The sequence below is a fragment of the Miniopterus schreibersii genome, assembly GCF_964146895.1.
Source record: "Miniopterus schreibersii genome assembly, chromosome: 15".
Classification (NCBI taxonomy): domain Eukaryota; kingdom Metazoa; phylum Chordata; class Mammalia; order Chiroptera; family Miniopteridae; genus Miniopterus; species Miniopterus schreibersii.
The window spans coordinates 28,124,096-28,367,888 of NC_138115.1; the positions used below are offsets into that span (position 1 = coordinate 28,124,096).

The window sequence follows — 243,793 nt, forward strand, 5'->3', positions numbered from 1 at the left end:
CAATGATGGAATCATATGCATTTGTTCCCCAGCACAGAAATGTGTTTATGTTCCCGAAGTTAAGGTTTGTAATGGATTTTGCTCACAGGGATGATTATTTTAGTGCTGACTTTTTAAAAGGCAATTGATAACAAGTTTGCCCAGCCAAAAGAGCTCTGGCAATTATCTGCAAATTCAGACTCCGTGAACAGCCAAACCAGATTATTGAAGACCCCCTGAATCCATTCTGGGGCTGAGATTATCCACATTGACAAGCTAAAACTGAGATAATTTATGCTAAAATGGTGCGTTTGAAAGCAAGATGCTGCCCTGATGGCTGCTGCTGGGAGCCATGATCCCGCCTTCCCGTGTTTTCATCCTTCCTGGGCCCCATCCCTTCCCTACTCACTTTCCCAGTTAGGGTGGTAGGGAAAGGGGGGCGTGTTAAAATTCTGGAGGCCTGGAAACTCCCTGGGGTAGTTTTTAAGTTTTCCACGTGAAGCTTGAACAGTTTGTAGAGAATGCAAAGGTCCCCAATGTCAGGGTTTGTTGTTGTTGTTTGTTTGTCTTGTTTTTAATGGAAGTTCTGGGAAGGGCGTGGGTTGTGGAGAAACCCCACCATTGAGAAGGAAGCCAAGTCCTGAAGCAGCTTCTCCACCCAGAGAGTGTCCAGGAAGGAATGCCCAGGGGGCCAGGCAGGCCCCTCACGAGCCAGCCTCCCGCCTCTGGGCCTGGGTGCCCCACCTTCCTGACTGAGCAGGACGAAGGGAGCAGGAAAGCAGTGCCCGCCTCATGCTCAGCGCCTGAGACCGAACTGGGTCCTGGGAGCACAGGAAGAAAGACACTGCAGACTCAAACTTGACTTCCTCCCTCTGGCCTCTCCCCTTGTCGGGAATGCCAGCAGGTAGAACGGCCCTAGAAGGCCCACCCCGCCCTCTAGCAGTGCCAAATGTTGCCGAACCCTTGCACCCATGAAAGGAATATGTTGGACTGAAACTTCTTCAAGCTCCAGAAGACCAGAGAGACATGCTGTCGCCAAAGGAGAACATAAAAAGACCTCTGCAGTGAATTTTGGTGATAAATCTAAAATGTATCACCAAAATGGGGCCAAAATGACTGCAAATTATGCCAAGAATAAAATAGGAAGAATATTCTGCAGAGCCAGCAAACAATGCACCTACTAATCTTATCCCCAGTATCCCTTAGTGGATGCAAACCATTGAATTAGAAAGAATGAAGTTTCTTCAGAACCAGCAGTGAATGAAGCTGGACAACGCTTTGTAGTGAGGAGCCATCCAAGGGCTCTGCCCCGTCTTGATGGTGACAGAGACAGGGACGAAGCTCCAGCTCTCTCAACAATGTTCCCTATTAATGAGACCCAGCATTTGGCTCCCTTTCTCTCTTTTTGTCAGTGACATAGACCCCTGAACTCTAGTCTTTGTCTTCTGCTTCTGGGAAGATGGGGGATGGAGTGGTGAGTTTTTTCATACAGGTAAAGAAACAAACCTACAAGAATAAAAACTAAAGGGAATAAAAATAAATTATAAGAAACACCCATGAAAGGCCCTTCAAAAGGATAAAATGATTTCAATTTTACTCTGTCTCACTCACTTCTCCCCACCTCCTCCCCAGATATACCTGCATATCTATACATTTATACAGGTTTTTTTATTATTTAGTTAATATGAATTACAGGCCTCATGCTTCCTCCCTTCTAAATCCAAAATGAGGAAGCTTTCTCTTTTCTCTCGCTCCCTTTTTTTCTCCGCTCCCCCTCACCAACACGATTTACATTCTCAATGTAATGTATTAAAAAGTTGACAGGGACGAAAGGATTCACACGATGTCTGCTAAGAAACCCAATTTCCATGATGAATTGCCCGAAGCCCCTGAATCACAAACCATTTTTTCCGCTGCTCAGAAGTTGGGGTTTTTTTTTAAATCTTCTTAAAGCCTCTTTCCTAATCTTCAGCTAGAAGAGATGGGTGAAAGGATTTTTTTTCTAAACTAAGGAAAGTATTAGCATCTTGGTTGTTGTGCATCAAATTTGAAAATGCAAGGTTAGTAATATTTCAAATCAGCCATGGTCCAAACCTCTCAATAAGTGAGTGTGCTCTTTTCTGTTCTCTCTGTCTCTGCCTCTCTCTCTCTCTCTCTTGCTTCCCTACCCCACCCCCCAGTCTTATAGCTTGTAATAAGGAGGAGCTCCTGGGAAAAGGAAAATTTAGAATGATGCTTCCAATATCTACCCCCATTGGGAAGGTTACAGAATTCCCAAAAAGATATCACTTACGTAGAGTTGGCTGAATCACCATATCTAGGTGAAGATTTCAGCAGCAAAACCCTAACACCACTGGCATGAGATATACTTGTCAGCTCAGGAGCAGAGGTTGTGATTAGAGCTGCATTTGCATCATTTTGAGCATATTATCTTAAGACATTGGATTGCATCTGCCCAGAAGAGTTCACCCTGGGCTGCCCAGTACCAGAAGGGTAAAGAGGAGCTCAGCATCCCTCTGAGTTCTTGCTGAGATTTTTGCACGTTGAAAAAAAGAAGGAAAAAAACCTACTCTTTCCCAAACATTCTGGAAATTTGAGGCTTTTCTGACTATCTGTGATATCAACGTCACATTTTTTCTATGTGCTGGAAAGAGGTCAATCAGTTGCCATTCCCACTCCAGGCAGAACTGGGCCTTCCCTGCTGCCCAAGCACTGTGCTTTCCTAGGACACATTCCCCCAGAAAACTTATCCAAAAAGACAAAGCACTAACAAAACTTTTAAAAAATTAAAGAATTTTTACTTTAAAGGACATATTCAACATTATACAGGAGAAAAGGGGGACTCTGATATTCTATATAAATTGTCAAACATTTGTTGATGTATTGAGAGAATGAAGAATTCATATTCTAGACTTTAAGTCTGAACTCACAAACCCCAAATTTGAAAATCATATGAGAGCTATGAATGCTTTCTCAAGAAAAATGTATAGTGCAAATATTGAGAAAAGTTTTGCAATTTAAGAGAAGTCAAGAATCTCGACCTACAATGACAATAAATCCATTTTGCAGGTGAAGAAACTGAGAGCTTTAGAAAGAAAGGAACTGGCTTCAGCTGCATAGCTAGTGAGTGACAGAACCAAGACCCAGTAAGATTTAGTTACTAGTTCGTATATTCAATATGTAACTGCATAACAGTATCTAGATAATGCATCTGGGTGACTGAGTGAGGGCTTTACAACCACACAGTTTTCCCCAAAGATTATTTCTCCTGAACATTGTCTGTGTTCTCCTAATGAAGGAGAAGAAACACTGTGGGGCATAGTTAGAAAGGGACTCTCGTTACCTTTTCAGATCAGCATTAGGAAGAGGGCTTAATGGGCCACCTCACTGAAGTCTTCTAACGGGCTTGATTCAGGGGTGACAGGATGTCATCAGGATTGTGTCTACCAAGTGCTCAAGGAGAGAGGAGGGTGAGCTTGGCTTGAATGTGGATACTGTCATTGAAAGGAAAATCATTGGGCTGATCACTCATATTTCCGTCCCCAAACAATCCTTAGCCAAAGAGATAGTTACGTGAAAATTAGAAAAAAATAAGTTGGCAATACAATGGAGAAAAGATACTCTTTTCAACAAATAGTGTTGGTAGAACTGGACATCCACATGTGAAAAAAAATTTATAAAGACATGGACCTTATATGCTTAGCAAAAATTAACTCTAAATGGATCTAGAACTGAGTATAAAATGCAAAACTATAAAACTCCTAGAATATAATGTAAGAGAAACTCTAGATGCCTTTGTTTATGGCATGATAGTGATACAACACCAAAGGTATTACTCATAAAATAACTGATAAGCTGGACTTGATTAAAATTAAAAATAGCTGCTTTGCTGTGATATTGTGATATAAGAAATAAATATTTGGTCTTCATCTTCAGTTCCTGGCACAGAGCTTCTAAAACCTTTGTAATTTTCTGAGTGATAGGAGTGAGAGGAGCATCTTTTGTTCTTCATAATAAGACTTCTTTCAATGGTATCTGAGTTTATTATGCTAATGAAATTACTTTTATTGGACCCCTAGATGACTTCAAGATGAGGGCTAGTTATCAGAAGATCAATCCAGTAATTAGAGAGCTAAAACTTTCAGCCCCACCCTCTGACCTCTGGGGAGGAGAAAATGGCTGGCAATTCAGTTAATCATCAATGGTCAATGATTTAATCAATCATGCTTACAAAATTGAACCTCCATTTAAAATTTTTTAAAAAGCAGGGTTTGGAGAGCTTCCTGGTTGGTGAACACATTGAGGTACTGAGAAGGTGGCATACACAGAGAAGACATGGAAGCTGAGTGCACCACCCTTCCCACACCTGACCCTCTGCATTTCCTTCATTATACTGCTCATGAGTTGTATATCCTTTAAAATAAGCCAACAATAGTACATAAAGTACTTTCCTGAGTTCTGTGAGCTATTCTAGAAAATTATCAAACTTGGGGGCAGGGAACCCTCCAGTTTTATAACTACATGGCCAGAAGTATAGGGGTTCTGGATTTGTGGTTGGCATCTGAAGATGGGGGCAGTCTTGTGGAATTGAGCCCTTAACCTTTGGAGTCTATGCTAACCCCAGGTAGTTAATGTTAGAATTGAATTAGTCTTTAGGACACTCATTTGGTCTTTGCAGACAATTGTTTGGTGTGGAAAACCAACATATTTGGTGTCAAAAGTGCTATGAGGGGAAAAAAAATCAGGTCTGTGAAAGACACCATAGGGTAAAAAGACAAGCCACAGAATAGGAGAAAATATTTGCAAAAGACATATATGATAAGGAAATGTACAAACTATAGGAAGAACTCTTAAAACTCAACCATAAGAAAATGAACAACTCCATTTTTAAAATGAGCAAAAGGCACTTGAACAGACACTTCACCAAAAGAAGATGTATGGATGACAGCAATGCGTATGAAAAGATGTTCCACATCATAAGTCATTAGGGAAATGCAAATCAAAACAAAAATAAGATGCTACTATGCACCTATTAGAATGGTCAATATCCAGAATACTGACAACACCAAGTGTTGCTGAGGATGTGGAGCAACAGGAAATTTCATTCATTGCTGGTTGGAATGGAAAGTGATACAGCTGATTTGGAAGAGAGCTTGGTAGTTTCTTACAAACCTAACATGCTCTTACCACAAGATTCAGCAACTGCACTCCTTGGTATTTGCCCAAATAAGCTGAAAACATGTCCACGCAAAAACCTGTGCCCAGATGTTTCTAACAGCTCTATTCATGATTGTCAAAATTTGGTAGCAATCAAGATGTCTTTCAGGAGGTGAATGGACAAACTGCAGTACCCTCAGGCAATGAAATATTAATCAGCGTTAAAAGCAGATGAACTATCAAGTCATAAAAATGCATGGAGGAAACTTCAATGCATATTACCAAATGAGAGAAGCCAATCTGAAAAGACTACATACTGTGTGATTTCAATTATATGACGTTCTGGAGAAGGCAAAACTATGGAGACAGTAAAATAACAAGTGGTTGTCGGGGGGGGGGGGGGGGAGGAAGGGAGGGATGAAGAGGCAGAGCACAGAGAATGTTTAGGGAAGTAAAACTATTCTGTATACTACAAATTATATAAATGTCACTATACATTGGTAAAAACCCAGAACACCAATAGTGTACCTTAATGTAAACTATGGACTTTAGGTGATAATAATGTGTCAGTGTAGGTTCATCAATTGTAACAAATATACCACTGGTTCAGGATGTTATCAACTATCAGTGGAGGCCACTATACAAGTGTGGGGCAGGGTATGTGAGAACTTTCTGTGCTTTCTGTTCAATATCGCTGTGAACCTAAAACTGCTCTGAAAAATAAAGTCTATTTAAAGGGGGAAAATAATATAAATGAGTGGTAGAGGGCAGGAGGTACCTTCTAATGTCAAAGCTTGTGAAATTGTTTTAAGACCACAATAAAGATGGAAGGAAGGGAGGGAGGGAGGGAGGGAGGGAGGGAGGGAGGGAGGGAGGGAGGGAGGGAGGGAGGGAGGGTTGCAGGCTTGATCCCCAGCCCCTGTTGGGGTGTGTGCAGGAGGTAACCAATATCCACCAATTGTGAAGATTTCAACACTTCTTTCAGTGTTTGATAGAATATGCTGATAAAAATCAGTGAGAATATATATCTAAAAAACAAGACTAACAAACTTAACCAAATGGATACATGAGAACACTACACCCAACAACTGCAGAATACACTATATTTGGCAATCTTACACATATTTTTACAAAAATAAGTCGTATAATGGAGCATAAAGCAAGTCTCAATAAATTTCTGAGGTTGAAATCAGAGTACATTCTCTGACCACCAAAGAAGTAATAATGGGGATTTAAAACACTTGAAGCTAAATAACAATAAAATTACTATACACTGAAACCTGTAAGAAGCATTAGCCTTAAAAATGCATCTATTAGTTAAGGAAAAGAATTGATGAGATATGCATCCATCTAAAACAGTTAGGAAAAGAAATCTGACAGCAATGGGGTGGGGGAATCCTAGAAAAGAGGGAAAAGCAGAAATCAGTGAAATGGAAAGGAAACATAAAAGAGAGAGAAGGAAACAAAGCCAAAGTTGATTCTCCAGAATAAGAGATGGCACCAATAACTAACAGCAAGAATGTAAAGGAAATCAGTTGAGGTGCTGAAGACCTCAAACAGGTAAAAGAAATTTATGAGCAACTTACGTCTCATAAATGTGAAAATATAAATGGACACAATGGCATACCCAGAGCAGGTTTTTTTAATTTTATTTATTAATTAAAGGGGAAACAGAGCAGATAATTTTTAATTCTGCCAACTTCTATTCAACAAAATTGTTTTAAGGAATAATCATGTAATCAAATAAATAATGGCCAGAAAGAAATACGGACAGCAAAATTTTCTTTTATTGAACTTTGTATGTTAGTAAACACATAAACACATACCAAAAAAATTTTTTTTTGCTTTGCAATATTTTTTATTTGATATATCAGGCACATTTTTCCATAAAATATTTTTAATCAATTAAATATGACCAAAAAAATGAAAGAAGCAATTTTAAATTGCTTTAATATATTTTAAAAGAGAAAATACTTATATTTAAATAGTGATCTCTCACAGTAATGAATACAAATATTATAATTTCCTTTTTTGAGCCTAAACTTTTGCAAATTTGTCAATGACTTCATCAAAATTGATCTTCACATATTTACACCCCTAAACAGTCTCACCAGATTTGTCAACCTATCGTCACTCAGAGTGGAGCAAGAAACACTTTTCATTCACTTAAATTTGAAAACTATCTTTCCTAAGAAGGGAAAGATATACAAGTAGTTAGGAAAAGTCTTAAATGCAATGTTAAGCTTGGAAATGATTCATAAAAATATTGCTTCATAATAAATTCCAGAAATTGCAATACTGTCCATGCCTTTGTTCTTGGGGACCCATCCTAGTTCCTTTCAAACATCCCTACAGATGTTTGTAAACTCCAAGTGATCACACAGAATGATAGAATTTATGTAACTCAAATTGTTTCTTTGTCTTTCCAATCACTGTGCTATCATTGTTCATTTTTAACCTACAATTTAAAGCCAGGAACATGTCATATACCACAGGGGTTGGAGACATAACCTGCACTCAAATCAGGCAAATTCAAATAATAATGAACTGTTACAAACTCAGTCTCAAAACAAAGGTGTGCATCTGAGTCCAAGTGTGTCAAGAGCCAATTCTATAACTGAGAATTCTTCAAATTAACTCTCACATAGAATACAGTGCTTCATAAAGAATAAGCTTAAGTGCCAGTTTGAATCTTACATATACATTATTAAAATACAACAGAAATCTCAGCCATTTTATTTATAACAACCAACAATAGATTAGGAGGGGTTTGGATTTTCTGACATAGTTATTAATTTTATTATTGTCCCTAAGGTCTCTATGGACAAGGCACTCCCTATCACATACATCTAGGATGCACTGCTCCCACCACCCTAACCTTGGTACTAAATGGAAAAATCCCTAGAAAATTACAACTGAGTAAAATTCTGTCAGCAGAACACACATAGACTGTTCATAGCAACATTGCTCATAATCACCAAGTGTATGGTAGAGTCAGACAATGTAATACTATACAGTTAACCTCCCTTCCAACAGCACCCTCTTTCTTTTCTTTACAACACCTGACACAGTATGTTATATGTATTCATTGGCTTACTCTCACCTATTTCCCATTTGCCCCCTAGTCGGTAAACTCCATGAAGGAGCAATCAAGTCCCAATTTACATTCAGCACCCCCCCTGACACAGTAGGTGCCTAGAAGTCATTTCATGCATGCATGAATGAATGAATAAATGAATAAATGAATGATGAGTGGTTACAGTTGAGCCCTGATTGCCTAGGAACCATTCTGTCACTTTGAGGTGGTTTTCTTGTGATCTATTATATATTTATCCTTTTGTTTCATCCTCAGAGAAAAACCTTATTTTCCTCATTTCCAAAATCTTAGAGGACCCTCACTGTATGCCCAAATACTTATAACACAGGCAATGGGTGATGTGGAATTGATTTACTCTGAGGACATCAGACATCTAACACCAGTCAGAAATGCAACAAATAAAAATTATTAGCATTTATCGAGTGCTTACTACTTGCAGGTGCAACCCTGAGAGTCTCAGTATTCAGAGCTATCATCTGAGCTAGGTACGAATGTTATTACCATTTTGCAGAAAGGAAAACTGAGGCACAGAGGAACTTTTCAAAACTCATACAGCTGGGTAAGTGGTAGAGCTGGATTCAAATCCAGCAGACTTCACTATGCTATGCTGCATCAAATAGTCAGGGTTGAAACTAAGGGTATTATTAATTGCAGCTAACACCGCAAATTGTTTGGCAGGTTAAACAGCGTGTCCTGGGTTTTATGGTGAAGAGAAGGCTGAGCTGATGGGCACTACGTGGGGCCTGTGAAGTTGGGCTTCAGAAAGCCAGTGCTCATGTAGACTTCCAATAAAGAACCCTTCAGATACACCTTTTTCCTCAGCTGGGTAATCACAGGATTTACCTGGAAGAGCCAGGATTGTGTCTCTTGTGATCCTGGCTGGGGGCTCAGAGCGCCTGTTGATATTAGAGTAATTTATAATTAGAGGATTAAACCATCTCACATTTGGGCTGACTGTAGGCATCCTTGACAAGCATCAGTTTTACTGATGGGTATGGATGACTCTGGTTTGTGGTTCACTGTAAAAATGGGTAGAACTTCAGGAAAATAAACTGCAGATACTTTTCAAGTTTTTATTTCTGCCTGCTCAGATTTTATTCCCTTTTTTGAGCATTTCATGCACCAGAGGTACATGGCCATCCTTCCTTCCTCTGCCACCCTGCAGACTGGCTGCAGTGTGACATCTACATATCTCTTACTACACTGCACAGTCTAGGTACACTGTCATTCACACCATCTGGTTTGTTGTCACAGCTAAAAGTATAGGGGGATCTCTCCCAAAGCTGCTCTTCCTTTCACTGGCTCCTCTCTATACCCTGGGTTTGAGCTGAAGCTGATGGTCTGCATTCTGCCCTCAGGCTGTAGGCCATCCATTAGGTCCCTAGAAGTATTGACCTTCGTCCTGGTCATCATCCCATGCCCCAAAAGATTGCCTCCTCAATTCTGGGTCAGGACACATGCCCAGGTTGCTGGCCTAATCCCCAGTAAGGGCTCGATCCCTGGTGGGGAACATGTAGGAGGCAGTCGATGGATGTTTCACTCTCACATTGATATTTGTCTCTCTCCCTCTCCCTTCCTCTCTCCTTAAAAATCAATTAAGTATATATAAAGTACTGATCCTCAGCCCCCAGTCTTTCTGAGTTCCCTGCTGGTCAGCTACTGGAATATCATCAAATTATAACATGTTTATTACAGAAATAGCAAATGACAGAAAAGTATACTAAGGACAAAGTAAAAGTCCCCAGTCATTTCACCCACACCCTAGAGATGAACACTGTTACTGGCTTGATGCCTATATTCACAAACCCCTTCAAAGCATCTACAAATTGATATATAGGTAGGTAGGTAGATGATAGATGATGATAGATAGATGATAGATAGATAGATAGATAGATAGATAGATAGATAGATAGATAGATAGATAGATAGAAGATAGATGATGATAGATAGATGATGATAGATAGATAGATAGATAGATAGATAGATAGATAGATAGATGATAGATAGATAGATAGATAGATAGATAGATAGATAGATAGATAGATGGATAGATAGATGATAGATATAGATAGATAGATGATAGATAGATAGATAGATAGATAGATAGATAGATAGATAGATAGATAGATAGATAGATAGATAGATAGATGATAGATAGATAGATGATAGATAGATTGATAGATGATAGATGATAGATAGATGATAGATAGATAGATAGATAGATAGATAGATAGATAGATAGATGATAGATAGATGATAGATAGATAGATAGATAGATAGATAGATAGATAGATAGATAGATAGATAGATAGATAGATGATAGATAGATGATAGATAGATGAAAGTTAACAAATTATATTTTTTCTACTATTATATAATCTAATTTTCTTACTCAATAGTATGTTATGGACATTTATCTAGGTCTGAAAACTTGAAAGATTGGTCTACCTTATTTTTATTAATGCCTGCATAGTATCTCACAATCCAAAAGCACACCTACCTCAATGAAGAGAATCCCCATCCATCCAGATAAAAACTGTCTTCCTTAATACACCATTCCCCTTTAACATCTCCCCAAATCCAATCATTTACCAAGTCCTAGTGAATTTGCTTTCTAAATTCATGCAAATGTGCCCCTCCTCTCATCTCCATCATCACCACTTGAGTCCAAACTACCATCTTCTCTCACCTAAACTTCAGCAATTGTCTCTCAATAGGTACCTTTTCTTTCTTTCTTTCTTTCTTTCTTTCTTTCTTTCTTTCTTTCTTTCTTTCTTTCTTTCTTTCTTTCTTTCTTTCTTTCTTTCCTTCCTTCCTTCCTTCCTTCCTTCTTTCTTTCTTTCTTTCTTTCTTTCTTTCTTTCTTTCTTTCTTTCTTAAATATGTTTTTATTGATTTCAGAGAGAGGAAGGGAGGGGGAGAGAGAGGTAGAAACATCAATAATGAGAGAGAGTCATTGATTGGCTGCCTCCTGCACACCCCCTTCTGGGTCTGGAACCCACAACCTGGGCATTTGTCCTGACCAGGAACTGAACTGAGATCTCTTGGCTCATAGGTTAACACTCAACCACTGAGCCATGTGAGCTGGGTAATAGGTACCTTACAAATCTGATCATCTCACCAAGCATAACACCCAACCCCTCTTACTTTAAAGACACTTTAACAACTCCCTTTTGTTCTTGAGATGTGAACAAGATTCCCTAACACGGCCCACAAGACCCTCATGAGGAGGTCCCTGCTAAAGCAAAAGATTCTGCACATTTAAAATTGTGGTAATCATTGTCAATCTGTTTGTTTAAAAGGAGAACTAGGTTACATTGCCACCAATGGTATTTAAAAGTGAAAGTGAGAAAGAGATGTTTTTGTTTTTAATCCCCCAGCCCATCCTACCACCATCACCGTCCTGTATATATATGTCAGAGACTAAATTTTGATTTAACCAGCGTTATGTCTTTATATTCATAAAATAATACTACTTGAAGCAATTTCAAATTAATACAGAAAATCTTCAGTAATTTTAGCTCTCTTCCAGCTATGTTACCACACAAAGGCTCAGTTGGGAGTTAATTACAAACCGTAGTATCCCCGGCCTCCTACAGACCTGAAAGAGGGCAGGTCTGTTTGGCTACTGAGCACTTCCAATTTCAGGATCTGTAGGGCAGCCAGCTGGAGGCTGCCTTCTGGTTTGTGAAAGGAAGTCCCTGGATGATTCTGTCTTCAATCTGGAAAAGTACTTGCTGTCCATTTCCTCTTTTCAACTATTCTCTGAATCAACTTGAAGCTACACCTTCCCCTCACATTTTCTCCAGGGTAAACTCTTGATTAATGCTCAGCAAATTGTGAGGTCTCTGATTTAAGAGTGGGGTCACATTTGAACCCATGCTTATACTGAAATCTGATTCAACCCTAACCTGCTACTGCCCAATTATTCATATGTTTTATGCAAGCCACAGAAAAAAGCAATAGCTTAAAATTTTCCACAAACTTAGCTCCTATATTTCATTCATTCATTCATTCATTCATTCATTCATTCATTCAATAAAGGCCTATGGGATCGGCACCTATCATATACCAAAGGCTGAGTAGAGTGCCAAGAATGCAGCAAAGAAAAGGGCAGAAAAACCCTGATCACCTGAGGACTGCAGCCTAGAAAAATACTGTAGGAGATGAATAGGGCCCCAACACAATGAATCATTTCCGACTCTTATTCAAGGCCACGTTTCCGTTCTCACCATTTGACTTCAAGTCGCATCTAGAAGGATTCCTGAGTTACCCTCAGGGCATGTACTATGCTTTCCCAAAGATGACCCCCCCAAACAAGGTGGAAACTTTTCCATTTAATGCCTTTTATTTTCAGGGATTTTAGGCTGTTTTTCTTGCCTGCTTTTAAAAAGAAATCTTCTTAGTCCCTGTGGTAGATTAAACTATTGACCCCACTTCCTCATTCCTCCTTTATTTATCCTTTTTGCCCAAGTGACTTTGTGGTTCTTCCCACTGGAGGGCCTTGACCTTGGACTCAGCCATGTAATTTGCTTTGGCCAATGGATGTTAGCAAACATGACAAAAGCACAGACATAATGTGCTTGCTTGTGTGATAATATTCTCTTGCACTTCTACCATTACTATGGTTCAACATACTCCTCTAAGTCCACTGATCCAACAAAAGTCAAAGACACTTGGAGGAAATCTGGACCCAGCCTGTAACTTGAAGTCAGGCCCAAGAGCTTAGCCTAGATTAGCTCAACTCCAACCTACTTATTCACAGATGCATGAGTGAGAATAAATGGTTGTTGTTTGAAGCACTGAATTTGGGGTGGTTTGTTACACAGTAATAAGTGATTGATACAACTAGTGCAAATGTCCCTAAGTTCCTCTCCCCTATAACTCTTGTTAGCCTTGTCACTCTGGAAACCTGAACTAAAAGATGACCATGCTTTAAATTGTTGAGGGGAATCTGTCCCTTGAGGAACTATCACAAATGAGATATTTTTACTAACAAACGGAGTTGTTCCTCTGTCCTCTCTTTGTGTGGTGAAGCTGCTGTCTTAGCGCCTTTCTGGACTCCCTCCAACCAAACAGCACAGGATTCTTCTAGGCTCCTTCCTGAATAAGTCCTGGAAGGGAACTGGGTTTAGAGCAACAAAGTCCTGCATTTAAAGCATGAAACCTATGTTTATTAGCTGTGTGACCTTGAGCTTTAAGGTGACTTACAGTCTCTGAATCTCATTTTACTCTACTGAAAAATGAGACTGTTACTCATCTCAAACTAAATAATATCATCCATGAAAATCTTGACTTTGGGTTCAATTGTACGATTCAATAAAAGTTGTAGGATGTTTTTTGCTCTGTTTAATAGCTATTATTAATTTGTGTTTTTGGTTTTCTATTCTTAGCTTATCACCATTCTTTACTGTACCTGGGGAACTGTCAGAACTAAAGAAGTAAAAAGAAGCCTTTCTCTGCTTTCTAGAATAGAAAAGTACATTTGAAAAAAATGCCTTATCGTACCACTTCAAAATTTCAAAGTAAGAAATCAACATGTGTGACTATAAAAAAAAAAGTATGTCAGGGCTTCAAGATGAAAGAGGCAAAAAGTAACCAAACATCATCTCCTTCTCTCAAATCTGATGAAATAATCCAAAATTAGTAAATACTAATAATACCAGCAAAAAAAAAAATCATCAACAACAATCCAGACATCAACAAACTTCAAAAAGTGGAGGCCATGAAGTGAATCAAGTTTATGATATGGCTCTGTAAGGTCCTAACATTGACTTCAGCTCCCAGGAACCAAACTGGGGGGGGGGGGGGGGTTAGTTAACAGAATCCTGAGACTTCCTCTAACAGCCTCCAGTCTGGAAAGAAGAGGAAGGGCTGAGCCAAGAAAATATCATGATTCAAACACTCAAGATAAAAGCCCCCTACCACTTGCAGTGGAATCTTGAGGTCTCCGTAAAAGCAGTAAATGACCTTCCAAGGTGCCATGCTGAATTGCAAGAATGATCTGAAGCCTGTGAGTATCCTCCTGAGGAAACAGATACACCCTGACCATGAGGTATAAACTCAATATAGGGCATTTAACAAAATCCCAGAAGACAGCCCAGAGCCCAGATCATGCAGCAAAACCAGCCTATAGCTCCAGAAAACTTCTCCTCCTTTACCTCCCCTCTGTGTCCGTGAGGAATATGAAAAATGAATAAAACCATGATAGCCCAGCCTTTAAACTGTAGCTGAGGGGGAAAACAGATCTCAATTACATAGGAAAGGAAGTCAAAAAGGTCTACCCACATTCAATCAGAGAAAATAGAATGGTGATCAGAGCTGCCCACCTTAACATGAACAAGATAAAAAGGAAAGGTATGGCAATTATGCAAATAGACCACATCTAAAGGAATATATCATGCTAATGACAAAATATCCATTTCAGAAGAAAAAAATTTCTGCAACTGATATGGGCTATAGAGAAACTTAATAAAAACAGGAAATCAATAATCAAGAGTACAAAGGCAAAATTACAAAATAGCAGAATGAGACCAAAAGAGAGATTAATAGCTAATGAAATAACTTAAAGACCAAAATCACATCATTAAGGAACTAATAATCAAATTAGAAATATCAATGAACAATACAGCTTCACTGGCTGAGGAATGACATGAGATAATGAAAAATAAATCTTGGGAAAGAAAGGAACTTTTAAAAGCACTTAGAAGATAATAGATAAAAAGGGCAAAGGTCATCCAACATAGAAACTGTCCTTAAAGATGAGCCCAAAACAGAATAAAAGATAGAGATATAACAGAAGAAAATTCCCTGCTGGAAAGGAAGAACTAAGTCCATGTACCAGAAAATCCCAGGATGAAATTATCAACAAAGCATCACCTTCTTGCATTAGTGAAATCCAAAGACTATGAATTATTCAAATATCCAGTATCCTCCAAAAAGATATAGAGAGGCAGATACCTATAAAGAGGCAAACACCAGACATAAAAAGGTAACAGATGAGAATTCTCAACATGAAAGCATTGGAAGAATAAAGCACCTAAGAATCCTTCTTGAAAAACCTAATTAATAATTAATCCAGCCAATCAAGAATCAATGGAGGAGTGGCAGTAAAGGAAACAGTGAAAAAATAAGTACCCAAGGACAGTGGAACAATGCCCTAAGTCTCATTGGGGGGAAAAATTGATACCTGAAACTTTTATATCCAGCCAGGTCAATGAGGGCTACCAACAGAAATTTTCAAGTATGCAAGAACTCAGAGAGCAAGTACTGAGTTCATCTTGAAAAAAACTCAAGGAAATCCAGCAAATCAAAAACAAATCATAATTTTTAAAATTTAAATAATTCAGGAAAACAGAAACTAGTACAAGGACAGGTGGGTGCCAACAAATTCATTTAATTATATATGTAAGACTAAACTATAATAGTTAGGGATTTATGGAATTATAAATATAGAATATAAATGCTTTATACTCTGATTTTTTAAAAATAATGTTACTAAAAGCTCATAGGATGAGAGGAGTGGGAAATGAGGTGAGAGGAAGATTAAAAGTTTTAATTTCCTTATCTTTCATAGCAGAGAGTCAATCAATAGGTGTAAAATTAAACATGAATCTTTAAAAATAACTCCACCTTTCTTAATTTTTTAAAATAATCTCTCTTTGTAACCCTAGGGAGGGCTTTTAGGATCTAATATCTCTGTGATGAAAAAACATTATGTGAAGTTCTATAATTCCTTTGGTTTCTCTTTGGTTTCTTTTTCTTCTGTTAAATTCAAAAAAATAAATTTAATGGTTCTTTATTTTTCTAAAAATGTATAGTAAGACCCAATTTTAACAAAATTATTCTGCATTTTTATTTCATTTACACACTTAAAGAGCAACCTGGGATGATGTTCACCTGAGGTTATTAGGTTACTTCTTCACAGAATTTGAGTAAATATTTTGTTCTCTTTTTTCCTTATCTATTTTACATATATATATATATATATATATATATATATATATATATATGTAACTTATATAAGAGCAATAGAGTCATTTAGTCATAAGTATTCAAATACCAGATTGCAAAAATTGACCACAAAGTCCTCCTTTCTCTGTGTGCATCCCCCTTTGCAATATGACTTTGCAGCTCCACCCTTAGTGGGGAGAATCTGTATCCACATCCCTTGAATCTGAACTGGCCTTATGACTTGGCTTCTGTCCAACACAATGTGGCAGAAATAACAAATGGCTTCTGAACATAAGCTTTAGAAAGCCTTGAGCGTCTTCTCTCATCTTATTGGAACACTTCCCTGAAACTGACATGTTTAGCTAATTACTGAAGCTGAGGAGAGGCCACATAGAGCAGAACTGAGTAGTCAACCCCCATAGTCTAGCCAGCTGAAAACCAGCACCAACCACTACATATGTGAATGAAGACATCTTAGACCATCTAGCCCCAGTAAAGCAGCCAGATAACTATAGCCACTGAGTGACCCAAGATGAGGCTAGCAAAAAAGCTGCCCAGCTGAGCCCAACTCAGATTGCTATCTCACCAAATTGTGAGCAAATGAAACAGCTCTGGTTTTAAGCTGCTAATTTTGGGGTGGTTTCTTATATAGTAATAGAAAATTGATATATACTAACATAGGCCTAGTGTGTGAAAACATAGTCAGGCTACCAATTTAAATGGAAAACTGAGCACATATATTTGCCTACCTTTCCTCCTCAAGTCCACTGAACTGGCATTGAAGAAATACAAAAAGTCATAATGACAAATTCCAATGGCCAAGACTGAGACATATACTTAGGTCTAAACCAATTCCTGGCAAAGAGAATGAGAACACAGTGACTGGGCTTATACATCATGATTTACCCCCCATATCTGGTTCACTTTCCTGAGCACAGTGTCCAGCAGATACTAGATATACTAAGTATCCAAAATATAAGAAGTCTTTCAAAGAGGAAAAATGGGGGTCACTCACATCTACCAGCCAATATTATGAAAAACATATTCCAGCAAAGCCTTTTCTAAGCAATAGGAGAACCCTGAGACATGAGATATATACCACACATAAAATCAAATAGAAAATCCATATTTCTAGGGGTAAGTAGAGGGAATGGAGCCAAGAACAGAGACAGGTAGGGAATAATAATAAAAACAGAAGACACTAGCAGTGTATTTGTTCAGCCACAAATATTTATTGAGTGTCTACAAAGCATGTGACACAATATACACACCGGAAACCAAAGGAAAGTCCTGCAAGAAAAAGTGGGTGGTAAGATTATCAAATGCTGTGAAGAAGACAAAAAGAATGAGGCCTGACAAGGAGCTAGTGGGTGTGATGAAGGAAGGGCATCATTAATTTCTCTGGAGAGTGCAATCTTAGTAGAAAGCTGGAGGAGATGCAGATAGTAAAAGTTCTAAGTGGAGTACTAGGAATAAAGTAGATACAAGATCATTTATTTAGAAAGTTTGGGGGTGATAGGAAGGTAAGAAATAGGATAGCAATCATATAGAGCAGTTGGGTCAAGTAAAGATTTTATTAAGGCAGCAGATTTGTTGAAGAGACAACTTGAGATTGAAAAGAGGAAAAGACAAACAGATGTCCTGAGGTGAAATGGGCCATCCCATCAAATGGTCTAGATCTTGTCTCAACAAAGGAGGAATGAGTTTATTTCAGAAGATCCCTCTTTGTGACCAATTCAGAGACTCTAAAGCCAGGAAAGTGGCTCTAGGATGGTTTTCAACCTTCCTCATTCAAACAGATGGAAAATCTGGCCCAGGCTAACAAGGTTGTGGCCACCTGTGTCTTCTGTAATCAGAGGTACTACTTATGCCATGATTCAGAGAAAACATCTAAAATGAATCCAGTGATTTGCACCGCCTGGTATGCATGCCTTTGCCTAATGTCCTCCCCTTGAGTGTGGGCTAACCTATTGACTCTTCTTATGAATAAAATATGACAAAAGTGATGACATGTCACTTTCGAGATTAGGTTACAAAAATACTTTGGATTCATGTTAAGCTTATCTCCTCTCATTTGCTGTGATAAAACCAGATGCCACGTTGTGATCTGGAGAAGCACATATGTCAAGGAAGTAAGAGAAGTTTCCAGTTAACAGCAAGCAAGGAGATGAGGTCCCTCAGTCCAACAAGCCATGAGGAATTTAATCCCTCCAAAACCCTTGAGTGTGAGCATATATGTGAATCCTTCCCCAGTTGAGCCTTGAGATTACTGTAGTCCTAGATGATGCTTTAATTATAGCCTTGTAAGATACTCTGAACCCAGGAAATCCACATCTGGATGACCCACATAAACTGTGAGAAAATAAATATTTGTGGTTTTAAGTTTGGGGGTAATTTGTAGTGTAGCAATAGACAACAAGGACACCTGGTCTCACAGCTCTGACGGGACCTAACAAAGCATCTGACAAAGGATTTCACTGTATGCCCTGATGATAGCCCCTATCATTAAAGACCATCTTCAACATACCATTTCTTCTCTCTCTCTCTCTCTCTCTCTCTCTTTCTTTTCATTTCTTCTCTCTTAAGAACACATATTAGAGATATTTTTCAGGAATAGAAATATATTTTGTTTAGGCTCTGTCATGCTCCTATGTTTCTGAAATCTCAAGTTATTTTTACTTATTTCTCCAAAGATAAGCTCCTTCCACAGGAAAACTGCCTCTCAGTTGAGGTCTCCTCCTTTTCTCGTATCTACAGTCCTGCTCCTCTGAAATAGTCATACTTCAGTATTGGCGGGGTATTGGCACTTATTAAGCTTCTGCTTGCTTTATGGATTCTGATGTCCCATTGGCCAAAGCAAGTCACATAAATGTGGGAGGGAATTACACAAAAGCATGGATAGTGGGAGGGTGATTCACTGGAAATGAATTAGGAAAAGCAATATACCACACCTTCTAATTCAGTCCTAGTCACTATTCCTAGATTCTGTTATCCCAAATCCTTGCTCAGTGATCTCTCAGATTCAATGAGGTATTGCACAATTTCTCTTATAACCACCTTGTGTATAACATGTGGAATAAATGTTACATTTAGTGAGGAAGCAGTTCTGCTGTGCTACATGCCACTGATTGATCATATCTGAGAATTATAACCAACTAGTCAACCAGAGGACAGTCAGGATGGGGAGGAATCTCAAAACCATCTCTTGTCTGAAAATACAAGCTATATTTTCAGAGGGGAAAAAAATCTTAAAACCTCCTATTGCCTCACAATTGAGGATGGTGTTAATAAGGGGAAGTGGGAGTGTGTGCATAAGAGGGATGGGTATGCCTAATGATTAATATCTAAACCAAATTTTATGTCTTTAGAACTGACCTGACTGGTACCTTCCATTGTTTTGCTTACTGCCTTTTGATTTGTATGTTGGATGATAGAAAACAGAAAGTGTGTTTGGAAAACCCTTATTGAGAAACTATGGCAGAAAAATATATGGACATAGGACAAGGAGTCCCTGTAAAGGGTTGAAGAGTAGAAAGCACTGGGAACAGTGCCTTGAATTTCCTGAGTTTGTGCTGATTTGGAAATCCTTTATAGAAAGGTGAGACTGGTCCCCTTCTTTTTCCCTTCTTCTACAGTGCTATAAATTGTTTAATGAGGGCATTCCAGCAGAAATCAGCATATAAAAATTGATTACTCCTCTCTTTTCCTCTTTCAACATCATTGAAGGCCCTCTTTGTCTCTCGATTATTGCCAGACATGGTATTTCAGAGTACATCCGGTATCTTGTTGAGCATTGTAACTTCAAGGAACATAGTTTATTTTTGTTTCTGATACATTGCATGGTATTATTCTCTAAGACAGAACTTTAAAAGTAGGAACTTTCATACAAGGATCTATAACAATTATGTATTTTGTAATATTTTCCCTTGCATTCTAATTTTTTAGGTATCTATCATGTTATAGGACATGCATGAAGTTAAGATAGATTTTAGAGTTATCTGAGCCTTGTATGAAGTGATGTTTCATTTACCTGGGTTGTATTAGTGACTGAGTATTGACAAATCTATTTTATACTGACTGAAATTTGTTAATTTCCAGCTCTGTAACATCTTGGAGCATAATTACAATGAATACTATTCCCATTTTTTAAAAACTGTATCCTTCATGTTTTTATCCCGAGTTCCAGCACACATTGTGTCAGGCCTACAAATTATCTGATGTATGGATGGATGAATGAGGGAAGGAAGGAAGGAAGGAAGGAAGGAAGGAAGGAAGGAAGGAAGGAAGGAAGGAAGGAAGGAAGGAAGGAAGGAAGGAAGAAAGGAAGGAAGGAAGGAAGGAGAGTTGAATGAACAAAGGATTCTTAGCCTAGGGCAGTGGTTCTCACATTTGAGCATTCATCCTAATCACCTGGACTTGTTGAAGCACAGATTACTGGGGCCCATGCCTTAGGTGGGAGTAGGGTGGCTGAGAATGTGCAAGCTCCCAGATGATGCTCATGTTGTAGATTGGGGACCACCCTTTAAGAACTCCTGCCCCAGATAAGAGAAGACATGCAGTGGCCCAGAGAAAGCTGAGCTGTTCTGGGTGGCTCCAGAGTACAGGATTTGGAAAGATACCTAGAAACAGATTTTTGATTCAACATTTACATACATTCACTCCTACCCCATGCTCCTGTTCCAATAACAGGTTTACAGCCCTAGCTGAGAGTGTAAATCTCACATTTCCACAGTCAGAAATGCCCCTCTCCTAGGAACCAAATGTCAGCAATTTTCTGAATACAATACAATTTTCTGAGAGGAGAGAAAGAACCTGGCTCTAAAATGTCCATTTGTCTCATTTAGTGCTGTAATATTATGATGAGTTCTGGCTCAGGTAAGCAAAGCAATCTACATCTGGCCATTTCTGTATGTTTATCCCACACCGCTAATTTCTAATAAAAAATCAAATCCCATCTTAACGTGACACCATTTTGTTTCTCTGTGGAATTATGCGAACATCCGTAACAATTTTGCTTTTGAGCGTGGTGCCACACAGGAAATGCTGATAACACAATTTCTTAACACACACCAAGTACACAGGTTACACAAAAGCAGATTCTATTTTAGCTTTTTTGAGAGGCCGTTTAAAAGTTAAGTTCCCCTTAATGAAACAGCAAGAAAAAGGGCTTTGCTTTCCTCTCTCAGCATCCCAGCTCTCCCCTCTTTGTGGGCTTATGATGTTTTCCTTCTTCCTCGTGTTATCTGCGTTTCCTGCTCATCTCAACTTGATGACATGTTGCTGAGACAACTAAGTCGCTAACCTTCTTAACTTGGCTTTTGTTACGTGCTTGCGTGTGTTTAGGAGGGATTTTCTCATTGCTCTTAGAACACTCTGTCTGCTCTGGGGAGAGCTATTAGACCTGAAGGTGGAGATCGAGGGGGTCTTTTTAAGTGCTTGCTATTCAAATCGCTTTTTTACTTCCTTTAAGCCCATCGTTTGTAGTGGTGGAGCGCTGGCGGAAGCTTCCCTCCCGCCTACGGTCAGGATTAATTCACTCAGTGATGTCATGCGTGTGCCAGCCCAGACTCCTCTAGGGGAAGGGAAAGGTCCAAGGACAAGAAGCCCACAGAGTACCCATCACCAGGCTCCTTTATTTTCTTTTTCATCCCCTTGCCCAAAGTAGGGAGGCAGCTTAACTGTAAAATAATTACTCTCCGCAGACCCTTTATCTATTTGGTTATCAGATAAAATAAGATTCAGACATAAACAAACTCCTCATTGGCCTAGCTCCACACTGAGCTGTTGTATGTACTTTTACAATCCTTTGTTTATCTGCCTATGCTCCCTCCTTCCCCCACTCCCCACTGCTGAGCTCCCCTTGAAGTCCAACATCTGTCTTTTCCACCTTGGCCCACCTCGAGTTTATCTTGCCCCCTCACATAGTGATGGCTCAATAGAGCTCATCCTGCTGCAAAAATAAAGGGGTAGAAACACCAGACCCTGGAAAGCGATTTAACATGCAATTAATCAAAGGTACTCCTCAAAGCTAAAGTTTAACTCTGTCAATACAAACTCACCTAACCAAATCTAAATTGGGACAGAGAAAGGATATTGAATTTAGAAACTATTTTTAACCCATCTTTGAAATATCTTGTCTAAATTTTTCACTTCTCAAACAGGTTGTTACTTTGGTTGCTCCTTTGTTTACTTTACAATTGTAATTCAAGTGTCATCACCATAGATGTCCCCAGATTTCCAAACTTCCTGGGTTTCCTTTCTGACATCAGGGGGATGTCCAGCAGCATCTTCCAAATTCCCACTAATATCTAAAGATGATGTTCTCCTGGCCATGTCTGACTCTAGTTTCCTCCCCCTGCCAAACTCTCTCTCTCTCTCTCTCTCTCTCTCTCTCTCTCTCTCTCTCTCTCTCTCTCACACACACACACACACACACACGCACACATGCACACATCTCCTGTGGTATATCTCTTATCCAAGCTTCCAGGGGATTTAAAGGTGGAACACAGGCCCTTTACCTTTACTTCCTAAAGTCAAGCACTAACCAACACCAGCATTTACAGGAGACTTAGAGAAGTTTGACCTTGGGGTCTTGTGAGGTCATAGCACATACAAATACTTTTCATTCCTTTGCTTCCCAGGACCAAATACCTGCCCCAGCATTGAGCACCGAGGCAGCTCTGGCCCTGAGAATGCACTCATGGAAGGGCTAAAGAGAAAGGCAGATTGTCTTTTGAGCAACTAAAGAAGATCTTGAAGTTCCTAGAAAGAGCTGAACTTTCTAGGAAGGAAAAGCAATTGGATTTCCAAAGTCCTGAGCCTAGAGCACTTGAACACTTTTGTGAAATAAATTCAAGAGTGGGGTAGAATGCAATAATGATATAAGAGCCATTTTCCTGCCTGACAATGAGATTTTTAAAAAATAAAAATAAAAACCTTCTTGGTCCTAGGGAAAAGAACCTGGAGAAAGAAGGAACCCAGAAAGAAAAAGAGAGCAGTGTCTCACTTTTCAAAGCAGGGCCTGGGAGAGAGTATCAGCCTCAAAGAGAAATCCTGCAACTGAAAGGCCTTATCGTGACTAGAGCAGCCAAGTTAGTTCGTGGGAACATGGCCACAGGGCCCGTCCTTAAAGGAAGAGTGAAATTCTCAGTGAAACAAGAGCTTGAACTATATAGGCACCCCAAACTGTGCCTACTCCAGTGACAAAAAATACAAATTGATGTCCCTTTTTTAATTGAGACAAAATTCACGTAACATAAAATTCATCATTTTAACTATTTTTATCAGACATTGAAGGCTACCTCCTTCCAGATTCTTCTATGGTCCTAGTGAAATTAAGATTCTTGGAGACTGAGCATGAAAACACTAAGGGTAATTTTCATTTATCAATGCTCACTTGCCCTGGTGAGAACTAATGTATTTCTCAAGTGTCCCTCTCCAAATATCCAGGATGATAATGCTTTAGCTTCTCCTATGACAGCATCACACCAGAACACACGTCTCTGGCCCAACTCAGTCATCCTCCCTTCTATTCGCTATATTAGTGAGCTTTGCTGTGTCATGTTGTAGTAACAAACAGCTCCCTGACTCAGCAGCTTCCATAGCAAATTCTCAACATGTGAGAAATTTCAACTGATGGTGGTGATAGTTGGAACTTAATTAGAAAATATGTGGAAAATGTTCTACAGTGTCTACCTTGACCCTTTAATCGTCCACATAGGTGAGTCTTATTTCAATACTAGATGTTAAGTTCTTTGAAGGCAGGAAATCAAATGTGCCTAATACTCATGTTTCTCTCATTTTAACTGGTGTGTGCTTCATTAAATACTTGTTGAATGAACCAATGAATAAATGAATCTACTGAAGAACTGTAGACAGGTATGTGAGTTAATAGGGCTGAGACTTTACGTTAAGCTTTCTTGTTAAATGGCAATTAAATGCATTGACATTCATTATAGCCTGAATATATTGAGAATCTAATTGCTCACATGTTGCTCATGCAATCTCCAGTTATTTCAATGATAATTTGATGCCTTTCTGACATACTTATTGTACCTGGATCAATGGCTATCTCACTGCTAATTGATCTTTTATTAACATATAATAACTCTTATTAAATCTAAATTAAAGTCTTAATTGAGACACTTTATCTGCACTGTTTCAACATACAATCCTCATAACATAATGGATAATCGACAGGAAAGCTAGTAACAAATTATCTGTCGCCTTTCTCATTGACCTGAGAACAGATTTTTCGGCTTGAAGACTTTTTTTACTTCATTAAGAAACCTGAGTGGTAACTACACCCAGGAATGCATCAACACCATCAAATTTCTCAGTTTTTACCCACAGAACTAGGTCCCCAACCTCTGCTTCTTTCTCACCCCTCAACTGAGGCCACTTGGCTACCAACAGCAATCACTGCATACCATGCGTACTATTACTTTAAACACAAATATGGCCAGCATACAACCGAAGAGGCTGCAGTAAGTAGTAACAACACTCTCCCCTGCTCCTCAGTAGCTGTGTCTTGGCTCCCTGCCCTCTAGCACTAAACAACCCTTTCCTTCACCCCAACTACCTCTCCCCACCTGGCCTGCTCTTCTTACTGTGTAACTCTGCTCCAATCAAGGGAATGATCCTACTCTTTGGTCTGCCATTTGGGGAACAGCTCCCCTTGCTGAATCAGCTCAGCTTCCTCCTCTTATTTACTCTTGTCTAATCTATGCACTGATGTTCCCAATTTCTACTGCCCCCTCCCCTCAGGGCCCCACAATCACTTATAAGATACATTATTTAATGCCAATCTTGACCTAAGCCATCAGTTCACACTTGTGTTGATCTGGACCAACCTTGAGTCCTGGTCTATCTAGGTTTCTAGCTGATCACCCTGTCCATGGACCATGGTTTTAGTATCTTACCTAGGTCCTGTTCTCTCAATAATGCCAGTCCTCTTCTGGTGCCTAGTACTTTACTAGCTGCTCTCACACTTCCCTGGTGCTCACAACATATCTAAATTCCCCTTTCTTGTAGATACCAGATAGCCTACCCAGCATCCATTACCTACCTCATCCCCAACAAAACACCCCTCTCCTACATAACCCATATGCCTCAAGGGAAGAAGACAGTTCTCCCAACTCCAATAATAATAGGCCTGAGAATCCAAAGGAAATCTCATCCTTCTTGCTAATGGTTGGTTTGAGAATAGACCATTGAGGACTGACTTGTTAGAGGTTTCTGGGAAAGTGCTTCCTTGCTCTTCTGAGAAACCATGCTGAAGGGCCACACTAACTCTTCTTCTGAACATTATCATATCTAAACACAATGCCTCTGAGTGTTTAGCCAACTCACCACCCATCTCAGGATGATGCTGGCATGCAGGAGAAGCAGAATGGAAAACACACACACACACACACACACACACACACACAGAAATGCAGCCAAAACCAATGGGCAAAATCAACCCTGAATCCAGTCTTACATGGAGTTACAGTTGTATGACTAAATATATTACATTTTTGTTTATATCCATTATGTTGGAGTTTTCTACTATTATAGCTGAAAGCATCTGGCTATTGCACTGTTTTCCACATGCTTCTCAGAACTGATTCTTTAGGTGGACATTAGGTATCCTTCACCCCTCCAGTCCCTGATACTGACCTGGCCTTATAATCCCACTGTACCTGATGTCCCCTGTTGCACTGACCCTTAGCCAATGCAGATGGGTCTTCACTCAGCACCTGATCTCCCTCAGTAGGCAGGTCTCACTCTAAGTTTCAGCTCTTCCCAATTGTTTAAGCTCCGCTAATAGGACATTCACATTTCAAGATAAAACAAAACAAAAAGTACTCATGTAAAAATGAACCCAACTCCTACCTCACAACATACATAAAAATTAGAGGTGGATAACAGCTCTAAAAATAAAAGTCAAACTATAAAAGTTTTAAAAGAAAACAGGAAAACAATCTTCACAACCTTGGAAAAGATACAAAATAAAATAATGATCACATAAAAATTGATAAATTGCACCTCATGAAAATTTTTAATTTACCCATCAAAGACACTGTTTAAAAAATCAAAAATAATATGGTTGGCCAGCATGGCTCAGCGATTATGTGTAGACCTATGAACCAGGAGGTCATGGTTCAATTCCAGGTCAGGGTATATGTCCGGTTTGCCAGTTTGATCCCCAGTGGGGGGCGTGCTGGAGGCTACCTATTAATGATTCTCTCTCTGAAATCAATAAAAACATATTTTAAAAAACGATAAATGATTTTTTAGACTTCATAAAAATACAATATTTTTTCTACAGTACTTTTTCTCAGTACTTTTCAACTGCCTTCTCAAACAAAATAACTCTTCATTCTAAATCCCTCTGTAAATTGGAAATCCAAGCCCCATCCATGTCTTCTAATCTCTCTCAAGACTCTTTGGCTAAAGGCAGCCATTTTTTTCCCTTCCTTTGACTTTGGAGATTAGAAGATGAAAACAGAGCAGAAAAATAATCTCTGCCACTCTTCCTGAGTTCTTAAAACCCATGTTTGTATCTCTTTCCATCAAGTAAAAGGTAACACGTGGCAACTATATTTTCACACTACTACCTTCTCTAACTCATTTGATGGTTTCACCTCCTTTGCATATTCCCATAAGAAAAAAAAATGAGCCCAGCAGGTGTGGCTCGGTGGTTGAATGTCAGCCCATGAACCAAGAGGTCACCAGTTAGGGTCTGAATCTGGTCAGGGCACATGCCCTGGTTACAGCTGGATCCCCAGTAGAGGGCATGCAGGAGGCAGCTGATCAATGTTTCTCATGGATGTTTCTATCTCTATCTCCCTCTCTCTTCCTCTCTCTCTAAAAATAAGTAAAAACTTTTTTTTTAAAAGAAAACAAAATTATTCATACAGACAGCTCAAAATCACTTTTAACTATGCTCCACAAAATCTGTCTTTAAAGAATGTGCACACTTCCTTTTGAATATTTTAGTAAAAAAAAAAAACCAACTCTGAGCATGAAAATTGTTTTTACAGCCAGAGATTTCCAACACATATTTTTAATATGGATGAAATTGAGTATTTTTCTTTTAAAAGTTGTAAAGATAAAAATAGATATCACATGTGAAAAAATACATTATAAACTGCAATGTACGAGAGACATATGTGACTCAATTTCCAGAAATGTGGTAGATTAGATACTCCATAGGGCTCACATTCTAAAATACAATTAGATACGGGTAAACTATAACAAATATAATTTTTAGTTAATGACTAGATTCTGTCGAAACAGGGAAATCTCAAAGAGAGGGGAAAAAAGACAGCAAGTTGAACCCAGTGCTGGAAACTTGGACAGTAAGTAAATACAAAATGGTTTCCCTGATTGAAAATATTGACATCACTAACATCAGATCTGCTATTGGAAAACTAAGTCCTAGTCCTCATTAAAGTGCTGAATTTATATTCCAGCAATGTTCCAGGACGCTCAAAGGGGGTTAAAGTGTTTTCAGTTCAATAGTTCTCCCTGGTCCCAGATGATGTGAAGAAAAAATTCTCTATGGAAAACACTTCCCATATTTTGGGCCTTCAAAAGTCCCACAGATTAAAGACAACAAAACATGAGCTCACAATAAAAAAATTACAAAAGTTACACAAGGAAACAACTATAAGTAAGAATCAGAAGTAACACAAAAACATGATTGACACTCAAGTACTTTAAATATTCTCAAAAGCAGAATTTAAAATAACTATTATGAAATGTTTAAAGAAATAAAAGATAGAATTTTAGAAGTGAACAAGTAACTCAAAAATATCAAAAATTACCTAATAGATTTTTTAAAGGGCCAAAAGAATTTTTAGAAATAAAAATATAATACTTGAAATTAAAATTTAATAGTAGGGTTAAGTAGCCATGTTATGCATAGCTAGGGGGCGGGGGCTATGAACCGGTGCATGGAGCTGAAGAAATCTCAGTTACAGCACAGAAAAATGAAGAGATGAAAATGTAAAAGGTTATGCAATGTGGGCAAGAGAGTAACATGGATCCAAAATACCAGAAGGAAAAAATAGAGAGAATGGAGAAGAAATATTGAAGAGAAAATGGCTAAGAATTTTCTAGTTCTGATGAAAAACCTAACTCTTCCGCATTATGAGGCACAGCATATACTAAGCAGAATAAATCTGGGAACATTAGCACACAGCCCTGGACCAAAGGGTTTCGTTGGCCTCTTTAAAAGAAAACAGGACAAGAACAACACAATGTCTCTGGTGTGGTAGAAAAATACAGCATTATATTTTTCCATAGTTTATCTCTGCCTTCCAAAAACAAATGTATCAAGGAATGGTCCCAGCAACCAAGGTTGTCATTTTGATTGGTGTCAAAAATTGGGACCTGGCCACGGTTTTATGATTGATTCTGAGGCACAGAAAGGAAAACATTAATATTGATTTATCTGTTCATTCTCTTTATTCACTGTTCATCCATTTACCCAGACTAGCCATAGCTACTAGACACTAGAAAATTAAATTTAAAACAACTCCTCTATTCTAGGTAGACTCATTCTCCTTTCCCTGCTCCTAGGGCTGTGGCTCCAACAAGCTAAAGCATCCATTAATTTTATTTTTCAAATATTGTGCAATCCACTGAGGGGGGAACAGGAGAACTCACAAAAATAATGTTAGAATAATGTAAGCCAAAAAACTGCAAGATTGACAGAATTTGTTCCTTTATGGATGACTATTTTGGCACCACTGTGGAGCATCTCAAAAAATCAGAGAAAGGGGCAATAGAAGCTTATTAAGCAGGTAGACACATCTTACAGCATCAGAATAATAAATATCCTTTCGTTGTCATGCAGCGTCCTTTGTTGCAGCCCACATACAAAACTCCACAGACAAAAACATTGGGCAGGGCCTCTCCCTGTGACCTGTATTAAGATGCAGAAACCTAGAGTTTTTCCATTTCTTTTGGGACACCTTTAATACAAAGCCAATAAACTAATAACCAAATATGTACTGATCACCAACTAGGTACAAGCACTACAATCATATTATTGAGAAAGGAAGATTGGGGCTTGCTCTCAAAGGGCTAAGCTCAATTTTGCAGAATTGCTCTGCTTTACAGCTCCCAGGATGGACAAAACATAGAATGGTCTTCAGTAATTACTGTCTTGCTTATACTAGTGCCCCAGACACTCAACTCCAAAGCTCCAAACATGAGCTCCTTCATCACATCAAACTTCTAAACCCATCATTTATCTGATGCTATGACCTTCTCTCTCTCTCTCTTTCTCTCTCTCTCTCTCTCTCTCTCTCTCTCTCTCTCTTTCACACACACACACACACACACACACACACACACACACACACAACTGAAAATTTAAGTGAAAAAAAGCCAGACATTGGAAGAGAGTTAAATAACTGGCAAATTGTCATAACAATTGAATTTAAAACAGTCATTCTTAATGGAAAGGATGCAGTATTATGTGCCTAGAGCTGAACATGAAAGAGTATGGACACAAATTACTCTCAGGTTAGCTGTAAAAGCCAACTGTCCAAAGGTGAACACTGGAACCTCTTGCAATGAACTGTGCAAATATCTCCTGTTCTCCTTCACTTTGCATGAGATTTATGGTTGCCTCTGAATGAGTCCATCACGGTGGAAATATTCATTTATCTGAATAAAAGGATATCATTATCATTTTTTTTAAAAAATGTGTTTTCATTTGAGGCCACTTAGGCCTGCCCAGTCTACACTAATGTAGTTCCTCCACTAGATTAGCCTCATTTCCTGGGAATCCATATTAGGATTTGGGGACAAAGCCCAACTAATAGCACAGTGTCATTTTCCCTGCTTTGCTACTGTGGTGCCTATCTCACAGAAGGTCAGATTCTCCCATTTTTCCTAAAATAGGATCTAAGAAACCCAATCATGTCACTTTACATTGAGAGCAGTAAGAAAAAAAAAAAAGAAGAAAATGACTGAGCATTAACTTATTTGCTTATAAGAACTGGTTCTCTGTGGGTTAACATTACAAACTAAGACAAAAATCCAGCTTTATTTGGCAATTAACTAATGGGACTTGAAAGGATGCCCTTCACCCAGCAGGTGTTTCTGGCGTACTGAATTAACATCAGGAGATAAAGTTTGTGTTTTTATGACCCAATTTTAAGTGCGTACCCTTGTTTTGATGTAAGACAATTGTTGTACTCAAAAAGACTTTTCCTCAGTCAGATCTGTACCTGTGTTTTTAAAACAACAGGTTATATTAAAAGAAATGTATTTCTCATTGTCGTTCCTTTATAATACATTACTTTGAAAGTCATCACTGGTTTCTTTTCAAAAGAGAATTGAATTTAAGCAGGAAGCTTATCTAAGTTCTTTAAGATTTGGAAAGTAATTCCCAAGATAGTCCTGTATTCATTTCAACTGAAAATTTTACTTAAACAGAGGAAGCTGCATAGTTTAAAAAAGAGGTTCTTTGAGATATTTTACATTTTACTTTGTAAATTTTCTTAAATGTGACCCCAGAAATATGTGGCTTCTCCTGAGATTGTTTACAAAAACAACCTTTGACCCAATGTTGACTATGCCCTTCCATAATCACAGCTCTGGATCAGTTCACTTTGCAAGACACAAAATAATCTTCTCCCAAGTCTACAAAGGACATTGGAGAGTGTTCCATTTTTTACAAAATGTTATGGAACTATAGTTGCCCAAATGATACACAGTGTTATTTTTTTTAATAAACACATTCAAATTAAAAAACAAACCTAGCATGAATTACCCATCGTAATTCATTGATATTAATTAGTGTCTTTCTCCTTGCTCTTATGGTAATACTTGTTTTTTTCATACATTAAAGCCAACATACTTGAAAAAGAAGGTGTGCATTATGACCTACCTCCAGGACTGCCTTGTGAAGAGCATCTTCCTCATGATGCCGGGATATAGAACTGTTTCCAGTTAGTTTACTCCACTCAGATGGTAAACCAGCCTTGGGAGATCACGAAGCAGTCCTTTCAGAGTCTTGCCAGAAACTGAAAATTAGAAATGAAATCCAGAGGTAAAAAATGTTGCCTACTAGAGGCACTAGAGTCCATTTTGTTTTATAAACTATTTTTACCAAAACTTCAAAGAAAGGATGTTCCTCATCTTACAGAAAAGGTTTCAAGGAGGAAAACAAAGGAAGCTACCAACTAATTTTACTGAGTTAATATCAAATTTGATAACAAAACTAGAGAAGTACAGTGCAATAAAATACAATTATAAATCAACTTAAATTACTAGCATAGATGGAAGAGTCCTAAAATAAGAACAAATCAAATTCGATAAGATATTTTAAAAATTATATCGCCTGGCCGGGCATGGCTCAGCAGTTGAGCGTCTACCTAGGATCCAGGCGATCGGGGTTCAATTCCTGGTCAGGGCACATGCCCGGGTTGCGGGCTCGATCCCCAGTCGGGGGCATGCAGGAGGCAGCCGATCAATGACTCTCTCAATCTTGATGTTTCTATCTCTCTCTCTCCCTCTCCTTTCCTCTCTCTGAAATCAATAAAGACATATTAAAAAATATTATATCATAATCATTTGGAGTTTAGCTCAAACTGCAAAGAAATTTCAACATCAGAAAATCTATTAAGATGTAACTTATTAAAAGTAAACATTAATTCATGAGTTTTTAAATGCTCTTAGTGAACTATGAATAGGAGAGAATTTTCTTAAGATGATAAAAAGTGTACACCAAAAACCTAGAGCAAACATAAAACATAATAATGGAAATTTAGAAACATTGTCATTGAAGTCAGAAATAGAATAAAAATGCCTGTTCCCCCTGCTATGAGGGCCAAGGGACCAGCCCCCACCCTGGGGAGCTCACCAGATGATGAAGATGCAGACGTTGATTGTATAGAACAATGAGATCAGAGTTTTATTTCCCTGGGGCTGCCAAGAACTGGGGCTCAAAACATCCCTAATTCATCCCCCCCTGTAGTTTATTCTCTGGAAAGCGTAAAATAGAAGTTTTATAAATTGGGGGATGGCAGATTAGTTGAGGGCAAAGGTACCTTATAGGGGGATTAAGGTGAAAGTTTTAATTCTGAAGGCTGAGGCTCCCATCATTTTTTTCTCCATTTGGTTCGCAGAATTCTGACAGCCAGGCTCATGTATTTTTGAATCAAGAGCACGAAAAGTTTTTCTGGGGAAAGGCCCAAGAAAATGATCTAAAGAAAATTACACTGGAGGTTCTAAACACAATTGCCCAGCCAGATCTTCCTTCAGTAAAGCCTAAGGTTAGCAAGTCCCAATCTGGTTTAGTGCCCTACTCAAGCATGAGAGGCCAACCAAGGATCCCAGGCAATTGAAGAAGTCCTCTAATTGAAAGACAGAAACTAAAAAAGCAATTGAAAGAGACTCCAAAGAAGAATAAAATCTTCTAAAACTATTATTAGTATCATTACAGACATAAGAGAAATATTGTATATCCTTGAACTAATAACAAGATACCACTTTAAAAAGAAGGAAAAGCAAGAAGATATTTTTTAAAGACCATTGGAAATTTAAAAAATAACAAAATTGAAAAATCTCATTTGGGCGGTTAAAAGATAAAGTTGAAAGACTGTCCCTTAAAGTAGAACAAAAAGCTAAAGAGAAGGAAAATAATAGAGAAACTATAAAAACTTGGAAACAGAGAAATAATTCAAGAAATTTTTCAGAATTGAAGAGCATTTATGTTCAGATTTTCAGTAACATTTTCAGGTAGTCCAGTAACTACCCAGCACAATGCATGACCATTAACCTACATAAGGACATATAATCACGAAATTTCAGAACACTGGAAGAACCTTCAAGCTTCCAAAGATGAAAAACAGTAACGATAAGTGTCAAACAAAGAATAATTATCATAATAGCTTCACAGCCCTAAATAACAATCTGGAGGGAGAAGACAATAGAGCAATGCTTTTAAATTTTTTCTGAAGGAAATTATTTTCAACCTAAAATTATACATCCAAAAACTATTATAAGTGTGAGGATGAAATAAGGCATTTTTAAACATGCAAGTTCTCAAAAAGTTTCTCTCCCCTGCATTACTTTTCAGGAAGCTACTGTGATGTGGTCTTTGCCATACAAAGGAGTTAACTAAGAAAGGGGAAGATAAGGAATATGGGAAAGAGGAAATCCAATACATGAAAGGCAAAAGGAAAAATTCTTAGGATAACAGATGTGCTGCCCCTGTAGAAGGCAACCAGTTCTCATAGGGCAGGTTAGAAGGCCCCTGGGCAAGCTTCTTCAAGAAGATGACTTCAACAGAATACCTGATATGTTTGAACTTATCAAGAGGACAGTTGTACATACTCATACAATTAAATACTATCCATAAATTTAAATGAATCAACACACATCTCAACATGGAAAGAGTTGGAAGATAAAACTTGGAGTGAATAAGCAATGAGAGTGCTATGAACATTATGATACCATTTGTATTTATTTAAAAATGAATGAATGGTACTAACAATACTATAGGCTTTTGGGGGGAGGGGAAGTCAGGGGAGAACCAAGGTCATAAAGTTCCTTTCTGTGGAAAGAAAAACTTGAATGGCATCTTTAATTTTATCTGTAAGGTTCTATTGTTTTTAAATGATTTTATAAACCTAAAGCAAAAAAAGACTAAGTGTTAATATTAGTTAATTCTAGGTAGTGAGTACACAAGTGTTGATCTTACACTGATCTTTCTATTTTTCTGTATTTTTATTTTCCAGGAAGGAAAGAAGGAAGGGAGAAAAAAAGACAGACAAATGCTGCAATCACAGCCTTTCCAAAGGCCTGGGCTGAAGGGCCAGGAAAGCAAGAGCCAGCACAAGATGAGCACATTCCAGGTGCCCCCTCCTAACCTAAGCCTTCTCTTCATCTTGTTCAGTCCATCGCTTACAATAGAACATAACCATTCTGCAAAGTGCATGTCCTATTTTCCTATCAAATCCATTTATGAATATAGCATTTTTGATTTCTCAACACAGTCCACTTAATTGACACTTCATCTACAGCCCAGGAGCAGGAAGGATGTGCTATCTCCCTTTAAGGGCATAAAACTAAGACTGAAATGATGGTTTGGGAGAGGTCTTAGTAATTAAAACATAGTTAACCAACCATTTGTATTATTGCTTAGTATAGCTATAATTTTAATAGAAAAAAATGTAACGATTGACTCTTGCTCAATCTCATCTACATCTGGCGAAGTGCATCCATGCCCAAAACCTCTACCCTCACCTGGAAAGTACCTAGGAGGAAATCAACATGATTTGGGTTACTCTGTCAATATCACCCAAAAAGTGATAGTAAACATCATAATGATCGAGGGGCTTGAGAGTGGGTGATGCTGAGAGAGCATTTGTTCTGTTTATCATAGAGATTTGCCCTTGGCCATGCTTCAAGTGCATGGTCCCAGCTTCTGCAGAAAGCCAAAAAGCTGAGCCTACAGATACCGATGCGTATGGTCTCAGATAGACTCGAAATAGTTCATCATCATACTCTTTCATTTGATTTAGAACTGGAAGAATTGCAAAGAAGACAAAATGAAAGGTACTGGACAGTTATCCTTTATTAAAAAAAATAACTCAGAAGTTGGGTGAGAATGTTGTGTGCTTGGGTTCAGGTCAGTGCTTATATTCACTGACGCTTGATGGATTTCTGGCTTCAAATGTTTTATCAAGACAATCCACCTTGTAGCAATCTCCAAAGAAGACTGTCTGGCTCTATTAAGTCTGCAATTTGCTTTTTAAAAGTGACTAAATATGCTTTTTCACAACAACGACAAGTCATCTCCCTCCTGGAGCCAACAGAGTTTGTCACCCAGCTTCCCCTGCTTTTCAAAGCCAGCCATCAAAAAGCAAAGGAAATGTCATGACTTTGGAGCGGTCAGAAAGCTCTTAAGTCGCAGTGCAGGCTATTTCTCCTTTTGTGGCACAGAAAAGAGTGGACAGACACAATGAATAAATAATCCCATTGTACTTACAAATGTGTAACAATCCTTCAAAATGAGGTGAGGAACAAAGATAGGAGATAGCAAAGCAGTCCTGGTCTTAACAGAACAGCTTGCAATTCCAGGGCCTAAACTGCTTTTGCAAACATAAACACACACACAGCAACCATGAGAAAATAAAAATTAAAAATGGCATCCAATTCAGAATGCAAGAGGCTCAGCCTAAATGGCCTTCTGCATAATTCACTTTGGACACCTTCAGCCTCGGTGGCTAAAGGCAGCCAGTCTGGGCCAAGGTTAACACCTTAAACTATTCAGAATAACTGACTGAAATAGTCATCAGGGTCACCAATTGTTGCTAAAAAAACACCTCCTCATCATTTTTACTTTACTACCGCCTTTCCTTTCCCTTTAAAGAATTTTTGTTGTTTTATGTTCTAGAATTTTTCCAAGGCCTGTTTTCCATCTCTGGTGCCTGCAGCCACCTCTTTCCCACCTTGAGATGCAGAATCCAGGGGCAAACAGCAGGATGGATGATCACTGGAAGGCCCAGCAGAGAAGGTCTGATGACACAGATGGGTGAGCTCAAGTCAGAGATTCAAGGGTTCACAGAAACACAGGGAACCCCTGAAACTCAGAACTTCAAATGGCCTTACAGAATTCACAATGGCAAACTTCTGATTATATTATTAAAGAAAATGGGTGGAGTGATGCAGCTTGACATATCAAAACAACTCAAGTAAGAGAGAGAGTAGATTTTTGTACATCTAAAAAGCACTTTATGCTCTATTCACAAGCCCAAATAAGTGTTTTCTTACTTAGTAGGCAAAGGAAAAGTAGAAATCAAGAACTAGAATTGTTAAGCATGGTGACCAGATCACCCACCATTCGTCTCCATGGCAGAAGGGCCCATGGGCTGCCTCATTCCCTCCTCACACAGCTCTTCTCAAACCATACCTGGGTACCAAATTTGATACCTCCACTGCTGTAGAGAACTAGACTACCTGTCCTGTGAAAGCATGATAATATGTATAACCACTTTTCTTCAACAAAAGAAGCTCAAAGAATTATATATTTAGTAGTAGATATGATATATTTTTCTTTTTTCCATCAATTAATTTATTGACTTTTAGGTCAATAAATATTTATTAAGTACCTTCTCAAGTCCAGGCACTGTGTTGGGTATAACATAAAATTATGTATAATTTAGGGGTCACATATAATTGTGAAAAAGATACTGTCTTTGCCCTCTTGGAGCTTCTGACCTCATACACTGCGTTAGAAGGGAGAGTGTGTGTTGCAGTGACAATGTTAAAACCCTTAGCAGCCAGTCCGGCTAGGAGGCCTCTCGAAACTGGATATACAAATGGCTATTTGTCCCAGTGAAAGGCTCTCGCTGAGCCCAAGTTTCCTCCTTGGACCATTTCGGCCTCTTCTTTCTCCAGTTTCGTGAAGCTTTTATCCTGAGCTGCTGCCAGAGTCTTAACCCCCTCAGGGAAAACAGAGACCCTGAACCTCATTGAGGCAGCAGAGAAGATTATAAATACATCTTACACTTGCAGTTCCCAAATTGTGTGCTGAAGCACCCCAGGGTGCTACCATAAACATGATGGATATTTCAAATTTTCAAGGAAAACATGGAACATATGTCAGACACTGTACAAACTACTATGACTAAACTGTGTGTATATACTGAGAGAGAGAAATACTTTTATTTCTTATACCCTTACAGTTCTGTTAACATTTTTCTTCTGAGCTATATTATCACTACAGTTATTATAACACAATTGATTGAAGCAATGTAAGTATGTTATATATTTCTATATATAACTATTAAACATACAGTACTGTGTTTCACTAAAGCTAATACATCACTGATTGTAAGACATATTCTTTTATGTACCTCTAGGAGGAAAAGTTCCTGCCAATTAAACTATTATGAAATACTTTCTTTTAGATTTATTAGAAGAGCTCTTTTAGGCTTTAGACATAGGTTTTAATTACCGCATTCTAATGCATTCATAAAAAGGTGATATAAGTGAAATAAATGGGCTGTGGTACGCCTACAACATCTTCACATTCTGAGTCCAGCTCTTCTGAATCATTTTTTAACTGAGACATTAATGACCACACCATAATTTTCTACCCAATATCATCCATCCTCCATGCCATCCAGAAATTGTTGAAGTGACATTTGTTATAGGAGTGTTCTACAATTGTCTCTGCACTTTTCTTCCAAGCCATGGACACCAGTCTGCAAATTTTGATGCTGAAGCTTTCTGACAAAATTGTCAGGCAAGAAAACTACCTAACTGAAGGAATTGTAAGATGCCATTAACTATGAGCCACATCCTGATTTCAGACATAATTAATGTCTAATAGACATAATAATTATGTCTGTAATGCTAACCTGGGTAAAAAGAGAAGTACAGGTCAGGGACAAGAGACACACTGATTTTGATGTAAGCAAAGAGTCAGAAACCAACTGAGGAGTGAGAGAATTTGTGACCCAGTCATCAGAGCCAGTCACTTTCTCAAACCAACATCTTTTTGTTGGTTACCTCCAGAGGTTTATCCATCCTGAGGCAAAGGACCATGATCAGGAGAGAGGTATGCCTATGTTTTTAAAATAGAGAGTACAAGAAGAGATGAAAAAGGAGAATCTGCAGACCTCAGACATGTTCCCAGGCAGATAAATATTAGAAATGTGGACTCTGGGCATCCAAACCATCTGTAAGCTTTCATGGAAAGTCTTTAGGTGTTCCCAGGGGTATACATGGACTGGTCTAAAGACTATAACACCAGAGTGACTTGAAGTCTACAGTAAAAGGCAGTGAAATATTTCAGAAGTCTGATCCAGGATGAATGGACTGCCTCCCTGCTCCTACATGCCTGGGACTCCCTTGTGGAAGACAGAATGTCTTGAGAGGCATCAATTCCCAGATCCACCATGATCCACCAAGCTGAAATGATGCCAGACTCTCCCTACATCTCACGAGCCAAACAACCCAAACTAGGACAAGAGTAGAACCCCTTCTGGTACTTTAGCAAGACAAATATTGATATTTTCCCCCCACATAGAGCTCCCTTGCTTCTGTCACAGTTTTTGTTTCAAAGACCGATCACATAAACATCTAGCAAGGAAGCGTGCCTGTATGCTTATGAAAATGCATGATGTTTTAAAAATGTTCTTCTGTGCTTTAATCCCCCTTTAAAATTAATGTTCCTAATTCCTGGGACTGCCCCGATAGGATCTCAGCCATCTGCCCCTGCCGGTTCCTATGGCATCCTCTGATTAAACAAAGGGAGCCGGCTGAAGGCACAGGAGTTGTATTTCACAGGGGACCTATACATTCTCTACAGGCTTCATATAAGAAGAATATGATATTTTTTTCAAATTTATTTTTCTAACTAAATGAACAAATTCTTTTTCTTGGGAAAGAGACTCCCAAGGCTTGTGGTACTTTTCCATGCTCACAATTTCAAACATGACTTCTCCCCAGCAGCTCCCTGCCTCTAGCAAAATGTTTTCATGCTTGCACCATGCTGTCCTCTTCTTCCTCATCTCTCTATATAGGGATGCCCCCGACCTTTCTACTTCTCTGAAAATTGAAACAACAGCACACAAAAACATTATTGGGATAATTGGGACATTTGAATAACAAGTTATATAATACATAACGACATTAATGCTAACTTTCTTGATCATCTGGGTAATTATTGTTCTATTTTTTGCAACTCTTCCATAGATTTGAAAACTTCCAAAATAAAATGTTTTTGGGGGAAATGCCCTTGCACATTTTCAGAATTGCCAGGGGTCAGTACCGCTCCTGTTGGGAAATGGTGCCCCAAGTGACAGGTCCAGAAAAAGGAGGTTAAGCTGGTAAAGAAGCAAGAGAGTCAGAGACGGGAGGAGGCTCCTTCCCTGTGCAGTGTCTTTAATCTCTTTTAATCTAAAATAGTTCTAGTACTTAGTGGGCAAGAGGTAATAGTCACCTCACAATGCATGGGATGGCCTAGGTCCAACCAATAAAGAATTGTTCTATATCCCACATGATTTCTGAATATTTCCCCAGACATTCATATCAGTTTAAAACTTTAGGAGGTGATGGATATTGTTTTAGAGGTATATACTTATCTCCAAATACATCATTGTATATATTAAATATGTACAGCTCTTTGTATGCCAATCATACCTCCATAAAGTGATTTTTAAGCAAATAATAATAAACAAGATGTAAATAAACTTTTTAAATAAATAAAACTTTTAAAGTTTATAATTATCTGCATCTAGAGCCTAATTCCATTTTATATCTAAACACAAAGTAATTTTTGCACTTGAATATACACTGAATTTTGGGGAACAGCAACAGTGTCATAAATGAAGAGAAGGCTGTACCCCGTGTTGTTGGAAATTTTTTCAAGCGTTTATTTCAAAAAAGTATGTCCCTGATGGCAATGTCATTCATAATAATTCATTTACCACATGACACCCTACAGCCTGTGTTCAAGGGAATCACTTTCAGAGTGGTTCTATGTTCAAGTTCAAACCTAGAACAACATTATTATGTCCTCCAGCGCCTCCAAGCACTTAAATGTAAAAATATGTTTCATTTTAATTTGCTTTCATTTTAATTCTCCTTTATATTGAAGGGAGGTTATTATGTAAGTAGATTGTATTTACCTATAATTTTTATTTCATCACAATAAAGAGGACTTTGTAAAGTACCAGTTATAAAAAGAGATTTCACACAAATTGTTTAAAATATATGTTAATCAAGGAAATGTGAACACATTAATTAGGGAATTATCATTAATTATCTTTAGAAGTAATCATAGTATCGGAGTGTGTTCTCTAATACTCTTTTGCTTTAAAAGATTGAATATAGAAGTATTTGCAGATACAATGCTATAGTTTGCTTTGAAATAACCAGGGTAGGAGAGTAGATCAGGTAGAGATGGAAAATGATGTATCATGTATCAACAATTGTTGAAGCTTGGTGATGGGTATATCAGGCTCATGTGACTATTCTTTCAGCTGGTGTAAATTTTTTAGATGCTCTGTATTAGAAAGGTTGAATTAAAGGAAAAGGGAGCCTGCTAGGTCCAATGTGATGGAAAACCACTGGTTTATGGTAAATTGTATGTGCAGCTTCCTTTAGAGCTTAGTCTTTTAAAATTAATTAAAAAAAAAAAATGAATGAACTCTATGTTTGTGTTCTTTTGTGCTTTCCCTTCAATGAAGATAGCAGACTGTGCAGGACGGAGGAGAAAGGTCACTTGGAGAAGGATGGGGCTAGGAGAGATTAGGAACAAGACTGGGGGTGTGGAAGGAAACTTGGTAAATACCAATTGTCCCACAACACTATCTCTCGGCATCTCAGAAGAACTCTCCTGCAGACAGCAGCAGCTGCACTGACGCTGTGGACAGGTCACAGAGTCAGCCTCGGCCACTCCTCCCAGTTAGACAGACCTCTTCCTAGCCCTAGACTCCTCTCCCTCTCCACTTGTCTTTAATTCAGTTTCTCAAAGATGGAACATACTCTGGGTGTGGCATTCATTTATGAACATGTTCTAGATGTCAGGCTGCATTCTGGGGGGCAGAGAACAAGCCAGGTGACACCTGCCTCAAGGAACCCCAGTCTAGTAAGGACAAGGTGATGCAAAGGAGCAGCCCATGACTGGGACAGAAACAGAGACATTGTCTCCTCGGGTGCTGGGGCTTCTGCAGAACAGCCCCTGCCAGGAGCTTCTCCAATGCTCTGTGACCTGCCTGGACTCCTCCAGGAGCCAAAACTGAATTCAGTTCCATTCAATGACTGTTTGCTGAATGCCTACCCTGACGAGGCACTGAATGCCTTTTCTGAAATATTCTTCCCAAGAGCCACCCATCTTAACTTCCTCCCCTGATCTCATCTCAGTTTTGATATTTGTGTTGGAACATCTCCTACCCAAGGCAGATCAACATTTTAAGCTGTTTCTAGCCTAACATAGCTGCCTTCCAGACAATCTGGTTCATTTCAAAGTCCCCATCTGTACTCAGGTGACACTGCAAACAGCTTGAGACCCCACCTCCACCTACACACTCACCAAGGGTTTATTTGTAGGCAAGGAGGTAGAGGAAAGCTCGCTTAGACCATATATATAAAAGAGCATCAATTCCCTCCACTTGTACTGACCTTTGCGGTTGAGAGTGAAAACCAAGTGTTGCATTTTCCTCTGCCATGTACACTCCTCCACATCAAGGGTCAAGGGGGTATAACCCATTGAGGACAAGGGCTTTTTTCTCTCTCTGAACATTCTCAGCACCTTGCTTAGCTCCCTGCTCAGAAGAGACACTCAATAAATAAAACAAAATTTTAAACTGAAATCATGAAGATTTACACCTCATTGCTTTTTTTTCCTAGTGGCCTGAATTTTCAGGGAATAAAATCGTATAAATCTTCTGATTAGTGATTAATGAGAGACAATTCACAATTCTTTCCTGCATTAAAATTGTACCTTAAAGTGCAAAATTAGTCAACTCTCTCACTTGGGGAGCAGAGGGGCTTTCTGGAATCCAACCAAGTCTGCCTTTCTCAGTACATTTTCCTGCTAGCGATGCTCTTAGGAATCAAATGTGGTTTATTTCATTTTAAGTCGCTTTTTTTTCAATTCAGGAAAATGAATGTTGGAGGCAGATAAGAAACTATAGTCTGCTTTCAAGAAGGTTACAAGAAAACTGCATCTTGCATTACTAATCCTTTATCTTCATGTTAACAAAAAGATTACTGACACATTTTTGAATGAAAGAAAATAAAATAGCAAATGCATCTTAGGAAATGTGTAACTTTCATGCAACACACAAATCAGTTGTTAAATATTTTTTTAAATGAAGGAAAATGCATAATAAATTTTTCCTTTGGAAGTAAAGAAACCAACTTTTGAAGATAGGGGAGAAAAAATAGAAAACTAGGAATGGGAAACATCCCTTCACAGAATGTAGGATATGAATTAAATGACTGTACCTTTTTAATAGATAACATGCTCCCTAAAAATGATTTCATTGGTCCAAGTAAGTGTTGTTTTGTGCAGAGAAACAAATCAGAGTCTGTCTCTGTGCTTCTCTCCCACAAGGTCAGACTGTGTTTCCCAGAATCTCCTGAGGAAGATTCTAGAAGACCAAAGACAGCCAAGCACATTTACCCAAGAACCTCAAGAACAATGCCAGGGACAGAGAGGTGACTCAAACCGATTAGCAGTGCTGACCGAACCCACCCCCCAGCATGGGTCAGGTGAGGACCACAATCTAGGCAGCAGACAGACCTGCAATCCGTCTCAGCCATGCCCCTCACAAACTGGGTGCCTTCAGCAAGTTTCCTAACCTCTCCATGCTTCAGTCTCCACCTCATTTATAAAATGGAGATAACAATGGACCCACCTCAGAGAATTAAATGAGTTAATAATTGTGCTTAGAGAAGTGCCCAGTGTCCAGTGAGCACTAAATATGAGTATGTGATAGATTGAATAGATAAATATTGAGGAAACATAACAGCACGCAATAAAAGGAAGTTATTATTTGGGGGCAAGGAAAAGGGAGTCTGAAAGCTGCAGGTTGCAGAAAGGAGAAAGGATAAAGGAAGTGGGATTAGCACCCCCAAAAGATGATACGTGCCCCTGACAGAATTCTGAAGATCTGGAGGGACATCTGGTTGAGGATTTTGTTTTTCTTTGGACATGGTGACAGGTGCTTAATCTCACTTTAAATGTTTGTTTTTCAGCGATGGCATGATAACATGGTAATAAGAAGAAACACTCATTTATATCAGAGTTGTTCTAATTACTTTGTATATCATCTTATTTGATTCTTAACAGTTCTACAAGGTAGATATTAATATTTTCTCAATTTTACAGATGAGGAAATGGGCACAGAGCATGCAAGTACCTTTCCCAAGGCTGGTCAACAAGTTATAAGATCTCATTACCAAATATCTGCATGACAATTTGTCATTTACTTAAGCTTTCACATGCATTATTTCATGTAACAAGTCTGAGGAAAATGTTCTTACTCCTTGTTTACAGATGAAACTCAAAATAACTATGAAATATGTGTTAGTATGTCTCAAAAAATATGTTCCTCTACAACTCGTGTTTCTGTAATGTAAATTAGTTCATATAAGACTGGAAAATAGAGAAACAATATTAATTTAACACAGAAGTCATGTTAGTTCATATACAGTTTTTGCCAACATTTTAATGTTTCGCTGAATGTAGGAAGCTGAAAAGAAATATGACACCCTACACGATATTCATCATCCATCCAAACTCTTTCCAGGTGGGTTAGACCGCCTGCCCTGTCTCAGATATGCTATTGCATACTTCTATCCAGCCTTTATTTTCCCTTTGTCTCTGCAGCTCCTCAGCCTCAATATCTCTTTACAATTAAGCAATTTTTTAAGGTAAGGTCCAGATTTACTGCAGTATTTTTCATCTGCCAGGGATTCAACATACCTTTTTTACTGTGCTAATATTTTTGCTAGGATTGTAACTGGTTTTCAGGGTTCTGGTGACAATGTTTTGAGTGATCTGTTTCTTGTTCTATTTTCCCACAATCCCTGTTATTTCTAGTGTGTGATTTTGTAGAATGTTTGGTTTTTTTTGTTTTTTGTTTTTTTCAGAAATGCTCATATCATATCATTGCAGAAATGTCTGTATAAGATAAAATGTTTGAATTGGCTCACCATTATCTTTTGTATATATGTCATAGTCTAATCAACAACAGTAGTGGGTAGATTCTGTGTTTTTACTGGTCTGAGATGCCAATAAGCCAATGTTTTCAGATTTTTTTAATTAGGCTAGGTATGGAACAAAATTAAATGCTGGGGAAGGATCATTTTAGATCCCTCTCCCATGCTAGATCTAATTCTGCCTTTGTGCCATCTCAGTTATCTGCTCCTCAAAGAAGGGGGTAGCAACCTCATTGGTCACTGGTCCAGGCATTGATTGGGCCAAAATTACCATGGCTGAGGACACTGTGCCTTAAAGGGCTATTCTGACTTTCCTGGGTTCCCCTCTTTTGATGCAAGAGAATCAGAAATTTTGTCAGGGCCACAAAGGAGCCCAGTCTCTTCTCTTGTCTCTTCCTTCCTCACCCACACAGCTGGAGGAAAAAGTTAAGTCCCTGCCCGCTCTGCAAGTCTGACCATATCCATCCTTCAACATCTCTTCCATTCATTCCTTCATGTAGCCAATCAGACTAGTAAGAATTCCAAAATTTTTATTCTTGGATAAGATGGAAGAATCCACTTAGGTCTTAAGTCCATTCAATATGCTGGAACCCAGCCTTTTCCAGAGAATCCTGCATGGAAATATCAGCTATTTGTGCAGTCCTAAGGCATGAGGGGAGGGGGGTAAGGGGTATTAGTCAAGGTTCTCCAGAAAAACAGAACAAGCGGGACAAATATCTAAATCTATATGTAAATATAGACATCTATATACAGATCGAGATAAAGATTGATTGATTGATTGACTGATTGATTGATTGATTGATTGATTGATTGACTGACTGTGAGGCATTGGTTAGCTTAATTATGGAGGCTGAGAAGTCTGAAAAGCTTCCATTTGCAAGGTGGAGAACCAGGAAAGCTGGCAATGTGATTCAGTTTGAGTCTAAAGGCCTGAGGATCTGGAGAGTGATGGGTTTAAATCCTAGTCCAAGGGCTGAAGAAGATGAGATGAGATATCCCAGCTAAAACAGTGAGACAGGAAGCATTAAGGAACAACTGCCCCCTTCCTCCACATTTTGTTCTATTCAAGTCCTAAATGGAATGAATGATGTTCACCCACATTGGGGAGGGCAACCTACTTTACTGAATCCATTGATTCATATGCTCATCTCATTCAGAAACACCCTCACTACACACCCAGAAATAATGTTTAATTCGGGTACCTTTTGCCCAGTCAAGTGACACACAAAATTTACCACTGGAAGGGGTGATTATTAGGGCAGGATTTGGATACATCTGGGTCTCTAGTCATAATATCAATATATACCACAAAATCTGATCCATAACAACAAATATAAGACTGGAGCCTCACCAGGTTTACACTATAGAATAGCATATATATATTTAGCCCTCCCACTAGATTACCAAAGCACAATATCATGATTTTAAAGTCATAGCCTCTGCCACAAACTCCCAGAAGCAGCCATGCTTGTCTCCCTTGCCACCTGTGTGAAGGCTGAAGCTTTACCCAGCATACTTTTTCAACCCTGGAGAAAATGCTTAGGAAATGAGCAACTAATCATCCTAACAGTTCAGATGGTGTTATTGTATTCATTATTTCCTTACAGAGACATTCCCAAGGAATCCATTGAGTGTTTACCATTTGAACTTACATCCTGGAGAAAGGTTAAGGGGTCTTTTAATTCTAATTAAATAATCATTAAATGCTGAGTAGGAAACAACAGTGAAATAAACTGCATTGCGTATGAGGAAGACACTTAATGAAAGGAGTCCTCTAGAGAAAATAATAATAATAAAGGGCAAGGACTGCAGAAACTGAGAGGTTCTGTATAATAAATCACTACATTTATTTGCCTGGCCAGCCTCTGCCTCTGGAGACACCCCTTCCCTAGTTTATATGGACCTGAAGGTCTGTAAATCACAGGGAATTTCCTCTACCACCTATGGGCACTTGAAACCCAGTCTGGGCAGTCAGAATTCCCACTCTCCCACAACCTACAACCCAAAACAGCGATTTGTTCAGGGATGGGCAAGTGACACAGATCAGATCAATTAGATTCTTCACCAGGACTTGTCTTGTAGAGCCAGTAAGAAAGAATATTCCTTGCCTTGAGGGTCATAGTTCTGAGCAAGTAAGATTGGCACTTCCAGGGTCCATCTTCCTTGCCTAAGAGGTATAAAGGGGAAAACTTGTCTATTATGAGAAAGAAAAGAATGAGGTCAAGAAAGACAAGAAGCAAAGCTAAGAAACTGCATCAGAGAAAGTTCTGTTGACAGCTATTGGTCACTTGGATCCAACTGAGCCTGAATCCAGGGCTACCCCTGGACTTCCCAGTACAATAGGCCAATGTAATTCCACTGTCTACATAAGCCAATTTGATTATAGTTTCCTCCGCTTATAACAGAAAGACTGCTGACAAATACAAGGGCCTTTCTGCTGTTATGGAAAGAAACTTATCAAGACAAGAAAGATCCCACACCCAGGAATTTTCTGGATGAAATGCCCTAATCAAATAGCAGTGAACCACTTTTTTATAGCTGTCCAATGCAATCCACCTAGATATCTTATTGTCATGTATTACTCCTCACTAACGGGCTCAGGTGCAATGCTTAGGGGACCTACAATTAGAGAAGACATTAAAAAGGGTTTTATAGGATCCCAAATGTTCTTCTAGGGGGGAACAGGTGTTCTAGAATGTTTCCTCTACAACCTGTCAGAGACGACCTTCACTCAGGTTCCAGTCCTACTTTCCCAGGTGGACTAAGGAAGGAAGAAAAGGAGTGAGCTCTAACTGGCACCTGCACCGTGCCAGACGCTGCTGAGTGTGTGACACATGCCATCTAATCCTCACAGAAAGCCTGTAAGGATAACCCCATTTTACAAATGAGGAAACAAAAACCAAGCCTCAGAAAGGTTTAGTGACTTGCCCAAGGCTGCACAGCTAGTACAAGGCAGAGCCAAAAAATTAAAACCTATATATGTATGAATCTGAATCCCATGTTCTTTCTAGTTCAGGAAGCTGCAATACCCACCGCCACTACCATTTCTTGGAGAAGACAATAAGCATGATGGTGGGTGTAGAGGAAAGCTTCAATTCAATTCAGTTCAGCCATCACTTATCAGGTGTGCCAGTTGTAAGGAAAGACATGTACATCAGGATCACGACCTTCAGGAGATTGCAATATTGTTAAAAAAAAAAAAAAAAAAAAAAAGGAAAAGAAAAAGAAAAAAAGAAAGAAAAGAAAAGAGAAAGGAGGAGAGGGAGAGGAGAGGAGAGGAGAGGAGAGGAGAGGAGAGGAGAGGAGAGGAAAGGAGAGAGGGAGGGGAGGGAGGGGAGGGGAGGGGAGGGGAGGGGAGGGGAGGGAGGGAGGGGAGGGGAGGGGAGGGGAGGGGAGGGGAGGGAGGGGAGGGGAGGGAGGGGAGGGGAGGGGAGGGAGGGGAGGGGAGGGGGAGGGGAGGGGAGGGGAGGGAGGGGAGGGGAGGGGAGGGGAGGGGAGAGGAGAGGAGAGGAGAGGAGAGGAGAGGAGAGGAGAGGAGAGGAGAGGAGAGGAGAGGAGAGGAGAGGAGAGGAGAGAGAGGAGAGGAGAGGAGAGGAGAGGAGAGGAGAGGAGAGGAGAGGAGAGGAGAAGAGAGAAGAGAAGAGAAGAGAAAAGAAAAGAAAAGAAAAGAAAAGAAAAGAAAAGAAAAGAAAAGAAAAGAAAAGAAAAGAAAAGAAAAGAAAAGAAAAGAAAAGAAAAGAAAAGAAAAGAAAAGAAAAGAAAAGAAAAGAAAAGAAAAGAAAAGAAAAGAAAAGAAAAGGGGAAAAAAACAGACTCTTACACAAATTGCTGCACTTCAACTCTGAAGGCTGTTTCAGTGTAAAGTCGTGTGGGATCCTGAAGAGCGAAAGACAGACTCCAACACTGGGTATGCAAAGGAATGCCTTATGGAGGTAGAATCTAATTTATACTTAAGAGTGACTGGGATTTTAATAGCCTGTAAGAATGCCTTCCTTTTGACTAAAACTTCAGATGAAGTTGACTAACTGTGCCCTTGTACTATGTGGATGATACAAGGGACTTCAGAGGATGAAATAATGTATTGATCAGAAAAGGGCTAGTTTCTGTTATAGTAAAAACAACCCCCAAATCTCAGTAGCTTAAAACAATAACACATATTTTGGTCAACTACATATCTACCATGATTGGCTGGAGACTCTTCTCCGTGTCTCTTTCACTGTGGGATGCAGGCTGTGAAGCAGCCTCTATCAGGAGCATTTCTGGCCACCATGGGAGAGGGCAAGAGACCCCTGGAGGATCTCACACCATCAATTAAATGTCCTAGCTTGGAAGTGACTCCTATCACTTCCATTCACACCTCATTGTCCAGTACTAATCCAAGGCCCCATCCAATCACAGGGGGCCTAAGAAATGCAATCCTAATAGGTGCCCAGAAAGTAGAGAGTCAGAGCTATTTGATAAATAGCAGCAATGATTACCACAGTGATAAAGACACTTGTCCATGACGGGGTTCACACAAGGCAAGGACAAGAGGAGAAGACAGCCGTATGGACAGCAAAACCAAGAGTCTAGAAATCAGACTAGCAAACATGCCAACATTGATTAAGCACCTACTATGTGTTAAGTATTGTGCTAAATGCTGGGGACTCAAAGCCCAGAGCACGGACAAAAATAACTTGTAAAGAATGTAAAAAACATCAGGGAAAAGTAAAACCATCATATGACCCAGTGTGTTCCCAAAGTGAAAATTTTTTTCCATTGATTAATTTTTCATTATTATATTATGTCTATTTGTTTGGTAATTGTAGATTTCCTAAACTTCAGTGAAACTTTACTAGTTAAAAAGTGATATGCAGCTAATCACAGAAAAGGAAATGTTTTGGCCAAAGAAATAGAGCTTTGGGGCCATGCGTGATTTGGGGCATCACTTACATATGGTAAGATAAGAACAAAAGCATTAGAGTCTAAATAGAAGACTGGCATGGAAGGAAGGACAGCAGGATCAGTTCTGCCTGGTGGAGGTGAGGGAAGGAACACCCAGCACTGGTAACTGGCCCCCTCTCCTGCAGAGCCCAAGTCCTATGTGGAGTCAGCTGTATGAATGGAGAAAAAACAACAGCCTACAACGTGGATTAACACAGTAACTCACCTACCCAACTAATTATATCTTGTCTGAAAGTTAAGGGTCATTGGGTCAGGGGCAAAACTGAGGTTCACCATCGGTAGGACTTTTTCTCTCGCTCTTATTTTAGAAGTAAATTGCAACAGCAGGGAAAATACAAAAAGGATAGGTTTTGAAGGCCAAGCTGAAGAGCAGGAGAAAAACAAGGTAAGGCTTCTATTGTAAGCAAGCTCATTAAGGTAATGTGTTCACAGGAGTATAAAAGCTGCCGAAGAATTTTCACTCCACACCCTCCAAGCAGAAACCCTGGAGGAGGAGCTGAGCACATTACAGGGCCTCTGTACCATAAGGAAAGCTCAGAGTGACTGCTTGAGCCTCATGAGTCTGTCAATTCACCTAAAACCAGGATTAGCCCAGGTGAACCACTGGAAGCAAGGCAGTGTTTCTCAGCCTTTCTCCATGCCCATCCCCCTAGGGAGCCTAAGGAGCCATTTTAGGTATTTTTCCTTAATTGCTCCCCTATTAGATTTTAATACCACAGATATGCTGTATATCTGTTTGTGTAATGCATGCATATCTGTGCTGCATACATAAAAAGAAATATATATATATGTGTGTATATATGTGTATATATATGTGTGTATGTGTGTGTGTGTGTGTGTGTGTGTGTATATATATATATATATATATATATATAGCCTCCCAAGGAGCTATTTTCAACCCCTTGGGAGTGACATCACGCTCTTTGAGAATGTGTGGCCAGCCCCATTAACTCAACTCTTTCCTCCATCCCTCTCAGATGGCATTTCTTATAACCACAATCAATAGATTATATTAAATTAGATGTTTTATAAAACAAGAACAGCAAGCAAGTTAGCCAGGCACTGATTTATTATCCTGATCTAATGGCTGTAGTTCTTAATGGCACTCACACAAACATCTAGTGGCAGGTAACAGTTGCAGGCATACAGGTGAAACAGAGAATCAGCCCCAAAGTTTTTTGGTTTCTCACAGAAATCTCAGACATACATGTCTCTTCGCACTTTGAAGATCACTCTTAAAATCTATATTCTGCATAGTCCTACTGGCCAAGATTTTGTCATCCTTTCTGACCCTGTAGTAGTGTGGAATAAAAAGTTTTATTTTTATAAAATTTTCCAAATTCAAACCATAATATAAAATTTAAAGTGATTTTCTTCAGACCATTGTATCAAAATGCTGACACAGCATCCCAGAGGTTGGGGCAGGATAGCCATTTGAAATCACTTTTCTGGAAAAATTGACTTAACAGTCATAAGGCAAACATCTCAGAGTTAGCTTGAAAACAGCTGGTTAAAATCATCTACACAATCAATGGGTTCCAAGAGCATCCACTTGCTTGATTCAACTGAATCTTTCCAAATTATTTTATATTGTACTAATAGTTGTAATAATAGTTACCATTATTTCAGTAACCTAGAGGTAAGTGCTACCATTGTCCCCATTCTCCAGATGTGGAAAATGAAACTTAATGGTGACTGTACCTTGTCCAAGCCCACAGGGCTAATAAGAGTCGTGGAGTTATGATTCAAATCAAGCTCTGCCTAACAACAAAGCCCACAGTTTCACCACTGCACAGTTCTTCCTTTTGTGTAGACAAAACCTTGGTAGGTAGGAGTGTTAAATGTCAAGTACAAATATTTCTGCTAAAATGTAAGCTGTGCCTCTCAACTTTGTGGGTTTTGAAAAATTTGGTAAACAGCTCCATCCTTCTAAAACCAAGCAGGTTAAATAGAAAAGCCACTGTGAAGATTTGTTTTCAAATTTGAGACCCACTCCAAGAGGGTGGGCTCAGAGTTCAGCAGACAATGAAAAATCATCTCTCTCTCTACCCACTAACAATTGGTGCGCAAAACTCCTGCTCTCTATCAACCTCCCGGCTCCAGCCGGCTAAGAGGGCTCTCTACTTTGCATGCGACTGCACAGAAGCAATTTATTTTCTCATTGGAAATGGTGATGCCGAGAGAGCAGAGCCGTGTCACACATGGAGGAGCCACCACTATAGGGAACAGAAGCTCCTTCCAGCTTGGCTTAGCTGCCATCTTTCAGGCTGCTGTGATAGCAGCGAGAATGGTGCGTACCCAATCCCTGTCTCAAGCAGGATTGAGGGTGTCTCAAATCCCTGCCTTCGTAGAGAAAATAATGGCCAGGGTTCGTGGGGGAGAAAGGGAGGGGAACCTCTCTCTTGAAACTCTGACTCTTGGGCTCCTCAAAGATGGATTAGCATTTCAGAGATTTATTCCATTTCTTGGGTAGAGAAGCTGACTCACAGAGAGATACTATAAGTTTGGGTGTGATAGCTTAGAGCTAAATCTGTGTCCTTAAGCAGAATCTCAAACCAATAATTTTGAGAAGGCATAATGAGCACTGCGATAACCTCCATAAATAATGAAGCAATACCCCTCTTATCCGGTAGTCAAGCATCTAACATCCTCAGCCATCCAGAGCATCTGAAAACACACAAGTGTCCTTAGCAGTCTCCCTGCACAGGCAGAAATTAAAAAGCCAGGGAGAGCCTAAGAGGGAAGGTTACAGAAAACAGGACATGATTGGTGAGTTTGCAGTGAAAGGAGCTCCTTCATAGGTAAGCAGTGGCTCTAAAAATCAAGTACCATTAAGAGCAAAACGAAGGAACAGAGTGGAAAATGAGACTAATACACAAAACCCAAATCCAAACGAATCACGCTAATTGTAGCACTGTCCGGGAGATATATGTGGCCACGCATGCAAGCCACATGTGTAATTTAAAATTTCCTAGTAGCCACACTAAAAATGGAAATTAATTTTAATGATTTATTTTACTTAATCCAAGATATCATTACAACACATAATCAATATTTTTAAATTATTGAGATTTTTATATTTTTTTTTTATATTAGATCTCCAAAGCCTAGTATGTATTTTATACTTACAGCCCACTCTGGACTAGCCACACCGCAAGTGCCCGATAGCCAAACGTGACTAGTGGCTAATGTATTGGTAGAAAGTTCTTAGCCATATGCTGAAGAGAATTGCAAAGAGTGATATAAGGACATTCATTGTAACATTGCTTATAAGTAGTGAAAATTTTTAAACAATCTAAATTTCCATCAAAAAGTGACTAAATTATTTAACTTTATTATATTAAATAATGAAATACAAAGCAGCAATTAAAATGAATACAGTGAGTCTAAATTTATCACCATGATATTACTCCAAAACATAATACTGAATAACAAAAGCAATCTGCAGAATCACGCATACAGTGCACCGTTTAGGTAAAGTGGTAGAAACTGCTTTTTGAAACAAACATCTATAATGCCATAAAAATATAATTTCAGACAGAAGGAACATGTACGGACTTTGAAAAGGTAGTTAATACTGGGGAAAAAGAAAGAAAGGAGGGAAAAAGAGAAAAGTGTCTTGAGAAAGCTACAAGGACTTCTCCATTGAATATGTAATGTTTTATATTTCAAAAATAATCTGGCACAAACATAACAAAATGTTGATTATGTTAAATCTCAGTGGTGAGCACAAAAATGCTCATTAAATTATTGTCAGTTCTTTTCTGTGCGCTTGATATATTTCATGAAAGAAGGAAAGAGGGAGGGAGGAAAAACGGAGAAGACATATGATCACAACAGAAAAAAAAAGGAAGTAGTTTGAACAACCCAGCACAGGATTCAGAGTCACATGCATTCTATCTGCCTCCTGCAGACAGGGGGACCCATTTGACATGGACTAGTGAAGTGTTTGTTGCACCCCTTCGAAATGCATATTTGTAGGGCATTCAGATATGCTCATAGCTGTGAACCTAGTGAAAAAGAACATTCTCTTGTTTCCATACACTCCATCAAGGCAGAAGAGCATTTGTTTTTACTTAAAAGAATCTATTCTAAAAGATTTACGCAGAACTTTTAGCACATAAAAGGGTTAACCTTCAGCTGAGCAGATCCTCTATTTGGCAATAATGGATAACTGATGAGTTAGGTTTTCTCACAGCCCACGCAGCCAAGCCCTGGTTTTATCATATCCTGCACCTCCTTGTTTGTAACTTTGAACTTGGCACATCTCCAGGTCCACACTCTCCAGCCCTGTCATTCATGTCTGTACTTCCTCATTCTGTCTCTGTCTCTCTGTCTCTCTCTATCTCCCCGCCCCCCTCTCTCCACTTGATTCTGCCTTCTGTCCTACCTTTTAAACATGTGCGTTTGGTGTCCTCCACAATCGTGAAGAATTTATTGTCCTTCGTCTCTCTCCAGCCATTTATTAGAGTTGCATCAAAACACTGATCCCACAAGGTACCCACTTTTAGCACTTCTCTATCCACGAGGTACCCATTTATCCCTAAATTCATTTATTGTCTCTGTGCCCAGCTCTCCATTTGGATAAGAACAGCTTCCTCAGTTCTATGGAAACAGCTTTCAGTGTTAAAAATGATCGGAGATTTATTGTTTAGTGGGTTTGTTTTTTTTTAACCTTAAGCAATTACCTGTATCATACTCATATAACTTTTTTTACACCCTCACCAAAAAAGGGGGGAAAAAAGAAAAAAATACAGATATGATTAGCGAGGCACAAGCTCTCATTCTAGAAACCAGTACCCCAATCTGACCATTTGTTTTACACTCTCTGGTGAATCTATTTCAAGTTTTCTAGGTGTTCAAGAAAGACCGGCCAGCCTAAGGTTTTCAGGGCCACTCAGACTTTCTAAGGGATGCTTATTTCTAGGGTGAATCCTTTGGCTTTCATGGGGAGGTTTGGCACCACAGAGAAAGAGCTCCATTTCCTTAAAAGAGCAATTCTTACTTATGCTCCTGGCTTTAAATGTTTTCAAGATAAATTCCTGTGCTTTTTAATAAAAATTTCAAATGGTCTGGCATAGATCACAAAATTCTTTGAAACTCATTTATTTTAATGAAGGTTAGCATTTTAGCTGTTCATCAATATAAACAATTGGGGGGAAGCAAAAAGATTTAATTTTTCACCATCCAAACACACATTTTTAAACAATTCGAAAAAGTATTAAAATCATGTGATTCTATTAAAGCTCATTCAACTCATGGGTATTATTTATACACATGGGTATGTTAGCATCACAGAAATAAAAGCAGAGATGCCCTAGACACTCTTCGTTAATTTGAAAAACAGGTATTTCCGTCTAAGAAGCAAGCCAGGATAGAACACAGGAAGAAATGTCCTGTCTGTCTATGTCAGCCCTTCCTGACTCTCAGTGAAAACTGATTACCTTTACTTTGCGCCTGGAGAAAGACAGACATTGTCTTCAAAGACAAGGGGCTTATTCACCTACAAAAGCTTTCGGGGTCTGCAGGCAAAGCACAAATTGTACTTTAAAAATTTTAAGTCCCTTCCTAAAATCTTCTAAAGCAGGCTCTAGTTGAATAGTGGATAGGTTGGTTTTGTTCTGTAATTTTTATACTTTGCTACCAGGATTATAAGTGAATCTGCAGCCTTCCCTCAGTGAGTTCATCCTTTCTTCTCTCCCCCCTGTCCTCTTTAGATCTCTCCTTCCCTTTTATGCCCTACTTTCAGATGGTATTCTGTTGAAGTCATTCCTCCAGAACAGAGCAACATAGTTTTGTCTTTGGCGCCCTCTTATGGTCACTTTATTATTGTAACAGCATGTAGCGTTTTAGTGAGGAGTAAATTCCCAGTAAGGAACTTTGCCGTTTTATAATGGAAAGCCATGAACAAATTCAGTTCACTCTGTTTCTACAGAATGCCAGTAAGTCAAGGACAAGATCCCAAACCTAACCAGGCCCAAGGGATCTTCCTCTACCTTAGGCGATGCTTCTCCCCCTACTGCGGAAAGGACAGGAGAATTCCATGTTATGGTGATTGCCAGGGGGAGGGGAAGGAGAGAGGAGAGGGAGGACAGCATAGGGGGGATAAATGCTGATAGGCAGAGACTTGACTTGGGTGGTGAACACACAGTACGGTGTACAGATGATGTGTTATACAATTGTGCACCTGAAACGTGTACAACTTTGTTAACCAATGTCACTCCAATAATTTCAATTTAAAAAGATAATTCCATGTTATTATGTGTTTTCCAAGTCCCGTAGACTAATCCTAGCTTCACCGTTCCATATTTCTCACTCAGTCCTGCATCAGAGATTTTCTACAAGGGCTCAAATTTGGCCTTTTCATCCACAGCAGTGATTCTCGTCATAGCGAAACATGCAAATCTTATGGAATGTGCTACCCCTCTGAGTCTAGAACAGTACCTGGGGCACACTTCTCCCTTCCCCAGACTTGCCCCAGCTGCTGCTTATCTGTCCAGCAGACTCTGACACGCCTTTCAAGTTGCAGCTGAAATGCCATCTTCTCTGACGTCCCAGAATGGGCATGACTGCATAAGTCCCTCCATAATTTATACACATCTCTACAATGGTAATAAACACATTGCACATTACGCAGCATGAGTTCTACATAACTCATTTCCCGTTCTGTGAGATGTTCCATGGAAAAAGGTTCTGTGAACAAATACATTTGGGCGATGGAACGCACTATATCCCTTTCTTGGGTAGAAAGCACAGAACTATACTGTAGGAAACACTGTTTTTGACATGCTGCGCACCTGAGTCACCTCCGAGGAGCCATATTTCACCCATCTGCATGCTGAGGACAGAACTGGCAGAACTGAGGGGAGTCTTTTTTTTATCTGTTGCCACCTGTCCTCTCTGGGACACTGGCACTGTGGGACACTCCTGCCCTCACAGAGAGCTCAGAGAACCCTCCCAAGTCAGAATAATGAATCAGCATCAAGGCCACCTCATGTCTCTAGGTGGCCAGTAGCTGACTTTCTTCCAACTACTGACACCCTAGCTTCCTGACACTGTGGCCCTCACCCCCTTGCTTCTACCCAGCATCAGAAACTCTCTCAACCTGGATCTTCGCCACGAGGTTTCCTGATTCTTCTGTTTGTCTGGGTGGAGACCTATGGGAACTGTGACTCCGGGGACTCCTTCTGCCTGTTCACTGTCCCACCATCCCACCTGTATGTGTCTGTGGCTTACTTTCCTCTGCACACCACAGCCACTCAGCCCCCTGGCAGAACACACTCTCCCTTTCAGGAGAACAAAATGGCATCTTAGTCAATTCTGCCTCCCAGTATCTCCAGAATCTTCCCACTTCTTTCTGAACCCACCAACACATACTGAGGGCCATTCATCTCTCCCCTGGATGACTACAGCTCATCTCCTGCCTCCGTTGTTTCTTCCATCCATTCAAAGTATTCTTTTTAAAAGGCAAATCTGATCATGTCACTTCCCTTTACAAAACCTTGCAATGACTTGTTGCTATTTGGATCAAGACCAAACCCCTCCAGAGTTAAGCCTCTGCTAAACTCTCCAGCTTTGTCTCACCATCTCTCACCCTGCATGGTACAGCCACATGGAAATCATTTAGGTTACTAAAACATCACTTTTCTCCCATGCCCAGCAGACACTATACTATCTGTCTGGAGCTCTCTTCCCTTCTGGCCACTCCACATGGCTCATCCCACCCATTCTTTACTCTCCTCTAAACACCTCCCCCAAAGTCCTGACTCATATGACCCCTTATATTAGAGCTTGACCCCACCCCCAGGGGCTTCCATTACCCCCTGCACTCCATCTGTTATAGCACTCATCTCACTTTAAGAAAGTAACTGTTTGCCTGCCTGGGTGTGGCTCAGTGGTTGAGCATCAACCTATGATCCAGGAGATCACGGCAGATGCCCAGGTTGTGGGCTCCATCCCCAGTTGGGGGCGTGCAGGAGGCAGCCGATCAATGACTCTCATCATTGATGTTTCTATCTCTCTCTCTCCCTCTCCCTCTCCCTTCCTCTCTCTGAAATCAATAAAGATATATTTTTTAAAAAAGAAATAACTGCTTAATTGCTTCTAATTTTTTAATGTCCATCTCCTCCACTCAGAGCAGACACCAGGCAGAAGAGGCCAGTTCTATCTGGCTCACTCCTCCATCCCCAGCACCCAGCACCAGGCCTGGCACATGGTGGTGTTCAATGAACATTTGTTCAATAAATTTTGGATCATATAATTTTCTTGTAGCCACAGAACATGCATTTCCCCCAACAATAATTTTGTTTCTGTTTCAGAATGAACACTCCTTAGATATCACACAAGGAAACCATTTCTCTATGCTTCCTTAAAATAATTGTTTTCTCTGTCCCAAATTTAAATCAAGCCTAAAATAAACTGAATTCTACATCACCAGAGGGGTCTTTCTCTTCCATGTCATCAAGCACCTCTCCAATCAAGGTCAAAACTGTGTTAAGAATATTCTTCATGTTTAACACTTCAGTTTCCTGAGAGCTTTTACATGGATTATGACACAATGTAAAATCATATTGTTGTTGCATCATTTTATATGTATAATTGTAAACTGCCATTTTTAAGTGGGTTTTCCAAGGGATCTCAAAACTACTACTCATTTATACCAATACAGATAATCAGATCATCAGAAAGTCCCTGGGACTTTTCACACTGGGTGACAGAATATGGCAGACCAATAACGTCAAAGTTCTGGGGGAAAATTTAATCTCAATCTTGAATTATTTATAGTTGATGAAATTATTAATCGAGTATGATAAAACAATAAAGACATTTTCAGATATTTAAAGATTTAAAATTTGACTTCCCATATGGAAAATTACTGCAACATCTGCCCCAGCAAAAGGAGGGAGTAAACAAAAAAAGAAGATAGCATAGGCTCCAGGAAAAAAGTGGTGCAGATAAGGAGATGGGGAAGGGAAGTCCAAGGATTTCAGCTAGGGACTAGAGAATGGGTAGCTCAGCTTAAAGCAGGAGGACAGCAAGTAGGACATGAAGTGTGGTCATACGGGTTGTATCTTGCCCACAGGCACCCCACCCAGAAGATCAGTGTGGCTGAGATCCAGTCCGAGTGTGGCTCACCATGTCCCGTATTCTGATGGAGGATTGAGTATCCCAAGGTTTCATATAAGCTTGTGGCATCCCAGAAAGAAGACTGTGGGAGAAGAAAGGGAGAGGAATGGAACTGACAGAATGTTTGGAACTCTTGAGAGTTTGGGAAAATTATTGATATATTTGTTGGATTATTTGGAAAAAAATTAATCAAATGTATTAGTTTGCTAGAGCTGTCATAACAAATGAGTTGCTAAAACAATAGAAATTTATTTTCTCATGGTTCTGGAGGTTAGAAGTCTAAGATCAAGGTGTCAACAGGGTTGGTTTCTTCTGAGGCAGCTCTCCTTGGCTTACAGATAGCCACCTTCTCATTGCGTCTTTACATAGTCTTCCCTCTGTATGTGTCTGTGTCCTAACTTCATTTTATAGGAGCACCAGTCATATTGGATTAGGCCCACCATAATGGCCTCATTTTAACTTAATCACCTCTTTAGAGGCCCTATCTCCAAATACAGTCACATCTCCAAATACAGTCACATGAGGTACAGAGTGTTAAGATTCAGCATACAAATTTGAGTGGTCGGGGGACATAATTCAGCCCATAGCATTTACATAGTAAATGCTTAGAATTTGTTTAAAATGAAAAAAGTATGAAGTAATTATTAATTCAAGGAAAAATAAAAGTTGTAGCAGAAATGATCATAGTAGACTATCTGGTCAGCAGCAAACAATATTTCCATTGTTGTTATAATGTAAACACTGGCTAAGTTTCAAAGTTTGTACTAGTAAGAGAATGAAAAGCGATGATAATGTAGGAGATGGAAGAGAGCAAAGACTAAGAGGGTAAAATCCTCAGCCACCATAAAGGAAAGATAATAGATAATATGCAAAACATGTTACTCTAAGAAAAAGTAGAACAGGATTGTTTACAGATATGGAGGTAAACACTCAAACAGCTAAAGTGGCTGAGAGTAGTTGAATTTGGTGAGTAGGAAGTGGGGTGGGGATGACTGGAGTAAGAATTACTAAATTTTATAAGCTTTTTACACTACTTAATGTTTTAATGGTAAAGATATTACTATGGTTAAAAATAATTTTTAGAAGTTTACCTTTTAAATGGCTCAAATTTTAACACATCTGCGAGGTTACTAACACAGACTCATTCTACTATGTTATTTTGTGTGCAAAATTCAAAATAATCTTCTCTCCTTTCCATTTAATTGAAAAACATTCTATGTTTCAAAAACAGCAGTTTAAAATCCTTTGCCATTTGAAACTACTTATTTGTATGGATTGGAATTTTCTCAATATTTGCAGCCAAAATGAAATTTAGAAATGAACTAGATTCTGAGGTTATAAAGACCCAATGGGCATCCAGAACCTGGCTTCAAATGCATGAAGTAGTGAAAACTGACTCATTGTTTTCATTAACTTTATAATAAATGATGTTTTCTGTTTTTCTAATATAAATATATAATAATAAAATGCTGCTTCTCTTTCATTAAAAAAATATTTTTTTCAGATAAAGGGAGGGAGGGCATTTAGGAAGGCTGATTTTACCTGGGAGCCCCTTTTCCCTTTATCCACTTCAGATTCCCATCATGAATTGAAACTTCCAAGTCTTTCATCACTGCAACAGGGATGCCAGCAAGTGGGTGGTGGGGTGGGGACAGTCCCTGAGTCCACTGCCTAAGCCAAGGACACCCTGTAATTGTCCATCTTTCCTCCTCCTTTTGGTAAGTCATACAGCTTTGAAATTTCAAGCTTTGGTGCCCATTTTTACATAAGTGATACAATAAACGATTTTTCAGCTCCTTTATAATACTCACATGCAAATGTAAAGGCAAGATACTGACTCAGGGTCAGCTAGATAAAAGCGTTTGTTCTTTATAGAATTATGCTCAGACAGTTCTTAAAATCTTAGTAGCAAAACCCGGCAATAACTTCATGCTGATGTGAAGGGAAAGCATCTCTGAAGAGTTTCTAATCAAAGCTCCTGTCCAGCTGCAAGTTGATTTTTGAAGTTTCTTAGAGTTCAGGATGGTCACCAAGCTATTTGCTAAGTGTTTTCATAGTTACTTGCTTACTGAAGAAATAAGATAGAGAAGTACACATATCTGTGACCCTGCTCTTCCCTGTAAGGATGCGCAGACTCACACTTTAGGTATCCAGAGGGAGTTTAACACTAGACCCAAAATTTTTAGAAACAAACAAAAACTCCTCTAATGTGACATTTCGTTCACATGAAAGGGCTAAGTTTCCAGGGCTTCAGAGGAATGTTAGTATCTTCCCAGATGATCAGTATTCACCTCTGGATGTTTCCACCTGGTGATTAGTAAGTAGCTCCTTCATCATCATCATCATTATCATCATCATCATCAATACTCCTTCCCTCCACGGCACACAAACAGTAGTAAGTCGCCTCGGGGACAGATAAACCTCTTTTTTCACATATTTTACAAACTCAGAGACCACAGAGACCATGCACATAACAATGTGAGGAAGGCGCATACGGAGGACACAAGCTCGGTCGCAACCGGGCTGCCATGCTGGCACGAGATTCCAACTTGCCAAATACTCTGACCCCTCAAGAGATGCTAGAATTCTTGATTCATATGTGAAATATCATAATTTCTTCACTCGGCAACCAATTTAAACTTTTTAAAAATGTGTAAATTTTGCAAAATAAGGCTGTGGTCTTCACTCACTCCAGGTGCTGTTAGTTTCAACTCCTGACTTAGACAATAGTAGATTATCTTTCCATTCATCAAGTCATAAACTATCTCATACAGAGTGTTAACCACCACTTCTAAGTAAAATGGACACAATTTTTACCAACCTAAACTCTTACCAGTCCCTACTTTGAAGAAGACTTGTTTTTTTATCTCCTACCTACAGACTGCCTCAGATCATGACCCTACTTTGTCTGGACCCTCCTGCTGGTTATTTGCCTGTTTTTTCTCAACTCCATTCCCACCATCTATGTTCTGCTCCATATCACAGTGGGCTGGACACCTGCAAACTACAATTCTCACACCTACTTCCCAGCTGAATTCCAGACAGGTTCAGTCACTGGGAGGCACTGGAGGAAACTAAAGAGCAGGAAAAGGACAGAAGCCACTGTTCATCCTTTCTCTATCTATCTCTCTCTCTGTCTCTCTGTCTCTCTCTCTCTCTCTTTCTCTCTTTCTCTCTTTCTCTCTTTCTCTCTCTCCCTCCCTCCCCACTCCCTCTCCAACTCAGCAGTGGCTAAGCCTCAGAGGAGCTAAACCAGGGATCAGCTCCAAAACAGGACTCTCCATTGCCTCCCAGTTCCAAACCAGCCTATTTCCCCTTTTGTTTCTTCAGCCCTAGAGTGCTACTGGTTTCCTGCTGTTACAATTCCCTGGGTAACCTCACCTTCCCCTGTTTTGTTTTTCCAGCTCATCCAACACTTTTATTACCAATTCCTGGATAAATTTTCTCTGTCAAAATGCCTAGAGGAGCATTCACCTCCCCTCCTCACATCAAACCTGAAGTAGAGAATAAGGCTGTTTCCCAATTTTGTCTCATGATACTAACTTCTTAGGGTACTTGTTTAAAAACAGTTCCCCTCCTGCTGGGCTGGTGTGGCTCAGTAGTTGAGCACTGACCTATGAACCATGATCCTCAGTAGGAGGGCTGCAGGAGGCAGCTGATCAGTGACTCTCTCTCATCATTGATGTTTCTCTCTCTCTCTCCTTCTCTTGACTCCCACTCTTCCTGAAGGCTCCTTTTCGCACAGCCCTTGAGCTTCAACCCTGGCTCCTCACAGCCTCTTTCTCTAAGTATTTCCTAGTCCAAGGCCCTGAAAGAGAGAAAATCTGACTGGCCCAGCTCCTCTTTATGTGCAGGGCAGTCTCATAGGTTGTTGACCAGTCTACAAAGTGGCTTTCCCTCTGTGTAAGCACTTCGTTCCAATCAGCTGCAGAGAGGAGTGAAATCTCTTGCTTTTACTTAGAAGGAACTGTGAGCCAGACACACACCGTGATTGACTCCTGTAGTGCGCATCCACTCTCTGCCACCTTGGCCAATGCATGCTTTTCTCTCTACCTAGAATACCCTTTCTTTACTCAGTCTTTTTTTGGTGAAAAAGCCATCTTAAAGGTCACCTCTCCCAGGAAGAGGCTATGTTAGGTTCCCCTTTCATGATGGAACCTCCATCGTAGCACCAACCACCTGGTAATATCATTGTGCAGATAACAGGATAATGTTTTAGTGTTTTAATTGATTTCATTGTTTTCCAGGATTTCCTGATATCATATGGCTCTCCTTTTTTTGAGGGGTTAGACTTCAGGAATATAGAAAAACATAAGTGATGTGTCCTTGATTTTTGTGCTTCAAAAACTCAGTTACGGCCCAGCCAGTGTGGCTCAGTGGTTAAGCATCGACCCATGAACCTGGAGGTCACAGGTCAGGGCACATGCCCAGGTTGTAGGCTCGATCCCCAGTAGGGGGCATGTAGGAGTAGGAGACAGCTGATGGATGACTCTCATCATTGATGTTCCCTCTCCCTTCCTCTCTCTCAGGTCAATAAAAACATGTAAAAAAAGTTTTTAAAAAACATTTATGGCCCTGGCCAGTATGGCTCAGTTGTTAGACTGTCACTCCTTCCCCCCCCCCGCAAGGTTGTGGGTTTGATTCCTTGTCAAGGGCATGTACCTAGGTCACAGGTTAAACCCCTACCCTGGGCGGGGGGCAACCAATTGATGTGTCTCTCTCACATCAGTGTTTCTCTCTTTCTTCCGCTCTCTCTCCTTCCCTCCCTTCCTTCCACTCTCCCTAAAAATTAATGGAAAAAATATCCTTGGGTGAGGATTAACAAAAAATATAAAATAAAATAACCCATTTAAGGGACATAAGCTTGGATTTCATATACGCAGGAAGAAAAAAGCAGCCCCTGACACTCGGAAGCTGGCTTAATACTGTCAGCCTGGCTTTGATTTTGCTAGGAACTAGTCCGGCACCCACAGATCATCCTGGGTGTCCTCCTGTTAAACATAAATAATTTCAGAAAACATCAATATCAAACAAGGCTACTGTGAATCCACAATGAAAATCAAGACAAAAACAAGACCACTCCATATTCATGTCTGGACACTGACAAAACATGAACTTTATTCCAAGTCACAAAAATACCTAACATCTCCCTCCCCCAGATACTATGAGGAGTGACTGCTGCTTCTTTACCAATTATAGCTTTAGCTTCCGTCTAGTCTTCTCTCCTTTTAGATAAAATGTATTAAACACCCAGTCATAGAACTACCCAACTTCTTGACAGTATCCAAATCCAGAGCAAAACCCCATTTCCTTAAACCCCTTCAAAATCTCTTAACCCCATCCCAAAGTCTATAATAAGTCCTTTCCTTTCAAACATCCTCTTATTGACAGCACCTCAATTATTGAAGGCATGTGCTCTCTCTCACTGTACCAAGTAATAAGCCAAATTTGTTCAACTACAGGTGCGTTCCTTAGGATCTTAGCTGAGGGCACTGACTTTCTGAACTCTGAAGAAGCCAAGGCATAGTTTATGCCATAAATAAAAGGATTTGGAGGACTGTGCATGGTTATTCAAAGACAGATTTTTTTTCTAATCCCCACCCATAGTAGACAGCACAATATTCCATAATCTGCGAAGCTGAGACACAGGGGCGAGAAGATCAACGAGAAACACACTGGCGTTATGCTATTGAAAAATAAGTGCACTCTACAGGAATATTGTAACATCAGAAACCAGTATTGCAGTCACTAAATGGGAAGGAAGAAATTCAGACTCTGGTGGGTCCCTTAGAGGGCACGCCATTTGCTCTCCCATCTCTCCCCATCTACCCTTACCAACCCCCACATACACCAAGCCAAGTCTTTTGGGGGCAGTGTGCATAGAATTCTCAGGTAGATTTGTGTATCCAAGAATAAGAAGGGTCTGTGCTCAGTTTCCAGGTGGAGCTCAGTACTTGGCAAGACTCATAATTTTCCAAAGCCCATGTTCAGGGCTCTCTGTCTGGGGACAACCAAGGAGGTTGTTGGAGCAGCTAAGATCCAGACTTAAAGAAGCCTTGTGATTGGGATAAAGAGATACATGTAATCTACGTGGGCCAGCCATTATAGACCAGACAGAATGAGATGCTCAGCAGATGCCAAAGTGGAAGATGACACTAGGGGCTCCCCATCCTCAATGTCTTGGCACTCTGCTGCCCTCCAGCTACCCCCATGGAAGGAAAGGGGGCAAGATATCCTGAACTGACCAAGGTTACTTATATTGATTGAAATTAAGTGTCCATTTGATGTCATAAAAAAGGCTCAGAACAAAAAATTAAGGTGCCTTTCACTTCTAGGTACCTTAGTTTATTTAATGAGATCAACCCAGTACTTTTATTGTCACCTGCTCTGAGCAGCAGGTTTTTTGAATCCATGGACTTAAAGTCATGTTCACAACACCTGTCTGTACCCCTCACCATACCCTAAGTTCCTAGAACACTGAAATCCGTATTATTTTTTCACTGACCCACCAGTGACTTATCACAGTGCAGGTTTTGTATGTGTTCCGAATCAGCCATTAACCAACTATATGTCCTTAAGCAAGTTGCTTAATTGCTTTGAGATTCCATTTTCTCATTTTAAAGTTAGGAAATCTACTGGCAAAAATAAAATATATTTTTTACCAATTGTAGCAAACACTAGTATTACATCAGTAATAAGTATGAATTGCAGAATATTCTAAGTGTATTTTTCTATTTTATAGCTATATACTAATCAGAACTAGGTTAACTAGATTCAACCACTCTTTTAATCCAAAGAATTCAGAAACATCCTTAGGGAACCTAATTTAATGACTAGATAAGGCATATGTGTAATTAGTGTATCAACTGCTTATATGGAATTAAGTCTTTCCAAAGTGCTCGAAGGTGCTTGAAACAGTTTATCTGAAGTAGACCAACTGTTCCCTAACCTGGCTCAACATCAGTCATGTGGAATTTCTAACCACAGAGATCCCTGGGCCCACCATGGAGATTCTGTTTCCATAGGTCCTGGTTGTCTCTGAAATCTATATACTCAAAAAGCTTCCCAGGAAATTCCAGTGATCAGCCAGGTATGAGAATCACTACTTTAGAAAAAAAATTAACTAGTTAATGGAAGCTCCAACCCTATTTGAATTATCATAGATTCCAAGTTAATTACTCTATTTTATATTAGAACATGATTTTTTTTTTTCCTTTTTAAATCAGTACATTACTAGTGAATGCTATGCTATCTGAGAGTTGCTTTAAAATAAGCTAAAGAGTTGAGGAATGGGCTGGGGGGTGGGGTAAAATGAAACAAGATTCATTAATCGTTGATAATTGTTAAACCTGGGACCAAGCGCAAGTGTTCTGCTTTGTTTTTATTATTTAACCTTTCTCTGCTTTTGTATATGTTTGAAAATTTCTGACCCTAAGTTTTAAAAAATAAAACTGAGGCATGTGGATAATAAATAAAGCCTCTTGCTTCTTCCCCTTTCTTATAACCTCATTCTCAGTAATAACTATTACTAGAAGTTGGTTGTATATCCTTCCAGATATTTTTCTGTGTATTCTATATGAATCTCCATTTTTTATTCCATTTCATATGTGCCAACCTTGTGCCAGACCCTGTAATGAAATTGGTTTAGATGCGTCTGGAAAAATTTCACAGGGAAATCACTGCAGTCCTCTCACCAACCTCTTTCCTGTTTCTCTTACTCCCACCATGTCCTGTATCACTCCCACTGGCAGCAGGATGGGCACCTTAAACCCAATCCTCTCACCCGGGAGCCATTACCGCCTTTTCGTCACGGCTCTTGAGACTATCTCCTCTCACTCTTCCCTGGTCGAGAGCTGCAAAGCCTTTCAAGGCAGCCAGATTCTGAGTTCAAGTCCCAGCCTCACCACTTTCGAATTGGGTACCTAATCATCCTGAGCCTCCATTTGCCCATCTGGGCATGATGCTAACAGCAATGCCAACTCTTCAGGGTTACTGTGATCAGTGCCATCTGTAAAGTTTAATTTCTGCTCCCCTCTCCTAGAATCTTCTCATTAACATATGTTTTTGCTTCACTGAAAGCCATGCCCAAACTCCAACTCTAACCTTACACACAAGCCCCTCATAAATATGTTAAAGCTTCAAGTTTTGTTTTACTAAAATATAAGATCATCAAAAGAATCAAAGCATTTATTATTTTCTTCACTTTCCACTAGGGGAATGAAATGGGTTGACATGTGTTCATATAAATATACATATGTCCCAGACATTTTCTCTAAAAGCCCAAGTACCTAGCTGATCACCTCTCAGGTTTTTGCTTTGTTTTGTTTTTAAATCTCATTCTATCCCTTTCTTTTCCAATTCTTTCTTTTCCAATTCTTTCTTTAGGTGTGATGATGCAGTATCTCCAACAAAACGTGTCCAAGGTGGTCTTAACCTATCAAAACTCTGCTGGCCACACATTTCCCAAAACCTGTTTGAGCTGGTTTCTCCTGACACTAAATTCCATTTTAGCTATGGATAGATCTGCACAGCGTTTATACATTTAGAAATACATATATTAAAAATATATGTATTTTCCCCAAGGAATATATACACATACACACACACACACAGATATTTAGAGATAGATAGATAGATAGATGATAGATAGATGATAGATAGATAGATAGATAGATAGATAGATAGATAGATAGATAGATAGATAGATAGAGATAGACAGATGATAGACAGATAGATACAGATATAGACAGATGATAGATGATGATAGATAGATAGATAGATAGATAGATAGATAGATAGATAGATAGATGATAGATGGATAGATAGATAGATAGATAGATGATAGATAGATAGATGATAGATGATAGATAGATAGATAGATAGATAGATAGATAGATAGATAGATAGATAGATAGATGATAGATAGATGATAGACAGATAGACATAGATAGATGATAGATACATAGATAGATGATAGATACATAGATGATGATAGATGATAGATAGATGATAGATAGATAGATAGATAGATAGATAGATAGATAGATAGATAGATAGATAGATAGATGATAGACAGATAGACATAGATAGATGATAGATACATAGATAGATGATAGATACATAGATGATGATAGATGATAGATAGATGATAGATAGATAGATAGATAGATAGATAGATAGATAGATAGATAGATAGATAGATAGATGATAGATACATAGATGATGATAGATGATAGATAGATGATAGATAGATAGATAGATAGATAGATAGATAGATAGATAGATAGATGATAGATAGATAGATAGATAGATAGATGATAGATAGATAGATAGATAGATAGATAGATAGATAGATAGATAGATAGATAGATAGATGATAGACAGATGATAGATAGATATAGAGAGAGAGGATGCTTCCAAATACCTGGGTCATCACCTAAATTTCTCATTTGTAATCCAGATATATTGGCTCTATGTATTCACAGGCAGAGAAATATGCACTTACATTTGCACATGTTAGCATGAGTGCACACACATACACAGAAACACATATATAAATCTCTTTTGACCCTATCGTGTACATACTTTGAAAAGTTTGTTAGAAGAACCAGCCTGGTAATAATTCACAGAACCTCATGTATAATAAGCAGAAACGCACCAGCCTTTATGATGAATTGCCAGGGTAACACAGGGACATCTTGTTTGCATTTCAATGCACCGAGTGTCAGATTCTTATTTCATTACTTGCCGGCACATTAGTGGACGGTTTTTAATTTCTTTTTTTTTTTTTTCCCTTTAGCAAAGCTCCGTGGAGACCTCTCGCTTTTGCCACTTGCATCGGGAGCAAGGTTGCATTATTTTTAAATGCTATAGTGTCTGGGTCTCACTCGAAATGTTGCTGAATTAACAAAATAAATGATAGCATACTACCAGCAGTAGTATGCTATCTGGCTTTAAAAAAAAAACAAAAACCTCAAAATTTCTCTTGCTTTTATTGAACTCATTCTATAATTGGAAAATTTGTGGTATCTCCCTCATGCTTTAAATTGGAAGGTGTTCTTTGTTTTGAGTTATGTTTTGTGTTTGTTTTTTTCTTCCTTTTTTTTCCTTTTACCTAGATTCATATTCAGATTCCTTACAATATGAAACAATATGAGAAGCTACAAGAAGCTACTCTTGGGGGAAATGTAGTTCTAAATTACCTTGTAACCTACTGGAAGATGCTGGATTCTCAGACCTACAATAAAGTCCCCTGGCCTGCCCCACACTCAAATGTGGATGCCTTATGGACTGAGAGCAGGTTTATTTTTCAACGTTCTCTAAAAATGTGAAGTGAACTTTCTTCCTAACATTTCCCAAGTACATAATCAGATATAATGGGACATTCTTTGGAGCCGTGATTCTCAAACTTGAGCATGCATCAGACTCACCTGGAACACTTGTTAAAACACATGGCTGGGCCCCAGTTTCTGAGTCAGTAGGTCCTGGATTTGCATTTCTGACAAGATCTTAAGTAATGCTGATGCTACTGGTCAGGAAATACACTTTGAGAGCCACTCCATGGTGGATCATAAACCCTGCTCTCTCATTTACCTTCTGGGTGACCTTGGGAAAGTTACTTTACCTCTCTGAGGTTTAGAGTCCTCATCAATAAAATAAAGACAATAACAGCACTTTCCCTTAGAGTAACTGTTAGGAAAAATGAATCAGTAAATATAAAGCACAAGGCACACTGATGGGTACATAGTAGGTGCTCAACAAATATTAGATTTTTTCCCTTCCTCATCTCCTTCTCACGGAGGGGAGATGAGAGGTTCTATAAACAGTCCACACAATGCAGGAGTCCCTTCTCCACCCTGCCTGCTATAGTCATTCACTATTTGGTCACCTCCAGATATGATTGCTCAACACTTCAGGGAAATCCATTCCTTTGTGGGCAGCTCTCATTGGTAGAAAGTTATGCTGAGTTGAATCTTATCTCCCTGGAATTATATAACATACTATACTGCCTTCTCTATGATTTTCAAACTTTTAATTCAGGACATCCTATAGGTATATCAACACAATAAGTGGGCTATCATAAGGGCAGATCTTGAACTGCTCAGTACACCTTGAGGTCTTCAGGTAAATACTAAAATAAGCCCATTGGATGTGGTGATTCAAAGGGGATTTTGGTGAGAAGTGTCTATGGTGTCAATTTGGTGAGAACTAGGTGGTTGAGCTCATGAGAGGAGAAGAGGGACATGAGAAAGTAGAGACAAAGTACACTATCTTCAAAGAGCTTGGGAGGGGGGAGAGACATGTAAAAAGAATGAGTGAAGGAAGAGTATTGCTAATATAGCGAAAAGATGAGTACAATTTACTGTGGTGCTCATACAAGCTCGTGTACTTGTTTATTTGTAACCAAGAGACATCGGTCACAGCAATGTCGCAAAGTCAAGAATAATAAGGTGATTTTGAGCAATGGAGGAGAGAGCTTGTAATTTTCTTACAAGTCAGAAAATTAAGACATCATTAATTTTCAGGCTACTGCCTCCAAACTCAGGGTTTCTGTGTCTCCAAAAAATGTAGTAGGCCTCCTTAAGAACACTCAAGTCTGGGGAAAGAAGCAGGAAGATGACTTTCATATTAGGTGACAGCCATCTACCCACATGGCTGTCCTCTAGTGGCTCAGTCCTAGTGCCCTAGTCCTGCTCAGATCCTCAGCACTTGAAGGTGTCCAGCACCCTGGCTGCCAGCCCTTCAGTTCTGCCTCCACCATCAGATACTTCCCAGGCCTTCTGGGTCTGATCCTCCCCCAACATGCTGTTTTAGGCTCTGTCCATGCAAGGCATGCCCCTACTTTGATGGTTCCAAAACACCTACAGGAGAAAGGCCAACCCCCTACCCTGCAACTCAGTACACAGCTGCCAGGCCCTGCTTACCTCTGCAGCCTTGTCTTTTATATTCCCCCTCCTCTCTCTCTTTTGTATCACCCAAGGATATGTTCATTGATTTTAGAGAGAGGGGAAGGGAAAGAGAGAAAAAACATCGATGTGAGAGAGAGAGAAACATCGATCAGGTGCCTCCTGCACAAGCCCTGACTGGGGATCAAACATGCAACCTAGGTATGTGCCCTGACCAGGAATTGAATTAGAAATCTTTTGGTGTATGGGATGACAATCCCACCAACTGAGCCACCTGGCCAGGGCCGCCCCCTCTCTTGAACACTCCAGCAATCTACTTGTCTCCCAAATAGGCAGCTCAGTTTCACATGTCCATGTTTTGTTCATGCTGTTTCCTCTGCCTCAAGTGCTTTTCCTCCACTTCAGTCCCTCTGTCCATGCAAAGCTACTCCTAGCTGTTCCAATTTGTTCTTTGAGATTCAGATCAAATGATCACCTCTCTATATATTTCACCCTCACTCTTTCAAAACTACCAACTCTCCCTGCACTTAACCCATTATATATGCATTACTTGTTTACTTTCCCATCTTCATGGCTAACCTGTGAGCTCTTGGAGGACATAGACCACCTCTTCTTACTGGCCTGATTCTCTGACCCACTGTACACTGTGTCCCAGGTGCCAGTCCCCAGCAGGGTGACATGTTACACCCTCTCCACAGCAGGGGATCTGGCTGCTGCCTTTCCAGAACTAAGTCACATGATAGACGCTCTAAATGAAGTATACAAGTAATGCAGCCTTAGGATATTTTTTTCATTGCTTTTCAGAGAGAGTGGAGGGAGAGGGAGAGAGAAAGGAACATCTCTGTGAGAAAGACACAATGATTGGTTGCTTCCTGCACGCACCCAACCAGGGCCAAGGATCGAGTCTGCAGTCGAGGTATGTGACCTTGACAGGAATAGAACCTGATACCCTCAGTCTGCGGTCCAATGCTCTAACCACTGAGCCAAACCTGCTAAGGCCCAAAACGGCTTTGTAAAGTTTCTCAAGGAAAAGAAAATTGTGAAATGCCCCTGCTGGGGCCATGAAGCAATCTCTCCTAGTACAGACTTGTGCCCAAAGCCAACTGCTTGAGCCAGGAGATAACGGGACCCCATGCTGAGCTGCCACCAGCAGACTCAGAAAAGTAACAAATTGACAACATTCAGAAAGAAGATTCCTCATTTCCAATAGTATCATCTATACCCTGTGGCATAAAGCACCTCCTGCCTTATTAACGTCTTTTACATTTTTTAGTGCTGAATCCAAGGTGAAAGGGAGGGGGAGAGGGTACGTCTATACCGAGTCCTTTAGGAACCAGGAAAATGCCGTGGCAGAGATGAATTGTAGACCCAGAAATAGCATTTTTTGGATGAAATGTATAATGTTCACTCTTTTTTCCAAAAAAAAAAATGTTTAATACAGCCCAAATGACATCATATCAGGTCAGACAGAGTAGAAGGAAGGAAGAAAAATACTGAGCATGAGAAGAAATTAATACAGATGGGAGCTTCCTAAAATGGATTCCACACTCTACACACTGAAGACCAGAGAGAAAAATCTTCATCAAAAAGCATATCCCCCCTTACAACAGGTAAATACCAGCTGGATTTACTTGAGTTTTAAACTATCTGCTGCACTACAAATACCAACATCAAAACTTGAGGGAAAGTAGTATTTAGCTAGTCTAGTCAGGCTCCCTCCCAGGGATGCCTGTGAAGCAGGGGAGTTTCTTATATTCGCTAAGCTCTCACACAGAACCCCTCCATGTCCCCACCTGCACTGCCCCATTGCCCAAGACGTCTGGTTCTCACGTTCCCCACCCCCTGAAAACATCAGTGTGTCACTGAATTATAGAAATCCAGAGATTAACGTGTCCCCATTAGTATTCTTGGCGTTGTAAGTAACTGAAGCCCACTCAATCTAGTTTAAGCAAAGAAAGGTAGGAGAAGTTTATTTTTTTAAGGCCATTAAGCTTTCTTACGGGACCCTCAAGGAAGAATGCAGCCTTTCTCAAGAAAGTACTAGAAGGTGGAACTGGAAAGTAATCATGATTTCGATTCCATCTCTCATCTCTGATCTCTGACTCTTTCTGCACATCTGCTTCACTGTCTGTCTCTGAAGACCGGCATTTCCTGGTCCTCAAGAATCCTCAGCTCTTGAGGCACCCTGTTGCAGCTCCACAAAGAAACTAAATAACTGGCTGTGCCTCGAGTTCAATTCCAAATGCCTGGAAAAGAAATTTGGACTGGCCCCACTTGGGGAAGGTATCATTCCTGTCCCAATCAGTTGTGCCTAAGGGGATTCATCATGCAGTGCATACAGTTGCCTTGAGCTCACTCAGAGTAGAGGTGTTTGTGGCTGTCCAAGGTGCTGAACCAACACTGTACAATGGATCACCATGTCTCTTCTAACCCAAGTATAGTATGAGTCCTATCCAATGTCTCCCAGGAAATCTGAACCAAGTGAGGGGGAAAGGGACTGAAGATGGAGATGAAAAGAGATAGCTAAGAAGCACAGTCATCAAAAGATTGCCAAGGAAAGAAAAAGAAGTGGAAGTGTTTTGGTATGGTTTTCAAATAATAATTTATCAAGAAACTACAACCATACCTGAAATTTTAGACAGCTAAAAAAAAAAAAAAAAAAAAAGTGAGATGCAACATTGCCATGAAAAGCAATTCACATGCAGCCTTGCAGAATGCTAGAAGGTCAGAGATGATACAATTGAAGTGTTCTCATCCACTGAATTATGCCAAAGTGTGTATAATTTACTTTGTTTTCCTTTTTTCTATCATGATGAAAAGTCCTTGATCTTATAATGCTATAGAACTAATAAATCCTGATATGTGTAGCATTACTTTTAAAGATTTTTTTCACACTTCCATTTTATTTTTATTTTATTGAGTTGAACCATGTGAAATTTTAATTTCCATAGGCCAAAACTGACAATAGTAGCAACTTCAAAATTATATTTTTCAAAATAATACACACATATCCTTTTAAATACAACTACAGACTTAAAATTAAAACATCAGTCTTGGGACTACTCCCACTGTTCCCTTAATTCCCACTCCCCAGAGGCAACCATTTTCTGCTTTTTTAAAAAGTTCCTTCTGATTGTTTATTTCTAAATAATATTAATATGTTATTATTTCTTAGTATTTTTTGTTTTATGCTTTATATGTCAACTTCCTCCTACAGAAGATATGAACCATCTCAATTCCATCAAATATATCAGATAACCCACCAGTTCCAGTAGTTTTCTTGAAGACATTCCTATGGGAATCTTCCATCCTCCTGTTCAGTTGGAGCAATAGATCTACAAATTTGTTGCAATTTTGGAATTTCTCTTCCCCATCACCCTGGAAATTTCCTTTGCCCCTCCCCACATTGACTTGATGGTCGCTCCTTTCTTGGTTTGCAACCTTATTTTGTGAAGCACACACCCAGTGGCTTTCAAAACATCATGAAAAGAAGATACATTTGTAAGAACTTGTATCTTTGCGAATGTCATTCTACCTTCAGTCTTGATTAATGGTTTGGCAGAATATGGAATTCTAGTTTGAAATGCATCTTTCCTAGAATTTTGAAAGCATTTCTCATTCATTATCTTCCATCTTCCAGGGTTTCTATTGATAAATTCCATGCCATTTTGATTCTTGATACATTGCATGTAACCTGATTATTCCCCTTAGAAGCCTTTGCACCCTTCTCTAGACCACTGTTGTTCTGAAATTACATAAAGATGTACTTTGTATTAAAACTCTGTTCATTCATTGTTCAGGGCCTTTAAATCCAGAAGTTCCTGTCCTGGAAATTTCTCTAGTGTTATTTCTTTGAATTTCCTCTCCTTTGTCTTCTCTGTTCTCTCTTTTGGGCTTTCATCAGTCAAGTGTTGACATGTTGAATTCATTCTCCAGTTTCCTTATCTTTTCTTTCCTATTTCCATCTCTTTGATTTTTAAATTCTATTCCTGAGAGATTATCTTCCATGTTATCTTTCTCAATGTCATCTTCCAACTCATTTATTGAATATATATTTTTCTTAAATTTTAAATTCCCAGGAGCATTTCCATGTTATATCATTTCCTATCTCTCTGAGAATATTTAATTACAGGGAGTTTTTTAGAAGCTTTCTTCCCCCTTTCTTATTTGTGTTTCTTCCGAGTTACTTTTTCTTGTTTGATTGTTTTGGTCACTACTTTTCCTATAAGAGATTTTTTTACAAATGTCTGATGATCTTTGGTTTTCCATCTAAAAGTGAAGTGTTAAAACCCTGATTGGAAGTTCTGTGTGTTCGGACGGAGCTTGTTGGCTTGTGGGCTTTACAGAAGAGATCACATGGTGACCAGCCATTTTGTGTGGGGTTTCCAAATATCAATATCTTGAGGTCTGTTCTCTCTTGTTTCTTTGTCCTTGTGGGTTTATACCTTGCTATTCTTTCCACCACTTTGAGCTGTAAGCGCTCTATTACATTTCTGACAATTAATGCTTCTTTCTGGAAAGTTGGGGTTCGCATGCCTCCTATAGTATGTTTCTGACTGCGGGTGAATCAGCCCTCAGAAGTCAAGAATGCCCCCTTATCTTTTCCTCCCTTCTCTCTCCAGCCATCTCACTGGATAAACCCACGCGGGGATTCTCATTGGTTTCTCTGACTCCTTGAATGCAAAGAACAGTCAGCATACTTGGGAATTCACTCAGCACCTTTCTTCTTCCTGCTTTAGCTGAAGCAGCAGGGACCTGTTTGCCAGAACCTACCTATTACCATATACTTTACGCGGTTCTCACAGCCCCACCTAGCAGAGCCAGTCTTCCAATGACAGTTCCTATCTGTGTTGCATCCCAAGATCAACAATTCCAGTGTGACTGGGCCTATCATATTTTGTAGGGCCCTTCCTTGCACACACCCAGAACCTGGCAAGGAGCATGGGCCTCCTCCGGAAAGGAGCATGATTTGGGGAAAGGAGGAAATACCTGCTTTAAGACAACTCTGGGTTTTGCCCCAGCTTGCACACTAGTGTGGTCAAATATTCAATACTCAACCTCTCTAGACTTACTGTCTCCAAGCGTGAAATGGAGATAACATTAGCATTGTGAAATAACATTTCCAAGCATTAGTTGATCTGCTGCTGTGTGACTGCTGCCCCACCCATGCTCTGCAACTATAAAGGGAAGGACATCCATTGATGTTGCAAGTTACCTTTCAAAACAAACTTGCTACATTCTTTATTTCTTAAGGTCAAAAGGCACATTCTGACTGTGAGGTAGGAAATTTTTTTAATGGAGATGCCAATAGAGAAAGCAAGTTTGTCCATATGCTGCAGAGCAAACGGAAGAGCTCCAAGGTAGAGGAGAAGGAAGAGAGTTTTGAGAGAAGGAAGGAGAAATCCTGTAGGAATCCAACTCCCTGCCTCTCATTCCTGGCCCAGGCCCAGACCAGACAGGAAGGATCTGAGTGTGGGCCGGGGCTGTACCTTGCCCTTTCTAGCTCTCTGAGAGTCAGTCAGCAGCTTTGCAGAAATGACAGTGAGAGGTTATGAGCCCAGCTGTAGCAGCCCCCAAAGTTTCCAAAAACATGAATGGAAAGTAGAAGTTTGCTGAGAATGAGCACACATGAACCAGCCTGGAGGTAACCACAGCACAAGGCAAGTGGACCCCATAGCCGAGGCTGGGAAGGAGGCCCAGGCGGATCAGAAGAAGCCCTCTGCAACAGAGTGTCAGCAGCAACACAAAAGAAGAAGTGAGGCCCTTCGGTCAACAGAGGAAGAACTAAGCACAATCTAATATAGGAAAAGAGACAAAGAGGAGCATCTGCAGCAGACACCTCATCAGTGAGACAACAGGCCAGATGCCAATCAACCTAATGCCGATGGATCCTGAAGGCTCCCTTGAACAAAATGCATATGAGTATGGGGGTAGGGGAGCCACAAACCTTGAAATGGCTAAGGTTTAAACCAGAAATGATCAAAAAATTAGTATGTTAGGTTGAAAAGACTTGAAACTTTGCTAGATTATATCTACTTCTAGCAGCAGGAATAGATTTGCAAACTGAATTCAATGTTAGAAAAATTTGAAAAGTTTCATTTCTTCTCCTCTCAGTCTCAGAGTCTATTGTGAATGTAAAAGTCATGGCTATTTTACTTGCTTCCTATAGTTTTTATTGTGATTAAATGAAGCTCTATCTATAAAGTCTCTAACACTGGGCATGGCACATAGTAAGAACTCCAAAAAGTGAGTAACTGCCATCTGCTTTTGACTACTCCCTTCCAAAGCTAACACCTGTGGGCCTAGAGCAGGGAAATGTGAAATAATACAGGAAGCAAATGTTCTCAGCTTGGAAGCAGTTCTTAACTCTGCTCACCTGTCAGGTAAACCCTCCAGACATTGGTACCCCAGTCCCTGTCCGCATATCTCTTTTCTGCAGAACAGGCCAGGATGGGCTTCTGGTTTGGGCACCCAAGGACTGATGTTTTCCCTTTGCCAATCACACTCTGAGTTCTTACTCTGCTCAAACATCATCATTTAGGATCACTGACTTACCCTCCTCTCTTTTTCCCATGTCAATAAAAAGCTTAAGATACACCCACAGTCACTCTGCGAAGAATGTCAGATAAATAACAGTTTGCTCAGACATTACATATTCAATTCAGCTTACTTTAAAGAGAGATGATATGGAAGGACCCCAACAAGGAGATACACATCTTTAAATCAACTACAAAAGGACAAATTCAAAACATTTGTATCCAGAATGAAAAAGTCCTGTTGAGAAGTTCCTTCTACCATCAGGAGGGCCCTAATTTCATACCCGTGTAACAGGTTGCTTTCCTCATTTTATAGGCCTTCAGGTGGGTCTGAAATTTGACATATCAGTTTATTTCTTCTAGGAAAAGATGATCTACTAGGCAGCAGAAAATGAGATTTTTTTCAGGAGAAAGTTAAAGGAATTTTATAGCTTTTTGTATCGTCCATACCCCTCAATGACAGCTAGCCTCCATAAATACTTATTAAAATTAATATAGTTTGAGCAAGTCAAAAGAGAAGAAAACACTTCTGGAAGTCTATGCATAACATAACTCCCCTGCACAGAGCTAGGGACCATGCATGATGGCTTGTAATGTCATCGTGATGGAAAGAACATTGCGCAGGGAACGAATAATCTCTGTCCAAACAGCATTTTGGAATGAAGTTCCCAGCGGTGGATAGTCCTGGGTTGAGGAATCTGGTTGTTTATTCATTCCACGTCTATAATTTACCAGGAGCATCTACACACATAATATTACTATCTGGTTATTATGACACTGACTTGGTAAAATCGCAAGTCAAACCAGGCCTTGCCCAGGACGCACTGACAAGCCTGCATTCAACATCTGCTATTACACATTTAACCTACATCAAAGGCTTTGGACCTATCTCCAGAACTACAAAGAAGCCATGTTAAAATTGAGAGTTGTCTACAATGAGTTAGAGGGGCCTCTGAGGATATTAATGGTGGTGGTTTTCATACTTTTTCCTGCTGCAGACTGTTTACTAGAAAATACTTGTGTCTATTTTTTTTCTCTCTCTCCCCCTCTCTCCCTCTCTTACATGTATGAGACATCTTCATATATGGTTATACTATCTGCTCCAAAGAGTATGACTTTAAAAGGTAACTGGAGCCCGGCCGGGCATGGCTCAGCAGTTGAGCGTTGACCTAGGATCCAGGAGATCCTGGTTCAATTCCCAGTCGGGGCACATGTTCTGGGTTGTGGGCTCAATCCCCAGACAGGGTCATGCAGGAGGCAGCTGATCAATGACTCTCTCATCACTGATGTTTCTATCTCTCTCTCTCCCTCTCCCTTCCTCTCTCTGAAATCAATAAAGATTTTTTTTTTAAGGTAACTGGAAGTCTCAAATGTGTGGTGGAGTTCATAAACTATCATCTTCACAATTGGGTTATTTGCCTGAGCTATTTGTCAGGGGACCCCTGGTGTTAGTCCTTACGTCTTTCCTTTTAGCCTGCCAAGCTTACACCCTGAGGTTTTGTGTATTCCTAACACACAGTTTCATAGAGACTCTGTTTGAGACAGCCCTGACTGAATGCATAGGGCTGAGATTAATACCCTGTGATGCTCGCTCCCTTTCCTATGTATCTATCTGTAAGAATGTGTTGTTCAATCAATGGCAAATCCCAAAGAGGCGATGAGAAACATAAGAGGTGCATCTCATTTTTAGAGTCATACCACAGGGCAATATGAGCCTAGAGAAAGGAAAGATGGAGCCTCCAAGGCAGCTGTGATGAGGAGCCAAGCCTGATTTGAACTTTATTTCACTCATCCAGAAGCAGCATGGTGTAGTGGGAGAAAATATGGGCTTTGGCCCCACAGACCAAGGATAATTCCTGTTTCTGCTTCCCAAACATGTGAGCGAGGACAGATTACTTAACCTGTCCAAGCATTAATTTTTCCTTTGGAAATCTAGATTGGAAGTCAATCCAATTTTCCCCCAGGATTCTGGACTTCCTTTGCCATTAGCCTAAGCTGCACCATGGTTGTCTACTTACTTGCCTTACAACTCCTCCTGACCATCAGCTCCTGATGACAGGGGCTGGACATTTACCACTGAGCTGCATAGGCATCCCTGGAGCTGGGACTCAGTGAATATTAGATCAATGCTCTTTTTCTTCCCTCTTCTATGAACTGGGGATCAGAATCTCTTTGGAAGACTTGATATTTTCAGTTTGTTCATAGGTAAAGAATGTCTACTGAGCACAGGGAGAGAAACAAGAAGAAAGAGAGGAGGTGATGGACTGAGAGGAAGAGGCAAATAACTGGAAGAAACTTGAAAAAATAAGGGTAAAAATTACAGCACATATCTAACGTATGATTTTTTTTTTAAATGATGAAGGATTTGGACAAAAAGAAAGCCAGAGGGTACATGTAAATTTGAATTCTGGAGAAGAAAAATATAACTTAATAATAGAATTATATGATTACAAGGCTGTAACATTTTAGGCTGGGTAAGAGTAATGTTTCCCTTTATGCCAACTGTTGAACTGGTTTGGACCAAAACCCTCCCTTTCGGGTAACTGCTCCTACCCCCCACCCCATCCAGGTGGTTTCCTCAATCAGCTGCCATTTTCTTCCACGACTCTGTCGCCTGTCCCTGCCACAGCTGGTTGAACACATCCAGGCCAATCAGAGACCCTCTCCACAACTGTTTTCATTAGTATAGACTTAAAGAAACAAAATGAAAGGACACTCAGCAGCTGTTTCTCATCATATGGAGAAAGCCCATCTGCAGAGAGCAACAGAGGAGCAGTTGCCATGTCCCTGACCATGGATCAAATGGTTGCTGAAGCCCCACTGTTTTCCTTCCCCTTATGATGAGCTCGATCTTAACTGATGCCCATGAGCCAATCAATTCCTGCTTTTGCCAAATTCTGCTCAAGATAAGTCCCTGTCACTTGCAACCAAAATGGTCCTAGCTAATATGACATATGTGAAGAAGTGCTGTAATAAAAGAATACACTGTTTATACACTAAGAAATATTTATATGTGTGCAAAATATCTTTAATGTTGCCAAATCACTGAAGCAGGTCTAGGAGGATGTTACCTGCCTGTGTTTGGTACCAATGACTCTTGGGAAATTTAACATAGCAAAATTCTTCCTCTAAAAGTCCTTGGTTCCAATTTCAGACCATGTTTCATTCCCATTAATTCCCACTTTGGTCTCTTCACCACCAATTCAAACCTCAGAGAGGTATTGTTCCTTTCCTCTTCTTTGACATCATGTCCAAAATATCACTTCCACACTCCACAAGATTTGAAAGAATGTTTCTTCTCATAGAGTGGCACCCATCTTCTGTCTTCCAAATATTGAAAGTTTAAAAAGGGTAAGTTTCCAGTTGCACACTCCACCCTCTCTCCCACACTGAATGCAATTAAAAACCCTGGACAGGATGCACGGAGCAGCTTTCTGAGGCCTAAAATGTGGCAGGTAGATTGGGGAAGGAAAGTGGAACTCAACCAACCACACACACACACACACACACAAAAAAGGTGGGTTTTCAGGTTCTATCCTTTCATACCTCTGAGCCTAGATTCAAAGGCAGTCCAAAACATGGAACTGTATACCAGATGAGGAAGAAAAGAACTCCCGGAGTTCTGATTTGGGGCATTAGAAAGAAAGCCTCTACAGGTCTGAGAGAGTGGGAGAAATCCCTTAGGTTGGTTGGTGGGTATTTTTTTCCATTCTCTCACTCCCTAGTCCCCAGGCAATTTTGTGGCATTGCTGTGTAGTGGTTGTGGTAGCCATGTAGGCACCTAAACTCTAAGGCCGGGGAACACTTCTCTCTGACCAGAGAAATTAGGGGTCTCCACAGCATGGGGAGACTATCTGTTGCTTTTTTTCTCTACATATTTACTCATCTCATGGCTCTGAATGCTGACAGAGTGGCAGGGGGTTCATGGCAGAGTGGGGGAAACAAAAGGCCCAGCTTTCTAGCCAGAGGACCAGAGGGGAGGACTTTGGGGTCCAGAAAGTATCAGGGAAAGGAGATCCAATCCCCAGCCCTGGGGACAGGTCCTGCTGGGTCTAACCTTAGTGAATCCTAGTAGTCTCATTCTCTTTGACAGTGATCAGTTTAGGTATGACATGGAATGCATCCTGGCCACTGAGACGTAAAAGGAAGGTTGCTGGGAACAGGAACAAAAGGCAGATTTTGATAAAGATTTCTTTGTTCTTCAAAGGAGAGAGAAAAAGGCAGTTCTGATATTAGGCATTGTGTCTGTGGGCTACAGCCACAGCAGCTGTGCTGGAAAAATGATCCGAGCTGGCAAAGGATGAGCTGACATCCTGAGACTGGCAGGATGGGAAAATGGAAAGAACCTAGAGCCATGGAACTCACCAGTCTGAAGCTGTGCTACCCATGGACTTCTTATCAAGAATAATAATGTTTTGAGTGAATTGGGGCAGGATTTTCTGGAACTTGCAGTCAAGTTACCTAAGAATAAGAGCCTATAAGGTACATTCAAGGCAAAAAGATTCCTAGACCATGAGCATAAAGTCAGATCCTCACCCACCCAACCCTGCCCTCACTCTATATTGTTTGAGGTCCATTCCCTGAGCACTCGGGGGGGGGGGGGGGGGGGAGGCATTACTTAAATTTTCCTCAAGGTTCAGAGGATATATTAACTTCAGGGAAAAGCAAGAAGACTGTGTCTGAAATGGGGAGGAAAGAGGGACTCCTACTTTTCCAGGCCATACACAGATACTCACACAGTATCCTCATAATGGCTTCCTGGGAGGCAGCAGGCCCTGCCACAGGTAAAAACCCAACTACAATGATAGTACTAGTACAGAAATAGCGAGGTCAGCTCTCCAAGTGAAACTGGAAGCACCCTACATGTCAGAAAAGAATTCACTTACATGAATTACACACATCATGAAGTTTTAACCACCATTTCATTATTTTGTCAAATAGTAGATGTTTGACAAATGTTTAAATAAATAATTGTATAGGAAACATATCCCACGAATTGAAAACTCCCAGCTATTTTCATCTATGTACAATTTTTCCAGACTCATCGGAGCACAGACAGCATTTATATGAAGTTGTAAGAGTGCCTATTCTATTCTGCATTCTGCTTTGCTTGCATTTAGCATTGTGATGTAAACGCATGTTCACATATGAACACCATTCCCATCCTTTTCAGTTTCAGTGGCCACAGAGAATTCTGACACACCATGGTTCTCCTAACCATTCCCACTCCTTGAGCATTTTGGTCATTTTCTAACTTCCCCTATTAGGAGCACACTGCCATAAATATCTTTGTATAAATGACTTTTTTAAATTTGGATTATTACCTTAGGGCGTAGTCCCAAAAGTGGGATTACCACGTTAAAGGGTATGAGTGTTTTCATAGTTTCTATTACAAATTGCCAACTTGAGTTTCAGAAAAATAGGAACAAATTACAGAGTGGCCGGCAATGTGTGTGAGTTTTCTAAGCAGAACCTAATATAAGGGGTTTTATTGACCTTATTGATTTTTAGTAATTTAATGTTGCCTCTCCATAGCTGCTCTAATCTGTATTTCTTTAATTGTTATTCAGGCTAAACATATTTTCATACTAGTTTACTATTTGTAAAAAAATTTTTAAAAGACTTTTTGATAGAGCAGATCTATCCACTATGGTGGTAGAGCAACATTTTAAATTATAAAGATGATACTAATGAAAGATATCACTGTCACTCTTTACATGTAAACGATATCTTCAGATAAATTGTCAAGCAGCATCCAGGCTTTAACCATAAATTTGCAGAAGTCTGTATCTATTTTGGATCATAAGCCTTATTTACAATAATTAAAACAATTTTCCCATTGTTTCATTTAGTTAGTATTTTTTTCACGACCAAAAGTTAAAACTCTTCTATAACTGATTTGATTTGTTCTTGTTTCTGGTGATATCTTCTATTGCTTTAAGTATCGCAAATATATTTTTCCTCCATTGTAGAAATAAATAGGCTATTTCGTGATTTTCTGATTTTATTTGGCTGTTTCACGGCCATCTGCAAGGTGCAAAGCTGAGGTGAATCTCCTTCCTGCCTGGACTTCTAAGTGGCTAAATTCTTCCCCTGCAGCGTTAACTGGACGTTAACTGAGGAGAACGCCCCGCCACTGAGCTCCTCCGGCGGGGGGCGGTGCTGAGCAGCTCAGAGTCCAGGGAGCTGGGTTCCACGTGCAGCCCCCCAGCCCCTACTGACCACGAAGACCAGGCCGAGGGTGTTCGTGCTGAGATGAACGAAATGCGCGCACACACACTCACACTTTAACACCTCTTTCTCACAATTGCATGTGGATCTGTAATTACCTCAAAACCAGGAGTTTAATTGGAAAGAAACCTTTTTAAATGTATGGAAATTTTACAAGTTTTTTCCATGGAAATTGGGCAGATGCCAGGTGGAAGGGATCAATGGGGGGGGGAACATCTGTAATACTTTCAACAGTAAAGATAAATTTTTTAAAATACATGGACATTTAGTAAGATATTTCTTTTAATATACAATTTTCCAGAATCACACCCTGACTCTCAAAAGAAGTCCAGAAGCCTGGAGCATGGCTGTTTTATCATCAGACCCAGTACTCAGGGTGAGGGCCACCAGGTGGTGGCGTTTATCCTTGACCTCCCATTGAGGGATCAGCTTTCAAATGCTGCAATGTTTAAGGCCAAAGGCAGGTTTAGAAATCTGGTTTTTAACCAAATTGCCAAATATTTATTAAGGGCTATGAGCAATATTGCCTGAAAGTGGGGCACTAGCTGTCAAGTAAACAACTTGTAACAGAGAAAATTAATATTTTTAAGCTGCCCATGCTTCTTCCCATACTACAGTTTAATTTTTGAAGCTGGGAAACTGTCATTTTAGTAACCTGGAAGACTTTGCATTCTAGAGTTTAGCTGGAGTTTGTCCTTGGACAGGTCTTTCCTTTCTTCTGGAAGGGCCTCTATGGTGACCTTTTTAGTCATGCAGAAAAGCAATTTCTTACCCCTTTTTCTGCGGACAGCATTGAACCAGTCAGGGCTTTGGATGTTAAGTATTCTGTTCACTAATGAAAATTTGGTTTATATTTTAGCAGGACTGTGCCCTTGCAAATAAATTATTTTAAAATATGAATTTAAACTGTCCAGTCTCTGAAAATTATTGCTTGTTCTGGAGAGATATTTCCTCTTTATCTATCCCCAGTGTTTATTCCCAGTAGATGGCCAGCCCAGCCCATGCCAAGAGAAACAGCAGGCCTGATGGTCTTCTCACAGTGAAGAAAGAGGACCTGAGCTGGGTTTGGAAGGTGCTCCCTGGCCTGGCCAGTTGGGACCCCTCTCTTGGGGCTCCATCCCTCCAGTCATTGCTGCCTCCATCCCAGGAGCCCCCAGACCCTGAAGCAATCCACCTGTTAAGAGCACAGGTGTGAGTTTGAACCCCAATTCCACCACTGTATCCCTGTGTAACCTTGGGCAACTCACTTTACCTCTCCAAACTCAGTTTTCTCATTTGCAAAATGAGGAAAGTAATACCTACTAGAGAGGTGCTAAGAAAACATTAGTTTCCTCCCCCTGCCCTGCCCTGGGTTGGGGTGCCTTGCCATCCAGTATACACAAATAACTCCAGTCAGCCAAAGAGGATGGTGAACAATATAAATAATCCCCCCCACCCCACCCCCCACACACACATGCACCCAGTGGATATGCCAGCAGAACCAGTTCTCCGCAGTAGCCATCTAGAAACTAATAAGTGTGTGTGTGTTGGGGGGGGGGGGGGTCTAGGACCACGCTGTGGGATACAGCTGTGTGCCTGGAAACTCAGCTTGTCTGTCTTCCTGCAGATGATATGGAAGATCTTCCCTGCAAACTGCCTCTCCTCACAGGTGCACAGAGTTACAGCTGCCTCCAAGGCTGACCTTGGTCTTCCTCACATCCTGGCCAAGGAAGCATAAAGTCTCCTGGAGGGCAAACAGGCTCTGCCCAATGAGCTGCCCTCGCTGAGCTACCTGTTTCACCCCTACTCTGTTGGCCCTCTTGGACCAGGACCAATACCCTAGGCTCTGCTCCTCCCCACATCCCTGGACCATCCCTCTTGAAATTCCTTGATAGAAGTCTCCCCACACCCAGAGCCCCCTCGCTTTCCCCAACACACACACACTGTACCCTCCCCAGAGCCTCTCAGCTCCCCTCTACTAGTCCCATTGCCATTCCCCAGATGCCTCCCCGTGTGCTTTGTTTCTGAGGGCTCTCACTCTGCAGTCTTCAGAGCATGCCCCCTGGGCTGCTGGAGGTTTTACCCTGACACAATAGTAGACAGAAGTGCCTGGGAGTTTGTACCGTGGGCTGCCTGTAGCCAATGCACTACTGGTGCAGGAGTATAAAAGCCAGCTCCCTTACCATGATGAGAGACAAAAAGAGGGATTTACATTGTGCTCCAGAGCCCAGAGGATCAGGCCGAGGCTGAGCCTTCACCTAAAATCACATTCTTGTCTGGCTTCCTCTTTGTTCCTGTCCTGCTTGTCCTACTCCTTACTGGTCCCCCCTGAGATCATCTCCTTAATAAATCACTTGCACACCCCCTCTCATCTCAGAATCTGCTTCTGGGCAATCTGACCTAGGACACTGTCAAACACTCTGATGAGAAACAGGGCCACTGGTCTGAGCCCACTTAGCCATGTGTATTCTCAGGTGTGTGTATGCATAGTACTTACATACACTTCAACAGGCATGTGGGTGTGCAAGTATACAGGTGTGCTGCTTGAGAATGAGTGTATGCATATTCTGGAGGACAAGCGTGTTTGCCTGTACATGCACAGGTGTCCAGAAGCGTGAGTGTTTCTGTTAGTAAATATGGGTATAAGCAAGGAATGTGTGTACTAATGTGTATGCATGCAAGAAGCGGTGAGTGCGTGTACATGTGCACACACACTTGTGTCTAGCCCTTCTACTGGGGGTTACAGGCAGAAGTCACTTGAAGCATCTGAGCATCTATCTCCACAGCCTGCAGAGCCCGCATCCCTCTGACATGCCAGCAAACATCTGGGTCCTGGGCCACTGTGAAATGTCCATGAACACAGCCTCATTTCTCAGTTAAGCAAACATCAGATCCACCTCCACGCAAAGCCCACTGACACATCAATGGAAGATTTGGGGGAGAGGGAAATCCTGTGATAAATGAAACCCGGCCCACCAGGACGGAAGCCACCATTTGGCTACCTTCAGCACACTTGGGTGCCTGTCCAACTAGAACCACTGTCACTCCCACCCAAAGGCTTGGCATACAATTTTCCACTGAGTTTTACAAACTTAGGTGAGTTGCTCCTCCTTTCTATGCCTCAGCTCCCCCACATGAAAATAGCATCACTGGGTAATAATAATATGCTTACTATATTAGTTTGCTAGGACTGCCAGGACAATGTCCCACAAACTGAGTGGTTAAAGCTACAGAAATGTATGGTCTCACGGTTCTGAAAGCTGGAAGTCTGGAACAGTAAAGGGTAAGCCCTTTCCTACAATATACTCAGCTTTCAGGTGCTGCCTTCTGCGGCATTTCATACACACACATCAACAAAATACTGAGAGAGAAACAAGATGGCGGCGTAGGGAGCCGCTGTGCCGCGGCCTCCCGCAACCACATCAAAATCACAACTAAAATACAGAACCGCCAGCACTCAGAGCCTCCTGAGATCTGGCTGAGCAGAAGCCCTACAACCAGGGAGCTGAAGCAGCACCGAGAGGGGTAGGAGGGGCGGAGACGCGGGCGGGTCGGGGCTGGATCCCGGAGACTTGGCCGCGGGCCCACACCCGGTGCCGTGGTTGAAACCCGGGAGGGAATCTCAGCGGCAGAGGTTTCCCGGAGGAGCGAGGGGTCCCAGCCCCATATGGGGCCCCCAGCCCAGGCCCCGGGGCCAGGCAGAGACATCCCCACAGCTCCGGGCTGTGAAACCAGCGGGGACTGTCGCTGAGGGTCGTGGAGGCTGCGGGAGCCCCAGCAGCTCCTCTAAAGGGCCCGGCACGGACTCACTCTCGGACGCTCCCTCAGCCCCAGCGCCGGGCAGCAGCCTGAAAGGACCCGGGACACTCGGGGAGGAACTAACCTGCCTGAGATCCAGGCGAGAGGCGGAGGGGCGGCTTCCTCCAGGCAGAAGAGCTGGCGGAGGCTGTTGCTCCTTTGGCGAGTTCTCCCCGCACACAGCCGGCAGGCAGGCGCCATATTTGAATCGCCAGCACCTGACTCTCACCTTTCACCCCCCCCCAGCCCCCCTCCCTCCTCCTCCCCTTCCCCCCTCCCCCCCTTGATTCCCAGAGGCCCCACCCCTCCCCACCTGCAGCTCATCCAGGCCATTTCCAGTGGCTTCTGTGCAAGTGGCCTCCGGAGCCTCATGCTTAGGACTTTCCTAAAATCTCTCAAACAGGCAGCAGCGGGCCCGATATGGCTTGATAAGCGGCCCCAGGCCTGGCACTAGCGGCAGCCTGCACTGGCTCATAGCTTGGCCTCTCCTGGGCACCTCCAAGCCCAGCACAAGTAGCAGCCAACTACAGTTTGCTGAGTAGCTCATGCTGGGTGGCCCTGGGCAAGACACTGGCACAGGCTGACTTTGCACCTCCAGGGAGGCCCCAGAGACAGTGCACCTGGTGGTCAGACTTGACCACGCTGGATTACAACCCCACCACATCCACGAGTGACACTCAAGGGGCACACTTGGTGAACACCAAAGCTCCACAGAAGTAGATCCTGCTCCATAGGGGTGTCTCCAGCACAGCAGCTCTCTGGCTGTAGCTGCAGCTGGTCCCCACAGCCGATTGGCTGGGAGGTCAATTCCTCCCAGTGACGCCAACAGCAACCAAGGCTCAACTACAACAGGACAGTGCACACAGCCCACACAGGGGAGCACCTAGAAGGCCCAGCTCAGGTGACTGGGGAGGCTGAGCCACTAGACCCTAAAGGACACCTACTACACAAAGCCACTCTACAAATTCCAGGAGACATAGCAGCTTTATCTAATACATAGAAACAAACACCTAGAAGCAGCCAAATGTGCAGGCAAAGAAACATGTCACAAAAGAAGAGCAGAAGAAAACTCTAGAAGAGGAACTAAATGAAATAGATCCAAGCAAGCTAACAGATACAGAGTTCAGAAGTTTGTTTGTAAGGATGTTTAAGCAGACTATTAGGGAAATGACTGAGAAAATCGATAACATAATAAAGGACCAATTTGAAATGAAGGCTACAGGAACTAAAATGAAGAATAATTTACATGAAATCAACAATAGAGTAGAGGACGCTGAGAATCAAATCAGCAATTTGGAACATGAGGAAACAAAAAACACCCAACCAGAAGAGCAAAAAGAAAAAAGAATCCAGAAATATGAAGATAGTATAAGGAGCCCCTGGGACAACTTCAAGAGGCCAAACAGTTATATTATTGGGGTGCCAGAAGGGGAAGAAAGAAACCAAGAAATTGAAAACCTATTTGAAAAAATAATTACAGAAAACTTCCCCTACCTGGGGAAAGAAATAGACTTACAAGTCCAGGAAGCACTGAAAGCTGGAAGTCTGAAAGCAGATGTTGACAGCACTGGTTTCTCCTCAGGCTTTTCTCTTTGGCACGCAGACTGTTGCCTCCTCCTGTGTCTCTTTGTATCATCTTCCCTGAATGGGCATCTGTGTGTTCAAACTTTCCCTTTTTATCAGGATCCCAGTCATATTGGACTAGGGTCCACCTTAGTGGCTTCACTTTAACTTGATTATCTCTGTAAAGACCCTATCTCCAAATAAGGTCACATTCTGAGATACTGTGGGTTAGGACTGGGGATACAATTTCCACCAGTTTCTGGAGTATTTGAGCCTAGTTTATATGCCGAAAGCCTGAGCATACCAGGTGGGCCAAATGAACCTACTGTTAAAACAAATGTTTGTACTATCACATCTACAAGGTACACTTTCCCACTGCCGCTAGTGATAAACAATCAAAACCCACCCCAGACTGAAAATCATCAAGAAAGGGACAGAAAAAGGGCCCTTGCCTCTAGGCATCTCTTTTTTCATTAACTCACAGCCCTGAGATCACAGAACCCAGCAGAAAGAAAAGGAGGTCTTTGAGTGCATTGTTGAGTTTCAGGCTCAGGGGAGCTTCCAGAATAACTACTGTAATTGTGTGTTTATATTGTGTGGGCCAATCAGGAAGCCCTGTATCCACTGCTGGCCAGAAGGAAATGGAAATTACTTCCTCCAGGACCCGGCAGGAACACAGAGGCTGGGCTTGCTGAATGAACTGGGCAATGGTGGCATCCGGTGGGAGACCCTAGCACTGAACTCCCCAACCCCACTTCTGATCACTGACCAACACCTCCCATTTGCCCCTGCAGGCCTGGGGTGGCATCTGCACCCACAGGCCAGGCCTAGCAGCCATGGTGGCCACAGGCAGCCCGCCACTGCTTCAGCGGGTTGGGTGGATATAAATATACTCATTTAATCTAATGCAGTTATTAATATAAATGGCTTATTTAGGTCTTGAATAAATATTACTTCAGATCTATTGAGCTATAAGTAACAGAAAATTTAACAGATTCAAATAAATAGAGGCATTTATTATTTGCTAACAAAAAAGTGGTAAAAAGATCATTCTCAGGTTGGTTTGATAGCCTGTTGATACCATCAGGGAATCAAGAGCACCTATCTTTCTGCTCCTGTCTTTGGCTTATTGGCTTTTGGTCCCCATGCTTGCAGCCTCACATTGCAAAATGGCTGTTCTGATAACATCGCTTCCTCCCTAAGGGCAGGAGCAATTTCCTGCTACTGCTAATTGCTGGGTTGTTTTATCCATGCACTGTCTGTCTTCCCAGCAACTCTATCATCTGCTTAAACAATTTTCTGCATTAAATTTCTTCTGTTGCAATAACAAAATGACTTTGTTTTTTCGGTTAAAATTTGACTAGTCATGTGGCTGACACAGTAATAAACTCATAAAAGCAATGCTTTAAATATACATACTTAAGGAGAACATGAAGATAGTTTTTGGTAGAAGCTAACAAAACTCAGAGTAGGTAATGAGAAAATGACACTGAAAACGAGGCATGTAATCACATGATGATGGTAGTATTCCTGGCAAGTTAGAGTGGGGACGAGCTCAGCACCCCTCTGGGTTTTTAGGATGGGACACCTGGACAAGGGTGAGTGGGGGCTCAGCTTCGGCCTGCGCTTCGCTCACCACACTGTGCACCCCGCATGGGACTATTCTCCCAAGGAAAAGGCACTTTTTTTATAACTTGCAGAAATGTTACACAAAGATTTCTCTAATTCCCACTGGCTAACCTCAGCCGTGTCCAGAGTTGCCAAGATTCGTGGCAGGCAGGAGAATCAAGAGGAACACAAAGAAATAGCAACAGCATAAAATGAGGCCCTCCTGAAAGCTGAAGAGTTTTGTTTAAGGTTTTCAGTGTTCCAAGAACACAAGGAGGAGGGAGTTTTAAGAAGGAAGCTCCCTGTCCAGAGGCAAGGCTGGGGTATAAAGTGTGGAGAGCCCATCCTCAGAAGGAGCAGAGAGAGGCAGTGCCCACGGCAGCCCTACGGGGAGCTGCTTCCTTAGAAGGGGACCCCACAATTCGACAAGTGGCCTACTCCCCATAGCTGCAGCCTTCTTTTCTTTCCTTTTTTCTTTTCTCTTTTCTGTCATTTAAGGGTGTGGCCTAGAAACTTAAAAAGTCAATTTTCACTTCTGATGGGTTTAATAATTGCCTCCCCAAAAACAGCAGAACTCCAGACCCCAAACAAACTAAATTATACCCGATGATTTCGGGAGATCCTCAAAGGGGAGCCTGCCATTTTACTCCTAAGCTGGTCTATGCAGGTTCCACCAAGCATCAGCCCATCCTTCCTCTCAAACCCACGACTTATTTGTCTATATCCTATGTCCATAAAGCCACTTGCAGGAGCCTCACCTCCAGCCCAATGAGGAATGTCTCCATCCATGTCACAGTGCTCTGATGGGTGCTCCCAAAACCACTGTCTTTGGGTGCCCTCACAGTGCTGGGCCCCTCACCTCATCACGTAGGTCCCAAAATAGCTCTGTCAACGTCCAGAGTCTCACCAAGTGGCCCCATCAAGTCCTTGAACACCCCACCCTCACCCCAGACCTGGGCAACCTAAAGAAGCCTGGGTGTCAGTGGGAATCTCTGTGTCCTCCAGGGTCCCCCACCCCCGGTCCACAGGGCCTCACACCCAATCCACTGAGCTGAAACTTGAACAGACACCATACCACCCACCCCATCTCCTCTTCTTTTTTACCGTCTTCCGTTGCCAAAAACACTCAGTGCTCTTCTGACGTGTCTGAGAGAGACACAGAGTGCTGTCTACAGCAGCAGCCAGCAGAGACCCTCTGGCTTACTTGGCAGAAGGAGGGAGGTCTCTGCTCAGCGGGGGAGGGCACTGCGTAGGGGCTGTGCAAAGTTAAAGGAAATATTGGTGGAGTTGGCAGGCATTTACTGCTTCCCGTTTGACCTCCAGGCCTGCAGGTAGCAGCAGTAATGTCCTGGAACTGTGGGAGCCCTGGCTGGTGCTGGAGAGGCAGACACCCTCTATCCAAGGACTGGGGTTTGGGCCGTCAGCTCCCTCCCCTCTCTGCTCTCATTTCTCCTCTCCTTTTACCTTCTCCATTCCTTTCTCTTCATTTTCACCTGCCTCTTCCTCCTGCTCCTTGGCTTCCAATTCCTTCTTTCTCCTAGGCCTCCCCCTCATTCCTCTTTCTCTCCAATACCACCCTTGCACAGAGCAGTCTTCTACATGCTATTCGAGGTGGGGAAAAATGGGAGATGCTGGCCCCACACTTAGAGATTAGTGAGATTAAAAAAATATTTGCTTGCAGCCCCTCTAGGGTGGCTCAGTGGTTGAGCTTCAGCCCATGAACCAAGAGGCCACAGGTTCAGTTCCCGGTTGGGGCCAGGTTGTTGGCTCAGTCCCCAGTGGGAGGCGTGCAGGAGACAGCCTTTAGATGTTTCTATCTCTCTATCCCTCGCCCAACCCCCCTCTCTTAAAATCAATAAAAACATATTTTTTTAAAAAATATTTGCTTGCAGAGACAAGCAAAAGGGCAGGGTTGAGTCAAAGGTGGCTTCGATTTTCTGAAATGTTTTTTCTGCATTCACCTGTTAGGACAGTTTTGGGGGGAAACACGGCCCAAAGGGATAATCCTATGGGACACTCAGGATCTGTTCAGAAGACAAAGGAAGAGTTTTAGAACCCTTGCTTATGTCTGCTCAATAATACAACTGAATTTATCTAATGAAAAATAAAGCATTTTCTATCAGGAACTCATCTATTTTTTTAGAATATTATAATGTTCTGTTTGACTATGTTTTTAAAGAAAAGTCTATTTCAAAATCACAGTAACAGAGAACAGGTCAGGGGCTGGCAGGGCTTAGGGGTGAGGTAAAGGAGTGACTACACAGGGCAGCATACAGAACTCAGAGAGCTCTTTGGGGTGAAATAAAAATTCTGCATAATGATTACAATGCTGGTTATATGAATGTACACATATGTTTATATTCATAGAACTGTACCTCCCAAACTGTCAATTTTACTATGTAATTAACAAAATTTTTTTAATTGCCCATTAGGCAGGTAAGAATACTTGCTTCCTATAAAAGTGTTTTAACCCTAAATACTAGTTTTGTTTGCTTTTGAACTATATATAAAGGGAATCCTATAGCAAAAAACATCTTTTTGAAAGCCTCACACACCTTATTGTGAAAAGTCCTCTCAGAATAAGCCAGAAAACTATAAGAACTATAAATATTGTAAATAAGAGTTTAAAAATTCACCCAACAAATGTGATAAACTCAAGTTTTATATTAAGAAAGAAGGGAGCTAGATAGGAGATAATGACTCCTTTCTAACTGGGAAAGGTCTGTCCTAATCAACATACAAGAGTGCTTTCCTCTGTGCCAGCAAAGACAGACTCTGGCCTTTGGAGCACAGTCATTTTCTCCCTTATACAAAGAAGCAGGAACTGGGCCCTTGGGGAAGGCTAGCCCCTGGCTGAGAGCATGAAGCTTCCCAAGCCGTCTAAATGCTGTTGAGACAGTGCTCGGGCACATCCCAGGCAAGGCAGGCAGGAGTCAGTCTATCCCAACCTGGGAGGACCAGGGATGGAAAAGCAGAAGCTAGTTGGTTCTTCCTATGTGTTTAATGCTTCTTTAAATCTTACCCTAAACATACCTAACATACATATATTATATTAATAAGAGTCAACTCTGTGGTGTTTGGGGGGTTTAATAGAGCTTTGGAAAAGGAAACTAAATTCTTTTTCAGCTTCCCATGGTCATGGGAAGCCTAGCTGTGGACCCCTGCGACCCTTAGCAGGTACCTCACCTGGAAGCACCCTGCTTAGGAGGATGTCTCGAGTCACCCAGCTAACCCAAGAGGTAACAGCAGATAGCACAACTCCCACCTAATCAAGGCATGGGGTAGGGGGGTCAAGAAAACAGCTACCTAATCAGACCAGTGACTTAGACAAAGGGGAAATGGAAAACTACACATTTTCTTGTTGATATCCCATAGCTGCTTCCACCATGCCTTTGGATTAAGAATGATGGACGGGAAAACTGCCGTCTGCCAATTAATTCCAAAGTATAATTTGTAGCCTGGGCCCATCCTGGAAGATCCTGGGCTGCTAACAAACCATGACACTGCTTTAATTTCTCCTTTGCCCCCACACTTTATTAAAACCTGGAGTGGGTTCCATCAAATATCCCTTCAAGGGAAAAACAGAGAGAGGCAGAGAAATGGAGCAACATTTGTCTCAATGCAATATGAAAGATTAGAGTTTGCTGGATAAAGAGGGAGAAAGGAGGGGGGTGGGAATTCTTGTGAAACACACACGCACAGGGACACACACCCACACAATTTCTCTTTTGCAATGACCTCCTTATGCCCCATCCATCAGCCTGGGGTTGGCTTATTCTAACTAGCAGATTCCTTTATTCTGTATAACAGGCCCATCAGACACAATCTGCATGCCAATTACTGGCACAGACCCCTTGATACCAAAAAATGGAAATTAGCTGTCAAGGAAAGGCTTCAGCCAGCCAGGTCTCTTTCTTGCTCTCTATTTCCAGCTCATATCCACACTCACTCTGCTCAGCGCCTGGCTCTCACTAGGGAGTCCCCAGTGGAAAAAGTCATCTAAAAAATACAAACATATTTTATTGTTATTAGTATTAGTTGCTGACTTTCTCAGTACAATGTGAAATTCACCAGTGGGCAAAAGCTGCTTAGGGCAGAAATGGGTGAGAGAGGTTGATTTCTGATAATTGCATTTCTTTGGGAGCAGATCAAGGCGTCCCATGAAAGGACATTCAAAGAAATGTGAGAATAAGGGCAAAAGAAAACAGACAAGGAATGGGATTCTGTGACCAAGATAACAATCAGAACTTTCACACTTAGGAATGGGCCTGGGCAGGGTTGAGGGGACAGAGGTGAGACAAGCTCCCGAACAAGCCTGCATCACTACTTTGCATCCTAATCAGCTCTCACAAAGCCAGGCTGCGGCCAGCCTGGAGAGCTTCCTATGGACACAGAAACACTCCAGCGTGTTTTCAACCCAGCGTAAACATGCTACCCACAAGGTTTCTCTACCGCTGCTCCCAGAAGCTCCAAAAGAGTACATTTTATTCTAGAATTCCTTTTCTCTTTTTTTCCAAAAGGAGTCACACAGAGAGGGAGTTTATTGTCCACTGTCAAAGGTCCAGGGCCCATGTTGTATCTCATTTGGTGGGACAAAGGAATCCACACGAATCACTGTGACTTCAGAGTGGTGCCCTGAAAAATTCAGAGCATCCCCTTCTTTCAGAGACACCCAACACAATGTCAGGGAGGCTCTTATGCGTAAAAATTTTCATGAGAGATATATTTGTATTACCAATTTAGTTGTATAGATCCATCCAACAGCAGCCGTTTTTTGCATTAAATGTTTTCATTATCACACAATTCAATACTGGCTCAAAATATGGATTCCTTCATTGACAAGTGGAAAATATCTTTACTCCTAAACAAACTGCCTCTCCTTCCGATGTATTCTGGGAGCTAAAGTTGTTAGCAAAGCAAATCTGGAATTTTTTAGATGCGCGATTTTCAAAACATGATGTAAAAATAGTTTAATCAGGCCCTGGCCAGGTAGTTCAGTTCATTAGAGCGTCGTCTCAATACACCAAGGTTGCAGGTTCGATCCTCAGTCTGGGCACATACAAGAATCAAACAATGAACGCATAAATAAGTGGAACAACAGATCTCTCACTCTTCTCCTCTCCCCCCCCTTCCTCTCTCTCTAAAATCAATAAATTTTTAAAAAAGAAATAAAAAATAGCTTAATCATCCAACTGAATGCCTACTATGATCCTGGCACCTAAACATGCAACAAAAACTTGTGGAAAGAATAGAAAGAATGCCAGGAGTTAAGCTAGGTACTGCAAATATGTGAGCAAATAAGACACACACCTTGACCTTGAGGAGCTCAAAGTCAGATCTAATTGAAATCACTCATCATTCATTTCTGGGCCTTGTGTGTATTTTGTAGTTGGTGTTAATAGATGAGTCTCCTTGGCTTCCACTGGAGGATGGTTTACGTGCTCCCTCACCCAAACGCTCTTTCTGAAGCTTTCGATTTTGAGTCACTAAATTTCCAGTAAGATATTTACTTTCTCATCACCCAGAACTGCTCCTGACAGAAACAAAAGCAACTCCGTTTAGGATCTGATGGCATTTCTTGCTTATAGCCACTTGCTCCCCTCACTTCAGGGATGCTTCAGGATGCATTCCTATTTCTCTTCCTACTTCTCCAACTTCTTCTCATTCTCCTTTAAAGGTTGTTCTTTCTCTCCTTAAATATTGTTATTCCTCTGGGTCTGTCCCAGCTTCTCCTCCATCTCATGTATCCAGGCTTCAGAACAACAGAGAAGGCAAGGAGAGTCAAAGCTGACCCCCAGGCTTCTGGCTTGAGCAGCTGGACAAATACAGATCTTTCTAGTTAGTCATCTTTGGTTGCAAGGAACAGAAACCCACTCAAACTAACTCAAAGAAAAACAGAGTTTATGAGGACACAAAGTGTCTTAGAGAAATGTGACAAGCTCCTAGGGAAAAGCAAAACCAAGGCCACTCCAAGATACAGACACTCTTACCTCCTCCCCCTTGAGTGGTTTCTCAGCTTTTCTGACTACCTCTGCTCCCTTCCCATCCTCCAGTCAGCCACATCTCAGTTCTCCTCTTCCTGAACTTCATCTGGCCCTTAATTGTCACCCAGACAAAGCTCTACCGCAGTCTTACCCTCAAATGCCTACCATGAACTGAAACTTTCCTTGGTGTCACTTTGACAGATTCCCCAGAGTGGGCCTCTGATCAACCCAAATCACCTTTTCTGCACCAGCCAGCTTACCAATGAGTTTCCCTTTGATGAGGTGCTATCACTGGGGCAAGGACAGGTAGCCCGCTATCTATACAACAGGGACTGTGGGTAGAGGAAGGTTCTCTGAAGAGGGAGTGTGGGTAAGGCAGGCATCTCTAAATTCCCAATTAGAGTGGTATTATTAAATAGACAGAGACAAGTTATACAAATATTCATTATGAAAATGCTTAATACATGGCCAGAGAAAGGGTTGAGACTTAAAAATCCCCCATTGCAAAGGAAACAGAATGAAAAGGACCAGCAGAAGCAGCAGAAGTTTCCATGACTTTGGATGTGACAACCTAGGAAAAAGAGAGTTTTGAGAAGTGTATTAGTTTCCTGGTGCTGCTGTCACAAATTACTATAAACTTAGTGGCTTGAAGCAAAAATGCAAATTTATTCTCTCTGTCCTAGAGGTCAGAAGTCTGAAAATGGTTTGTATGGGACTAAAATTAAGGTATTGGCAGAGCTGTATTCCTTTTGAAGGCTCTACAGGAAAACTTCTAACTTCTGGAGGCTGCCAGCATTCTTTGGCTCATGGCCCCACATCACTCTGACCTCAGCTTCCATCATCATAGCTCTTTCTCTGAATCAGACTCTCCTAATCTCCCTCTTCACACTGAAAGGATCCTTGTGATTACATTGTACACACCCAGGTAATCCAAGATTCTTAACTTAATTACACCTGCAAAGTTCTTTTTGCCACGTAAGGTAACATATTCAGGGGTTCCAGAGGTTAGGGCATGGATATCTTTGGAGGGTCATTATTCTGTCCACAACAAGAAGGATGTCATGGTCACACAGGACAAACCCTGCCACTAGTCTGAGAAAAAGCCACTAAGTCTAGGCCCTGCCTCATCTGTGTCCTTCAAAAAAGTCATTTTCACAAAGTGGAAATTAAGTGTCAAGAGACTGGAAGTGTGCAGATGGTAGAGAAAAGGAGGCAGAAACACTGCCCACTCCTTAGGGAAGTCCAGCAATGGAAGGTGAGGGTAAGACCATAGCCTGAGGGGTAATCAGGCCAGTGGGGGGTAAGAAATAACAGAGTCATGGAAGTGTGAAAGCTGGAGCAGAGGAAACGCCCCTGAACCACGGGGAAATAGAAATACACCAAGCCTGGAGGCATCCAGGCTTGAAAGCACCTGTGGAAACGCATGGAGGTGCCCCAAGAAGAAGAAAAGTTCCTCATGACTCTTAGTGCTGACTCTTAACTGAGGTTAGGTGTTAACTCAGCTTCCATGACTTTCTTGAGCAGGACCCAAGGCCTAGATAAGAAGCGCGAAGACAAACAGTAGAGCCGGTGGGATTGGAAAACCAGCAGTGTGGTTGTATGGAGGCTCTGGGAAGTGAGTGACTGGGGCGCTGGTCTGCTGCAGAGAGTAAAGGCAAAAAGGCTGAGCAGGCAGAGAAGGCTGGGGAGCGGAGAACTGAAGTGGGGTGAGGCAGGAGGGCAGATAGCAGCGTGGGAGAGTGAACAGCCAGTCCATGGTCACAACGCTGCTGGCCTGTTGAGGGTGACGCAGGGCGCAGGGCTGAAGAGCAGGCAATTGTGATCAGATAGTGGAGGCTAGAGATGAGCAGTGTCACGTTACTAACCATGTCACACCCTGTGGCTCATAGAGTTGCACAGATGAAAGTTACCAGCTTTCTTGGATGATCCATTTGGTTCCTATGGTCTATTGGGCCCCTGGTCACCAGGAAGGAAAGGACTCAAAGTTATCCCATCAGTTTCAACAAAATCTTCTATCATTATTTAGCCCTATATCTTTTTTGATGTAGACAGGGGTTTATAAAAGACATCTTGAATGGCTATACTCAAGTAAACATTAAATATGCTGTCCCCAATTGCCACGCAAATGTTTATCCAGGCTCGTCAGATGGACACCGGCAGAAAGCACACTTCTCCCCGGAGAAAAGAAAGATGTCACTGAAATTATCTTGGCTTCCATAGGTGACATTAGTATAGCCAGACTGCAGAATATCTAGTATCAATTTACATGTTAGCATCTGTTGGGCTAAATGGAAATTCTACCTTTATTATATCAATTATGTAGGTGAAAAAACTCCCCCTGCCGTGGGCCGGGCGCTGGGTTGCACATGGGCCCAGGGGCCACTTATCTGCTTGTGAAGGTGGATTCTCTGTTGCCTGGCTCTAGAGGAAAATGCATCTTACATAAGGTGCTGCTCCACAGATAAGTCTGTTATTAATATGCCTCAGACTGCCTTTGCCATGGCTATTATCACGGATACATGCAACGTACATCTTTTTTATCGGCGTGTGTTGTACTTGGGGTAAAAAAAATAAAATAAAATAAAATAAGGAAAAGAGACCACAGGTTGTCATTTGTTATTTTTTTAAAAATGAAAAAAAAAAAATTGCTACAGGTTGAACCCATACCACACATTATCCCCAGTGAATGAAACTGGAACATCAAACATGCATTAGTCAAATTTGTGGGTTTTCTCCTAACAGACTTTTCCATAGTTTAGTGTGATTCAGGAGTACTTCCTAGGTATTAGGCCTGAGCTGAATGAACTTGTTAAATACTGCCTGCTATGATTCTGCCTCATCATTACTATTTTAAAATATGTGGAGTATTCTCCCTCCCCTCCCCAAAAAAGAAAAGGCTTTGGTAATCAGCTCTTCCAGCTGAGGGAGTGGGGGAAGAGTGGGGTCTTGTGTGAACCTGGACCATTTCTTCTTTATTATCAGAAACTGATCGGTCGAGGGAAACTGAGGCAGCTCAACTTGATGTTTGTCACATTCCTAAGCTTCCTTTCTCATCAGGGAGCAGCTGCAGTGCTGGCTGGGGATCCCACTTGAGCCCTGGCTGAGCCCTTAACCTAAGAATTGGCCAAATCCCAGACTAGAGTTGATATCGAGAGAAAGGGATCTTCCAGGTGTCACATAGGAAGTGCCAGGGTGCCCGTGTTTTGTCCCACACCCAAGAGGAAGGGTCTTCTACCCCAAGCTAGTTCAAAATGCCCTCCCATTGCAGATGTAGCAGCCACAAACCATGAGCAGGGCAGGAAACCCAACATCCAGGCCCCAGACACAGGCTGAGTGCTCAGGTTTAGGAAGGAGAAGCCAGGAGTGCAAGAAAGCAAGAGAGTGAGAAGAAAGTATGAGCGAGCAAAGCACACACAGCCCCTCCAGCCACCTGTCCCAGGAAACGCAACCAGTCACTCCACAGGGCCCTGAAGCGAGAGCCCTGCACTCACAAACTCAAAAACAGAGCATAATCGCCTCTGTGCCCATCCATAGAAATCAAGCAACAAAGAGTCAGCATTTACAGGTTTATTGTATCTGCAGATGCAAAGATAAAGAGTTTTCTGTCAACAATCAAGGTAACTAAGTCCAAGTGAGTCCAAAATTGAACAAATTATACTGGCTGCCTATCTTAGTCCATTGGGTAAGGAGAGCAAGTCATATTGGGGTCCTTGGGGGACTTTCTTAGTTATGCAAATTAAGGCCTTATATAATATTATACATATTTCAGGAGAGGATGCTAAGGCCCCATGGGGATATAAGGTATATAATACCTTATTGTTGATGCCCTGGAGGAATGTCACAGGACTGTGTGGAGCTTTGAAGGCAGGCCCCTGCCTGAGACCTTTAGATCTGTAGACCTCAGAAGAAAGGTAAATAGTCTGCAGTGGGAGCCAGGATTTTCTGGGAATAAAGGATCTAAGACCCAGACTTGAAGTTAAAGAAGCTGACAGGTGGGCAGATCTATGGAGAAAGAAGTGTAATCTGGGGTGGGGACTCAGGCTCTAGTCAAAGGTCTGAAGTCTGGGGTCTGAGGATTTGTGAGGAGAGAATTAGATCTCGCAGAGTACTTGGCTGGGACCTGTGCTGGCTCCAAGGGTAACAGCTGAGTAGATGAGCAAAAACTGAGTAAATAACTCTGATGCCAGGGAGAGAACTCACCCTGCAGAGGACAGGCGTCCATCCATCGAGGACCAGACTTTGGCAGGGATGCCCTGTGGCAGTGACCATGGTTTGGTTCCCATCTGTGGTCCTGGAACAGCATGGAGGTGGGGCATGGAGGTCTTTAGAGGGGATTTGCATCCCCTTTAGGAAGAGCCTGCGGGGACTCCCCAGGGTAGGCAGAAACATTAAAGCAAGAGCACAGGCTTTCTACTTCCAGCTGGCGATGTGGCTCAAACATAAGAATCTTAGAACAAAAACACAACATGCAGTCTAAGTAGCGGAGACAGTGGAAGAGGCTTGGCACAAGCTGGGAGAAGGGAAGAAAGATCACTTCATAGGCAAGCTGTCCAGGGGGCTACCAGCTCCCTAGGGACCCTCCTATCAGCCTCACCTCCATTTCCTTAGAGGCCAACTGCAGAGGAACCTCTCCTGAGACCTCAGTTCAGAGGGCCAGCCCACTCCTCTTTTGTCACCTTCATGAAGTCCTGGACTGAAGACTCTACCTAAGTTTAACACTGATCCAGTCAAGACTCTGGCACCCAGACTAACAACCAGACGCAGGCCTCCGGCTGTCTCCCCAAGGCACTGACTGCCCGGGTCAGGCATGGGGAGCTGGGGGGCTGGGGGGCTGGGGGGCTGGGGGGCTGGGGGGCTGGGGGGCTGGGGGGTGGGGGGCGGGGTTGTTGCTCTGCCTTCCAGCCCAGGGTTGAGGGGAAACGCTCATCTCCTCCGACCTCCACTCACGTCGCCCAGAAGAGGCCCAGCCCGCTGCTGCTGAGAACGAACTCAGAGGGTGCCCGGCCCTCCTCTGCCCCTGGCGGTCCCCATCGCACGTGTCCTCGCTCCCCCACGTCGCCGCGAAACGACCGCCTCAGCCGCGCAGCGCCCCTCGGTTCCCACGGGAACCACGCGCAGCCCGCCGCCCCGCGTCCCGCCCGCATCACCTCCCCGTAATAATCTCATACATCAAAGCGGGGAGCGACCCGCTCTGCCTGTGAGCGACGGCGTTGGAAGCTGAATGTCATTATCAGAAGCCCCTCGCGCGCTCGGCTCCGTATGCACGCGCCCGAGCTCCCCGGGGTCCTTCCCGAAGAAAGTGCCCCGCGCAACGGACATTTGTTATTTCGCCGAAGAGGAGCTGAGGCTCCGCAGGGACCGCGCCGCCTGACCCGGGCTCCGAGTCGGCACCAACCAAGACCGACATTGACACCTAGTGGCAGCTCTGGGGACTACAGCTACCCAGGCGGGTTCCTTGGGAAACCGCGCTTGGGAAAGGGGGAAAATGCCTGTGATCGAATTATTGACAAATATTCACAAGAGGACAGTGGGGGAAACAAATATTCACTTTTCAACACCCCTTTGGTGATAGACAAACCCATACGTCATATTTAAATATCTTAACCTGGCAGGAAGAGGGAGAAATTGAAGCCATAACCCATTTCATCCCATCTCAAGATAAAGCCAGGTGAAATGGGAGAATAGAATCAGAGCCTACTTGGAATCCAACTTTACAGCCTGCATGCCCTCTGGCTTAGCAATCTGCCCTACACATCCTCACACAAGTATGCAAAGATATTTATTGCAACAGTATTTGGAGGAACAAAACAAAAAAAAAATGAAAACAACCTCAAAATACAGGTGTTCATGGTATGACTTTTGCTGTTGTTGCATGACTCAAATTTTACCTTTATTTGGAGTCTCCATTCCTCCTGGTGGCAGAAAATGTAATTGTGGTCAATCCTGGATAAAGTTGGGCATTTTATATTTAAACTTAGTCAATGTAGCAGTTTTCTCTCCTTACCTTGGCCCTTAGGTTTAGAAGCCCACCTCCCTCAGATCATATTTTTAAGGGAGGAGATATCTGCTCCCCACATCTCCAAATAAAAGTTTATCACTGGCCCCTCTTTTTCTGAGTCCCCAAACTTTATCTGGAAAGTTTTCTAATATACTCATATGTTATAACTAACCCCCAGAGGAGGGCGAGGGGCCTCCCTTTTGGAGACCATGACTGTTTCTCCATTACTTCCTCCCCATCTGCCATCTTCCTCCTCCTCAGCTTGATCTATTCTAGGGTTGGGAAGGTGGGGGGACTTCCAATATATAATCTGTTCAGTTCTTTCTATCTTATATCTGGGATGAGAACTCAACACTTTGGTATATTTTGTCTCTGATTCCACTGTGACCACTTTCTTAAATCAATGAGTAAGTAGCTCCCATCTACCTTCCCAAATCAGGAGCAGAGGAGGGGTCCAAAGTAAAGGGAGTGTGGTATGGGTGAACTACAGCTGGGATACTTCACATATTACCTCATCTCAGGGAAAGATCTGGAAAGAGACACCCCAGATATTAACGAGCTCATGCCTAGGGTGAAGGAAGAAGGGAATGAAGGGAGGAGTTTTGTTTTATATCCTTCCATATGGCTTGAACTTTTTACAGTAAGCATGTATTCCTTTTGGAGATATACTTAATTGGTCTAAATAGTAAGAATTGAAAGGCTAGCCAGATCCTAACTTATTTCTCTTTCTCTTCTTTACAGCCTTTGAAAATGCTGCCTGTGAAAACTGTGCAATAAAAGAGCAATTAGAATGTATCACAGGAGACGATGCACTGCTGTTTTCACGTTGCCAACCCTGTTCCCACTGTTTCTTCTAGAAGACCTGAATCAGTGGGGGCCCAATCACAGAGCCAAGTCTCAACACTTAGAAAAACTCCTGGAGTAAGTACCCACTGTGCGCTGTACTTACTATGTGTCTGAACCCTAAGAACAGGTACCTCGAGCTCATCACAAGTTGCATGTGGACCAGAAGAAGCAGAAAGTCTTTTTTTTTAATGAACAAAAGGGTCTGTTTAATTAGTTTATGGAGAAAAAAGGAAGTAGTAGAAAGTTGTGAAGACTCCAGTCTCATGTCCCCTAGTCTCCTACCCTGGGCCAGGGGAAGGCAGGAGACAGTCATGACCCAGGTGTTTCTTTTCACAGGAATGTGATCAGTTGTGACATTGACTCACAACCTCACTGATGCTGGATCTCCTTTTTGTGTTCCTAGTGAGGTATGGTGGTATTCAGGAGGGGTTGTTTGGTTTCTATTAAATTACCCTCATCACAATCAGCGCACTTTTCTGAACTAGAATTTTAATTACAGAAACTTTTCAGTCATTCCCTCCCCTATGTTCTCAGTAGCTTTTCATTCAGGAATTCCTCTTGGATGTGTGTCGAAATTTCTCAACCTATCTTCCATGACTCTCAACTTCTTATTCATATTTTTAATTTCTTCATCTTTTGGTGCTATATTATATTTAATTTTTTTAAATTCACTCATCTCTCATCAACTATTCTAGCCTGAAGTGTATCCCCCTTATTGTAGTCTTTCTATTTCCAATAGCGATATTTTTCATAACTTCTTGTTCATGCTTAATAATTTCCTGGTCTCATTGCAAAGATGCTATTCCCTCCTTTCCTCTTCAATATGTAACATGATGTTAAACTTAAAAGTAATATCCAAATATTGTACCTGTCACTCATTGAGAGAATATAAAAAGGATTAAGTTGTAGGACATTTCAAGGGATTTTTGAAGAGGATGTCTTTGGAGAGAGCTGTTGGAGTGCTCTGAGTTTCATTGCCCCCAGGGAAAGGATAGGAAGATCTGATGTGTGTTCCCTGCTATTGAGGGACAAAAAGGGTGAGTGCCAGGCTCACTCTGAGGAGGCCAGAGGGACTATGAATGCAGAGTAGACCTCAGTGTCTGGGAAAACCATAGACTAAGGAGGAAAACTGCAGCTGTGTACTAGTCTGGATTCACCAAGGAAACAGAACCAGAAATATATATTGTGGGGGAGGGTGGGGGGAAGAGGGTTATAGGAATTGATTCACATGATTTTAGAGGCTAAGAACTCCCAAGACCTGCGGTTGGTGAACTGGAGACCCAGAAGATGAACAAGTGGGTCCTATAGCAAATTAAGCCTGAAGTATTACTAGAGGTTAAAATGACAAAACTGAAGCTGTCCTACTTTGGGCACATCATGGGAAGGTAGGGTTCTTTGGGAAAGACAGTAATGCTAGGGGAGGGGGGGGATAGAATGCAGCAGGAAAAAGGGAAGACCAAATATGAGATTGAGAGACTCCATAAAAAAACCATAGGCATGAGTCTACAGAAGCTGAGCAGGGCTGCTGAGGACAGGACATTGTGGATGTCTCTCATTCATAGGGTCTCCGGAAGTTGGAGCTGACTCAGTGGCACATAACGCACACACACCAGGGTCCTTCCTAAAGGGAATCTAGCCTGTCTTTATTCAAGGGGTTCTGGGTCCATAAACTAGCTCAAGTATAGGAATTGACTGAAGGGCCATGACTCTGTTTTTATGATTCAGATTAGAGTTTTGTTCACTTAACCTAGAACTTTTCTGCTGACACAGATCAAGTCAAAATTTAGTAGGCTTATAGGAGCATTATGACTAACTAGCCAATGCCATAGGTCTGTGTGAGTCAGACTATTTTGACCACGTCTTTGACTCTAGGTTATCCATTACGCTACATCCACCTTGTTTCTGACTATTGAATGTCACCACTGGGCCCCTGCCCCTCCAGATTCAATTGCTCCCATTGTGTTTAGGTTTCTCAATTCAATGACTGCAGCTCCCACTGCAAGATCTGGCCTGCTAAGCAGAGTGATCACAGAGCTCTTCAAGGATGTTGGGTCTCCCTCACAAATGGATTCTTCACAGTGTTGGTAAAAGGCATGTCTTTTGGAACATCCCATGTGGGTGAGTAAGACAAACTACAAATCTACTCTAACATTCCAATCTCCCTAAGACTTTGAATTCCTTCCTTCACATTAAGCTAAGGCAGGTCACCCTTTGTTTTTATAATCCTCACCCAAGGACATGCTTATTGATTTTAGATAGAGCAGAAGAGAGACAGACAGACAGACAGACGTCAATATGTGAGAGAAACATCCATTGGTTGCCTCCCCTATGCGCCCTGACCAGGGATAGAACCCGCAGCTAGGTTTGTGCCCTGACCAGGAATCAAACCTGCAACTTTTGGGTGTACAGAATTATGCTCCAACCACTGAGCCACACTTGCCAGGGCATTTTTAATTTGTCACTGTGGGTTGCCTTTTGGTCCACATTTAAGTCAACCAAACTGTTAGAACTAGTTCCTATTTTTTACAAAAATGCCCCTTTTGCTTTCTGCATCATGGACAAGCAGCACATTTCTGGAGTGTTGTCAGCCTCCATTCATTGGATAGACAAGGCAAGCAGCCCCAACCCCAGCTTCATGTACTGAGCATGGGTCCACTCTCCTGCCAAGCTCATCTCGATTCCTACATGAGCTTTAAAGCCCAACCTATGTATACCCAGTTCCTTCTACCCCTGGGCTACACGTCATCAGCTTACTCTGAAGGTTTATTCTTCATTATTGATCTATAAAGAGTGTGTCACGTGGCCTAGCCCGAGCTTAATTCCCTCAGTCTTTGAATAGAGTGGACAAGCTCATTTCCAAAGCAGCAACATTTAGAGGTCCAAGACGGCGGCAGCATGGGAAAGATAGACTAAAGGAAATCAACCAATCAGAACAACAAAAAGAAAACAGAATTTTTTAAAAACAAGGAATAACATCAAGTTCTCAAGCATTCACATTTTAGGGATTCCAGAAGAAGAAGAAAGAAAGAAAGGAATAGAAACTTTACTTAAAGGAATAATGGCTGAACAATTTCTTACCCTGGGGAAGGAAACAGCCGTTCGGTCCAGGAAGCACAGAGAGTTCCAAACAAGATGAACCCCAAGAGACTCACACCAAGACAGGTTATAATGAAAATGGCAAAAGTTAGTGATTAAAAAAACAAAAACAAAACCCTTGGAGAAAGCAAATGGATAACAATAATTACATACAATGGAAACCCCATATGGTCATCAGCTGAATTTTCAGCAGCAACTTTACAAGCCAGAAGGAAATGACAGGATGTCTTTAAAGTGCTGAAAGAGGAACCTACAACCTAGAATAATTTACCCAGCAAGGTTCTCATTCAGAATTGAAGGAGAAATAAAAAGTTTCCCAGGTAAGCAAAAACTAAAGGAGTTCATGACCATTAAACCAGCTTTACACAAAATGTTAAAGGATCTTCTTTAAGCACAAAAGCAAAGGTTATAACCAGAAATGAGAAAGGGAAATATATCACAGGTAAAGTTAAATATTTAATAAGTACAGCAAACGAGACATTTAAAAATCTATCACGAAGGTCAAAAGGAAAAGGTATCAAACTCAACTTAAACTATAATAAGTAGTTAGGAGATACACAATACAAAGAGGTCTAAAACATGACATCCATAACATAAAGCATGGAGGGCGAGTAAAAATGTAGTCATCTTTATAGAATACATTCAAACTTAAGCGCCTATCAGCTTACAACAGACTGCTATAGATAGAGAATGATATACATAAACCTCATGCTAATCACAAACCAAAAACCTGTAAAGGATATACAAAGATTAAAGAGAAAGGGAACCTAAAGAAAACCACGTGGCAACATTTTCCCTCACTGATGGAAAGAATTTGTTTATTCGTAACTTTGACAGAAATCCCTCTCTCTCCTGTCTTGTCCTGCCCAGGAGAGTGGACACCTCTTTGTGAGAGCTGACATAGGGCAGACAGGTCAACATCCTAGAGAGCCACAGCGCCGGAGGCCTCCCCAGGCCTTCCCTCTCCCGGTGAGGAATCTTAGAGGGGACTCAGGACTTCCATATAAAGTCTTAGGCGCAGACATTGATAGCACATAGGTCAGACTGCTACTCCATCAGGCTCAGAAGGGCTCCTGTTCTCTCCTGAGGCTGCACCTTTAGCCCAGCCTGGCCTTGGCTGATCAGCCCAAGCCTTGAAGCTCCAACAACCAAGTAGGGTAAGAGAGGCAAGAAGAGGGGCCTGAGCACGGCCCCCTGGGGAAGATTGAGAGTCCAGACACAGCTCCCTCATATACCCATCACCACTAATACCATACGCATCTCCAGAACGTGGCTTTTTGCTTTTAGGCAACATGTTTCTTTTTCCTTTTCTTTTTTTAATTTATTGGGGTGACACTGATCAATAAAATCACATGGGTTTCGTGTGTACAATTCTATAACATAGGTGACACATTTTGAACCATACCTCAGACCCAAGATTCTTATCACTTCCTCAACCTGAGGCTTGTCTTTGCCAAGCCAAAGTTAAATTTCTCCTTCAGAGTTTAAAACTTTGTTAGAAAGGGAAAGAAGGGAGGAAATAAGAAAAGGATGGAGAGAGGAAGGGAAAGAGGGAGAGAGAAAGAAAATTGAAGGAAGAAAAGAAAAAAGGAAGGCCCAGACAACAAGATGGCAGCGCAGGTAACCGTGTTCCCCGCCACCTCCCGCAACCACATCAGAATTACAACTAAAATACAGAACCACCATCACTCAGAGCCTCCTGAAATCTGACTGAACAGAAGCCCTACAACCAGGGAGCTGAAGAAGCACCGAGGCCGGTAGGAGGAGCAGTTTGGCAGAAGACTTACTGGCACCCCCTGGAAATTTGGAGGTGTGTGGCCACACTGCAGGTAAGTGGTTTAAGTACAGGAGGAAAATGTGGGAGTTCCTGTGGTTTGTACAGGCACTCATTTCTCCGACAACCAGGGACATGCACCTCCTCCACGGTAGGAGGGTTTGTGCTTTTGCTCTTGGGGCTTTTTGCAGGTACCCGGGAAGGTTTCTGTTCAGTTTTTTCCTCGGAGGTCCTAAATGGGGTCTTATAGCCTCTGCTGGGCTTGCAGCCTCTAGCTGAGGGAGGCAGGAAGGGCTGGTCTTCCTTCGGCTCCCACATGTGCCTGGTCCCATCCCTGGAAAGGATGGGTTTTTTTCCTGAAGTCATGAGCCAGCAAGAGGCAACTGTAATTTTAAGTCAACTCTTGTATGGCGTTTCCAGATTTCACAGGCTGGGCACCACAGTGGTTTCACATGACTCCCTGTCCTGATTCTTGGCCTGAGGAACACCCCTAGAAAGTCAGTGTAGCCCAGGGATCAGCTAGACACAGGGCACATGAGGGGGTGAGGGAGGGGAGAGCTTTTCATAAGAAGTAGGAAAGAGCAGCACAGAGGAAAGAAAGTCAGACAGGAGAGTTAGGCAGAGGCCAAGGGCCCAGCAGGGAAAAAGAGCCCTGCGAGCAGAGTGAAGCCCCTGACTTTCAGATGAGCACGAGTGAGGAGATTGTGGCCAGTAAACTCTAAATCCACTGATGACGGTGAAGGTTTGTGAGGGGCCGAGCCTGTGGAAGTTTTGTAATTGGGTTCTCATTCTGAGAAATTGGTCTCAGCTTGCTTTTCTTTACCTAGGAGGCCCCAGGCTTTTCTCAGCGAGTGGGAACACAAGGAATTTTCCAGGATTCAACACAAGGTGGTGCCAGACACCCGTAGACGTGCTGAGATCCTCCCTTCCAGGTGGGCTCCAGAAACTGGCCAACTTTCCCTGAAGGAAGTGAGTCAGAGCGGATTGGAAGGAAACAGAGATCTGCACCCACAGGAAGTTAGCCTGAGGAGAAATAAGGCACACAGAAAACAAGGCGTTAGGTAGGCGGGTAGACTACAATCCCTCTGTAGAAGGATCTCTTTTTAAAATTTATTGTTGACAGTACTACAGATGTCCCCCACTTTCCCCTCCGTTGCCCCGCTCCACTCACTGTAGAAGGATTTTAGAAGAACTTAGCCCCGGAATCCCTTGCAGGACAGGAGATAGGCAGGTGCGGAAAGATTGCCAGTGGAGCAGCTGGCGAGGAGGCTGATGCAGGCGTTCGGGTGGCACAGGGTCGTGCCTTAGGCCAGGAAATGGTGGTGATGGAGAAAAATGCCTTGTGATTGGTGTATTTCCATTTACTAGTATTCTTCATTGATACAGTGAGTCAATAAACCCAACATGCTGAACAACAAGACTAAGTAGAAACGCATACTATTCATCTTTTTTGATAATTCATTGTATTAGCATTTGCTCTTTTGTGTATCTTTATGGACTTATTACTTTTCAAGTTTATTGTGTCAATTGATGTGAGCCAAGATTCTCCGTTTGGATGCCCCTTTTAGATTCTCCTTTTGGAAGTTTTGTTCATTGGACCCTGGCAGCTAGTTGTTCCCTGAAGGCAGGACTAAGACAGCTGGGCTTGATCCTGGGCCCAGGCGTACTCTACTGGGTTGAGCAATAGCAAGGACTGCAAGACATGGTCAGTCTTCATTGTCATCCTGTTGCAGTTATTAATCGTGCCCCTCTTTACTGGTAAAGTGTCCCAGAGGGGAGGAAAGGAGGCCTGGTACTCCAGAAGACAGGAGGCTGTAACCAGCTACAGAGCAGGCAGCCCCTCCCCTGTTAGGGACTAGCTTAATGTCTGGTGTGTGTTTGGGCCTCAATGAATGCATGTTGGGGACATGAGAAAACAACAGAATAATCCAGAGAACTTCCTGTATAGCCATATATGCCAGCAATAATGGATGGGCACTGTGAGAGAGATTCAGGCAGAGGGAAGCCATGGGTCATTCTGGGTTCTGGGCTTAGACAGGTGACAGAGGGACAGTGGCCAGGATGGCGGGGCTGAGAAGAGGAAAGAAGGAGAGGAATGATCAGTGTAGTAGTATAGTCTTTATTTTTGCAAGTTGAAAATATGTTTCTAGTTTAAACCAAATATAAAATGAACAAATACTCTTCATGAAAGAGTCAAACAATACAGAAGCGCACAAAATGGTACAAAGGAAAAGATCTTTAGCGATCTCATCTTCCTAGAGAGATCCCACCCTTTGATTACTGGAAACCCCGCCAGGTGGAGAGAGGGATGTAGGCCTCTCTCTTGTAGGGGAAACACCTGGTTGAGGCAGTTAGATGGTCCCCACCACTGGGCTGGTTGGAAGGGGACCAGGAGGTCGGCGTGGAGACAAACCAGCTCAGAGGCTCCAGAGCTGGGAGGGGTGGGGGCTAAGAAGGGAGGCACAGGCCTTGCCCATCAATCCCTTCACCCCCCAAAAAATCTCCCCCTCTATTCCTCCTCTGACCCTCTTTTCCTCTCCTAGTGGAGCAGAGGAACAGGAAGCTGCTTCCAGAGGTAGGCCCTGAAGGGACTAAGGACACCCTGAGTGAGCTGTCTTGAGGAAAGAGGTCCCCAAAGTGAGGCCTTCAGGAAGACCCAGGAGCTCCCTGATGAGATGAGGTGAGGTGAGGCTTTGGCCAGCTGTCTCAGTCAGGGCTCTCATATGACCAGAGGCTGCCCCCTTATTCCTCCCCTGTCCCATCCCTGACCTAGGGTTGCCCCCATACCTCCTGACCAAAATGTTGTCTTCAGGGGCTTCTCTGGACTCAAGATCTTTGATGTAACTAGAACCCTAAATACCACTTTTTTGGAAGAAAGAAGTCAAAAATATTACCCAAAGTGACCCCTTTATTTTTTTAATTCTATATTTTAACAACTCTACAGGAAAACAGAACACAGCAAATGTCATACTTATTGACACCCTGCATTGTCATCTCATCATACACATACATGTTGGCTGCTGTCCTCAATGTGCACACACTATTTACCATTTATAGCATTTCATGTACCCACAGCATTCGTGCACATCCCAGTTTCATTGGGGCTGTGGCCTCCATCCTGGTCACTGTAGAGCAGGCTGAGCCATTCACCTCTGCAGAGGCATTTGACTTAAAGTGAAATCAACACCATTGTACCCATCTTCCTTTCCTTCTCAAGGTTTCCTCTAGGAAAGTGGGATCTCCACGCCAGCTGGTGTAGAGAGTCTCTGATCATTTCTGTTATACTTTTACATACTGCTCTTCAGAAAAGCTGACCCAATCACAATGTACAGTGTCACCAATTTCCCTACAGTTCTCCCAGTGCTGGAGAAATATATATACATATATGGTGTAACAGTTGTATAGTTGATCCACCCATTTCACAGATGAGAAAACTGAGGGCCAGAGGGACGAGGTCAATTTCCCTAGGGTCATTCAGCTAGTGGATGGCTAAAAGATAGAGATCCAGTTCTATAGGCACATCTCCTGCCCCCACTCAGTGCTTTGTCTGCCAAACCTCTGCCTCTGACAGTTGCTTCTAGAAATGAACACAGAAGGCTTTTCTGACTTCTCCTGTCCTTGGAGGAAAACAGAAACACAGCCTTTCCTCCTCATGGCTCCTGTGTCATGCAGACCAGGTTTCTCAGCTTCATCCGGGCCCTTCTCCAAGCCTACTAGATCCAGGTCCTGAAGAGTTCCTCAGAAGGCAGCATTGTCGTGGCACAGGCTTCTACCTCCTCCTTTCTGCAGCTGACTAACTTCTGGGGTGAATTGGTGATTTTCTGAAAAAATAATTTCCATTAATATTTATTAGATGAAGAGTAGTACTAAAGTAGTAGTTATTATAAAGACTCTCACAAAAATCCCAATTATCTGATTAACTTTCAAGCAGCATAAAAGTCCCAAAACCATTCTAACTCCTAGATCAAGGGCTTCCAGCATTTACTGAGATGTCTCCCAGTTCACTGGCCAGCAGATCTCTTGGGCCCCTGCTCCTCCAGTGCTCCTCTCTCTGGGACCCTACCTCACAAAAGCTGAGAATGTAATTCTGGTCCAAAAAATATAACATTATTCTTCCAGATATCTCTGAAAATAACGACCTGGTCTGAGGTGCTCTACATATAGCACCTAGCAGGCCACCCAGTCCAGAGATGGCACTCCTGAAACACAAGTCCCTTCCCTACTCATATTTCGTGTTCCTGCCATCTTCTCCCAGTGACACCAGTACATAATCAGAACTGGTCGTAAAAATGCAGGTACCAACTTTTCAGAAAGACATTCCCCAGTCATGGATAGCCTGCTCGCCTCCACTAAATTCACTAGGCTCTCTGCAGTTATCTCCCGTGGCCTCCCCTTCATGGCTCTGAAGAAGGGCACAGGGGCACAGATAAATAGGCACAATTGTTCCCTCCACCTCAGTCCCCAGGAGACATCAGCTTCATATATGAGTCAGTTGCCCTTGATCCTTGTTTGTAAAGAGGCAGCTTCAGGGGATCTCACTCTTAGTGTCCTCGGGCAAATCATAGGAAAGGACAGTGCACACCCAGGGCTCACTGAGTACAGGTGTCTTTGTGGAACCCACAACCGGTTCACTGCTGCTGGCCCACTTCGATTCTCAGGACCCTGGCTAACTAAATCTGCAGTGGTTATACCTAATTACTTTTTAAATTCTGGAGCAGCACTGTACAATAGAAATATAATGTGACCTACAAATGCAATTTAAAATTCTCTAGTAGCACATTTTTTAAAAGTAAAAAGAAACAGGTAAAATTAAACGTAATAATATATTTTATTTAAAATAAATATTTCAACATGTAACTAATACAAAAATACTAATAAAATAGTTTATATTCTTTTTTTGAACTGAGTCTTCAAAACCCATTGTGTATTTTATATTTACAGCACATCTCCGTTGAGACTAGCCACATTTCCAGTGCTCAACGGTCACATTTGGCAAGTGGCTACTGTATTGGAGAGTATAGTTCTAGAGCATTAAGGTAAAACAGCATAACCTCAGAATTTCAAAAGCTGCAAAACCATTGTCCTACAAGTTAGAACAAACTTTCAAGCAAGGTTCAGCTGACATATATATATTTTTTAGTTTGAATTAGTTTTCAACATTTAAAAATCAGGAGATTTCTCATAAAAGTCTGGATTTTTTATTTATTTTATTTTGGTTTGTTTCTCACTTAAAACTTGAAAATCTTGTAGCACTGGCTCACATACATTCCCTCTTGACAGCAAGCTACTGGAACCGAGAAGCAGCTGTCTTCTTTAGCTGGAATGTGTTTGCCATGGTCCCTACCATCTAGCCCTATTGAATTACATTCCTTTCACTGCACACTTTTTTTTATACCTATCTGAGCCCTGGGGGCATCGATCTCAGAAACTCCATTTCTATGAAGCACACAAAGTCATACTTGGGATGGTGCATTGAAGAATGATGAACTTGGGGCCATCTTTATGCTGGCCACGTACATTACAGTGGGATGTGACATCAAGAAGAGATAGAATAAAGTGAGCTGTGGAAAGCAAACGAAGACCCTTTAGCACCAAAGTCTCCATACCCGTGAAGCAATTATGGATGAAAGACAAGGAAAAGAAATTATATTTTTAAATAGGGAATATATACTTAGAAGTCGTAATATAATTTTCCTTGCATGTGTATTTCTACTTTAGAATGTTACTTGGTGATATCAACGTGAATGCAAAGACATTCTTAATGGTATATCTCAGAGTGCAACCATCACCAACTATGAAATTATAGATGTAGACATGAAATATTTAATCCAAACATAAATTAAAGACTCACAAACTCAGTAGGCCTTTTTAAAGAATTGTCAAGGATTTCTACTTGGTAATTTTCTGCAGTTTCATTGGAAAAATGTGTGGATTTTGCAAAGATGGCTGGAAGTTCCCTTTTAATAGTTTGGAAGATTATCTACAACTAATGCAAAAGTTGAAGTGCAGCTAGACTATACTAATGTCAAGGCTGAAAGACGGGGAGATGGCGGTGGTGATGGACAGCTCCAGAATCTGTTTGGGATTTAATGGACACTAGTGATTTACTTCTCTCACAGCATTATGGGCAATGCATATACTCAGAGAAATTTTCCACTTAAAAAACCTAGACAGAAACAGAATAAAAATTAAAAGCCTCATGGAGAGGGGTGCATGTAGGAACAGACACTGAAACAACATGGGAAGGATGATAAGGAGAAGAGAAGCGAAGGTTAGCCAAGGGTAGTGATATCTCTCTTCCATGGGTGAAAGTGGTCATGCTTTCATAGACTCTCCTTGTTTCTGGTCACATCTAAGTTGTTTGGTTTTCTCCAAAGGCTATTTGTAGGGTGTGGCTCATAATGCATTAGGATTCTTAGAAGTTCTTATCATTTGAAGGCTGTTTGTGTGCATCTCAAATCCTATAAGGAACGGGCCCTCTACATGGTTCTTTCCCTGGTCCTTTACTCTGTTGCTCACTAACAAGACACTGGGTCCTGGGAGGATCCTCAGGATCCCCTGATTCTGAGGTGGGGAGGAAACTTGGCTGGGCTGATGAATGTAGGACCAGGAGAGGGATAATGACAGAGGGTATTAGAAATGGAATGGCCTGTGAGTAGAGGGTAAGCGTGGGCAACAGAGTCGAAAGGAAAGCCATAAAGGATGACTATTTGATGGAATCTAGCTTAGAGAGGCTGAACTTTTCACCAGGTCTGGGAAAGAAGAGCTAGTGGACCTGCCTGAGCTATGAATGCTCCCCTTCCATTATCATCATTTTGGATTGGGTCAGGCACACCTCTTTCACTGCAGGGTCCTGCTCCTATTTCTGCCAGAGGAGCACCAATCAAACCAATCTCCTACAGATAACACCTTCAAAAACTGATCAAAATATATAACTAACTTCCTTAAGTCACTGGAGAGCAACCAAAAGTTGACACTTGGAAAAATGGAATGTCACTGGGTGAGTTTCCCATTTTTTACAGTTCCTTGTCTGAGGACAGGTCTCTCTTGGTTCCATGAACAATGACGGTCTTACTGGCTTGAAGAACCAGAAAACAGTTATTGGGTGCAAACACAAAAGTTAGAAAATGAAAGGACCAGAATTAAGTGTTAATGGACTAAACATTCCAATTAAATGACAGAGATTGTTGGAATGGATTTTTTTTTAAGGCTATCTATACCCTACTATAAGAGATACACTTTAAATATGAGGACACAGATAAGTTTAAAGTAAGAATGTGGAAAGGAGATAAACCACACAAACAGTTAACAAAAGAGGCCTATATTAATATCAAGGTAAGGACTATTGCCAGAGATAAAGAGGGACATTTCATAATGATAAATACATGAAAAAAAAATTGACATAAAAGGGAAAAGAGACACACCTACACTCATAGTTAGAGATTTTGTTGCCTCTCTCTCAATAAGTGATAGAACTATACAAAAAACATGAACAGCATTATCCAACATTTTGACCCAATTGATATTTATAACACACTATCTCAACCACTGCAGAATACACATATTTTTACACTGCAGGGAACTTTGAGCCCCTCAAGTACTTGCTGAAGGGAATGAGGCCTGCCCTGTCTCCCATGTTTGATACACCACATTGCCTTCATGTTTAGCAGTAAACCATTCAGAGTGGGCTGGAGGGGGACCTGCTAGCCATTATGAATAGGGGAAAATGAAAGGAGTCAATACTGTATATGTAAAGCCTTAGAACTGTGCCTGGTGCTTAACCCTGTGCTGGTCTCAGCTAAAGTTATGAGTCCCTGGAAGTACCAGAGAGAAAAAGAGAACAGGCTTAAGGTAACAGGGTGGAGGAGTGCCCTGAAGACTGGATCAGGGAGAAGCAGCCCTCCTGTGGAGGGAGAGCACGGCCCTGCTCCCAGGGCCATGCAGCTGTCACAAGAGTGACTCCCACCAGAGTGATCCGAGGCTGAAGCAGAACTACAGGAATGTGAGCTCGCAGGCAGCTCCAGCTCCAGTTGCTTCTGAGGAGCTGACTACTAACCCTCCTCCCAGGAGAGAGCTGTGAGAAATCTCTGAGGTGATAGGAATGGGTTCGTTTTTATTTGTTGTTTTGTTTGTTTTTATGCTGCTTTGCATGTTGAGGTTTGGGGGGAGAGGCAAAGGAAGCGACCAGATGGGACATGGGGGGAGCTGCTACTGGCCTGCTTTTGCTTCTCCCCGATCCTGGAATGGGTATATAGGACCTGCCCCCACTGGAGAGCTTCAGACCTGTAGGCCAGTGTCCTCAGGAGTAAGATAAGAATCCTGGGCTTGCAAGGAGCTGAGAAAACAGATGGGAACCCTAACCTCTGGTAGTCACTGGGCAGGTCCAGATTGTTCCTGGCCCCCAGCCAAAGCAAAACACAATCTATGCCTCCCACATTCACACCCATGCACTTCACCCTGAGAACCAATGAGACTCTTGGCAGATGAACTGAGTATGTTGTGTCAGAACAAGTTACTGGATGCAGCTGCTGTTATAATCATGGGAAGGGGCCAAGAACACTCGGAAGGTCAGTCTGGAAGGGAAAGACTGTACATGATTCCTGAACTGCCAAGCATCCCTGGCTTTGCAACACACCAGCTCTCTTGGCCATGCCAGGTCCTGGGGGCAAGCAGCAGTGGCCTGACTGAGGAAGGTCCCACTCCTTGGAGAAGGGAGGTCTCTCCCAGCCCCTGTGATTACAAGTGAAGTCCTGTACATGCTCTTCTGCCCTCCTTGCATAAATGCTTGCCAACCAGGAAACGTGTGCCCATGCCCACTAAAGCCCAAACTGCACCTGGTCAGTATCATGCTGAAAGGAAAACAGGACACTTACCAAGGTGTCCGGGAGCCCCACCACGGGGCAACAGGAGTACCGGAGCAGCCGGCCCATCTTCCAGATGGAGAGCGGCACCACCACAAGGATCAGCATGAAGCCAACAAATGCGAACAGGGCCAGAGCCAGGGGGAGGGTCTCTTCTGGAAATGAAAAGGTAAGCACAGGCTTAGGAGACACAGTGAAGAGGAAATCTCCAACCCTGGGTCTCCCTCACGTTCCTGGAGCTGGCTCTGCACATGGCCAAGACGGCAGATGCCAACATCCTGAGACTTGATGAATGCCCTAGTGACTACAATTACCACCATTAAAATCATTTTTTTCCTAGACTCCAGATTAAGGCTTGGTTTCCAGAAAACCCCAAAGAAGAATAAAATGTTTTTCTTGGGAAAAGGGAGGAGCGTCAGCTGTGAAGCCACTGGCTGTGTTAGCACACACCTCAGCGCCACTGCCAGGAGGACGGCAGAGCGCCAGGCCCCGGGCAGGACGGGGGGTAGGTGCCAAAAAACAACAGCACAGAAGGAAACTGGCTGGTAACTGAAACAAAGTGTGTTTCACAATTTGCTCTTGGCATTGACCTTATGGAGGCAAACAGTGAGTTCAGAAAACAGTCACATAACAACTATGATACATCAAGCCCCTACTATGGTTAAGTGACTTACTGCAGGTCACACAACTAGGGCTGGCTCCAAAGCCTGTGGTCATTCTACTAAGTAAATGGATCAGGAAGTACCAAGTGGGAGCATCTGGAGATGGGGAAGGGGAGGTGGGTGGCTTTCCCATCATGAAACCTCGAGCAATTCATTTAGCCCCCTAGGCTGGACTGCTCACCCACAGTGTGAACGGTGGCGCAGCCGAGGAGGCTGCAGAGAAGCTGGTGGCCTCACGTATGTGGCTAGGGGCACTGTACTTTGTTTTAATGCTTTTGGGAAATATTTTGGCAGTACACATCAAGAGATAAACAAATGTTCACACCCTTTCACCCACTCCTGTGAGTAGATTCCAAAAATATAATTCTAAGAAAGCAAATAATGATATGTGTAAAGCAGTTCACAGCAATGTCTGGACTAGAGCATCGCCTCATTACTAGTCTCCCCCTCTGCCCAAAGTGGACACCTACACCTCCCAGCGCCTCCAGGCATGCTCTGGGCATTTGCTTTATAGCGCATACCACCAAGGGAAGCTACCTCATTTGTTTACTCGTCTGTAGGCTGTCTCTCCAACTAGAAGGTAAGTTCCATGAGACCAGAGACTAGACCAGCACGTGACACATCGTCAATGCTCAATAAATATTCATTGAATGAATGAATAGATCAATCAATGACCATCATCTTCAAAAGCAAATGGAAATGACTTAAGGAATGGAAGTGACCTAAATACCCCAAAACAGGAGATGATTTAATTTATTATGGGACATCAGCATGGTGGGTTAGGAATGCGACTAGTAAAATGAGAATTAGGGTCTATACAAGCTTGTTCACTATAGCATCATTCATAGTAGCAAAGACTAGAAATCACAGAATACACCTATGAACAGAGGGATGATTACATAGATCTTGGCACATACATATATTGGTTTATTGTGCATCTTCTTTTCAAATGAGGTAGAACCATGTGTACTGACATGAAAAGATGTTCACAATATGCTACTAAGCAAAAATAAGCAAGAAACAACAGTAAGCACAGTAGTCCCATTTGTGCCTGTGAGTATTGGTATCACACAATAACACCCAGATTAAACACTAAACTTCCCAAAATAAGCCGCCTCAGCGGAAAACATGTACCTCTTGCCTTATATACTTCTGTGTTATTTGATTTTTTTTTAAACAAGCTTGTCTTATATGGTTTTTAAAAGTAGTGTAAAATGGCAGTCAGAGAAAACATGGTGTGATGGGTATTTGTGAAACAGCAGGCACCGCACACACGCAGTCCAGCTGCAGCACGTGTCCACACGCGGGCAGTGACGGAAGGGCGGCGCCCCGGAGGGCAATTTGGGAACAGCAGTCAAAATTCAACCGGGTGTGCCTCTGACCAGGTAACTCCACCTCCAGGAATTTATCCTTCAACTACACCAGCAAAATTATCTATGTACAGGGTACCTAATTAAAGCATTGCCTGCAATAGCAAAATACTGGGGGGAAACTAAGTGCCCATCAACAGGGAGCTAGTTAAATTAGCTAAATATACACAAAATGGAATACTGCATAGCCATAAAGAAAGGTGAGGAAAAGTCTAGAAGATACATAAAGTGAAAAAGACAAGATCCAGCATAGTGAATAGGGTATGCTACTGTTTGTGCTTAAAGGAAACGTAGAAAGGAGAGCTTCCATGTGTATTTTATAGGTTTTGAAGCTTATGAATGCACTAAATATTCAAAATAATAATTTCTTTAAAGACTAAAAAGTTCTATACAAAAATGTCACTAGTGTTGTCTGAGTGACAGAATCATGGGATGTAGGGTTTTGTTTTGTTTCTTTCCAAAGGGTTTTTAAACATTGTGGGGTTTTAGACCATAAAAAATTTCAAGGGTAAAATTTAGTCGAACCAGGAATCTATAGACTTCCCACAGTCCCTCCTAGCAGAAAGCAGCCGTGATATGCAATGGCCTGCCTCCTGGTAAGGTCTGACTCTCAGCCCCGGGCTGCCTCTCCTGCAACCCTTTCCCCTGATTCACCTGATAAACCAGCCTTGCAATATCTGGCCTCAGGCCTAGGGACCTTTCAGGGGAAAGAAAATTCCAGACAGCTGCTCAAGTGATGGCCACCCAGCCCCAGGGTGGACTCTCGCCTACAGGGGAATTGGAGTGAAGCATACTTTCACCGCAGGAACCCATCCAATCTCAGGAAGCAGGTCAGTGAGGCCAGGGGAGAACCAAAGAAACCCAGCAGGCAGCCGAGCATCCTCCAGGAGGGACTGTCACCTGTGCAGGACTCCAGGGAACGGACAAACCATCCTCACCTTGCACCTTGACACATTCGGCCTGGCTGAAGGCGCTGTGCCTGTCGATGACCTTCACGAATGTCTGGGCCTTCACACAGTACACAGCCCCTGGCTCCATGGTTTCCAGGTGTACCGGAATGCCCCTGCTCCTCACCACTTTGATGTGTTCCTTTAGGAGACCAGAAAACAGTTACACACTGAGGGAAGCAAGACAAGAAAGGGAGACAAGAACCAGGCACGGAAAGCTGCAGATATTTCCTTTCCAGGCTGCATACAGAATGTGCCTTCAGTGCATCATTCATTCATTCATATTCGTTTATTATGCACCTACTATGTGCCAAGCACTGTTGTAAGCACTGGAACATGCACTGAACAAAACAAAGTCCCCATGGAGCTTATGTGGGAGAAGACAGAACAATATGCAACATTTATCAGGTGGTGCTGAGAAAAATGGAGCAGTACAAGAAGGTACAGTGAGGAGGAGGAAGATGGCTGGGGAAGATCTCTCTGATGGAATAACATATGGGCAGAGATCTGAAAGTCAGAAATATCACTGAGCCGGGGGGATAAATACACAGGAGCAAGGGAACCAATGGGCAGTGCCTCCTCACACATCCATCCATCCACCCATCTGTTTATCCCTCTGTACATCCCTCCACCTCTACCCACCCCTTGAGGCCTGTACTCCATGTCTGAACCTGTGGAGGCTTGTTTGGACCAAGCCCAGGTGACTCAAGGCAAAGGCTCCTCTCTCAGCACTGGCCCTCCCAGTTACCAAGGGTGGAGAGAGGGCTCCATTCCAAAGAATCTGAGGTAGTTGCATGCCCCCTCCTGCCCAGGCCTTGATCTGTCCCCCACACCACTCCATCTGCCTGGCTGAAAATGCCAGATCCTACCACTGGGCCTGAGCCAGCAGGAGTAACTAGGGAAACCACTGATGATGCCCATTCCACCTATCCGTACCGCTTTCCAGGTGAAGCTACCTAACCTGTGGCCCCTGTTTAGTGGATGCTGGGGCATATGCCCTGCTTCCCCAGACGCTGCTATGAGGTCAGGGGTACCCCTACTCTAAGAAGGGTCCATCAGAGGCCAGCCAGCAACCTGCGACTGCTAAGCTTGGCCTGATATGATAGGCAGGACCAATCAGATTTCCTTTCTTGGGACTTGGTCTTGGGAATACTTGGAGCTAGGAACAGTGAGGGGGAGTCAGGCCTGAGAGGCCTTGAGGGGTGGTGAGGCATGGCCACAGGAATGCGTAGGAAGGGATGATGAGGAATTGGGGACCAGAGTAAGCTGGGGAGAAGGCCACAGAAAGTGCAATAGAGAGGACCCACCAGAGGAAGCAAGGACTCCACAGGCCAGGGTCCTTGGGTAAAGGAGGCTGTGCTGCAGCCCTGGTCTGGGCCAGCTCTGTTCAAAGATTCTGTGAGAGCCCCTTATTGTACCATATTAATCCTTATGATAAAGTCCACTTTTATTTGTGCTGACTGGAGTGGGTTTTGTCACCTCATCAGCTTGGACAGAACTTCCACAGGTCTGACTATCCTCTGGTTCCTGCTCAAGCTCCACCCTTCCTGCTGCTCTGGGAGAGCTGGCCTCCCACCCATCCCAGCTTGCAGCAGTCATCCCACAGAGAGGGGCAGCACCCCATCTAGGCATTCTTCGTGACCCACTGGCTCATAATTAGGCAGGGTTATCCAAAAGCCAGTTCCTGGCTCTCTGCCCTGACTTCTGCACCCTGCCCAGATACACACCCTCAAGAGGCTTGGGCCAGCCTCATATGCTTTTGAAATCATCTGTTTGATCTGGATTTCCCTGGACATGCCAGAGAGGATGCCTGAGAAGACAAGCTGATGAGGGAAAAGAAATGTATTGAAAAGATATTGGGGGTCCAACTTGTTAGAGTTTACAGCAAGGAGGCAGCCCCCATATTTCAGTAAATCTTGCCTAAGAAGGCTCCCAGCCAAGGCCTGGGTTGAAACCAGGGCAGTTCTTTGAAGAGTAGCCTACTGGGATTGTCAGCCTACTCCCATCTCTCCTTTCCCACACTTCACTCAGGCCTGGTCATCCTCAGGCCACCCCAGACAATGAGCACTGGAGGGGCAGGCTTTTCTCAACCACCTCTCAGAGGCCTGTGACTCTTTCCCCAAAGCCTGACTCAAAGGCTATGGCCAGAAGTCTTACCTTAGCACCAGGCTCCCTCCTCCAGTAAGCCACGAGGAACTCAAACTGGGGCCCCAGGTCTTCCAGTTTAATAACCAGGTGGAAGCCATCCTTGGTAACCTCCATTCCAGGCGGGGTTAGGATGGCTGTTGGCAAGGCAAGAGGAGAATCAAAGCCAGCCCCAGACACGACTAATTTCTGTTCTGGGAAACCATGACCAAGTCATTGGTGGAAATATGCCAGGCTCCTGGGAAGGGAGGGGGTTGGATGTAGCTTCACAACGCACAGAATCATGCCCACCAATACTCTTCTGTACTCAGCAGGTGCTCAGTAAATGCTTTTTGAATGATGAACAAGTTAAAAAAAAAAAAGGCAAATATTACATTTCACATGGATCAGTGATATCTGCTGGCTGCTGCTGACTTTCAAACATCAGCAAATCAGCAGCCTGTGAATGGGTTGGCCATTCTATTCTCAGCCCAAGGATTCTTCATCTCATATCCTTAATGGGGGATGTTGGAAAACCAGAGGGTTTTACAAATTCCAATAACCAACTCTAGAAATTTCTGGATCCCAAACAGATTGGCCAGCAGTCCCCATGGATACTTTCCCATGTGCAGACTGCGAACAGAAGGGCCCACACAGGCAGTCTCTAGTCCCTGGCTAGTGATGATGGATCCATACTTGCCTCTCAGATCCAAACACTGCAGGACCAGAAGGGCACCCTGATTGTGGGCCTTGGCTTGGGAAGTAGAGTGGAGTGTGGTCTGGGCTAAATCCCAGTGGACATGCAAAAGAAAGTAATTTCCTGCAGGGAGTTTTCAGAGAGCAAAGCATTTCCTGGCATTTGAAGAGCTGCTGGGGTAGGGGACAGAAGGACTTGGGAAGTCAAGGACCAACTGTGCAAAACATACCCAGTTCAGAGGCTTCAGAAGAGCATATAGCACTGCTAGTACTACTGCTGAAACACCTCCAGAAGGAAGAGAGATGTTTCACTCCTCCAGTTTTAGGTCAAGCATGATTAGAATTGAATCCTCTAATTCTCATCTTTTTTGAGAATAAAGTTAGAAAAAAATGACCTAAAGTCATTTCAGTTCAGAGGATATTTTGACAGTGTTGGAACAGAAACCTCTGTCCTATGCACTCTACATACTCATTTAATCCATCCAGCAAGCTTAAGAAAGTAAATACTACTCCCGTTGTACAGATGTAACTAAGCCTCAGAGAGGTTAAGTGACTTGCCCAAAGTCACACAGTTAGTGGCCAGAATTTGAGCCTGTGTCTTTTCCAGGTTTCTAGACTCTGCTGTGTGGGTGTATAGCTGCTGTACTAATGAATCTCAACTCTGGCTGTGCATGAGAATAACCTGGGGAAATGTTAAACTCCCAGTGAACGGGATGCACATAGATTATCTAAACCAGACTGGTGATGGCCCCAGACATAAGTGGTTCTAAAGTTCCCCTGTGACTTGATGTGCAATTGAGGTTAAGTACCTCTGCTCTCAAAAAGGCTTCCCTATAAGAACAAGAGATCTTTCTCAGGGGAGGCTTAAAAACAAGACTTTTTATATGTTTGGGGAAGAAGTCACAGTGGCCTTTTTCAGAAGCCAAGGAACAGACTTAATGCCCTTAAACATCGTGATTTCATTCCAGCTCTGTAGCTAATTCCACCTGCCCAGGGGTTAAACAGGACCGCAGCTTCCACCTTCCAGTGCAGGTACAGAGACTATTCCTCAGCTCCTCCCACAGGAAAACTTTTTCCTGTTTACAGTGGCCTTCTCAAGCACAAGCTGTTACTGCACAAACCCCTGCTCAAGGAGTTTTACAGGCACTTCCTTATCTCCCTCTGAGCCATGCCTTCCTTTCCAACAACAGCTGCCAGTCCCCAGCAATGGTCTTGGCTGGAGCCCTGTGCTCCCAGGAGCCGGAGGGAGGTGGTGCTGGCTGATACCTGGGCACTGCGGGCAGAGGCAGAGCTGCACCACCCTCCAGTGCTCCTCAGCCTCCCTCAGTGCCTGGTGCGGGAATCCCACTGCTTCCACTATATCCTCCTAGTGCCTGAGCAGAACAGCTCACATTCCACATCAAAATTCCTATTCATCTCATATTCAATGGTTCCATTCCTGCCCCTACCTCTTCCTTCCTCTAGACTCTCTAGCTCTTGGCTTGGGCATGCCCAGGGCAAGAATAATAATACTCAACAATAGCTGAGTGCTATAACAGGACAGCGCTGCTTTGAGTGTTTACACATTTCATGTTGCATAGTTCCCACAACTATGCTTTGAGGCAAACCATTGCCCTTACAGCTGAGGAGGCAGAGAGGGACCCAGCTATCAGTGGCTGAGCTGGGATCTGAACCACATTCATCTGGCTCTGGAGGGGCACTTCCCCTTCAAATCAATCTTCACCTTCCTCAGCCCCTTCCGGCTTGGGCTCCCCTCCACCACCACCACCTTCTAAACCCTCCTGATTCCTACCCAATCTCGTACACTCCCCAGTAACCTCTGACTCATCCCACCACTGTGCATGCTGCTCCTAACCTTCCTTAGTCCTCACAGCAGAGGATCTTCTGCCACATCAAGAAACCAGAGGTCCTTGCCTCTCCTGCAGCTTCAAACAGGTCACACGGTCGCCCACGCCTGTCTCAGAGGAGGCTCTGCCTTGCTCTTTCCCACCTCCACTCAGTTCTCCACCCAGCAGCCTAACCACCATCCCCACGGTTCCATGAAGCCGCCTTCTCAAGACCCATTTAGGGCCCCCTTCAGGCTATCAGCAGTTCTTCTATTTTTCCATCAATGGTCCTCTACCGGCCCAGCCACCTACTGGTACCATTACCTCTACCTACTTTTTAATTTTTTTTTAATCCTCACCTGAGGATATTTCTTCCATTTCTCTTCAGAGAGAGTGGAAGAGGGAGAGAGAGAGAGAGAGAGAGAGAGAGAGACCGATGTGAGAAAGACACACCTATTGGTTGTCTCCCAACCAGGGCAGGGAATGGAGCCCACAACCTAGGTACACACCCTTGGCCGAAATTGAACCGGGGACCCTTCAGTCCTCAGGCCAATGCTCTGGCCACTGAGTCATACCAGCCAGGGCCCTCCGTCTACTTTTTGAATCCTGAGGTTTCCCAGGGTCTTGTCCTGAGTTATCTTTGTCCTCATATCTTATCCCTGGACAACTGCATCTGCCCCCAAGCCTTCAGCTATTAATGCTGTGTTGTGTATCTGGCTGTCACCTGTCGGAGCCCCGGGGCCTGGTTTCCAGCTGCCAATCAGATATCTTGGTATGATATCTCGTAGGAATCTCTGTCTTAAAGAGCCCAAAGCCAGAAGCGTCTCCAATTTCTCAAGGCTAGTTGTCCCTCCTGGGTTCTCTGCCTTGGATGACACTCTCTCCAACCCCAGTTGGAAGCTGGACACCATCACTGTCTCTCCCAATGATTGGCCCCCGAGCCTTTTCCTAACTCAGCCATGTCTCAGATTTGTCCTCTCCTCCCCATTCCTTCCCCCACTCCTGGGATCAGGGCCCATCTTGGCTCAGCTGGAGTGTTACAGCCCCCTCCTCACTCTTTCCTTGCCCTGCAGGCCTATCCTACTCCAGTTCCCTTTCACACAGCAGCCAGTGACTGTTCTGTAGGACAAACCTGGCCTAGACACTCTTTTTTTCCATGGCTTCCCTCTACTGATTTGATCAACTTCATGTCAAAGGACTTCACCATGTGACCAGCTGCTTCCTCACCCCTGGCCATTCAGTCCTTGCTCCTGCTACTTCCAAGCACACACCCTTTTACACATTGGCCAGGGTTTGTGCTCTGCCATAACTGACCATCTATCTGCATTCTTCCCTTACTTCTTTCTCAATCATTTCCCAGGCACTATTGCTACAGAAAAGTTATTTATGTCCCAGAGACCACAGAAAGGGCAACTGTTTCTGGTGGCTTTGTTAAATGTATGGATCCTATTGCAAAAGAAAAACTGCTCACACAGGCAACAGACATGGGGTTAATGAGGCACCAGATGGGAGTCACTAGAAGATTTATTGAGGCACTGTCAGCATGGAAAGAAGTCCTAGCCCCATCTCCCCACTTTCAAAGCAGCTCTCCTTCCAGCTTTGCAACGTCTGTATTCCCACCACCAGCAGACCCTGAGAGATAGAGAATGACTCCCAAAGCCTCTTTCAAAATGAGAAAGAGGGCATGTGGGAAGCAGTTGGCAATTTTTTAAATGAGCCAGTTAGGGATGTTTGTGTTCACAGTACTCTGGCTTTGCAAGACTAATTTGATACTAGAAAGAATCCTGAAAAACTCAGAGAACATGGTTCCTAAGGGGAAGGCTGGTGGCAGTGGGGGAGTAAAGAGAGAAGTATCTTACTTGAGTTTCGATTAAAGGGGTGTTTCAGGATGCTCCAGGCTGAGGTCTGTGAGCCTAGGGTGGCTCTGACACGGAGGTTGTACGGCACGGTGGCAGTGATGTCATCAGTAACGTCACACTCGGGAACTTGGGTAGGTGAGCACCTGCTGCTGGGGATCCACAAGTCGCCCATGTACAGGCTCTCATACTCTCTGGCCAAGGAAAGGAAGGCACAGCTTCACATCAGTCCCTTTTATCCAGGCTCAATGATGATTGCAAGTAACTGCCTCATTCACCTGTTTTTTATGGGTCAGCAAAATAAGCATTTGCTCCACACTCCAATTCATCCACCTTCCCCCCTGACCAGCCATCCATTCTTCCTTACTCCTTTCATGACCAAACAGTGGGCACCTACATATAAACCCCAATATGTCCAGGTCTCTCCATCTCCACAGGTTATCATCCCAGTCTCAGCCACTATCATCCCTTGCCTGTGATATGGTCTCCTAACCGATTTTCCAACTTCAACTCCTACTATTCTTCAAACCATTCATCACTCTGCAAATCATGACATTTCTATCCTTAATGGCCTCCAAAATGCTTAGGATGGAATCCAAACCCTCCCATGGCCTCTCTCTCACTCCGCCCCTACACATGCTCTTTCCTCCGCACTGGCCTCCTCACTGAGCTCTTTCTACCTTAGGACCTCTGACTAGCTGTTCACTGTGTCTCAAACGCTCTGTCTCTGCTGTTCACATTGGCTGGCTCCTCCTGTCCTTCAGATATGGGCTTAAATATCACTCCTCAGACAGGCTTTCCCTTACCACCTAATAAAAAGTAGCCACAGAGTCAACTGTCTTTTACAACAGCCTCCTGGCACTGATTACTATCTGAAATTACCTGGAGCAGTGCTGCCCAGTAGATTTCTGTGATGATGGAAATGTTCTATATTTGTGTTGTTCAATGTGGTAGCCACTACCACATGTGGCTACTGGGAATGTGAAATGTGGCTAGTGTGGCTGGGAAACAGACATTTTCATTTAATTTAAATAGCTCTCTGTGTCTAGTGGCTACCACACTGGACAGTGCAGACCTACGTATTTATTTTCTTTACCTTTCTACTGGCTGCCTCCTCCTCTAACTCTAGGCTCCCTATGTCCAAAAACCTTGTCAGCTGTACCCTGAGCTTAGAAGAATGTCTACACATGTAGATGCTCCATTTGTATTTATTATTAATGAAATATATTGAGTACCTAGGTGTCCCTGCTGTTCCTCAACTGCTCCAAGGGCCTGAGCACCTGCAGAGGAGCAGAGCCTGTTTGGCCCCAGGCCCAGCTGACCTTTAGGGTTACAATTTACTTTGGCCCATAAACAGGAAAACTCCCCCACTCCCAAAGGATCTGAGTCTCCAGTGAGCTATCCACCTGAAGTCAAAGTCAAACTCATCTCTTCAGATTTTCTTCAGCATTAGACAGTTGACTCACCACAGAAAATAAGTTCCACCAAAATGTGCTTATACACATTTGGGTTTCCAGAGAGTTCACTGTCAAATCCACGGGACAGTTTCCCTTGTTTCTTTAACTCTCCCAATGCCCATGCAGTCAGAGACAGCAGGTCACTGGACATAATTTATCCCTGGGTTCACCAGGCCTCCTTGGGCTCTAGAATAAGGGCTGTGCCTCCAGCAACCAACTACTGTCTACGGGAGAAAAACTAAGAAAAAACAAAAACAAAAAAACTCACCCCTGGTACTCAACAGAATAGTGTATTGTTTCTCCAGCCATGATCACTGGGCTCCACATCAAGAGATGCTTCATGTTAGTTGATTGTACAGAGAGGTTCTGAGGGGCAGGCAGAAGGGCAACTCCATCTAGGACCAAGGCAGATAGACAGGCTGATGGGTGGACGCATATTTGGGGAATGCCACAGCTTTAAATTAGTTTCTAATGAGACTTCATATGTCTGTAAGCCAGAAACACCTCTAGTTTCATGCCTGTGTTAATGCTCATTTTTTTCTATCATTGTAATTCTGCCTTTGGTGATAAAATGGCACATTAACATTAATGACCATAAAGACTAATATTACGGAGCACTTACTATGTTCTATCTAGACTATGTGCTAGATTATTACATGATCATCTTATTTAATCCTCATGACCAACCAGAAGGTAACGACCATTAGTTTCTCCACTGTATAAATTGCAAAACTAAGGCACATTGTTTACAGTTCTTATGGCAGATCAACCTAGATGCAGGCCTTGACTCTGCCACTTACTATGTGACTTTAAGAAGCTGAATAAACCTGAGCCTCCCACCCCTACTTGGCAAACCCGTGCAGGCCCCTACCAGCTCCTCAGCACCTCCCTCTCCGGCTACTGCCATCCAAAGCTCATGCCCTCACATCACCCAACAAAGCTGAATGAGGCGTCAGCTCCCAGCTGGGAAGTGCAGGCCGGTCTGCTGTGGAGCGAGTCCAATCCAGGTAGGCACCAAGCCAGCTCCGAGACTCCGCCCCAGGCAGACTGCAGAGCCCTGAGCCAGCCTGGCACACAAGCATCTGCTCGCACAGGTGTGTGTGGTGTGCCCAGGTTTGCATAGTTTGCACACAGAATGAAACGGGCCTGTGACGCCAAACATGCACTCATGAGAACTTTGGGCAACCCCGGGGCTCATCCTGTGTGGAACCCAGCGTACAGCCTGGCTTCTCTGCTAGAATTCTTCTCTTCTCAGTGTCAAACGCTCTTCTTTTAACGCCTAACACCTGCCTCCCCTTTGCTGTTACAGTCGTCGTGATAACATCAAGAGCACAGTAGGGGTAGGGCCCTCTCCCAGGACTTTTCATCTCGGTGTCTGCCTCCAGATTGGCACCTGTTGTTATCAAGCCCTGTGACCGCAAGAGGATGGGGGTTGCCAGGGACACCCCACCTGGTTCCCCTGCTCCTTCTCTAATGTAGGACCCTGATGATTCACCTCCATCGCACCAGCAGCATCCATGGCCTGCCCTGTGAGGAAACACCTGGGGCACCCACAAGGGGGACTTCCTGTCCTCCCCACCCCTAACTTTGAAATCACCCAAAGGACGAAAAGAAAGGGCCAGCCACAGGGAGGTGGCACGGGAGGGTGGGCACCGTCCTTTCCAACATCCTTCCTCTGATAAGGTAACAAACATTTTTCCAGTCAGCTAGGTGAGGAATGTAAAGCTGTAATTCTCCGAAACTGAAATCTCCAGGCCCAGATGGTTTCACTAGAGAATACTACCAAATACATTTTTTAAATTAACACTGATTTTACACAATCTCTTCCATTAAATAAAAGAGGAAAGGACATTTCCCAATGTATTTTATTTTATTTGTACTACCCTGATATCAAAATCAGACATAGGTAGTAGTATATATTTTAAAAATCAGAACAAAAAAAGTATAGACCAATATATCTCATGCACTTAGATGCAAAAATTGTCAACAAAATATTAGCAATCTAAGTCCAATAATACATAAAAAGGATTATACACCATGACAAAGTGATGTTTATTCCAGGTTTGCAGGCTGGTTCAACATTTGAAAATCAATGAATGTAATCCACCATATCAGCAAGCTAAAGAAGGAAAATCATACAATCATATCAACTGATACATGAAAAGCATTTACAAAATACAATACTCATTCATGATTAAAAAAAAAATCCTCAAGTTAAGAATAGTAGAGTCATCTGAACTTGATAAAGACCATCTATAAGACATCTATAGCTAACATCCATCTTATTTAATGGTGAAAGGCTGAATACTTTCCACCTTAAAGTTGGGACTAAGGCAAGGATTTCCACTTTCACCACTTTTTATCACCATAGTACTGTAAGTTCTAGCAACTGTAATAAAGCAAACAAAATAAGTGAAAGCATACAGACTGGGATGGAAGTAATAAAACTCCCCCAATTTGCAGGTGACATGATATGGCTATGCAGAAAATCCTACAGAATATAAAAGAAAACTCCTAAAACTAATAAGTGAATTCAGCAAGTTCACAGAATACAAAGTAAACACAAAACATTAATTGTATTTCTATATACTAGCAAGGAACACTTGTACACTAAAAATAAAAATACAGTCATCCCTTGATATCATCCGAGCATTGGTTCCAAGACACACACACACCTGTGGATACAAACTCCTCAGATGCTCAAGTCCCTTATATAAAACGGTGTACTATATTCATAAAACCTACACACATCATCCAGTAAATTTTAAATTGTGTCTAGATTCCTTATAATACCTATTACATTTACAATGTAAATGTTATACAAATAATTGTTATACTGTATTATTTAGGAAATAATAACAAGGACAAAAAGTTTGTACATGTTCATATAGAAGCAACCATCATAGGCCTAACTACCTCATACACATCAGCAACAACATAAGTTTTTTTTCAAATATTTCTTTTTCCATTCCTTGATTTTAGAGAAAGGAAAAGAGAAAGAAGAGAGAGAGAAAGAGAGAAACATCAACTTGTTGCTCCATCCATCCATTCACTCAATGGTTGATTCTTGTATGTGCCCTGACCAGGGATCCAACCCACAACCTTGGCAGAGCAGGACGACACTCTAACTGAGCTACCAAGCCAGGGCCATTTTTAAATTTTTATTATTATTATTATTATTTTTTAAACCTTACCCGAGGATATTTTTTCTATTGCTTTTCAGAGAGAGTGGAAAGGAGAGAGAGAAAGAAAGATCAATATGAGAGAGACATATCAATTGGTTGCCTCTCACAGGCACCCCAACTGGGGCTGGGGATTGAGCCTGCAACCAAGGTACATGCCCTTGACTGGAATCAAACCCTAGACCCTTCAGTCCATGGGCCGATGCTCTAACCACAGAGCCAAACCTGCTAGGGCCCTATTATCTTTTAAAAGATAGGATAAACTCAAACAGGATGAAATGTACCTAAGAAAAATGTAAAATTCTACAAGTAGGTCCAGTCAATTAAATCAGCGAGGGAGACCTGTTTGGGAAGGGAGACTGGTGAGTAGGGCACTCATCAACACACTTTGATGTTGAATTATTGGGTATATTTTTCTTCACAAGGGTGCACACAGGGAAAAATACCAAGGGATGTCCCAACTTTTAGGTGGCTCCAGCATATTAGCCCAATAATTTGCATGTGTAACCCACTTCTCCTACCTATGAAGTTTCACATTTAAATCTGTTATGGGCAAAACAGTCTCACCCCTGTGGTAAAATGAGAACTGCTGTTTCTTTCTCAGCCCTACAGGCAACATTTTCAATATCCTTATGCTATTTGTATAGAGTATTATAAATTTCACTAAATAGGAAATGACTCTGCAAGATGGGAACTATATTTCAGCTCAGACTCCAAGCTGAAAGTGACTCTTCCCACCTACAGAAAGTTTTAAAATCCCCTTCAACTGTTAGAGAAGGCTGACTGTGGCCTTGAGAACACAACATTCTCATTAACATGAAATGTTATCAATCAGCCAGCAGCAATATCTGTTGAAGTCAAATCTCCCAAAGAAAGCAGTTAATAAGGACTGCTGAATATAAATATCAAATGCGAAAACAAAAAAAAAAACATATTCAAGGGGAAAGGGGAGAGAAAGCTTGAAGTGCGGACAGGAAAGACATAGTGGCCACAGTGAGGAGTGCACAGAATCTACAATTATTTCCTCAGTCACACTGGATGAGGGCTCTCACCAGGGCTAGAGAGCAATACTAAACCCCCGGATAATCTTTTTGTCCCTTGTGAAAATTTATGCTTCGTTAATATAGAGAACTGTGTTATTCTCATTCTAGCAGGTGTCTCAAGAAGGCCCACTGGATGACCGGATGGAGGCTCTTTGGTGGTGTTTCCAATAGAGACTTGAACTGGGTGCCTGTGACCTGACTATTAAGATTCTGGTGCTCAGCCCGGCTGGTGTGGCTCAGCAGTTGAGCACTGACCTATGATCCAGGAGATCGCTGTTCGATTCCCTGTCAGGGCACATGCCCAGGTTTCGGGCTTGACCCCCATTATGGGGGGGTGCAGGAGGCAGCCGATCAGTGACGATTCTCTCATCATTGATGTTCCTCTCTCTCTCGCTCCCTCTTGCTTCCTCTCTCTGAAATCAATAAAAATATATTTAAAAAAGAAAAGAAGAGAAAAGAAATATTTTGGTGCTCGGAATCTTAGTTTTGCCCACGAAAAACTAGCTAAGCAATATCTTTTGCATAGAGCTGCTTTCACAACACTGAGCTCTCTCTCTCTCGAGACCTCTTAGTTTTCTATTGCTGTTGTAACAAATTACTACAAATTTAACATCTTAAAACAACACAGATTTATTATCTTACAGTTCTTTTTTTCTTAATTAAATTTATTGGGATGATATTGGTTAATATGGTCATATAGGTTTCAGGTGTGGGTTTCTATGCCACAAGATCAGTATATTACACTGTGCGCCCACCACCCACAGTCAAATCATCTTCCGTCACCATACATCAGGCCCCATCGTACAGTTCTTTAGGTCAGAAATCTGACACTGGTCTCACCGGGCTAAAATCAAGGTATTGATAAGACTGTGTTCCTTCTGGAGGCTCTAGGAAACAACCTGTCCCCTTTCCTTGTCGTTCTCAGTTTCTAGTGGCCACAGGCATTCCTTGCTTATGGCCCTTTCCTCCATCTTCAAAGCCAACAATGGCTGGTTGGTTCTATTTCAAACTTCAGATTTCTCCTGCCTCTTCTGTCCTTCCATCTCTCTCCCTCACTGTCTCTCAGCTTTTAAGGACTCGTGTGATTAGCTTGGGCTCACCCTGGTTAATCCAGCATAATCTCCCAATCTCAAGGTCCCACAACATTAATCATAGCCTGAAAATCCCTTTAATCTTCCGTAGTTTTTTGTTCTGTGTAAATTTCCAGGCAACAGAAGGACACACTCAACTCCAGGTCTGTTTGAAACAGAAGTTATCAGGAAAAGGTTGAAAAGACTGGATTGCCTTATTGAAGAAAATGTCAAATTAAAAAATGCTGGCTTTCCCCCTTCTCATCTGGCCTCCTCATCTTCTCCTTTTGGCTTGCGGAGGAATGTTTCCCGAGCAACTGGTTTGTCCTACCAGCTAATCAATCGATCTACTAACTAACCACTCAGCCAACACTCTTAGCCTATGAGACAGACTGTGGGACACCAGGAAAGACGCCCGGGCCCTGCTCTCAGATCAATGCAGGAAACAGAACCCACCAACGCAGAGTAAATGACGTCAGGGTCACAGGAGAGAGAAGCCTGAGAAAGGGCTGTAGGAAGAGGGAGCCACTTGCAATGATGAGGGGAGGGTGGGCTTGAGGTGGGGAAAGGAAATAGGGGCGGTACTTCTGGTAGAAAGTTATATCAACAAAGGCCAGGAGAAGGAAATGAGGGCAACTGTGAAGACAGCAGCCACCTGTGGTCCAGATTTGTTTACAAGGAGTAGCGAAATAGGATCAGGGCCTGAATATGCTGGATTGTGAAACACACAGCAGATTTGAACACCATGTGCTCAGTTGGGAGCTTTGGAGGTTTTTGAACTAGGAAGGGACGCCATAAACTTGACATCTAAACCAGTTCTAAACACTTGCAAATCGCCTTAGCACTGATTTGTTACCTCGTTTAAACTAACTTGGTGTTTAAAAAAACAAAAAATAAAAAAGACAGAAAGTACCCAAAGTTCCCACCGATACTACTAAGTGCCTAGTAACTTGGAACATTAAAATAAGAAATTTCTCTTAAATGTGACTCGACATGATGAAACATCAAAGACCACAGAGCTGTGATTTTGGGAATGATACAGCATGTAGGTACAAGTATCCAGAAGTGGAGCAGAGAATATTATGTAATCTTACTGGCAGAGAAAGTGCCTAAACCAAAACTTTTTTTTTTAATGCTATGGAGTACCTACCTGACTACTACCTTTTCTGCAGTGACCAGGAGAGATATCCAATTTTTATACATCTTGCACCCAATATTAAGGTTGAAAATTATGTCTTTTTATTCATGTGTATTTTGTTAGAATCTTTACTTTATTTCTTGTCCCTACAGTTAACATCTCCAATGCACACCCAGAGACTGAGATAACTACATTGCACCTTTTAAAACCAGATGAGATAACAAAATGCATGAAGCTCTGCTAACCTTTAGACTACTTGTTTTGATGCTTTATCTTTCTAGGTTGTTCTTTGGACATTAAGAGAGAGATTTCCAAATAAAATGCAGGCTTCTTCTTTTCTTTAGGATGTGGGGATAGAGGTTTAGGAGGTGAGCAACCTCTTTAAAAACAGACTTAAGATGTTCTATGCATAGACCATACAAACCCAAACCCTAGGAAAGTAATTTTTACCTTCTTAACCTATATTTAATTCCCAGTCTATTGACTGTATTCTAATTCATACTTACCTATGAGCAAACATGGAATCACGGTGTAGAAAAACCACATGATAAGACTTGTCGAGATTTCTTCTAGAATCACCGTAAGGGTCCGTGTCTGGCCGACTCAGCTTGGCCTGGAGCGTCGTTTCCTTTCACAGTGTCATCCTGTCCATCGCAGCCATGCTTGCTTCAGAAGGCAGATCTTAGAGCTGAGGTCTGAGCTGTTGTGCAGCCCGATGGTTCCGCAAAGAGGAGCCAGCCCAGGCAGCTCAGAAGGGGCGGGCTGTGTAGCACCCTCCTTTCTGCCCCAACCCAGATATTGCATCAGGGGGAGTGGCCTAGGAGAGTCCCAGAGAAAAGGTAACTGGGGAGCTTGAGAACCTGCCTGGGGGAGAAACCTGAACAATAGGCTCTGTCCTAGGGGGACCCTGCATGTCCCCAGAAGCCCCAATGGAGTGACCTGGCAGAATGATCTTATCATCTCATCAATTAGCTGTCCTATTCCACATTTCCATCTTTGTGAGTTCATTCAAGCTGGGTGTTGATGAGCTCTTCTTGCTAATACCTTTTAAAAAGCCAGGAGGTGAAGAAAAATATATAGCTTCATATTCACTTGCATTTGCAAGACGAAAACATGGAAGGAAATACAGAAACTAACAAGATTGGTTACCTTGAGGCAGAGGGAGTGGGAATTGGGAAGATGGAGAAAAATGGGAATGAGACTCTTGGTCGTCTCTTTTTTTGTTTTGCAGTTTAAATATTTTTTTATTGTGGTAAAATACACATAACATAAAATTTACCATCTTAACCACTTTTAAGCATACAGTCCAATGGTATTAAATGCATTCACATGGTTGTGCAACCATCAGCACCATTCACACCCATAGCTCTCTTTAGCTTGTAAAACTGAAGTTCTATTCCACTGAACAATAACTCCCCATTCTCCCCTCCCTTGCCCCTGGCAACCACTATTCCACTTTTTGTTGCTATGAACTTGACTAATCTATGTACCTCATGTAAGTGGAATTAAACAGTATTTGTCATTCTGTGACTGGCTTATTTCACTTAGCATAATGTCCCAAAGGTTTAACCATGTCTTAGCACATTGCAGGATTTCCTTCCTTTTTAAGGCTAAATAATATTCCATTGATGTATATACCACATTTTGCTCATCCATTCATCCATCAATGAACAGTTGGGTTGCTTCCATGTTTTAGCTGTTGTGACTAAGGCTGCTATGAACAACTATCCCTTCAAGACCCTGCTTTCAATTGTTTTGGTTGCTGTATATTTTTATACTGTTTGATTACTGAACCATGTGACTGAATTATTGAAAAATTAAAAACAATTTTAAATATTGGAAGAAAACCTTATGATAGAGTTTGGCCCCCTAAAATGCTAGCTTTTAAAGGATTCTAAACACTTTATATGTGAAAATGCATTAGTGAAAAGAATATGGGTTTTAGAGTACAACAGATTTTGGTTCCAATTTGAGAACTGAACTTATTTGCAATGCACCCTTGGGAAAATAAGTCATTTGTTCATTCAACAAGCATTCATTAAGAGCCTATTATGTGCTGGATCCTGGGAATTCAATAGTTCCTGCCCTCAACCAAGAAATTCCCAACTAGTGGAGAAGATGAACATGGGAATAATCATAAATGGATATTGAAAAAAGTAACAGAAATATTCACAAAAGAACAAGGGAGCATTAATGAGAAACACCTAACCCAGCATGGTGAATCAGAGAAGGCTTCCTGGAGGAGGTGACTTTTGGGCTATTAAATGCTGAGAAAAATTAGGCAGACCTGGTGTGTTTAGGAAACCACAAAACGTTCGGTGCAACTGGAAAGCAGGGTCGGAGTGGCAAGAAATGGGGTCCAAAGGCAGGCAGAAACAGGATTCCAGAGAGCTTTGAATACCTCGTTGAGGAGCTTAGAGTCTATCCTTAGAGAGCAATGAAGCTTGGAGAGGAATGAAGGTCAACGAAGGGGTTAAAACCTCAGATCTGATCATATCACTTTCTGCATTTGAGCTTTAAAAAGTTTATGACTAGGATAGAGAAAACAGTAGAAGGGCCAGGCTGGAGAAAGAAGAGCGAGGAAACTATGCCAGTCAACTGGGTGAGAGATGTTGTTCCCTTCTACTAGGTTTTCCCATGTCTGTAGAGAGAAGTCAGTAAATCCAGAAGAGGAGGTAGAATTGACAGTTCCTGAACACTGAGTGGACTGGGAGGGTGCAGGAGGCAAACATGACTTTCAGGTTCTAGGTTTGAGTAACTGGGTGGATGGCAGCACCTCAACCAAAATAATGACGAGGAGGACAGGGTGGGGCCAGGACAGCAGGGCTGGGGGGCGGTCCAGAAAAAGGTTGCATGTGTTGAGCTTGATGCACTTGAATTTGAGATACAGACAGGAGAACCGCAGTATGTAAACCATCTCTGTCTCTGGTTTATGGGTGTCCGGCGCCATCGCCTCTACCTTTGGCACTGCAGTGGTAGCTGAGCTCAGGGAGTGGGTGAAACATTCAAGGAGAGTGTGTAGATTAAGGAGGCATGTGAATGTGTTTCTGGAGAAGATCCACATTTAAGGACCAGCATAAGAAAACAGAAATAGGAAGATCTGAGTGGGGAAAAGAGGTCAGAGAGGCTGTCCTGGAACAAACTATGGCCCTGGAAATGATGAAAGACGGAGTGGTCATCAAGCAGGAGTGCAGAAGAGTGAGTCATTGAGTTAATCATTGAAAAATGTCCCCTGCATGATCCTTCGTAATCTCAGTAGGAGGCGTTTCAGTGGAGAACTTGAATCAGTAGCTAGATAGTTGTAGGATGAGGAGTGGATGGAAAAAGGAGTACGCTTTCGATGTGAAGGGGAAGAAAGCAACTCCAAGAGCCTCGTTTTTTCATTTAGAAAATAGATACGATGATTTCTTGCATAATAGTTAAGGGAATTAAAGAATGCACACAAGGCACATTAACACAGTGCCAGGAACACAGATCTTCACAAATGCTGTTTTAACCATTTGTTAAGTTAAAAACATTAGCAATAAGTACATTAGGGTTAATTTGCTCTGACTACCCTTTGAGGGCTGCTCATCTTTTGGTTTGGTCCCTAGATAAGCAAAGAAAGGCTTCCAGTTGGAGATACCTACTGGAGGGTAGTAAAATCATGGGCTCTGGAGCCACTGTCTGGGTTGGCATCCAGGCTCTGCCACACTTACTCTGTTTTTTTAGGCAAGTCATTTAAACAGTCTGTTTTTGTGTCTTCCTCGATAAATTGGAGACGGTTACAATAGTACTTAATTCACAGGGCTGTTGTGAGAACTAAATGAATGGTACACTTAGAGCAGGATCTGGCAAAGTCAGTGTTCAGAAAATGTTAGCTGTATATCTTTATTACACCATGGTCAAGAATGCTGTTTCATGCTCTTCCTGATTCTAGCACTGAGTCAGTGGCCACATCTGTGCCATGACGTCTGCTCATGAGCTGCTTGTATAGTTTCTCACTGCTCCCCTGGCGTCTGATCCTGGCTCCCCTTGCCTTTGGGTCTGGACATACCCCAACTTGTAGTGCTTCATACATGCTGGCCTCAACATCGGTCCCCCATCTTACTTTCTCTCTCCCAGTCCTGGCTTCCTGATTCCTCTCTCCTAAATGCATTTCTGCCCAGTTTCCACATGTTAAAAGCTGAAAATAAAAACCAGTGTGTACCGGGTATCTGCTATGTGCCAGGAATTGTCCTAAGGGCTTTCCATGATAATATACATTTCCATATTTTATACAACAGACTTGCAAGGTAAGATTTTATTCCCAACTTTTCAGATGAGGACACGGGGCTCAGAGAAATTGATTTACTATATATTAGAGCTAATTAAGGATGGAGACCGGAATTCCAGCCGAGGTCTGCCTAATTCCAAGTTCTTTCCACTCACCTTACTGCCTCCCAATTAGCACCAGAGGAGGGCTCACAGTGCTTCTGAGGGCACAGAGGAGTTGATCCAAAGGCCTTAGAAAATAGATCTTGAGAAGGAGTTCTAAGGATGCACCTGTTTAGATTTGGTAGGAAAGATGCATTTACAGTTCAGCGTTCCAACTGAGCGAATGCCACGAGCAAGGCCCAAGGATGGAAGTTGAAGGGAGTATCGACTAAAGAAGGAAAGGAAAAGGGCAATAATCAGAAAATAGGAGAACAAGTCTCACTTAGCTGTGCTGGGGGGGAACGAGTGTTCACCAAACCTTGAGGTCTTAAGATAGTTGGCTCTACCTGGGCATGGGTCCCAGTCAAGATACCCCTGCCCAGCACTGCCACGCTCACCAGGCAGCACTGCCTGGCGATTCTTCACAAGCCACTGCAAGGAAAGTCTCTGCACACCTCAAGGGGCACTGAGGGATAATGATGTCCACCTGCTAGTTTCTGAATGACAGTCCCTCTCAGGACTGGTTCACGACAAGGCGCTCAGACCATCCACATCTGCACGGGCCATGCCACTGGGTGAGGACTTCTGGAGGGCTGTGCCTCACCTGCTAGCCTGTACCCTTGCCTGGAATCCCCAACTCTGACCTCACCTTTCTTTTCTGTCTTTGGGGTCCTTCTCTTTCTGTACCTTCTCATCAGCTGGTTGTGATCTACAGTTTTCTATGCAACATGCCAAAGCCAAGCTCTCGTCTAACCCGTTGCCTGCACTTCTCAGGTTAATTTCCACTGCCGTCCAGAGCTGAAAGATCATCTATTCTGATCATGAACTCACGGAAAAATAAAACTATTTCCTATTATAAGCAGGTACAGTCTAGAAACAGGAATTTTTTTCCCTAATACACTATTTACTACTTAAATATTTTATATTTAATTATGGAAGGGAAAGCGAGGAGATATAAGGGTTTTATGAAATGATGAAGCAGCAGTGGTGACGGGTAAAGAGGTTGATGCAAGAAAGAGCCCTCCGAGCCCTGTAGGGCCGGGACCAGAATGAAGTAAAACACCAGGATGTAAATTTGGGGCACTCACTCTTAAGAGTTGTGCAGGGCAGGCCCTGGTGCCCTGGCACAGACTACGTGCGTGGTCAATCACTCCATTCCAATAATCCTTCCTTGCCCTACTTAGCACAGAATAGTTCCGGGCCCTTTACCAAGATTCCTAAATATGTCCTGTATTTTAGACCATCTCACATATAGTTGTAACCCATTGTCTGAATTAAGTATTTTTTGTTACACAGGGTGTTTAAGCAGTGGAATTCTCTTAGATTTTACTAACTCCTGCTTCTACTGAATCTGCTCAGATATAATTTCCACACTGTCAAGCTTTAGTTTTCAGGATTCTTGTAGCCCTTTTACACCTCCTGGAAACATACTTTAGTTTTTCAATTTCCTCCCTAGTTTATTGTGTGGCCACCAGAGCAGAGCATTAGGAATTTAACCTCCCTTAACCTCAATTCTTTCCTTAGGGTGTGATCAAATAAAGCCCCTAAGTATGTCAAGCTGTCCTTCCTGTAGTCATAACCATTTTTTTTCTATGTGACATTCCCCAACAACTCCCTCTATAGTAAGTTCCACATTTAAATAAAACAAATACCATTTTATTCCATTTTAAAATTTGGAAATCAGAAAAAATGCTCTGTAATAGTGAAGATCTTAACATAATTTTCAAATGACTTTGGTTGCTGTATTTTCACTCAACCAGTGGTTTAATAATAGTTATCGGTGATTCTGTTATGTGGAGCACACACTATGCACAAAGGTCAATTTTTTTCAGAGGCCTCTTTTGATCATTTTGTATAAATCAACACCCCAACTCTCTCTCCCCAGCCCCCTCAACCTGCTTTTTCTTCAGAGTACTTCTCCATCAGGCATTGTATCACTAGAAATGTAAGTTTTATGACAGCTTTTGGACGACTTTGTCCATTTTCATTATCATATGCCAGGTTAAAAAAGTCCAGCACCTGAGCAATCAAATATTTGAGGTGAGTTGGTTGGATGGTTGGATGCTGGACAAACATCTCCAAAAACTATTTAAGTATTAGACGCACAACCATACACACAGATATAACAGTTCAAAAAAGATTTTTTCATCTTGACACCAAGCAATTAGCACATGCCCTGATGAAATCACTATTTGTTTTCTGTAACATCCCCTTTCACCTATAATCTAGAAAACATATCAAAACAAGGAGGTTGTTTGCCATTACTTGCTCCTAGAAAAGACATGGATATTCAAGGATTACTCATTTCTTCCATAAGGGCTCAAAAAGTATCAATTTAATAACCACTCCTGTGTTTAAGAGTCAAGCAGACAACACTTCAGTCTCATCCTGGAATCCACCTGTCTCCGTCATTTCCCAAAGTCTATCTGCAAATTTTCTACATAAGTTATACATTATTTGAGCCCAGAGATTTATTTAAAGCAACTGAATATCTTACAACCTTAGATGTCTATTTTCAATTGTTTATTTTTATGTTTGTTTTCCAGTTTGAAGGTCATCATCATTCCAGAGGTACAGGAAAACGTGAAAATTGAGTATTGTCTTATCTTCTGTAGTTATAAATATAAATAAAATCTGTAACATTATTCCAAAACACTGTGGCCAGCTTTCCTGTGAGCTTTAAAAACAGCTTAAAAAGTAATTTGAATTGAAACATTTAAAAGTTAGCCAGCCCAGTAGATAAATGTTTGTGTTAGGCCAATTCTGAAATACTTGACGTGTTCCAGCTGGAAACATATTCTCAAAAAGACACTTTGGTTTAAGACATCTACCTCTGTGAACATGGCCAATGATAACTGGAAAACTCCTCCTGCTCTTCAAAACCTCACCAAACCCAATTTAGGTGCTACTCATTAAACAAGCAAGTCTCAGCAAACTGTGTATACTTTCAGATAAAAAAAACACCTTGTTAGTAAACTAGAAAAATATACTTTTGTTCCTCTGCCACTTGGTTTAGTCATATAACAGCAAGAATTAGGGTGTGTGGTATGCATAGTATGCTAGTCTATAAGTGTTTAGAAGATGACCGAGTTGAGTCATATAAACTTGCTAAACCAATAGAATCAGAAGAGAGGAGCTTCCTATCTTGCCTTGCGATAAAATCAAATAATGGTTTCCCCCAGAAGCAGTAATGTGGCATTTTTTAGAGTTCACTGGATGCTGTTCAGAACATAAAATTAGGATGTCATCTATCCAATATATCAAATGTCCTTTAAGGAAGAAGTGACTACAGTTATGAGGTCATTTAGAAACAGAAGACCTATATACATTACAAAGAACCCCTTATCTTCTAGCAAAATATTAAAACGGAAAAGTTAAAGTATACCATGTTACATTCCTAATTTATTTGGACATTGCATTTAAAATGTTTCTGACAAATGATAGCTTCCAGATTCCAAATTGAAAATTCTCCATTACAGGTAAAATAGAGAGCAACAGTAACTGCATTTGCAGGTGTGAAGGATAAGGGTTGAAAAGACTTTTTACATTGATTTTCCCCCATGTGTATTGGTAAAAATAAGGGGAACATCCTTATTATGCTCTATATGATAGTTGTCTTGTGGGAATTCATCTCCAGTATTGTCAGCTAATCATTCTTCAGGGGAAACCAGAACTCTGAAATTTTATGTGAAATTCCCCAATTTTCAAATGTTAACAATCACTTTAAGCATTGTGTGGCTACAACTATTTGGTTGTACCCTGAACAGCATACCCTAGTCAAGATGGAGTGGGGGAGGACTGCGTACGTACAGTGTAAATTCAGACTTCTCAGTAAGAAAAGGGGCTGACCTGCCTGGGAGGAAGAGGTGCCTTTTCTTATTTTCACAAAAGTCCCTACAGACAGAAGTAACCAGCTTCTTTGCAATCTCTGGACTAGATGATAGAATTAAGAGCATTAAAGCTGGCGATAACTGATGTGCCATGTATCTGTAAGGATGAACCTTTTTCCTTTTCTTTTTGGAGTGACATTCTAACCACTCAAGTTGCTCATCTGCTAGGCCATTATTCTTCCAGCGATAGCAATGGATTGCACTTAGCCTTCCTCTCCTACTCAGTGATATATGTGACACACCGCCATTAATAGTGCTAGGTGCCTGTGTTAACTGTGTCTAGTGGAAGATGTATATTAACAGATACAGCAGCAATAGCTTTTACTTACTGAGCTTACACAGTTTTGAAAACCTTCTTCCAAGATTTTGGAGAAGTTATTTGTGGAAGTAGACTGGGCAGGGTTATCTGTGCTACGTGTATTTAAACTGATAGCTAAGCATCTCTTCACAAGTGATGAAAATTTCTATAATACCACCCTTCCTAGGAATCTCTCTACTCTAAAAACAAGCACAGAGAGGGCAGTGTGTCATGATAATGAGTGTACCAGGCTGGGAACAAGGAAACCTGGTTTGTAACAAAAGTCCTGCAACTAGCTAGCTATGTAGATGTGTTCTAAGGTTATTGTTTATGAAAATGGCTTCAAGTAAACTTCATGCTTATAAAACCAGCCATTGGTGTGAGGATTGGTTTAAGACTTTTAAAAAATCGATAAAATGTTAAAGTACAAAATTAAGTAGTTCTTAGTGAGGCTTTCATCCCATAATAAGAGCACACAGTAGATATTACTGGCACATATGGGCTATCTGGGAACTCTCAAGTTATTATAAATCTAATTATGACACAGAAATATGCATTGTTTCTACTTTCTCAAAATCCGTATCATTAGCTCAGTGGGGTTTTTGCTATAAATAGCTCATGTCTGTGATGAAAAGCATTAATTGCTCCCTCTTTTAAAAAAGACATCCATTTTTTACTAAGACTGGATAAAAAACAAAGTGATGGAAAAAAAAAAGCATCATCAAATATTTGTTTAAGCCCGACCGGCACTGACCTATGATCCAAGAGATTGAGGTTTGATTCCGTCAGGGCAGGTGCCCGGGTTGTGGCTCCATCCCCAGTAGGGGGCGTGCAGAAGGCAGCCGATCAATGACTCTCTCATCATTGATGTTTCTGTCTCTCTCTCCCCCCCTTCCTCTCTCTGAAATCAATAAAGATATATTTTTTAAAAAAATGTTTGTTTAAAATATAATAAGATATTTACTATCTAGTTATTTCAAAACCACTTTATGACTTTTCTTCAATTTATATTCAAGTGATTTTATAGCAAAAAAGATAAGCACACATAACTTTTATTCCCATTAAACTTACCTACTATTAATCATCTTCAACAAAGGGGGGGCTGATATCTAACCACTATGCTGTACATCTGAAACTAATATGAAATATTGAATGTAAACTGTAATTTTAAAAATTAAAACAAAACAAAACAAAGGGGGACTGAGAAAGATAATGAAATATAAACTAAAAGGTTTTAAAAGCAGATGTAATGAAGATGAAAAATTGTACATCAATGTCTTAATTATATTTGCTGACTCCTGATGCTTAGTGGGAGAAGCCAGGCCTGCCACCCAGTGGCAATACAAGTCTTTTAAAATGATTTTAAGATTTAAAACATTTAAAAAAAAATTTTTTTAAATACATTTAAAAAACAAAAACTTCATGAATTAGATGACTTCAATTTTAGCATCAGTAATTCTGGTGTTTAAATGTCTGCTTATAACATTAAAAATGGAAACATTCATTTGCTTAGGCTGAAAAAACATGACTTCCGACTGTTTACAAGTTTTGTAATTTTAGTAAGAACTTTCAATTAAAATACTGAAGGTTTCTTTGTTTACATTTAAATCTATAGAATAATGAAGAGAAAAGCTGTGACCATAAAATACAACTGATTTTCTTCTGTGAATTACAGAACTAGATTCAATACTCTCTAGTAGTCTCTAATCCATATGCCCAAATTTCTGTAAACAAAAACATAATAGAAGCACCTGCAAAAATAAGATTTAAAAAATACTTTTCTCTAACCATGAGCACATCCCATCTTTTCCTCACTTACATATCAATTTTAGTGTCTCAGCTAACAAAACTCAAAGCTGAGAGGAGAAAATAGAAATAGTAGAAATACTACACCTGATAATTATTGATGTTTAGGGATGGGGAAAGGGGGAAGGCCAAGTATCTCATTGCCTCTTACTTCCCCCAAATTTGGCTGTAGCTTATTTTACATTGGCACAGATATATCCCAACACAAGATGCTTTGGTAAAATAACACTGTGGGGGGGCGAGAATAACACTAGAGCCTCCATTTACAGTTTGAAAATTGCTTTGTTCTCTTGAATAATCAGTTAAGAAAGAAGCACCCCAAAAAGTTCTTAGAAATTTAGATTTTTGTTTCTAACAGTTGTAAATTAAAACTGTACAAGGTATGTTTTCTAACCTATGTTCCATTTGTTTTGCTTTACAGTGAAGACAATGAATGAATTTTTAAAAATGGAAGACACAACATACTTGATTGATATTTACAATGGTTTGTGACAAATACAATACCTAAAAATAATTTCTAATTTTCCATTTATTATTGCTATTTAGTCACAGAAATGATTAACACTCTCCAAGAAATTTATTTTAGCGTATGTCATATATTGATATAATTTTATATGAAGAGAAACCATTGAGGAAATGACTAATATAGTGCCCCTTACAAGGAAATAAAGGAAAGGCAATGAAGAAATTCTTCCATATAAAGACTTTTGATCTGCATCATTTTTTCAAAATATAAAACCTTAATATTAGAAGCAAAGAGAAAAACAGCAAAAGAAACAATAAAACAGAAGACCAAGGAAAAGGAATTGCTTATGCAGATGCTTTGCATACGTAGTATATATGTATGGGCTGAGTTATAATAAAAATACTTATGTATTATAGTCAATTCTCATATAGAGTTAGAAACAGCAATATCCAATCAAACATGACTGGACTGACATTTTCTCAGTCTTCAATTACATGACGAATTAGAGCTGTGCAGCAGTCATTTCTGGTCAGCAGTATCATGATAAATGCTTGATAAGATACAATTTTTCTCCTTGTTCACTTGTAAAAATTGGTGCCTTTTTGTAATGTTCTACAAGTTCTTCCATGGTGCTGAATTTACGCTGCCCAATACAGTAGACAGTCTCTTTTAGTTGGACTTTAAAATGCTTGTTTTTCCCTTGTGCTTTTAGTGATACTGAGAAATCATTTGGCTAAAAGAGAAAAAAACATGTAGGGTAAATATTCTGAAACACATCTATTAGCATTTTTATACTAAACTAATAACAGTTAAAATGTGAACAGTTACTAAGTACTAGGCACTGTGCTAAATTATTTATGCCTCAAAACAAACCCATTTTACAGATGAGAAAATCGAGGGTGTATTGTCCAAGATCATCTATCTAGTTAACAACAGAGTCAGGATTCAAATCTAAGCAGTCAGACTCCAAAGTCTCAACATGTTCTACCTAACACCACAGCAAATCCTTTGGTTTAACATCTGATGCATATCTAGAGCCAGCTTCTCTCCAGACTACTTGAGAAACACACGAGAAAAGCCAAGACATCTACCCTCTTTCAATTAGTAACTAACAGTAGCTGTCTAATGGAGTAGCTCATATAATATTCTGAATTCTCAAAGAAATAATGTAAACTTATGAGAGGTCATAAACCCAAATACCTACAAGGGCGGGGGGAGTAAATAAGTGACAGGGTGAATAGATGGAGGGAACTACAGTGCTACTCTTCCCTATCACCAACCACCAGCTCTTCCTGAGTGGTTATGTACAGGCTCCAGTCCAAATGAGGTGGCCACTTAGCTGTGATTATTACCTGGTAGAAATATGGGCTCAATGTTGACAGGCCTTCCAATTTTAAAAGGGAAGTCTGCTACCTGAATTTTTATAATAAATCTCCTAATATTTAAATACTGACAATATTCAAATGTTTAAAAAAACATTATGCAGGTCAAATAATATATGACTAAGACCGCTACTTCAAAAATTCTACTGCTAAAAACAATGGTATATTTTGGCTAATATCTATGTTCAATTAGCCACAAGAAAATACACAGTATTCTACAAATAAGCTACTTCCTTAATTAGACTTTTTTTTTTAACCTAACACTCTTTTGAATAGTCTGCATCAACCCCAGACGCCTCTTTTAGGCAGTTACTGCCAAAGCTTCAAACAGTGGGCTCCTTGGAAACATCCCATATTTATGGTTACTTTACCACCCACCCCAAGGTCACTCCCTTCCTAAACCGCCTACTGCTTGTCCTGGAAAGCAGGGCCAGGTCAGGCATCTAACAGAAAACAAATCCTACCACTTTTCCCTAATGCCAATCACCTGGGGGGTCATGAACGCATAGGCTCCATTTCCTGAACTTCACTCTGGCAGTTCAATTAATCTCTATCTCCCCTCTCTCCTTTCCTCCCTCCCTCACATGCATGTGCATGCATGCGCGCGCGTGCACTCACGCACCACTTCAGACAGATTTTCTTCTGACTTTCTTACAATCTTTTGTACAATCACACATTCACTTTTGTACAACTAAATACATACAAACAATGTCCTTTCTAATCATGATTTGAGAAGTGGAAACATAGTGGTATCCTTTATCAAGGAAAAATAAAGGCCATTTTTAGGGAAGTGAATATCATCAAATTCCAATATCCTAGACAAAGTCTACGTAACTATTGTCTTATTAAATTTTTATGGTTTTACTGTTTTAGTTTTAGAATAAAATTTAACTTTTATCACAAATGCATTTTAAATACTGTTGAGTGTTAAAAAAATGTTTTTGAGGTGCATAGTAAAAGTGTATTCCAACTTCCAAACAAGCAATTTATGAAGAAACTTAAATATCCATTTTTTAAATTTAGGAATATCCTTTATTATATGGACTAAAGTGGATCCAATATGCAATTTAAAAAATGTTCCCTCCCCTCCCCCCCAAAAAAGGGAAAGAATTGTTTTCCCAGTTTGGCCTACTGCATTGTTCTACTCTTAATGAAGAAGCCAATGTTAACTTTTCTCCATTTTTCAGTTTAATGCAACAGAAAATATTTCAGGAATATAAAACCAACAGAACTAGACTAGGCCAAATAATCCAGTGTAGTATCACTGCTAGGGCTATACTTTATTCAAAACAAAGTTGGAAAGAACACTGACGTTAGCTTCAGAATACTTATGGAGAAGACACTTAACCTCTCCAATTTTCTATTTATTTTTTTAATACCCAGAGCTCTATTTCCATTTACCTTTGAAAACCAACTTACCGAAGACTCACTATCACGAATGAGGAAATCACCTTCATGTCCTCTTTCATTTAATGCCATTTCTGCTTGATGCCTGGTGACTTTCCCATAATACCAAGGATTGCCAGCAAACTTTCCAGTGAGTGAAGGCCTAATGTAATCACACTGTGGAGGCGATGGTTCCAAACCTGAGGTTAATGGATTACTCTGCATAATGGTAACGTAGTTTTTGGGCACCAGACCAATCATTCCATTGATCTTCCTGCATTTCCACCACTCGGGATCATTTTCAGGTTTTTCAAGAACATCCATTACATCTCCCTTCTCAAAATTAAGTTCTTCATCATTGGATGAGTTGAAAGGGTAAAGAGCCTGTACCACATGCAACACTTGCCCAGTATTTAGGTTATTGACGACTGCCGCTAATTTCTCTGACAGAGAACCCACATGGTCACCCAAAGGACTGTCACCTTCCTCAGTTACATAGTTGGAAGGGAACCATCCAACTTGTCCATTGTAGCTACCCCTCCACCACCCATCACTGCATTTCTCCATGACGATCACCTTCGTCCCTTTTATCAATGACAATTCATCCTCTCTCTCTGCCATGTAGTTAAATTTCACATATGCAGGCATGTTGAGGTCATAGAGACGTTCCCCTGGGTCAACAAAGCTATCATCAGCAGGAGATGCAGAATCTGGCACACTGGGTTTTCTTTTCACTTTCCCAATGCCTGTTTAGATTAAAAAAAAAAAAAAAAAAGTAATGAGAATACAAAACAATAACCTAAAAAATCAACTTATTATTTTAAAAAAATCTTCAACTCTAATTCTTTCAAGCCTTTAAACTTAAATAAATTCCTCTTTCGTTCTTTCTTTCTTTTTTTTCCTCCCATACCTCTCTCCTCCCTTCCTTCTATCCCCATGACTTATTTTATAATTAGAAATTTTTACCTTTTCACCACCCCCTTTTACCAATTCTTTCCATAACCAAACACTTAACTGCAGTTATATGACAATTTATCTTCTCCTCTTTTTTCTTGTCAAAAACCCTGAAATAAATGCACAATTATAAAGTTGTCCTAAATTAACTAATTTTTCTTAAATGTAAATACAGATTATTTCTCTCATATCTACACTCTAAGTACATACATAAAGGGTCCACCAAACCCATATTCTGCTTGTCTTACTTTTTAAACCTAGATTTTATAATTAGCTGTACAGAAATATATAATCACTTAACTTACAACTTGATGTATGCAATATAAAATTGTAGTTATGTCTGGGCAATACTCTCATTTGCTTTCTTAGTTCCAAGACCTATTTATTTCATATGTTTACTTTAAAATAACACTATTTTGTTTGCCTCCCCTTGTTCCATTCACATGTAAGTTTCACAAGGGCAGGAACTTTTGTTTACTTTGTTCATGTATATAATCCGAAGGATCTCACAATAGATGCTTAATATATATATATAAGTTGAAAGATGTGAAAAAAATCACCAAATGGTACCATCATCACAAATGTATGCTACATCAACTCCAGCCAGGTATTTTCACCATTGTTCCTTTCTTATCACATGATTTTTGTGTTCTATTTTTAGTAAGAAAACTAAGGCATTCCTAGGTGAAATTTCTCAAATACCTTCTCACTCTCTCAAAACTTTCTCATTACTCTCAATCCTTTCACCACCCAAGTTTCTAACTACTGATCCTTCTGGCTTCTTGATACCATCTTTTACTGCCTCTTTTATGACTCTTGGCCATCCTTGTTTCCTTTCTACTCAGTCTCTTCTATTGTCTAAAACCATACTCATATTACTTCTATTCCAAAATAATGTTACAACTCTGCCATTATTTAAAAAGTTGTCTTCCCTGACGAATTTCAGAGGGAAGGTGGGGGTAGGGGGGTGCAGAGTAGAAGGGGTCAATGGGGGGAAAAATGACACCTGTAATTCTTTTAACAATAAAGATAAATTTAAAAAAAAAAAAGATGGCTTCCCTTTTTCCTTCAATTTTTTCACAACTCACTTTTAACTCCTTATAATATGGTCACCTATCTCCACTATTCTACCAAAACTATTCAACTTAAACCATTCTTATGAAAGTGAGTCATCTCCTCACTGCCAATCAGTACCTTTTAAAGTCCTCAATCTTTTCAAACTCTATGCAGCAACTAAGATCACAGATGACTTTCACCATCACCTTCTCCTTCTTTAACTTCTTTGTTTTTCCCACAGAGCTGTTTTAAATATTCTTTTGTCTCTGTCTGGGCTCCTCTAAACCTTGTTATAAAATTGCATTCTATTTGTTTACTTGTCTGTTTCTTTAATAAGAGAATGAGCTTCCTGAGGGCAAAAAATTGGATCATTATTACCTGTGCTTAGCAGTGCCTACACTAGTAGTAGCAACACAGTGAGTGTTTCTGAAATGAATCCAAAGTGAATGATTCCTTAACTGAAAGTGTTTCCTAAGATGCCATGCTTGGACTTCCCTCTACTTCAAGGAAATCATACCCTTTAATTTTCTGTAATTTCTGTATAGAAGGTTCTAAGGTCTCTTTGCAGCTCTAAGCTTTTTCTGGAATCCAAGCACCACAATTCCAATTGTCACTAGTTATCTGTAGATTGTATCATCAGCACCTCAAATACAAACACCCATGTCCAAATAAAATCCATAAATCAACTCCCTTCCTCCCAATTTTCTTAATTCTGGTTAATGGTATCACCATCCTTTAAAATCCCCACATTAGGGATTTCTATGGAGTAGAAAACTCTAGACTTTCATCCTTCCCCAAAAAAGTAATTAATGAGCTGGCAAAAACTGTCAGAATCAACTTTTGCAGAACTCTGGAATGTAGTAAAAAACTTTTATTAAAACTAGGGCAAGACTTAGTGAAGAAAGCAGCTGCTGCTCTGTAGTATAGAGAAAGCTGTGGCATTTTAAGTTGCTGGACAACCATCGCTTATATCCCAAATCAGTAGTGGTTGTGAGAACAGCAATCTGCACTCCTAATGCCAGAAGGAGTGCCAAAGATCTTATTCTCAAAGAACTGTGATTGTGGGTTTCAACCTATCTTGCCTTGGTTTCACCTGGCTTGGAGCATTCCTAGGGCTAGAGTATCTTTTGCTGAAATCATTAATTGATACAGCAGCCTGGGGCAAGGGACAATTGGGATAAGGAACAGAAACTAAAGACCCTGGGAAAGAAGAGTTTGGGAAATGATACATATGGGGTAATAAGGGCTTTTAAAAGTTCCTGTGTATACCAGAAAATGAAGATTGCCCAAGACATAGGTGGGGCTGGACACATACTTAGGAAAGGCCTGAGAAGACCCTAAGCTTTCTCGTTTGGTTGACCTTCAGGCTCTGACGAAGCAGTAAGTGAAGGCTAAGGAAGAGTTACAAATGGTCTGGTTAAGTGTTGAAAGAATATTTTTTTTCTTTTGTTTTCAAATGTTTAAGGAAATTGTCCTTAAACATTAGCTGACCAATAAGCAAACAGAACAGACTTGTTCAGTGGCCACACACGACAAAGAATATAGACTCTATAAAAATAGTTGAAAAAGTTACTAAACAAGCAAACAATAACAACCCACAATAAGAAGCAACAATAAACCTTAGAGAAGGGGTAGAATGTGAAAGAAAAAACTATCAAAAATTCTATATCCATCAAAACTGTCTCAAAACTAAAGGAGAAATTAAGACACTCCCAGATAAACAAAAACTGAAGAAGTTTGTTATACTAGACCTGTACTATAAAAAATGCTAAAGGAAGTCTTCCAGGCTGAAATGAAAGGACACTAAACAGTAACTTGAAGAACATGAGGAAATAAAGAACAATGGTAAAGGTAGCTACATTTGTAAATATAAAAGTAACCAGTATTACATTTTTGGCTTGTAAGTCCTTTTTCCCCCATGGATTTAATATGCAAATGTATAAAACAATAATTTCAAATCTAGCTTAACGGGCACACAATATATAAAGATGGAACTGTAAAGAAGCAGTGTTTTATATACAATTAAAGCAAAGTTTGTATTAATTCAAATTTGATTATTAAAAGTTAAAATGTTAATTGTAATCCCCAGGGTAATCAATAAGAAAAAATTTTTTTAAAAAATTATAGAAAAAGAAATAAGGGGAACAAAATGGTACATCAGAAAAATATAAATTACAAAAGAAGGCAGCAATAGAGGAATAACAGGGGGGAAAGGTATAAAGCCACACAGAAAACAAGTAGCAAAATAGCAGGCCTTCCTTTACAGTAATTACTTTAAATAGAAAAGGATTAAAATGTTGGGTTAAAGGCAGAAAATGGAAGAATGGATTAGAAAACGTAATCCAGCTCTAGCCAGCGTTGCTCAATGGTTAGAGCATCAACCTGTGCACCAGAGTGTTTCGGGTTTGATCCCTGCCCGCAGTCGGCCAGGGTGAGTGTGGGAGGCAACCAATCAACGTCTCTCTCTCACACCGATATTTCTCTCTCCCCCCTCTGTTCCCCCTTCCCTTACACTCTCTCTAAAGATCAATGGAAAAAAATATCCTCACTCGGGGGTGAGGATTGAAAACAAAACAAAACACAAAAATAAATAACATAATCCAACTCTGTGCTATCTACAAGACACTCACTTTAGATCCAAAGATGCAAAAAGATTTGAAAGTGAAAAGATGGAAAAAGATATTCCATGAATATAGTAACCAAAAGAGAGCTGGGGAGTTCCAATGGACAGAACTAGACAAAAGATTAGGGAATAGAGGACTTGAAAAACAGTATAAACCAACTAGAACAGACATATATAGAACAATGGTATACAACAGAATACACATTTTCTCCAGTGCACATGCAACACTCTCCAAGATAAACTATATGTTAGACCACAAGAAAAATCCCAATAAATTTAAAGAGACTGAAATCCCAATAAAATATCTTCTCTAACCACGTGAAATAAAACTAGAAATCAGTAACAAAGAAAAACTGAAAAATTCACAAATATATGGAAATCAACACACTCAAACAATGGATGGGTCAAAGAGGAAATACAGGTGAGATTAAAAAATACATGACACAAATGAAAATGAAAACATAACATACCAAAATCTATAGGCTGCAGCAAAGCAGGGCTCAGAGGGAAATGTATAGTTCTAAAAGCTTATATTAAAAAAGAAAACTGATCTCAAATCAATAATCTAACTTCATTCCTTTAGGAACTAGAAAAAGATCAAGTGAACAGAAAGGAAGCTAGTAGAAGGAAGGAAATAATAAAGATCAGAACAGAGATAAACACAAAGCAAAGAATATAAAAACAACAAAGAATCAATGAAACCAAAAGTTGGTCTTTGAAAATATCAGCAAAATTGACAAAGTTTTTGCTAGACTGACCAAGAAGGGAAAAAAGGACTCAAATTAGTAAAATCAGAAATTAAGTGGGGACATTACTGGAGACCTTATAGAAATAAAAGAATAAGATAACACTATGAACAACTGCATGCCAATAAATTAGATCACCTACATGAAAAGGACAAATTGCTAGAAATATATAAACTACCAAAACTGACTCAAGAAGAAATAGAAAATGTGTAACAAGTAATAGATTGAATCAGTAATCAAAAACTTCTCATTAAGAAAAAGTCCAGGATTACTCAATTTGTGAATTCTATCAAACATTTCCTTCTCAAACTTTTACAAAAAGAGGAGGGAACATCTCCTAACTTATCCTATGAGGCCAGCATTACCCTAATACTAAAGCCAGATATAGACATCACAAGAAAATTATTGACCAATATCCCTTACAAATAAGTATAGATGTAAAGATCCTCAACCAAATAGTTTGTTCTTATTATTCATGGTAGTCATATTCTATAAAGTCACCATGAATAACTGTATTAGCAAATACTGAACCACTACTCCTAGAGAAAATACAGGGTTAGGTCCGTCCTATAAGCCTATGTTCACAACATTTTTGTCAAACAATCAATACATAACCTTGTTTTATGTTTGTTTCTATTTAAAGACACTTTCATATAAATTGTTAATTCATTAACATCAAACTCACCGCCACCATCACTAAAACTCCTGCCTGAATAAAGCTTACCTAATATACTTTTTCTGTAAGGCAAACCAGTTTTTTGATGTGTTTTTTTAGGTTAATAACACTAGACAACACTTCAGCACTATGCTTGGGGTCATTTTAAACAGCAAAATCATCCCCCCACAAAGCAAAAAATGCAGAAAAACATAGCACTAAATAAGCAGACTGTTAAAAGGACACCTATTTACAGTATTACTGCTGAAACAAAAAGGCAAGAGTACCACCTTATTTGATCTCAGCTGGCAAAATGTGCATCAGGCAACTCAAACTTTTTGCTACTCTGCACATGTCCCCTAAGGAATCACCACAAATATCAATTTAGGATTTAAAAATAAATTACAACAAGTAGGCAAATTCACAAATATAGAATCTGCAAAAAATATGGATCATTTATACTAGCGATATCATGACAAAGTGAAATCTGTCCCAGAAAAGTAAGAGTGGTTTAACATATAAAAATCAATGTTATATATCACAGTAAAAAAATAAAGGGGGGGGGGAACCATGATTATCTCAATTGATGCAGGAAAAACACTGGACAAAATCTAATACCTTTTCGTTACAAAAAGAGTCAGCAAATTAGGACAAAAGGGAATTTCCTTAACATAATAAAATGCTTTTATGAAAAACTCACAGTTAACATTACATTTTATAGTGAAAAAGCTAAAAGCTTTTTCTCTAAGATCAGGTAAAGGACATGGATGCCCTCTATCACTACTTTTATTCAACACTGTACTGGAAGTGATAGCCAGAGCAATTAGTAAAGAAAAAGAAATAAAAGATATACAAACTGGAAAGAAACAAAATAATCTTTATTCACAGATGACATAATCTTATATACAGAAAATCTTAAAGAATCAACAAAAAAAGTTCAAACTCATTAAATGAATTAAGCAAACTTGCAAGATTCAAAATCAACACACAAAAATAAGTTGTACTTCTATATACCAGCAATCTGAAAGGAAGTTAAGAAAACAATTCCATTTATAATACTATTAAGAAAAATAAAATACATAGGAATAAATTTAATCACGGAGGTAACAAGACTTGTACACTGAACACTACAAAATACTGCTAAAAGAAGTTAAAGACATATATAAATGGAAAGACATCTTGTGTGTACAGATTTAAAAATAATACTTTTTGATGGCAATACTATTCAAAGTGATCCACACATTCAATGCATATTTATATAAAATGGAATAGGTAAATCCATATAGACAGAAAGCAGATTAGTGCTTGCTAGGGGCTGAAGGAAAGTGGTAACGGGAGTGAGTGCTTAATAGGGATGGGTTTCCTTTTGGGGTTATAAAAATGGTTTGCAATCAGACAGATGTGATGGGTACACATCATCGTTCATGTACTAAATACCATTAAACTGTATACCTTAAAATGGTTAATTTTATGTTAAATAAGTTATATCTCATAAATGTTTATCCTTAGAGATTCCCACATCACCCTCTCCCAAGGATATTTTTCCACTGATTTTTCTCTTTTTTTGCGAGTGGGCCCCTTAAATCAATCCCTGGATATTTCTACCTTCATGACTTAGTTTATCTTGTTTCCTAGTTTCTTCCCCAAACCTTATTAAAATTTCTACCTTTCAAAAATCTATTCAAGTACCATTCAAATAACAACTTCATTATTTTATTCATCTTCCCACTTCATGTTTCTCCATTCTTCATTTCCCACCCTCACCCTCAGTAGTATGTATACTTTCCTTTTTTAAGGACTCTAGCATCTTATACTTCTGAAGTCCTTGTATGATAGCATTTCCTGTGTCTGTCTTTTAAGCCCTTCTACTAGAGTATAAGTTTCCGGAGAAGAGCATTCTGTCTCACTGATCTTTTTCTTTCCCTATACTTTAGAACAGTGTATATAGCAGATGCGCAATAAGTGTTTGTTAAATTGATTAAAATTGAATACTGATAAAAGAAAATACAAAATTTTAAACCTGAAAATAAAGACAAGTTACAAAAATAATTTTTTAAAAATTAAATTTATTGGGGTGACATTGGTTAATAAGGTTATATGGGTTCCAAGTATACATTTCTATGATACATGATATGTATATTGCATTATGTACCCATTAAAAAAATTCTGAATAAGATAATCTTTAAGACTAATTATACATTGTCAAAAAAAAAAGAAAAAGAAGTTTTGGACAGACCCAACAATTAAAGTCCCAAGTGGGAAAACACCAAAAAACAACCTATTTTAATCTTAGAGGCCAGAAATAGTTCAGGGAAAGGACAAGCTTAGAATATTCATTTTCTATGCAACACAAGGCCTTCTGTGATCTCTCTTGTGCCTGTTCAACTAATGTTATAGCCATACAAGCTCCTCAGTTACCAAAACACACATTCTATTTCAAGGATATGAGCCTCTGCACATGATGTTTTTCTGCCCTAAAACATTCACCACCCTCATTTTTTAAGACTCTGTCATGGTATCTTCTCACTAAAGATTTCCGTAGTTCTCCCCAAAACAGTTAATATATTCCTTCTCTATGCCACCACTATTCTTTGTAAATATTTTTACTGTAATGCTCAACACTCTATATATCAATATTTGCTTCCCTGAGATCAAACACCATGTTTTTAATCACCTATCTATTCCCAGTGCCTGATTCATATTAAGTGTTCTGTTACCATTTATCATGTGACAGATAATCAATAACTTACTTTTTTACCCTGCTTTTACAATTCCTTGAGAAGGACCTGTTCACTGCCCTTTGTTTCTATTTCTAAAAAATAGTCTTCCCTGCCCGGCCGGCAGTGGCTCAGCGGTTGAGTGTCGACCTAGGATCCAGGCGCTCGGGGTTCGATTCCCGGTCAGGGCACATGCCCAGGTTGCGGGCTTGATCAATGACTCTCTCATCATTGATGTTTCTTTCTCTCTCTCTCTCTCTCTCTCTCTCTCTCTCCCTCCCTCCCTCTCTCTCTCTCTCTCTCTCCCCCCTCTCCCTGAAATCAATAAAGATATATTTAAAAAAAAGTCTTCCCAGTCTTCTAGCAATGAGAGTAGATGTGAAAGTACTTTATAAAAGTATATAAAGTATTAATACCTCTTAATTTCTTAACTGTTATAATCAGCAACAATCAGATCACTCTACAAGCAGACACCCTCAGATTTTTTTTGTTTCTGTTTTTTTATTAAACCTCACCTGAGGATATTTTTCCCACTGATTTTCAGACAGTGGAAGAGGGAAGGGGGGGGGGAACATCCATGTGAGAGAGAAGCAATTGGTTGCCCTTGACTGGGAATCAAATCCTCAGCCCTTTGGTGCTCAGGCCAACGCTTTAATCACTGAGCTACACCGGGCCTCCCTCAGGTATAATTATTTTCTAAATTCTTCCCAACTTCACAGTTAGTTCACCTCCTAATGTCAATTAGTTTCTTTTGCATTAAATCTTTCTAATCCGACTCTAACCTTTCTCTACTCTTTAGTCAATATGGATGCAAAAGAGACCCTAAGTGTAAATTTTCGTACAGCTATTAACTGGTTAATTTGATCTTGGTGGAGTTATTTAATCTTCTTTCAACTCCAATTTCCTTGCTTGTGAAATGATAGTGTATATTAAAGTACCTACCTCATAAAACTTTTGTAAAGAATTTTAAAAAGTTTATATGTAAAGCACTCAGCACAGTGCATAGCACATAGCAAGCAATGGTAGTTGCTACTTTTCTACCTCCTAGTATTGGCATTTACTTTTTCAAAAATACTTAAACTTTATTATAGCATTATATAACTGGACGTGGCCAGGACTGGGAGGGAAATGCTCAGGCCTAAACACTGAGGATGTGCACAACTCTGAGGCACTCATTTTTATTGTTAGCTTTGTTTTGAAAAAACAGTGTTAGTACACCTTCTGATCTTTCCCTCACTCCTAACCACTGGTCTAACTTCTCTCTTCCTACAGCACTGTTTCTTGACCAAAACAATATATTGTTAACTCCTCAAAAGTTTTTAAGAACCTGGTTAAGCTACTGTGAATATTCCATCCTCACATGATAGTTGTCCTCTTCCTAAGGGAAATCTTTCTGAGTTTCTCAATACCACTGGTTAAAGCATATCTATCCAAAGTGATACATAAATGTCTTATTTGGCCAGTATACACACAAAGAAGCTACTGCATCCCTTCACCTGAGCACCTCACAAATTTGAATCAATGCCATTATGAACTGTGTTGAGATCTTTTAGCACCTACACTATCACAGCAGCTCTTACAAAGTCTTTTACTCACGTAAACTGCTGCCAGGCCAGATTCTCAGCAATTTTTTCAATTTCCTTTCAAAACTTAACTTTACGTTAATGTCTGTTCCTACTCATCTTGTTTATTTGTTGCAGTTTTTAGCTTTCAAATATATTTCTGTACCCAATGTATTTGTTATTCTTCCAGCATTAGGTCTTTACAATAAGCATGTCATTTTCCCTCCATCTAAATCACTGAGTAAATAAATGTTCAATAGAATGAGGCCAAGGAAAGTATTCTTCTTTTTAGGGAACAATAATTGTTATGTTCATACTTCTTCAAAACCAGTTTCTCCCTAACAGATTTCCCCAATTTCTATGGTACATGTAAAGATTGGTCAGTAGTTTACTAGGACTATAAGACTTCTAGAGTTCAAAGGGGCTTTCCAGGGTCATAGTCTTGCCCAATTCTCTTGTTTACAAATAAGGAATCAGGAAAAGTTTAGTTATATACCCTTGGTTACTTGACTAATAATTGGTATATATGGAAGCAGAACTAAGGAATTCTAAATACAAATATATAGTGTTCTTTCCATTACAGGTTTTTATTTTTTTGTATTTTCTGTTCATTTTTACAGGAAATAAGAGAAGTTGTTTTTTATTATTCTGTCTTATCTAAAATATTGTGCACTTTTTGTTTTCAAGGGTACTCTCACTACCACACAAGCACACATACTATTTCCTCAACTTTTTAAGTCCATTCAGGGAATAGGTAGATGAATAGCCTGTCTCTACTCTGACAATTTTGGTTACAAATCTCAAATCCTAACCCTGAGCCTACAAAAGTATTTAGGATTAACTATCAACTTTCTAAGAATCGAGAGAGAGAATGATTTTATCAATGTATTGATAGTATATACTGAATCATTCTATAAATGATACAACATACTCTTTTTATACTATTTCTGGTTGATGTATAGTCAATATCAATTATGACCAGACTTAGATATGAAATCCACTGTATTATTAATAAATAACCACCACCATCTACCTTCCCACCAGAATGTAAATTCTGAGAGAATATTAGTTTTATATTCTATGATTTCTGCCTGGCTTGCAGTAGGCTAGCAATAAAAATATGCTGATAAACAAATAAATGAAAAAGTTAATGAATAAACTCTTTAAAAGGAACACTAACCAAAAAAAGCAGACCTATAAATTTTTATAACTCCCAAAAAGCAAACAAAAGAGATATACTTCAGGATATATCTCTTGGCCACTAAAGTTAACGATATAAACAAAGGAGTCTTAATATTACATTTACAACATTCTTTTTCAACAAAGTGCTTGCTCCTTTTCCATTTTGCCCTTTTCCTGACATTTCAACAAGTTACTCTTTGTTTTCTTAGACTACCTATACATAAGAGACTTCTACAACAATTCCTCTGTTCATTTTTCTAGGAACATCAAGCAAATGATCAGAGACCAAATCAACTTCATTGTCATACGATTATAAAAAGGCCATCAGCAGATAGAGAAATTGGGCTCTTGTATTAGTATTACTGTATGACCTGAACTCAAAAACAAGTCAAAGAATTTACTATGTTCTTTCACTGTTCATATTTTCTTTGCACACAGCTGCTCTCAGAAATTTTCAAACTACAAAATTTCACATTTACCAAAACAGCAATTTCTAGCAATCCTACACTGATTAAATCAAAACATTCCCTTTACTGGAGCTTTTATTAAATGTTATCTTCTGCACTGTTCCTCTAAAATCTAAGTAAAAAGTACTAAAATAATACTGTGTTAATTCAAATGTTGAGGATCATGTTAAAATCATGTTGACAATAAAGAAACTTGCTCACCTAATCCATTTTCTTCATGTTTTAATATCTTTACAATTTATTTAATTCACTTCAAATGTTTACGCTAAGTTCAAAGTTACTGAATTAGAACTAACTGCATCAAACTCAAATAATTATTTATATACCCTTTTCCTATTTGTTAAACAGTGATACTAAAACATTTTAAAAATAAGTTACTTATCAAGTTAAAACTAATATTATTTGATGTATCACCAATCACTTCGCTTCTGTTTCATAAACAACATAAAAGCACCAGCCTATATAAACCTCACTAGGTTCTCTCCATACAGTTTTCCTTTAAATTACAAAAGTGAAAAATCTAATTTGAAAACCATGGATTTAATAAACAGATTAACTTACTGAAAAAATCTTTAAAGACGTTTAACCAATCCATTTTGAATAAAAATTCCGTGTTTTCTTTTGTCAGTTACGGCTCAGGATAATTCTCAGTGAGCTTCCTGGTTTGTTCTGCAACACTGAAACTCCCCACACCCAATCCATGTGACCTGGCCCACACCCAGGCAATAGAAAGTTTTTCTGAGGCTCCTCTTTCCAAACATTTTTACCCCCTGAACTATAATGACCTTGTAAAACAAGTATATCATGCTGGCCACAAATATGACCTTATTATTCAGACTTATTTTAGAAGCTTTAAATCATATATATTTTCAACAGTTGAAAATATATTCACTTACTCATTTTTTTCCTGTTTTCTTTTCTTTCTTAGCTTTCAAACAATGTTTCTCCATCAGCACAATCATTGTGAAACAAATCTATTAATTATATGGGACTTTTAAGTTACCAAGAAGGGGTTCAGAAATTCTGAGAAAGGAGAGAAGGCTGTCCTGTCTGATGCAAAAACTGAACTTACATCACTATACAAGGCTAACTACAGATCAGTAACTTAAAATAAATAATAAAAAATATATCTAATTGGGCTTTAAAATTTATATGCAATAATATCTAAAACTGGGAAATTTATCCTCTTTGATCTATGGTATTAGTTTTTCCACTACCTTTTGTTAATTACTGTCATATCTGCTCTAGTCCTAGGATACCAGCATTCTTTTAAAACGGAACAAAAATGTCTATTTAGATGTGGTCCTATAGTCATTTCTATGCCTTCATCACTATAAGGCACACTTTCTTCATAGAAATTAACTTAATTATCCCCAATATCTCTAATCAACGTGCTTTAAATAAATGTCCAGTATTCACAAAATAATAAATATTCCTGGTTCTAACTCTGGTCTCTTAGCTATTTAAGGAAAATCTCTTTCTGATTTGTCTTCTATTTAAAAACTAATAATGGTCTTATTTGCAAAACCTTAAAATCTCAAAAAAAGGTAGCCTCACTTATAGCAGTTAAATGTCTTGGTGAAAATTCAGATTAATAACTCCATTTATTAAATTATATTTAGAATACTGGAAATGTTTTTAGTTCAGAAACCAATATTCTGATATTTATATCTTACTCTGAATTGTACTATAAATTCTTGCTGTTTTACAATGGTTAAAAACAAAAGATCCGTCTTCTATTGCTGATGAATTTAGTCTAGAATAACAATGTTAAATAAGAAGTAAAAACTAATAAAAAGCAGTTAATAATATTTTATATTTGTCAGTCATGCCACACTACCCCCAAACTATCCTCACAAGGAGAAATTTTACTTTCTCTTCTACATATATACGAAGAACCCTTAGTAATATGATGTTTGTGTGCTTGCCTAAATACAAAAAATGAAATTCTGTGCCTTCCAATTCCTTCCTGTCAGCCAAGGGGAGTTTAATTAAAAAAGAAAAAAGGCCACTCCTCATCTGGGCATATCTCCTTCCTTCCTATCAGCTCAGCCAAGGCAAATGTGAGCAGGTTCCACTATCTCTGGCCCTAATGAGGGTCAGTAAAAACAAACATTACAGTTAGAGGAAGAAAGAATGGGGGGGAAAAAAAATATATAGAAAAGAGACCAACCTTATAGATGCTAATCTACAGTCATGATTCACAATTTAAAATTCTTTTATCAACTATAAGAAAAAAATGGTTTGTTTTTAAAAGTGAAGTTCCAAATGTAAGCCATTAGATGTTAAAATACAGCAATGTGCCATGTAAAATAAATCGCCTTAATTTCAAGGAGGCAATTCTGCATCTCACTCATTTATCCCTGTCTCAATTAGATGCAAAATTTGCCTAAACTCCATCAGGCACTCATAGTTCAAGGAGCCCCTATTAGCTCAGTTAGCTCTGCTCCTCAGCACCGCTCTGGCTTAATCTTTGAACTCTGGCCAGACCCACCAGAGCTAGGTTTATAGAAACTGCTCACAAACACTTATTGACATCCACCAGTCTACTGATTTGAACACCTGCTATGAGGCAAACTTACCTTGTCTAGCTGAAATTCCAGTCCTGGCCTTTTCTAGCCAATTCTGTCCACTGCTGCCAAAATTCTGTACAAAGAACCAAGCTCTACCATCTATTTAAAAGAAAGTATTGTTGCTGTTTTAATACAAAATTAACTTACCTAAGGTATCTTTTAGGTTTTTTACAATAGATGCTTTCCGAGCACTGTTTTTCCTTTCCACATAGTTAGAAGGCACAAAACCTGTTTTATTCATGGAATTTCGAACTCGCCACCAAGACTTAGAATCATCTAGAAGCCATAATCTCTCATTCTTCTTGATGTCCAGCTCTTGTTCTTGTTGGGCAACATAATCAAATTTGGCTACTACAACCACTTCTTCTGCCATCTTTCAGCAGCTTCAGCACTGTAACCACACAGAAAATATTTTTATAAGGTGTAAATAATAGTCTACATACTTTTCAAAAGAAATACAACTTAAAAAACCTAAGAGCACTGTAAGGTTAAAAGTAAAAATATAAAGAAAAAAAATACACTAGACGAATACTAATCAAAACACAACTGGTGTAGCTATATTAATAACACACAAAGAGACTTTAAGGCAAAACCATTACTAGAAATAAAGAAGTTTACTACGCAATGATAAAAAGGTTTTATTCAATGTCTTTAACATCTAAATTTATATGTATCTATTAACACAGTTCCAAAATAGATTGCTAGAACCACAAAGAAAAACAGACATCTATTGCCACAGAGGAAAATTTTTAACATATTTATCTCAGTAATAAATCAAAGAGACAAAAAAGATTAGTACAGCTAGAACAGAACTGACATCACAACCACTTCATTTGAGCTAATAAACAGTAAAAATATTACTTCCAAAACAATAAAAATATTACTTCCAAACAGAAGAATACAGAAATCCATCAAATGCTAGGCCATAAAAAAAGTCTCAACAACTTTCATGTACTTGATAGCCTACAACCACATTCTCTGACAACCACAACAAAAGATAGCTTTTTAAAAACCTCACATGTCTGGAAATTTCTAAAAACTCATGAGTCAAAAAATAAGTAACAGAATTTTGAAAATATTAAAAGTAAAATAATAAGGACTATACTACTAACCTGGTGGAATGCAGCAAAAGGAGTAAACAGGGTGGGGCAAAAGTAGGTTTACAGCTGTGACTACATTTGTGTACAGTTTATTCTTGTATTATTTATTAAATTTTTATATTATTTCCCATACGAAGAACTGTAAACCAATTTCTGCCCCACCCTCTATAAAGGGAGATTCTTAGTTGTACATAGTTACATCACAAAAATAAGAAAAGCTAAAAATAAATTAATGAACTGAGCATCTGTCTTAAGCAGTTAGAAATGCTGAAGAATATAAAAAAGTAGATAAAAGGAAATAATACAAATAAAGCAAGACTTAATGAAACAGAAAATAAACATATAGAACACAGGCTCAAAAAAACAACCAAAAAAGGGAGTAGCTCTTTGTCATAACTAACAAAATGGATATGGCTCTGCTAAGGTTCAGTAATGAAAAACGGGAAAAGTACACCCAAATACCAAGAATGAAAGGGAGTTATAATTATAGATACTGTAGACATTCATAACACATGCAATATTATAAACAATTTCATTAATAAATCTGAAAACAAGTAAAATGTCCATACATGAAAACAAATGAATATGTCCCTTAAGTTTGGGAAACAATGCACAATCTCATTGTAATAGACAGATATAAATAAAAACTGCTCAGAAATATCATTTTTTACCTATCCAGTTGGCAAAAATCGAAGATTGACAACATAGTTTATTGGCAAGGCTGTGAGGAAATAATCACTCTCATATATTGAGAAATAAAAGAATAAAGAGCCTATGGACAGGGAATTTGGCAATATCTTACAAAATTATATAAACCTTAAGCTTCAACTCAGCATATACTGTCAAGGTTCAGACAATATGCATAATGTGTGTGTACATGTTTTGTTGTAGGAGAGCATGAAAATTAGAATCCCCAATTTACCTTTATTCACAAAGAAACAATAGAAAGATAAAACAAAAAATGGTTATCCTGTGGGGGAAAAAAGAGAGAGACTATCAGTATGAAAGCAGACCTCTCTGAATGCACTTTTAGAAGCATCTAAATGTTTTATGTTAATTATGAAGTAAAATTAAATTTACAACAGAAAAATAAGGTAACCGCCAAAAAATGGAAACAGGTGGAAACTAGCTGTATATTCAGTTGGTGTCATAACCACACAGAAGCACATATTCTGCCTTTGAGACAACGTTCTTCTTTCTAGAACAAAGCAGATTTCAGGACAAGGAAAATTACTAGGTTCATCAAGACGACACAAGAATCCTAAATGTGTACGTACTTAACAACAGATTTCTAAAATACATGAAGCATAAAGTACTAGAACTGAAGGAAGTAAACAAATCCACAATTATTCTTGGAAACTGAAACACTAATCTCAGTAATCCACAGAACAAGGAGACACAAAAGCAGCAAAGATATACAAAATCTAAACAAAACCATCAATTGAATGAATCTGACTTTTATACAACGCTATACCCAACAGCAACATACACATCTTTTCAGGTGCACATGATATAGTCACCGAAACAGATCATATTCTGAATCATAAAATAAACTTTAATAAATGTAAAGGGTTGATATTACACAGCATGTGATCTCTGATCATGAAGAAATTAAAGTCAGTAACAGAAATAACCAGAAAATCTGTAAGTACTTAGAAGTTGAACAACACACTTCTAAATACATGTGTCAGTCTTCTCAGGGGAAATTAGAATATTCTAAATGAAATGAAAATAAAAATACAACATATAAAAATTTGTTGAATGCAGGTAGAGGAGTGCTTAGAAGGAAATTTATAGCATTAAAATACTAATAAAGCCCAGCCGGGCATGGCTCAGCGGTTGAGCGTCGACCTAGGATCCAAGCAATTGGGGTTCAATTCCTGGTCAGGGCACATGCCCGGGTTGTGGGATGGATCAATGACTCTCTCATCATTGATGTTTCTATCTCTCTCTCTCCCTCTCCTTTCCTCTCTCTGAAATCAATAAAGATATATTTAAAAAAAAAAAATCTTAAAAAAATAAATAAAATAAAATACTAATAAAAATGCCAGAAAAGTCCCAAATCAATAATGTAAGCTTTCACCTTATAAAACTAGAAAACAAGAGCACATTAAACCCAAAGGAAACAGAGAAAGGACATAAAGATTAAGACCAGAAATCAGGAGAGAGAAAGAGAATACATGAAAAATCACTGAAACTGAAAGGGTTGAGAACAGGTCTCCCCCAGATGTGCCAATCTGGCATATGAATTATTTTGAGCTGAAGGTAATCAAAATACAAGCTCATGAGAAACTTCCACCTCTCAAAGAAATTAAATTTGGGGCCTTGCCCACAAAAAGAATCATTACCAGAAATAACTTCTTATGACCTACCTACAGGGCAGGGCAGACTTCTAATTACTGAACTTCTGCTCTTAGGGTCCTGCAAATTACCTCTGAAGCCCCAAGTTATTTTACCTCATCCTTAGCTTGGAGTGCCATATACACCTCATTTTAAGTTTTCTGTCTTGGAATCTCTCATGTATGTGCAGTCTCTGAAATGTAAGTAGGTTTCCTACATGGATATATGTATATAAATCTTGATTATTTTCTCTTGTTAATCTGTCTCATGTTGACTTAATTATTAGACTAGCCAGAAGAACCTAGAAAGGTAAAGTAAAATTTCTTCCTCCCCCACAAAACCAAAAGATGTTCCTTGAAAAGATCAGGAAAATTGATAAATCTCTAGCAAGGGTGACCAAGAACAAAAAATTACAATGTCTGAAATGAGAGAATATCCCAAAGATATTAAAAACATAAGAATACTATTGCTATGGACTGAATGTGTCTCCCCCGCCAAATTCATGCTGAAATCCTAACCCCCATAAGGTTAGGGCCTTTGGAAAGTGATTAGGTCATAAGGGTGAAGCTCTCATGAATGGGATCAGTGCTCTAATAAAAGACCCCAGAGCCCAGGTGGGGTGACTGTTGGTTGGGGCATCATCCCATACACCAAAAAGGTTGCAGGTTTGATCCCTAGTGAGGGGCATATAGGAAAGAGGCAAATGATTGATATTTCTTTCTCTCTTTCTCTCTCTCTGTCTCTCCCCCACCTGCCTGCGCCTCCCTCTCTCTCTCTAAAATCAAGACATATCCTTGGGTGACAATTAAAAAAGAGAGAGAGATCCTAGAGTTCTCTAGCCTCTTCTATGTGAAGACACAACATAAAGGAGGGACCTCACCAGACCAAGCTGGCACCCTGACCTCAGACTTCCCGTTTCCAGACCTGTGAGCGATAAATTTCTGTTTATAAGCCACCCAGTCCGTGATATTTTGTTACAGCAGCCCATACATAGACAGAAAACGGATACTAAGAAGTGGGGATACTGCTGTAACAAATACTTAAAACTGTGAAAGTGGCTTTTGAACTGTATAATGGGAAGAGGCTAGAGGACTCTGGGAAGCACACACTAGAAAAAGTCTACATTGCCATGTAGGAAAGCAAAATTTGCCACCCCAAAATATCTTTTTGGCATAAAGATTATCTTAAACTGGTTAATTTTTAAGAAACAGAAGTCATAAAAGAAAAAGAAAAAAAAGCTTTGAAAACCAGGCAGAAAATACCCTGTGTAAGAGATAGTTAAAGGGAACTCTATTTGTAAGGGTGTCTTTCCTGGCTGTACTAGAAAGAGGAGGATATCGGAAACTCCAGAAATTGGTATTAATGGACAAGGCATGAATTTAAATCTGCCTAACAATCTTACTCTAATTCACAGTGCTTTTCCTGGTAATTTCCCATAACTGATAGCCCATCTCCAACATCTTTTGACTTTACCCTCAGATGATATTTAAGGTGATGGCTTCCACCATTTTGAGTTACGCAGTTTTCTTGGGTCTCTCCCATGTATACCGACGACATACATATTATTAAACTTTGTTTTTCTCCTGCTAATCTGTCTCATGTCAATTTGATTATTAGACCAGCCAGAAAAAACTAGAAGGGCAGAGGAAGACTTTTCCTCTCCGACAGTGAATGGACTGTGAACATAAGAATGTCAAAACCTGTAGAGAATTTTTATAATTTATTTGAGCCAAACAGAGGATATGCCTGGATGCAACATCTCAATAGAATGAGAAAAATGCTTCCCTGAACCACAGTTTGCGGTTTCTTTTATGAATTTGGAATTAAGGAGGGAACGAAGGAAGATTAAATAGAGGTGGGAGAAAGCTAGGTGGAGATAGGATTACAGGATAGTTAGCAAGATTATGTGCTCTCTTGAGAATGGTTACTCTGGCATTTTAAAGGTGTGTTAACTTAGATGCACAAGAACAATGGATAGGGATTGCTTAAGGCAACTAAAGTTATATGCCAGGGATGGACTGTCCACCATGAATTGTACCACTGGAAATTTATGATCAGATCACCCTGTGAGGTTACTTCCTTCATCCACCGGTCTGTTAAGTGCAATTTCTCTTGAGGGCTCAGAAGGAGACTAGAGGTGTAAAGAAAGCCTCAGCCTTCCTACAAAATACCTAAGTAGTCATGAACAGAATGTTGGATATTTGGCTGAAGCTATTTTTTTTTCATAGCTAATTTTTTTTTATTGTTCAAAATATTACAGATGTCTCCTTTTTTCTCCATTGACCCCTTCCACCCCACACCCATTCCCCTCCCCAGGCATTCACAACATCATGGAAAACAGTATGGAGGTTCCTCAAAAAATTAAAAATGGAACTGCCTTTTGACCAAATGATCCCACTTCTAGGAATATAGCCTAAGAATCCTGAAACACTAATCAGAAAGAATATATGCACCCCTATGTTCATAGCAGCACAATTTACAATAACTAAGATATAGAAACAGCTCAAATGCCCATCAGTAGATGAGCAGATAAAAAAGCTGTGGGACATTTACACCACGGAATACTATGCAGCTGTAAAGAAGAAGGATCTCATACCCTTTGGGACAGTATAGATGGACCTGGAGAATATTATGCTAAGCGAAATAAGCCAGGCAGAGAAAGACAAATACCACACGATCTCACTTATATGTGGAATCTAAAGAATATAATAAACTGATGAACAAAATAGATTCAGTGACATGGAAACATGGATCAGACTGATGAATCTCAAAGGGAAGGTGGGGGTGGGTGGGTGGGGAAGAGATTAACCATAGGATCTATATGCATATACGCATAACCCATGGACACAGACAATAGGTGAAGCTATTTTTAAGCAAAGTGTTGAAAGTGCAGCTTAGCTTCTCTTGAATGCTTATAGTAAAATTTGAGAAGAGAAACAACTTAAAGATAAAATTGTTAATCAAAAGGGAAGCAGAACCCAGTGGTGTTCTCAATGGTTGAACACTGACCTATGATTCAGGAGATCAGTTCGATTCCCAGGCAGGGCACATGCCCGGGTTGTGGGCTAGATCCCCAGTAAGGGGAGTGCAGGAAGTGGCCCATCAATGACTCTCTCTCATCATTGATGTTTCTATCTTCCTCTCTCCCTCTCCCTTCCTCTCTCTGAAATCAATAAAGGTTTTTTTGTTTTTAAAAAAAAGGGGGGGAAGCAGAAATTTAGTTTAAAAGTTGGAAAATCCTCAGCCTATGTATAATAAATATCACCATTTTTGGCAAACCAGTTGTTATATTGACGAAAATGTAAGGAACCAGCTAGTGATAGAAAAAATTCTAAAGGGAAATCTCTCAGGCTAGTGCAAATACAATTTGAGAGTCTACTGTATTTTGACATGTAACTTGACAATTTCCTGTTTCTGATAAAAATCAGCAGAGTGACAATACCCAAGTGACTAACTCCGGAAGTTTGGTTGGGTTACCGATCTCTCAGTAAACAATTAAAGGGGAAAAAGCCCCAAATAACTAACTTCAATGTTCTATAAGTAATGCAAAAAGACAAGGCAATTCATAAGATGATTTTATTCTATCCAATGTATTAACTTACTATTTTGACAAGTAATTTGAATTGTTAAACTCACTTATTAATGAAACAACATGGATAAGAATCCCATTATGGGGAAATTAAAAATTACATGCTATTCTGAAACAAAGGCAACTTAAAATAAAGGGCTTTATTTTAAACAATAGATCAAATAAAAAACCATCCTATACTATTCACTTTTGTAAATATCACTTTGGAAACACCCCTACTATGAGAAAACACAAAATAATAACAAAGGCAAAACTTCTATGCATATCAAAATTCAATCACTTACCCATTCAACAAATGTTTATTGAATAGTTATTACAGATTAGGAGCACACTGAGCTAAGGCCTGAGAGTAACTATAGTCACATCAAGCAAAAATCCTGATCTCAAAAAATACCAACTATAATTCTATTTCTTCAACAATTTATTTAATTAATGCCTTAGGCATTACTCCCTCTTTGATTATTTTGTCAGGCATCACAAAATTTTACTTACTACCCTCTCTGAATTAAAATGTCACGTAGTGCTAAGAGGCCTATAACGAAAGAAACAGTCAGTCTAATACCCATCAGACACCATGCAGTTATTACAATATGATTGACTATATTCCCTTATATGTATTTTTTAAATTGTGGTAAAAAACCTGTTATGGGCTGAATTCCACCCACACCCCCAAAATCCAGATGCTGAAGTCCCATCTTCCAGTACCTCAGACTGTGACTATATTTGGAGATAGGGTCTTTAAAAAATTAAGGTAAAATAAGGTCACTAGGGTAGACCCTAATCCAGTATGACTAGTGTTGTTATAAGAGTCAGTCTGGCCCAGCGAGAGCGGCTCAGTTGGTTGAGCGTTGTCCTATGCACCAAAAGGTTGCCGGTTCTGGTCAGTGCACATACCTGGGTTGTTGGTTTGATCCGCAGTTGGGGCACATACGGAAAACAACTAATCGATGTGTCTCTTTCTCCCTCTCTCTGTCTCTCTCTCACTCTCTCTCTCATGTCTCTGGGTGAGGATTAAAAAATAAAATAAGAAGAGCCAATTTGGACACAGACGCACTCCGTTCGAAGACCATATGAAGACACTGAAAGGAGACAATCATCTACGAGTCAAGGAGAGAGGCCTCTGAAGAAACAACCCTGCTTACAATTTGATCTCTCAGACTCCAGCCTCCAGAATTTTGAGACAATAAATTTGTTGTTTAAATCACCCACTTTGTCATGGTGGCCCTAGCTAACTAATCCACATAAAATTTATCATCCGAACCATTTTTTTAAGTGTACAGTTCAATGACATCAAGTACATTTACCATGTTGAGCAACAATTACCACCACCCATTGAGAGAACAATTTTCATCCTGCAAAACTGAAACACTATAGCCATTAAACAATAACTTCCTTATATACAGCCAAAATGGTACTGTCATTAACTAGATACTAATGAGGGAAAGGAAGCAAAAGCAGAGTCAGAAATTGTTGCGCATATTCAGCTGGAAAACAGAAGCCTGTATGCTTCACAAGAAGCTACAGCTTCACATTTCCCCCCAGGGAACCACCAGCGCATTCCCTGCAGACCACTGGGGGAAGGGATAGAACAGAAAGGGAGGTAAACAAGTGCAGTAAAGTCAAAATGTCCCAGGGGGAACGTGCTTAACCCTAGAGGCCTGTCGGTCTAAGCTGGGAAAGGGACCCCATCAGAAGCCCACCAAAGTTTGAGAAGTTGACTGGATATTCTGAAAAAGTTCCTGGTTAAACCCCAGGAGAACAAAGCTCGCTCGCTCGCTCTCTCCTTCTCTCTCTCTCTCCCTCCCCCACCCTCCCTCCCTCCCTCCCTTCCACCCTCTCTCTCTCCCTCTCTCTCAGGACTGGCACTCTCCCTGTGTGTTCCCATTCTCTCCCACCTGGGAGAACGAGACCATGCTGGTCTAGTGGCCAGCTGGAGCCCTCGGAAGCCCCAAAGGGCTATGAAGCAGAAACTCTGGGCATTGGCCTTTGTGCTGGCCCTGCTGAAGGCACTGTTGGACTTTCTCCATAGGAAATGGGACATTGGAAAGCCAGGAGGACTCTTCTGGTGTTGCATCACAAATAAACCACCTTGTCACACCACAATCACCTGTGGGTGGATCCCTGAAATGCTTTTCTCGAGATCCCGTGGAAGAGCCTGTTTCCCACCAACAACAAAACTATCAATTAAGTATGGGAAAAGAATAAAGTCATTTTCAGACATGCATGCTCAAAAATTTAATTCCAATAAACCCTTACTTAGGAAACAAAGAAGTAAAGAAAGAGAAAGGAAGACATAGGATCTAGGAAGCAGGTAAATCAATAAAGGCAAAAGAAATTTCCAGGATGCCAGCAAAAGTTAATTTAGCATCGAAGCAGGTCTAAAATAAGTAGTCCAAATAAAAGTAGAATCCCAGGGGGGGAAAAAAGAAAATTAAAAACAAAAAAACATGACATATTATCTGACATATATGACCATATGAAAATTACAAATATAAATTTTATAGAACTGTTAGAGAGTATGAGAAGGCTTAGTTATAAACTCAAAGAAAACTTTATTATTATTTTTTTTAATATATTTTTATTGATTTCAGAGAGAGGGAAGGAGATGGAGAGAGAGAGATAGAAACATCAATGATGGAGAGAGTCATTGACCAGCTGCCTAGCCTGCAACCTAGGCATGTGCCCTGACCGGGAATCAATCCCTGGTCGCCTAGATCTTAGGTCAATGCTCAACCGCTGAGCCATGCCCGGCTGGGCTCAAAGAAAACTTTAAATGAGACCTTATAAATTTCCTATAACTTTCAAGAAAAAAATAAGAAAGGAAATTTAATCACAGGAAGTGGGTCAGCTATTAACAATATGAACATAGTTATATACGGTCATAATAATAAAAACATTAGCAATGAATATATAATTTTATCAAAACAATGCGGCTGAGAAACAGATTAAGAAAATGAATGTCCTCATTTACCTTAATATAAGATAGGTAGATGTCTAATACTTATAAATCGAGATAATGCAGACATATTTTTATTTATCAAAGTAATATATGAATATAGTTTAAAAGAGGCCTATAACAAAAGTAACATTCCTCTGCTCTCCTCTCCTTTTTCCACCCCTTGCCTCAAGAGGTAATCACTTTCAACTTTTTTAGCTGGTTCTGAAAATACCAGACAGCACTATATGACATTTTAAACTATGTTCAGATATTACTTTAATAATTTTAAAAGCTAATTTAGGCCCTAGCTGGTTTTGCTCAGTGGTTAGAGCATCAGCCTGCAGACTGAAGGGTCCCAGGTTTTATTCCAGCCAAGGGCATGCACCTCAGTTGCAGGCTCGAACCCCAGTCCCAGTCAGGGCCCGGGCAGGAGGCAATCAATCGATGTCTCTCTCTCACATCAATGTTTCTCTCTCTCTCTCTTCCACTCTCTCTGATATCCTCGGGTGAGGAGTAAAAATAAATAACATAAAAAATAAAAATTTAATTTAGAAAATCTTATTGATCTCTTAAAAATATCAAAAATTAAGTCAATCAAAATACTGAATAGCTCACCTGTAAGCTGTACCATCATCCATTCTCTCTTCTTTTTTCTAACAGTATCTCAACTTCCTTCTGAGTAACTATCCTCTCCATCCCCAGTGCTTAAATCTATTTCCACATTTTTCAGGTAGAGTTCCACCAATTCAGGGGTAGTATATGCAATTCAAGTATTGTCAATTAGAATATTAAATTCCCTTAATTCTTGTGATTAGTTCAAGAATGGGCTTAAAAATCATGTTGTTCATTCAGGAAGACTCCTGGATGTTTATGAGGAATACTAAGAAGGCACTCTCTCTTTTTCCAACAGACTCAACCTGAAAGCATGTAGATTTTGAGTAAATGTCACCATGTAGAATCTGACAATGAAGCTGAGAGGTGAATAGGGATTAGATTCCATTTTTTCCAAGCTCCCAAATCTAATCAATCCTCAATCTAGAATCTATTCCTGGATTTTTCATTTCCTAAACCAAAATTACCATTCTGTAAAAACAAATAATCCAATATGTAAGATGATAACAGACACCTGTACTGACTGAAAAAAGACTATCATATTTAAAGGAGAAAAGAACTCTCTACAAGAAAAAAAACTTCAGATGGGAGAAACGTGAAAAACAAGGATTTAAAAGCTAGATGGAGATTAAGAAAACCATAATACTAGCAAGTACTGATATTCCCAAACTTAACAACCACATGTGTTTGTGTGTGTGTGTACGCATGTGTGTAAACACTTTGAGATGGGTTTCATGAAAGCTAACACTGACCACTATGTGAGGCTTATCAACAACCAAATCACTGATTTTTACCAAGCTTTTACTTAGAAACATGTTTACCAGTTATTTTTTGAGGTCCTACTATATGTCAAGCACAGTATGAGCTATCCAGCTCATAAAGCTAAAGCTGTCACAGAAGAGCTTACAGGCCAGTGGGAAAAGTTCTATTTCTTTGCTAATACTATTTTATCTGTAATGCTGACTTATTTTAAACTTATTCTACTTCCATTAGCACCACAAACACTATGCTAATTGAATCTGAAAATGAGGTTCAATGTGCTGCTGTTTATATATTTAACTACCTCTGACTGGACCAATAAAATCACCTGTTTTTTCACTTTATAAAGTCTTAGCTTTCAGAATCCACCTATTTTTAAAAGTAATACAAAAAACAAATGGCTGGTCTATACTCCAAAGGCCTAAAGAACAAAATATATATAATGGCCCTAAGGACGCAAGTTAAGTATCAGGTATTCTCCTCACATAGGGTAATGCCAAAAAGGGAACCACTAATACTTGGAGGTGAGCTTGTCTATTCCATGTGTTCTGGAGGTTCTGGGAAATACAAATTATCTTCTGAGACATGGTAGTAGGGATTTTATTCCATCTACACTGCCTCTAACCCCTAAGTGCTGGGGGAAAAACCCCTCATAAAGAAACATGTCCTCTACCTAAGGGGAATGGAGCTGAACTAGGTGACTCTACCCCCAAAACCAAATGGGAGTCAGAAACTAGACCGGAGGCCAAGACAGTAAAAGAAAAAGATACGGTTATCTCTCATTTCTTTACTTTTATCTCTAAATTGCTTCCACATCTGGCTTTGTGGGCTGTGAGGTAGAGGAAATGAGAAGATTGTCCAGTTTCTCTAACTCTTCAGCCAAGATTCAGAGAACCCCCAGGGGGCTGTGTAGGTGAAAACAGCTTGAAAAGCAGAGGAAAACCTACAGTCTCCAAGAGACTTAATTCAAGGAAAAAAGGATAATAAGAACCTGTCAGGTCTGAGAATAGAACACCCCACATTTTTCTTACATAAAGTGAAGCAGTACTCCACAGGTTCTTGCAAATTTTGATTACTGCACACAGAGGGCTCGGTTTTAAAGAATAATTCTCTTCTAGCATCACTGCATCTAGCCTCCTCCAGCTATCCCTCAGCTGCAGGGCTGGGAGGTGCCTCTTAGCACTATTTGACATTTTAAACCATGTTCATATATTACTTGCAAGAGTCTACACCTAGGAGTGAATGCATCCTTCAGTTTTGTAACCTAAGCAACCTGCTTGCCTCACCCTAATCCAAGCCTTGCTTTAATGCCCCTATAAATAAAATATGCTTATGACACATTCAATTTCTTAACTATATACTTCAGTACTAGAGACTGTTCTGCCATTAGCTATGACTTAGAGAATGTCCTATCAACCTCCCTGAAACTGCACATTCTTATCTGCAAAATAAGGGAACAGAATCAGATAAGATCAAAAAGTCTCTTTTGAGTGCCAAAACTATGATCTAAGTTGTTCCCCCTTAAATTTTCTGGACTAAACAAAACCAGATTTGTATTGTTTTCTAAATATTTTCATTACAGGGGTTGGCAAAAAGTATTACAGATGTAATACAAATAAGTAAAATAATTAATAAGTAATAATACAAGAATAAACTTTCGTAAACCTACGTTTGCCAACCCCTGTATGTTAACATTATGCCAATCCTTATTCTTTTATACTCTATTTACTCTATCTCTTAAAAGTGTCATTCCAAGTTGTACATATTCCCAAAAGAATACACACAGCACAGGGAACAGTGGAACTACCATTAACCCATACTGTACAGGATAAATAAGGTTTAGATTGTGGTATCACTTTTAACAACCAAATTCTCCCGATACACACCAAATTGTGGTCACCTGAAATCCCAGACATATTTAACATGATTTTACCCATAACATGAGCATTTTTCACATTAATTGCTGCACTTAATTCTAATGCCTCCACATGCCCTCCATGCACTTACGCAATTTTTATTCAAAAACAGTTTTAGGACTTTACCACTTAGCCCTATTAAAGTTTATTGTGTCTCCCATATTCCTTTTGGCCTATGCATACAATAGGACCTATTGGAGTTATAGGAAACCAGCACACTATTACTTTAAATTTTTAAGTATAAAAATGCTTTCTAAATTGTAAAGCATTGTATTTGTCTACTCCATAGGCACTTAACTAACTTTCCCTGAAGTTTCCGCTTCTGTATTTTATAATTCAGTAAATAGTACTACTATCAATCCAGCTATCCGGATCAATGTACCCTACTCAGTAGTCAACCCCCACATCTCAAGTAATGAAGATGAAGTGTAAGAAATTTCTGATAGAGTCTACCTCTTGCTGTTGGCTTCTCCTTTGATTCTAGCTGTACTAGTTTCCTACTGCTGTGTAACAAATTGCCACACATTTAGTGGCTTCAAACACAAACTTAACTGTTATTGGAAAATAAATTAATTTTTAAAACCACAGATTTGTTATCTTAAAGTTCTGGAGATAAAAAAATCAAAACAGGTTTTACAGAGCTAAAATCAAAGTCTGCATTCCCTCAGGAGGCTGTAGTGGAAAATCATTCTACATCTAATTCCCTAGCTCCTGGCCATATCATCATGGCCTCTGCTTCCACCGCCACTTCTCTTTCCTGGACTTACACTCCTGCCTCCCTCTTATAGGACTCCTTGTGATTACACTGGGCCCACCAATAATCCAAAAAAATCTGCAAAATCCCTTTTGCCATGCAAGGTAACATTCAGAAATCTAGAGGACTAGAATGTAGACATCTTTGGGAGACCATCATTCTGCCTACTGTGCTAATCATAAGCTTAGGCTAACGGTTCCAGCAAGGTTTGACTTACTTTCCCCATAGTACTCACTGTGATTCTTTTGCTTTCTGCCCTGGGACTTCCTGAGGCAATGAAGTGAGATACCACTGGGAACAAAACTGGCAGGCTCTTAAGTGCAGCCAAAAGTTGGGAAGGGAAGGAGAAAAAATTTATACCACCCTGGGGAAACTGTCAATTGAAGGGAGAACAAGAACAGATAATAATGGTTTACTCCTGTCCATCCACGAGTAAAAAATGTGAGAGTATCTATCTAGATCCTCAGAAGTTCTCAAGAGCAGTTGCAAGAGCAGTAAACTCAATAACACATTTTGTATTGGCTTTCTTTTGTTTCTCTCACTCTGATGCCTTGCTCTTGTTCCCTAAAATCATCTGCAAATAAATTACCTGCACACAACTCCTTGTTTGCTTTTAGGCTGTACTTTAGGGGAGAGGATGAGGACAATAACTGGTTAAGACAGTCAGGTAAAGAGTTTTAGACACAAAAAAGGGAAACATGATGACTTAACAAAATGAAAGCTATATACATAGTAGGGTATCTAGTCTTGATACTATCACTGTATAACTTTCGGTAAAATCTCTTAACTTCTCCAAGTGTTATAAATTGTAAAATTAATAACTTGACTTTCATTATTATCTATAGTTCATTCCAGCTGTAAATTTTTATGACACGATAAACAGCATTATGGACTAGTGAAAGGAGACAGCAAAAAGACAGAGTAGTGAGATTATCACCAGAGGTCAATCAAGGAAATTGTTGAAATAAGCCAATCAGAAGGTAATATGATCTGGATTAGAAAAGCCATGGAAAAATTAAAACCCTCATACATTGCTGGTGGTAATGTAAAAATGGTACAGCCATTTGAAAAATAGTTTAGCAGTTCCTCGAAAGGTAAAAAACAGTTACCATATTTACCCAGGAATTCCATTCCTAGTAATATACTAAGAGAAATTAAAACATATATTCACATAAACACATAAAGTGAAGCTGAACCTTTACATTACACCATAGCAAAAACAAAAACAAACAAAATGCCCTTAAATGAATCAAAGACTTAAAATAAGAGCTAAAACTATAAAATTCTTAGAAGAAAAGAGGGCAAAACTTCATGGCGTTGGACTTGACAATAATTTCTTAGATCTGACGCCAAAAGCACAGGCAACAAAAGAAAAAATAGATAAATTGAACTTCATCAAAATTAAACTCTTTTGTGCATCAAAGAATACGATCATGAAATGTGAGATATTTGCAAGTCATATATCTAATAAGGGATTGATATATAGAATGTATAAAGAACCTTTACAATGAAACAAAACAACATATAAACAACCCATTAAAAAATATGCAAAGGACCTCAATAGACATTTCTCCAAATATGATATAAAAATGGCCAAGAACAAGAAAAGATGCTCAACGTTACTACTGTTAGAAAAAAGCAACTCAAAACCATAATGAAATACCACCTCACACTCACTTAGGATGGCTATTATAAAAACAAAACAAAACAAAATAACAAGTATTGGGGAAGGAGAGAAAGCAGAACCCTTGTGCAGTGCTGATAAATGTAAAGTGGTGCAGCCACCTTGGAAAGCAATTAGGTAGTTCCTCAAAAATTTAACAACAGAATTACCATATGATTTAGCAATTCTACTTCTAAGTACATACCCAAAAGAAATGAAAGCAGGATTTTAAATGGATATTTGCACAACCAAATTCATAGCAGCAATATTCACAATAGCCAAAAAGTAGAAGCCACCAAAGTGCCCATCAAAAAAGAAATGGGTAAATCAAATGTGAAATATACAATCAATAGAATATTACCAGCCTTAAAAAGGAAATTCTGACACATTACAAAATAGATAAACCGTCACAAAAGGACAAATAGTGTATGATTCCACTTACATAGGGTTCTTATAGTAGTCAAATACAGAGAGACTGAAAGCAGAATGGTGGTTGCCAGGGGGTAAGGGGATAGAAGGATGGGTAGTCAGTATTTAATGGATACAGAGTTTCAGTTGAAGAAGATGAAAATGCTGCAGAAACAGGTGGCGGGGATGGTTGTACAACAATGTAAATGTACTTTTTAAAGCCATAGAACTATACACTTAAAATGGTTAAAATAGTAAATTTTATGTTATATGTATTTTACCACAACAAAAAACTTGTACATGAATGTTCATTGCAGTATTACTCATACTAGTCAAAAGGGAGAAACAATCCAAATGTCCATCAACTGATGAATAATGTGGTATATCCTTAACTGGAATATTATTCAGCAATAAAAAGGAATGAGTACTGATAGATGCAGTAATATTAATGAACCTTAAAGAATTATGCTAAGGGAAAGAAGCCAGTCACAAAGGACCACATATTATGTGATTACATTTATATGAAATGTCCAGAATGAGCAAATTTTAGTGACAGAAAGTAGATTAATGGTTGTCTAGGGTAGGGGTTAAGGAGTGTTAAAGGGTGATGACTAACAGGAGTGGAGTTTCTTTTTGGGGTGATGTAAATGTTCTAAATTGTGGTGGTGGTTACAACACTGTGAAAATACTAAAAGCCACTGAATTATATACTTTAAATGAGACAATTATATGTTCTGTGAATTATATCTCAATAAAGCTTTTTTTTTAAGCCAACATGTCTCAGTGACTGAATGAACTGTAAAATAAAGCAAAGGAATGAATAAAAGGCAACAACTGTAAGAGAACCTATTCAATTTGAATTCTTGCTCTGCCATTATGTATGTGACACTGAGCAAGGAACTTAACCTTTCTGTGCTTCGGCAACACATACCTACTGGGTTGTTGTGAAGATTAGACAAAATAATATGTAAAACACTTAGTACAGTGCCTGCTATACAATTGTCCTTCCCTACCCTATCCTCCTACCTAATGCAAAAAATTCCACCACCAGTTGTATGGAAATATAAATTCAATGATCTTTATATCTGAATTTCATGATAAGGAAGTTTTTGTTCCAGGCAGAAAATAACGTAAAACTCACCAATTAGGCAACTGACAGAGCAATTTTCAAGTGCTAATTCATTGCAAGTTGAAACCCAAGGCAAATGGAAATAAACTTTAGATAGCTCTTTTCACCAATTATCTCAACAACTTTTCCTCCTCCTTCCTTCATTTTCAAACACTTCTTTCCTTACCTAACTGCCTCTTTACCTTATCCTTTATTCCAACCTATTCTTACTTAAGCTGCTATTAATCATGAGAAAAGAGCAATAATTTACTTTTTTCCATTATAATACATGTGTTAATATTTTTAAAAATGACTTATGCAAGCTATGGAACAGCATCAAACTCTGCCCAGCTAACCCACCAAAGTGCCTTGAACAAAGATGAACAAACTTCAAAAAGATGAGAAGAAGGAATACAAGAAAGCTCCAGCTTTCCCTTGTGCCGATAGCCCTCTTACTAGTTTATCTAGAGACAGAATCCTGTGGCATCTACAGAGAGGAACTGGAGTTTCTCCACATTATCCATAACCAAGTACCATTACCAAAAAAGTCAGATGCTCTAAGAATTTGGTATTAGTACAACCTGACATATGAAACTATATATTTTAAATATACCCTCATTTCATTTCAATGTTAAATAAGAATTTACTCTCAACTACTTTAAAGGACAATGTCTTTCAAAGGGGCACCTGCATTATAAATGTTTCCGGAATAAGATGCAGTAAAAGGATGTGGTTAAAAAGCACAAACTGATGAACTGCCATCGTATTGTTATAATTTTGTACACTTTCAGATCAGAAAATTCCTACTAAAAACATTTCAAAATAAATTCATAAATGTTATCTCTATGTAGGCTTTCAGTACAATTCTTACTGTAACATTTAAAAAGATTGTATCTCTAAAGAAAAGGTGCTAGAACAAGCCCAGAAGCCTTTTCTCCCTCTATAAACTTATTGCCTAGCTTAATTTCTCCTTGATGCCTAACTGCATTATCTCATTTTATTTCACTTCAGAAATGTTTACTGGACACAGTGCACAGAGCAAGTATGCTAAGTACTTTTAGTACAATATGTTAATAATTCCCACAGCAACCTTATGAACAGCTATTATCACCATTTTATAATCTTCACAGAAGGTAACATTTCAGAACCTCCAATGCATATTACAAAGAACAGCTCCACTAGAGGCAGCCAAGCTAACCATCCCTCTTTCCTAGACCCTCTGTGGGTTCCCTTAACCCTATATTAAATTGGTTCTCCTCCTCCCTTGCCACCTACTCCTGGTTTCCATTTCTGGCTCCTCTTTTTTTCTCCCCTTCAGCCATCTATTCTTCTCAATATATACCCTCTCTCTCAATAAATCACCCATTTTTAAGGCTTCATCTTATCACCTTTGGCCAGTGGCTATCAAATCTGTTAGTCTAATTGTGTTCTCTAATAGAAGCTACGATTCCTCAACATTTCTACTTGAAAGTCTTGCTATCACCTCAAACTCAACATGTATGATTCCCAATTCCTCATAATCTCCAAAAAGCAAACTCTTTCATCTTCTTTACTAATCTGTTAATTACAAACTACTATTATCCCATTTACCCAGACTCCCCCATTAAGTCACACAACAATTTGTGTAGGTTTGCCTTTGAAATGTCCCTAATTGATCTTTTTCTGTTTCATTAACACTGCCACCACTAAAACCCAAACCCTCAGCAATTCACCTAAATTATAAGAGCTCTTGGTTATAATTCATTCCAGTCTCTCCACTTCAGTCTTTTGTGTATAATATTCATCCACACAACATATTCACTGAAAGATTAGTGTGTGCTAAATAAGCACTGGCTGGGTACTGCAGGGATAGAACAGTGAGAAAGACATCTCTCTCTCTCACAGGTAATGCAAATAAAATTTTTCTCAAATAAAATAATTACAGACTGTGATAAACACTGTGATAGATATAAACACAGTGCTATCATAAAGGACAGAGGACAGGAGGGCTGCCTTAAGTAGAGATTTTAGTTAGAGATGAATTTTTAAGCTAACACTTTAAGAAGAAAAGGAAGCCGTCACGTAAATATTTAGAGAGCTCCAAGCAAAGGAAACTACAAAACACACAGTCAGTTCTAGGAAGGGAAAAGGTTAGCATGTTAAGGAATATGATCTAGTTTCATGTGCCTTGAAAATAGTAAGGGGGAAAAGTAATACACAGTAAGGTTGGAACAAACAGAAGCCAATTTTAGTCTATGCATAATAAGTCATAAAAGAATTTTTTTTAAGCAGGGGAGTTCTAATCCAATATATACTATGACAGAGACTTAAGTTCATTAATATCTGTGTTCTCTCCTTCATTAGCACACTGCTTTACTACATTTCCCAGCCACTCCTGTAACTAGGTGGAATCATGTGACTCTGTTCTGACCAATAAAATGTGAGCAAAAGGTATATGTGTCACTTCCAGCCTGGGTCCTAAAATTTTCCTCCATACTCTCTACCCTTTGCAAAACAACCTCAAAAGACACATGGTAATAATGGTGATGACTTAAAAGGATAGAGGAACCTGTGTCTCTGAGTTACCGCATGGAGCAGAGGTGATCCCACTCCTACTCCATCACACATATACATCAGACTGTGATGTAAGAAAGTAATATAAACATACATTGTTTTAAGCCACTAAGACTTGTTGCTTATTAGAGCTGTTAGCATATCATGACTAACACAGAAATGTTTTTAGGTTTTTTGGTCTTTGTAATCCTCACCCGACGATAGTTTTTCCATTGCTTTTCAGAGAGTGGAAGGGAAAGAGAGAGAAACATTGATGTGTGAGAGACACACTGATTGGTTGCCTCCTGCAGGCATCCCAACAGGAGCTGATCCTGCAACCAAGATACATGCCCTTGGCTGCAATCGAACCCAGCACCCTTCAATCTGCCAGCCGACACTCTAACCACTGAGCCAAACCGGCTAGAGCCTAACACAGAAATCTTAAAAACATTTCTCGGACTGCTCTGTGAAGAACAAGTTAAAAGGGAAAAAAAAAGGAAAATAGCCCAGCCAGCATGGCTCAGTGGTTGAGCACTGACCTATGATCCAGGAGATCTTGGTTCCATTCCCAGTCAGGGCACATGGCTGGGCTGTGGGTTTGATCCCCAGCAGGGGGGCATGGAGAAGGCAGCCAATCAATGACTCTCTCATCATTGACGTTTCTCTCTCTCTCCCCCCCTTCCTCTCTCTGAAATCAATAAAGACATTAAAAAGAAAAAAAGAAAATAAAAAGACCACTTAAGACTCAACAACAACAACAAAAAACAATTTAAATCACAGAACTTAGACATTTCTCCAAAGATATAAACGTCACCAACAAGTATATGAAAGGATGCTCAACATCGCAAGTCATTGGGAAAAAGCAAATCAAACCACAAATCAAAACCACAAAGAGGTATCACCTCACACCCATTACAATGGCTACTACTGTTACTGTTGTAATTGGCTAGTTATTAATATTAATAACAGAAAGCAAAGGGAAGGCCAGAATTATAAGCATGGTCATCTGGGCAGCTTCACCAGGAAGCTGCAATTTAACACTTCCCAGGGAACCATCAGTCTATTCCCTACAAATCACTGGGGGAAGGGAGATGGACACATGTGCAGTGAAGTGGGAGTAGGAAAGGTGCTTCCCTGTCAGTCTAACCTGGGAAAAACATCACTGGCTGGGGGGGATGGAACCACTGCAAGTGCACGAAATCCTGAAGGATCCATTGGATAAGCTCCCAGTTTAATCCCCAAAACAAAAAGGTTCTGCCCTCTTGTTCCTCTTGCTTCACTCTTGCTTCCCTGCACTCACTTGTTCCGTGACCCATAGCGCCCATCATGTGGCCCCAGAAGCTGCATGGCCTATGGTCATGCAGATCCCACACGGAATGGACTGCAGCTGGGAACACAAGCTCAGCTAACCAGATACTGGACTGGACTGTGCTTCAACAAGGAATGGAAACTCTAGACAATAGCTTTGATTCTAGCTCTGCTAAAGACAAAATGGAATGGTAAGATGGAGGGAGATGGAATCTTGGAGGGAAACTCCCTTAATGTTAAACCACCAATAAAGTTTTCCACAATACCTCATCCTCTCATGGGGCCTCCAGAAATTCTTATTCCCATGGTACCCCAAAAAGCCCACTTCCACAGGTAATAGGTGGGGACATGGAGGATACTCCACCGATAACATTCTGAAAGGAGGGAGGGAGGAAGGAAATAATAAGAAAGAATTGGTGAGGATGTGAAGAAATAGAAACCTCTGTGTACGAAATGGAAAACAGTATGGCAGTTCCTCAAAAAATTAAACAGACTTATCATATGACCCAGCTATTCCTGAGTAGAGACTCAAACAGTTATTTGTACATCCACGGTGATAGCAGCATTATTCATAATAGCTAAAATGTAGAAGCAACACAAGTGTCATCAAGAGATGAATGGATAAACAAAATGTGGTATATATATTCAACAGGATAATACCAGCCTTAAAAGGGAAGAAAATTCTGACACATGAGACACAAATGAACCTTGAGGACATTATACTAAGTGAAATAAAGCAGTCACCAAAAAGACAGATACCACATGATTCCACTTACATGAGGTACCCAGAGTAATCAAATTCACAGAAAAAGAAAGTAGAATGGTGGTTTCCACAGGCTAGGAAGATGGGAGAATGGGGAGTTGTTGTCTAATGGGTATAAAGTTTCAGTCTTGCAAGATGAAAATGTTCTGGAGACTGGTTGTACAACAATGTGAATATACTTAATACTGAACTGTATACTAAATGGATGGTTAGGATACATTTTGTTAAGTGTATTTTACCACAATTAAAAACTAGAGAGAGAGGGATGGGGGGGCAGACCCCTGTGCATGAAAAGGGGGCGCATGCTAAACCTGATAAGCTCAGGCATGGGCGGGCCTTACAAATTCAGAGACCTTAAGTAACCACATAGGATGTGGTTACTTAAATTAAAACTTCCTAACTAAAAGCAAGTCATAGCAGGTAGTCATGTATCTTCCTCGACAAAAGTCAATCTTTATCATAACTAAGCCTGTCTATTGTCTTTTTGCATCTAGGATAACATGACTTAGGAATGTCAAGGTAATACCTCTTTTCCAGATCCCCGCAGGGCACAATCTCCCACCAGAGCAGGAGACATGGATTCCCTTGTTCCCCACATACTATCTCTATGTGCTGTAAAGGTTATTGTTAACTACCCTGTACCCACCAATGTAAAAGTATCTGTCTCTCTGTTTTACTCTTTATCCAATCTCAGAGATTTCTCTGCTTTTCTTTCTCCCACCTCCCTAATCTACCACTAATGAATTTCACATAACCATCCTTATGCCTGCCTCCTCCTTCGACTGTAACATAAAATAAGCTACCAGCTTAGACTTGAGTGGCATAATGACCATGTAGAAAAAGAATAAAAGAATTCAAGTTGTATTTGGAGACAGAAAAGACAAGACTTGATGATGGATTGGAAGTGTATGAGAGGTGAAAAAGGAGTCAGATGTGAGACCTACCTGGATTTTAGCTACTGAGTGGATGGCAATACCATTTAATGAAATGGTAAAGACTGAGGAATGGACAAATGGGGATGGGGGTACAGTTTAAGAGTAAAGGAATGAAGACTTTGTTTTTATTGTCTTAAATTCACAATACCTGTGAGATACCCAAGTGGCAATTATCAAGGAAACAGCTTGATGTGTGGCATACTGCATTTTCCAAAGATGGCTGAAACAGTATCTCCCATCCTCTATGTTTTTCTGACTGTGTGATTTATACCACACCTCCAAATGGGAAGATAGTCAATGAATCTGGGTATGCTTATTACTATGCAGAAGTAAAGCTATACAACTTCCAAGGCTGTCATAAAAGGTGTCGCAGCTTCTGCCAAACACCCTAGAGATGCTTGTTTTTGGAGCCTAGCCATCATGCTATGATGAACCCCAAGCAGCCTATACAGAGATCCTTATAGAGAGGAACCAAGGCCCCCAATCCACAGCCAGCCAAGGAGGTCCCAACCAACTGTTAACACCAACTTGTCAACAATGTAAGTAAGCTATTTTAAAAATGAATCCTTCCAGCCAGCCTAAATGATACCACATGGAAATTAGAAACAAGCCATCTCCACCCAAATCCTGGCCAAATGCAGATCACAGGCCCACTGGGGATGGGGTGGGGGAAGTTATAGTTTTAAACCATTCAGTTTTGGAGTGATTTTTACACACCAATAGATAATGGATACAATGACTCTGTTCAGAGCAAAAATCATCCCTAAAGACATAAATCTGTGAACCAGCCACATATCAATACTATTTAAAATCACAGGACTGAATGAGATCTAGGGGAGTGATGAAGCTCTAAAGCTCCAACATAAAAAAAAAACTGAACAAATAACAGACATCACTAATTCAACTCTAAACTCTTTGCCAATTACCTAAATTAAGATATAAAGACATCAAGTATTCTATTAATCTCATTTTCAAAAAAATACCAGCACCTTCTCACCTGCTCAAATCTGGACTTGCTGTTCTTTTATCTGGTAATCAGCATTCACAGAATTCTCTTTACTGTCACCTTAGGGGGTCCCGTTTGTCTCTCTAGAATCTGATTTCCTGTATCTCTCACTTTCCTCTTTCACTGAGGTTTACTCCTCCTTTTTGGTGGGGGGAGCAAATCACACAATAGCTTTCTGAGAAAGCAAGTGTGCAAGAGAAATTTTTGGAGACCTTGCACGTCTTAAAATGTCTACACTATACTTATGCTCAATAATTTTGGCTGGATAGAGAATTCTAGATTGGATATCATTTCCTCTCAGATTTTGAGGGCATTGTTCACAGTCTCTAGCTTGTGAGGTTGCACTTCAGAATACTAAATCTCTGTAATATGACCCATTTGCACCCTAGGAAAGTTTATAGGATCTGCTTTGTCCCATGTAGTCCAAAATTTCAGAATGACACACCTCAGTGTTTGTGTTGCTGGTTATTAAGCTATTGTCCCTGGCTTCAAACCTATTCTATTCTGCTTTGTAATATATGAGGGGGACTAGAACCCTGCAAATCACTTCTCCTTTGCTAGCTTGCTCCATCAGACAGCCTATAAGGGGCACCAAAAAGACACTAGAAGAATGGAGGGAACGAGGAGATACTCCTTTGGGTCAGCATCAATCAACAACTATCAGCCAATGACCTTCACTCTGGCAATAGCTATGGTTCTAGTAGCAGCAGTTGGTTCTAAGTCAGCAATTCTTTGCTTTTGTTTTTTACCTCCAATCCCAGACCAGCCTCAAGTCTCCAAAGATACCTATACTTCCTGAGCAGGCAGCAACTCCTCAGAAATCTGAGTTTCAGTTCCTCAGGGTCACTCTTCAAGCTTCTAAATTTCAATAATCCCAATCTCTTCTCTTTGCTCTCCCAGCCCTAGTGGCTAGTAATTACAGTAAATCCTCACTTAACATAGTTGACTAGTTCTGTGACTGTGACAATTTTAACATAGGCTAATTGATATAACAATTATGTTCCTATGGCATCTCACTGAATAAGGAAACATGGTTGAACAAAATGATTCTTCTATTCCATGACTCTGAGGACCTGCTGCACTTCCTACAGTTACTGTCTCTGTGATACCTCAGTGTTCACTTATTGCCTTTTCAGTTCCCCAATTACCTAGTGTACTGGTTTTGGAGGGCTGCTGTAAGAAAGTAATACACATTGGGTTGGCTTAGAACAGAAATCCATCTCACGTTTGTGGCCACCAGAATTCTGAAATCAAGGTATGGGTGGGCCATCCTCTCTCTGAAGGCATTAACTAACAAAGGGCCTGTTCCAGGCTCTCCTCTCAAAATCTGGTAGCCTCAGGCATTCCCTGGCCTGCAGATTGAGAGCCCTTTGGGAACTCAGGAAAATGGCTGAAATATAGAAGAAGGTGGCCATCATCTCTCAATGTGCATCTGTGTCAAAATTCCCCGTTTTTAAAGAATACCAATCATACTGGATTAGGACACACTAATGATTTCACTTTTACTTGATTACCTCTACAAAGAGACTATTTCCAAATAAAGTCACATTCCAAAGTACTGTGGGTTAGAACTTCAACATGTATTTGGGCTAGGGGGAAGCATAATTCAACCTATAACATCTGGCTAAACAATTCTTCATACAGTGGTACCTCGGTTTGCTAATGTAATCCGTTCTGGAAGACCGAGTTCTGAAACGTTCAAAAACCGAGGGATGAACAGCCAACAGTTAGGCCTCAGGATCTTGCACTCAGCGGCAAACGTGCGACATGTTCGACTTTCAAGGCATGTTCGAAAACCGAAATGTTTGTTAATGGAGACGTTCGAAAACCGAGGTACCACTGTATTAAATTCTGTTATAAGTGGTGTGGTCTCCATTTTCTAGATTAGACCCTGATTGAAAGTGTATATTTTCAACCATTTTCCTGAGTACCCAAAGGGCTCTCAATCTGCAAAATGATGTTCCTCAACTCTGTAGATTTTTTTAAAAATACTTTACTAACGTTTCTACTCTGCTCTTTTCTGTTCCCTCTCACTGGCACTTGTTATCTGGAAGTTGATCTCCTAAACTGACCTTTTATCTTTTTCTGCCTATTTTCCATCTTTTCTTGTACTTCATGAAAGATCTCCTCTACTTTAACTTCCATTCTCCTATTGAGTCTTTTTTTCTTGCTATTTTTCTCTAATTTTCAGGAGTTTTTTTGTTCTGATTGTTCCAAATTTTTTTTCTAGTTGTTTTGGTCTCATATTAAAAGATTTTCTCATATATCTAGTGATCCTAAACTGTCTGCTCATATTTAAAAGTAGGGCTAGTATAGTAAGAGAAGCATCCTCTAAGTTCTGACTTGATTACCAGAATTCTGGAAGCCAAATAGAATAAGGCTCCCTCAATAAGGCTCCCAACACTGAGCATATTAACCCGTGTTTTCAGTAGGATGCCTGGCTTTCAATTACAGTATGTTTAGTGCCCACCCTCGGATCATAAATTTTGAGTCTTCTAACAGGGCAGTAAAGAGGGCAGTCACTTAGCTATACAAATTGACAAAGAGATGTAGGTTCAAGCAATTAACCAAAAGGAGAAAAACTAAGGCCTTACACACCAAGATCTTTATTTCAGAGTTATTTATAATAGGGAAAAAAACCCTGGAAATAACACAATAAATGAGTGCCATGCAAACCCTGGGATTTTCTAGTGTGACAGGGAAATTATTATTTGGTATCTTTCTGTTACTAACAGTCAAACAATACTAATTAACCTAAGGGAGCCATCTGTCTAGAGGTAAGAGCATTCTCATAGGTTCCAAGGCAAAAAAAAGAGCTTGATGAAACAAGGCTCAAAGAGTAGCCTAAAAGAAGGTAAAATGGCAAGAGATGAAGCTAGAAGTAGGCAAAAGATAAACTGAAGGCCCTACAGGCCTTATAAAGAATATAAAAAAGAAATGAAGGGAAGAAGGAAAAAAACTTCCTGGGAAAGCAGAATTCTGGGGCGAAGGGGTTGTACACAAAGTATTCTAAATGTTTCTAAAAGTAAAAATTGTTATCATTCAAGAACATGTAGTACCTTGAGATGACCAAGCATTTCCAAGGAAAAATTTCCAATGCCTTAATTAAACATTTTTGTAATATGGCAGGAATACTTAAAAAGTACAAAGCACATTAAATTCTTTGCTATCTCTATTATTTGAGTTGATCTTGATGCAACACGATTTGGAAGTTTTTGGAAGGCTGATTCTTTAAAAACAAACAACAGAATCCTTTTTAGATGCATCTATTTTTTAAAGATTTCCCCAAGCCATATTCTCACTGCTTTATTCAACTGGTCTGTCTGACCAAAAGCAGAAATTATTCATACCATATTTATGTCCACTTCAGCAATCCTTAAGTACAATTTCAGGAATGAAAAACAAGAGAATTAGTGTTTCAACAGTTTATTTTAGCAAATAACTTATTTAAACAAATAAAAGCAAGCCATTATAAACAACCAAAATTTAAAAGAATAGCTAACCTTTTCAGACCAAAAGAGTAAATACCCTCCAGGTATTTCACCTGATAGTTTTCTGTGCTACCTGTCTTACACCATTCAACTCTTGCTATATAAATAAATGTAAGAAATACCAAGGAAACCCTATGCTGCTGCTATTCACAGAAACTTTAGAGTTAAAAGGGGGGGCTAAAGGAGGGGGCGGAATGTGAAGAACAGATGTATGTATAAAAGAGCTCTGAATCCCCAAGTAGAACAAATGATTTTCAGAATGTTTTGCTCAAGGAGCAGATTGCTCAATAATCTGGTTCTTGACAGATTAAGTAGCAAAATGTAAAAGTGTTACTGTTCTACCAAAAAGAGAACTTTTAGATAGATCATTAAACTTAATTCCATGAGCCCTGGCCAGTGTGGCTCGTTAGTGAGAGCATTAGCCTGTGCACTGAAGGGTCTTGGGTTCCATTTCCGATCAAGGGCACGTACCTGGGTTGCAGGTTTGATTTCGCATGGGAAAGCAACCAATCAACTTGTCTCTCTCAAATCGGTGTTTTTTGGTTATTTTTTATATGTTTTTATTGATTATTAGAGAGAGGGGAAGGGAAGAGAGAGAGAAACAGATGAGAAAGAAACATCAACTGGCTGACTCCCTCACGTCACCCCTACTGGAGATGTTTCTCTCTCTCTCCCTCCATCCCTTCCACTCTCTCTAAAAAAAAAAAAAAAAAAAAATTAATGGAAAAATATACTCCAGGTGAGGATTAACAACAAAAAAATTTAGTTAAGTGATAAGCCATCAGGGGTTTCCTCCAATCCATTACATAGTTCCCATCTACTTTCAAGGCCCCCCAAAGATTCAGTCTTTTATCAAGAGATTCAAACAGTAAAACTTCTAAGAGATTCATTCACATTTTAGTGAGCCATAGGACTCAACTGTAGAGATAACATTTTTGTTAATGCTGCTGATATATCTAATAAGCATAGGAAAAGACTATATGTATACTTTTAAATCATTGTTTCAATAATTTAAATGATGCAAATCATGAAGGTTCCCTTACCCTCATTAAAAAAAAAGTTGTGGATTTATATGAGAAGGCATAAATACACAAAATGCAAAGTAAAAGGTGAACAAAAAACCACAACATTGCAAGAGATGAGTAGCACAGTTTCATAAAGAATATACAGAAAATCTGTAAAAATACACAGAACTTGGAGTTAGGAAATCAAGGGTTGAGTCTCAGCTCTGACATCATCACTAGATGTGTGCATTTTAATGCAGGTTTTCTGTATGGACTGCATTTTCCTTATCTATAAAACGAAAGGCTGAATTCCAACTTTCCCACAATTATTGTTCCATGATATTATGATAAAAGCCCACATCAGATTAAAAAACCAAAGGAATCATAAAGGCTACTGTTCAAAGGAAAAGAACACAGGAAACAGAAAGATCTGGAAGGCTGCAATAAAGGACCAAAAATGAAACTTCAACAAAATTTGAGTTCGTTTCTTTTTAAAGAATAAGCAGGCTATGCATAGACATTCAGAGTCTCAATAGAAAGGTAGAAAAATACAAAGTCTAAATGAGAGATTGGTTTGATGACATGGACAGCTACCATAGAGAAATAGTGCTGTCATTAGGAATAATAGGTTTTGAGCAGATTGTTAGAAGGCTAGGAATTCTGAACTATACTCTATAGGTAACAGGGAGCCATCACTGATTTAACAGCTGAGTGATATGTTCAAAGCATTATTTTAATTAAGATTAGGCAGAAGACTGGATATATACTGGGTAGGAAGAAAAGGCAGACAAAAAAACTACTTACAAGCTAGGGGAAATAAACAGGTATCTGAAAGAAATTTCAAAACATGGCTGACAAAAATTGGCCAATGATATGTGGATGGGTGAAGTAAAAGATAAAACCAAGGTTTGTGTCTGGGCAATTGAAAGCATAGTATCACCGTAACAGCATATGAAATCAATTTTGAATGAAAGACTATAAGTTCTATCTTTGAAATAGTTTAAAGTGAGGATCATCCAAATAGAATTGTTGCCTTAATCTTTAAATGTCATTTTTGGCCCTGTCGGTTGTCTTCCTACAACAGTACAGCCGAGCATTTATGAAAAACTTTTAAATGCTTAGTGATTTCCAGAGTTTCCTCCAATTCTACGTATCGACTAAAGAATGATTTAGACTTCTGATGTATGTAGAGAACATTTGGTACTTTTCCACAGTATAAAGGTGAGTAAATTGTAAAAGTTATGAAACTATGATCGAAAAAAAGACTACAACTGTATTTATTAAATCAAGTCTTCCTGACAAGTGATTTATAACAACAATCACATCAAATCTACCTTGAACTTTGGCAGGTCCAAAAGAAAAATAAATCCCGGGAATAAAGTATCACTCAATAACTAAGAAAAAAATTCTATGTGTGCTTCAAGTTTTATTTACATGGACTAAATGATAATGTTTAGAAAAAGCACACAATTTAAAATTTAATACGTGAACGAGTCTTGAACACTCGGCATATAGTGTTTACAGATAATATAGATAATTCCCACAGATCACAATTTTCCCAAAGAAAAAAATAGTTTGTGATCAAGATGGAATGAAATTACTATTAATGAACCAATGCATAATTCTTAAGTTACTATCAAACTGTGAATGGGATGCCTATTTAAAAACTGAGTTTTATCGTCACCAACAAAACAGAACCTTCTTCTTGAATTATTTCCCATTTACTTTGTGACCTAACTGAAAATTGAGACTTCAAGCACAGTACTTTCCAAGTGCTTAATAAATTGTATGGGTGAGTTTTCATAAATCTACCAAAGTATGATTTTTAAAAATCAATACCTCTTGCAACACTTACCCATTTTGACCAGACATTGAGCTTCTTTGCTCACCACCCAAGGCAGGGTTAGAAAATTCTCCTTAACTTCATTCTTTCCTACCTCCTAAGGTTTCTTACAGAATCTAATGGATATAATTATTTTTAGGTGAGCAGCTCATCAGTTCGACATTAACTGAGCGTCTATAACGTTACGGATCTCAGCCCTGAACAAAATCCAGCTCCCTGAGTGTCTAACGGCAAATTTAACTTTTATGGAAACACAGAAGAAAGGTTACAAAACCAACCTACCGAGATCGTTTTTTACCGGATATATTATTACAAGGCAAGTCAAAAGTTCACAGCCCAAGCACCTCACGAACGAATCTACAACAGGTCCATACGATTAAAATAACCCAGATTTCCCAAGAACCAGGGAACCGTCTGGGGTTGGGGGAGGGGCAGAGGGAGCATCCAGAGGATGTCCACCCTCCGCACAGGGCTCGGGCTAGAGGTGACGCGCCCCCTTCCCTCCTCTACCGCATCCCTACCTTCCTGGCCTTGCATTAGGCCACAACAAGCAACAGGACTTTTTGGAAGGGGAAAAAAAAAACGGAGAAGCGCGCACGCTGCACACTGGACCTCCCAACCTCGGAGGGGCGGCCGCCCCCCAGGTGCTCACCCTGACTGAGCACTCCGGTGGCGGACAGGAAAGCCGCGAGGCCGCGTCCGCCACCCTCAAACCCCCCAGTGGCCGGAGGGTCGCGCGAACCCGCAGTGCAAACGCCCAGGCCGGGCCGAGCGGCCTCCCCGCCCCCTCCGGCTCAGCTCCAGGCCGGCAGACGGCGCCCGGGGCTAACTTCGCCAGGGAAGAGGAAGCGGCGCAGCGAATAGCAGGCTGTGTGAACACAAGGGGCAAGGAAAGGCTCCCTGTGCATCTGCCTGCTGACAAAGCCGTCTCTCCTTCCCTCAGCCGAGCCTCGGCGGCCCCAGCTCACCTGACGAGGGCACCGAGACGCCGCCGCGGCCGCCGCGATGGCCGTTACGGCACGAGGCCTCCGCTCAGCCGCCGCGTAGCTCTCGGGAGAGGGGCGGGGCGCGCGCGGCGGGCGGGCGGGCGGAGCTGCAGCGCCGACTGGCCGCGAGGCCGCGGGCGGATCCGCGCGGGCAGGAAACAGTCTCCTGACCCAATCTGATAGGCTCGGTCTCCCCTTCTCTCCCATCCCTGACGGGAGAGCCGTCTGCGCCGCACTGGGATTGGGCGGGCCCTCCTGTCAATCAAGCGCTGCACTGGGCGTGGAGTGAGCTGAGGCTGTGCAGAGGTGAGAGCTGGAGGGTGAGAAGCGCCGGGCTTCACGCGGACTCCGGTCTCTCTTTCCTCTCCGGCTGACTACTTTGGGCCTTCCTCCTTAGCGACGCGGAGAGACTCAACAACAAAAGAGAGACCGCTTCCCGAGGTCTTCCCCAACCGCTCTGGGATCTTCCTCCAGGTTTCGGCACCTGAAGAGGGTCTTGGCAGAGGAAGGTTCTTGGGGATGGAGAGCAAAAAAGAAAAGCAACCCAAAAGGCCTGAAAATGGGAACCTGAGAGAAAAATGTAAGACGTATGCTTAATTTGAGCCACATACCGAAATAAATTTAGACTGAGGGCTTTCGAAGTGTCCTGGGGTGCATGTAGCTTCCAGTCTTGTTTGCGGCTGTCATGCTGTGAGGAAAAATGACTGTGACCTTGGGTCTGCCGGCTGTTAGGGTCCCAGCCCCAGCCACCTGCCGGGTCCGTTGGTTCTCCCCACGCGAGGCTGCAGCCCCCCGCAATATGCCTCATGCCTTCCTAACCAGCTTTGTGGCTCAGGTCAGGCTTGCCTTCTCAGGGAAGCGTGCTCGGGTTAGGTACCCTTCATGGAGCAGCAGTATTTCCCCCATCAAGCTGTTGAAATAGTTTGCCCGTGTCATTATTTAGACTGTAAACGTCATTTAAGTCAGGAGCCATATCAGTTTTCAGTTTTTCCCCAATGCCTAGCACGTGATAGTCAATAAATATTGTTGAAGGCATTAATGCATCTCCCTTTCCCATCTTTAATCCTGGCCCTGACACTTAAGTCCCAAGAGTTCACACTTTTCTGCATTTAACTTCAAAATTATTCATTTGAATGCTGATAAATGTATGTGGTTTGCTTGCCATATATAGAACCACAAGGTCAACCTCAAATCACCTGTGGCCCCTTCCTGGCTTCAAGTAGGCTGATGCAAATAGATCATGAAACTCTGTTTACATCTTATTATTGGCATCCACAGTGAATAATGTAAGTGAATTTTGAATTTACTCTAAGGGTCTAAATACCACAATTTATCATGGCTGCTGTGGGCTGAATTGTGTGTGCCCTCCCAAAACTTATATGTTGAAGCCCTAACCCCCAATCTGGCTGTATTTGGAGATAGGGCCCTTAGGCCATAATTAAGTTGACTAAGGTGATAAGAGTGAGTCCCTAATCCTAAAGGATTAGTGTCTTTATAAGAAGAGATACCAGAGAGCTTGCTCTCTGTTTTACCATGAGAGGACACAGTGAGAAGGCAGCCATGTACCAGCCAGAAAGAGAGTTCTCACCAGAAACTGACCATGCCGACACCCTGATGTGGAACTAAACCTGCAGAGCTGTGAGAAATCTTTATTGTTTGGTCCATCCAGTCTATGGTATTTTGTTACGGCAGCCTGAGCTGACTAATACAATAGTTTTATTGATACATCTTATAAAGTTTATGGACTGAGATATATTTATTTTTGAAGCTGGAGAAACCATTGTCCAGAGGCTAAAACTTTTTCTCCAAAATCATACAGCGAACCCTTAGGAAAACCTAGCTCAATTCAGTCCTAGTTACATATTTAACATGTGATGGGGCAGAGGAAGTGAATACAAATACAATAGGTAAAGTAGTTCTTGCCATTAGGTAGCTTATACCATCTACCTTAGGTGGAGAAAATAAACCCAGAAAAAATATTCTTAAGTCGTAAGTTTAGATTTTATTTTGTAAGGGAATGTGTATTTTGAATGGGCCAATGATCTGAACATTCCCTTGACAAGATTTTGATGCAGATTTCTTGACAACCAAGTGCCACCTGTTTAAGCAGAAGAATTAAAGGATTTTAAAGTGTCTTAGTTCCTTGTAAACATGTATTATTTTTTCCTTTAGTTTTTTTCCTTAAGTTTCCTCATCACCCATTCTTACCAGGAACTCTTTTAAACAGAAAAACTCACACAAAAAGGAGAGAAGTTAAAAATAAGGAAACAGCAATAAAAGAGGAAGAAAGGGTAGATAGACAAAAAAAAAAAAAAGTCATGTATCAAATTGCAGTACAATATAGTTAGAAGAAATGGAGTCCATGTTCTTACAAGATAGAAGGTATTCCAGAGGACTCCTTTCACACGCTGTCTCCCCACCTTCCAAACATAGACACGCATGTTACTTCTTTTAGTGAAACTCAAAACAAAAACAGGAATCACCCTTGCTAATTAGTAGTGAGTGGACCAAGGTCTGGGCAGAATAAAATGACGAGAAAATTTAGGTCAGAACTTAAGACCTAATGACTGGAAATGGAGCTTCAGATATGGGTAGCTAATCTGTGTAGGATAAAAACTTGCAGGCAGCTCACTTCATTCATTCCAAAGGAAAGATTTAGGAAGACAAGGAAGGGAAAAATGAGCCTCTATGTCTCAAGGCCTTTCCCAGGAAACTTGATAGCTTATGGTTAGAATTGATTAGAGAGAATGATCTGATTTAGCATCATTGTCAGGTAGAACTCTTTAGGACCAGAAAGACCTCTACCTACTAATCAGCAAGAAGTAACTAATCCCAGGCTTACTGTGAGATATAGAAATTAGTGGACCCTGGAAACTAAATTTAATTTCTGGACCGAGTATCACTATGCTTTTATGGGAATTAAATCAACAAAAATGTATTAAGAGTCCACTCTGTAATAAGCACTACAGTAGGTACTGGAGATCCAAAGATCAGTCATAAATTTAAAGGAGCTCAATCCAGTGTCAGAGAATGAGATTTAAACAGATACTTATTAATATAGTAAGTACAGCAATAGTATGTACAGGGGAACATTAAGCCACAATGGAAGGGGAGTTGTGTGGTCAGGCTAGTCAGGCAATTAAGTAGGCAAAAGGGGGTCTGCGTAAAAAAGGTATTCCACAATAGAATATTGCTGGAGCAGATGATGACTGGAAGTTTAAGCAATATTGGGTTATTGAAGTTAAGAGCCTTAAATTGTATCCTATAGACAATGAGAAGCCATCAAAGGATTTTCTTTTAGCACTTTAAAATGTCATTCTGTTGTTTTCTGGCCTCCATTGTTTCTGATGCAAGCCAGCTGTAATTCTTATCATTGTTTTCCTGAATGCCATATGTCTTTTTTTCTGGCTGAGTTTAAGATTTCGGTTTTTTTAATCTTTGTTTATCAGCAGTTACACTATGTTACTAGGTGTGGTCTTCTCTGTATTTATCTTGCTTGGGTTCACTTATCCCTGTTTCTATGGATTGTTGGTGGTAGTTTTTTCCTTTTTGTCAAATTTGGAAAAATTTGGCCAATATTGCTTCAAATATTTTTTTCTGCCCCATCTCTCTCTTCTCTTCTGAGACTATACTTTTGCTAAACTTCTTAGTCCTTAGTACATGTTATTCCATGCTCTTCATTTTTTTTCAAGTCTTTTTCTCTCTATGCTTCAATCTGGATAATCTCTTTTGAGAGCCAGTGTCTAGCAATTCTTGGAAAATCTGAATGTTAACATTTTCCCAAAAGCACAGACACCCTCCTAATGACTATGGGTTCCTTTGGGGAAGGTTTGGAGACGCATTAGTGAAGAAAATAGAAATTACAAAATATTACAACAGAGAATTTAGCACTGGATGTTAATGTGAGGCAGGATAGTAAAAAGCTAGGAAAATTCCTTAGCAAGTGCAGTGGGAAAATTGAGATAGATAGCTGAACAAGCTGGACAAGCAATTTACAGCCAGATAATTAATCACAAGGTCTTATCTTACACATTCCAGACCATACTGGGGCAGACCCAGACCCACCTTGGTCCCAGTTCCTTTCAGGTGACATTCTTTGAAGGTGCAACTGACCAGAGAATGACCTATACACTTATTATGATACATCAGCATATTAAAGATTCACCTGGAAAGCTGATGAATATTCTATTGAGATCCTCCTAAGACTTCCCCTAAAATTTCGGCCTTGAGAAAATAGACAAAAACCCTGAAGACAAAGGACCCATGTGTGCTTTCTCTAGAGCAATGCCCATACTTGCTTTCTTCAGGCATGTATCTTTGCTTTCTTTCTTTGAAGCATTTAAGGGAACCCACAAGACTTGCAACTAGGGGAGCAGCAGGTAGCATCAGGCTGTCCTAGGCTAACCCTCTGAACCTGTCTTTAACTTGTTTCCTGAGTCCATGTAGCCCAGCTGGCTCACTTCTTCTGCCTCTGTGACTTTCTTTCTAAAAAGCCAAGGCAGCTCTCTGAGCAGCCCACTCAAATCTTTTCTTCAAGTGTACTTTCACTTTGCATGCTAAATAAACTTCTTGTGCTAGAGTTCTTGGCTCTGAATTCTTTCTTTGCCAAACTCAAGAACCAAGAGCCAACATCCATAAAAGATGGACTGAAAAAGCAAAAAGGGAACACTGAAGCAGCCCAGAGGTGATAACTGTAGAGAGTAGCTACCTCCCCTAAATCTAGTGAAAAAGAGGAATTGATGTTGGACTATCAGGTCTCAGAATCTCAGAGGAATGATCTAGCTGAACTGTAGCTCCAATCCCTGAAAGGATGCTATCCAGCTGGTCCTGCTACTACTGAGAGGGATATGATGAGGCTGGTTGGGGGTAGTGTGCACCAAAAAAGCTCAGGGCTTCAATCAGTTGTTGAGCAAGAGTCCATTGCTTATTGCTGAGATAACAATGACAGAAACTGCAAACAAACAGAAAGGAGGAAGTCCTTTCCCCCCCTCTGACTTCCAGTCTCCCTCTAATGGCCTTTGTTGGTGGAACCTAGTAAGACATCAGCTAGCATAGGAAAAATGTAGTTTGCAGAGTATGAGCCATAGCATCAGAGGAAAGTATAGAAGGGTGAATTTGGAGCTAAGATAGCTCAATAACAATAGCTTAATAACCAGTATCATATTAACATTAGTTTATGCTAAATTAGTAAAAACTTCCCAAATTAATGCCAGTTTATATGCTTTTACAGACTTTTAGGCCCTTTTAAAAAGAATCTGAGGACACCATGTTATATCAGTTTTCTTCTATACTGTGATTACTGCTAGTGTCCTTCAGGGCTAAGGAGTACCTTTACTGAAGCTCAGACATGTACTGGCTACAAAATCTAAACAAGGGCAATTTTGGAAGAGATTCTATAACTGAGGATAAGCAGACCCTGCCCCAACATTAGGCCTCCCACCATCAGGCAAAAAAAGGGCATAGACTAACTAGAGCTGGCAAGAATCCAGTCTTCTCCCTACTTCCATTTCCTATGCATTATCTAATGTGGCCTTAGCAAGAGGAAGACCAACTTCCTGTTCTAAGGTAAGATAAGCACAATTGTCATTGAAAAACCAGCTACTTTCTTTTGTTCCTTCTTCTTACCTTAATTCAAGCTCCCTTACCCAGCCCAATCACCTCTAGTTTTCTAATGCAAGTAGATCACAAAACAGGGCTTGGTGCTCAGCATTTCACCTTACATTGTACTTTTCACAAACACTGATTTTTGAATATTGAAGGATTTTTGTTGAACATTTGTAAAACATTGGGCATGAACATTTTTCTAATCTTTGAACTTTAGGACCACAGAAGTTGCATCTGAAAGGGGTCATTTCTTCATGTATGTTCTTTAGTAATGAAAGTTAACATTCTTCTACCACAATTACCTTTTGTAATAACAGTAAAGACAAAGTTTCATGACATTTCACATATTTAATATTTGTTTTTTAATGTATTAGACTAGAATATATTTTTCTGTATCTGCTTATATTAGTTAAATATTATATAGCACTCTGTCAATTATACAACACAAAAGACAAAGGTGAATATTAAAATGGCAGTGTATCTATTAATAACTGATGGTTAAGAAGATAATAATCAGGTATTCATTTAATGGGAGAGTCTAATATTTCCTGATAATCCTGCCTCCTTAAATTCCTCCAGTAAAGTTTATAGCCAGCAAGGACAAAAACACTAATCATAATGATAACCCCTCCAAAGACATCATAGACACTAGGAAATATGTGTAACACTAGAAGCTGTAAGATCATCGCTACCACAATCTCCAGATGTTGTACTGTGCTGACCAAAGCTGGATGGAATTTGTCCAAGGCATAATAAACTCCTAAGAATGCTGCAGTAGAACAGACACATATAGCAATGAGATAACTCCAGGTTTCTACATCTAATGGCATAATGGGTTCTTGAAAAATGAACATAGTTGATATTCCCCAGACTGTCCCAGTCCAACCAAAGGTAAACAGTGCAGTCCACATGCTGATCTTCTCCTTAATGGATCTGTACACTATCATTGAAAGAGCAGTGGTCAGCCCAGCCATCACAGTCATAGTATATCCAAAGGCTTCTTTCCAAGCATTTAACAAGGAATTTTTTTCACTAACTATGTTGGGGATCATGACAAGGCAAACACCTAAGATGCTACAAATAACTGTAGCCATGTCAATATAAGCCATTTTCTCATCTACAAGTAAAAAAGCCAAAATGGCACTGAAGACTGTGGTTGTGGCTCTCCACATAGTGGTCCCATTGCTGGGAGGAACTATAGAAAATGATGTATAAGCACACGTGATAGAGATGACATTGCATACACCATAAAAGAAGAGTCGTAATCTATATCCACTGGGGCCAAAGGGGGCCTCCTGGTAGTAACACACAACTAACACAGATAAGATCTGCAAGATAGAACGGATAAAAATCAGTTCTAGAGATGGAACTTTAGAACGATCAGAAACAAGCCTAGTGATAAGCGCTACACATCCATGAGCCAAAGCAGATCCAAAAAGCACTATCCACATTTTTCTAGATTGAAAAATGTTTTTTTCTGCAAAGCTCTGGAATTGACCAATTTCACTGGTCATGGGGTCTTCTGCTGGTGGAGGCTGGGTATCCATGGTTCCAAAAAAAGTTCTTCCTTTTCTTTTCATTTCACTCAGCAGGCCTTTCTTTGGATTTTCTTCCATAAAATTTCCATAATCTTCATTAATTTCTTCATATCCATCATCCCCAGGCTGGGGATAATGAGAAGTGTATTTCACCATCACCGTGTTGGGATGTATTTTCACCCGTTTTTTAATTGGATAATTTTTGGATGGAGAAGTATCCATTTCTTCAGATATTTCTGTTTAAGAAGGGGAAAAAAAAAGACATGTACATATTCATTCAGTTGAAGTTTAGTTTTAATTTCTATTATAATCATTTATACCAATTCAATAATAGATGTTGTAACAGTTTTTTGGGGGGGTTGCTTTTTAAGTAATAGGAAGAGAGAATCTGGCAATATGCCTTATCAGATGTATGAGGCCCAATTAAATGATCTATCCTTTTTCATTCTCATTTTATGTTTGCCCATTTCCCATTCTGCTTATTCTTTGACTCATTCAGCTCTATTTCATATCTTTACATGACAAACAACTGATATTTTTCCATCTTTTCATTCCTACCCATGTCTCCACTCATCCAAAAGAAAAACATAACCTAGATCAAAACTTTCCCTCTCATTGTGTTCATTTGTCTATATTATAAATTATGAGTGGATAAGTCTAAGTCTTTTGTATAATTACTTCTATATAATACCAGAGTTAGCCTTATATTACAAATTATAGTGATTTTTTAAACATTCTGGGCTCTCCATACATTTTTCAGATATATGGATTCACTGAAATTAAAAAGTAAAAATGAATTTAGTGACATTCATGCATTGTTGGTGTACAGCCTTCCTGATGACCACCTGGACAATATGTTTTTTAACAGATTTTACTGCAACTACCCTTTAATTCATCAATACCACTTCTAAGATTTTACACTAAAGAGATGATCACAAGATGCTTTTTACTTGGTGTAAAAAGAAAAAATAAGAATACATATTTATGTATTTGCTTATATAGCATAAAGAAATTATGAAAAGATACAAAGGAAACTAATAATCATAGGGGTGGGACAGAGAAAAAGAATGGAAGAAAGGCTTTTTACTGTAAACCCATATCTATCTATATATATATATATATATATATATATATATACACATATATATACACACACATATATTTAATCACAATGTTCAAAAAATTAAAAACTAAAAATGTTCATCTGTTATTTAAGAAAAAGAGAGCTCATACAGAAAGGTGTGGGAAAAAATGTTTAATAGGAAAGTTTGCTGTAGCTTACTACAATGACCCTTCATATAGTGGAATACATACTATGCTATGCATCCATTAAAAACGACTGCAGATTTTTACTGATGTGAAAAAATGCCCATGACACATTGTTGAGTGGGAAAAAAGTTAAGCTTCTTATAATTATATGAGATAATGCATATAAAGAATTTCCCACAGTACTGACATATAGTAAGCTCTCAATGTTAATAAATTCAGCTTCCTTCCACCTATAATTAATCTTTTTAAACACTGGGTATCTTCTACAATGTTATTCTTTTTTTGAAACTGTGTGTTCACTCAGCTCTCTTTCATTATCTATCTATCCATCCAAGAACAATTTCCTTCCAAATGATTCTTCCTCTCCCCTCCTAAGAAAAAGAAAAAAGAAAAAAACTTTACTTTTGTCCTCATGACATACTTCCTATTCTTTTCCCAAAACCCATCAGTTCCAGGATCTTAAACAATGATCCAGATAACAAATTCTATTTTGTTTTTTGACACCATCTGGGTAGCCAACTGCTCCATTCCCATCTACTCCTTTCTCTTCTAAAGGACACCACCTTCAGTTGGAAGAAGTTATTTTAGCAAACACCACCTGTACCTCCATGCATTTCAATTTCTCAGCCTGGACTTTCCGCTTGCACTCCTTCATGCATATTGCTATCAAGCTAATCTGGTGTTCTTTTCAACTTTTATCAGGACATTTCCACTTCAAATCATGACTTCAGCTTCAATAATCACAAATTGAATTAATAGTCACAGTCTCCTCACTCATGTTTGTAATACCACCATTTTTCCAGTTCCCCAAGCTAGAAACCAAGGAATACTCTGAATTATCCTTTCTGCCACCACACTTCCATTTGGTCATCACTCTTACTGTTTTTGTCTTTAAAATATTTTCCTTTCTCCAATTCCATTTTACCTTTGTGATTCAGTTTTGGTTATTGTTAATTCCTAACTAGAATATTGCAATAGTATCCTAACTAGACCCCTTGAATCTCAGTCCTTCTCCTCTAAAATCCATCTATTTTATACCACTCTTACATTAATCTGTCTTTAAAAGACTCAAAACAAGAACTTCCCTCAAGCTTTCCCCATTCTCAATTCCTCTGCCTGGCTCTCACTCATGTCCCTGCCTAGTGTATCCCCTATCAATACTTAGCTCCTTAACACAGATACTTTAATCAGTCCAGTGTTCTCCCTGTCCTCACTCCCCACATGTACAAATAATTTCTGTAGGTCTTTATTCTCAATACTTTCCGCTGTACTCCAACTTTCTAAATAATGCTCATCTTTTAAGAAGGTCCAGTCCAAATCTGCCTTTTAGAAATAAGCCTTCCCTGACCACGCTAGCTACTGTCAGAACTTTGTTTGTTGGTGTGGTGAACCACCCCCCCACACACACCCACAATGGAATTGGGTGCAGAACCCTTGCTATAGAACTTATTAAATACATGACCCAGGCCAACTTAACCTCTTGGCCAATTTCCTCTTCTGTAAAATAACAATAGTGTTAGTTCATAGGGTAGAATAAGAATATTAAAATCAGCTAATACATACAAAACACTTAGTATCTGGCACCTACCAAGTGCTCAATAAATTTTAATTCTTTTTTTCACATGATTCTGCCTGGAATGACCGGGTCCTCCCCATTTCTGCCCTTGTCTACGTGTTGAGCTCCCATCTGTGCTTGAGTGGTATCCTCAAGTGCTATTTCCTCCTTTGCAGTCTTCCCTAGTCTTTCCCATCTCTGTGCTCCACTGTCCCAGTATTGATGAGTTTATATCCTGTCTTTCCCACCAGACTTTAAACTTCTTGATAGCAGACTTTCCCACCATTATATCCCCTGCCTTTAAGGGCCTAGTACATACTGGTACTCAATAAATGTTTTTTGGATGAAATAGAATGGATTTGAAAGCCAAGAAGAGGGAAATATAGAAAAGAATGGGGAATGATATTAAAACTACTGATATTTTATTTGCAGATGACATGATACTGTATGTAGAGAACCCTAAAGATTCTCCAACAAACCTAATGGAACTGATAAATTCAGTAAAGTAGCAGTATACAAAATAAATCTATTGCATTTTTATACAGAGCTATCAAAAAGGGAAACTAAGAAAACAAACCCATTTACAATTGCATCAAAAAAAATACCTAGGAATAAATTTAACCAAGGAGGTAAAAGACCTGTCTGTACTCAGGGTCTTAAAGTTTTGGTAATTCTCGCAATATTTCAAACTTTTATTATATAATATTTGTTATGGTGATCTATAATCAACCATACACTAAGAGAATAAAATGACAAAAGGAGGCACAGGGGAAAGCCCCAGAGGAGAACATGTGTAAAATTTAGTTTGGATGGCAGGAAGCCAGGTTTTAGGGTAGGATTCTCAGTGGCAGGGGTGGCCACATGATTGAGACTTTTCTCCTACATTCTACACAGATATTTTATCATCATCACCAGTGTTTCCTGTCAGAGAATTTATGATTTCAGGAAAATGAAAATAGTTTCTTTTCTGAAAGAGCTTAGAAGCAGATTCTATTTCCTCTAAAGCAGAGGGCTTTAACACAAAGATGCAGACTCAAAGAGTTTTAATAAAGCTCAAGCAAATTTAAATGCTGCCTCTAGTCCTCCTGGTCCTCAAGAGTTGCAGAGGGGATTAAAATTAGGTATTACTAATTATTATATCTGCAGCACCTAGCACAATTCTTGGCATGAGATAGGTGTTTAATTAGTGTTTGTTGAATCGATTAATGGACTATTTTTTTAAACGAGGCAAATTTTGTTAACAAAATATAAATAATATAAATGGATTTACATGGCTAATGACTCAAATGGGGAGCCTTATTCGTTAAAACACTTTAAAGTCCTTAATAATATGCAAGAATAATAAAACAGGGTGTGCAGCTTGGCTAAAAGAGAATTTGTGCATTTGGCTTCTGTACTGCTAGCTCTATTTCTGCTGCTAGGCCTCCCATATTTCCTTTAACATTAAATTCCTCAGGCATAACTGAAGCTGTTCCTTAAGTAATGTGTATCTGCTTTTCTTAATTAAACTATTCTCAATCAATTAGGAAGGGTACTGAAGATATATATCTTTCAGCATCACCAGAATGAACTGTTGCTGTTTCCCTGCTTCCCACTGCATACCTCAAAGTTTGGCCCAGTCAGGTGACTCCCACCACCACCCAGTGTACAGTAGTTCCTCATCAGGCTCCCCAGGTTTGCTCAGTACGAGCTTTTGACTCAGGAGCTATTTACCACCATCAGGTCTCTAAGTAAAAAACAACTTTTTGTGTATTCCTATTACAAAATCAACATATGTTTATTATAGAAAATTCAGAAATGCGAGAAAGTAAAGAAAATAAAAACCATTCAGAATCCTACCACCCAGAGATAACTACTGACCCTCTCCAGGCCTTTTTCTATTTGTGAACATTTTCCCCCCAAAATGGTATCAAACATCATATCTTATTTACAAAAACAGTGTAAATATTTTTCTGTGTCATTAAATATTCTTCAACATCACTTTTAATGGCTAGTTAATATGAGTCCAACAACGGGCTTTGAACACAATAGGTCAATCATTAACTTCAGCTTCCTGAGAACTGCAAGGCAAATGGGATGACCAACTGCCACCAATCCTTTATGCAAGAATAGATCCATGACCATTACAGGAAAAGCCACATATGTGAAAATGAACAGATAACAAATCTGCAGTCTTCCCACTGAATGTAAATGAAGAAATGGTTTTTGATGACCAGAGGCAGATGGTGAAAAAACAAATAGGAGGTAAATCAAGAGTATCATGTTTGTCTCTTGAGAACCTAGCTGAGACTAAAAGTGAAATAAAGTCTGTCTTTATTCATGTTTGTGTGTTTATTTAGGATCAATATACTGGTTTTGAAAGGATTTGAGGCAACCATTCAATTAGAGTTAAAGGAAAAATGAAACCACAGGAAATATCAAGCACAGATGCTTCCATGCACCTGGATGTGCTCTTTTGGATTATTTGGTCCTGAATATGGCTCTAGATTATCTAATTATAATTATATAATTATAATAGCTATGTTTATTCAGCCCCTTCTCTGTGGCAGACATACACTAGGAACTTGACTTTTCCACTTAATGGTCAAAACAACTCTATGAAGTAGGTATTATAATCTCCATTTTAATGTGAGGAAATAGGTTCTGGGAAGTTAGGTCACTTGCAAATTAGTGGGTTACATAACCAGTTAATGGTAGGGACAAGATTCAGATCCAGGTATGCCTTCCCAAGCCCTTTCTTCCATACTACACTGCAAAGTAACCATTCATGGTAGGCAGAATAATGCTCCCCAATCCCTCACCAACCCCCACGTCCATGTCCTAATTCCCAGAACCTGTGAATACATTATTTTATATGACAGAGTGGAATTACGGCTGCTAATCAGCTGACCTTAAAATAGGAAGATTATCCCGGATTATCTAGTTGAGCCCTTAAAAGTCGAAGACAGAAACAGAAAACTCAGAGGAGATGTGACAACAGAAGCAAGGTCAGAGTGATGCAATGCAGGGACTCATATTGCTGTTGCTGGCACTGAAGATAGAGGGGAGTCATGAGCCAAGGAATGTGGGCAGCCTCTAAAGCTGGAAAAGGCAAGGAAATGGGGTCCTTCCCTTGAGCCTCTAGAAAGGAACACATCCAGCCATCACCTTGGTTTTAGTCCAGTGATGCATGTATTAGACCTCTAACTTACAGAACTGCGAGATAATAAATTTGTGTTGTTTTAAGCCATCAAGTTTGTGGTAATTTGTTAAAACAGCTAACAGAAAATTCACACCATGATTCTGTGAACATCTAAAGATTAGATTTGTAGTCTTAGACAGAAAGCACGACACTTAGCACAGGTATATACAAAAGAACTGCCTGCTATGATATTCCCTAGAAAGGAATTTTTTTAATTTCTTAAGATATGAGAAACTGTCCTGGCCAGGTGGCTCAATTGGTTATAGTGTCGTCTCATGCACCAAAAGGTTGCAGTTTCGATTACCAGTCAGGGCACATACCTAGGTTTCAGGTTCAATCCCCTATCAGGGTGTGTAGGGAGGCAACTGATCAATGTCTCACATCCATTTTTCTCTCTCTCTTTCTGTCTCTCCCTTTCTCTCTCTCTAAAATCAATAAAAACATATCCTCAGGTGAGGATTTTTTAAAAAGATCTGAGAAACTGTTGGATGACATTGTAAAGTTCTGGATCAAGTGATATGGACAAGATTGTTTTAGTCTGAAATAGAAACTTGCTGGCTTGCTTGCCCCCTATGATACTGTTTGAAATGTCTGTTTTTAAGAACCACATCCTTGTGGGTCATCTAGAAAAAAGTTATAAAACATCTGTCAATGGCTGAGTAAACTGTCCTGTTTGATGTAGCTATTAATGAATCTGAACTTTGGATACTACCAAACAGAATTTAAGATTAACAACTGATGCTGGACAATAAGAATTCTGGAAACAGCAGATCTGAATGTGAATTCTGCCTCTATCATTTTCTACCTGTGCATATGTCACTTAGCCTTTTTAAACCTGTTTTTTCATCCATAACATGGGCTGATATTACCAAATTGAAAAGGTTATTAATAAGAATTTAATGGAAAGATAGATAAAAAGAACCTAGAATAATACTTGACACATAGCAGGTGTTCAATAAATACTATTTTGCTTCCTTACTGTTAGTTAAATACTGTGGAGATTTTGCCATTAAGCATAGAAGAAATGCTTATTTTTCCTCTGCTCTGTTTCCATAGCAAGAAGGCCTATATACAATTTAACGATTGCTAAATTAGCCCTGGCCAGCGTGACTCAGGTGGTTGAAGCACCATCCCGTACACAAAAGGTGGCGGGTTTGATTCCTAGTCAGGGCACATACTCAGGTTGTAGGTTTGATCCTAGGTCAAGGTGCCTGCAGGAGGGAACCAACTGATGTTGTGTTTCTCTCTCTCTCTCTCTCCTTTCCTCTCTCTAAAATCAATTTTTAAAAATTGCTAAATTAGAGATTTTTAAAGGATAAAACCATGCATTCTAGGAAATATGCCTGGAGACAGCTTGAAATCTGCTCCTCCAGCCCTTCCAATGATTTTAGAAACTTCTGATTCCTTGTATTATATCTCTAATTCTTTGTATTATACCTCTTTCTGATTGAAAGAGAGTGAGTTTTGTTATCTGCAACTAAACCCTGTCAGATATACAGACACACTGGCATGCCATGTAATATTTAAAATTGAATCCTGTCAATCAAGGGACCTTTCCTGCCTACTCTGCTTTTAACAATATTATTTTAATACAAATGCCAGTAAGGCATTAATATTCTGAAATTTATGGAAGAGTATTCTTTCACCAATAATGATGGTCTAATGAATCAGTGACTAAAGATAATGCTGGTGATCCCTTCCATAGCCTTAAATTGCTATTATCTCTTCTTGATGAAGTAGGATGGTGTATAATAGTAATTTATAATAGATAATTTGCCTACATTTTGTTCCTCATGTAGTTATTGTTTGGAGAAAATAGCCTACAATTTATCAAGAAAGCTACAATCGATTTTTGAAAGAATCTCTGTGTTGGTTGGTAGACTTAAGATTTCTTTAACAATGGGTAGGCAGCACTTTGAGCTCATACTAAGAAATGCTTGCCAATGGTGGAAAATATAGATTTAGGACTGCTAATTGGGACAAAATCTGAATAATTCTTTCAAGCCATCTTTTACTAAGAACCTTTTAAATTTTATGTGATTACTCTGGAAATGTAATTATCAAGGCAAATTTGTTCTCTTTTTTCTTTCTTGTTTTTTTTTTTTTAATCCTCACCCGAGGATATTTTTTCCATTGATTTTTAGAGAGAGTGGAAGGGAGGGAGGAGGGGGAGAGAGAGAGAAAAAAACAAACAAACATCGACATTGGTTGCCTCCTGCATGCTCCCCAACCAGGGCCAGGGATCGAACCACAACCTAGGTACATGCCCTTGACCGGGAATCAAACCCAAGACCCTTCAGCCACAGGCCAACACTCTAACCACTGAACCAAATAAGCTAGGGCAAATTTACTTTCTTATAACTCCCTTGTATACTCTCCCAACCATTTCTACTCAAATCTTCACCTAGGCCCAACTAGCAAATTCTAGGCCAAGGGGCAAGTACTAATATTAACTCAGACCTCTGATTATTAATTATGATTATTTCTGAGAAGACTCAGAACCACAGAGAAGTCAAGAGCCCTCACAGCATGACTCTAGCTCTTCCCACATCCATGCTGGGCAGGACTTGTCAGAACATCTCAAGTTTTCTGGGTTGTGTGCAGCCCATGGTGGCTCCTTTACTCTGCCATATCCACTCCTTCAGGAGATATAGACACCATCTAAAGGGAGCATGCCAAGTCACAATCTCCTATGTGGCCTGGTGAGTTCCATGAAAGAGAGCTGTCATTCATATTTGTGTTCCTGGCACACAAGCACATTTAATACATGTTGACTGAACAAAAATACTCAGTCCTGAACTGCATTCTACAACTGCTCCCTGAACTTCAGCCAATCTTGCTATCAGCTATCACAGGTTCTGCTATTTATTCTCCCATTTCTATCTTGGTTTCACCTTTGGACTGTCCTCACATTGTTATCTTTGCCACTCAGCTGCAATTCTGACTCTTTGTGCAGGGGACACTGGTTCCAGATCCCTAAAGAATCCCCCTCTCCTGTTCTGGGCTGCTCCTGGGCTCCATGCTGGCCCAGGATTGTGAGAACCACCCAGCTAGGATTCACCTGGCAGAGGGGTCAGCATCTCTGCAAAGTTCTTGGATTGAGAGAACTTTTGTTTGGGCTACATCATTGAAGAATTTTCAGTCTAAAAGTAGGAAGGTCCTGGAACCCTATTTGTCATTGGAAGCAGTCCTGAATCACCCACCCAGGAAGAAATAAGGATAAAACCCCACGTTACCATTAGTCATGTGTGCAAATCATGGGGGAACCCCCCCCCAGCTTATAGGCAATTTAAAGGGGGTACGTGAAGATGAATTCTGATCTTTATATCCACATTATTAATCAGTTAGTGATATTACTAGAGACTGTTATTGGGTTCAAAAGTTAGCAGGATATGAAATCCTTCACTCTATCCATGAGCTTCTTGTTCCTGAGAAAAAATGATTTACTCTGAGACTGAGGAATGACAAGCTTGTTGCACTCTGGAATCTAGTTTTGGTGCCCTGAGTTTGACAGTCCAGCCTTTAGATAAGGCTTGCTTCTGTTTTACTTTAGCAATAGCTAGCTTTTGTTTCCACAGCCATTGACTGAGCCTCCTGATCCTGCCAACCTGGCAAATGCACCTTCTTACTCAGAAGAATCAGGGACGGAATGTGGATAAATCAGTCTAAATCTATCATCATCACTGTACTTTGCAGGTAACAGGTCAGTGTGACATCCTCCGTGAGGATCACTCCCTGCAGGGCTAACAGATGCACAACAGCACCAAGACTGGATGTTAGCTTACCTGTTCTAGGCTAGAAAAGACTTGGGGCACATAAGGCTGAAGGATAAGCTCCTCAGCATGTTATCCAACATCAGCTTAAAAGAGGGATACTTCTGTGGAAAAGAATCCTTATTTTGGGCTGAAAAACAGAAGCTGCCCAAGAGGGTGTAAGTCAAGGCTGCTTTTGTGAAGCTGGATGAGGCTGAAGGTGGGGGTATGGCTGGTTGGGTTGAGGGTAAAGGCTGCTTAGCTGAACCAGGAAAGGCAACTGATATTGGATACCAGAGTGGGCCAGGCTGTGAGGAGCAAAGTAAATGTGGTCTAAAGGGGCTAAGAAGAGTTAGGCTAAGCTGGGCTATGGGAGAATGGAAGAGAGGCATGAGGATTTTGCTGATCTGTGTAAATCTGGATTATAGGAGAAAATTATAGCAAAGAGACTTGGAGATGAGGTGAGGTAAGGAGAGAAATCTAATGGGATGGGTGTGGGGGTTGGAGGATTGGTGGAAAGAGAAGTAGGAAAGATGCACCAAACAGGTAGCCTAGTCCAAGTTTGAGCTGGAGAATCAGCTGACACATCTAGAACAGAAAGTTAGGGAAGGGACAGTGAGGGGTTGCCAGCTGTACAGGAGCTGCTAGGAATCAACAGCTGGCTCTAGGAGGGGCAAAGATTGAGAAAAAGGAAAACTAAAAAAGAGCAGAAGTGGAAAATCAGTCTGATTAGAGCTGGGTTAAACATTCTCTCTTGCCATCAGCTTGGAATCACTGGGCCTGTTACTGTGTAGGCAAAATCGAAGTGAGAAGCCAGGCTCCTTTATACTCAATGGTGGTTAATGACTTTAGTAGACTGTAATGAACCGTGCACTCCAGGAAAGGAACAGGTTAACTGAGGTTGAAAAAAAGCCTATGTGGCAGTTTTCAAACAAGAAGGCTGATTTGGCCTGTGTGAAGGCAATGATGCCTGATTTGGAGCTGAGCAATTTATGTCGTACTGTTTTAAAATCCATTCTGGCACACTGTGATGAATGTGTCGGCTGGCAGCTAAGAACTTGCTGGAATGCAGGAGTCTTTCACCATTTATAATCGACACTTCGACTTCCAGGAAAGAGCCTTTCTCATCTCTAAAGCAATGGACTTATCAATTTGCATAAAATATGCCATTCTCAATGAACACATATTTATCACCTACCACTTACTTTTCTACTGTCTTTTAAAAAAGCAGAATCAGCTAAATGCAGTGAAGCAGCACCTTTAAGTTTAGCTGTGCTTGGTGAATCTTTTAAAGAGTGGCAGGGAGTCATTGCTAAAAGGGGAAGGGACAGGAATAAAATGATCCTTTTCTATTTCCATTATCTTTTTTGTATGTATCTAAGTGGTTAAATCACCAGTTAGGTTAGATGCTAATTAAATGTAAAACAGAATACAGGGCTGTTCTGATATGCTTGTAAAGTTGCATGTATTGGTTGCTTATCCTTTACCTAAGTCTCAAGAGACAAAATGAAACAGCCCAGCTGAGTTCAAAGAAGCCTGCCAACACCCCAGGACTTACGCCAGTTTCTGAACAAAACAAGGATACCCAGGATCAACAATCTACTTGCAAATCCCTCAAACACTACATACACCACCTGCTCACATTTACCCTGTACCTGCTCATCCAAAGCCTGAAATCGCTCTTAAGGATAAGACTTACGGAAATGACAAAGAATTAGTTCAAAATTTAAAAAATTTGGTTTCATTGAATCATAATTGATTCTTCACACTAGATACATCACTCAATGAAATTACAACTCAGTCATATCTCTCCTTATACCACATTTCATTAAACTCAGATAAGATAAAGAAATTTAAAAATGGTGACCAGATGCCATCTTGTTTCAGACCATAAGTCAAGTTTTGAATGAAAAGGAAAATCTGGTTGGTTAAGTGGCATACCTAGATTTATTAAAGTCACTACACTCCTTTAATGACTATATATAATGCTACTGAAAGTTGAAATGAAGTCCCATCATTGGTAGGGACATTGCATATGAAGGATAAGCACAGTGTAACCCATCTCATCAAGTGTTAATTTTATCAGCAACATGCATCAAAATTTAAAAGGTGTGCACTCTTTAACCCAGTAACGCCATTTCCAGGAATATATCCTAAGGAAATCACTAGTAAGGTACATAAAGATGTCCTGCAAGGATATGCATCATGGCTTTCCTTGCACAGTGAAAAATAGGAAATAATAAGTGTCCTCTAATGGGGGACTGATTAAATAAACACATCAATGCAATATTATGTAGTCATACAAAAAGATAATGTATATCTATTGACATAAAAAAATGTTCATGTCACATTGCCAAGTAAAAAGAAATGTATAAAAGAGTATTCACGGTATGATTCTATTTATATAAAACAATTTACATTTGTGGATGGTGGGATTTCTATTATTCAGTACTTTCTTCCTTTTATTTTAAAATGTTTTTTCTATATAACCATGTATTTAAAAATCAGGAGGGGGAAAAAATCAAGCTATTTTCATCAGAAGAAAACAAAACAAAACATTACTCAGTGTTTCAGTCAGACCAGAATAGTTACTGGGGAAGCCAAATGTAGCTGTTGTATTTCTGTACCTTCTGTTAGAAGGGAAACCGTGGATAAACAAACCATGTTACAGAGAGAATCTGAATGGATGGTGTCTAGAACCCAAAGCAAAACAGAAGTGAAATACTAAATAAACTAAAGAGGATGCCTCTATCATACATAGTGTTTGAAAGAATTAATTCATTTGTGCATGTATTACTATATTTTCTTGACTAACAAAAATAAAAAGTGGATTCCAAATGGCAACAAAGAATATAATGGAATTACCATTGGTTTTTTTATATAAGTTACCACTCCATAAGTCTTCCTGTTAATGTGGAAAAAATCTGACCTGAACAGATGGACCTCACACTGTTTTCTAAAACATGAACAGATTCTGATCTTCTGGACCAGGAAATGAAGTCTGCACTAAAACAACAGACACTATTATCCATCTCCTAGAATTTCAATTTAAGAAGCTGCTAATAAAAGCAGTATTTCCTTTTTTAGAAATACAGCACAGTGATACATTTCTATCTTAATGGAATGTGCTTTTCATGCAGTAACAAAACGTAGTGGGATATTTGTGGCACTGGAGGTACTGGTTGACTGATCCCCAAACTGTACCAATTTTGTAGAAACGTTCTTGGCAGATGGCTGACTCCACCCTTTATTCTCCAAGTTCCCCATGGAAGGCACAACCCTGAGGGCTGCCACTCTGCCTGGTTAAATCTTCATCTTATTAGCCCAAGGGCCTTTTTTTTCTCAAGCATCTTCCCAGGAACAGTTTCACAAATAGATGCCCTTGGTCTTGAAGACCCAATAAAGGGCTCTCTGTCAAATAATTACCGGCTTTGAATTTTTTTTCCTGCTCCATCACTTTCTAGCTGTGTAACTTGAGGCTGTGGAGCAGCCAGTGAGGCCAGAGGACTGGGTATGAGGAGGAGCTGGGGCCAAGGAGGTAGCCCATGAGTTCAGGATATTGGTTATGTAAAAGGGAAATGAGCAAATAGTTAAATATATTGAGGGTAATGGGAGCCGTATTTCTCACCATTAGAGAAGGAAGTTACAAATAGAAAAAAGGTAAAGACTAGAATGAATCCTGTGGTGTCAGAGTTGGAGATATTAAACTCATCTATTTTAATATAAATAGATGAATAGATATAGAAGTAGAGATGTATAAGTATATGTTTTTCAGTTCCCTGATTCTGTCTGCTACAGTGGCCTAAAAGCAACAGCACTCCAATAGCAATAACCACACCACACCTAGCACCCAGATTTTACATTTTCTACTAAAAGGAATCAGGGCTCATTGGAGAAATAGCTTTTGAAATGACTGAAATGGCTGGGACAGGAAAAATACAAGATGAGCCTAATACATCCTACACCAGAGAGAACTCCAAGAATAATATGTATGTCAAAAGAACATGAGAACCAGCTTGAAATAGGGTTCCAATGGCCAAATTTCAGCATCAAAATCAGTAATAGTAATGGGTTATGATCCATTGTGCATACTGATGTCAATAAACGAATAAAAAAAGAAATAGATAAGAAAACTCTTCCTTACAATAAAATACCAACTCGTAAATGTAAAATAAATGTTAGATTTAGAAAAATTGCCATTCGGCGATCATCACAGTAATAATATACACAAGCAAAAATCATCATAAAATAAGTGACTGAAAGTTTGTTGAAGAACAGGATGTTTACATAGTCTCAAAGTATCTCCCCACAAAATGCTTATTAATTACAAAGGAAAAAATAATGTATTTACAGTGGAGAGGTTATCCTTAACCAAGTCATCAAAGTTAACATCAGCAGCAAAAAGACAAGTCAATATTGTCTCTTAATAAGGTAAACTGAGAAGAACACAGGATCACGTCTATCATATTCCTGCCAAAAATGTAAAATTTGCATCTAATCATGAAGAAACATCAGACAAACAAAATGAGGGGCATTCTACAAACTTAATGGCCTGAACTTTCAAAAATGTCAAGGTCACTAAGGACAAGGAAGGAAAGAAGAACTGTCACAGCCCTGTCCAATGTGGCTCAGTTGGTTGGGTATCGTCTCATGCACTGAAAGGTTGCTGGTTGGATTCCCGGTCAGGGCACATGCCATGGTTGTGGGCTTGATCCCCTGTAGGGGGCATGCAGGAGGCAGCCCATCGATGTTTTTCTCTCTCTCACTCTCCCTTCCTGTCTCTCTAAGATCAATAAAAACATATCCTCGGGTGAAGATTTTTTTTAAAAGGAGAGAGAGAGAGAAACTTTCTCTTAAAGAACTTACATGTTCATTTGGGAAAAACTATCTATACAGTAGTAACAAGTGCTATATACACAAATGCTATACACATTAAAGGAAAGAAATTATACAATTAAATAGGTGTTTGCTTTAACATCAGAGTACTAAAGAACAGAAAAAAAGTAATGACAATTCCACAGTAGACCTGTTTTGTTTGGGGATAGCATGAGAATTGGTAGAAAGCAGCAGACTGAGATTTAAGATACATTAAAAGAGAAACTTCCAGATTAGAATTATCACACAGATTCAGAAGGCACAAAGGGTGTATATAATCATTTTACCCTTGAGAGCTCTGACAATAGGATCAATAATCATTTGTCCAGAATGATTTACATGCAGCTTTATGGGGGGGGGGGGGAGGCTAGACTACTACATACCAGGCTTATAACAAGTTCTTTACATGTATTATCTTACTTAATCCCACAACAACCCCAACAAGGTAGTAACTAACATTACTCAAATAATAATGATAATATAATACATGAAGCTTACAACAGTGCTTACTATGGCAGCCAGGCTTCAAATCTAGGCTGTCCTCTTTCAGCCCTGTTTGAGGCCATAACTACTTACTACCAAACAAAACAATCTCTGGCAAACTCCCACCCACATCCCCACAATCTTCCTGATGAACTATTGGAGAAGCCTCTCTCCGAACAATCTGTTCCTTCTCTGGGTTCAAGAACCCTTTCTTCAGGGCTTAATTATAGTACTTGACACATAGTATCACTGTGAGTTGTATATGTAACACTAAGCCCTGATAAAGTGTTACTGCTCCAAGAACAGAGCTCATGTCCTTATCTTCCTGGTATCACCAGGTCCTAGGACAATGCCACACTCAATAAATGCTGAGAGAATGAGTAAGTCCTGCAGCATAGCTCGCCTGCTTTGGAGGAAGTCTCCCTTTTAACGGGAGACCTCTAATTGTGTAATACAGAGCTTTGGTTGCCACAATTCTACAATCTAACTCTTACCTTCTATCTCCTAAATCTCAATTAAGGGAACCCAAGAAGCAATGTATCTGGCTTTAGTTCACATCACCCTCAGCAGCCTTATTCACCCTTAGGATCCTCACCCCCATGTAGACAAAGGCTCAGCCAGAGTTACACAGAGACCAGAGGCAAAATAAATGGGAAATTAAATTACCTAATATTTCTACTTTCCTTTATCAACTTCTTAAAGTAAAAGTCAGAGTTCAGTAAAATTGCTGATACTTTGGGGTCTTAAATAAAAGTTAAGAGATACAAAGCAAATGACTTTGGTAAGTCAGGGAATGATTAAACAGACTTCAGTAACTGACAGGTATGTGAATTGAGTTCATATATAATTATAAGTATGAAATAGTGTTAAGTGCACATAAAGTATTATATAGGCTCATTGATCACATATAATTCTACTATAGCAGTGACTATAAGAGAAACCAGAGAAAAGAAATAGTTTTTGTGTATAATGCTATATAAGTGACAAATTTTGAAAATTATATATGCATATTAACATTTATAAGGCAGCATAAAGTTTTTGCCCACAGAGGATAAAAAGCTCTGTGATCTTAGCTCATCTCTGGCATTTCCCTACCAAGTAGAAGGGTATTTCCTTTGTCCAAACAAGAAGGTAGGTGAAAAGTGAGAAAGGAGAGGAAGGCACTGGCCTGATTATCTTTCTCCTTCCCATACCCAAGCCAGTGCCAGCAGACAGTGTCTGTTAATGTAACAATTTGGTTACTTGGAGAATCTATTGCTAAGAGCAGAATGGCAGGAAAAAGAAAAAAAAAAAAGTATGGTGATGGAGAAGGGTACTTTGTCTGATTTTATAATGAAAATAATGCAGGAGAAACATGAAATAAGAATGGGAACATAGCAGTAGCCCCTAACATCCTGGAACTGTGACTTTTCAAAGCGCTTAAGAATACCACCGGCCCTAGCTGGTTTGGCTCAGTGGTTAGAGCGTTAGCCCGCAGATTGAAGGGTCCCAAGTTCAATTCCTGCCAAGGGCACATACCTCAGTTGTAGGCCGCCCTGGTTGGGGCTCATGGAATAGGCAACCAATTGATGTGACACCTCTCTCTCTCTCTCCCCCTTCCACTCTCTCTGAAGAACAATAGAGAAAATATCCTTGGGTGAGGATTTAAAAAAGAATACCATCCATGGTGCAAGGTGGCCTCAGCAAAGAAGATGAAACATGACTCTCATTACCAGCAAAATATTTAAAAGTGCTCAGGAAAAAAAAGTGGGCCTGGTTAAAATGTGATTAATGCCATCACCTTTTTTCTCACCAACAAATTCCAATCCAAAACGGGAAGAGTATATTTCTACTACGGTCACCAGGAAGCAAAGATTACTCAAACACCTAATAATTGAGGGTATCCAGGTTGCTGGACAGACCAACAACTGCTGAAATCAGCTAAGAGATCTGAAGTGTGGCTAGCAATGCTATGCAAGTTAAAAGGTACCAGGGGAATTCAGCTAGCAATTTGAATTAGAATACTGTGAAAATTCAAAAATAAATAAGTAAAATAAAATAAGTACTGTGAAAATTAACTTTATAAAATCCAATCATACTTATATTTGATTATTGAATTATTTACATCTATATATATTCTCTTAACTTCATTAAGTCTGTGTCTTTGAAAAGACTCTAAATTATATAAAAGTATTTTAAAAGTATGATTAATTAATCTGTCAACCTCCTTGCCAATCTCCCAAAATACTATTTTCTCATGTGACTAAATTCACTAACTCCTATTTCTAACAGCTGAAACAGACTTGTTAGCCATGTTAATTAAAGAAGTCAGCTAGTGTGGCCACTGCCTCCCCTCAGTTTGAGCTCTTTTGCTTGCAACTGCCTAACCCTTAACCGGAGCTGACCGGCAGGCCTGCCAACACAAACAGACAAAGCCGATTAGATCCTGTTTAGAAACAGAATTGGTGACTATCTAAATACAATAAGATTCTAGCTTCTAGTCCTTAGTAAATTTAATTGTGTTCTTTATCTCATTAGAGAATATTTTTATAATCTCGAGGTGGGGATTGGGCATAACACCAAGGTAAACATCACAAAGGAAAGATGGACAGATTTGACTCCATGAAAATTTAAATCTTCTGTGGGAAAAAAGAAACCATAGAAAATAATTTTAAATCACAAACTAAAAACAACAACAACAAAGGGTCAACAACTTTCATTTATATGGGCTCTTAAATACTCCAGAAAATTTGGCAAAGGCCATGAATAGGTAATTCACAGAAGGAGAGTAGAAATAACCAATAGACATATGGAAAGATGGACACTTTCTGTAAAAGCCACAGAAACAAGAATAAAAGTGAGATATCTGTTTGCCTCTTAGGTGAGAAAAATGGAAAATGCCGATGATCTCTAGCATAAATTAGTGAAGAATCTAGGACAGCATGCACTATTGGCTGCAGAGCAAACTGTTAACAAGATTTTTGGAGGGCAGACAATATGTATCAAAATGTAAAATGCACATTCTCCCTAACCCATCATTTCATTTAGGAATTTATTCTAAGGAAATAACACCACTACATGAAGGTATATTTTTTAAATGTTCATTACAGCATTGTTTTTATTATCCAAAAGATGTAAATAATATAAATATCTTTAAATTGGATATTAATTCAACATTTATATATAAGTGGAAGATATCCATATCTTATGTGAAAAGATAGAAAAATAGATATGATTCTATTTATGATACTCCAAATTTAAGGTGTACATTTTTTCACATTTCTTAGTGAAAATGCATCTTAAAATTGATAACATCTTACATTCAATGAAATATGTTTATTTATGAATTTAATAACCTGAAAGTACTTATTCCAAATTAATATTTGAGGTGACTTGTGGAGAATGACTTACTAGAGGGCTTTTATTTTCTATTCTAGTGTTGTTTCCATTGTTTATAATCAGCTATATTTAAATTTTTATTCTATAGAAACAATAAAATTATTCAATCTGTTCTAAAATGTTTTTAAACCCAGGAAGAAAATATTACAGAATGCTTCATCAGTGCCCCAATAACTATTCTTTTGTCTTTTGGAAAAAGTTACTTTGATCCATAATGGATATTTAAAAAACAGTGTTTTGTTTTGTTTTGTTTTTAGGGCATTTGACCAATCTTGTGTGTGCACATTCTTATGAACCTCAGCGATGTGAATTCCTTAATTTGGCTAAAAAATAGACTTTGTGATATTTTCTTTCATCTACAAAAAATACTCTAAAGAAGAGCTCCTTTTAAAAAAGAGTGCATACTAACAGTTAAAAATACTATAAACAGCATTAAGTAAAACACACTTTCATTAAGTATTTAGAAATTAAATGTATCGCATTAAAGAGTTCAAACATATTATTTCTCATAGAGGACAAGTCTATGCATATGTGGGTTGAAAATAAATAATTACTTCCTACAAAGCAGTCTTCAATAGAACTTTACATCTAGTAATGAAATGAATCTAACTAAGAGATGAAGTGGGGCCCTGGTCAGGTGGCTCAGTTGGTTGGAGTGTCATGCCATGCAGGGCCCGTATCCTCAGGTGGGGATTAAAACAAAAAAAAGAAATGAAGTGATGGCACACACCTAGAACTAAAAAGTAATCTTTCTTTACAAGATAAAATATATGGTAGATTATCTTTTGTTATAGAGGTGAAAGACTAATAATGTAAATGACAGGAATTTTAAAGGAAAAAATATATATTTGACTACATAAAAATTGACATTTTCTATACAAAATATCATAAGCAAAATTTAAAAATAAAGTATCAAGAAGAATTGCAACATATGTAACAGATTCCTTAGCATACAAAGAGCTTTTACAAATAAGAAAAAAGTAAGCTTATCAATAGAAGAATAAGGATATGAGCTCACAAGACAAGAAAAAAGTGTGACCAATAAATACGAAAATATTTCTGCCTATCCAATCGGAAAATACTTTTTAAAAGGTTGATGAAATCTAGCAACCTAATTTCAGTGATAGTGTAGGGGTACTGACATTCTAATTGTGTTTAGAGTGGTACTAACTGGTACACCTTGTCTGTGGCACAACTGGAAATAGTGGTCTTCCAAGAAACATTCCTTAAAAATGCATATATCCGGCACTGTTGTAGATGCCGAGAGCACAATAAAGAATAAAACAGACAAGAGAGGAGACAGAAAAACTGAACAAATAAATGAATAAGATGTTTCAAAAAACAGAGTGTACGTACCTGCTGAACCATCAATTTGATTTCTACCAATTTGTTCTAAGAATATAATCAAACAAATGTACGAATGCTTGTTCAAAGACATTATTTGCAGAATCGTCCATAATAGCAAAATTGTAAATAAATAAGTGTTTGTTATTATGGGATTGTTTAAATAAATTATGTTCTATCCATGTAGTGCAATATTAGTCAGCCCTTAATAATGATGGCCTAGCTTTGTATGTATTGGTTCAAAAGACAGTAATGATAAATTATATAGTAAAAATGGAACCAACAAAAAATCAGTCTATTTAAAAAGCATGTGTATTCATCTAAAGGGAAATCTGTTTACAATGGTTTTCTCTAGTACCTAAATTTCTTACAATGAACATATATTTTGTTGAAAGAAAAATGCATAGATACCAATGTTTTGAGAGATACCTATGTAACCTTTAAGGAGTTCATAAACCATATAACACCGGTATATTTGAAATTGCTAGCACTGTGATACATCTAAGTCATATTTTCTTCAGATAACTTCCTATAAGATTATTATCTAGATATTGTTCTGTATTAAAATTTTCTTTAATTCTTTTTGTTTAAACTTCCTTTAGGAATATCTTTTTTGTATACATGTCAATTTTACATCTTTCTAGACTATCTTTGTTTTGGAATGAAAATACTGTATGTATAAATACTTTATTGCTCAGCAAAATATCAAACACTTTAATCCACAGGCTTTATGATTTTGGAACAGATGTTTATGAAAATTAATGGTTCTGGAGAGTTCAGAAATACTAGAGGTGTCAAAAAATAACGATGGATCACTAAAAAGCTCTGGAAAAGTGTGTGACTTGTAGCGTGTGATGGAGTTGAAAACGGATCAGTGTATTTACATGTGCGTTGTTTGCGTGCATATGTACATATGTGTATCCTACATATGCATAGGTGAGAGTCATGTTCGGTACATGCTTTATTTATCTGCACCCCTAAGTCGACTCACGTTTGGCTTCCTGTTATGGTCGGGAAACCAGCACGGACCCGTTTGCAAAGGGTTGCGGTGTCGGGCCTGTTCCGCTCTGGCCACCTGCCTTGGAGATGGGCTTTTTCTGGCAAAGGTGCCCAGCAGGTCTGCGGGGCAGACCGCGGCCGGGAAGTAAGCAGACCCGGGCGCTTGAGGCACTTCAGCACCACGGACACGGGCAAACCCAATCCAAGTCCTTTCGGGGGGAGCAGCCCGCAGAAACCGCCCTTCCCGGGGCGCCCCGGCCCCCTCCTGCCGGTGCGTCACCGGCCCCGGCTCTGCTCGTCACTCCGAAGCGGGCTCCGCGCCGGGCGCGTCGGCAACCCCTGCAGGGCCGCGCAGCGCCCCCACTCGCCCCACCGCGAAGTCTCAACCCTCCTCTCCACACCTCCTCTCAGAAGCCGAGCCAGGGCACGTGGCGCAGAATCTTTCAGCTCCCGGAGCGGGTCAGGGAGGGTCCGCGCTTCCCGCCCGGGGCTGGGCAGCTGAGCGGGCTCGCCCCGCGCCTCCGGCCGCCGCCCTCAGCCTTAGCCTGGCCCTTCCTCCACTGCCTGCTCTCGCCTTTCGCTGGAGAGAGGTTTCTACAAACCCTTTCTGCTCCACGAAAATCTCAACCCATATGGACTGGCGTTCAAGAATCATAGACATGGGACAGGCTAAAGGAAAATACCGATTCTTGGCTATATTTCTAAAGCCATCCAGGACTCTTAAAAGTTTGAATTTGAAATCAAACCCTTGACTCACAGGGATTCACCCTTGTTTGGCTGGGCTTCGGGGCGAGAGGAGAGCAAGAGCCGTTATCATGGAGGCTGGGAAAGGATCATACGGGAGACTGTGCCGGAAACGGGGGTGCAGGGCCGTAGGGGATGCTGACTCGACCGACCCCGAGGCCGGGTTCTCTGAGAGCAGCGCGGGGACGCGGGGCCCCCGCCGCCTTTCAGGCGTCGAGCGCAGCCCCCAGCGAAGGGTTGTGAAGAGGGCGGGACGCTTTGCCCCCGGCCGGCCCAACCCAAACAGAGGGACTCTTCCCCTACAGGCGCCACGGCTAAAAGTGGGCGTGTGGGGCTCGCGGCACGCTCCCCCTCCTCCCGGGTGGGGCTGCCGGGCGGGCAGGGGCAAGGTCCCCGTCCGCCGCTGCCCCCCGGCTCTCGGGGCCCGGTTACCTGCGTGTGGCGGCGAGGAGGGCGCGCCCGGGGCTGCGGCCTGGCCCGCGCGCTGCCCGGCGCCTAACACCAGCCTTCGAGCCCGCGGAGTCCGCCGTGCGCCACGCCAGGAAAACCGCGGCTGGGGCAGCTGGGGCCGCCGGGCGGGGCGGGGAGAGGGGCGCCGCCGGGCGGCACTGCGCCTGCGCTCTCCGCCGCCCACCTCCCAACCCCCCGGTCGGCGCCCACGTGGAAGACGACGGGGGTGCCCAGGTTTGTGCCTGGACTGAGGGACTTCCCCTCCCGGCGCGGTGGGATCGTCCAAGGCGCCGGGAAACTGCCTGCTCAGGGCGCTTTAGCCTACGTCCTTGCAGAGAACGGGTTTGAAGCAATCGAGGATCAACCGGAGTGACCTGGTCTTCAGGAAGGGGGCAGGGATGCAGCCTCAGTCCATTTCCACCTGTTTGCATTTAAAAGTTGCAAGTCGATTCCTTAATATTTAACAATATGTCTAGCATCTGTATATCGTGGTCCAGGAAGGCCCTCGGGCATCCCCGAGCACACCGGGCATTTTACCAATGCGGTCTCTAAGGGAAGGGCCTTGACACTGCAGAGCTGGGTCCTGGACTCCGGTATATACCCCATCCCGTGCTTAATGAATATAGTGTCTTGGAAACACATCTGATCATCAAAGCAATGGACTAGATGGGTCAAGAGGACAGGCTGGAAGGCCATTGCCCTAAGCCAAGCAAAAACGGAAGAGGCCTGACTAAGGTGCTAGCTGTGAGAAAAGATACCGTGTGGCGGCTGGGTTTTCCTCTGTCCCTCCAGTCCACTCTTTACCCTGCTCTGTGACTCAGGGCTGACCTCTATGAACTACATAACTGTCAGCTGCCTTTCACTTGGCTTGGCCAATGGGAGACCCCTGCAGGAGATCACAGAGCAGGATATCATTCAGGATACCCTGCTATACCTCCATTGGGCCACTCTGTTGGCAGCGGCTATATTTTTTATCTGAAAGCCATTACTCTAATCCTGTGGCCCTCTCCTACAGTTCTCTCTTGGTTCTCTTTACCACTTGTTGCCCTTGCCCCTTCAGGCCTGGGGCTGGTAATGACTCCCAGAGGTATCCTTTAACCCTGCCCACACCTTCTTCAATAGTCCCTTCATTAAATTCTCAGCTATGGATATGCCATATCATCTTTTTCCTACCATTCCAGAACACTATAATAGATTTTACTTCATTGTGGCTGGAAAGATTCATAAGAAAAAAATGTGTAAAAGACGGGGCTTTTAAAAGGTGATATGTCTCCCATAACAGTTCCCTGGGCAGCCATCATGGTAGGTGGTGTCCCCACTGGGAGCATCAAAGACAGTTTGAGTAGACTCAAGAATGATATTCAGACCACTCGTAACCAATGTGTTCACAAAAAGGCTGGGGTCAACTGAGTGTCCAGCATAATAGAACTTTTGGATGCCTCTTGAGCTGAAGACAATCTAGATCTTTATGGAGCAAGTGTTGGGACTCTCCCAACTGCAGCTGGACTGCTTTTGAATGAGTCAATGGTCTTAGGACACTTAACAGAGTCCTGGGCACAGTGTCTAAATGTATTTATGAAGGAGCTGCTGAGTGAGGCAATTGTCAATGAGAGTCTCTGGCTGTTTCTGTAGGAAACTCAAAGAATGTTCCCAAAAAGGACAGAAATAAAAGGCAATAGATTGAGTGAAGTCATTAAATTGTCCCTAGCACTCCTATCAGCTTGGTCTGAATCCAGGACCTGACCATTTCTCTGACTTGTATAAACAACCAAACTGATATAACTAGTTTAATTCTTCCCCCCACCCTCCTTAAAAAAACACAAAACAAAACCCGAGGCACTATCTTGGGAAAAGTTACCCAAAAGGAACCCCAGGAGTAGCTGTTTGCAAACAGAATTAATGTTTAAGCAAACACACTGTTTGTGCTGAATATAAATGAGATCAGAACAGAAAATTTACATGTATTTTCAGCTTTTCGCCCTTTGAAAGAGGAAAGATACTTTGTTGTTCACGAAGCAGCCTGGGTCTTAATTGTGGTGATCTAGATATAAGGAGTAGAGGTACAGAAGCAAAAGGAGCCTTGGAAGGCCAGAGTGATCTACAAAGCTCAGCTAGATTTTGTTTCTCTTGGAGGAAGTGGGCAATGAAGAGAGCCAGAAAAGCTTTGAGGATGGGAGTGAGAAAAACAAAGATGTAGACTAATCTGAGTTTAGGAGAAAAAGTTTCTGGGAGATATGAGAGAGTGAGACTAGGAATTTAGCACACCTACCATTCTGAATTACACTGAGAGATCCTGAAAAACACGGAAAAGGAGTTTTAGATGTTTTGTTACATGTAATAAATGGAATTCTTCTCTTGTGCTATAATACTGAGGGCTTTTTCTTGCCAAGTGTCCGAAACTCAAACTGATTTAACTGAAAAATCCAAGGATAGATATCTTCGGGTATGGCTAGATCCACGGCACAGTGTCATTAGGACATGGCCTCTCCTTTCTTCTCTGTTGACTTCAAAGAGTTTATTCTCATGTAATGATTTCTTCCCATCTCCTTATCTTTCCCCAGTGTTCAATTTATATTATCCTTATAGTTAACCACTCCGATAGAAACAGAGCTCTTACTTCCAAGTAGTTTCAATAAAATCTTGGTATTATGTCTCATTAGCAAATTCTGGATATTATGCCCAACCCTATACCTTAGTCTGGGGACAAATAATGGTGGAGTGGTCATTCTCCAAAGGAAAATCAAGGTTCTTTCATCAGAAGAAACCATATAGAGATGGGCAGGTGAAAAAAACACAAAAAAACATGTTCACTACAGGTACCTTTCAAAGAAACTTCAGCTAAGATTTACTGCATATTGTTTTTCAATATTTTAAAATACTAGACAAGTGTTTCTTTTGAAGGTGACATCATATTGAAATAAGCAGCAAGGCAGTTGAATTTTCTTTCAACCTAAAAAATAAAGTGAAATATCTTGCTATTCCTATAGAAAGAGACACCAGAAAAGATTTTTAAAATATATTTTGGGTTGATTTTCCATATACACACAGCTTTCATTTACATAGAGGCACCTTTTGTGATCCCAACAAACAATTCAGATCCCTCAAAGTCCAAAGAAGTTACCAAAGTTCCTGATTACCATTGCAGAAATACTTGCTTCCCTCATATTTACCACCACAACTGTTGTTGGCTCTGCTATTGTGCAGCTATGTGACCTTGAGCAAATCTGCGAGCCCCCCTGAACCTACCAGTTCACCACCTCTAAGGTAGCAAGGTTAAACTCATTGTTCTGTAAACTCTTTGTTCATGGTCAGTGTTCCCAGATGTTCCAAGAGATCAGTTCTGTTTTTAACAGGTGATGAATGAGAAGTTATCAGCCAAGAGCTGCCTTTTCTAGAGCAGGAAGGATTGCCAGGAGATACTCACTCAGGCTGAATGAGGTGAAGGAAGAGGTGGAGTGTAGGCAAAAGCCTGCAGAGTGGTCAGGATTATAGAGGATAAGATGCTGCAGCAGGTTATGACCCTCCTCTCCAGTGAGCCTTAGAGAGCACATGTACAGCCTCAGGAGGCTATGTGGACTGAATTGCAAGAATCCCTCTACTCTGGCCTGGGAAGAGGTTGAACTTTCTAGGCTCACAGGACTTTCTTCTTCTGAAGGAGAAAGGGCCCAAGCCTCTCCCCCACCACCTCTGTTTCCCAGAGGAGGGATTTTACCGGGGTGGAGCACCCAAGGTTTTGTCCTATGATGCCTAAATTAAGATAACAAATAGAAAGCACAAAGTAACCTTTGCTGTCTCTCAGAATCTCACTAAGACAACTAGGAAGAAAAACAATTTTTTTAAGGACAGAAATCCACAAGGACAAAAAGGAAAGAAGAGGAGACAACAACAGCTAAATTTTGAAAGTTAGAAAATGCCTGGACAAGTGTAACTGGCTTAGTAGATTCTAGTAAACTGAATCTTAAGTCAGGAATGGTGAAAGATGTCAAGCAATTTGATTTATATGCCAAAACCCAGTGGTCTCGTGAATCCGCAACATCAGGTACCTCTGGAAGTGGGGCTAAAGTATGGGATTGAGATAAAAGGACTGATTGAAAGCTCTTTTAAGAAGCTGTCAGATTCCCAGATGCCCTTCCCAATTCACGCAGCACAGCAACTACCTCTCCCACTCTAATGGGAGACTACAGGCCTTTCCTGTGAGAGTGGAGATGAATGATCTCTGGAGAAGGAAAACCTGAGGGTCTCTGCCCTGGGGTACATCAGGCACAGCTGAGCATAAAGGGAGCCATATGGAAAACAAGAGGGTGTGAATATTTACATATTGAATGTTGAAACCACCAGCCTTCTTCTCCCACTCAGTTCCCAGAATACTGGCTGCCAGGCTTGCACTGCCCAGGAGACTAGAGGATCCTTCTCTGAGCATCCTGACCAGCACAGGAGAAAGACTTCAAACCCCTGACAAGGTGATTTGCAACTTGTTGGCCCTGCTAGACCACTGTACAGTGAAATAAGAATGGGCAAGTTGAATGGGCAGAGCTTCCATTCAACTCTATGTCCCATCCTTAAATGTGGGCAGAGACCAAAGATCACCACACATCTGAGGAAAGACACAGAAAGACCAAAAAACAAAAACCCAAACAGATAAAGATAACTGAGAAAACGGAGCTTATCCAGAGAGAAAAAAAACTTTTTTTCTTTAAATCACCAAAGTTCTCAGAGAGATGGGTACTGCATCAATGAAAGAGGGAAAGGGTGTACTTATAGAAAGGAGTATTCAAAGAACACAAAGGGAGCCTTTATTTTCTTTGCTTTTTATTGAATTTATTGGGGTGACAGTGGTTAAAGAAATTACACAGGTTTCAGGTGTGCAATTCTACAACACATCATCTATACACTGTATCTTGTGTTCACTACCACAAAGGGAGTCTTTAAAATCTGTAACATGATAGTTGAAATTGTTTTTTAAAATGAAAAGATTAAGACTGTCTCCCATGGTATGTTGCAAAAAGACAAGAAGATGGAATATGGGACAGAATAGTTAAGAAAATTAGAAGACCTTCTCAGTCTTCCAAATACAGTCCAGAAAGAGGAACAGAAAAAACAGAGAGAGGAAGTAATTCTTGAAATCATTCAGGACAGTATACTATAGACTTTGCAAATCCAAAGGGCCTATAGAGTGCCCAGCATGAAACAGGCCCACATCAAGGCATACCTTAGTGACATTTCAGAACCCTGGGACAAACAAAACATCTTCATGCTTCTAGAAAGAAAATAAGCAAATAGAAAACTATTTCTTTTTTCTTGTTCCACTTATTATTATCATTATTTTTAATCCTCACCCAAGGATGTTTTTTCCATTGCTTTTCAAAGAGAGTGGAAGGGAGAGAGAGAGGAAACAATGTGTCACATTGGGTGCCTCAGGCCTGGGTTGGAATCAAACCTGGGACTCTTCAGCCTAAAAGTCTAAAACCTTCCCCTCTCTCCACTACTCCATGAGCAGCCAGTGAGAGGGGTACAGCCGGAGCCAACCAAAGGCCTTACTGCTCAGCCATCCCTTTACTCTTCCCTTAGGCTCTACCTCCACCACCCCACCTGACCACTCCACCCTTCCCTATTCACAACCGTCAATCATTCTCTCCTCTGCCCCCCCCCCCCAACACACACACTGGCTTGATTTAAGGGCATGTGTCATGCTGGTTTTCTTGATAGCAAACCTTGTTAGTTATGGCTCTACCCAGAGAATAGGCAAAGATTTCAGGCCTTGACAGTAGGTAGCTGCACTTCTTTCTGGACAAAGAGTCAGACTGGTATGAGACTAAATTGGTATGAGACTTCCCCATTTCCTTGAAGCATAATCCTCCATTGGCTGCAAGCTGAGTCATATTGAGCCTGTTTCTCATACTGTCAGCAGGAACTGTAATTCCTGAATGACTCCCAGCACACATTTATAGATTTTTTTTTCAGTCTGTTGAGTTATAAAAGCTATCCAAAGTACTTTTCTCCTGAAGATTTTTAAATAAATCTTGATCTCAACAGCTCAGTCATTGAACATAATTACATGCAACACACAGGGAGTAATCTGCATAGAAGCAAGGGGAGAGGCAACCAGGCTAGAAAATATAAATCAGGGAAGTGTGTAAAGAAACAAAGGACAGAGGACTGAGGACTGGAGTTCCACTTTCCGGTTTCCTCTTGTTTAAAGAGTGGAAGAGAGAAAAGTAACCATCAAGGAGGTTGAGGGCAAAGATGGGAGTAAGAACCCAGTTAGGGCATCAGGGCAGAAATCAGAGAAAGAGCATACTCCAAGAAAGGATTGCGGGCAGAGAAGAAATGTTGGGGAGACAAAGAAGAAGGAATGTCACAGACCCTGTCAGTACCCCATTCACATACTCTCGGATCTTATAAGACAGGACTTCTAACTCCAACTGTCTAGGGACCTTCGGCTGCTAGAGCCGCTCTACCCCAGCTGTGTTTTGCCAGAAATGCCTGAGAATTAATGTTTTCTTCTTCTCACTCCAATGCAGCAGCCCTCAACCATTGACTAACTAGAGTTGGTGTAAAAATACCCAGGCCCCACACCCCTTAGGATAACTCTAAGCTCATGCTCTACACGGACTCCCATAGTTCCCCATAAGGTTTAAACTCTAGTTACAGTGGCAATTGACTTGATAGGGCACCCTTTATTGGCTTCCTTCCCTTTCCTTTCTCACTTTCCCACACCCCTACTGGTGCTTCCTGGCATCATCTCTAAGTGACTGGGATGAGAAAAGACCATTGTTAAGATACTCTGAAGATCCTTGAGAAATCAAGGTCAGTAGAATGAAAAAGACAGAAGCCATGCTGCTGTAGTCTAAGGGGAGAGTTGGAAATGAGGAATTGGAGACAGAGATGGAAAGCAACTCTTTCCAGAAGTTGGAATTGAAGAAATTTGGTATACTACTATGCTACGTGCTATAACAGGAGCACATGCAAATGACAGAAGGGGCCCAGCACTGTGGGAAGGGGAGATGAAGGTCGATTCTAACCCTTGGGAGAATTTCCAGAATTTCCCCAGGTCAGAATATAGTCAGGAGCAGGAAAGCCATAGAAACATGTGACCTGACTGAGCCTCAGTATCCAATCTCTACAGTAAGCATAGTAACACCTATTTTATTGAATTATTGAAAGGATTAAAAGAGACTGTATAGCAACTTGGTTAGGAGCACAGATTCTGGAGCTAGGCAGCCTAGGTTTGAATTTTGTCCCTATAGCTCACTAGCTATGTGACCTTGTAACATCTCTGTACTTCAGTTTCCTTATCTGTAAAATTGGGATAACAATAGAAGCTGCCTCACAGGTTTGTTATGAAGATTAAATAAATTAATGTGTGCAAAGTGCTTAGAACAGTGTCTGGCACATAGTAAGTGATATATAAATGTTTGTCAAATAAGTGCACATAAAGTGCCTGGAGCATTAATCGGTGCTTAGGAAATGGAAGCTCTTCTTGTATTTATAGTGATTGTTTCTTAGTAGGAATCTCTAAACTTTCAGAAAATAACTGGTTTCAACAGAAGTTCAACAAATTACTGAACCATGAGCATAGATTTTCTAACTCTCCACTGAGAGTCCTTTGCTCAAATTATTTAGGGCTCACTGAGAAAAGACTTTGAGAAGAGTGTCGGGTTTTTGATGGTTTTTGTTTTTTGGGGTTTTTTTTTTGCATTGATGCAAAAATCTGACAATTGACAACAGAATTTTTTAAAATAAAATGTTTTATGTCAGCAAGGGTATCCCTGAGGTTTTCACTGCAAGTGCTTTATTTCCATCGTTGCATTGTTCCGGTTGTCCAGGAAGAGAGGCCAGCGTCAGCAGCATGATTCAGAGTCCAGGTCAGCAGGCAGCCCTCCTCAGCAGGGCTTCCCATGGTACACAGGACTGTGAAACCAATTTTGGGTTGCCATGGCAACTAAGGGAGCCTCTAGAAAAATTTCCAAATGAGACATTTCTTCAGGGCATCAATAGACATGGCCTAGGTGGAAACTGATTTGTGAGAGGAACATACTGTCCTTGACCCCACCAAGGTGAAGAGTTTGTTGGAAAGACTGTAGAAAGAAATCATTAGTTTATTATTTTATTTTACATTTTAAAGCTTCTGAAATCAGATGTGTTGATGAGGGAGCTTATTTAATGTTATGGGTTCCCCTGACCCAGGTATCTATTATTAAGTTAATAGATTAAAATACATCTTACAATCTGTAATTTTTTGGAACTGAAGAAATTTGGTATACTACTATGCTACATGCTATGATAGAAACACATACAAATGACAGAAGGGGCCCAGCACTGGGGGGAGGGGAGAAACAGCATTAGTGTAGTGGAGCTCCCTGGGAAGCATTCTGTAAGCTTCTGCTTTGATGCGGAATTATTTGGGTACAGAAGATATAGGGCCCCAGCAGCAGGATGCAATCAAATTGCCTTCTCTCTCCCCTTCTCTGTCCTTCTCTGTCTCTCTCTGTCTCTATTAAGTAAGCATGGCACACCAGCTTCACATGACAAGCAGATGACAAAAAGATGAGAGGAACAGAACTTGGTGGTGGCAAGGCTTGTGACCACTGATGGCCAGCCTGTGAGCACTCAGCCTGGCTCTCCCTGCTACATGCCTCGGCAGCAAGGAGCAGGCCTAGTTGAGGAGGCTCTGTCTATAGCACCAGCTTTTAGCATGGCTACTCTCAGGGGCATCTCCAGCTGAACTAATGAGGAACTCTACAACTGGGGCCCTACACATAAAGTGTAGCACCAGCTCCTTCTTGTGAACTGGAGGAATACTACTCTCCAAAAACCGAGAATAGCAAATACTTATATAGCTCTTCCTATGCAAAAACTCTTACACTATTCTAAGAGCCTTACATAGTTAATTCATCTAATCCATTCAACAACTTTATAGGTAGATACTATTAGTATCCCCAATTTACTGATGAGGAAATTAAGGCATAGAGAGGTAAAATAACCTGCTCAAACTAACTGTGTAAGGAGCTGAGATTTGAACCTGGTCTGACTTTAGAGTCCACAGTCTCTACCCTCTGTTGCCTCTCAGCCTTACTGTTAGTTAGGCAAGTACACATGGGGAGACCAGGAGCACACGCTGACAGCTCTTTTACTTTAATGGTAAAGTCAGAGAGCTATCCTCAGAGAACAGGGAGCAGGGACAGGCATTAAAGGGTGGGAAAGGGTTCTTGCTACTCCCACAGGTGTAGGATCAGGTGGTGCCAGGGTTCCTGACTCCCAGGCTACCCCATGTGGCCTAACTCCTTACAGACAAAAGAGAAACCTCTCCCCTTTGCATCCTCTCCAGGTCTCCAGCTACAGCCCCTTCCTTCCTTCATTTACCCAGAGGCCTTCAGGGGCCAGGAATGTAAATCGAAAACTAGAGAACAGATGCTCAAATTCAAAACAAGTAAAACTTGTGCCTGACAAAGAAAACACTTCTGGAGAAAGAATGTAAACTGGGAAAGCTGCCAGCCTACAACTCTCGGTCTATTCCTTTGTTCCCCACTCATGGCCGGGGTCTCACCCCTTTTTGGTGCTTGGCCTCCAAGGAACTAGCACCTAGTCATCTTCCCCTATCCTAATCCCTTGCAGGGTAGACCAAAGGAGGCTTCATTGATCTGGGTCTTGAAGGCTGAGTAGGAGTGTGCCACAGAGGAATTTGAAAAGTGGATTCCAGGTAGAAAAAAAATAGTAAGAGCAAAAACTGAGAGGCAGAAAACACATAAGATCTCTTGAGGATCTGTGGGTAATTTATGTGACTGGAGAATATGGGTACCAGATGTGACTGAAGAGGGAGGCAGGGCCTGGTATCAGCAGGATTCCAGCATCAAATGAAGAAACTTAGCTTTTACCCTGGAGTCAGTGAGAAGTCCTCAGAGATTTTAAGTTGGAAAGTAAGATGCAGTGATTTGTGTTTAGAACTTTTACCCTGACAGCTGTGAGGAGATGGTGAGAGTCTATGGGGAGCCAGGAGCAGCGTGGGCTGCTTGAACCAAAGCAGAGGCTCTGGAAATAGAGTGCAGAGGTCCCAGGGATATTTAGTAGAAATGATAGTGTTCAGTGACGGGGAGGGGAAGGGGAGAGAAAATTATAGAGTGGATAATGTTAAAACTGGTTCAGGAAAAAAATTCAGAACATAATCCTGCTCTTGAATTTCTTTATTCCGGTACTGTATCATTTTGACTTAAAATTATCTTTGAATTGTTTCAACCTGTTATGAGCAAATTCCTATAGAACTATTTAAAAAGCTCATTCTGTTCTAGTTCATTTGTAATTGAGATGTGTAGTAGAGGAAACACAGAACACATTTATGAGGAAATGTGGAGGTAACACAGGCAGTAACATGGCAATGGCAGGTGGGTAGCCTATATTACCCCCATGGTTGCCGATTCCCATGCTCTCTTGGTCTCTCTCTCTCTCCCTCTCTCCCTCTCTCAGTGAGAGCTTCCACCTGGCACTTCCCCTCTTCAGTCCTCCAGGCTTTAATTGACTGGATCATTGGAGGCAGGCACCTCTGGACTATCTAGTCCATGTCCTGAAGAGCAGAGCAACATTTTGTCAGGGGGACTCCATATCTTCTGATACAGGACGATTAGCAGGAGGAGAGAGGGGGCAGATGGGTGACAGGGAAAACTGCACTTTGAATCAAAATCACCCTAGGGAGATGTAGGTGATCAGTGCTCAGAGGTTTTGTTCAGACTGAATCACAGGGGATGGATTAGGAGGTCTGAAGGTCAGCTTCAAGCTACTTCACAATGGACAGCACCTGGACACTGGAGAGATAAAATTTAGCAAGTAAGGAAAAGCTGTGACCTTGAACTGCAGAGGTAACAAATCCAACTACCTATAGGAACAACACAAGAGTAAAACGGTTTGGGGGAGATTGTGGCACCATGGAGCATGCAGGCCTCATCTAAAAGGGGTAGCTCCTATTCAGTTCCAGCCATGTGGACACATGGGGCCAATGAAGGGAGAGCTGTCATCTTTTCAAGAAAACACAGAAGCCCACTAGCAGGTTTGGCTCAGTGGTTAGTGTTGGCCCTCAGAATGAAGGATCCCAGGTTCGATTCCAGCCAAGAGCACGTACCTTGGTTGCAGGCTTGATCTGTGCCCCGGTCGGGCCTCGTGCACAGGAGGAAATCAATCAATGTGTCTCTCTCATGTCAATGTTTCTTTCTATCTCTCTCTCTTTTTTGCTCTCTGAAAAAGCAATGGAAAAAATATCCTCAGGTGAGGATTAAATAGGAAATTTGAAAAAAAAGAGAAAGAAAAGAAAAGGTAGAAGTTCAGAGTTTTATGAGCCATCTCCTGATCTAGGGGTGTTGGCAATTAATTCATTGTATGAAAACACTGAACAGGCCAAACAAAGCTTATACGTGGGTCAGATTTGGCCCAGCAGCTACCAATTTGCAACCTTTGCTCTGAAACTTGGACATTAAGCTCTGATTTTAACAGTCTAGAGCTAGAGCAGAGAAACCGGGGCAGCTATTAGGAAGCTGGAAATACACAAATGGTTCATTGGACCTTAGGGCTCATTAGTTCAATTCCTAATTGCATAGATGGGGAAATTGAGGCGTAAGAATAGAAGTGCCCAAGGGCACAGTTTCAGACAAAAGGTGGCACTTGCAGCGAGAACAAAGAGGCTTAAGTCGGGCTCTTGACAAGCTGCGCTCAGTGGGCCTGACTGGCATTTGCTCTTCCCCCCTGTTTCCCGTTTGTTTCTGAGTTTCTGTTCTCTAGTGTGCAGCTGTGGCTGATATATATGTCCTCTGCTGAACTCTGGATTCTCCCCCGTTGAACCCCTGGAGACTGTCCTGGGCTTGATCTTGAGTCTCTGCCCGGACTCCTGGCCTGGAGCTGATGCTATTTCTGAGTGTGCTGGCACTGCTTCCTTCAGGCTCCTCGCTGGGCCTTTCTGAGCCCCAGCCTGCGCGGGCTGTGATACACAGCCGGGAAGGGGCGAAAATGCGGCTGATCACAGTCTGCCTGAGTCCTATGTTTCATCCACTCAGAGACACTGCTCCCCGGAATTAATATCTCCCAACAGAAAGGAGAAGCAACTTTGAATGTCATTCTGTGTATGTGAACTATAAAGTGAGTTTGAGTACATTTCAGTTTTGCTCTTTCTTTCCCTTTTTTGCCATCTAATAGTCAGGGACAACTTATTCATTAGATACAGCAAGCGGTGTCTAGGGTCCATGATACTTTTAAGGGCCCATGAAACTATTTTAATTTTAATTTCTTTTAAAATCAGAATTTAAAAAATAGATATAATAATAATATATTAAAGTGATTTCAACGTACTTAATACTGCTGAACTATACACTTAAAATGGCTAAAATGGTAAATTTTGTTATACATATTGTAATACAATTTTAAAAAGTGACTCCAGCTTGGATTATATTTCTCTTTATACTAATATAGTTGTAAAATATAAATTTTAATATTTCTTTTTAAGGAGGAAGGGGCCAACAAATTCCTAAATGCCCACAGCTCATGAAAGTCATAATTCAGCCCTGCTAGTAGTGAGTAGTTGGCTAATTCATATATTGACAATGATAAGCTTTGTATTTATGGATCAAATCATGTGGACTGAACCTCTTTCACTTGTCCATGGCTTCAAGGGCCTAGCCATAAAGGTTACATACTATTAAAAAACAAAATTCTACTGAGTAAAATTTAAAGATTTTATTAGCCTCATTGAATGATTCATGAATCAGGTAGAATCCTATATAGTAAATAGAAAAGAGCTCTGAGGAACTATACAAAATAGGAGGCTTTTATAGGCTGAAGGGGCAGAAATAGTAGATTGTTTCAGGCTTAGGTGACCTGCCTATAAGGGATGGAAGGGGTCTTATCAGGGGTTACCTCACCAGTGCTGACCAAGTAATTCCAGGTTGACTGGCTAAAGGTTATGTTCCTAGGAAAGCACTGAAACTGCAATTAGTTTAGGGATGAAGTCTCAGTTTGGTGCGATAGGTTTAGCATGAGTAACTCAATTTGGGGCCTCTTGTCTCTTTTTTTAACAACACCATGACCCAGGTTCCCAACACCTGCCACCTGGTGACAGCTACAGAGATTGTTCAGGTGAGATGCTCAGGAGAGCAGCCCTTAAATCCTTGTTAGTTTTAGTCTCCGCAGTACGGGTTCCTCCTTAGCACAGCGAAGCCAGACACTTGGAGCTGGTCAATTTTACTCCAAAGGGCATTTGTTATACCTTTCTAAATTAACAGAGCTCTCTTTGACTACCAAAACAGCCTTTTCTGGTGGCACTCCCTGACTTGACTTTTGCTCCCATACAACCCAGTAAGATCTTTTAAATATATATCTCCTTGGAATAAGATTATTCAGTGACTCCCAGTATTTTCATTATTTCAAAATCTAGATCTAGATGGCAAGTGAAATAAACTAACTAAAAGTTGCTTTAGTTTGGGCTGGAATTGTACCAGCATGCTTGGCACAATTAATACATTTTGAAAAACAAGTGGATTTTTCTTCCTGATGCATAGTTTGTATTACAATGAGGTCTTTCACTCACGGGCCTTTAGGGAAAAGATCATGAATGGATCCTTGGAAGTGAAAAGGCATGGGGATCCCTGGAAGTGTGTGAGCAGAGTTTGCCTGACCCTTCTGGGAGGACAATGTCACTCCAGCCACAGAGAAATTACTGACTAGCTGACTCTGGGAGAAGGGATGGAGGGCAATGAAGAAACATCACATTAACATTCAATGCAAAGTGAAAGCTTATCTTGAGCAGGGTGAATGACTCAGCAAGAAATTTATTTCCAGGATTCTAGTTACTGCTCTATCCAAAATATCTGTATTACATAAAAAAGTAGATTCTCATGATCTATTTGAAGTAATTCCATTATTCTCCAGATGGCAAATAACAACAAACACATTTCCTAGAATTTCTTCCCCCTAGAATATTTTTTTTAAATCCTATAGTGAAAGCACTGCTTTAGATCACAAATGTTTAGCACGTTTGGTCCTTATGAGGAATGTGGCCTTTGACAGAATGAAAGAGGTTTTGGTATTTAAATCCAATTCTACTTGTTTGTTCATCTCTGTAATGCTCATAGTTATCATTTCACATTCTTGCACTCAGTCCCCTTTCTTCTGGGAACAGTCACACCTCTCTCCCCAGTTTCATTGGGAAATTATAAATATGCATGTGCACTCACACACGCGCGCGCACACACACACACACACACACACACACACACACTCAGTCCATTGTTTTCCCAATTGTTAATATTTATTAAATGCCCACTCTGTCCTATTGTGGACATGGGGGCTATAGCAGTGAACAAATAAAAGTCCCTGATAAAACAAATGAAAGTCCTTGATGATTCAGGAATGTGACCTGGATTATCCCTTAACATAATTTCTCCACTCATTCAGTGACTGGCTCAGAAATGTATACGTGTCTAGGGGTTCCCTAGAAGCAGAACCTGAGGCGAGAATTCAGATGTAAGAAAGACAGGGAGTACTCTTAGGAGAAACATGTAAAGGAGCGAGGGAAGCAGAATAGAGAAGAGGAAGGGATCAAGGAGAGAACTGATGTCAGGTAAAGTCCAGATTTGGCCTGATTTTGGATATGAAAGGGGAAGCTTGTCTCAGGAACATAAATTGCACTACAGAGTTGCTTCTGCCTTAGGGCAAGGGGGCTGCCCTTTTGGAAATCCTTATCTGCCAGTCGGTGGTCTAGAGATAGAAGCAGTGTAACCTCCCAGGCATCCCTGAGCTAGGAGGCTAAGGGAAACTTTCATGAGTTAAGGTCACAGGTTTAAGCTGCTTAACCACAGCCTCAAAACAGATGTGGGGGTGGGAAGAGGGGTAAGGAAGAGAAGGGGTGCACCAGCTAATGGAAGGAATCTGGGTGGAGCACCAAAAGCATCTACTACTGCATGTGTCACAACCAGCTAATCTTAGACAGTGAGATGCAATTCTGGAACTTCTGTTGGAACCATTCAGAAAATAATCTCTCCTTTTGCTCATTGTGAAATGAGTTGGATGCATGCCTGAAGTTGCTTAAGCTTCTCAGCTGAGAGGAAACAAGTACATTATAGAGAAACGTAAAGAGAAAGAATCCTAACGACATTGTTTGAACCTCACAACCAGCTGTACAAACAGGCATGTGGCCTTGGCTACAGGTGATGTCCAGTTAGGGAGAGTATGAAAGTTGATGAGCCCCAGGGACACAAATATTAAAGAGAGAGCCCAAGAAGAAGCACTCGTGGAGGATGCTGAGAGGTCAGAGAAGTAGGAGCCAAAACTAAAGAAGAGGTTTTGAGTCTGTCAGTAAAGTTTTACATAAATTCCTTAGGGGAATTAGTTTTGTGTAATATTTCCTGGTGGCACATTCCCCCTTTTACTAGATCTCCTGGGACTATGAAATGGTCATGTTCATTTTTGCCTCCAATTCAACACTCCCTTCTTGGAGATTCTGATCCTTGAGTAGCTCCTCCTCACCCTGTAATCCTACTTCCTCTGGCCACATTTTATTAGAACCAATGGAAATCAGTCCAAAGGTAACCAAATTCTCTGAATAATTAAAGATGAGAAGCCCAGTGATTATCTCTGATGGACATTTTAATTAAAAAGCCATACAGTGTGGGCCTAAATCACCACTGGGACAAGGCAACACCACAGCCAGTAGCAAGCTAAAATAATGGGAGAAGAGATACCTTAGGAAGACAGAAGAAACTGGTTCTCACAAAGAAACAGTTTAATAAAGCAAATACAAAAGAAGCAGAAATCAACTTCGTGAGAACTGGAGAAGTAGTTTCACATCCTGACTTTCTAGTTTCAATCCTGTGTCACCAGAACATTTCCTGTCCTCAGATGATTAAGACATTGTCCATTGACCTCTTACAATAATGTGCCCTTCACATAAGCTAACTCAAGTGGCCTTCTGTTTTATTATCAGTCTTGTCTGAAATAGAGACAAATTGCCTATCACATCTATGTAGCCCATTAAGCAAATGTGTATCACATTTAGACAATATGGTAGACTGATTTATTGACATCAATTCTTCACCTTTGCCTGCATCCATACCCTTTGCCATGTAGCTTTGCAGTTCTTCTCATTAGAGGTGAAATGTATTTCTCCTTACTGTGTGCAAAGCCTCATGACTTGCTTTGGTCAAATGGATGTTAGAAGATGTTATATAATTGAAAGCTTGAAATCTGCTTGTGCAGTTGGGTTTGTCCCATCAGCATGAGCCCCAGAATGAACATATATGGAACATATCTGAGCTCTACTCTTTTTTTTTTTAATCCTCACCTGAGGATATGTTTTGTTGTTTTTTATGAGAGAGAGAGAGAGAGAGAGACATAGATGAGAGAGAGAAATATTGATTGGTTGCCCCCCTCTGTATGCACCCCAACCAGGATTGAACTCACAAACTAGCTATGTGCCCTGACTGGGAATTGAACTTGCAACCTTTTGGTGTAGCAAACAACCAACTGACCCACCCGTCCAGGGCTGAGCCCTACTCTTAATGAGGAGCCAAGCACAGGTGAAACTACTGTTTGAAATAAAGCCAGCCAGCCAACCAAATCCCATCTAGATCAGCTGAGTCCCAGACATACAGCCAGAATAAATGAGTGTGGGATGATTTGCTACACAGAATTATTGTGACTATAGCTCACTGATATATACACTGATAATTCCTGGAATATTCCAGCCTACCAATGCTATTGCACCCTTCCTACACTTACTGAAATTTCCTTGGCCTTTCCCTCAGTTCATTGGGGAACCTGTGTGGTGGGCCCAGCTTTGCGCATCAGGCCTCATAATATCCGAGCTGTCTTGAGGTTCCACTGGACACATGAACTTTGGTTCTCTTCAGGATCCCCTGTACAAGCATTGTTCTTCAAGTTCATGGCTCAACCCTAGCAAGGCTGGTGAAGCTTATCTACAGCAGGCCCTGAATTTTGGAGCTTAACAGCAAAGCAATGCCAACTAACTTCTTTCTGCCATAACTAGACAAAGAGATAATTAAGTAAGAAGGCCACTAGACACTGACAAGTAATTTACATAAATTATATCATTTAATCCTTATATTGTTTTCAAGTATGTATTATAAAATGTTATATTATCTCAGTTTTTTCTTGGAGATCGAGAGAGTTTGAATGACATACCCAAGGTCACCTAGCTGGTTAATGAAAGAATGAATCAGGATTCGGGTCTCCTAAATCCTAGCTGGTTTTCTTTCCTCTATATACCAGTGTGTCCTCCATGGCAATGTGTCCAGTTCCTTTCAGTACATATCAGCTATCCCAGCTGGAAAGGGACTCAGTAGTCACGGAGTCTGATTCTCTTACTTCAGAGGAGGGATTAAGTGAGATCAAAGTGGCAGAAGATTGGGGATTAGAATCCAAAACTCATGACTGAAATTGAGGGCATGTTCAGGGCACCAGGCAGCCCCAGCTCTTGGAAAGGACTAAAATTCTTTTGCCAAGGAAAGAGTATTTATTTTACAAGGTCAGCTGTATTGTAAGAGAAATAGAAACAGAAACGGTGCCTGGTGATTATCCAGTGATTCCCAGTTTACGGAGTCTATGATATCCCTCCAGACTCCCACCAGCTCTGGAGGTCAAGTCCTGTGCCCTCTGCCACTTCTCCCTGGAGTCTCAGAGTGATTGAGTGTTCCACTCAAATCAGAATGGGAACAGAATGAGGGCCAACTTCTGTGCTGACCTATCAGTTCTGCCTCCTGGCTACTTGGAAACCAAGAAAGGCCCTTCACCGAGGCTGTGCGCTGCACTCTGTGAATGCAGGCTGGGCTGCACTCACTCACGGCCCATGTTGCCTCTGTATTTCTTGCATTTCAAGGAGCCAGCAGGCTGAGGGCTGGAAGAAGATCCCTAAGGAATGTGAAACATATGCTTCACTGCTCCTTTTTTGCTGTCAAGAAGATTGAAGAATTAACTACCAATGAATTTCTGGAAGTAAACAAGGATAGTGCCAGAATCAAGCAAGAGTGCAAGAGAAAACACCAATTTAAAAAAAATACAAACGATAAATTTGAAAAGACTATAAAATTTCAAGCTGTTGGCCATCTGGCTACCTTGGAGTGACTCCCCCCTTTCTCTTCTCCATACCTCAAAGTTTGAAAATGCTATTTCTGAGACATATCCTCCTCGAAATATTGGCAATAGTTGGAAGGACCAGTTGGTGATGCCTCAGAAATTAGAATAGAACTTTTAAAATTTGAAATTAGGATTCTCCAACTGTATTTATACTTTTCTTAAATATAATGTCAAAGACTACCTCCTTCCATATGGACAGTTCAGCCATCCAGCTTTGTGAGTTTCTCCCTTGTGAATGTCATGGACATGGTGATATGACACTCAGATCCCCTTCAGTGAAGGATTGCTGCACCAGCTGTTAGAACTGCTGTTAACAGACAGCCTCCAGCCATCAGCCCCTTTAGGGGTCATCTCATCTAGAGATTAACCTCTTCTAAAGTCAGTCTTTCAGGGCTGGCCATATCCAATGAATAAAGATGCAGAAAATAAAGGCCTGGACACCTCAACCCAATGTGGAAAACTCTGAAGGACCATTCTTACTCTGAAATTCCCTTTGAGGGGCCAAGGCTACTGTCACAGTTTGATTCCTCCGTCTGTTGACTCCTACTTCCTTCCTCTTATTCAGCAGTTGATCCTAAAGGCACTTCCCAATAAACATCCTGCACACTAAATTCTATCTCAGATCTGCTTCCTGGAGAACATAATTTAAGACACAAACTCTTTCATATTTTTTCAACTTTTAAATAGAATTAATTTTTTGAGTAGGTTTAGATTCACAGCAAAATTGAGCACAAGGTACAGAGGTTTCCCATATATTCCTTGCCCACCACACACACAGTCTCTCCCATATCAAAATTCCACACAACAGTGGTCCATTTGTCACAATTGATGAACCTACATTGATACTCGTTATTACCCAAAGTCCATGGTTCATATTAGGATTCTATGGGTTTTAACAAATGTAAAATAACATGTATCCACCATTATAAATAGTTACTTGAAGAATTTCTGCCTTGTGTTCCTGATGATAGCCCTGTTCTGATTAGGTTTATCATGGTCTTCTTCCTGAGTTTCTTTAGTTTACATTCTGATCATCCCTCACCGTTGTCACAACAGAATATGACACCTTTGTTCATGACTTCAGACACTTGAATAGACCCTGAAAGAGGGAGAATCACGGAGGAGGCAGAGTCTGGATGACCAGGGATGGGGTTTCATGACCAGAAACATAGCAACTTCAGTCATGAGGTGGAGCTGGATGGGTTTAAAATATAATCTCCTTCTTATTTTTATATTAAACATACTCCTTATGAAAAATAAAAATTATATAGACAAGTTTAACATGAAAGGTAAGAATTTCCCCTACTCTGAAACCCTAATCCCTCATCACATAGTTAATCAGTAACTGTGGTTAATGATTTCCTCTGTGTTTGTATTTGAAGGATTGGTTTTAAGGGAGAGTTGATGACTCTGACTTGAGACATATTATGCTGAGGATTATGATGTTACATCTTGGTGACAATGTTCCAAGAAACAGCTGGATATTTTATTTTATTTTATTTTAAATATATCTTTATTGATTTCAGAGAGAGGAAGGGAGAGGGGAGAGAGAGATAGAAACATCAATGATGAGAGAGTCACTGATCGGCTGCCTCCTGCACACCCCCGATCGGGGATCGAGCCCGCAACCCGGGCATGTGCCCTGACAGGGAATCGAACCCGGATCGCCTGGATCCCAGGTTGATGCTCGACCGCTGAGCCACGCCCGGCTGGGCCAGCTGGATATTTTAAATAGGCAGTTGGAGAAGTAAGAATTAATGAGATGGATCTAGGTTTTTTTCCTGCACATTAATGGTGTGAGAGCGAAGGAACTATAAGAGAGAGATAAGAGGGAATAAAACAGAGCACAATTTTCAACCCTAGGCAACACTCACCGTTCAGAGGTAGCCAAAGAAAGTGAGGCCCTTGAAAGAAACAAAAGCATGGTCATTGAGGTTAAGAAAAAAAGTTGAGAAATGCTTCTGTGTTTTAGTGACATGTAAACTCTATTTCCCTGTGAAAATGCAATATAAATATCGTTGGCAGCCACTATTTCTTCCAGCAAGAAAACTTAGAGCAAACATATTTACATTTTATGCTTTATTTTACTGCAGACCTGTCTGTTGCTTGCTCTTGTTCACCAGTCTCCTCTATTGCCTCCAGGCTGGAACATTTTGGTGAAGTAAGACCTCATGTGACAAGGAACTGAAGTAGCTTCTAGCTAACAGCCAGCAAGGAACTGAACGCCTCATTCTAACAGCCCATGAGTAACTGAATGTTGCTAACAATACAAATGTGAGCTTGGAAGCTGATCCTTCTCCAGTTGAACCTTCAGATGAGATCACAGACCCTGAACTAACATCATGATTGCAGCCTTGTGAGATAACGTGAAGCAGAGGACCCAACTCAACTGTGCCCAGATTTTTGACCCACAGAAACAATAAGATTATATATATGTGTTGTCTGAAGCCATTAAGTTTTGGAGTAATTTTTACACAGCAACAGACAACTTATAAACACACCAAAACCCTGATGCTGGTTGTCTCAGAAGTGTCCCAGATCTCAAGTGTCAGTATCCAGGAGTGCAGGAAAGCAAGTTCAGGAGAGTGATGCTGAGGCATGAACCAGAACAGTGATGGGGAATAGAGAGGAGAAGTGTATAAGAGGCAGGATCAGCTGGACTTGATCAACTGGATGGTGGATGATTAAGGAGAGGAGTTGACATGAACTCCCAGGTGGAGAGTGGGGCTGTTCCCAAAAGTGATACACAGAGGGTGAGGTGATGGGGAGATAGTTTTTATATTATTACCTGTCTTCAAGCTATATAAAAAAAGTTTAGTTTCAGACTTCCCTGATCTGTTTGAAAGCAGATCTGTTGGAAAGTGTGTAGGGGTTTATATGAAATAATTTTGAAGCTGGGTCATGGGTACATGAAGATACACTCTACATTTTACAATTCCCTCAAAATTTGTACGTTTGAAATTGTTCATAGTAAAAATTTCCAATGGCAAAAGGTTAGGAGCATTTGAGATCTTGCTTCCGGCATGTCATCAGTTTAACTCAAATAAACACATAAAACTTTAAAAAAATATATAAGATTAACAGCTAGATGGATTATTTAAGTCTATGCAAAGGAACAATGGAGAGAGAGAGAATGTATATTAAAGGTAACAGGCAAAAGAAGACAAATCAAATAAAAGCAGAACAATTTAAAGCAAAATATAGGAAAAAGAGCCTAGGAAATCCCCTACATGAAGCAGCAGTAGCTAGAGCTTTTAAGGGGAACTGATGACCTTGTCCACTGAAGGCCCTGAGCCAGCCTGAACTCTGAGTTTCAAGGACAGTCCCACCTGCTGGTAAGATACTTAGGACATTTCATGGGTAGAGACAGTAGCAGTACCATCTACAGGGTCATTGTAGAAAGACATCTGCAAATCCAGCGAGTAAAGTACAGGAGACATGCGCCTGGCTGACTAGGGAAAGCATCCGAGTAGGCACCAGTAGCCTGCTGAGGTGCAAGACTGTCTTTTACTTTGGCCTCACTAATTGAGGAAAGAGAGGGTGGCAACAGAGTGGCCAAGTGCATCTATAGACTTTCCAGAAGGAGGTCTGGGAGGCAGCAGCCTTACTTCTGGGTGGAAGTGACAAGATACTGCCCTACAAAAGCTAAGAAGGAGCAGCCTAAGGCTGTTACCAATCCCACCGACTCCCGAGATAAAGGCCGCCCTACTGACTTTCCTTGTCAGCCTTTTATAATCCCAAAGGATGGGTGGGCAATCTGCAGATAGCTGAATGGTTGATTTGAAC

At 40.5% G+C, this 243,793-nt stretch overlaps 3 protein-coding genes and 1 long non-coding RNA gene across 5 annotated transcripts; 1 reads left to right on the plus strand and 3 right to left on the minus strand.

Moving 5' to 3' along the window:
* Nucleotides 1–110,869: 110,869 nt before the first annotated feature.
* IL20RB (interleukin 20 receptor subunit beta) lies at nt 110,870–134,224 on the minus strand. Its single transcript, XM_081159509.1, is given in 8 exon segments — nt 110,870–110,988; nt 110,990–111,088; nt 116,141–116,283; nt 119,099–119,249; nt 121,265–121,389; nt 125,613–125,803; nt 127,335–127,461; nt 134,006–134,224. Coding segments are annotated over 8 exon segments (909 nt in total). The 5' UTR covers nt 134,046–134,224; the 3' UTR covers nt 110,870–110,955.
* A 5,314-nt stretch (nt 134,225–139,538) lies between these two features.
* On the minus strand, nt 139,539–192,884 carry NCK1 (NCK adaptor protein 1). 2 transcript variants are annotated; one of them, XM_081160066.1, is made up of 4 exons: nt 192,695–192,884; nt 161,805–162,048; nt 147,156–147,868; nt 139,539–145,087 (listed from the first exon to the last, which is right to left on the minus strand). In XM_081160066.1, exons 2-4 carry the CDS (start codon nt 162,028–162,030, stop codon nt 144,893–144,895), a joined length of 1,134 nt encoding a protein of 377 aa, XP_081016192.1. In that variant the 5' UTR covers nt 162,031–162,048; nt 192,695–192,884; the 3' UTR covers nt 139,539–144,892. The 2 variants fall into 2 exon arrangements, with proteins under 2 accessions (XP_081016192.1, XP_081016193.1); XM_081160067.1 differs by lacking the exons at nt 161,805–162,048; nt 192,695–192,884 and adding an exon at nt 159,646–159,768.
* Nucleotides 192,885–193,036: 152 nt separating this feature from the next.
* LOC308567635 lies at nt 193,037–242,865 on the plus strand. The gene is made up of 3 exons (XR_014000352.1): nt 193,037–193,292; nt 193,884–193,998; nt 242,150–242,865. It is a non-coding gene; the product is annotated as an uncharacterized lncRNA (long non-coding RNA).
* Nucleotides 198,482–221,988, minus strand: SLC35G2 (solute carrier family 35 member G2). Its single transcript, XM_081159823.1, has 2 exons — nt 221,867–221,988; nt 198,482–200,090 (listed from the first exon to the last, which is right to left on the minus strand). Exon 2 carries the CDS (start codon nt 200,074–200,076, stop codon nt 198,838–198,840), a length of 1,239 nt encoding a protein of 412 aa, XP_081015949.1. The 5' UTR covers nt 200,077–200,090; nt 221,867–221,988; the 3' UTR covers nt 198,482–198,837.
* Nucleotides 242,866–243,793: the final 928 nt, after the last annotated feature.

Coding starts and splice junctions, on each gene's coding strand:
- NCK1 (XM_081160066.1), bottom strand. CDS start 162,030: ATGGCAGAAGAAGTGGTTGTAGTAGCCAAATTTGATTATGTTGCCCAA. Junction 147,869..161,804: donor AAACCTAAAAGATACCTTAG/GTAAGTTAATTT, acceptor TAATCTAAACAG/GCATTGGGAAAGTGAAAAGA. Junction 145,088..147,155: donor TTCGTGATAGTGAGTCTTCG/GTAAGTTGGTTT, acceptor TTTCTCTTTTAG/CCAAATGATTTCTCAGTATC.
- SLC35G2 (XM_081159823.1), bottom strand. CDS start 200,076: ATGGATACTTCTCCATCCAAAAATTATCCAATTAAAAAACGGGTGAAA.